Genomic DNA, 288,358 nt, shown 5'->3' with positions numbered 1-288,358 from the left:
AAAAACAAAATGCAGAAAGATTAATTAAATAAAGGGCAGACTTCCAAAAAAACTGTAACAACTCTGTGAAATGTGTTTTCAGCACCACAATACCCATTCTCTGTTTTGTTTCACAGCAAAACCATTACATGTAAGTGTTGCCTTTGAAACTCCAGAGAAAGACACTGATGAATGTTACACAGCAGACCAGAGGCTGCCAAAACTAACAGATTTCTGTTTAGAGACCCTAAGAGTGAAATCCCTGTGAAGTAGCAGAGCTTGAAGAGTAATTAGCCACAACCATAACAAAACAGTTAGCTACTCACCACTCAAATCTCTGTAACTTCTCTGTTGTTTCAACTGACATTGGTCTTGCAGGTTGCTGAGCATGGGCTGTCTATGATAGAAATGCTTAGCATAGAATATAGAATATCCCGAATTGGAAGGGACCCATAGGGATCATCAAGTCCAAAAAAACATAAAAATAGAGCATAAAAACAGTGAAACTGATAAGATGTAAAAAGGGCATTTTATTATGATATACCAAAAAATGTCAGTATTAGCAAGCAACACCTTACCTTTTCCCAGTCTTTAAAGATTCAAAGCAAAATTAATCTAAATACAATAATAGTCATTTTGGTGGAGACAAGATCAGGGATACCCATGGCCCAGTAGTTATCAGTTCCTTGTCAAAGATTAACTCAAGTGCTAGAGATTTATTTATATATTCCCATGAGCTGGACAAAAGGAAATTTCTCACTCATTTTTTATAACTTGTTGAAGATAATTTTTGCTAATCTATTCTTATCTTTGCCCAAGAAAAAGGAACCAAGCAACCTAAGTCCAGTTCACATATCAAATTAACTGGCATTTCATTTGCTGTGCTTTCTGTATCTGCTGGGTACAACATGGCAAAGTGATAAAGTGACAACTGTTGGTTTACAGTGATGATCCCAGAGTGACTGGAATCAGTAGTGGTACTCTACAATAAAGAAAAAAAAAGAAAAAAAGAAAAAGAAAAAAAAAAAAAGTAGTGGTACTCTACAACAAAGCACTTGAGAGAAACCTCATAAATCTCATAAAACACAAAAATACCTTTTTAGTTTTTCAGAGAAGATGAACAGACTAGACAGAGAGACTAGAAAATGAACAGACTAGAAAAAACATGAAAAATAACACATTCATGGTATCAGCACATATTAAGCATGATTACTCATTAGAAAGGTAGGGGTTTTAGTAGTTGTAGTAGTTCTCTGCTTCAGTATTATTTTACTGATTATTTTCTTTGTAATGTTGTATGTAAACTAATAAGCACCTGTCCTTCACCTCCTAAAGAACCTATTTATTATAAATAATATGAAAATAACAACTTAATAAATTTGAAGTTGAAACCCTATAGAAATGTGAATTTTGTAAAGGAAGTACACATTAAATAAAGTAATAGGGATCAGATGTTTCAATATAAGAGACCATTATTTTCTCTAACCCTCAGTAAAGCAAAACCTCACAAGAGAACACCTTTAAATTTTGCAGAAATGAAATGTGAGATTTCCTAAGACTTATATGGTCTCTTTGCCTAGGACTTCTAGGAGAGACACCTTAGGAATCATTAAAATGACCAAATCTAGTTAAGTTGTCATAGGCCTTTCATAGTGATGAAATCTAACAGTGAGGTAGCATTTTATTGAATTTAGTCTACTTTTATTGTACATATTTCAGCCAATTGCCATTTTGACTATCATGGCCACCCTTTTGACAATTCAGTTTTTCTGTAATTTTCAACACATCAGGAGAGAAAACTTGGAAAAATGCCTTTCCCACCAAAACTACCCACAAATTGCAGAATCAACACTGAACTATTTTGTAGTGATTATTCCAGCGACAGGATTTGAACTCAACATCCTCTGATCCAGTGGACTGAGATAATTTATTCACTCTTTATGAAAATAAAACCCAGCAATGTCCAAAGGAATTACCCTCTTCTGTAGGCTGAAACAATTATATAAAATGGTTTCCTTGTCAGCTGCAGGAACAGTAGTCCTTTTGACATCACCATTTTTTCTAATGCTGTCGAACACCAGTCTAAATGGAAATAGTAGGATTCAGCATTATAGCCTCGGACTTGCTGACTAGGAATTGTCAGGATTACTATGTGATTTAGTCAAAGTGTCATCTTTCTTCCTGACCTGTTGTTCAGTTTTATATGGCAGCTATTTGTATTCTGTGACCTCTGCAATAAAATGAATAAAAGTCCAGATTTCAGAAAAACCTGCTTTCTGATCATTCTGAGGTGGAAAGAGAAGTATGTGTGCTATCTAAATAAGGTTGCCCCACTTGACACAGTCGCACAGGCTTCTGTTTCAGCCTGTCTGTGATAGATCCCGTCACTTGTTGTAGGGCTCATTTTAACATTCCAAGGCTTTGCCATTGCAGTTACTCCTGTGGAGGCCCTTGCTCTCTTAAGCAACATCTGGAGTCTTTAGCATAAAATTGGCAAGATCTGGACCCTAAACTGTCCCATTACCACAGGGCCTATCAAGGGTAATAATTACGGAAATTACTCGGCACAGGTGTGTGATTTAGACAGCGTAGCGATAAAAATGCCTCCACCTCCTCCATGTTACAGTCCCTGTTATACCATCACAATGACATTCTGTATTATGTATATAACTACTCCTTTGCTTTAGAAAGTCTCTTGCTGAAAACAGCAAATCCATGAACTGGTTTCTTACTGTTGGTAATCCCCTTTTCAGCTGCCTTTAATCAGTAGATTGGTTATCCAATAAATGTTCACTGTGAGAGAGGAACCATCCAATCCTCCTGCCCACAGCTCATTTCCTCAGGATGCCAGCAGACCACCAGTCCTTCCAGGAGCTTCTTCCTCTGATTGCTCCAGGTAATTTTGCACAGCAAAACTTTCCTGACAAAGCATACTAGAATCACAGAATAGCTCCAGCAGGACTGTAGACAACAGTAATAATGTTGCTGGAAAGACATTTGTGACTGGGTTATCACAAAACCTTTCTGAAGCTTTGTGTTCATGAATGGAGGCTAGAATGGGAACAAAGTCTGTTTTTATAGGCAGATGCAATCAGAACCTGTGTAATTTAGAACCATAAGTATTCTTTAAATATATAGGAGCAACAAAGGCATCAGGAAAAAAAAATCTGCTTAAAGCTCAAAATAATGTCAGAAGAATAAATGGATATTAATTCTCCATAAATAAACTCAGGTTAAAACAAACAAACACTTTTTTTTAAATCTTTGATGGACTTCAGTCCCAAGGTGGAGCAGTGTTTAAAAAGGAAGGGTGGACTAAAAATCATTTAATCATTTCTACCTCCACTCAAGTGTTCATAATCTTATCAGCAGAGCTCTATGATGGGGTTGCCTGTGACAGCAATGGGCTTGGCAGTCTCAGGATTACTTTTGTGCTCCTGCACCCTGACCTAGCACTGTGACAGCTAGCTTCCCTGTGAAGCTTAAAAATGATAAAGACGATGGAATGGCAATACAGTAGTCTCATTCTCTAATTCTTGTGCTACTCATTTGTTGTATGATATCCTTCTGATACCTCTTCTCATTTTATATCATTTCCAGTTATAATATTTTAAACTGTCTTCATGCTTTGCAGTAAATATGTCAACCCTCTTCTACAGAAAGAGCTGAGACGTGATTGTTACTGCTCTCTGTTCACAGCAACTTACCTTCCCTCTGCCAATTTCTATTTCCATAATATAGGGAGACACGACACTTTCAAAAGGACAGAAAAGAGGCTTTGCTACAGTTTAATTTTCTGTTAGGTAATTATTTTCCAAAATCGTTCTGAAACCCTTCCATATTGCAGTTCTCGGTTATCTAGCCAGAGGACACTGGAAAGTGATAATGAGGTGTTAAACACCAGCCTTGTTTCCCCAGATAGCCCTCCTGCCAGTCATTTAACACTTGTTCAGGTGCTAAAGCTATGAATTATGCGTTTTTCAACAGCATTTAAGTGCTAATAAATTATCAAACAGTTCGAAAGTAGCATGGCTGGATGGGAGATTGTCCGTAACCTGCAGCAAGCAGAGCCATTGTGGGTATGGTGGGACAGACTGGTCAGTAAGGTTTCCACAGATGCACACCTGGACAAGTCAAGGATGACTGCCTCCCACTTCCATATGCCTCTTTTGGAGATGGCAAGCTAATTTATTTGTGAATGTCTGCCCGGATTAAATCTTGAGATCCTCTTCTTGAGTGTCTTGGGTTTTATGTCACCAGATGGAGCTACCCCATCCAGATGGAGGTTCTAGATAGGTCTGTTCCCCTTGCCCTCTTCTCTCACTGCTAATCACACCTCGAGCATGGCTTTCTTAAAACAATGTGAAGAACATGATGGGATAGAGGCTTATGCTTCTCTTCCATTTATATACTGCCTGAATCTAGCCCTGTCCATGTTTGATTCAATTCCTGATACTGGATTTGCTCTAAGCTCTTGACCATTTAACGTCTGAAAAAAATAAATTGCAAACAGTTCTTTGCAGTAACAGCTGTGAACTACGTGAGAGGAGCTGGCCTTGTTCATTACTAAATTCATTTGAGATTCCATTTTAGTGGCTAACCCAAGGAGCATTGGTCACTTATCTTCTCTTGGAAGAAACTGAGCCAAATGTATATTTGCCATGCATGTATATTTGCATGGCAAATATACATTTCCACTCTATAGCTGCATTGTCTGATAATCAAGATTCTCTGCTGGCAACCAAACATCTCACACACTGCAAGTCTTCTGTGAAGAAATGAAAACAAACAGTTAAGGAAAAATCACTTAACAAAAAATTTCAGCAAAACTGGGCCAAGTGGTTTCAGGCTCATCTTTCTCTGTAAATAAAGTGGTGAAGAGAATGAGATGTTTTAGTGAAGTGCTCAGCTCCAGCACAGATGTAGATGAATGAAAACAATGTAAGCACATCTAGAAAATGTTGAATAGGGAAAATGCTTTTTTCCCTTTCTTACCCCCCTTATACACGCATTCCTGGCATGTTCTGGCAAAAAAGATTCTGCAACTATGAATATTCCTCTATTACTAACAGAAAGATGTATCTGAGGTACAATGTAACTTGTAAAGTTGTATTGGAATGGTCCAGTCAGCGAGTTCTGTGCAAAGGCAATGAATGTTCATGCTGACATTTCCCACCCTCTGTAAATAAAAGGTTTAGAATCCAGCACAGTTATTCTCATGTACCATAGACTATACTATTATACATGCTATAATAATGTAAAAAGACCTTGAAATAAGTGTAATAGGTGTCTTGTGGCCTCTTAAAATTGCCAGAATGTTTCATATATATTTTATAGAATATTTTATAAGATAAAGGCTGTGAACCCTCATTGCTATTAAATTTTAAGAGCAAACATCTACCAGGAGTTACATAGACAGCTGGTCTGGCCTCAGGGGAGAAAGCACAAGATGACATTTTTCAGCTACAGAGTTTGTGGCATCTTGCAATTTTGGTGCTGAGAAAAAGCAGCAGCTTTACTTCAGTTTACTTCTCATGTTTGCACACATGGATGGTGCTACTTACAGAGCAAGTATTTTAAGAACCTTGAAAGGGTAGCTGGATGGCATCAGTGATACTTTCTGATTTTCTTTGAATATCCATTGTTCTTTCTAATCAACTTGCTCTGAATCAAGTACTATGGCAGGTCTTTGCAAAAAACTTCTTGCTGACTTTCTATTATTATTTTTAAAATGTGATTGAAATGGCTGGAATTATAATAAGTGAAACTTTCAGGGACTAGCTGTCCCCAACTTATTGTCAAGAAATTTTGTTAACAACACATGTACAGTACATAAAACAACAACAACAAAAAAGAAAGAAAATGTTTTTAAATCTGTGGAGTGTAAATATATTCCTGCTTTTTTTGTTTGTTTGTTTTTATTATAGCTGAGTACAGAAGAGGAAGAGAATTCAATGAAAAAAGTCGGGGGGGGGTAGCAAAGTTGCTGATTTGTTGGTCAAAGGAAAAAAAAAAAAATGATTTATCCTGCACAATTATCTGGGCCTTGTACTTTCCACCTTTTCTGAACCTTCCACTATTAACATAATCCCTAATACACTACTGAGATTGGAACTCTGCTTGTGGGTGCGAGTTGCAAATACATGATGTATTTTGATCACTTAGAAAAAAATCTTTAAATGAAATACCATATCAAATTTGGTGTTGAACTCTACATTACAGTCTAGAGGGTAAAATATTAATTTTATGTAACAGGCTAAGATTTTAGAAAGCATTACCAATTTATAATAAGTGTTGACAAAAAAAAACACTATATATACACTGTAAAATTTTCATCAATGGATGTATTCATCACTGAGCAGTAAGGTCTAGCTTTGGATTCAACACTGTTCTAGGCAGGGATTGGACCAGATGACCAGGGATTGGACCTCCAAATCAAAATTATTCTGCAATTATTTAACTGATAAAATATAATTTACAAACTGCTGCTATAGATTAAAATTGTGATTGGGAAGAAATTTATGAACTTTTTTTTGCACTTCATCTTGAGAGCTCTTAATCCAAAATTTGCCATTCAGAAGTATTGCAGATTTACGTGATTGTTCATATTGGTCAATATCTGATTCCCAGGATTTGCCTGAGTGACTTGTGATATTGTGTATATTTCCAAAATCTTCTATGTAGTGATTACCTGTATGGCTAGCCAGCAGAGTACTGTGAAACGACAAGATGCCCTGATGCCTGATGGCTACATGTAGTCAAAAAGTTGAAATGTGTCAGTGGAGCTTCTGCCATTCTCCATGCATGCGTTCTTCCCTATTGAAAATATAACATTATTTATTTTTAACTGCTGTTTCAATGGCAGACAAGATACATTACCTTGCACTCTCCATGTGCTAACAGTATGTTCACAGTCGGTTGCAGCAGTTCAGATGTACTATACCTTGTCAAGGAGAGGTAACATAATGACCTATTTGAGCCGCCCCGTGTTTCATTCTGAATTTTGACTGAAGTGATTAATTACTGAAGGGTGATCAACTCCTTGAGCTGTTACTCAGAAGATCTAATGAAGCCTAAGCATCAGACAGATGAGCAATTTGCCTACTGGTGCCTGAGGGGTTCACTTCAGCCCCCACCCCCTTGTAAAAGTCTAGGACTTGGATGGTGTCCTAAATGAACAAGGACCATTCCACAAATTGAGTGACACTAAGTATTCCCAGAGGTGTTGGTTTTTTTTATTATTATTATTTTTTTTAATAGATTAGAATCAGTTCTTAAATCAGTAAATTTTCTGGAAATGTCCCATTCCAAAAGTAAGCAAATATTGAAGAGTATATAGATTTTACTTAGCAGCTACCACAGAAAAATATACAAAGCAGGAATATGTTAAATACAAAGCCTAATTGGTTAGAAAAATGTGTTCCTTTGACAGGTCTGTTTCTTTAACAGAGTTTTGTTAAAGAGGGCACCATTGTTTCATGGAATACCCTGTGGTTTAATACATAAAATATGTAGTCATTTGATATATCTCAGCTCAGTTTTGCATTGTATTTTAATTTTTGGTCAGTATAAATTTATTTCTAATAATTCTTCATAAAAAAGGCTTAACTTTTCTTCAGTGCTTGGAAAATGCTTTCTCTGATCAAGTTTATTTCCTGTAAGTTTATTTGTCCAATTCAGATAGGTAACAATGAAGATATACTTCAATAATTAAGAGCTGAATGGATTTTGGAGGCAGGAATCTCATAAATCATAGATTTAGCATCATACCAGCAGAAAGGTTTGAAAGGGATCAAATATGAAGGGAATTAATTTTGAGTTTTGTGAAATGTCTTATTTGCTTCATTTCATTTTCCCAGTAGACTGGTGAGGATGACAGTAAAACTAGAACAGGCTGTGCAACTCTGAAAGGAAAGGAGTGCCTTTAAAACAAAAGAAATTGGATTCATAAAAGGCTTCATATCTATTATATCCATCCAATCTAAAACTTGGGCACAAATGGGAGCCTGTAGATCTGAATACACATCTAATAACAATATCTGCAGAAAGGTGAACATGCAACGTTTCCTGGCTTTCTCCAAGAGATGATGCTTCTCTGTCAGACTGAACAATCTGACATTTATAAATATAGTTTATAGATATATAGGGGACTATATATATGAGGGGGGTACTACAGGCCACCAAATCAGGAGGAGGAGGTCAATGAGGCCTTCTACAAGCAGCTGGTAGAAGCCTCACAATCCCAGGTGCTGGTTCTCATGGGGGACTTCAATTATCCGGACATCTGTTGGGTAAGCAACTCAGCCAGGCAAGTGCAGTCCAAACAGTTCCTACAATGCATTGAAGATAATTTTCTGACACAGATGATGGAGGAGCCGATGAGGCTTCTGGACCTTGTTCTTACCAACAGAGATGGCCTTGTTAGGGATGTGAAGGTTGGGGGCAGCTTGGGATGCAGCGACCATGAGATAATGACCATGAGTTCCAGATGGAACTTAGTGGAGGAAGTAGGGCTAAAAGCATGATTGCAACCCTGGACTTCCGGAGAGCCAAATTTGACCTCTTCTGGGACCTGCTTGGGGGTATCTCATGGGCTAGATTACTAGAAGGCAAGGGTGCTTGTGAGAGCTAGGCAACATTTAAACACTTCTTCCAAGCTCAGGATCGGTGCATCCCTAAGAGTAGGAAATTGGGGAAGAGAGGCAAGAAACCTGCGTGGATGAGCAAGGAGCTCATCGACAAGATCAAAAGGAAGAGGAAGGCTTATGAAATGTGGAAAAAGGGCCTGTCCTCTTGAGAGGAATATAGAAGTGTTGTCAGGGCCTGCACGGACGCGACAAGGAAGGCCAAAGCCCACCTAGAGATAAGGCTTGCATAATAGATAAAGAACAATAAGAAGTTTTTTGTTTGGTTGGTTTTTGCTTTTTTTTTTTTTTTTTTTTTTTTTTTGTATGTAAACAGTAAAAGGAAGACTAAGGATAATGTGTGTCCCCTGCTGAACAAGGGGGGTGTCCTGGTAATAGGAAATGCCAAGAAGGTGGAGATACTGAATGCTTTCTTTGCTTCAGTCTTTGCTTCAGGGACTACCCCCCCAGGACTCCTTGACCCTGGAGGGAGAAGAAAGGGTCTGGGAAATGGAGGGCTTCCCCTTGGTTGACGAAAGAGTGGTTCAGGAGCGTCTGAGTAGGATCAATGCACACAAATCCATGGGCCCCAATGGGATGCATCCACGTGTGCTAAGGGATTTGGCAAAGGTGATTGCCAAACCACTCCCTATCATCTTTGAAAGGTCTTGGAGAACAGGAGAAGTGCCTGAAGATTGGAGGATAGCCAATGTCACTCTGGTCTTCAAGAAGGGCAAGAAGGAGGATCCGGGAAACTACAGGCCAATCAGTTTCACCTCTGTCCCTGGAAGGCTGTTGGAACAGCTTGTTCTGGATGACATCTCCAAGCAATTGGAAGAGAAGAAGGTTATGAAGAGTAGCCTGCATGGATTCACCAAGGGGAAGTTGTGCTCAAACAACCTCATTGCCTTCTATGATGGCATCACCGGCTGGGTAGATGGGGTGAGAGCGGTGGATATCATCTACTTTAGCAAGGCTTTCAATACTGTCTCCCATGACATCCTACTAGCTAAGCTGAGAAAGTGTGGAATAGATGAGTGGACGGCAAGGTGGGTTGAGAACTGGCTGACTGACCAAGCTCAGAGGGTGGTGATCGGCGGTGCAGAGTCTGGCTGGAGGCCTGTGACTAGTGGTGTTACTCAGGGCTTGGTGCTGGGTCCAGTCTTGTTCAACATCTTCATCGACGACCTTGATGAGGGAATAGTGTCTGCCCTCAGCAAGTACGCTGATGACACAAAGCTGGGAGGAGTGGCTGACATGCCAGAAGGCTGTGCTGCCATTCAGCGAGACGTGGACCGGCTGGAGAGATGGGCAGGAAGAAACCAAATGAGGTTTAATAAGAGCAAGTGTAGAGTCCTGCACCTGGGAAGGAACAACACAAAGTATCAGTACAGGCTGGGGGACGACCTGCTGGAGAGGAGCTCTGAGGAGAAGGACCTGGGAGTCCTGGTGGACAACAGGTTGACCATGAGCCAGCACTGATGTGCCCTGATGGCCAAGAGGGCCAATGGGATCCTGGCATGCATTAAAAGGAGTGTGGCCAGCAGATCAAGGGAGGTGATCCTCCCCCTCTACTCTGCCCTGGTCAAGCCTCACCTGGAGTCCTATGTCCAGTTCTAGGCTCCCCAGTACAAAAAAGACAGGGATCTCCTGGAAAGAGTCCAGCAGAGGGCCACAAAGACGATATGGGGCCTGGAGCATCTTCCCTATGAAGAAAGGCTGAGAGACCTGGGTCTGTTCCGCCTAGAGAAAAGAAGACTGAGAGGGGATCTTATCAATGTTTATACATGTAAATACCTGAAGTGTTGGAGACAGAGGGATTCAGCCAACCTCTTTTCAGTGGTTTGTGGGGACAGGACAAGGGGTAATGGCCACAAAATTGAGCATAGGAAGCTCCACACCAACATGTGAAAAGAACGTCTTCATGGTGAGGGTGACGGAGCACTGGAAGAGGCTGCACAGGGAGGTTGTAGAGTCTCCTTCTCTGGAGATATTCAAGGCCTGTCTGGACGCCTACCTGGACAGTCTACTCTAAGGAACCTGCTTTGGCAGTGGGGTTGGACCCAATGATCTTTCAAGGTTCCTACCGACCCCTACAATTCTGTGATTCTGTGATATGTATATTGGTCATGTATAATGCAAATGCACAGTTACAGGAATTAGGCCTGAGTAGAATAGTCCTGAAAGCCAGAAACAGCTTTATTTTGTTATCCTGTGTGCTTCATCATTTAAAAGAGGTTTGAGGAGGTAACATTACAGAATTTCACAGAATTTTCTAGGTTGGAAGAGACCTCAAGATCATCGAGTCCAACCTCTGACCTAACGCTAACAGTCCCCACTAAACCATTTCCCTAAGCTCTACATCTAAACGTCTTTTGAAGACTTCCAGGGATGGTGACTCCACCACTTCCCTGGGCAGCCTGTTCCAGTGCCTCACAACCCTTTCAGTGAAGAAGTTCTTCCTAACATCTAACCTAAAACTCCCCTGGCTCAACTTAAGCCCATTCCCCCTCGTCCTGTCACCAGGTACGTGGGAGAACAGGCCAACCCCCACCTCGCTACAGCCTCCCTTGAGGTACCCATAGAGAGCGATAAGGTCGCCCCTGAGCCTCCTCTTCTCCAGGCTGAACAAGCCCAGCTCCCTCAGCCACTCCTCGTAGGACTTGTTCTCCAGGCCCCTCACCAGCTTCGTCGCCCTTCTCTGAACACGCTCAAGCATCTCCATGTCCTTCTTGTAGTGAGGGGCCCAAAACTGAACACAGTACTCGAAGTGCAGCCTCACCAGAGCTGAGTACAGGGGGACGATCACCTCCCTAGCCCTGCTGGTCACACTGTTCCTGATACAAGCCAGGATGCCGTTGGCCTTCTTGGCCACCTGAGCACACTGCTGGCTCATATTCAGCTGACTATCCACCATCACTCCCAGGTCCTTCTCTGCCTGGCAGCTCTCCAACCATTCCTCTCCCAGCCTGTAGCTCTGCTTGGGGTTATTGCGCCCCAGGTGCAGGACCCAGCACTTGGCCTTGTTGAACTTCATGCAGTTGACCTCAGCCCATCGGTGCAGTCTATCCAGATCCTCCTGCAGAGCCTTCCTACCCTCAAGCAGATCGACACACGCACCTAACTTGGTGTCATCTGCGAACTTACTGAGGGTGCACTCAATGCCCTCGTCCAGATCATCGATGAAGATATTAAAGAGGACCGGCCCCAGCACCGAGCCCTGGGGGACGCCACTAGTGACTGGCCTCCAACTGGACTTGGCTCCATTCACCACGACTCTTTGGGCCCGGCTATCCAGCCAGTTTCTAACCCAACGAAGCGTGCGCCAGTCCAAGCCAAGAGCAGCCAGTTTCTTGAGGAGAATGCTGTGGGAGACGGTGTCAAAAGCCTTGCTGAAGTCAAGGTAGACCACATCCACAGCCTTTCCCTCATCCACCCAGTGCGTCACTTTGTCATAGAAGGAGATCAGGTTCGTCAGGCATGACCTGCCTTTCATAAAGCCATGCTGACTGGGCCTGATCACCTGCTTCCCCTGCAAGTGCTGCATGATGACTCTCAGGAGGATCTGCTCCATGAGCTTTCCTGGCACTGAGGTCAAACTGACAGGCCTGTAGTTTCCCGGGTCTGCCCTCCGGCCCTTCTTGTAGATGGGCGTCATGTTTGCTAGCTGCCAGTCGATTGGGACCTCCCCCGATAGCCAGGACTGCTGATAAATGATGGACAGTGGCTTGGCCAGCTCCTCTGCCAGTTCCCTCAGTACCCTTGGGTGGATCCCATCCGGCCCCATCGACTTGTGCACATCTAAGTGCCGTAGCAGGTCACCAACCAGTTCTTCATGGATAATGAGGGCCACATCCTGCTCCCCATCCCCTTCCACCAGCTCAGGGTACTGAGTATCCAGAGAACAACCGGTATTGCCGCTAAAGACTGAGGCAAAGAAGGCATTGAGCACCTCCGCCTTTTCCTCATCTCTTGTAACTAAGTTTCCCCCCGCATCCAGTAAAGGATGGAGATTCTCCTTAGTCCTCCTTTTTGTGTTGATGTATTTATAGAAACGTTTTTTGTTATCTTTAACGGCAGTAGCCAGATTGAGCTCCAGATGAGCTTTGGCCTTCCTAATTTTGTCCCTGCACAGCCTCGCTACTTCTTTAAAGTCCTCCTTAGTGGCCTGCCCACTTTTCCAAAGCTTATAAACCCTCTTTGTCCTCCTAAGATCAAGCCACAATTCTCTGTTGAGACAGGCCGGTCTTCTTCCCCGCCAGCTCGTCTTTGGGCACGTGGGGACAGACCGTTCCTGCGCCATTAAGATTTCCCTCTTGAAGAGCACCCAGCCTTCCTGGACTCCTCTGCCCTTCAGAACTGCCTCCCAAGGGACTCCACCAACTAGTGTCCTGAGCAGCTCAAAGTCAGCCCTCCGAAAGTCCAATACAGCGGTTTTACTGGTCCCCTTCCTGGCCTCGCCAAGAATAGTGAACTCCACCATTGCGTGGTCACTCTGCCCAAGACAGCTCCCGACAATCACGTCCTCCACCAGTCCTTCTCTGTTTGTGAAGAGAAGGTCTAGCGGGGCACCACCCCTGGTAGGTTCACTAACCAGCTGCGTCAGGAAGCTATCTTCCACGCTCTCCAGAAACCTCCTAGACTGCTTTCTCAGGGCTGTGTTGTGCTTCCAGGATATGTCAGGGAATTTGAAGTCCCCCACGAGTACAAGAGCTGACGATTTTGCAACCTCTGTCAGCTGCCTGTAGAATTCCTCATCCGTCTCCTCATCCTGGTTCGGCGGTCTATAGCAGACCCCGACCAGGACACTAGCCTTGTTGTCCCTGCCAATCCTAACCCAAAGGGACTCGACCTTGTCATTCCCAACCTTGAGTTCTACAACCTCGAAAGACTCTCTAATATAGAGAGCCACACCACCACCCCTTCTATGCTGCCTGTCCCTTCTATAGAGCTTATAGCCAGGCATTGCAGCACTCCAGTCATGAGACTGGTCCCACCACGTCTCCGTGATGGCAACCAAGTCGTAGCCTGCCTGCCGCACGATGGCTTCCAGCTCCTCCTGTTTGTTACCCATGCTGCGTGCATTGGTGTAGATGCACTTCAGCTGGGCCATTGCCTTATCTTCCAGCCTTGCCATTGTTCCCCCTGGCACAGACCCAACAATCCTAGCCTCAGCCCCATCCCCCTTCCTATCTAGTTTAAAGCCCTCTCAATGAGCCCTGCCAGCTCCTGGCCCAGGATCCTTTTTCCCCTAAAAGATAGGGACCCGTCTGCGGCCATCAGGCCAGGTGCTGAGTAAAGTGCCCCATGATCAAAAAACCCAAGATTTCTGCATTGGCACCAGTCCCGGAGCCACGTGTTTAACAGGTGGGCTTTCCGTGTCCTCTCTGAACCCCTCCCTGCCACCGTAGGGATGGACGAAAACACCACCTGCACTCCCACTCCATCCACTAACCGACCCAGTCCCCTAAAGTCCCTTTTGATAGCCTTGAGGCTTCTCTCTTCGATGTTATCACTGCCCGCCTGGACTATCAAAAGGGGGTAATAGTCAGAGGGGCGTACCAGGTTAGGAAGCTTCCTGGCAACGTCCCTGACCCTGGCCCCAGGGAGGCAGCAGACTTCCCTATGGGTAGGGTCAGGCCGACAAATAGGGCCCTCTGTTCCCCTAAGAATCGAGTCTCCAACAACAATAACCCTCCTGTCTTTCTTGGTGGAGGCAGTCCTGAGGCGCGGAGTTGACCTCCTCGCCCCAGGCATCCTCCTGGGAACATTTGCTACCTCTTCCTCACACACCGGCCTCTCAATCTCTAGGGCCTCAAACCTGTTGCGTAAGGGCACCTGGGAAGGTGGGGCCGGAAGGGGAGGGCATCGCCTGCGATGTCGAGCAGGGACCTGTTTCCATTCCTCCTCAGCTCCCAGATCCCCTCCCTCTGCCTGATGGGGACAGGGCAGGGGGTCCGCCCCCATTTGAGGAGTCTCACCTCGGCACCTCCCCTTGAGGCCCTGCAGGGAGTTACTCCACAAGTCTATCTCCCGCTCACACTCCCTGATGGCCCTCAACCTCTCCACCTCCTCCTTGAGCTCCGCCACCATGCGGACCAGGTCATCCACCTGCTCGCACCTCACGCACGCAGTTTCTCTGCCTCCCGCCGATGGCAGCAACAGGCTCAGACACTCCTTGTATCCGGTGACCTGAACTGCTGCATTTTTTAATGGGTAGTCGGTCTGCGTGTGTACCGACTTTCTGGAGAGCGCGCCGTGCCTGGTGGCGACCATTATCACCTAGTTACGGCTGTTGTTAAGGAGGTGTTGTTTGTGTGTAGGGGGAGCGCTCTGCCCTTCCTGCGCGCCCTGCCTGCGCGAACTGCCGCGCAAACTGCCGCGCCACTCCCTTCTGACGCGCCACGCCCTGTTTGCTCGCCCTGGTCGCCACGCTCCTGGTCGCTCGTGCTCCCTAGGGGCAGCTTTTGAACGGCTGGGGAGGGGGCGCTGCTGGCTCCACCTTCGCCTCGTCAGCCTCCCTCACGAGGGCTGCCGGGTCCTGGCGGCTCCCTCAAGTAGGCTCGATGCCGGAAAAAATTAGCCCTGCCTGGCCCGATCCCCCGCTCCGCTGCAGAACGCGTCTGCCCCGGAGCCGATTGCCTTGGCAAATGGAACCAAAGGAGCCAAAGTGCTGCAATTTTTTCTGTAGTTCTCTGTGCATGCTGTTAGCTAAGCCATTAGCAAAAGGGTGTGATGGACTGCATATAACTGGCACATCTCAAGTATGATGGAGGGGACACAGCAATGTGTGTCTATTCCAAAAATGCTCAATTTCATCTGAGAATTAAATACTTGCATTGCAAATGTGCTTCCAACCTGAAACATCTTTTCCAGTATTCAACCTGGGAGTTAGACAAACATCTCAAAATGGCTTTTGTAGGACAGACTGTCCATCCAACGATTGAAGACTGAAGGTCTTCTCAGTGATAGGTCCTAGCTTACATGGGTAACACAACTGACACAGACCTGACTTGAAGAATTTTTCATAGTATTCTCTGTTGGATGCCATGCAATGTGATCGCAGTAGTCTCTTCACGTCTTGAGGGAGCAAAGTAGGGTGATATACAAAATCTCTTCCAGGATAGCTGGGTTCAGGGCCTATATGTCATATCTATCCATTCACAAAGAGGAATGGCTTAAAATGTTATCAGAAAAATGTGATTGATTCACCTAATGCACTGGTACAAATTTCTTGGGTTGCACAGTATCAAGCAAAGCTGTCAAAGTTAAAAGGATACCAATTTAAAGTTAGCTTATTACACATCTTGGAAATATTTCAAACAACATACCTGCCCTGTTGTTTCTTTTTCTTTGTTCTGGGTTTTTAAGACCACCATTTGTTTCATTTGACCTTCAGCTTGTCTAAATTCCAATTAACACTAATGGAGGTATGGTAATGTGCTCCAGCTTTGACCTGACGCACAGAAAGATTTGGGGATTTTCCACAGAAACCGTTTGTTTCCTACACAAATGGAAAAGGCTGACTGTAGAAGGGGAAAGCAAAACTGCCATACTGCTTCCACACAGCACTGTCAAATAAATTAAAGTTCCAGCCCCAGAAGGGGAATTTGGTGAGCAGAACTGTGAGCACAACTAGTGCCCATTAACGTAGACAAAGCAGGGGTTACGACATGCCTGGTAGGGGCCGTAACCAGTGGCCTCGCTTTCCCACCGGTTCTCCACCAATGCCCTGGTATTTCTTAACAGTTGAGATATTTTGAGCCCCTCCTTACCTCATGGCGTTAAATGGCTCAATTAACTACATTAATGGGTTCCTTTGTGAGGAATTCAGGGTGTAGTTTTCACACCGTAAGGAATATTATACAGATAGACTGGCATGCACACATGCATACAAGTGTGTCAAAGCACTCTTCCATGCTCCCCTTCCTACATGACAGGGCAATAAGCCAGTATAAGCATATAAGCCTGTATAACCATCCATACTTGTGAGATGTATGGCTTTCATGAGAAGAGGAGACAGTGTAGACCAGCCATGATATAGGTGTTGAGGATGTCAGTTTTTCAGAGCAGCACTCAGCAACTGAGAGTTGTTCTTTGTAGAACACATCAAATCACAGCATAATGATGCTTTTGCCTTCCACTTCTACCTTGACAGGCATTGCTAAACACGTAAGAAATGGTACCAATACTTCCACCAGCCCTACAAATACTTCATACTCTTTTTAAACACATATCACAGCAGCAATAGTTTGCATGTATTGAAATCCTATGCTGGCTTAGTTCTAATGCTAATCACAGATTCACAAATGAATATAATAGAAGAGAATTTAGGTCCATAAAGAGCTTTGTTAAAGTTCAGAAGCCCTAAAAAGCCAGAGTGAAAGAGTGAATTCTACCTTAGATACAGAACAGGTTATGAAAATTTTCAAACCACCAACTTGTACTTTTCTCCCTTGCATGACTCTGCTCACTGAATTCCTTCATGGAAACAGTAAAATAACTAATTTTAGCCCAGCTCATGTTGGGGTACTCAACCAGATTCTTTTGGTCCTCCGAAAGACCTGGTGAAGCACTCAATAAAGTGATGACAACATACAATTAACTTTTGGTCACTTGACTATACTACACCACAGCAATAATTGCATTTGAAGATGCCAAAGGCATTGTCTTTGATACTTATAATATTGTGTTTTTTCCATATTATTGAACCTCAAGCTTTGTGTAGACAGTCTTTTTCAAAGCAGCAAAGTTCCTTTAAAGATCCTTTAAAACAGATGAATGACACTGTTGGTCTTTCATTCATATACTGGTTCTGATGCTCAGAGAACTCCTTGCACCACTGTTGATCTGTCACCTTGAAATGACATTACACATCCTACTTATGTCAGTAACTGTTCAAAAGCAAATTCAGCTACAGACAACTTCTACAGGAAAAGTAATTAAGTTTGTCACAGGGAATATCAACTGCCATGTTCAGGTTCTTTTTTCTATCTTTTGGATACCCAACATTTTCAGCAACTTCACCTCTCCCTAGTCATGAAAATTGTTTGACATTTATCACCACTACATTATTTACTCTTTTCCTAGGCTAATTCTCTTCCTTCAGCCCATGTCTGCCTCGTCTGAAGGGATTGCTGCCTACTCTAGCCTAGGTTTACACAATGTTTGGAGGATGCATACATAGTTAACTCATAGTTCCTCCTTAAAGACTTAACTATTGAAATTCAGCATAAAGTAATAACAATGACACTTTATAATCCAGAGTAACTGCTTAATCACAAATAATAACTGGACTTCTTGTATGTCAATGGAAAGAAAAAGACTTTAATACCTAACCACCAAATGCCTGAGTGAAGACATGAACTTCTCCCACAGAATTTCTTAAACATCTATGCAAAATCCAGACCTCATTGCAGAGGCCAAACTTGTATTAATGTGAGCAGTGCCAAGATTTCACCCTTAGTTTTAAGTTCCAGCAGGATAGAATGCCAAACTTCAGAGAAAGTCATGAGACCAGGAAAAAATGAGAAATTAGAAAGTTGGGGGTGCAATAAAAATTAAAAAATGAATAATATATTTCAACTGAGATAGAACTGGGAAAAACTGTCAATAGTGATAGTGCTGTTTCAGCTGGGATTTGATTCTTGTTATTTCATGAAGAACACTTTAGCAGAACAAGAAGAATTTATCAGTGTCTTTTCTGAAAACTATCTCCAAGTTTCAGTCTAGATAGATGAACCCTATTCTTCCTTTCTATTTATGCCTTCTTTAACTATTTACCTATTTTTACATTTAGACTTTTCCAAGTTGCTCAGCTTGATTCTTCACTCCTTCTGTAGTATGAAAGCTTTATTGTTCCTTGTGAATGCTCCATCACTTACCCCTCCCAGCTCCAAGTTTTGGCATGAGTGGCCTCTTTTGAGCTTCTGTGTGAAGACCACCTGCAGCAGACCTTGAAATGACTAGCACGGAGGCAGGCTGAGATCAGTTTAAACTTGAGTTTCAAAAGTGCTCTACAGCTCTTGCTGTTTCCTACTCCACAAAACGACTTCATTTCCTACACCACTGCTAAAGTAATAGTCCTGAAAGAGGGAGCAATAATTTATAGTAACTCTTCTTAATACATGAACATTAATTTTATTTATTGTACCAAGAACCAAATTTACTAGGGACAGAGTCAGTGATTGGCATTTTGAAGGAAATATGGTAAATTACTCAAATCTACAGGTATAGCTGTACAGATTTATAAAACATTGCCCTGAATAGCTAGAAAATGAAATATGACTAGTGCTGAGGTCATGTCCAATGTTCATTTTGCTCATTTACTGTTGCAGGTGGAGTGTTTTTTTTTGTGTTTTTTTGTTTGTTTGTTTGTTTGTTTGTTTGCCAATTCAAAAAATGAAGAGGTTTTATTTTTGGTTTTGTTCTCTTGTTTAATTGTTCAATTGATTGATAATAATATATTGAAAAATATATATGGAAAATTAGACCAAACAAGAAGTGTTATTTAATAACCAACATATAAACTCAGAAACAATAAAAACTCTATTTGTGATTCTTTATCCTTGAACAATAAAATAATTATATGTGCGTTAGTGGGCCAATCCTATGAAGAAGACCAATTACTAGGCAAAGATCACTTTGACTGACTTGTGCTGTGTCTGGTAGAGGATACCAAAAGGAACTACAGACAGTAGTGATGTGCTGTGGCGGATGTCATTACAGGGTCATTTATGATGGCTCAGTTCTCCAGCTATTCTCTTAATCAGGTAAGAAATATATTGAAGTCAATGAAATTGCTCAGAATTAACAGCAGGGTGACTGCAGAATCAGCCCCAGTAAGAAAATTCCTTATAGTTTAGTGTGGAGCTCAGCAGATAAGAAAAAATTACTGTTTTCAAACATCCCAGGCACACAAGAGCCAGACACATATACAAATTCATGTGCTAGGGAAATGAAATTACCAAGTGGTGTCATTTGTTTTAGCATATGAACACATCTGACAGGCATGAGCTTGTCTCTGATGTGTTTTCTTGATGATGCTGGAAAGAAGAAAAATGTGAAGTTATGTTCCTTATGTGAAGTTATGTTCCTTATGTGAAGGAATGTTTCTGAATGTGATGCTCTTTTCTCCCCATTTTTTCCCCCTTTCTTTCACTAAAAACACTGGAGATGTTTAAAATCCCTAAATCATATGAGGCATATTTTTAATATCTTGTACTAGGGACAACCTTTTTAATAGCACTGGAAATCCCTATATACCATATCTAGGTGTATCCAGATGGATTGCTTCCATATGAAGACATTTTCTTCTGCCATTTTTCATTCTATTGTAACTATCTGTAACGTATGCTTTTTATAATGAAGGGCTACTCTTAATAACCTCGTATTTATTTATTTATTTATTTATTTGTAGAAAGAGCAGATGTGATGAAGTGAACGAGAGCTATTGGTTTAATAAAGCACAGTCATCTTCCCTCAGATGTTACAGTAAACCAGATTAGATAGAGCTCTAGTGGAGAAAGCTCCAATGTTACTTCTGCTGTTGATAAATGGTCTGAAATTTCATTTTCTCTGTTGTGTGTATCTTGCATACGTGCCTATGTTTAACTGTTTAGAATCTGGTGCTGTAATGGTATGAAAGAAAAGAATCCCAGGATCTCTAAATGGCTCATTATACAAATGACTATTCCTAACTGATAGGGAGGAGTGAAAGGTGATAAATCCTTCCCTCTCAATTAAATTCTTTTCATGAGAGTCTTTAGTACTTTTCTGACTATAATGTCAGTCAAGCAATAACAGAAAACTCAGTGTCATTATGGAAAAAAAAGCCATTAAAACCTTTTTAGGGGCAGAGAGAGGGGGACATGCAAATATACTTCAAAGAGAGGGTCTTGTTTTCCTTTTATTCCCTCAGTATTTCCATGAAACCTAAGGCAATGACATCACAACAAAACAAGGTTGCCAAGATATACTATACAAAAACATGTTTTCACATGGTTACATTTTCTGCAAATTATAGTTCTTGGAGTATAAATCAGAATAATTGTTTAAATCAGACTGACTGTTGAAACAGATTTACAGAGATCAAATCAAAAATGTAATAATTCTTGTGGTTTGACTAATGCTCAGAGCACCAAATACTTCTGAAAATTTTGGTTGTCAGTTATATATAGTGTTTACATTAACATGCTGCTTGAACAGAGAAAATATATATTTTAAGACGAAAATGTGAATCCAGGGTTACAAGAATGTTTCTGAAACAGCTAAGTCATCTTGTTTCAAGTAAAACCAGATGTTTGCTTAAAGTGAAAGGCAATCATTTCTTTTAATTATGTTCACTGGTTAGGCCACCAGGAATATCCATATGTGCACACAATGATCCGATTAAAATCAAAGACCTTATGATGGAGAAAGCAATCAACAACTGAAAGACCACCAAATGACATGCCACGCACTGACCTGTATTCATCTCCATCCATTTGCTATTTTCACTCAGCAGGTCCTACAAGAAGGACTGCGAGGTTCTCTGAGACCCATGGGTGAGTCACATCTCCTGGCCTTGGCAGTGTCTTCATGACCAGTGGCCTGCTAAACAGTAACTCCAAGTGGATGAACCGGGACTAAACACAACTCTTCACTTTGTGCATGGTCAATACCTGTGAAGAATGTTCAGTATGCAGTAAGGAAAAAACTGCAGTGCTCCCCTTTGGTCATCTCTACCTTTACAATATGTGATGTTGTGGTCAGGCTAGTGGAAAAGAGAAAAACATGGACACTCATACCATAGTTTACATTAATAATTCACCGGAAGAGACAAGGATGGATAAATGGGTTGAACAAGTGGATTTTCATGTCCTGCTGAAATCCTGTCTGTAGATGCCATTTGATTGTGCTTAGCAGACTGTAAGCACAAAGTGTTAGCATAGTGCTTCTTAAATAAACTGTTTTCTAGCAGCTCTGACTCTCCTGAATGCTTCACATATCTGCCTGAATTTTTATCAGTGACTGTTTGCTTTGACTTTACGTCGCTCTTCATATTTTTGTACTTTTTATTTACTACTGTGTTGTTCATGGATCCAATGGTGTCTTCACAGTTCACCTGTGATGAAACACTAAAAACTTTGGCCTGTGGGAGAATGTGCACCATCCGTTGGTTTACAGGCCAATAAATGATCCTTTGGAAACTGGTATCTACTTCTACTAGGACCTCCTCAACTTTTCCATGATCCTACCAGCAACCAAGTACAGCTCCATAATGTCCATTTAACTTTCAGTGACAAGTATGTTTTGCATCTCAAAGCTCATGCATATTTATTTACTGCATGATGTACACATCATATGCAAATAAACATATTCTCCAGACATATATGCACACAATGCTTTGCAGATGCTTATAGAATAACATCATATACTCTGAATTTCCGTAATATTCTTTCAGCAGCTGAACATTTTCTGCAGGAAGACTTGGCCAGTTAATGACTTCTTCTGTCTACAGTTTTCAATTGGTACTACTTAAGCTTAAATGTATAGGACCCTTTTTTTTTTTTTTTTTTTTTCCTGAGGAACACATCTTTTCCAGTCAGTCTATGTTTACTTTTTTCCCCCTAATATTCTCTGGATGATACTCCATTTTTGGATTGACTTTTTATGTCAAACAATTTCTTCGCCAGCTTATGAAAAAGAGAAAAAGAAAAAAAGAGAAAGAGAGAAGAGAAGAGAAGAGAAGAGAAGAGAAGAGAAGAGAAGAGAAGAGAAGAGAAGAGAAGAGAAGAGAAGAGAAGAGAAGAGAAGAGAAGAGAAGAGAAGAGAAGAGAAGAGAAGAGAAGAGAAGAGAAGAGAAGAGAAGAGAAGAGAAGAGAAGAGAAGAGAAGAGAAGAGAAGAGAAGAGAAGAGAAGAGAAGAGAAGAGAAGAGAAAAGTTGTAAAAATGGATAAAGCATCTAGGTCCAGTGAAGCCATTAGGACTTTTTACCATAATTTCAATGAGCACAAGAAACATCCCTTTGTATTTTGCCATGTTGCCATCACAGTCAGGTGATTTATTTTACACTTACCATTTTTGTGTTGTTAGTGTTCTCCTCCCCTGTTAGTTCATGATCTGGGCTGAATCCTTATGCTGCTTTGCATTTGTCTTAACGTCCACTCTTTTCAGCAATGTCCCTGATTGAAGGGGGGATCCTTTCCTTCTGTCCTTATTGCTCTGCAAGAGAAGTGCTTCTGTGTGTCTTTTGATACACATATATTAGTGCTTATATATGTATATATGTACATGTAGACCCATCTCCACGATAATTTTGCTTTGTTCTTGTGAGTCTCATACAGCCTTCTAAATGTTCCTCTTTCACAAAGCTTTGCCTAACTGCCAGCACTCTCACAGGGCCCTCAGTGCGTTGTAGTCCATCCTTTAAAGCTCCTCTCATTGTTTTGACTAATAAGTTTTCATGTTTTGACATGAAAACATTGGGCCAGGATAATTAGAGAAAAAAAAACAATCATGCAAACCCTGCAAATTTAGCAGGAGACACTTGATCTTTGCTGACTGGCTTGTAGATGCTTTTGCCAGCAATGTCTTCTCCAAAGCATACTCCTGTCTTGAAATATAATATCTTCACCAATTTTCAGCATGATAGGAACCAAAACTAGTTAGTATTGATGTGGAGGACCTCCAAGATGACCGCTGGTGCTGCTAGATGGAAAGGAGATGGCATTACTGTTGATACAGAAGAACAGGCTAATTTGTAGCCCAGCAGGATCCCAAAATATGTCCAAAATATTGTTTATGACTAAAAGTTATAAACTCGAGTAAAGAAGGACTTTATTGTTTACAAATCCAAGTCATAAAATATACAGGCACAGCAAATATAAACAACAGCAAAACAAGCTGAGCAAGGGCATGCTTTCAGCTAGCTGAATCATCTCAAAACTCTAAGTATTATCTCATGACAGATTGCTGATGGAGTCCATAAAGGACTACACCAAATCCTCTTCCCTGTTCCACACAGACCACCCCCACTGAGGACACTTCCATCCAAGTGCATTATCACATATCCTGTCTTGAGACTGAAAAATTCATTTTCTTGTCACCATTTGATGAGTCTTAAGCTGGAAAAGGGCCTATTACCTACCTTCCTCTGGAACAGATTTGCAGATGGATTGCTGTCTTCTGGGATCTTTGAAGGAACAGTCAAGAATGTCTCCCTTCCTTACTGTGCTGGTCTGGGTGAGTTTCTCTAGTCTAGTTTTTATACCCTTTTCATCACTAAATTCTAAACGTTCACCAGGGGAATATTTAGTGATACAAGCAATATATATTGTATATATTGTGAGTTCCTGCTTGTTCTCATTTATTCTTCTTTTCCATACTGCTTCAGAAACAGTACATAATTCTTTTAATGCATACTTCTCTCCATACAGCACCATTAAGTATCCTGCTGCTTATATGAGTCTGGTTCTAGAAAAGTACATAAAATTACAGAATAATATATTTAAAAAAAATCAAAAAAAGAAGTAAGTAGAACAATTAATGTACCTACTTGCCCACACAAGGTCTATATATTTGCCATGACAGACACATACTTTAAAATCCTCCAGTGATGTGGGATTCTGCAGCCTCTCTAGACAATAGAGCCCATTCTTTGACTGCGGCTTTTTTCCTAATAGATAACAAAATTGTCCCTTACTACAAGTTAAACCAGTTTCTTTTTCTTTGCATCATGGCTGTGAAGAACAGATTATTATTCCACTCTCCTGTGTTTCAAGAATTTAAAAACAAAACTTGAACCTGAAGCTCCCTGAATATATAAGCTAGATTCAGCATACCTGGAATGACTTAATTAACAGAATGAATTCCATGTGACTTACTTGATCAATCTGAACTGATCAACCTATTTCAAACTACGCTGACAATATCATTTCTGGAACTTGCAGACAAATTGTAGTTTGGAAATGTCATTGTAAAAATACCAGAAGTTTTCAAAATGAATAACTTTTTACAGCTACTTGGAAAAAGTGAGGCTTAGCTGAGAAAAGTCCAATATTTGTCTTTTCTCCCACTTCTTATTTAATTTAGCCAGAAAATGAACTGTGTTTCAACAAAAGTATGTTTTATATTAAATAATATTTAAAGAAATTATTTAACATGTGTTAAATAAAGATTAATAATTAAGCAGCCTGAAATGCAATCATTATTATAGTTTACAGATAAGGGAAAAGAATTTCAAAAGATCTTAAGTAAACTACAAAAACATGGGCTAATCTTATGAACAAATGAAAATTCATAATCCTGCTTAGGCCATGGTCTGCTGGTAATGTATTCATAATTAAAGTACTGTGTGATTTATGAAAGTCCAAAAGGAAATTACTCTAAAACATCTACACTGAATGCTTATAACTAGCTCCCGGTCTCCCAAAGGACTGGACTTTAACCATCATCAAAGCTCAGTTAAGAAGATCTTTGACTTGTTTTGCAAAATGTTTGCTTAACTTCTTCAACTTCTTCATTTAAATGTGTTTAGCTGAGTCAGATAACTGGCATACAAGGTTATGCAAGACTTGTAATTACAGTATGAATTTTTAAAGGGTATTTTGTAACAAATGGAGGAGTCTATTTTTATTCTATTTTCATATTTTTTGAGGGAAATGTTCTGAAGAATTAATTGCTATTAACATCTGAAACTGCACAGCAGTAACTATAATTATGATTTCTTTTCATTTTTAAAATTTTAGAGTTTCAGTCTGTGTTCTACTCATTAAAAAATCTTTTCAATATATGAATACTAGTCTAACATTCATATGAGTATTAGGCAATGACAAAAATGAAAAGCATTTCATACAGAAACAAAGTTCCAGAATTGTTTTAATTTTAGTCTTTAAAATAGATCATTTTTACCACATTTTAAAAATGCAAGCATTGTTTAAATTTGCCACATTAAAACATATTATGATCATTCTGATGTAATATATAGGCTATTGAGTTAAAGAAATTCATAAATCAGAATATGAAATCTTAAGCACAGTGTTCCTGAGTTTTCTTGAGTCATGATAACTCAAACTCAGAAGAAATCATGATGGGATAAAATGTGGTAATATATGACAAAAGTCTACTGCCAAAGATAAGGAAAGGAAAAAAAAAAAAAGCAACTTTCAATTATGAATATAAGTTGCTTTCAACTTGATGATCCTGTTTGAATCATAAAATTTCTGACAAAAAAAAAGCTGAGAATGAACTATTTGTTGGTATTGAAGAGCAAGATGTTGTTCAAAGCTTATGTCAAAGCAAGCCCCTGTCGTTCATGCATATTCACCCTTACATTTTGGTCTCCACTGCAGAAGACACCCATTGTCTGCAGGTAGAGATGCAGGTAGCAGAGCTGATTAACACTGGCAGTGTTAATCTTAGCCTGAGAGCTGGAACTGATTTTATGAATGAAAAAGTAGCAGTGACCTTGGCTAAAACAGAAACAAACAAACAAAGGATTCCATGATATTTCCTGAATTAAAAATAAAAATAAATAAAAATAAAAATAAACATAAAGGTCCTTTAGCACTTCTTGGCAAGTGCAGATATACATTTTAAAAGCTACTTTAACTGATGACAATTATTCTGCTGGGATCTGAAATGATTGCACTTCTACATTTCATGAGTGCAGTGAACATACAGGATTCACAAATTACTAGTATTTATAGTCTTTTTGATCTTCTCAATGCTATTGGGAAAATGGAGTACTAACAAATAACAAATTAATTGGAAAATCAACAAAAAAAGTTTTGTTTGATCATAAAAACTTACATTGAATGAAATTCTAATTCAACTTTCCTCTTAAAATATGTAAATACCAGATTGCTGGCTCTGCTCTGTGACTTTCAACCAGGGTCTGGAGACAGAGAGCAGGCAAGGAACTGCAGAGCTCAGCTGCAGCTGAGAAGGGACTAGGAGGACAAGCTCTCCCTAATGGTCTTCTCCCATTGCCAAGTGAGCCAACAGAAGGTGAGACCGTGGTTCTGCAAATGCAAATGAAGAGACCTGCAGGCAGAACTTCATTATGTGCAACCTCACAGACTGTTAATGGTACTCAAAAGCCACTTCAAGGCTGCAGTCAAAAAATTATAACAGTATTGCATGCACATATCCAAGAGAACTTGAAAAAAATGCTCACATTTTGATTGAAGCCTGTCAGTAGTAGTCCAAGGTATATATAGGCTGGTGAGTTTAACATGTGGGGGTACTGAATTAAGTAAGTAAGATGTAGTGAAGTGAAGAAGCTAAAGAAAACAGTTTTCTGCAAACTCCCCACCCCTCCAGAAAGCACCTCCAGAAACTACCTGAAAAGACAAGAAGATGTCTGTTGGTGAAATTATCATTTTCCATATTACTCTTGCACCTGGAGTACCAAAAATTCTAATGAATTTCAAGGAAAATCTGCCATTTCTCACTTTAAGGGATCAAGATCCTAGATTATGTGAGTCCAGGGAAGGGTTTTCTTCACCCTACAGTCATGTTATTTTGTCATATAACCTAGTCAACCAACAAATTTAACTCTGTATACCAGATTCAACCACATTTGTCAGCAGCATAAAACAATTCATATATATTAAGTTCCTAAAAGATGTGGAAAACATGTTATTGCAGAAAAGACTGCATGTGATCAGCCCAACTGTCACAGAAGCTGCTGTGCCTTCTCAGGGAAACTGCTAGACACCAGAGAATCCATTCAGAAAGATTCTCCCATAAAACAAGGCATATTCTGCTCTTCATTGTATTAACATTTTGTTTTCATTCGCTGGTTGGTTGCTCAGGGTCTTTTGAGGGAGTTGGATACTTACATTGTTTATCACTTATGGTAAAATATTTTTTTTTTTCTGAATACAAGGCCTTGAAGAAATGTCCCAGATTTTACAGGGAACAACTTTCTGGACAGCCGTAGAATTATCACATCCAGTTGACTGGTATTTTTTCACCAACTGACACATACTTTGTCCCTCAACAAGCACGTCTATTCTGAGAAAATGAAAAACACTTTATTTTAAGGGAAACAAAGGAGAAAGCCCATTTTCTTCTGTGTACCATGTCTTCTTTATTAAGTGCTTTCAGATAACAGAGTTTTTACAAAAATTGCACAGGTTGCACATACTGCTCTTAATTATATCTTTTTTTTCCCCTTTAAGCTCATGAAACTGTATATTCAGAATTAAAATCACATTGAACTACAGCGTTATGGGAAATAATATGCAGTAGGTTTCTATCTCTCCAACTGTATTTATGTAAGAAAAATATTCTTTCCACTTCTATAGCTGAGTTACAAAATTCCATTATGTATTTTATAATATATATGTTATATATATGCTTATGTTTTCAAAAGACTGAAAACAAAGATCTGAAGATGAAGAATTAGACCATTTCACAAGAGAAGATTCCTGAAGGATACATGTTCTGCTGAACGTCTGTGTACAACACTTCTTATTCAAACAATGTATATGGAGCCTTTTGTCAATCTTGCAAGCTTTTTAGTCCTTCTGCAATCCTTATAGTTTCCCAAAAAAGTAAACATTTTTTCCCCAGAGGAAGTAGTTGAGTTGCAGGACACTCAGTTTGCTGAAATCAAGTTGTGAAGTCAGATAGTAGTTAATACGTACTGATGGATGAAATCTCTCCATTACTTCTGCTTTGATGTGATGTCTTTTTGGATGAAGTCATGTATTGGGTTTACGTCGCAAGGTTTTGGCAGTGGAGGGCTGCAGGGGTGGCCTTTGTGGGAAACATCCAGAAGCTGCCCCCATGTCAGATTAGGGCCAGTTTCAGCGAGTTCCAAAGGAACCTGCTGCTGCGCAGAGCTGAGTCAGTAAGTGATGTTTGTGTCTCTGTGAGAGCAGATTGAAGAAAGGGAAAACAAACAAACAAATAAAAAATTTCTTCTGTACAAAAGCAGCTGGGAGAGTGAGAAGAGAATCCCAGCCCTGCAGCCCCCAAGGTGAGTGCAGAAGGAGGGCAGGAGGTGCTCCAGGAGAGGCCCCTGGTGGAGCAGGCTGTCCCCCTGCAGCTCATGGGTCCCACATGGAGCAGATCTCCACGCTGCAGTCTGTGGAGGAGCTCCCGGTGGAGCAGGTGGATGTGGCCTGGAGGAGGCTGCGGCCCATGGAGAGCCCCCACAGGATCAGGCCCCAGGCCGGAGCTACAGCCCGTGGAGAGGATCCCACGCAGGAGCAGGGGTCTGGGGGGAGTTGCTATGCTGAAACTGTTTTGACTATGATGATAATTGTTGAGTGATCCCCCTGTCCTTATCTCAATCCTTGAGCCCTTTCCATCATATTTTCTTCCCCTTTCCCTTTGAGGAAGGAGAGTGAGAGAGTGGTTGGGTGTAACTGAGCTCAGCTGCCCAGCTGGGTAAAACCACCAAAGGTCACAATCAGAAAAGTCTGTGAAGAAAATCTGAAATGTAGATTTCATCTAACACACTATATTATAAATACCAACACATTGCAAGATCCTATTATTTGAATGCCCTAGCTTTAAACATATAAAATTTATCATGCATTTTGAAGAAATACAAGTAGTTACTTGTCACCAAAAGTGCCTCTCCATTACCTTCATTTGCATCTTTCCTGACATACGGTGTTAGTCTAATAACCAACTGATACACAAACATAACTTCTAACAGCTTGAAACCAGCTTAGGGACTTTTCCTTTGCAGAGTATATACCAGAGTGTGCATAGTCAGCTTACAGGAACATAGTATTTCAATATTTTTGTGTAATTAAATTAGCGGTATATTTCCTTTAATTATGTAATTTTGAAAATCTTTTGGAATATATGGAAAAATAAATCATATTATTGATTCTTTTTTTTTAGGCCAAGGATGTTTCTTCTAAAACACATTTTGTTGTATTGTGCAATTTATATGAAGTGCAACTTGCTGGAAACAATATTCTTTCTCATTTTGCACTATCCACATACTAGTTGGCATTTCTCAAAATCAACAAAATCTACAAATGTCACTGAGTGCCAAAGTTTAAATAACTCCATTTTTGTCACAGTGCACATTTTCAAGTATTCTTCATATAGTTTTCCTGGTGTCTTGAAAAGAATTATACATGCTCTGATTCTTCCATTTTAGTAATAGTGTAGTAATAGTTCACAGGAAAAAATAAACACTTTGCAACCAGATCTGAGGTCACCTTCCAGCTGGGATTTCTCTTCCCAGAATTACTGGGAACACAAGAAGCTTTTATTCTACCATGATGCTCCATTTGAGCTCTCTGCAAGTCCCACACAATACATCCATGCTTGTCACAAGGAACTGATCTACAAACATGACCTTAGATAAGAACATGATGTGTTTCTATTGCTGCCATAATGCTGGGGTTTGGGCATTTCTTAACAACCAGAATTTCAGCAGGGAGGGATTCCCCTTTGATGTTTTGCTGGAATCATTTTTACACTTGATTTCATTTCATGTTTTCTTATATCTAACAGCCTACTATGAACATGCGATTCACTTCTGTGTAGACTGTACCATAAAAGTGTCACAGTATTTTTTGCTGGTTTTACTAATACATATAAAATCACATCCTCTTTTCTTCCAGAAAGTGCAGACAATTTCATTCAAGATGTTCACATCAACTCACAGACATAATGTTCTGACCTGAAGTATGACTCTGGTGTTACATCCATAGTGGGTATTTCAACCAACTAAAATCCTTAAGAAATGCAAACTTCAGCCACCATCTTGCCCTTTTCTTTGGTCTCCTGTGGTGTGTAAGCTCAGAGTCCAAGACCCAGGCAGAGGGTTGTAGCCATTGGGGTAAATGTACAGGATAAATACTGAAGTCCTGATTTCCTGAGAGGGAAATCAAGCTGCCATCATTTTAGACAGAATTATTCTGGAAATGTATTTCAAGTTTATCTTTTCACATACCAGAGGCAGTTGAACTAATGTCTGCATAAAGTATGTGAAGAAATTGGTATCCTTTAAAACAAAAGCATCACATGGTCTTGATTTATGCATACCAACATTTAAAAATTGCTAAGAAATTCTTCCTTATCTTCTCTTTGAACTAAATAAAATACAATACAATACAATGCAATGCAATACAATACAATACAATACAATAAAATACAATAAAATAAAGACTAACATTCAGGTAAGTACTTCAACAACTTATTTTTTTTTCTTATTTTTTGACTCTGTCACATTCTTCCTCATGGACACCAAAATAAAGCTCTGGTGCAGTTTGCACCAAATCTGAGGAGCTATTGATGTCTGAATGTTTCCTTTTTTTATACTCACGTAAGGCATTCACTGTTGTATCCAATACTCTACATTATTTACCACTATTGTCCAGCATGATTTTTCATCTCTTTTAAAGATACAAATTTCTTTTTCACAATATTAAAATACATGTAATATAACAGTGCTCAGATGACCTAGATATTCCGTCCAAGAGTTCAGTTATGGTATATACTTAAATAAATATTTTATAGTTCCATTCTTGCCATTATTAAAAATATGAAACAACAAAAAAATAATTCCTAAGGGAGCCACAAGAAACACACCTGCTTGATAAAGACTCTCCACTTAAATTTTTTTGTGCTGTTGGTTAGGCAGATTACATCTATATAGTATGTACTATGTTGATTCTATGTCCTTTCCATCTCTTAATGAAAGAACATCATCAATAAAAAATAAAATGTATAACACTGACCTTTTTCTCTAATCGTCAGTGAAATATGTTGCTGTAATATTATTGTTACATTGAAGTGTTTCAACATCTATTTTCATAAGCAAATGCTGGCTGTCTTTAATTAAAATCTTTGAATTTATTATGAATCAGGTTAACTAATGCATATTCTGTCATTTTGTCTGAAATCAACACAATCCCGACAATCCTATAATCAGGATGATCATCATGTTTATTCTTTTTACACATAGGCTTGGCACTAGCTCTTTTCCAACTGTCTGGCATTTCCAATGTCTTGAAATACTCACTAAAAGTGAACACTATTGATTCACTATTGATACTAAAATCTGCACTAGGCAGCTCTTTTAAAATTCTCAGATACAATAAATAAATAAATCTGTATCTAATGCTTATAGTTCTTTAAGAACTTTGATTATTATTAGAGAATGGAATGGAATGGAATGGAATGGAATGGAATGGAATGGAATGGAATGGAATGGAATGGAATAGAATAGAATAGAATAGAATAGAATAGAATAGAATAGAATAGAATAGAATAGAATAGAATAGAATAGAATAGAATAGAATAGAATAGAATAGAATAGAATAGAATAGAATAGTTGGAAGGGATCATTGAATTCAACTGCCTGACCACTTAAGGGCTAACCGAAAGTTTAAGCATGTTACTGAAGGCACTGTCCAAATGCCTCTAGAACACTAGAGGCATGCCCTCAGTAACATGCTTTAACTTTCGGTTAGCCCTGAAGTGGGTCCCTTTCTGCTGAACTGCTCTCCAGCCACTCATTTCCCAGCCTGTGACTGCGTCTGGCATTGCTCTGTCCCAGGTACAGAACACAGTACTTACTTCTGAGTACTAACTCCATGCTGTTACTGGTTGCCCAATGCTCCAATCTATCTAGACCTCTCATCCCTCCAGAGAGCCAATGTCACCTCCCAGTTTAGTGTCATCAGCAAACTTACTAAGGATGCATTCAATTCCTGCATCCATAATATCAATAAAAATGTTGAACAGGACTTGGCCTAGAACTGAGCCCTAGGGAGCACTGCCACTGACTGCCAATGTAAATTTATTACCTGGCTTTTTAAATTCAGAACACAAACATGTATTAAACAGGCCTTAATTTGTTTATTTATTTATTTATTTATTTATTATTTCCTTTTCTAACAATGGATCAATAACACCATTCATTTTCTTCTTGTTTCTCAGAAATCCCTTTTTTCACATTGCCCTAACACTACCCACCAGATTTCCTTTTCACAGAGTCAGTTTTCTCCAGCTTCCAACATAACATATATCTAAGTGTAAAATCATTATTCTTGCTACACCTGTTATATAGGTATTGTTACTGCTGCTTCCATTGCTAAGCATTTTAGCTCTTTTAAACAAGCTTCCTCTTTTTTCAGTTGTGGGATTATACTGTTTGGGGTTTGAAGTAAACAGTTTTTAATTACCATTCACATTTTTCTGATTAAATTTTTCCTCCCAGATGATTTGATTCATAATTGTTTTCAGCTTTGTGAAATCAATCCTTTTAAAGCACAAAGGGTATGCTCACACACACACACGCATGCAGACATTAATACATGCGTTTGTGTGTGAGCATTTCAGAGTGCGTGCGGGTGTGTTTGTGTATGTGTATTGTACAGCCTTACACAGATGGTTAGGATTTTATTATGTTTATACAAAGCAGATATAATCAAGTCACAAACACTTGAGCTGAACCACAAGTGCTGGGAAATTCCTCTACTAACTTGATGCCTAACACAGAGCTGCCTCACACTGTCTGCAACCCTCTTAGGCAATCGACGTGTACAACGTTCTGCAATGCTCAGGACATTCAGTACTGGCAGCGTGCAACCACCAGCCAGCATTTCTCAGCCTTCTGAAATCCCCCACAAGAAACCCTTCATCATTCGCCGTGCACTGAAGATGTCTGCTGCTTATTCTGTTTGGTGATAGCAATCAATGCTGCTGCTTCTGCTTGTTCTGCAGAGATTGGAAAGGGAATTTGATCAAACCTGACCAAAAGCTGTACATTCTATGGTTGTCAGATAGATTAATTTTGTATTAAAAATTAGAAATAGATATGTCTGCCTTATGCAGATAAGGGTAATTTAGCATTAGTGGTATCTGATTTTCCTATATACAGCGGGATACAAGTTTTTATCTTTGATGAACTAGTAAAAGAAGGGTTGGGCATAGCTGATGTTTATTTTTGCATAGTTTCTATACATAAGGGAGTTCAGCTGTTACCTGAAATCTTTAAAACACAGAGAGAGGAATGCAACCTCCCCTCTGAAAGGATTCAGTGTCATTTTAGGCACTGAATTATGTCCTACCTGGCCTCCATCTGCCTCTTCAGAAGGGAGCAGAGTTTCCACAAGTCCTGAGACTCCCAGCTCCACTCAGGTGTCTTAGATATTTTGAGGCACCTCAAATGTCCTTGAGTGTCTACATTTAGGGAACAGAATCCCACTCACAGCATCTAACTTATGGTTGGGTAGGAAGGGTTTCTTTCTTAGCAGGTTGGTCATCTGCTATGAATTTTCAAGGTAAACAGCTTCACATTGAAACATTTATTCTGCTTTTTTTTTTTTTTTTTTTTTTTTTCCTAGCTGTAGTCATTCTCCTTTGTTATCGATCTGATGGTGTATTACATACATTTTATATTAGTGTCATATATAAATTCATGTCTTACCTATATTGTACTGATCTTAATTTTCTTATCAGTTTTTGGGTTTCAGATCTAAGGCAAAACTTTAATCTTAGTGTTTCTAAGGTATCACTCTGTTTCCTGCTTTCCCTTCTTCCATTCACTCAATGCCTCCTTCATTTTGAGATTCCTTCTTTTCCTTCTGCAGCAATGCATGTCTGACACACATCCCCTTTTCCACACTAAAAGCAATCAAATGTTTTATTAAAATGCAAGAGAGCCTTGCAAAGATTGAAAGTGGGTTGGACAAGACAAAATATTCAACTCTCCTTCTCATGCAATAGCAGCATCTCCACACTGTCTACACTGAGACCTGACAACTTGTGAGTGCTATGTGAGCCATGTCTTTTTCTTCCAGGCTCTTTTCTGATTGTGCTCAGACCATGCTCAGCTTTTTCCTTGAGCTATACAGAACACTGCCTGATCCTGATTCAGAGCATTTCATAAAGCTAATTTCTCATATCTATCTTATTTGGTTGCCTGGTCATCTGTTATTCTTTCTTGAATAATAATAAATGATGAAAAATGATAATGATAAGCGATAAATTCTCTGAAATACCAGTCTTTTTAATGTCTAATTGTCAAAATAGTTTCCAAACCTAATTATCTTTTGTATTGTAAATAGTACTTGTTGTCCCAGACCAGAAGTTTTTTTCATTTTACTAGTCAAGAAATGGAACTGAGGACCACAATTACTCATCAGAGGAACTGCATACATGTCAGATGTGCTTTTAGCCCACTGTGATTTTGAACTAAAATGCTTATTTAAAGACCATATTTTTATAGATGTTAGTTTACTCAGAAGCAAATGTAGCCATGTTAAATGTATGTTTGCAGTATAATCTTCTTGGTGAGAGGCCAGGTAAAGTTCAGTAGATTCATTGAAATATGTTGTCTTGGGATCACTCAATAGTCATCAGAAAAAAGATGAAGGAATCTCCAGGTAGTTTTAATTTCACTCATTTCAGGATGGAATTAAACAACTTTCTGAAGTGTCTATTTCCCTACAGGGAGCATGTAGCTGTGGATGTCAGACACTCAGCATTTTGACAACTGAAGTTAATTGGAAAGAATTCCACCCTAAACATTAAAGAGAGGAATCCCCTTTTCTATATGTCATTATAAATAACCACAAAGAAAAATTATGTCTAGCCTCTGCCTTTGTTAAGATCTTGATTTACAACAGCCCTTAGGACATTATCTGCTGATTATTCTGAGAGAATAATCAAGTAAAGTTTAACTAAATTTATGGTACACCATATCACATCTCCACTGTTACTGCTACAAAGAAGACTGTGCCTTAATCTCCTCTTTAAACACAGTTTTCTTTAGGGCTCTTCTGATGCTCTATTGTTTATAAAACCAAGTAGTAAATGAGGATGTATTTACCATAATGAATATGTACCAGTATACACAGTGGTTAAAATTACTGTTCTCATTAACTATACCAAAGATCAAGATATTATATTTAAGCTTTCAGATTTAATAACAGGCATGATATATGATCTGAAATGGACCTGTGTTGGCATACACTGATGTTGTGAACCATAATTCAGGCTTTTGGGAGCTGCTGGTAAAGCAGATTTTGTCACAATTGGTAGTAATCATGAGCTGGAATCAGCATGGGGAACTACCACACCTTTCACAGAATCACAGAATACTTGAGGTTGGAAGGGATCTTTGGAGCTCATCTGGTCCAAACCCCCCTCCTCAGGCAGGGACACCCACAGCAGGGTGCCCAGGACCATGTCCAGGCAGCTTTTCTTAAAAGCAAAACTGTCTGAATGCTCCTAGTCCCTGAAGCTGAGCTTTATCAGAACACAAATGAAGAAGATGTTAAACAGTAAAAAAAAAGTTCAAAATAAATCCTACCTGAAATCCATCATTGTCTAACATGTCAAGTTATTTTCTCCTATCTTACTCTCTGACTTCAGCATTTCCCTGGCTCAAATGAACCCCACCTCTTTCTTTGAAAAAGACTCCTTCTTTCTTAAACTCTGCAGTGTATTTATTTCTGTCTCCTCTGTAGTCAACACTGTGTCCTAGATATATAGGCTTGCCTGCCCCATCATATACAGCAGAATATCTCCTAGCAAGCATGCCCTCCAAGGAAGCCTGACTTTGCCCTCCCTCTGTAAGGTCTCACCTGCCTCAGCTCACAGCTGCCTGAACAATGCAAAGGGGTTTCCTTCCAGCAGAGGAAAATGTTAACACAGAATAAAACAAGGAGCAAACATTGTTAGAGCAATAATGCTAGCAAGCTGTGAAATTCAAGTGGTGCCATACTGCACCTCAGACCCCATGGAATGCTCTCAACAGCGTTTGTTTTAAGTGAGCAGAATTCGTATCTGCATTTCTACATTACGTTTTTCATAATGTAATGCTCCTCTCTTGCTAAACATCAGATTGCTCCTCATTGTTTCAGAAGGACAGGTTAGTGCTATACATGTTGTAAAGTTCAAAACTGGATGCAAAATGACAGGTTATATGCCTAGACCTAAACATCTGTACCTATAAGCCTCTCTGCTTGCCTTTCTCTGTAAGCCTCCCTCTGCATCATCTCCCAAGGGCTCTTTAGAGGTTATTTCTTGTATGCCAGCTACTATCTACCCCTCCAAAGTCTTTTTTCCCATAAGTTGATCAGGTAGGGAGAGATATCATGTTCTAGAGTGACACTCTGCTTGAAGAACAGATCAGAAGCTCCAAAAGTAATAAAAACACAGTGAATTGGATGAAATTTTAATCAAATCAACCATTTCTGCATGTTTTCTAGAAGGAGAGCACTACTTTACAAATGTATAGAGTAAGTGGCTGCTCCATCTGTGCTTCATCCTAGTCTTTAAGAATATTTGAATAGCTACAATGGATACACTTGTCATTTGTCTAAATCAAAGGGTAATATTAGTCATGTTTTTGCCGTTGAACTACTCTGTCATCTTGTGCAATACATTTCATGCTCTGAACTTGTTTCCAAGCTTTTCCTCCTTTATTATTTTTTTCTGCTGATGTAGAGATCTGGCTTTTGATTTTTGTTTGAGCAATGCTTGGTACAATTTGGCCCTGATGTTGGGTGGGTCTCTACTGGAATACTGTCATCCACATCATCCTCGGTCATACAGGCTGGTTTCTGACCTCATGTCCCACAACATGATTGGAGGCCAATGTGGACTCTGAAAGGAGTTAGACATTGCCCTGAAATACATGAACATTACTCGCCCAGAAATCTCTGGGAGTTTTGTGTACAGCTGAGGGCAGAGTTCGGACCATAAAGTTTAAGTACAAGCATCTGGGCATAATTTTCTCCAGTGAGCAGGATTCCAAGTTTCTGTAACATCTGCTGTGGGAACTATAAGTACTTTATATTAATGTTTTACACTGTGTTAGCTATAATCGCCTTTTTTATGGGAAAAATGTAGTCATCTCCACCTGGTGATTCCAGTGATGTGGACACCTGTCTGCTAGGAATTGGGCTGAGACCATAAATGCCTCTCACACAAGCAATTGAAGGTCTATGAGATGGTAATGGCCTTAGGTTATGATTTTCAGGAAACCATGCATGCTCTTTTGTTTTGTTTTGTTTTTGCTTTTCTTTTTCCAGCAGAACATCATTTTCAGATAAGCTCCCATTTCTTTGTAGGGATTCAGATAGTTCTATCACTTCATATTTTGGAAAATGGTTTGGCTAAGAGATAACAAATGAACTCACACATAGGAAAAGAAAGAATCCTTTAGCAGTGCTGATTGTACATAACTGCCACAGAAACCAGAAAAATACTGTAGAACCTGCTGTTGTTCTTTAAAGTAATTTCCTACTCCTATATGTAAGTGTATAGTTACTGAAATTGTTAGAATGTTTTCCAACAATGTCACTTGTTCTTTTATCTGTTTATGGTTTCTTGTTGTTTGTTGTCAATCTTGTGTATGACTATGGCTGAGGCTGTGCAGGGAGAAAACAAAAAGGGCCAAAGACCATCTGGAGCTCAATCTCGCTACTGCTGTTAAGGAAAATAAATTAAAAAAAAAAAAGTTTTTATAAATACATCAACAAGAGAAGGAGGACTAAGGATAATCTCTATCCTTTGTTGGGTGTTGGGGGGAAACATAGTGACAAGAGATGAGGAAAAAGCTGAGGTACTTAATGTCTTCTTTACCTCAGTCTTTAGCAGCAAGACCAGTTGTTCTCCAGGTACTCAGCCCCTGACTGGCAGATAGGGAAAGGGAACAGAATGAAGCTGTCATAATTCATGAGGAAATGGTTAGTGACCTGATACTCCACTTGGATGTATGCAAGTCTACAGGGCTGGAGCGTATTGAAGGAGATGGTGGAAATGCTTGCCAAGCCGCTTTCCATCATTTATCATCAGTCCTGGCTATCAGAGGAGGTCCCAGTTGATTGGCAGCTAGCAAATGTGATGTACAGGTCTGTCAGTCTGACCTCAGTGCCAGAGAAGCTCATGGCACAGATTATCTTGAGTGCCATCACACAGAACTTACAGGACAACCAGGTGATCAGGCCCAGCCAGCATGGGTTTATCAAAGGCAGGTCCTGCTTGACAAACCTGATCTCCTTCTAAAGATGACACATTCACTGAATGAGGGAAAGGCTGTGAATGTGGTCTACCTTGACATCAGTAAGGGTTTTGACACCATTTCCCACAGCATTCTTCTGGAGAAGCTGTCTGCTCATGGCTTGGATGGGGGTATGCTTCATTGGATTAAAAACTGTCTGGGTGGCCAGGCCCAAAGAGTTGTGGTGAATTGGGTTAAATCCAGTTGGAGGCTGGTCACTAGTGGTTTCCCCCAGGGCTCAGTATTGGGGCCAGTTCTCTTTAATATCTTTATCAATGATCTGGACAGAGGGATTGAGTGCACTCCCAGTAAGTTTGCAGATGACACCAAGTTAGGCACGAGCGTTAATCTACTCAAGGGGAGGAAGGCTCTGCAGAGGGATTCGGAGTTTGTTAGACATTTGAACAGGCTGCCCAGGGAAGTGGTGGAGTCACCATATCTGGAAGTCTTTAAAAGACGTTTAGATGTAGAGCTTAGGGATATGGTTTAGTGGGGACTGTTAGCGTTAGGTCAGAGGTTGGACTCGACCTTGAGGTCTCTTCCAACCTAGAAATTCTGTGATTCTGTGTGATTCTGTGATAAGCTGGACTGATAAGGCAAGGCCAACTGTATGAAGTTCAACAAGTCCAAGTGCTGGGCCCTGCACTTGGGACACAACAACTTCATGCAGTGTTACAGGCTGGGGAAAGAGTGGCTGGAAAGGTGCCCAGAGGAAAGGGAGCTGGGGGTATTGGTCAATAGCTGTCTGAATATGAGCCAGCAGTATGCTCAAGTGGCCAAGAAGGCCAACAGCTTCCTGGCTTGTATCAGAAATAGAGTTGCCAGCAAGAAGGACTAGGGAAGTGATTGCCCCTCTGTACTCAACTCTGGTAAGGCCACACCTCGAGTACTGTGTTCAGTTTTGGGCCCCTCACTGCAAGAAAAATGTTGAGGCTTGAAGCATGCCCAGAGAAGGGCAATAAAGCTGGTGAAGGGTCTAGAGAACAGGTCTTATGAAGAGTGATTGAGGGAACTGGGGATATTTAGCACTGAAGAAAAAAAAAAAAAAAAAAAAAAAAAAAAAAAAAAAAAAAAAGAGGCTCAGGGGAGACCTTATCACACTTTACAATTACCTTAAAAGAGATTTTAGTGGGGCAGAGGTCAGTCTTTTCTCCCAAGCACCAAGTGATAAGAAGAAATGGCCTAAGGTTACACCAGGGTAATTTCAGGTTGGATATTAGGAAACATTTCTTCACTGAAAGTATTGTGAGGCACTAAAACAGGCTGCCCAGGGAAGAAGTTGAGCCACCATCCCTGGATATGTGGGTATGATGCTTAGGCACGTGGTTTAGTGGTAGACTTGGCAGTGCTAGGTTAACAGTCTTGATGATCTTAGGGGACTTTTCCAACTTAAATGATTCTATGATTCTATGGTCCTAATTGAAAAGAAGTCTTTGACTACTTTTCATAATTAAAGCTAATTTTTCTTATATAAGCAATCAGTAGTGAAAAGTAGCAGATTCAAATAGCCCACACTCAGATGTATGCTGCCATTTTTGGACTGTTATCAGTACTTGAGTCATGTAGTTTAAAAGAAGCTGGAATAAATCTGTACTGTTACTTTTTTACTGTGGTTATGAAATATCATTATAATAAAACATAAGCTTTAGTTGAACTCTAGATGGAGATATACAGAGTTATGTATATATTTTAACTGGATACATTATATCTGGATATATTTTAAGTAAAAATAAATCCTGCAGGAATCTTCCTATTGGAGGAGGAATATTTTACTTCTCCTACTCTGATGCTTACTTTAGCTTGAAAACTATCCAAAAGGCAAAATTTTCAGCTTCATTTTTTATTTAGTTCTTGCTGTCTGGCCTGTGGAACATGGATGAAGGAAAACTAAACTTTAGTGGATATTATCTCATAATTTCCCATTTTTCTGTGATATCCTGTGTTGATAACCAATATACAATTAATTCCCTATTAAAAGGAAGAATATATTTATGGAAATCGATGGGAATTCAGTCTATTTCAGTACAAAAGTAAATCAAGCCCTAGATTAGCCAATCTACCAATCTACAGTACCAGCATCAACAGAAAGGGTTCCTGAATGTAAAAAGTGAGGATATATAAGTATTATGCATATAATCTGTAAAATGGAATGTATGCATAAATTCCGGCATCCTATTAGAAAACCATGAAGGAATCTTTCACAGAATCATGGAATTGTCTAGGTTGGAAGAGACCTCAAGATCACTGAGTCCAACCTCTGACCTAACATTAACAAGTCCTTCACTAAACCATATCACTAAGCTCTGCATCTAAACGCCTTTTAAAGACCTCCAGGGATGGTGACTCAACCACTTCCCTGGGCAGCCTGTTCCAATGCCTAACAACCCTCTCAGTAAAGAAGTTCTTCCTAATATCCAAACTAAAACACCCCTGGCGCAACTTTAGCCCATTCCCCCTCGTCCTGTCACCAGGCACATGGGAGAATAGACCAACCTCCACCTCACTACAGCCTCCTTTAATGTACTTATAAAGAGTGATAAGGTCGCCCCTGAGCCTCCTTTTCTCCAGGCTGAACAAACCCAGCTCCCTCAGATGCTACTCATAAGATTTATTCTCCAGACCCCTCACCAGCTTCGTCGCCCTAATACCATACCCTTTATACAATCAGTAAAGAAGAACCACTGTTCAACTTTCATCTCCCACGAATGAATCCCAGTATGAGCTTCCTGAAGATACACTGAACATGCTAGAGAAGATTGGTGTTCAAGGGCATGCCATGTGTCTGCAAAATCCTAGGAAGAAATTTCTCTCTTCCTTTTCATTTGTAACTCAGGTCACAATACCTAAATGACTTGTAATATTGCCTTCTTGGATGAACATCAATGCATTATGAGAGGTTTTTAATCATGAGCTATGTGTTTGAAAAGTTGCAAAGCCCAGTGGCAGAAGTACTTTTAATATTTGCCTCTGAGTCAGGGGCTAGCAGGCAGGCTACCAATATAGATGAAACAGGGTGGCTAAAGAGAACTTAGAGCCAATATGGGAATACAATTTTCCTCTGTTTGTGATTTTCTTCCTGCCGATTCCAGCTCCATGCACTGAGATAGATTAATGAATGCATGTTTTTGCTGGATAAGCAGCTAGGGAAGTCACAGACAAAAAAATCCACAGAACTTTTATTTTTACCATAATTGAGTTGCTGCTAAGGAGTAAATTTTCTTGTTTGCAAAGTAAAATGAAACTGAATAGATTCAAATTCTCCTGCTTAAACTGCATGTTATTAACACTGGCTAAGAAAAGTCCTAATTTTCTGGCACGTTCAAGCAATATGCCTTCAAAAGGAAATTTTAATAACTTGCATCTTACCACAAGAATGGACTGTAAGTGGTATTGCCAATCAACAGCTTTAAGTTCTTTGGTTGTTTGGATGTGAATGGCCTACAAGAATCTTTCTGGATTCACCAGCATTGTGGGAACCTTCCACTTACACTTGGCTTGGGAAGTGTGAATTCTTATTTTGCAAAGAGCCTGGGGATGCTGCCAAAGCTAATATTCTGGGGTCCGTATGTGTTAAGTGACCAGCAATTCTGGAATACAGAATCAAGGAGTCAAATGGGGAAGCCTCTCAGAGACACTTCAGCCAAGTAAAGGAATTTGAGTTTTGTCAAGAATAATGTAAAAGGAGAGAAGTGGCCAAGAATAGATCATTTGAATTTGGGGAAAATTTTATACAAGACAACTTTTGACCAGGCTATGTGCATTACAAACTGACTTTTTACAGCAATTGTCTGTGCTGTTCTAAGTGACCTGCACTTGTTTTAACATTGATTGTGTAATATGAAAAGTCACTGCACTCAGGATTGTGACCTCTGAGGCCACAAGAAGACACATTTGCTACTAAATCTTTTCTGCATAGATTGGAATGACTATGTGCCAGCTAGTGCAAAAATCCTGCCAGTGATATAGAGATATAGCACCAAATATTTACAGATGATAATTGCCCATTCACTCTGTATTAAGGATATAAATCATCATTGTGTACTTTCTAATATTTTACCAAAATCTAGATAGCACTATATATATATACATGTATATATATATATAAAGGATATGTATGTATATATATATATCCTTTTTTCCTTCACAGTTGTCCACCAAAGTTCTAGAAGTTGTCTCATACATAATTCAAGTGCTTATAGTTGGATATATTCCTATCTCTGCTGTTCTGAAGTGTTGATGTGAAGGCATGCAATGATGTGTAAGTTTCCAAACATTGCTAAACACATATTCTAAAATATCTTTGAGATATGAATATAATTGAGTTCATAGAAGTGGCCAAAACTGGGAGAAATGAGTCTAGCCTGTAGCATACAAATAGCAGCTCTGACAAATATCTTTAAAATAGGACGTAAATGATTCCATCTCTTTTACATAGCAGTTAATTGAATTACATGTAACATAATGTGGGTTATTTTCAAGGAAGCTTCATGATAATACCTGCTGTAGTTATCACTGCTTTCCTGGTTTCCAGGAAAGGTGAACTGTTCTTAGAAAAAACATTGACAAATATTAACACTGTGCCTGAGATCATTTCATGAAATAATGTTAATAAAAACAGAGCAATTGAAGAATACATTTCGCAATCAGGAACCATTAACTCAATTTTTCTGCAAATAAGAATATTGTACAAGCTTGTTTGAAACAAAGAGCTGCTTGGACCTGAAACAGATGTTTGTGAATCCTTTTTTACTGTATCATCAAACCCTGCTTATCTAAGTTCTTCCAGGTTATGAATAAAAAAGTTCACAAATATTTCAAATCATAAATCAGTAACTGTCAAATAATATTAATGAACATATATTGTAATAGTCTAATTGCAATCTGATTGTGTTAAGTAAACAGGAACAAAGGAAATCAGAATTTGAATAACAGTTCTGTGTAAGTACTGGTTCTAAACATAAATCATCTATTCCCAGTCACTGGTACATGGCAGTAAACAAAAATAGGATATACATGTGCAATTTGTTAAAATACTGTTAAATACAAAAGATTGTTTTTTCCACATTTTTTTCATAAAATGAAAACAACTAGAAAAAATATTTTTGATTTTATTCATATTTAATGGCCTACCACGTTACCTTTGTGCATAACCCATCACAAAATTTGAGAGCATGTAGGCTATTTTGAGATACTGTCATGTGAACTATCTATTAGGTAATCTGATAAATGCCAATCCAGCATCCTTATGCTAAAGTATTCTTTAGACTGTCTTATTTGAATGGGTGCGACTGCTTTTATTGTGTAATGCTATCTAATGTCAGTAAGTACATTTACAATAAAGTCATCTAAGTCCTAGTAAATGGTTGTCTGATTAGTCTGATTTATACGTAGGTTCTCAAATAGGAAGGCAAACTAGCTTTTAATGAAATTACACCAGATCATGCCAGATATTCACCCTTTTCTTTAACCAATGTTCTCTTTTTGGATATTAACTTATATTCTTTTATCAGAAGAATGTCTATAAATGCCCAACAACACATGCTAGAAATGGGTGTTATCATCACTCACTATCCTATGATACTGCTGACTTAGCAAGAGCCTATTATTTATTTTACATGATTAGCTTGGAGTTTTATTCTTGAAGGATGGGGCCTAACCAGAGGCTCTTCTATCTTAGTTAAATTGTCTTATATACTGGAAAATGAGCATTCCCTTTGAAATACATGAAGCAAGCAAATAAAAGTTGCCTTCAGCTTTTCAAAATGCCACATGGCTTAAAATATCCAGGAATATTAAGCAAGGGAATATTAGTCAAGAATGATCATGTAGAAGGATCATTCACCCTGCATTTATGAAACCAAGGTTCAATGTCCAATGTAGAGCTCCCATTACAGGTCTAATCCATCAGGGAGTTAGTTTGCTAAGTACCTCTGAGGATACAAATCTTAGTCTATATTCCTACTCTTTAATGATGCATTTGTGCAGGCTTGTTAGCTGCTCCAGGCTCCCTCTCTAGTTGATGGACAGAAACAGACAACTCCTTGGGTGTTTTAACCCACTGAAAAGTGGAATGACTTGGGAAGAAGAGCCTCAAGAAGTAACGGAGGCCAGCTGAATGAGATAGAAGGAACCCAAGATCCTGTACCTCATTTCTATACTTAAAAAAAGATGTAAATAACTTGTGTACCTTATAGAGAATTTGTAAAGATAAACACCATAAATGCGGCAAGATCCTGTTATATTGGGTTCAGTAGAAATACTTAGAAACCGAACCCACAGTAACTGTTTCATAGTTGTAAGAGATTCTTCTTTGTGAAAGACCAGCTCACATGTTATAGGAACCATGGCAATGTGGTTAAACTTGATACACTACCTCTTTGCAGCTCTCAGATCAGAACTTTTTGATTCAATAATTGTATTCAGAAGAAAATTGGACACCCAAGGCAATAGGTTGTGGTTTGTTCTATGTCATTTTCTATTTTTTTCTTAAAATAAACTACCATCTCCAAGTTCATGAATGACTGGTCATAATTTTTTTCAGACTTGAGGCCATCTAAAGCTACTCATGCACAGTTGCCAAACATAGGTAAAAGCAGATCTATAAGGATATCGTGACCTTAACAGCCACTTCTGCTTCTGTGTTTAATGTTTCTGTTTAAATTTCAGTCTTTGTTTTACCTTCCTTAGAATGTATCATATGCTCTTTCACTGTGACTCACAGACCAAACTGACATGCCAGGATGCAACAGGACATGATGTGCCAAGCTGTGGAACACAACAGATTACAAAAGAAGTGGCACAGGAATACGGCAGTCAAAACAAACATACAAACAAACAAAAAGCAAAATACTTTTTTTTTTTTTTTTTCAAAGAAAATGAAACATCTGTGAAATATCTGTTTTTGCCCAGAGAGGCTGTAGAGTCTCCTTCTCTGGAGATATTCAAAACCTACCTGGATACCATCCTGCGCAATGTGCTCTAGGTGATCCTGCTCGGGTGGGGACTTGGACTAGATAATCTTCAGAGGTCCCTTACAGCCTCGGCCATTCTGTGAATCTGTGATTCTATGAAAAGTCCTACCCCCTTCCCCCTCACTCTCTTTTTTATAGCCTATTTTTCTATGTCAGAATATGAAATAACGAGCTTGAACAAACCTCTCTGAATAATGTTTAATAACCGATCAGTCACTATTTACAAGGAGCAAAATGAAAGATATTTATCTGGAAGAGAATGGGGTTTAGAGACTAATTTCTCACTGTCCAACAAATAAGATGGGCAGGGCTGAAGTAGCTCAGCTGGGAGAGCGTTAGACTGAAGATCTAAAGGTCCCTGGTTCAATCCCGGGCTTCAGCATTCTTTTCCAATAGTTTTGTTTTGCTTTTGACAAGCTTGAGAAGTGGGTCCATGGGCACCTAGTGAGGTTCAACAAGTCCAAGTGCATGGTGCTATACCTGTGCCAGGGCAATCCCGGACATGATTGCTGGCTGGGAGAAGAACTCATTGAAAGCAGCGCTGCAGAGAAGGAGTTGGGGGTTCTGGTAGATGAAAGGCTCAACATGAGCCAGCAGTGCGTGCTTGCAGCCCAGAAGACCAACTGCATCCTGGACTGCATCAGCAGAATGGCCAGCAGGTGGAGGGAGGTGATTGTCCCCCTTTGCTCTGCCCTTGTGAGGCCCCACTTGGAGCACTGCGTCCAAGTCTGGGCCCCCCAGCACAAGAAGGATATGGGGCTATTAGAATGGGTCCAGGGGAGGACCAGGAAGATGATCAGAAGGCTGGAGCACCTCTCCTATGAAGAAAGGAGATCACTGGGGCTGTTCAGCCTGGAGAAGAGAAGGCACCAGGGTGACCTTACGGCAGCCTTTCAGTACTTAAAGGGGTCTTATAAAAAAGATGGAGTGACTCTTTGTTCAATCAGATAATGACAGGGCACAGGGGAATGGCTTTAAACTAAAAGAGGGATATTTAGATTAGAGATTAGGAGGAAATTCTATACTCAGAGGGTGTTGAGGCACTGGAACAGGTTGCCCAGAGAAGCTGTGGATGCCCCATTCCTGGAGGTCTTCAGGACCAGGTTGGATGGGGCCCTGGGCAACCTGATCTAGTGGCTGGTGTCCCTGCCCATGGCATGGGAGTTGGAACTGGATGATCTTTGAGGTCCCTTCCAGCTGAGACATTCTATCATTCTATCATTCTATGAAAAACCAGGTAACAATCTAAACAGTTACTACTGACAGGCTAAATCTGAACCAGTGATCCAAAGGAAAAGAGTTCTTCAGGCAATCGCTACTCATCTCCTGAATTATGTAGACTGATTTGATGACTGTAATTGGCTGCTCATTTTCCCTGTGTAGGTCATGGTTCTACAAAATCTAGATGAATCTTAATTGTTGCATACAGTTGTGGACATGCTATCCAACTCTTTAAAAAGTTCATTGCCCAAATGTAATGGAAAAATCTACTTTAATTCTCTTTAGCAAATATGTACTTACAACATATAAATTTTGCTCCCTAGCCTCTATCCCCTTTCATTCATCACCTCCTTCTCTACTTCTTCCTGCACGCACACCTTTCTCATTTTTCTTTATTCTTTTTTTCTTTTTTTATTATTTTTATTCTTTTTTTTTTTTTCTCATTTCATTATTCTTTTAAGCTTATACCTCACTCCTTGTTATTTGTTTTCCCTTTCTAATAAAATTAGGTCCTGGTTGCTTTCCTTTATTCTCTATTGCATCTTTGGAAATTCTTCCCTCACTGTTACCTGGCAGTTCTGAACTCAGCTCTGCCTCTGATCTCTGCACATACTTTCTCTTTCCTATCTTCCTCCTGATTACTTAGCAACACCTTCAGTTAAACTAGTTCATGTCCTAGCTTTCTTTTATGAGCAGCTGGGAACAAGCTGAAGAGCTAATGTCATATATCCAGGCACTTTCAGCATAACATTCATAAATGCTAGGTTTCTGGGACTTCTTCTGGGTAGGTCCCATATGAAAAAAAAAAAAAAAAAAAAAAAAAAAAAAAAAAAGTAGCTTGTTTATGTGCATGAACCTCAATTTGCTTATGTGACATACTTGGATCCTCTTCAGTGTTAAGTAGTGCCTGAATTTGAGTAGATTGGTATGTAAACCATAAATGAGTTATAGTTATTCAATCTGCTCTAACAAATGGCTACCTGTCCTTGGATTTGTTTTCTCAATAAAAGCGCCCTATAAGACACTGGTCCTGGTGAAAATTACTGTTAATTAGTCAGTCCTGTTTCACAAAGTACATATGACCCACAGAACACATTAAATGAACTTAAACTTCATTTCCTAAGAAAACTCTCTCACTGCATTAAAACTAACAGTTCATCAGACTACTAGTACAAAAATGTACTCAAGCAGCAGGACAAACGTTGAAAGAAAATTCAGTACAAATGTGAGATTAAATTAATAAATGAAAGATTGCAAGAATGCATTGGAAAAATTTTGTTATTGATTTCTGGCAATAGGATTTCATCCATCTTTAAGTGCTACGTGTTTGCACAGCATGATAGCATTTGAACATCTTCATTGTTATGAACAGTGATGACAAAATGTCTAGAGGGAATGAATGACTGCCTGGGTCACATCTCTTCTAAAACTATTGAATGGTATCTGTGGGTTTCTGTTGAATAGTTATGGCCTGAAAAAAAAAAAAAAAAAGTTTGTTGCAATGGACTTATTATTATTATTATTATTTATTAATATTTTTTATTATTTTTTTAATTTACTTACTGTTTTTTGAGGATCATGACTCACTAGATGCAGACTAGCAAGAGTGGAATCTGAAGTGAAAAAGGGTTTGGAACTCTCCTGAAATACAGTAAAATGGTAGATAAAACACATTTTCTCTGCATGATCCTGCCTTTGCTAGAACCTTTGGCAGTGAAATTTCTTTGTCTCCCTGTTCTTGTGCTCTACTTTGTCCTATGGGTACACAACATAGTATTATTTTAAAAAATAAATGAATTTTACCCCTTGAAAGAGCTACAGAGTGGTATGTACACTGTAAAAACCAATGCTTTGAAATTAGGTAATAGGGAGATAGTTGAGATAAACACATCAGATGCACCAGGAAAACTAGCCATGGATATATTACTAAGTGAAATATATATGGATATATAATATAATATATGGTGTATATACATATATATATATACCATTGAAAATGGGGTAGCCACATCCAGTCTACCTAATGGGAGTGGTCTCTGACCCATGTAAACTCCTCAGCAATGCTCTGGGAATTGTTTAAAAGATCTCTTTTGCCTAAATGTCTTCAACAATTTAACCATACAGATGGTCAAGATTATATATCTAGGAATGGTCCCTGGCAGAAGAGGGAACCAGAAAAGAATGCCTGGTACAGCTTTCGCTTTGTTTGTACTAAATACTATGACAAAATCCCCATCTCAAATGAAGGCAAAAGTCCAATAAAAATTGTGAGTGCTGTTAAATGTCAACTCAGAATGTCATCTTTGGTTGTTTGTTTTAGGTTAGACTTTGGGGTTTTTCACTAACTTTGATACTAACTTTTTGCTCTTGTTTTTCTATGTCTTAGCATATCTATGAAACACCAGGATGGTTTTGGATAGTATATGACAGTTTAAGACATAAAGACACATATCAGACATGCCCAATGTTCATTATCTAAAACTCAGACAATGATGGTCCCAATTAGTTCTTTAAATGCTGTGGGTGACAAAGGTAAACAACTTTGGAAGACAATCCCTTCTTAAGATAGGTATCTAAATTTGGTGTATGAACCATCCTACGGAGGTATCCACTGCTTTTGATTGGCCTCAGTTGGAGACTAAATAACAAGACAAGATTAGCCATTTTTCTTTCACACAGCAAGAAGTTAGACAAGGCAAACTGTATTTTTAACTTAAGCTAGTAGTTTAGGTATTTCCAGAGGGCAAATAATTGTTTGTTTTGTTTTGTTTGACTACTGGTATTTTTAGAGTTCACCATTTGTTTTGCCTTTGAGGACTCTGAATCAGAGAATCATAGAATCACTGAGGTGGGAAATCATCAAGTCCAACCCTTCTGTTCAAAGCAGGGTCTGCTAGACCAAGATGCTTAGGACTATGTCTGATTGGATTTTTAATATTTCCAAGGACTCCACACACATACACACACTAAAAAAAAAAAAAAATAATAATAAAATCCTGTTCCATTGTTCAATGGATGTTTTTTTTCTTACATTGAAACAGAATTTCACATATTTCAAACTGTGCCCTTTTCATCCTGTTCTGTCACTGGACACCCCACTGGAAAGAGCCTGGCACAATCTTCTTAACTATCCTCCATATGGCATTTAAATACATAGATAGATAAGATCCTGCTGACCCTTCTCTTCTCCAGGCTGAACAATCCCAGCTCTCTCAGTCTCTCTTACATCTGATGCTCCTGTCCTTTAATAATCTTTGTGACCTTTTTCTGGCATTGCTACAGGTTGTCCTTGTCTCTCTTGTACTGTTGGTTTTCTAGTCTTTATTGTCAATTTGTTATGGATGGACCTTCCAGGATAATGTGCTGGATACTTCTACTCCATCCACTCACAAAAATCTGGCTATTATTGCAGATGTCCATCCTGAATAATACCTTTTTTTTTACTTCCAATATAAGTGCTTCTCTTCCATTGTTTATATCCTTCAAAAAATTGTGCCTTTCACCTAAGCTGGGTGGTGACGCTGAACCTTGAAAGTAGGTACTAGAGTTCAAGCAGTTTAATCTAAAACACTTAAAGCCTCCATGTCCTTGCCTACTTTAGGATTCAAAGTACTAATACCTTCTAAAAACACATCTGTGATCTTAGTTGAACAAAACTCTTAACAAAGAAGGATAAGAAAATATAGTATAATTCTTAATGCTTACTTGTGACTGATTAGTAAACCTACATAATGAAGGAAGGCTCAGAGCAGATAGTCAAGAGCAATGTGCTCATGATATATGTGTACATGTATATCCCAACATGAAGGGGATCAGAAGGTTGTCTGTTTTAGATAGTTGGGGGCTGTGTAGATCAGCTGACCATATCAGTTGAGTGGATTGACTTGTGTAAATGTTTGTTCCTGAGTTAATAAAAGGAGTGCAAATATCTTCCTGAGTCATCCAGTTCAGCACAGGGGTGGAAGCATGCACATCTCAGCCCAACAGCATAAAAGCTGAACAACAAAAGACCTTTGAAGAAAGCAACAAGCCTGAGATGATTTCAACCCATGTATTCCTTCACAGTGACTGGGGATGCTCAGTGTCAGGATGGTAAGCATTATACATGTACAAAGACAGTTAATGAGAATCATGTTTGCATTGTGATTAGGCTATATGTTGCTGCTAAGAGTAATTTGTAGTTATGATTTTAATACATTGTTGTACCACCCTGCTAAATCAAAATCCCATATAGTGTCAAAATACCTTCAGATAAGTAAAATAGGTATTAAACATTAACCTATGTACATATAGAATATCTAAAAGAACCTGGTCAGAGAGTGTTGGATTTTGACACTACAATATATGTTTGATATTACAGTGCTAGAAAAACACAATTAGTATTCAAGTTTCAGTTTGCTTGATCTAAGGTGAGTATTTGGACTTAAAAGTAAATATTCTAGTGGTTCTCCATGACCATAGTTTAACAACTGATATCATAAACAACTGCATAACAACTGATGCCATCTATGCATCTATATGATGACATTGGCTTAGCAAAGTTTGACATATACCATTCCATCACAGATGTATGGCTTCATCAAACAAAATCATGTATCTCTTCTTAGTCAACTCCTTCTCCAGAAGTTGAATGCTTCTACAAAGGAAACAGTGGGTGCTTTTTAGGAGAAGCTGATGTAAACATGCTAACAAAAGGAAGGGCTAGCAAGCAGATGGTCTTCTGACTTCTCATTTTAGAGCTACTGTAGCAGGTGTTGAAAAAGCCTTCCATCTTCCTGATGCAAAAATGGGGGGAAAACAACGCTTTTGGAAAACCACAGGAAAGAGTAATGACTGCATATTCTGTCGTCTATCAGTGGGAAACGTTCAAAAAATGCTACTCCTTTCATTGAATTGATTAATATTTCAAACAAATGTGTACCAGGCAAAGGAGATGTGGCTATTCACAGTGGCCATAAATTAATGCAGATTACTCAGGAGAAAGGTCTGGGAAATGAACACCACTTTTCAGGATGCCGTCATGAAAATAGTTCGTATTTACATTCTAGCATTTTCATAACATCAGACCAAGCCATTTCAGAGTAAGTGTTCCTCTGATTTCACTGGACTGCAGCCCTTTGTTTTCCTTGGAGGCCTCCCTGCCACTCACAACAATACAAGCATATGTACACACGCAGAGATAGGCAAAGCACATTGCATCCAATTGTTAGAGTACATTTAAAATTATCCGTTGTGAAAAATCTATGAATGAAAAAAAATGTTATGAAAAATGTTGTGAAAAAAATAGTTAATTCTTTTCTTTCTCCTGTTTTTATGTTTACTTGGAAAAAGGGAAGAACACAAAGAGGATGAGAAAAGACAGAAGATGTTCAGAGCTATCGTTCAAAGAGTTCTCCCTTACTGTTTTGTTTTTTTTTTCAAGTCTAAAAGCCAGCTGAGATTCTAAATCTCTCCTTTGTCTTTCTTCTGCAAAACACCAGTTTATAGTTATAACCTCCCTTTCTGAGATCTCACACACACTCATGAGGTCAGCTGGCTGGAAAGAAGACACAGTTCCTTCATTTTATCGACTCCATAAATAGTCAAATAAGAATGATTGTGCTCAAGTTTCAGGGAACATCTAGTTCACACCAGGTTGGCTCAGTGGATTGCCATTATAAATCACATCCTTTGCTATTCTTCATCACATTATTCCTATGGTTAATCTTGTAATTTGCAATTTGAGTATCTATCTTGATCAGAATTTAATATCAGAATAAGAAGGATGCTGTTCATCTAGCAGTATAAATGACTGATGAATCAACTTCATTAGTATATTGATTACAGAAAACAAACAAACAAAAAAATAAAATAAAAAACAGCATACTATACTTATTCTGATTACTGGGTTTCACTTCTGCTCATTAGATCTTCAGAAAATCTCAGATTTTGAAAAGATCTGGATTTGCATATGCAATTTGAAAAACTCATTTTTGATCTTCTGGACAAGTTGATTTATTTGATGCTTTTGTTAACTGCAATGGAGGTACTGCTGACTGAGGCCTCAACAAAAAATTGCATTTTTTATAATCAAATGAAACTGGTTCCAAAAAAAATCAATTAAATAAATCTGAGGCATCAAAATTGGTAGTAATGTCTAAAATCTTTTTGAAATGAGCATCAAACTCCTCAGAATTAACATTACTTTATTTTACATAGAATATACTCCACATATCAAACCTGAAATAATGACTCATTAGAATTATATTTTCTTAGTATAAATCATGAGTATTCAATATGGAGAGTGTGAAATTTTAGAAATGTAGTTAAATCTGATGTAAATAAAGAACAAAAATCCAAACAAGTAATAAAACATATACTCTTCTGCATTTAGAAACCTCAAGTACTAATAGTCTGTGAGGGAGAAGAGAACGAGCTTACATTTTATTTCTCTTGGTCACGATCATACACACATAAAATAATTTTGGTTGGAAAGAACCTCTGGAAACCTCCAGTGTAAAACCATGTTAAAAGCTGATCAGGATGCTCAGAACTTTTACTAGTCAAACACCAGTATCTCCAGGGATGGAGATTCCACAGACCCTTTGAACAAACTGGTCCAGTGTTTGACCACCCTTATGATGAAAAACTGTTTCCTAATTTGAAGGATATAAACAATGGATGAGAAATACTCATTTACACTTATAACGTGGGATGTATCTGAAAAAGTTATTTAAGATGATCATCTGCAATAACCAATGGTTGTGATTAGATGGCTTAAAAGCTTCCAACCTAATAAGAGGGACACTCTATCTCTTAGTACAGCAAAATGAATTGAGCAGTAAAGATTAGATCCAATGTTTTCTGAAGACAGTGGAAAAATGTATTAGAAATAACAGTATTAGAACTGTAAGGAAGAAATATTCTTGGCTCTAAGGTCAACTGGCATATCACAGCTCAACATGGACCCTTACAGCTAAATATTCAAATCCCACCCACATCTGGTGGTGTCATCAGACATCGAATTGTGAATGTTTCCTGGCCCACAGCAATCCTAAACTGCACCCAGATATTGTCTGGAAAAATGTTATCTGGCTGAGGACTGTGTGAACAGCTTAACAACAAGGATGCTTGCATGCCAGTGCTTGAACTAATGTCCTAGATCTGTTTCATCTGCTGATATAGCCAAAGAATCCAGTGGAGTATCTTAAGAATCTTTCCCTACCTCCCCCAGGTATTTAAACTCAGAAACATTTAGTAACAGAGTTTAATGAATATAAGTCATAAAGACCTCAAAGTAGAAATCAAAATCCATGTCCCACAAACAAACAAATTCTGTCCTTCTGCCAGGAAAAGTAAATAAATAAATCAATAAATAAATCAGAAATAATGTTCCAAAGACCTACAAATCAGTATTTTATTGGATGAAGCAGAAAAAAATATGTTTCAGTGAAGCAAAGAGTGTATTAGTAACAGGGCTTATCTTCCATCAGAGAACAACTAGTCGGAGCGTCCTTGAAGGAAAGAGATATCTATGTGGCGGCCAAAATCCAAAACATGTTCAGATTTACAGGGGGGAAAAAGAGAGCATCTTAAACTCCAGTCTGGAACTAACCAACAATCTGTGAAGTTGCATCATCTACTTCCTGCGCAATGCACCACTAACCATAAGAACAGCTGTACTGGGCCACTTCAAAGGTCCATCAAGTCCAAAATCTTTTCTCTGACAGTGGCCAGTAGCAGACATGTTAATAAAGAGGAATGGATGAAAATCAAAAGCAGGGATCTGAACAGCCATGAACTTTGAAATCCAAATCCTCAGTCAAGTCTTAAATTATTCAAAGAGTTTCTATCCCTAAAACAGGTCCAGTCAATCCCTTCCCACTGTTGCAAGCCCTCTAAAACCCCCACAGTAAATTCAGTGTGCATCAGCATGTGTGTCTGTGTCTGGAAAGAGGCAGGAAGCAAAGAGATGAATTCCACAGCTTGAACTTCATGCTTTGTAAACTCTGCTTTTAAAACATTGTGGAGTTGGCCCAAGAGAGTTGTATCATTCTGCTGCTTGTTTCAATAATCTATTAAAGACATATACATATTTGCATACTCTCTCTCTCCATCTTTTTATTTTCTGACCAGTTGAATAAATGTTGATAACATGGTAAATACTCATTTTTATTTTTTTTTAAATAGCTCCATACCTCAAGGATGTGCATTTATAGGATTGTTGGACTTCTTCATGACATAATACAAAATCTTCTGCCAAAGGATGGACTTTATGTGAAGGCCAAATTTTAACTGGAAACACCCTTGTTTTTTAGCAGCAGAATGCCACACACTGTGTGTGGGAAGACTCTTGTCCAAGTCAGCCTTGCAAGGATTACTGAAATCCAAATGCTGTTCATAAAGAACTGCACCTGAAAATACTCTGATCACTTGTATAGTCATGGATTAGTTTGGTTAAAAATACATATAGGCCTTCATCCTCTGGATAGCTGGGGCACATAGCAGAAACAGGAAGCCAGCGGTATATAGATTCTTCCAACCTGGTCTTTCTGTTGCTGTAATTTACATTATAACCATCGTTGCAGAGTTTTGCTTTCAAAGTTCACACCTATAAATTGAATCTGAGTGTGCCCAATTTGCTCACTCCTGCCAGTAATAAATCTCAGTCTTAACTTGAAGAATGAATTGTCTTCTCTGAATAAAACAACAAAGCACAAATTTACAACCGAGAACCTTTCCTATGCAAGCAAAAGAAAGCTCAAGCCCTAGTGTGTGGAGGTGAAAAGCTAATGCCTCTTACTTCTCCCATCACATTGCATATTTCTGTTCTTTTTATTCTTATGGCAAGAAAAGATATTCTCTTGACAACACCCAGAAGAATTACATGTATGCAAATGAAAACACTGTTTGGCCAAATATCTTCCTTTGCAGTTTCAAAGATAACATGGGCCTTATAATCTTTCCTTGAAAGGGAAAGAGAAAGAATTCTTCTATTTCAGACTCAGTTATGACCGCAATGTTTTGCACCTGCAGCAATAAAAGAACCTAAGAAAGCCATTTTTTGCCTAAGAAAGCAGCTCCTACTGCAGCAAAGGGAGGGACGATCTGCTCACACAAGTGAGTAGCAGGCAGACATGGACAGGGGCAGATCTGACTCTCCCTACCCCAGATGGCCCAAACACATTGGGCAGAGGATCAAAACCAGCATGTAACAGTGCCTTTTTCCACAGAAAGAGATAACACCACTTCCTTGTGAGCAGAAATAAGATTTCAGTCCCCTAACTGTCACATACATACATGCCTGTGTGTGTCTGTGTGTACTTCTGTATTTTGTTCGTGGTCCAGAGGATGTCTTAGCAGTGAAGTTTCAACTCTTTGCTCATCAGAAGACACCTGCCAACAGCTTCCCTTCTCACTGTTTCCAATCTCCAGCAGTTTTCAGGCCTAGGAGATGGGCAACCAGACATCAGAAAGCATTTCAACAAAATGTTTACTCTTGTAAAAAAAAAAGCTAGCAGGAAGCAGTGCATTTTTATGCCCATGAACTCAAATCAATGAAAATTTCAGTTCCTCTATAAACATTTCAGCCAGCTCTGAGCAATATACAGCTGACACTTCCTTTGCTCCAGGAAGCACTAACCAGCAACAAAGGTTTCAGTCCAACCCATGACGTTAGCAGAACAACAGAGTGCCGTGCCATCTAGCTGACTTCTGAAGATCTGCTTATGACCACCCCTGGCAGGACAGGTGGCATTGATGCCGTGTATGTTGCACAGACAGAAACTTCAGCAGTCACCAGGGGTAAAGTTTGGAGGCAGCAGGCAGAGAAAAAGGACTTCTGTTGAGGAGGTCTAGGCAAAACCCCGGTGGTTCTGTCTGAGTCTCTAAAAGTTTTCTTTTCCCCATATTTTGGAATTTTCAGTAGAAGCTAAAGTTTTTCAGCCCTGTCCTTTACAACACCATAAAAACGGTGGGGGATCGACTCAGCTTAATGTACATGAAGGGAGTGGGGCTTGCTTTCCAACCTGGCACTGTCTCTCCTTCGCTTGCTGAAGCCAAGCACGTTGCCAGCAGACCCCAGGTGTGCGCCACATGAGCAGGTGAAGAAAATAAAATATGTTTATGTGCACTGTGATGACAGTTCTGAGTCCACAGAAAGCGTAATACATGACAAGGAGTGCAGCTATCCCAAGATACCAACATTCTGCATGTGCACAAACAGGCAGAAATCCAAAGGCACTATGCTTTCACCTCCTTGGAAAATTCTCTGAACTGTTGCTCTTTTGCATGGATTTTATTTTATTTTATTTTATTTTATTTTATTTTATTTTATTTTATTTTATTTTATTTTATTTTATTTTATTTTATTTTAAAGTTGATTTGTTTTCTCTTTAAAGTTTTTTTAAATTATTATTTTTATTATTACATTTAAATTCTTTTTCAAAATGATCAATAAGGAACTGTTTTACTGTGGTGGTTTTACAGGTGGTAAAGAAGGCAGGATCTCATACTACTTTTACAAAACTGCATCAATTTAAGTAAGATCATAATCAAGCACAGACAGTTTTTTTTTAAATCACTAACAAAACCACCCTTTGAAAGGAGTTTAAATTGGAACTGTCTATGTGACAAAACCCTTTATGCTTCTACAGCTACAAGAAAGATCAAATGCACAGTCTCCTTTTAAAGGCTGTCGTCCACTCTACCAACTGGTGGGAAGTGTCCCAAGTTGAGTCTCTTCAAGAAAATCCTGTTTACAAACACAGCCAAATAAACCTTATGATAAAAAAGCAGCCTTCCTGTCCCATGCTCCCATGATAGGAGGCAAGAGTTGTTTGTGTTGGTTTTTTTGTTTGTTTTTTTTTTTTTTCAGAAATCAATTCCAATTTTATTTGTTGTGTATCTTGAACAAAAACTCTTCTCCTGAGATAGTGGGAATTTGTATCATATGAACACCACATGGAGCCATTATCTGCTAATGTACATGTTAGCAAATTAGAAAGAGTGATTTAAAATATATATGATAGATATGGTAGAAGTACAACAACCAGAAGACCTTGCCCTTTCAAAGTCTCTTCAGTATTTACATGACTCTATAAACAGACAGAAAGAAAGAGGTAAAGATGCTTTACATGTGCCATGAGGCAATGTGGTCTCTTATATATTAAACCTGAAGAAATTTTTATACACTAAACTCCTTCGGTTTGGTACACGCTGAAACTTTCTGTTAAAGTTAACAAACGAAAATCATTAATACATTATCCAGCTCACTCAGATTCCAAAACTGGGGTTTAGAGCTAAAGATAATCCTTTCTTCTTTCATCTAAAGGATACTGTCTAAGTATATAAGTGCACAGTCATACACTCGCTTGATCCAAAGCCTCTTTCCAGCATGCTTGCTGACATGGGGGGAACAGAGGGGCATGAAAGAAAGCAAGATAGAGTAAGAAAGAGCATGTGTATGTATATGCTTTTCTCCCATGTAACCAAGGCATAAACTTTAATCACAGGAATAGGATCAGGCTAGGTTTATGTTGAACAACGTAAAGCATAACTGGCCTCCTGAGATTTTATTACCATCTTCGTTTTTTCAAAAAAAAAGGACCGTCCTTTAAATTGCAATCTACAAAGTAAATAAAGTATATATCTAGAAGTCTATCTGTTTTAGAAACATGAAACAGTCCTAAGTTCAGGTTGGGAGGTAGAGAGATGGTGGCTTACAACCAAAGGAGTTACTAGCTACATTCTGTTTCCTGAATGTGCATTGGCTGCTCTGCTCAATGGATTGTTACCAGCTTCAGCATTTTTTAAATATTTCCCATTAGCCTTTATTTGATATTTTATGCTTCCCCTCATAAAACTTTTAAACAGATTAATTGTGCCTGTGATGTTTGTTTGTAAGTACAGCTGCTTTTCCTTCCAGTTTGTTTTATAATTGTGATGTCTCAAAGATATCCTCATAAAACTGACGGGTGGATCTGCAAACAACCAGAGTTTTATCAGAGAGGAAATCCAGATTAAAGTTATTGGAGAAAACATTTGAGTAATGCTTAATGTTAAAAAAAAAAAAAAAAAAAAAAAAAAAAAAAAAAAGCTAAATATTTATTTCATCTCCATACAAACTGTTAATCCTGCAGTTTTTATTATTCAGAATATGCAAATATACAGTTCTGGGAAAGTAGGATGTCTTAGAACAAGTAATGAATCCAACCTTGGGAGTATGTGAGTAATACAAATTGGTTTAAGGGCTGTCATGCTGTACCTTCAACAAGTGCTATATTTCAGGATTCTTTTGGTTATTAGTTGGAAAGGATGGGTGAGGCTTCAGACCAAAGCAATTGCTAACTATAAAACCAGATCAAATAAAGGCTTCAGTTTGAAAGAGCACCTTTAAAGTCCATTTGTGAGATACACTGTTCAGCTGTTAAATGTCTTGTAAGTTTTCCAAGAACTTTGGTGAGCTTTCTTAATAAAATCTATATTATTTTCATTGAAGATTAATGATAGGCTTATTAAAAAATCAAAAACTTGGAGAGGCTTTCTGTGATTATGAGCAAGGGTCATCACACTACATTACTTTGGAATGTTTTTATAAGCTCTGTCAGTAGAACTACACTTAAAAAAATCTATAGACCAACTTTTTCAAGTCTGTTTTTCATTTTTAAAGGATATAATCTTTTTTTTTTTTTTTTTCTCTTTCATTTACAAGTATTTGCACAAAAGCAAAATATCATCCAGCCATGTAACACCATTGTGTGTAATTTCATTATCTTTTCTAACTGAGCAACCATAGTCAAACTGATATCACTACACAGGTGTAAGACAGGGAAGATTTTGCTTGCAGACAAGCACTGGATTGTACAGAGCAAATGGAGACAGCATGTATGGAGGGAAACAGACCCTGATCTTTCATTTGGTGGAACATAACAGGGCTACTGCCTGTTATTGGTCTGGATAAATGCAGGAGAAATGGTGCAGCAACCTATATTGTGCCAGGGTGGACTTGTGTCTCAGGATGGAAAGCTTTCATAAAGCAGACAAAAATCCTTTGGGTCTGCTACAGGTAATAAAGAAGACCACAGAAGACCACCAGCATGAATCAGGGAATGAACAGTTCTGCCTGTCACATGGCAGATAGTCACCAACACAGTGCTTTTAGTGCTGGCTGCTGTAGTTTGCTTTTTTTCATGTGGATTAAAAAGTAGTGTCGACTATTGTCATATGGTAGAGCCAAGCAACAAAAACAGAGATGTCCAGAACAGGGGTCTGGTGGTGAATTGACATCTCTTTGTAACCTGCCTCTGTGATGGAGGAGAGCATTATTCTCTCATTTATTGCACAGCCATCTATAAGTGTTGTCTCTATCTGTTTAAAGGGACTCAGGATTCAAAAAGTGTCATGTGTAAAAGCATAAGCCAAGTTTTCCATAATGACCAATGCCCAATTTGAGATATTCTGAAAGAAGCTGAAAGCAAAGAAAGTCAGCCTCCTCCAAGACAGCAAAACTAGATACCCTGAATGTAATCAGCAATATAAAAGTCTTGGTCATGGTGATCTGGATTCAGGCCACATTGAGGCAGCACAGTCACAACTATAATTGCTTTTACTTTTATCCATCAGTCAGTGCAGAGGCAGGTATCTACAGAAAGCAATTCAGATTGTGCAGAGAATCCAGGTGCTGAAACAGACTGAATTACCCCTGGAGATGCCTATTTCTCATGTAATTAGAAGGGGAGCTACAAACTGCAACTACAATCCTAACTCAGGCACCTCAAGTAGGTTACCTGAATCCAGGCCTCTGAGTTCAAATATCTTTAATTAAACATAAGTGACTTAAGAAAGCACCTGTAATGGTATACATATTTTTAAACAACTTCTTAAAGTGCACAGTTATCAGTCATTAGTAGAGAGAGTACAACATCCAGTGGAGAGAAAGAATATAATTTAAAACAAAGGCTTCAAAGGCTTCTATCACTTTTACCCAGATGAATTCATGTTCAATAGGACTGAAAAGACAGAAGCACATGTAGACAATTCCTATAAGCAATGGTGTCAGGATATTCCCTTCTATTGCTAAGTGTTTGAGTTTGAAATTAAAGAAGAAAGAAAAACATCCTAAAATTTTGTCTAAAAAAAAAAAAAAAAAAAAAAAGGTTTGCCAGAATCAGAGAGAATAACAGTCTTAAAGATGTTTGAAAAATGCAGATGTGGACTGTGGTTATGTAAAATCTGTTATTTTCGAGGACGCAACATTTTTGTTAGCCTAATTATTAATAAAAATGTTATTTATATGATTATAATTCCCAAACGTGCCCCCATTGTTACACTTGTCCTTTCTGAAGGATCTTTCTCCCTCAGAGTGAGGAACAGCATGTGCTTTTCATCCTTCGCATTTCCATGTTATGAGCTCTGTAATTCCCTTCCAGTTTCTCCCTCTCCTGGTAACTGGGTTCCCCTTCTTTGCCAATTCAGGCTGTTCGTGTCTGTGTTCCCTGCTTCCTCCTCTCCTCCAAATCAAACACGGTGATGCTCAGCTCCATCTGACCCAGGAGTCTGAGTGTCCCTTTTCTGGCCAATAGCAAATGAGCAAGGGAAGCTGTAAATGAAATCATCTCCACTGTGTAGCTAGTTCTTCAGTCTCTTCTTTCTGTTCCATAACTTTTAGGCACTTCTCAGCAAAGACAGCAAGGAACGACTTTTAAAATGCCCAGTTCTTGCCTGTTTTTTATCTGAAATCAGTAACATTCTCTCTACTCTTACCCTGAAATTTTGGAAAGCATTAAGAACAGCATTTAAACATTAGCAGCAGAGATGGAAACAGAAAAATGACATCAAATAGAGGAATAACACATTGTGAATTTTAAACATCAATTCCCATACAATTATTTCTGTAGGCCTCGAGATGCTGCTCAAAATTGTTTCCTTTTATGAAACATGACTCAAATAATTGAAAAAAAAACATTTATTCTTAAAACGCAAAACACACAAGAAGTGAAAAGGCAGCTATTTCCACTTCTGAGGTATTTAACTGAAACAAAGACAAAATCTCTTTTCATTTTCATTTTCCAGTCTATAATCTATACCACTGACTAAAATCGCAGTGTTGTTTTGCTTTCCAAACTTGAAACATGAAATAAAAACTGAGAAAAGCTCTCACACTTTGGTTAGCTTTCTCATTATCCATTAATAATTATGCCACATAGTTCTCTATCAGTGTGGCTATTTCAATGACAATTTGTAATGACAAGTCTGTTCTCTAATACTTCAGGCTGAGATTCAGCGAAGTTCAATCTGCAGGAGCTTTTCCTGTCTCCACCACAGGAGCAAACTCCTGACAAGTTCATGAAGACTGCAAAATAAAAGCAATTGTATAGTTCTGTGTGAGAGGTGCTAGGGTCCTAGTCTTTGGAGCCACCATCATTGTCTTCCCCTTGGTGACACCAATTCCTGCAAAACTGACAACACTCTTTGTTCATCACGACAATTTAGCTGGTATGGTGGTGGGCTCTGAAATCTAGAAGGCAGCAACCTATTATTAACCCTAGTCACATAGTCCAGCAATCATTTTGACTTAGTACCAACCTAAGCCATATTTGAACTGCTGACCAAGAAGTGAAAGGCTTTGTATCCTGTTACCAATATCCTAAATCATCTAGCCTCCCCTGCAACTATATTTTTTGGATTATTATGTAGGAACAATAATAGAATACCCCATAAACAGGTTCTTTAGATATTCAAACATGTCAGGTTGTACTTTCTAAATTTTCAGATAATTGTGGAGTAAATATTTGTTAAATGAAGTATTTTACATCTGTCTTGGACCAAAGCGATCTTTCTGTCAGTAATACCACTGAACACTTGTAAAAGTATGCCGGCCATTACAGAGTTATGCACTCTTGGCAAATACAGTCTTTGAACTCATGTTACTGTGCTGCCAATAAAAAATATGTTCTTTTTTATCAACTGGATGTCTTTCAATTATACAATCATTGTCTGACAGAAAAGCAGTTGAAATAGATTTTAAAATATCCTTTTTTTTTTTTTTAATTTCACACCAGTTGGCAAAAGGTTGACATTTGTTTGCCTAACTCTCAAAGAGACATTTGGTGTAGTTCAACAGTACAGAGAAAATACTGTATAAAGATCAAAAGGGAAAAAAAGCATGTACACTTTCCCATGAAAGACAACACATGGTCCTTACAGAAGGAAATGCTTTATTTCTTTCCCATACATCAGAGCTAGTCCTTCACCTCATCATTACGTTCATCTGTAGGCAAAATGAATGGTGCTGGAGCTGGAGGCCTGAGCTGACCGATGTTTTCGTAACCCGTTTCAATTCTATCAGAACACAAACAGCAAACATCTAAAAATCAACTGTTCTTATGACCCTTTCCTATTAGAATAAAATAGCTGGATTAATGTAAACTGATATATACACAACCTAACTCAGATTATACTTAAAATTGCTATAAAATCTTTCCTATTGTTATAATCACTGAAACTTAATGAAATTACTTTTTACTGATTTAACAGCAATTAACCCTCTCGCTCCTCCCCCCCCCCCCGCCCCCAACACACACACATATCCCTCCATTCAGAATTACACATAACAGAGCATATGCACCGCCACACTTTATTCATCCCAACCTGAATCCTCAGGTACCCAGTATCAAAGCTTTTCTGGGCTCCAGGCACATTTTGCTCATGTTGACTTTTCATCAGCCAGCACCCTCAAATCCTTCTCAGGCCTGCTCTCAATCCATTCTCCACCCAGCCTGTAATATATGCACAAATAAATTTTATTTCATCTATCGATTTGTAACTGACAACATAATATACTTCCAAAACTAAAGATGTACAGTGTCTACTTGTCTGAAATATATGCAGCTCTATAATTTTTACAAGCAATGCTATTTTCTCTGTTTACACTCATTTTCTGAAAGTTACTTTCAGCTATGTACCTCATATGAAGAAAGGACACACTTTTATTTTCAGCCATGTAATCACCCTCTCCATCTACTCTTCTTTCTGTGTGCAATTATGCTACTAATTGCGTAAGTGTGATTGCACTGATGTGGAATAATGACTTGACCACCCTTTATGGCTCGTCTGCATTATAGATACATACATTTGGCTATATAAATGCTGTCCAAGGTATCTACATCCTTTGACAGGAGGCTTGTGGTAAGCCAGAAGCATATCACTTGACCCTCCTCAAATAACACACTGCAGCTCTACGAATAAATCTATAGCCATAAAGGGCCCAGCTCCAAACTTGAATCACTGGAGATCTTACCTTTCTTTTTTTTTTTTTTTAATTTATTTTATTTTTATGACATTTTATGTGAGGCAGGCTTCTTTATGCACAGTTCAGTGGTCCAAATGAATGCAGTGGTCACTAAAATAATTAGACCAAACAACTAATTATTGATTAGGCATGTTCGTATCACAATAACTCAGCTCAAATACAGTGTAGATGGTAGAAATCAAATTTTGTAGATGGTAGAATCAAATTGTGCTCTGATTCATTACATCTCTTACAGGCCTTTGTCATACTTTACTGATTAGATATGAGATACTCTGTTGATAGAAAAAAAAAAAAAATGGAGGATACAAATGCAGACCATAATCCTGCCAGGTGCTGAATGGTGTTGAGCATCCAGTGAGGTTCTTTTAGCTAATGAAAACAATGTGCATTATTCATCCATAGAGACTAAGTTCATATGAAACATGTTATATCTGTATCTGTATAACTTGTAAGGACATGGTCATCAGGTTCTAGGGCAACAGAATGTCTCCAAGAAATAATCTTTCCAGGAAATACACACTAGAGATGTTCCTCCAAGCCTTTTATTTCTATCGTTTTCAATAGTGAATTGACCTGAATAAATTTAATGATAATGAGATATACAATCTGTGGAATGGGGTTTCTTTCCCTATATCATTGAATAAAGTTCAATGATATAGGGAAATTATACACTGGCTTGCAGTGTCAAGCCTCAAAAAAAAAAAAACAGACAAAACATGTCTTTTTTTTAATGAATGAAGATATTAAATATATTATGAGCAACAATTCAGGTAGATTTTTTCATGTATTTTACCAGTGAAAACAAACAAGAGCAAAAGTCAAGTAAAAATTTTTTAACATTGATATACTTCTGACTGTTTGCCAACTTTAATAATCTAACCTCTGTTTAAATTAAAATATCATGTCAGCTTTTAATACAAACCCTACATGAGTTGCAAATTCGCAATATGTGTTAAGTCTAAAAAAATCATCATCTATCATTGCACTATTTCAGCAGTGGCAGCTGGGTGTTTTTAAAAGGTTTCTATGAACACAGATCTTAGTTTAAATGTAATATTATGTTATATTACTCACACTTGAACTGACCTTCATAAATATCAAATCCTTACAATTATAAGTCCTGACATTTAATACTTTCCTGCAGACTAAGCGGGACCATGTTACATTATAAGGTCACTTGTCATCTGCAGCTTTTAGAGAAACTTATCATTTTAATGAAGACACTAACTCAGACACATACAGTAATGAAATTGTGGACAAACATACTTCAGACTGGCTCAAGGGTGAGTATTCTCACTGTACCATACAGCACTGAAAGACTTTAAAAATGCCTTGCTTGTTCATTGCTCATCTGTATTAACCAGCAGCATATGCTTTGCATTGTTGCCATAGGAAATGACTTCTTAAGTGGTCCCAGTGAACACTGAAGGGTTAACCCTTCCTGCTCTCCTGGGATGAAACTAACAGGCTTCCCCAAAAGTCTACTCTTCGCCAAGCAGTAACAAAGCTGCTCTTGCTCCCTTAAGCATTCATCAAAGTAACTGGGCAAAATACCAGATGGATCCAAAAACATGTTGTACCCATAAGTCTAAATTATACCACTTAACTTTAAGGACTTTACTGAACCACCTACACACTGTTCTCCCTCTAGAGTCAATGGCAAGTTGGGGCACTTCTGGGCAGCAATTCAGTCAGCTAAGAGTGGAATACCTCAAATAAAAGACTGGCAATTCTAGCAAAACCAAGGCCAAAACATGGTTAGTTTCAGTGCATCCACACTTCATCTTATGTCGACCACAAACCTTTTGTAATGCCTATAACATTTGGGTCCAGATAATAATAGAAAAACAGTGCAAAAGAGATTTTCTTTAATGTGTGATCCATCACAAAGCAGAGTTCCTGCAGATCTTCCTACTATAAGTTGGTCCTATATTTTCATTTGCTTTTATATTTGTGGGAGAAAATAAATCAATAATACAAACAAGCAAATATAAGTAATGTTATAGGTGACATAGTAGAACCACAAATATGAATATCCAACACGCTAAAACTAGAAATGTCATTCCAGATTGCCACTTGCTAGAAGGTGCCTTTCCACAGCAGAGATTATAAACTTTCTGAAACTTTGTACTACCCACCTGTTATTAACGGATCAACTTCCAAACAATATTAATCTTCTTTTAGCAAAATGTGAACAATTCTGTGATTCTGTGAAAAATAGTGATCTCTTATTCCTCTCTTTCACGTCTCTTTGCTTGGACCATACATATATTTAGCAGCTATGTTTTGGGGTTAGTTTTTCAAACAATTTGCTTTCCAAACCTTCATCTATCACCAATAACAAGAGTGGAATGGAAGACAAAGACACAGAACATAAAGATGTCAGAGATGTGTCCACCACATGAAAGTGATATCATTCTTTTCACATTAACAAGGCCCATATACTAATAGGCCTTCCAGATGTGCTTAAATTGGTGATGGAAAAGCTTGAATTGGTCCAGAGACAGTCACATCAATGTGCAGGCATGATAAGTCTTTCATATGGTGATCAAAGTGATAATCGTTAACATTCGAATAACATATTGCACTGATAGTGCATCCAACATTTTTGGAAAGGTCTTGGACTTACATATATACCTTATTGACTTTATGCACCTAAGTGATTTCCTAAGTAAGGATATCAGTCATCTTAGCACCACTCCGAAGTCAATAGAAAGAAAGAAGTGCCTGAAGGCTGCTCCTATACACAGAGCAGGGCACAAACACAGGCACTACATCATTACCAAGCATATTATTACATTACTAGTCCTTGAAGTATTGTGATCCAAATCAACTTGTACTGTCATAGACAAATTCCAGGCATAATTTCAGAATTACCACAAGCAAAGATCCTTTTGCCATTGGTGCTCTGGCTGTGGGCATCATGTTTTGGAGAATTTGGGAATTTATTAATATGGATACTATCAAAGAATGCCAGCTGGCCTAAAGGCCAAAGAGAGAGCCTTGGTACTGTTTACTAGTATATGTAGTAAACATGTAATAAACTGCCCTAGAGGGTAGTTCAGATGAGATGCTTGCTGAATTGTTGCCTGGAATTGCCTAACCCTAGATTAGAGAAGCCTACATTGATCACTAATCCTATTTAAGGGCTTTAGATAAGGAATATCAGAACACCACTGATAAACAAAGAAAATATAGTCTAGAATTAGGTCTAGTTAGGTCTAATCCCTCTGAGCTGCCTACCATTCACCTCTACATATCTCAGCAACTGGTGGCACACAGTTGCTGAGTATTCTGAAAACAACTCCTATATATCTAACTTTGAAATATCACAGCAGTGAGCACTATAATGACTCTGTCCCTTTCTGGATCTGGTCCTCAGTATCCAACAAGAAAATACATACTTGTAAGGACAATTTTATTACCTGTGGACCTTGCTTGACCAGAAGCCCAAGAAGAACAATTGACTGAGTCCTTTCTCATGATCTTTCTTTCCCAATGAATATGAGCTAAATGAATTGATCAGGTACAAAGCAGGCCCACATTACAGCACTCAACTGAAACTTCAGAGGAAACTACCGAGAAAAAGAATAATAGTTGGGCATGACCTTTTCTTCAAGGATGACATAGCACTGAAGACAGGGTGTACTGACTGGGAAAGCCTTAGGAGTTCATGGCTACAGCGTTGTCCCTCGACACTTCATTCATAACAACATACAAGGCACAATCTAACCCTCAGTGTGTGATGTATTTCAATAATGAGGACAGATTGTGTGTTCCAGTTCCTATAGGGGATTGATATCTGGTAACATTATACTGTTGCCAATAAAGCAAGCAAGTCCTTTGCCTGAAACAGTTTTCAGAAGAATGTGTATATAGACACTTAGTTAGGACACTATACCCAGAAAGGGTGGATATATACTAAACTTTGAATATTTTATATTGTAAATTAAAAATAATAAAATTAATAATAATCCCTTTTAAAATGAATGAATAAATAAATCTGATCTTCAAGTACTCACCAGGTTCTAAAAGGAGACAACCTGTATTGTTTATACGAATAATAACTGTGTTATTAAAACAGAAGAAAGACAGGTAAATCAATGCTGCAGTGTTTGCTGCAGTATTCGTTACAATAAACCTATGGCTGGCATTCTCCTCTAGGAGTTACACCTCCCATAAATCTGAAAAGTCCAGGTAAAATGCTAACTCAGAATAAAAAACAATCAAAATAGTCAAAGGAACTGAAATGAGATGTCTTAGACTGGAAAAAAAAAAAAATCCTACATTGTAGATTCTATTGCAGACTTCTTGATAATGCTTTAGTTAATTCAATTTTTCAGAGTCATCCAATATAATTTATCTCTGAAGGTGTGCTCTTTGTGCTAATAAGGTAATTCAATGTTTATATAACTAAAATCAGCCATACTTTACCGTTAGTATTTACTAGTATCAGTTCATTGTGTCATATGTGAAATACGAATTTACTCACACAAGCTATTTGTTTTCCCTTTACTTTACACTAAAATGTGACTGAAGTATGTTGCTTCAGAGGAGAAGAATAAGCAGGTTGAAAAATAAGAGAGAGCTCCAGGAAGAAGTGATAGACGTTTAAAACAAACAAACAAACAAACAAAGTAAACCACTGAACGGAGAAAACAAAAATTGAGTAAGAGGAAGCAGAGTGGTTATGATAAAATGTATAATGAGCATACAGTGGTTTTGACCTTCAACAGTAGTACTTGTTGCTCCTTTCTTTCTTTCTTTCTTTCTTTCTTTCTTTCTTTCTTTCTTTCTTTCTTTCTTTCTTTCTTTCTTTCTTTCTTTCTTTCTTTCTTTCTTTCTTTCTTTCTTTTTCTTTCTTTCTTTCTTTCTTTCACCATTAGACAACATTAACAGTGAGTAAATTTGTAGTAAAATTTCAAATTCCTTTTGCTTTTGCATGGCTAACCCTCTAAGTCTGATACTGCTAATAATCCTTATACGTCATCAGACTCAGAAGATGAACAAAATTTCTTCCTTTGGCTGCATTTTAAAAACAAATACATGTAGAACCTGCTGGTATCACAATTATAGTCTTACTTACAATGAGACTGATCAATCAGAAGAGGCTTTCTAGTGTTTTACTTCTTCAGAACATCCCAAAATTACCATCAAAAAGTGTTTGCATGGTGGTCATAATCCTGAGTTATCCAAAACATCACCTGTAGGATACCACTATGACATGTGTACTGAAATATAACTGTTTTTATGGATCAAGGTATGCAAATATACAAAATGGACTTTAAGCATACTTAACCCTGTGTAACCCATCCTCTTCTTTTCTTTCTCCCATTAAGTAGTGACGCTGTGAGATGATGTGAGATTCTGCATTTCCATCCAAAGCAGAGGACTCTGTGGAGTGCTCTGACTTGTGACCTTTGTCCTTGCCACACATCCTTGCTTAGGAGAACAATCACTTTGGACTGCCTGCTGTGCTCCACATTGGGATTTACAGTAGCACAGACTAAATATTATCAATTTAAACTTATACCTATATCCCAAGCAAGCAAAGCTGGAGACGTTTCCTTCTCAGCTCCGAATATCAGAATAAACTAACAGGAAATTTATATATAGAGAGAGAGTATATTGTCGATCCCTCTGTTATGGTCTACACTGGTGGCAGTGTTTTCTGTTTCTAATCGCTGTGGCCTTTATGATACTGTACTTAATGAATTATGCTCCTCAGGAGGAGGTCAGTGAAAGAATTAAGCTAAAAACCCCTAACAGTGTCCTTGGCCAGGATCCAGCTCTTTCGAGGCTGTGTTTCTGCATGAGGTCTACCACAGCTGGAGCGAAACGACTTGCAGGTGGCTCAGTGGGCAACAGATCACACAGTACTGCTCTGTCCGCCCCTCGACAGCAAGGAGGGAGTCACCTATGCCTGCCGTTGGTGGCTGAAAATGAGCAGGAAATGTCTGACAATCTTGATTAAGAACTCCCAAGCATTGAACTTTCCATAAGGAAAAGGCACACTCAGATCTCCCTGCTTTGACAGTCCAACTTCCAATTTAAAACTGCTTGGGGTGCAGCAGAAAATGCTAACACTTATCCTTATGATGTTAGGCTGTGGAGACCTTAATGGATATGATATGCACGGCCCAAGTCAGCACACCAAAGCCTGGGTAATGAAGTAGGTATGCTTGGTTTCATTCATAGAGAATTTATAGGTTTTATTTAAAAAGTAGCTGAAACTTACTAAGTAATTTTCTGGAGTGTTTTTTAACTATTAATTCCTAAATTACATGAACAGATGCATAGGTACAGTGGAAAATAGCATCAAGTAGCTTGGGGGAATGGAGAAGCTCAAAGAGTGGGCCAAATAATTGAGGTTCTTCTAAGAGCCTGTTTGGACAACTCCTTTAATCTCCCTGGGAATCCCACCATTTGTCTGTTCAGCTTCATTTTCTTGCAGATAAATCATTTGTGCCTTTAAAAGTATATAAATCTACAGAAATTGAGGAACAGAAGGCTTTTCCACACCTCAAGTCTGCCTTTCCTAGGCACTTCATACACAAAAGCAGGCAGTGGAGTTCCTTCTCTGGAGATATTCAAGGCCCACCTGGATGCTGTCCTGCTCAACCTATTGTTGGGAACCTGCTCAGGGGGGTTGGACTCGATGATCTCCAGAGGTCCCTTCCAACCCCTGCAATTCTGTGATTTGGTGAGCTGCAGTTGTTCTGCTGTTCCAGAAATCTCAACAGCTGCGTATTTTGCTCATACTCAAAGCTGGTTGTGATCAGCTGAAATGACCACACTTCAGAAAAATAAAAAACTATGTGTGTGGCTGTGGGAAGGCCTTTGATCTGCTACGTCTGGATGTCACCGCTGGAAAAAGGGAAAGATAGCTCCTTGTGTCATGTTTCCTGAGAGCAAGCTACCACAGAACCACAGAAAGGCTGAGGTTTGAAGGTACCTCAGGAGCTCATCTGGTCCAGCCCCTGCTCCAGCAGGGACACCCGGTGCAGGGTGCCCAGGACCATGCCCAGATAACAATGACCTGCAAACATCCTTAGCAGGGAAATCTAGGGACCAGAAAATATGTGGTTTTCTCCACGAAATACTAGGTCAATCCCATTCTAGAGATGTGAATGCAGTCTGAGGAACAAGGCATGCTGTCTTTACTGATGACAATCCTTGATTTTGGTGAGAGAACCTTTAAATTTGGGATCAAAAAATATTGGCAAAGTGTTTTCCTGAGCATATCCAAGCTGCAAATGACTCAGGTCAGCACTGATATCATGAATCAGAAAAGAAAAGGCCTTGATTAGTATAATATTTTCCTAATTCTTAAAGTTGCTGCTATTCCTCCTGCAAAATTGAAAAAGAATGGTTTGGCCAGTGGCCTTTTGTTCTTTATCAGCCCTCCTTACAAATTACCTTTATCAAATCATGAACAAGAAATAATACCGTGTCACTAAGGTGACAAGATGGTAAAAAAAAAAAAAAAAAAAAAAAAAAGAATAAAACTCACCAGTAAGTGTATGAGTTGATGTTTCTTCAGCCACCAAAGAAGTGCACAGATAACTAAGACTGTGTGCAAAGAACTGGATAAAAGTCTACAGAACGTGACGTATTTGGCAAAATTTAATAAGCACCCTGTTCTTGCTCCTGATTTACCTGCTGACTTTCACAGCTTTTATAACAGTCTCTTCTCTGTTTCCTTCAGGCAAAGCCATCAAAATTCACAGGGACCCAGCCCAAAGTTCCACACATCCAAGAATTTTATTACATTGTAGACGTGCCCACATGAGAGCAAGTCACGCAGAGCCAGAAGAAGCTAACAATAATAGGTGTATTCTTAATTATCTTCACACTGATCTCATTCTGTGGTACGTGTAGTACTTAGGAGCAGGACAGGCTCTGGGTTTAATGACTAGAAAGAGTGAATGGCACAGTGTGTACAGCAACGAGTCCTCAGCTCTTCCCATCTGGTCTCTAATCCTCATTCCTGCTCCCTTGATCATTAACTCTCAATTTATTGCAGTTTAAACAAACAAAAAAAAATAAATTATAATGAGTAACATACAAGCCCATGTTCCTGGTAGCTCTCATTCCCTATAAATTCCCACTACACCTAGGAAACTGTGGTTTGATTTTCTGTGTTGCTAATTGGTGAGCGCAGCCAAAGAAATTGCTAGCAGGTTTTCATCTCTTGAATTTATTTACCACCATGGCAGGGAAAGGGGGCCATTCCTCTGGGAAGGGGAGAGTAACTGGAAGGATTACATTATTTTGACCTTACGTTTGAGCTGACATCTAGCACGGTACTAAATCAATGATTTGGCACAGGAGACAGGATTAGCACGGGTGAGTTACAGGCAGTGTGCAGGGCTGCAGCTGTCCCGTAGCTACCAGTGGATGTCAGTAGAGGCTCCACTTGCAAAAGAGCCAAATGGAAAGAGACAAAGGAAAGAAAACCCTCCAGGTTCTTTTAGTATAGGCAATGCACAATATATAAGAACTCCAAAATGGCTAGTCTCTCCCAGCTAATGATTTAGGAGTACTAGCAAGCAGTAGTACATTACAGAAGAGAGCAAAGCTGATCCGGCTGCTTGTAATTCTTTATGCTTTCACCTTTCAAAAGCAATATTTTTTCAGTTAATTTAAAAACAATGAACAAAGTCAGGAGGCCCACTGTTGGAATAGTAGTGATGCTGGACGACAGATTAAAAAGAAGCAAAACATATATCATCCGCTCTCTCTCCTCCAGAAGAGCAGCCACTGCTCCAGGGACACTTAAATGCAACAATAAAAAGTGAAGCTCTCTAATTATTGCTTTGCAGGGGTTGGACTGCAACCTTTTAGTAAAGCAAATGATCTGGACAAGCAAACAACAAGTTTTTTAACTAAACTCTTAGCAATTTTGTCCAGGACAAACAAACAAAGAACACACAAGTGGAAAGGATTTCACAAATAGAAAAGATCTCCTTTCTAAATTATGGTCCATCACCTTGTACAGCAAAAGTTGACCTCACTTCCCTAGGGAACGTTCCTTGCAGTGGGCTTACTGCTATGAGTGACTGAGCTTCCCCATTCAGGAACAGATTCTGATGCCATCACTTACTCTGAAAAATGCAGATTTTATGTGCAACAGGGTGCTACTGCACAAGGGAACAGGCATTGCAGAGAGCAGGCACTTCATCCAAGAAAAGTGGTGGAAATATCATCACTGTAAGGTTTTTCTTCAAAGTAAATGTGGATTTTTTTGGCTTTTCTATCCTGAAGTAATGCAAATTAAGTTCTTTTATTGGGTAGAAACCTAGAGTTATAAAATGTTGTTAGTGGATGAAAGCTTTCCAAGGCCCTAGCTGGTAGAAAGCACTGTCCTGTGACATAAGGACTGATAATTCCTCTTAGTTATTCTAGCTTGGGTGGATGCTGTTTGGTTTAACATTTTCTGCTTTTTTTAGTCTGCCCAGATTGTAAATATGAATTATTATAGCTGTTCAACTACTTCAATTTATTTATTTATTTATTTATTTAAAGATCAGAAAAATGCCCTAGAAACTGACATGTTTCATGGGAACATAAAAGATACACAAACTTTTGTTGGGAAAAGTTTCTTAGGTCCAGGATGGAATTTTTGGTCAAAATCACAAAGAGAGACGGAGAAACACCTACCTCATAATAACAAATACCACGGTGATGCGATGTTTCCTTGCTAGCTTGGGGAAGAGTCAGGCAGATGTGAGGCATGGAGTGAGAGATGCTCCAAAGATACGGAGAGGCATACTGATCACAGACAGAAATGAAGGAAAAAACAGATAATTGCAGTGGATGGCTGATGAGAAGAGGCACATAGCTCTCCCATAGGAAGCTTGAATGCCCTACTAGTTTTTACCAGAGCAACTTCCATTATTTTTCTTCCTTCTGCCAGTATTTTATTGGCAATGTTGTTTTCAGACCTGAGTAGCATGGGGTAGAAGACACAGAACTATGCAAAGAAGATCCACTACTTTTTTTTTTTCTGTGTCCCAAACTAATTTTCTGTATCATTTAGCACTGCTCCTTGAGAACGATCCCTCTCTGCTTCAAATATTCTCTAATTTTATTTTCCCTATGACTTTTAGCTTGATTTTTTTTTTATTTGTTTTTTATTTTTTAATAACATTGGTATTCAGGGCAGTATCTCAGGTACCCTGGAAACATTACCTTCTGCTTTTCTTATTCTTTTGATTTCTTTTAATAAGAGAGGAATCTCACATCTGAGCTGTGTTCCTCTTTGGTTATTTCTCCTCTCACCTTCTGTAGCTGAAGGTGTACATGCACTGCAGGCTGTGAAGCATGAAGAGATGTAAGCTAGAGGTGTGGCAGCATTTTAGACAGGAGAAATTAGGAACCTGAGAGACCAGACAAGTCTCACTGAAGGAAGAAAGCAACAAGCTTTTTATTTACTGTAAATGAGGAAGCCTCTGCGGAAAAATGCTGGAGAAAGTTATTAAAATGAGCAGGTGTATTGCTGTAACTCAGACTGTTTTGATACCAGTTTAGCCACAGAACGGGGTGTTCAGTTTGGATTCACCCTCCAAGGATTTACAGGTTAGGAGCAGATTTTGCACACCAGGCTGAGCTTCAGTCAGCTACAAGATACACTCTCATCAGGGCCTGAGCTAGCTTATTTAAAAGTGTGATTGACATGTGTTGGCATCTTCAGAGGAAGCCAGATAAATATGAAATAGGCTTAGAGCCTACTCCCTGGTTCATCTGAAAATATTTTATCATTGGAACAGGATTTTTCTTGTAGCCCTCAGCACTAGAGTGAGTGCATTGTCTCTCTTAAGTAAACTACATTATCAAAGGGATGTGCAAACCCAAAATAACAAGAAGAGAAAACCAGCATTCTTCATAATGAGTTATTTTATAGGGTGTTGCCCATCTTTAGCTTTGGTGTTCTGGTAATTTGACACATGGAATAATAGCAGTTAGTAACTTTGGCTTTGAATGTTGTTATTTTATGTCTTATGAAAAGTTAATTGCATCTTAGACACAGTCAAAAAGGAAAAAAAAATCCCTGTGATATAGGACAGAATTCTTTATATCGCTGCTTTCTATTCATTCAGCCCAGTCCATGCTAGACCAAGCAGAACTGCAAAAGAGACCAAAAAAAAAAATAAAAATAAATAAAAAAATGGACACAGCAGGTGTAACAGAGAGCTCAGAACACAAAAGGGTGCTATCATTTTATACCATGAGCTAGCCCTCCATAGCGACCTGAAAAGAATGTGGCCTTTGAAATAGCTTCACTAGAATTAGTAGCCTTTCAGGAAATATTACTATTGTTCTGAATTCCACTCGAAAATTTAATTTGCCCCCTGTTATTTTCAGGCAAATTCCAGCAGAGCTTTATTCTATGAAATCTGCGTAGGTACATACGGAACATCGCCTTGACTCAGGAAATTCACATGCCTTTGTGTGCAGAATGATCTACTTAGCATGTGTTTATTTATCTGCTCATGGAGAGAGCTTTTGCAGATATAATTCACTTTTAGGTGTGTGTTTTACATACTGAAATCATATGCATGCTACAACTACATTGTGTGATACTATAAAATGCCTAATTAACTAGGAAGTATTTAAATGTGAGCTAGCAAGTATTGAAATGTGAAACTTCAAAGTCTGGGCTTAAGAGCGTGCATAATACCAGTCCTTCAGTATAGAAAAAAACATGACATGATGCAGATTTCATACAGACAATATGCCAGAAAAGCTATTGCCTCCTGACTAGAAGTCAGATTTCAGTTCTGACCGCTCTTCTTTGAGGAGCGTAAATCAGGTAGCTTTGAGCTGAATTCACTGGTGGCTATCTCGGACAAAGGCAGCCAGATGTGATTAAGGATGTCTCCGTCATCCTTCCTGCACTGTGCTGAGGAGGGAAGTCTGGCTGGGTCCGTGGCTTTGGCAATCAGGTGGTGTGTGGAGACCTTCTCAGGGTTGTTTTACACTGGGTTATCCAGAGACCTTTGACAGCATGAGATGTCTGGTGTGTTCACTCAAGCGTGTCCCCATGAGCTGGAATTACACCTCAAAACCACACTGAAGACATAGCCAGGACTTCAAAGTCAGACAGTGTGACTGATGGAAATGAGACATTTAAATGCACATGCACTGCTAAAGGGCAGTGGCTTCAGTTGCAGATAGCAAGTCGTTTTAGTTTACTCAGATCTCCGTGTTTAATAGGGAAAATAAATAAATAAATATAGATTTGTCACCCACTAACAAACACCTGTTTAAACTATTTTATGAAGCTAACCTTTTTTTAATAATATGAAAAATACTAGTTGTAGGATTGAATTTCTGAAATAAATAGCCATTTTTTTCTGCACTGAAGGATACCAATGTTTAGTTAAATTTGTCCATAGAAATTACAGTCTAGCTATATGGATCATCTGTGTAATTCTGAAACTTACTACTTTACTTTCTAAATATAAACTTGATTTTGCATTGGATTCTGATGAGATCAGCTGAACAGTCAAATCTCTCACTCCAGCTAAACATGAAGATCTTTCATTTATTGTTTTGATAGAGTATATATTGTATTTTTCTTTAGAGAAATATTCAGCAAATATAACTGTTCAAAATTATTGTGTAAGAAGATTACTGGATTTTTATTTTTGTGTCATGTTAACTTAAATTTTTGCTATCTGAAGTGATCTTCAAAGGGAATTGTGAAAGCCTTTTCTTCCCAGCTGTACAACTTTTCCAGTTATGATTGGCTACCAGGAGTCATGCTGTGTTATTTCATATTGCTGTGTCTGACAAGATGTAACAAAATATGACAGACACAAGACATGCCACAAATTCAGGAGCTGAAATACACATTTCTGGGGGAAAAATAAATAAATAAATAAATAAATAAATAAAAATAAATATATATATATATATGAGTATTTTGTATGAAAGTATATATATAAAAGTGTTACCGTTTTGCTGCAAAATCTTGCCAAGCAGCAAATATGTGACCAACTAGTTAATAGCTAATTTGGAAAGGAACATGTACCACTTCCTTCCCTCTCCACACAATTAGTGGTTGAGAGAGGTCTATCAGCAGGGGAAGAAAAATGTGAAATTAAGGGCAAGAAAGTCCACAAAAGCTGCATACATGGCCTTCACTTTGTTTGGGTTTTGGTTTTCTTTATTTTCTTTTTTATTTTTCCTCTGCAAGGATAAATTAATAGATCATGACATTTTTCTTTTTTTTTTTCTTTTTTTTTTCTTTTGTGTGGAAAATATGGGTCCAGAGAGATTGGACATTTTATGACTTCTAAACATTTCCAACTAATTGTTCATTAACCTAAAAAAAAAAAAAAAAAAAAAAGGAAGTTGAAAGAGTTGAAAGATTTCTGGATTTCTGGTTTCCCATTTGTTGTGACTTTGAATTATATTTCCAATGCCTTTCTTTTTTTTTTCAAATGTTAAAAAGTAAAATGCCTTTGAAATTCACATAATTTGTTTCAAGTGCAACAAAGCACTTTTGACTCAGAATATTTTCTGTTTTTTTCTGTCTGAATAAAAAGCAAAATAATTTAAACTGCTTTGACTCAGAATTGTTTCTGTGTTTTCTGAATGGCCAAGCTAAAACAAAGTCCATTATTTTCACTGTAATGTACTAACACATGCATAACTCTATCTAGCTTTTCTGTTCGGTGCCTGTCAGGAAAATCGGGTGGAAATTCAAACTGCATCTGTAAAGGGACAAAAAAGGTACAGATTAACCAATAATCTGTGATAGATATATACATGAATTTTGGGGAGCATATCTTGGAAAACAGCTTTTTCTCAAAAGAGCTTGTTAGGATTTCTGATAGAAATGATATAAAAAAGCAGAGCACTTGTGGGCTTTCTCTGACTTGATTGGAATTAAAACACAATAAAAATATGACAAAAAGCACCATATATATACATACCTGTAATTTGATTATATTCAAGTGTTACCTTCATTGTAAAGTTTTGCTGTAGCACAAGCAAAGGGCAAATTTCCAGCCACCTGGAGAGACACACTTACCCCTTCTCCCTTTCTCTTGTAGTGAAGTCACTGCTCACTCATCACTACAGTAATACTGCTATAACTGCAATAAAGCTTGTAATAATCAAGGTCGATTAAAAAAAAAAAAAAAAAAAAAAAAAAAAAAGTAATTCTTAATAACTTAATTTCTCTTTTCATTTTCTTCACTGAATAAAGAAGATATTTACAATTTAGCAAGGATTAAATTTCCTACCTAAAGTTGCTTGGTGAAACTTGGCAAAACTATGAAGAACTTTTAATAGTGGATCTACCCCTTTTCAATCTCCAACATTTGTGCACATCTGATCAATTTTCTTTCTGAGGTATGTGGCAGAATACGTACAGAGTGCACATATATGCCCTAGTTATAGCAATTTTGATAGCACAAGGTCCATGCACCAGATAAGTTTGTAGATCCATTTGCCACTGACTCTAGGATCCATGCTAACCTTTGGATATGTCTTCCTTATGCAGCAGGCTGTGAGACAAATCTTCTAGACTATGTTAGATCCAGAATCAGCAGCAGTTCGGCAGTTTTGGGACAGAGCATGGTACAAGATGATGAGCTCAGCTTCTCAGTGGCAGAGACATGCATGGCTCTAATGCAACTCCCCTGCTTTTAGATCTGACCTCCTACCTTCTCAAGGGGCTAGACAGGAGATACGTGCTTGTATCAGATACGTGCTTGTATCAGATGATGTAGGTCCTAGCCTAAGTGTCTCTGGATATTGCTCAAATGCCTTCATACACGTCCTGTGTGAGACACACCTCCAGTCCTTATGTCTGAGCTTTTTCTTCCTATAGGCTTTGCTCCTGGTCTTGTCTTTGCTGATACACAACTAAGTTCCAGCCCTCAGAAACATCCCTTGACACTGACTAATGCACTACTATGAGCATAGCCATGGAATTCAAATTGCCACATCTTTGTAACATTTAGCAGACACTTAGATCTAATACATCTAATCCATCACACAAATGTGAAGTCAATTTGTACATCTGCAGTGGCCATTTGCTCAGGATATCTGAGCACGGGGCAGCTTCACTGGAGCTATTACAGCTTCTCCAACAACCTGCCAATTGCCTGGAATTCCTGGATTAACATCCAAAAAAGCAGCAGGACAGTAGATGATATATAAAGATCTGCTGCCAAATATGGTGGAGTTGGCACCTGTGACTTTGGCTCAGTACTTCAGTTCCCACTGTGAAGATCAGTGATTATTGCTTTCATAAGCAGTTCTTAAGTGAGGTACCTGATATCTGTTGTTGCAAGAGCTGGAGTGCCAATGGAACAAAAGATGGGGAAGTTATATAAAAAAAAAAATAATCCTTGGGGGTCACCATTCAATTTACCTTGGATTTTATTATTCTTGGGGAAAAATCCTTTCAGTTATTTCACCAAAAAACAGTACACACAAAGAGATTTCTCAGTGGGTTGCATATTGGGTGAAATTTAACAAGTCGCCAAGAATGCCCAGATTTCTGAGTCTCATTTTACAAGAATCAAAACAGCAGAATGTCTCCAAAACTGGATTCTAATCTGTTCACAACAGCACAATACCATTCTCCAAAGAAAGAGACCACCATGGCAGTGGCTCATGACTCACTGATGCCACCAGGACACCAAAAAGATTCTTATTGAAAATCTCCATTAACGCCCCAGTCTCTTTTAACTTCAGAAGTGGGCATGCATTTATACTAACACGTTAAATGTAGGTCAGTTCTGTGCAAGGTTCCTCAAAGTTTATTAATGTGATGTTCAGCTACAGGACAGTAGTTTCACAATTAGAACATTAACTGAGACTCAGCTGTAAACAATCTACATGTAATTCAAGACTCTTCGTCTTTGAATCTGTATCCCATTCTTTCAAATGTATGTAGATTAGTGAACTGTTTTATATATGACTCATGGTCTAGCAATTGGTCACATATTTTTCAGTTAATACATATATATACAACTAGAACATCAAGTTTGAAGAAATGGGTAAAAGTCTTTAAAAAAAATAATAATAAAAACAAAACAAAAACAAAACAAAACAAAACAAAACAAAACATTCCTTACAATCAGAGGTTGGATCTTTCTGAAGCAAATGTCTCTTTCTGCAACAAAGATCATATTTTGTAGTAAAGTAAAATTTCAAAACAATATGACTTGTGGCATGTGTAACTATTTTTCCATAGTCCCATGCAAGTCCCTCGAGAATGTTGCCACTACTAAATGGTGCACAGAAGCTTACAAAGGTAGGTTTGTCTTAGGCTTACCAGCAGATGGAGTCGGAAACAGGGTCTTGGCATGCATGATCATTGCATAAGGTTCTTTTCTGGAATAGCAGCACATAGCTGGTGTACTACTGACATCTCAATTTATAACAGCACATGCAAGGTATAAGTGGAGAGAGATTCTTTATTCAAACACAAGTGAGAACACCCTTATAAGTGTGGCATCTGTGCTGAAATAGCTAACAATGTGGAAAAGGTAAGAAAAAGGGCAAATATGGCTTTTTCCATTCACAAGCAACTGACTGGCTCATGAAAGTGATGTATAAGGCTTTAAACTACCTCCAGAGAAAGTAAACTTCTAACAACAAAAAAACCACCCTGCCAAGGAATACATTGTCACAGATCCTCTTTACATACAGCTAATTATTATAGTGAGATTCTCTCTGACTTAACTACATTAATAAACTCAATGACAAACATGTTATTTGGAATGTTTGGGACTGAAAACTCTGTCATTTAATGAAATTGAGAAATTAAGATTTGGGAAAAAACAAAAAACAAAAAAACAAAAAACAAAAAACAAAAAACTTACATTTCCACTTCTTCCGCCTTAGTTCATGATGTTTCAGCTGTAGGCCTAGATGCTTCTCACCTAAAAAAATAATGAAACAAAGAGGCTAATTGCTTCCACTTTCATGAAACATGTAAAACAAGACTCACCCTCTGACTATTGCATTTTGGTATGAGGACATTCCATGAGTCTTTACATTGGAAGAAGCTGTTCTGATTGCAGACCACAAACCTCTCGTTAAAATTCTTGGAGCAGAAACTGATTATCTGGCTGATACATTACAGAAGGGGACATTACAGCAAACTTCTTATCATTATGATATCATGGCTAAGATATCTGAAAAACAACCTAAAGCTGTACTTTTCCTGTTGACTATTAGAGATGAAAAGCTTGCCTCAAAGGATCCTTTCCACATACTCCTCTCTCCTCCCTCCCCTCCTGGGGAAGTGGGACCATGTACCTTCAAATGAGTCACAGCAAAAGTGGAAAAAGTCCTACTGCTCTGCAGCTCATGTAGGCTTTAAAACCTGGGCAAAGTAGGTGAGAAGTGTTGCCATCTGGACTGGCAGTCTTTTACACTCATTTTATACAGGTGCAAATGGTTGCAAGGTGCTGGGCAGCCAAGGAGCAAGACCATCCGGTTCACAAAGACTGAAGAATTTCTGTACAAATCAGTCACACCATCTTGTTCACCAGCAGCCCCCAGATGTGTTCAGCCAGAGTCACCACGGCACTGGCTCCCTCCAGATGTTCTAGCAAATAAGTAGGAGCACGGTCAGGGACAACCCAGCCACCAGTGCCCCACCTCGGTACCAATTTTGATGTCAGGGTGACTGGAACAGCTGCTAGGAAGATGAGAAAGGCTTTCTTTTGAACACCAAGAGGCACTTTTGAACTGCACCTGGATGAACACCTGTGTGGCCACCTAAAACTTTTCCTTACTGTCCTCTTCCCAGATGCTTTAACTGGCCACCAGAGATTCATCTAAGAGTATGCCATCGCTAGGCAGAACAATGCACTCTGATTAAGTGGAATGTGGCAAAACTCAGTGGAAAGACACGTCACTTTGTCATTTACTGGGAAGTAATCCAGCTATCTTCAAGACTATGATGGAGTTAAGCCTAAGCCTCTGAAACTGTTTGAAAACTACATGCTTCTTTGTTTTCACATCCATTATACCTCTGGTGTGGAATTTCTCCCTTAAAGATAAAACCTGGAGTAAAAATGTTAGTTTGTGATCAAAAATCAGCAGTGCCTGCAATGCATCCATGCCTGCAACATTTGCCCTGAACACTGGAGCCTCTTTAACCCTGGAAATGCTCAGCGGTGCTCCTTTCCTATTTGCCAAGCATTCAGCTTCCCGACCTGCCATGAAGGGCAAGCACATACCTGCTTCTCTCACATCTCTGCTCATCAAGATACTTCCCAGGTAGACTTTCCTGCAGTGTTTAACCTAAGAGGAAACATATGGCTGCATCTATACTTGCACCCTCAGCAGTACCAGCATGCTGGCATGCAGGTTGACACTCAATTGCCTACTCTGTGAATTTATTAGAGTACTCCTGGCATACTCCTAGCCCCAGCCAATTTCTGGGCACAGTCAGGAAGTTAGCAGAAGCCAGGAAATATTCCCAACAGACTGTTTGCATTTGACCATCCCGTTTAATATGAGGACATGGTCAGACTGCAGGGCATTGAGCCAGCCCTGGCACTGTTACATTCACAAGCTGAGATGTACGCTTAGAGCTCACCTGCAAGACAGGAACCCAGTCCAAATGCAGATTAAAACCTTTCTTGAAAGAGACAAAAAGATGAAGAACTCCTTTGGTTTTACTCAACTACTCAGCGGCAAAAGCTCTAAATCAGGGTATCTCTGGGCAACTCCCCTATTTACTAGGCTTTAGACTAACTTGGAGAAGTCACTTTTTCATGCTATATTAAAATATGTTTCCTGTATGAAGAAAACACTCTGAATGTATTCACTCTGAATGAATTTTGGTACTACTTCTTTGTTGGATGCCCATATGTTGCCCTGAAGAAAAGGGACATTAAGCTCCTTAAGTCCTCCAAGGAGGACTGGGACCCCAACTCACCTGTACATGACTATAGAGAATCACACTCACTCGTGGTCCCTCATAGTACAAGAAAGCTTGAGGTCTTGTATGCAAAGTGGCAGAAATTCAGTTGTACCCACTGCAGAATTGCCTGGCATCTGAATTTTAAAGTGATTTCTCAGGGGATCAAGGGAGAAGACTGGATTTGTATGTGCTGAAAAGTCCTGACCTGTCGCATGAAAGAGGGCACCACGCACACATCACACATCGTATTTGAAAAGCAAAAAGAGAGATCTGCCAAGTTTTTACAAAAAAAAAAAAAAAAAAAAAAAAAAAAAAAAAGCTATTTCAACAAAGACAACTAAACTCTAAACTACAGATCCTGAAGGAAGGGATTCACACTACTAAATTCATGCAAGTGAAACATGCAAATGTTCATTGCTGGCAAGTAATGGCAGCTCAGACTGGTGCATAATGATGTCTTATCATCTGTATGCAGTGTGCTTGGGCACATTCACAAGCCTATATAGTCTCTTCAGGAGGCCAGACTCCTTCAAGTGTGTTAAGTGTAGCAGGTCGTGGATGTTCTTTTGTGGATTTTAAGCCAAAACTTCACTGATATCTAGCCTTTTCTGCAAATTCTTCCTGTAAGCTCCTTTGAATACTTTGCAGCTCCACATATTCATACACACTTGAAAAAAATGACAACCCAATTTCTTATTCATGTGAGTATAAGTCCAGTGCAACTCCAGAGAAGCCAGTGAAGCAAAAACATACCTAACAAAAAATGGGAAAAAAATCAAGCTCTGCATTTGTGGGTTACAATTCTCATACGTGACAAATGATTCTGGGGGCCCTATTTTGGGAAGTACCTAACTTGAAACAGCTTTTCAAACTGAAACACTTAATACTGTCTAAAGATCAGTTTTCTGTAGGGCACCCAAATGTGAAGTTCCCATTATTGCAAGTCACTCTTAAAAATCTTGGCCATTTTTTCAAAGGATGTGTCAGTGTCTCCAACAGATGCAAAAGCAATGAACACTCAAATAGCTTGGTGTTTACAGGTTCATCAATCAAAAAGAAACACTTTGATCACCTGACATGATTCAAACAACATACTTGATATCTGATACCAGACCTGGATCATACAGATCTAATAAACTTTTGGCTCCTGCAAATTTCTTTTAAAAAATATAAAAGAGGATCAGTTATAGAGAAGTTGATTAATATGCACCCTAGTCAAACAGTCTTGAACATCTGTGTATTAAATTCATTTATTAAATTATACCAATCTGTATTTTAATGAGTAAAAGATACTTATTCTGCCATCCATCAAAATAAACTCAGGAAATACTTAACATTATAATCATTTTTCTTGTTTGAACATGAGTTATGAAATATGAATCCCACACTAAGAATGCTGTACTTGCCATTATGATCAAATATGTTTTTACAGGTGCACCAAATATTCTGTTTTCATTTCATTCTCAAACTGTTGAAAATATAAACCATGTTTTATATTTCTTAGGTAGGTAATATTGCCTTTTTCCCCCCACATGGCACCCATTATTAGTGAGTTATTACCATGCCTTTTTTCAGACACACACTACATATCCTAAAGTTGCTTAGTAATGAAAATACAGATTTATGTAACATCTAGTATCAAATAACATTTAGGGCACACTTTGGTATTGAAAGGTTTGGGGCACTAATAACTTTCAAGTGCATGTTAATATTACCAGATAAGGTGTATACAATCTGTCGGGTCAAGTTCAGTCTTTTACCACTTTGCTTTTTTTATTTATTTTTTTTTCCCTCTTCTTTTTGCCCAAGGAACCTAGGGAAAGTTAACTTTTAGGTATAGCAGGATTTAATATTAGCATGCATTGAATTTTTTGTTTCTTATTGTTCTGATAACTGTGATTTTTATTTACATTTTATTGGTCTACTTTTATTGCGGAGAGGAGAGGAGAGGAGAGGAGAGGAGAGGAGAGGAGAGGAGAGGAGAGGAGAGGAGAGGAGAGGAGAGGAGAGGAGAGGAGAGGAGAGGAGAGGAGAGGAGAGGAGAGGAGAGGAGAGGAGAGGAGAGGAGAGGAGAGGAGAGGAGAGGAGAGGAGAGGAGAGGAGAGGAGAGGAGAGGAGAGGAGAGGAGAGGAGAGGAGAGGAGAGGAGAGGAGAGGAGAGGAGAGGAGAGGAGAGGAGAGGAAAAAATAACTGGCATATGAGCAGCAAACCCAGCTGGGATGGCAGGTGAGCTAAACTGTAGACTTCTTTGCAGTATCAGTTTGACATCATATCAAACACTAAGTACAGTCATTAAAAAATTCCTTCCTTCTATTTGTACAGAGTGAATAGCTTCTTAAAGACAAAGCTTAGTGCTGGAAACCATATTCTCAAAGAAAAACAGCATCTGGGAAAGTGCAGTAAAGATAAGCAAGACATGACTGTGAGGCACAGAGATTCTCAGGTGGTATTCAATCTCCTTGCCTCTGGTGACTTCAGTGGAGCTACAAGTCCAATACAGAGGTTTTGCACCAGACTGTAATAAACAGTAAAAATACCCATATTAGCAACTGAGACTCCAAAAATACTTTCAATGAAGAAACGGGAGTAGATTCAAATCATAAAAGAGCATGTCAGCAGTAGAGCCAGCATACTGTAAAAAAGCAGTCTAAACAGCAAATTTAACCACCTATTAATACCCTCCTTTTTTCTTTTTAATTTTATTTTATTTGTAACACAAATCAATAGGGTAGGATAGGAAATCATTTGGCATTTTATTGGCAAGGGGGAAAATCCCTTCAACAAAGCCATCACTTCATACAGATGCAACTTCAGTGTAAGTTACCAACACACTAAAATTACAGCTGAGGCATTGTCAACCCTTTTGATGGAGACAATGAAAACAGCTGATATGAGGAAAAAGGAAAACTTCAGACTTAAAGACGGTAAGCAGAGAACTAATTTTCTTACAAGAGTCCTCATTAATATCACAGCATTACGATTTTTGCTTACTGTTTTCCTAATTAGTCCATATAATACATAGCATTCTAGCTAATTTCCTATTTGAAGAACAAACAAACAAAAATAAAACACACACCCACCACTTTTGTCCTGTACCAACAATTTGTGTACATCTAGAAAGTGAAGAGAGAATGAACTCTCAAAATATACAGGACAAAGGGCTTGACCAATAACTAGTACATCACATTCCTAACTACTGTTATCCCTGAACTTACCATTCTTAGAAAGATGTTCAGTCTTGACTGAAAAACTTACAATGATAAAAAGAAGTTATTACATCCTAATCTGTGTTATTCCAAATATTACTTATGTGCACTGAATAACTTTCCACCTTATTTTTAAGCACAATTACTCTAGCATTGTATTTGGAATTCTAGGTTCCATTGAGAACACTTATGTACAGTCTTTAAAGATCAGAAGAAAAAAATGACATCTGACAGAAGAAAAATATAGCCAGCACCTGGTCTACCAGAAGCAGATGGAAATCCAGGAACTTTCTATCTGTAGCACATCTCCTTAAAATAAATAAATAAATTAATTAATTAATAATCCTTCCAGTTGGCAAAACCTACATCCTTTATTGACTTTCCTGCTTTCCTGTATAATAAAGAATAAAATATGTGCACATGTACCTGTGTAAAAATAAACAAACAAACAAAACCCCAAGGTGTAGTTTATTTAACCAGAGATGAAGAGATGGCATTTTTCCTGGCAGACATGTACTTCTTGACTTTATTATTTGAAAAGAACTTTTCTGACTTGATTTCTTCCAATATGTTGGAAATATTGGAAATGTTACATTTATTGATTAATTGGTATGATCATCACAGACTTATTAAATGCAAATAAATTATTCACAGAATCGTTGAACTATTTCTAATCAATACATCAAAAGTTTCAACAGGTGTTAGTGAAGTTAGGAGTCCTGCACCCAGTGATTCCAAAAGATTTTAGGAGGAATCCCTACCAACATAGAAAGACACTTTTATCAAACATAATAAGGGCTTTAACAGTCAAGATTCTTACAAACAATTAAAAAAAAAAAAAAAAAAAAAAAAAAGTATTAAATAGCAACCCAAAATCTGAGCAGAGACAGTGCACATACCAGAGGTAACACTTAGCAAAATGCTGAACAAGGTTGTGTCAGAAATGTTGAGGACACTTTAAGTTAATTACAAGTCATTGAATTCTTCTATGGAATGTCCTTCACTGAAGGTCTCTCAGTGTTCAACTTCAGGACTGATAATCTTTTTGAGATCTGCAACACATATGTAAACTTAACAGCTATCTTAACAGAGAGCAGGAACCTCACACTCACCTATAAACTTGAGAAATCTGGAATAGTTTCTCCTCAGTCTCCACCCTGATTCATAAACCAGCTGGCATAAACCAACATAACATTTCAGGCTAAACTGGTAAAAGAGCGAGTGAGCCACTCCTGCACAATTTCTTACCTGGCCCATGTCTGGAAGCTAAATTATCTGCGTTATACTGATGAGATTGTTCAACCTTTTGCCATCATAATGAAACTCAAGTAGAGAAAAGTTGCAACTCTGGGTGTGGGTGGCTATGCTGTTCACATGAAAAATTGGCACAAAGCGTTTTCTTTCTTTTACTCAGTAGGACACCAGATGGCCGCAGAAGATTTTTCATGGGAAGGATTTGTTAATTTAATTAATTTTTAAGACATTACATTACAAGAAGGAAATAGCACCATGTTTATCAGTGTTCCACAGAAGTAGTAACTGCAACATTTACAAACAGAGAAATACCATCAGTGTTTAACTCCCAGTCCAAAATACTCAGACATATTATCCTCACACGGGAGTACAAATAACAGTCTTCGGAATCAAAAACGTGATTTTCTGTTTGTAAGCCATTTCCTCTGCCCTTTACAGGCTATCATCACTATCTGAGACATTCTCTATTTTGGTGTCTAGTGGTCATGAAGTCAATATAAGTTTTGAGTAGAGAAAAAATGCAAGCTAAGAATCTTAAGTGAACTGTCCACCACCAAACTATTACATGCTATGGGTTTTGCATTTTTTCTATTTTTCTTATTTTAAGATTAATTAATAAGATTAAGATTCCTTGTTATTTCTTTGTGAATGAGAATTTAATGTACTTGTGTCCTAATATATACTTCACCAGAGTTCCATTACTCACATACCAGTTTTCAGCAGCAATCCCAGGCTTTTGGTGAGAAATATATTACTGAAACTTTCTGAGAATTAAATTGCTTACCAATTTTAAGACCCCCTGAATGCAAGTAATTAACAAAAGGGTACTGTGGAAAATAAAAATAAAATGTAAGTTAGCATTATTTAACAAACAAACAAAACAAAAACAAAAACAAAAACAAAAACAAAAACAAAACAAAACAAAACAAAAAAAGCACTTCTAGGACAAATATACCAGACCACAGACACTCATTTCACAATGAGGAATATACCTATCAAGTACTAATGCTGCAAAGACTTACGTATGAGAGGCAAATGTAAATGTAATGCAAGTTTACAAGGTTATATGGCCATAACAACAGCAAGTATAACGCGAGTATAACTCTGACCAACAAATATGGAAATAATATGGAAAGGGGAATGGAAAAAGGAAAGTTCTTTTTCCTTTTATCTCCTTGAGTTTTCCATGCTACTACCCATCTTGATCACTGGAAGTTATTGACAAATTGGAAAGAATTCATAGTAAAGTATGTAAAGTGTCCAAGGTTTTATACCAGTTGATTTAATATGAATGTGTGAAAACAGGTTAAGCACTTAGCAAAGAGAGAATGTAATAACAACATATAAATATTTGAAAGTGCATAACATGTAAGTTGTAACAGAATTATCTAGAATGATATGAAAATTTTGAGTGGAGGAGTAGGATGACAACAAGAAAGTGAGAATTCAGGCAAAATTAACTTAGAGCCATTTAACCATGCAACGTGGGAAGTAAAGGAAGCTTCAAGACTTGGAATATTAAAACAAAGGGGCAACTTAATCTATTCAAAGCTATTCTTCAGTGATTCATTTGATTTTTGCAAGGGAATAAACTAGATCACTGGTGTCTAATTATTCTGATTGGTTAATTCACAATTTCTCTTGTCAATACTTGGAAGCACATATGCCTTACCATAAAAGATGTATTTCACGTGTTTAGTCTTCATATCAGTATAGGTGCAGAGCTCCCAGAAATCAGCAAAGGTACTATATATCTGTGAATCACCTGATCTGTACATGTGATATTTCCACATACCTGAATCCTGGATTCATGCTAGTCTTGGAACCTGCATACTTATTGCATGTACATTGCCCAGCACAAAGTCCAACTGGAAATCTCTTGGGGCTCCTACTTATCAGTCAGAGATGATGTCTGAGAATGAGCTACTTCTGCTGTTGACAGTTAGATAGACTACTCCTGGCTGGCTTTTTCTTCCAAAGGCATCTTAGTAGTACAAATGTTTTGAGAGCAATATTAGTGGCTTCCTAGCCATCATCTTTCTTCAGGATACATCTTATCCTCTCAGCTTTAATGAGAGGAACATTGCTATTGCTGCAGTAGATTGCTTGAAATATTTATATTTGTTCATAATATCTGTGAGATCTATGTATATATCTCAGAAGCCATATATTGTAATATCTGTCTGTTAATGAGACCATTGTCTTTATTTCCTGTATGCTTTCTTTTTTATTTACTAAATGGAGAAAAACAATTGGGAAAGAGCCAGACACAGCAAAGATAATGTAACGCTAGAGAAGACATTCATAATTGATAAATATTATTTACCAATTTACCATAAAAATTTTAAATGAAATATCAGCTGAATTTGTCTTGGTGATAGATGAAAATTCCCCCTTAAGACAAAAGAGTAGGAGATTGTTTATAAGAGCTGGTTCTCAGCAGAGGTTTTGGGAAGGAAATAAGCATTCTTCACCAGTTGCACAGTATATTGCCTTAGGCAGAGTACATTGATACTAAAACAGTTTGTCTTATTATTCATCTCTGTTCACTTCTGCAGTTGGTTTTGGTGTTGACATGAAAATAAATGAATAACAGAGTATCTAAACAAATGTTTTGTCTAATGGAGAACTTATAAATGACATGCCAGTTACATAAAATGTCAGATTCTCTTCTGTCGCTGTGTTTTGCATCAAAACAAAGTATGTGATTTATGAGAAAAACAATTAAATACAACTCAAAGAGCATGGAAGGACTCTCCCTAAATTCCGCAGAGCTTCAAAATGGATTTTTTTTTGAGAATAAATAAAAGTTACTGACATAAAAATTTTAACCTCAGAAGGCACATGGGGATACTAAGGAACTTACACTACAGTGAAAAGACCTAATGGAAGCTCCACAAAACACTTGGAGTGAAGGATGGCAAAGCAAGAACCACTCCCCAAAAGGCCCTTAGAGTAGATGTTCTTCAGTAATGTAGTCCATTAACCTTACATACACAAGAAGACAAACACAAGAACTCACCGCTCTAGGTATGACATGTTTCCTGTCACCTAGCTTACATATTTTTAATATCAGCAGCAGGAAAGAGATACTACCTCAAAGAATGATTAAAAGCACCGGAGATTTGTCTCTGCCCTGAATTCTTAAATGGAGTCTAGATAAGGAGCTGTTGGAGCATGGATTTGTAAAAAGTAGCCCTATGTATCTCTCCTGCTTGCAACAGCTAGGAAAGTGGGCATCCATGTCTGCTCGTAGAGGGTCATAAACATCTTGTGAAATACTTTTAACTTCAAACTTTCATTAGGCTTGAAGTAGGTTATTACGAATTCCCTCACTGTATCTTGTTGACTGGTCTTCATTTCTGACTGGTCACCAGCTGGTCTTTCCCACCACTGAGTATGAATATTACAGATGCTCCCAGAATCCTACTCCATTGTGGAAACCCATGGTGCAACTCATCCACTGATCCATAAATCACTGCTTCAGAATGTGTTTGAACACAGATTACCATCTGTCCCCTTGGAAGCGGCACATGTCCATCTCCCACCCAATTTCCCCAAACAAGCATTGCATTAGACCATATCTAGATTAATAATAATAATAATAATAAATAATAATAATAATAATAATAAATAAAAAATAAAAGCATCCCAGAGATAAGACATCATCTGTGTTCTACTTTTGTTCTAATTGCTCGATGAAGATGAAGGTTGCTTCCGCCTTTTTTCTTTCTTTTCTGAGACATTTGCATTCATAACTACACAACTGGAAGGTTCAAATGTCTTCAGCCTGAAGAAGTCCTGATTGAATTCTTACCCCTGAGTAAGTTACCTAAGCAGCACAATTTTATACAGAAGAGTCAAGTGAGTTGGGTAGAGTTTGCACACCTCCTTTCTCTGAAAGGTTAATTTGTTTATTTTAGGATAGATGCATTTCAGAGATGAATTTATAATTAATTTTGTTGTAACATGTTAATTTGATTACCTGAACAACTGGAGAAAAATGAGTGCAGGAAATGTCTTACATATTCTAAATAACACTTTTTAACTCTAAACCATATTTGCATTCAAAGACATTAAAAAAAAAAAATGTGTCATAGAATCATAGAACCATAGAATCATAGAATGGTTTGGGTTGGAAGGGACATTAAAGAGAATCTAATTCCAACCCTCTTGCCATGTGCAGGGACATACACACAAATGTACACATAAACATAAAGCAGATCCCGCCCCTGCATCCCAGACTTGTAGAGTCATCTGAAACTAACCACTTCTCAAAGAAAAATAAAGAAACTTGACTTAAGATGGGTTGAGTTATAAACAAATGTATTTCCAGTTGTTTTAAAATTTCGACAAATAAGTATTATATCAAAATAAGTTGAGGGTAATTTGCTAGTCATACCTGCCAGTGAGTTAACACAAAGTAAAACAAAATTTAATAATAACAATTTTAAGTAATTTTTAATCAGAAAGACATAGTATAGATTTATTTATTTATTTATTTTTACCTGGGAAAATCAGGGCATATTCTACTTTAATCACTCAACAATAATTTTACCATATTTTATTGTGTGTGTTTGTTTTGTTTTGTTTTTTTAACATGATGATTTTATTCTCAAGTAATTTCCAAGAAGATTCACTTCTTCAAGAATCATATTCACCAAAGGGCTTTAACTTAGCTATTACTGAGCTGTTACAAAAGAAGAATACCAAATGACTATGTTGTATATACCAATAAGTAGATCTTAGAATAACTGTGGACTGCTTTGTCCAGAGGAAAAAGAATGATGGCTGTTTATTCTTAATACTTAAGAATATATATATGAGCTGATTTAAGTAGTTTAAATTTCTAACATCCAAGCATGAGGTTTCTCCTTAACTAAATTATTGTTAGGATTATAGACAGTCCAAATAATTCTAAGCATCTGAAAACCCTGCTGGCAACCCAAATAAAAATCTGGATGGATGAAGCCAGATTTCATGTTTCATTTTAATATCAAAATTATGACTTTACAATGCTACAAATTTAGGACAGATATACCACTGAGCTCTATTGTTTTAAGCAATTTGATTTACTAAGAGATATGATATAATTAAAAATATCATCCTTATTTAATCATCTTTAATCTCTGCTTTGAATTCATGGAGTTCCAAATTTCTTAAGTTACAAAGTAGGTAAAAATTAAAGAAATTCATCAGAAACTTGTTATGGATAATTGCCTAATTAAAATTCCTGAAGTACTATGGGTTTTTCGTATTGATTTTACCCTAATATTTACCCCTGCACATATTCATTAATCTTCTTTTATTTGATTCTGTATTTTCTCACTTTTTATGGGTTATATATTAGAAAAATAATATTGCTAGTGCTCATTTACATAATCCGAATATACTGTATTCCCATGATTTGTGCATATCTTTTCTCTTGCTTGACGAGGTTATTAAAATTATAGGCCAGAACATGGCACGATGATTGGTGAAAAGTGTTTTCTAAAAGACTCTGTGCTAGTTAGAACTGAAATTACCCTTTGTTTCAAAATGTTCCAGGGAATGATTGCCCACTGAGATAATGTAAGTTAAGTAAAGAAAGCTTCAAACAGAGTTTAATGATGAAATTGTATTGTGTATTTAAGAGAAATTTGATGTATTTAATATAGTGCCCTGTGTTGCAGTGCAATACTAGTCTCTTTAAAAAGCTTTTTCTTCCTATTTTCTAACAGTACCATAAAAAAATCATTGTTACAATTCATCATTCCAAACAGTCAAAGCTAGTATTTTATAGAAGCACAAGTAATTATAAGAAAAGGATACGCTATAGAAATAATAAAACCTCAGTATAAAGGTCAAGCCATGTGAAGTAAAAAGCTTTTATTAAAGAACCTGTAGTTCTGACCTAGGGACCTTCAAGATCATTATGATCACCTCTACCTCTATTAAAATTAAATGGTTAGGTCAAGAAATATCTTTTAATATCTTCAGCATAACTTTTATTTAGAATGCACTCCTGAAGGATCAAATCATAACAATATCATGGGGATATACATGCAGAATATTGGTTGCTATGAATAGCAACTGCACTATTTTACTCTTTTTTGTGCTTTCAGCCATTTACTTTTGAGAAGGATTTGGGGGAAATATGTAGTTTACTCCTAGTCTGAATATTATTGAGACAAGTCCACTCTGGATTAACCTTTTTATAGAAGTTGCTAGAGCATCTAGAAGCTTCAAGCTCATCAAATTGAATATTACAAACTTACATAGAAACAACAGTAACTGTAACAAAAAGCATTTGATGAAAAGTTAATGAGCCCAAGAGATAGAGAACATTAAATAGTAATGAAAGGATTATGGACAACAATTGCTCAGTGACCATAACTGATCTGCAAAACAAAGTGTGACCAGAAAAAAAAGGGATACAAATGTGTATCTGAAGAGAACACAAATGAATATAGCTGTCTGACTACAAAGGGCAACGCATTGACAGCTCAACAAAATATGCTCTGCATGATCTTCCACTTACAATGTCAACTCCTATGTAAAGTATTTGCAGATATTTTTCTTATTTTGTTTCATAGTAAAAGACAAGGGAAAAATATAATGTTAAATGTAAATTTTAAGACATTCTAAAAGAAATGTGTCATTCAAACATGATAGACAATGCTGAACAAGGCAAGCACATGAAAGAGTGTAGAACTGTGAACTTATCACTTTTTTGCTAAGCTCTTGGAAAAGCATTATTAGTTAGGAAGTCAGCTGGACTTCAGTGAAACACACGCTGATCTGTAACGGCTATGGGAAAATCTAAAGATAGGACTTTCATTGATCATTGCCTAAAAGGTTCAGCAGTTGATGAGAATGGGAAATCCATGTCTCATTTTCAGAAGTGGACTTCAAAAGCATTATAATAAGTGCACTTTTCAACTGAAAATGTTAATCATTTTAAATGATGGAGAACGAAAGTCTGTCCATGTTCTTGTATAGACCTCCCAGGACACCAAAGAGAACATCCTTTCATATTCTCCACTTGTCTCCATCCACTTCATCCTTCTTCTCCATTCATAGGCACTCTTTTTCAGCATAACCTCTATGTGGTTTTTTTTCTATTTTCCCATCTTTTTTTCTCTATCATTTATTGTACTCATTGACAGGTGAGCATTTTTATTGAATACGCATGTCTAAAAATAGCATATTAAAAAACATTTTTAAGTCTCATTCATAAGTGAAAGCCTACCAGAAATAACCTTGTCCATAGAACCTCAGCTGATTTACCTTGAGCATATACATTTTGATACAGGCTTTATTTATGTGATCACAAACTTTTTTCCATAGCACCCTAGTCATTTCATTGTCCAGATTGGATGGTGCTTACTTAATGAACAGCTGTTCAATATTTAGTTCATTGTTCAATACGTGGTCCCATTTTTCAATGCATGGCCTCATGCCATCTTTGTTGCACACTATTCAAACCCTTCTCTAAAGACATTTATTTACTTTCCCATGAGTTTTCTTTTATGACACTCATCGGTATAGTTTTGAAAGCTTTACAAACATTAATTATGTCCACAACATCCTTGTGAGATAATGGGTTTTATGCCCATCCTACAAATACAGAACTGAAGCAAAGAGATTATGGTTAATAATATCCATGAATTTTGAGCATCCAATTTGAAATACCTTCGATTAGATTTACAGCTCCCATTGATCTAAGTTGCAGCTGGGAGTCTTCAGCACTTTGTCAAATTTGTTTCCATGCTCTCAGGCTGGGTACCAAGAAAATGAAGCACATTCTGTTAGAAGCAATCTATGAAAAGTTTGTTTAACTGTCCCAGTATCACATATCCTGGGTTGAGACAGAAAGGGAATTCAATTGTCTGGACTAGCATTCACACTTTTCTTGTGAGGCTCTCCTTTTTTTGTACTGAAACCTCTTGCTTCAGCTTTACATTCCTTCCAACTTCTGCAATACATGGGTGAAGAAGACAATTTTATCTGTGATGCAAACTGCAGAGAATTTCTACCTTCTGACTGGGACAGGGATCCCAAGGGAAAAAACAAACAAACAAACAAACAAACAAACAAATAACACTACAGATCTCCAACTAAAAGTTGTGCCATAATGCATAGGCTTTATAGTGGAATTTCTTATACTTTGATGTCCTGAATTTTCACTTCCCACTTCCAGTTCTTACTGTTATTCTTAGTTCTAGACTCCTTGCCCAAACAATCTTAACTTCTGTCTTCAGTTTCCTGAGTTTTCGTTTCTCTCTCCCCTAGGCCTCTAAGTCCTTGTTCTTCAAGACAGATGTGTTTCTGTCCAGCCCTTTTCTTTCTCAAACTCAGGTAGTGCATCTGAACACACGGTTCCTTCATCTTTTTGTGTTAGATTAAAGTTATAGTGGAAACCAGAAAACTTTCATAAAGAGTATAATGCAAGACCAGTTTACTGCTCTTATTTTAGTGTCCATGTAAGCCAGAAAGCCCATCCTTGCGTGGTATTGTGAGCTCAGGCTTTTGGTTGGGGATGGTGCCTTTAGAGTAAAGAAAAATCTAGAGATATTGATACACTTGATCATGCTTCTGGAGATTTGAATCCATTAAACTCATACCTATTCATGCCTAAACAACCCCTGAAAATTCTCACTTTTCTTTCCCAAGGTTTTGGTGCACTGACACATATCAAAGCAAGGATTTCAATAACTTCAGTGACATGGGCAAAAATACATATTTTTTTCTTGCATCATTCCTAGAAATGGCTGAACTATTTTGGCTGGAGCTTTCCAGAGAAGTACAGCCTGAGACAGCTATTTGGCATGGAAAACTTCAGTCAAAACAGTTACAGTTTGGCACTATCATAAACGGATTAAATCAAGGTTTCATAATAGGAAGTATTAGGTAATTTTAATAATAGGCAGTTCTATCACCTATAAAACCTTTAAACATAACAAAACGCTATGTGCGCAAAAAAATATTAACAGAAGTTCTATTAAAAAGTGTCCCAGTGAAATGAAAAGAAGAAAAACAAACGTAAAAATATAAAATATCACATCCTGGCTGTTAAAAATAAACACTCTGGTGCTTCTCCACCTTAACACAACAAGTGTCTTGAGCTTTTTCCACCTCAGTCCTAAAACTGAAGAACACAAAACATGACTTTGATCTGCCAGGAAAAAAAAGAAAAATAAATAAATAAATAAATAAAAAGTAAATATCAAGATAGCATCCTTCCTTGCTTCCCTGTATTAAAGTGTGGTTTTAGTCCAGGCCTAACCTTAGACATTCTTCTGGATGCTTTAATGCAACATAATGAACCTCCAGATAACCTATTTTCCTTTTCACTACGTATTACAATCTGGTGAAGCTTCCTTTCCATCTCTCTCTCTCATGTTCCCATTCTGTCAATACACAAAATATTGAAGAACATCTGATTCCCCTGGATTCTGATCTCCTTGGCCAACACTTACTTCAAAACTTTAAAATGTCTTTTACTGACTTTTTATCAATTTTATTATGAAACACTGGCCTGGAATGAAGTACAGTAGTGATATTCAAGGAATATCAGGGTCTCCCTGGGGTGCTTAAGATAGTTAAAAATCAAATTTATTCTATAGTTCCTTCTTTTTAAAGACAAAGAAGGTTTTACGATTACTTAATATGACTTGTATAACAGACTATAAATTTCCCACCACAGTTTCTGCATTACTCACATAATTATTTTATTTGCTACAGAACATGATTCAAAATCATATCAACTCTGGATTTAAAATCTTCACCTAATGGCAAATATGACATGTCTTTGGAATGGTGGATTTAGTCATGAAAAACAGACAATCCAGCATTAGCCCTACATTGAAAGAAAAACCATGAAGTCTGTTCTGTCGTATTGAGTGCATCAGCAGACTGACTTGAATAAAACTAATCACAGACTATGCAGATAGTTCAGAATTCATACCAACTAGCAGAAAATCCCTAGGATGAAGAAAGAGTTATCTAAATTAAAGGTTTATATAGATATATGCAATACAATATAACTTGTAAATACTGCTTCTATTGTTTACCATAATCCTAGGCAGTAAACTCACAGGACCTTGCTGGTTTAAATAAAATGCAAGAAAGAATTGACTGAAGGATACATTTTAATGGCCCTCTGTCAGAGAGAGTTAACACACTTGCACCTCTAACAACAGCATTTTTATTAAATCTTTATTATGTTGTATTAAAAAAAAGTCCCCTTAGCCCTCAGGTAGTTGGTTGATGCTGAGTTTTCAAATGAAATATTTATGAAGTTCTTTGTTTAGAAGTTTAATTGTATCTTCAAATGACTTTCATATGTTTATATGCTTTACTCTCCTATATAAATGCCATATGATGCTCTATCATACTGTCCGGAATAGTCATTATGCATTTCACCATCACAACTGTTACATAACAATAAGCAGAAAAAAAGGACAAAAGGATAACTAAGTTAAACCAGATCCTATACATACTTATTTTGTTGGTAACCCAGATCATATCTCCAGCAAAATGTGCTTCTAATCATGCAACATAGCATAGTACTATAATACTTTCCATATTTGAACTCTCAGTCAATGTATAATACTATAAAAGATACTAACGTACACTTCAGTGACCTTTCTATTTCTTTGCCATGGGTGAGAGGAAGGAGAAGACTTTTCTGGATAAAGAACAGGGATAGAACTAGGAAACCTAACGTCTATGCCTTAAATGAAATTCATTTTCGCTTTTATAATGGCTTCAGAGATCCATCACTCTTGTGGTGCAACACCTGAAGAAAAGAATGATTTAGATGATTTATTATCTTTCCAAGTAATTGATGACAATTTTGAAATCACCTTCCTGATTTAGGAGCTTAAGGGACATTCTCTAATGTGAAATCACGTTAGCATGTCACTTCATGGGAAAGTGTTGCCGTATTAACTCTGACCCTACTGCCTTGCACAACACACTTCAGCTGTCTCCTGTGGAGCAGGTTTTGGCCATCTGCTCCAGGCGGTCTCTGTGGTTAATCTTCACGGGGCTTAAGCCACCTAGATACCATGACAGGAGATGTCAAATAAAGCTGTCCACAGTTATCATGATGGTACTCATCCATCCATCTATGCAGCCCTTCTCTGACCCACAGCTAGAGAGCAGTGTCATGAAACCATCTCAGTTTTGTCATGGAAAGTGACGCCCTCCTCCATGCACTGGGTGGGCTGGCAAATCATCAGAGGCAGACAGCATGGGAAAGAAAATCATATGAAACATATGCTAACATGAAGGAATAAAGGAAATTGTGGTTTTATTACACATAAAAGGTGACAATTGTTTTGATAGTTGCTAGAGGGGATGGTGCAGGATAAGGTATCTATGGCTTATATTAACCATATATAATTATTATACAATTATAGGTATAGGTACAATATGTGAGAAAGTATCTTACTTATCATTTTGGGTAGAAAACAATATTTTCCTATATAATACAATAAAATAAAGTGTATGTGAAATAGAAAAAGCTCTGGAGTGTATCTATGAGGACCATTAGCTTCACAATTTGAATTAATTAGGGTTATTAAAAAATAAAAACAAAGCAAAACAAAAATCTGTTGTGAGACTATCACAAAGTCCTCCTGTAAGAACTGACAGTTTTTCAGGTTTATTTAAGATTTCTCCAGCTACAGGCATGTAAATTTGAAGTCCTGAGTATTAATTTCATTAGCTGAAAGTTAATAGAACTTCTATCATCAAGATTCCTATTTTGGAATGCCAGGCTTTTAGCAAGACATGATCAAATTGGTAACCTTTTATATCACACCAAGAAAATAACTGTAAGTTTTTTCAACATTTTTATGTTGTAAACAAGATATTTCTGCTATAATTTTAAATAAAATTGACTAAAGTACTTCATCAGTTTCAGTAACTGGTTAGTTAAAAAAGAGAGCTTTTTTTCCTTTTTTTTTCTTTTTTCTCATTAAAAGGCTGGATTTTATTCTGGTCTCATTGATATAATTCTATTTATTTCACAGTCATTACTTATTAACACCAATGGGAAGAGAAACAAAGCCATGAAATCAGAGTTTCCTCTTTTTTCCTTAATGCAACCTGATCTTATTTGGTTTACCATGGAATGGTTGCATGGTGAGAGAGACAGATTTTCTTGTGTTTTTAATAATGTGTTCTCTGCAGAGAGAGTCAATATTTGCCCTTCCCATTTGGCCGGCTCCACTTTAAAAATCATTATTTCTGGCTGAGGAAGATTAGAGATGGTAAAGAACACATTCGTTAAGACATTGCTGCCATTGGGAATGTGTGACCTAAAGAAACATCCATTTTTGTCAGAGGGAATTATGTTATGCAATTTCTTTCACAAAGTGAGCAAGGTCTGTCCAAGGTCTATGCTACATAAAGCCCTTTACAACTACCAGAATGTCATCCAAGAACACAATGCTTAGAACCCTTTCAATTCGCTGTGTCAGATTTCATGACCACTTCATCTCAGTTTGTTCTCATGCCAACACTGTCCAACAGTCTTCCTTGTGTGCATGCTTCCTTTACAAATATACTACCAGACCGCAAGTGCGTGCTCCTCGTCTCTGTTTCCTGCACTGAGTAAGCTTGGTACTTCCATCTCATCTGATAAGAACTTAATCCCCCTTATTGTCCTAGACTTTTCTGCTTTCTTGAAAATGCTGACCAGAACGGTACATGCTATTCCAGATAAAGTCTTATCAGAGAGCTGTATCAGGACAAATAGCCTATCTTTATGGAAGAACTGTTTTGGAAGTATTTCAACTGAAATTTAATGGAAATGCCATTAAGCTTTGTTTGGCTTTGTAAAAGGTGATACAAAATACTCTGAATCAGTGCAGCTGAAAAAATACAGTCATCAGTGATGCTCACTGAGAAAAATCCCTTTTGAGAGGACTTGGTTAATTATTTTGCGTACTTGTGACACAAAATGAAAAGAAAAAGCAAAAAGCGCTGTCATTACTCATTATGTACTCAATTTATCACAGAAGAATACAGTTCTGCCCCTCTGCTTATTAAGCCTTTCCCAGACATTCTTTTGGGTTCTGGGCTTCTGAAAAAGCCTTAAGTAAATCTGATGCTACCTAACTGAATCACTGCAGTCTTCTGCAAGCCTTTCAGCTCACTGCTGTTTACCAACCAGTATATCAAAGCTGACTGAGGACGTTAAATGTTTCTTGTGCTGCTTGAAACAAAAGAACTTGATTAGTCATGCATCACATGGGTTTCTCTCTTTTTTATTATGAAACAAAAGAAATAATAGTAATAATTTGTACTTCTTGTAATGGTTCATTGTGCTCAGGCAGGAGTGTGTCCTGCTGACCTGGCAGCCTTCTGTTAGTGAAATATTATATACAGCATGAATGGGCAAGCAAATTTAACACTTGAGAATGCAAAGGATTGCTTTGCTTTTTTTTTCTTCTTCTTTTTTTCTTTTGGCATTTGGCAGTTCAGTTGCAGTCCTCTTCTGCATGTAGGTCCATCTAAAAGATCCAGGTGGGCTGTGTTGAAACTAGCTCAGGAGACAAAGGTTAAATGCCCAGTGATCCCTGGAAGCCCTCTGGAGGGAGTCAGCTCCAGAGCTAGCCAGGAGCAGTGGGCAGGAACAGCCCAGCAGTATTTCTCAAAGGAGACATCAGTCAGAGAAGGAGTTTGCAGCTGTAGAGCAGGGAGGTGCTCTGTTGCTGCTCTGGTGCTCTGGTTCTTCCTTTTTTTTTTTTTTTTTTTAACATAAAGTATTATTTCTATGTGACTTTTGTGCTTTAAATAAGCCAGGCTCAGCCATGTTAGCCTTTCAGCTCTTTCAGTTCATCTCTGAGCATTATGTTGGAGCTCCGTGCTGTGATTTTCAAAAAGCCTAAGGAATTTGGACAGCCAGAACTCAATTAAAAGCTGAGATATTTTATGTCAGCATCTTTTGACTGATTTCCACAGTTGTGCAGATGAATCAGAGTCTGCATTTGCAGTGAGACATAAACAAAAATTAAACTGTATTCTCCTTCCTCTGGGCTACCCTTATGATGCAGAGAACAAAAGGGAAGAACCAAGCTGTGTTGTATCAGGCAATATTCCTTCTCACTGCCCTCCTTCTCCCTTCTTTTTTCCTGCCTGTTCTACAGTGAAAGGGAACTTCTTCCTAACTCCACTCCCAAGGTACCTTTACTGTGCCTCTGTCTCCTGTAAGAACTTCGAAGGGTAGGCTCACATATGGGACATCAGGTCCCCCATGGGGACACCAACACCTCTGACACAGCCAGGAATGGCTGCTCAATTTCTAGCTTCTTAGCAAAAAGGTAATGAACTTTCCTAGTTAAACTTTTCCCCTTGTTTTTGTAAGCCCACACCTCCCCCCTGCCCCCAAAGCTCTTATCTTTTTTATCTGGGGAAAAAAAAAAAAAAAAAAGGCAATAGAGTGGAAGAATATTTTCCTGATAGGCTTGTGCAGTTAGAAATCATAAACAGTAAAGAAATCTACATGCTGAGGTTCCAACAGAAACAGAGACTTGGCTGACTTCTGTAATCTGAACTTTGCATTAATTAAGTGTTTTGAATTTGATTAGAATAAATTAGCCATCTCGTTTGATCCAGTATTTGCCCCTTTCCAGCCATTTTAAAAAGCATATCCAAGATGAGACTTTGTGTTCCTAATCAGAGGAATGAAAAGAGAAAGAGGAGGATGGGGAGTCAAGGACAGGAAGAGAAATGGGGACTGAACAGAAGAAATAGTTGCCATCTGCCTACTCTCTGCACTTGGATTGTCTGCCATATTTTGTACTTGCTTTACCTTGTGGCAGTTGTACTGATGACACTGCCATCTTAATCCTAAATTCACGTATTTTACACAAGTATTTTTTCATTGGAACATAATTACTTTATGGAACTAAGAAACATCAAATAAACATGGTAACAATTATCGGTGCTTTGTTCCTGCTTTTGTTGGATCTCTGAGAAGCACTTGACAACCCAGACCAGGACTACTTTTGCAATGTTTGAAGAACCAGTTCAGCCATAGGTTGATGTCAACCATGCTAATCAGAGCTCTATCAGTCGATAACTGCGTTCATATGTTGCACTACACCATGCAGCCATGCGTGGCAAGCTCCACAGGTCACACAGCCTATACAACACTAGCTTTCTTTCCTAGGCAATTTATTTTGAAGCTATTAACTCGGTTCTGATGTCACTCCAACTTATCAAGGTTAGATTCACTCCTTCACAAATACAGATTCACCCGTTCCTGATAAGAGGCGTAGCAGCATGCCTGCCTCACTCATTTTGAAACAACCTTGAAGTTAATTTTCACGACACTGTTCATTTTCACAGCCTGGACCTTCACAAGGAGAGCACAGAAGCAGGAGACATACCTGGAGATCAGCTCCATCTTCAGCTAAAGAGAGCCCAAACCCACAGCTCCCATTTCCCAGTGCCCTGCACAGCAAGCATGCACCATGCTTTTTTGTGCAAGTGTGTGCACATGGGGAGGGAAGGGGGAAGGTGTTGAAATCTGTTCTGCAACACAGCCAAGAATCCAAGATTCATGGGGCCAGGCAGACACTTAACCAATCTGATTGTGTAATCTGCTGGGCGATCCACAGCCCTGGGAAGCAAAAGCAGAAGCTGCTGATCTGAATTTCCCATCTTCTCCCTCGACCTTTTATTTTAAATGGAGCTGTGGCTGTTGTGCTCCATATTGGGTATAATATTGCCTATGGATCAGGCAGCTTGGGCTCCACAACTTGTTTACTGCTGTAAAAGCTGTACAGCCTTCCAGGATCATGGTTTCAAAACATTCAGCTGCAGCAAATGGTGCTTTAAAGCACATGCTGCAGCAGAACTTTAGGTACATAAACCTTTTACGACAATATTAAGGACCTTATAACATTCTGGATTATCATTCTTATATTCATATATTCTACATCAGTTGCATTGTAGACAGCTTTGTGTTATTTTGGAATTTATCTTAGACACCTATAACTAAGCAGACCTTTAACTCCTGCTGTTAACTCCTTCAGTACCCCAGTGTTTCAGGTTTTTTATTGAGTTGTGAAGAGAGATGTCTGAACTGAGTCTAGTAGTTTCACTATTGTGTCACTTAGGCTGTATGTGTTCCTGCTCAGGAATTTAAACACTGAAAAAAATAAATAAATTTAAAAAGTCTGTATTCTATATTGAAATATTTTACTTTTCCTTTGATTACCTAGAACATTTTCCCAAGCAGTGAAAATTAATATTAAGCTAAAAACTGTTGCTTCTTAAATGCAGAAGTGAAACAGAACATGTAAACAGATTCCTTTCAAAAAAAAAAAAAAAAAAAAAAGTATTGTCAGAAAATTGCTATTTGGTTGCATTAGGGTGCTGTCCCGTGGAGTTTTATCCCTTTGAAGACACATCTCATGGAAGCAGAAGACCCATGTTAGCAAGAAAAACAGAGAAGGCTGAGCAGGAAGAGGTAATAACATGCCTGTTGATCTGGTGGCATGAGTTGCTACCTTGGCCCCTCCAATAATGCTGTGATAGTGGCAGAAGAAACAAGCCCAGCTCTCCAGGTATCTGCCTCTACCACATCCCTTTCCCCTCTGTGCAGGAAACCTGCAGTCTGAGACCAAGGACCCAGGCATTTCAAAGATCTCACTGTTTAGAGCAAATGCAGCTCACTTCCTAAAAAAAATTATCTAGAGTCCCTATTTCATATATTAAAATACATTTCTTTTTATAATACCATGTCTATGTCATAGCATGGTGTTAATTACAGTCCTTGTCCCAGTGTCTATGTATCAACAAAGCTACATTTTGCTCAGTAAGCCTTTTTCTGGTGCATCTCACTTTTTTTTTTTTTTGCCAGACAAAGCTCACAACCCCAGTGCTCTACTTATCTGTATTAAGTTACTCATCCCATTGCTACACAATGAGGAAACATGGTATCAGTCCATTTTAAATGGATTGCTCTACAATTGTAGCAGACCACAAAAAGATTTCTGAACATTCTGTTTATAACAACAAACAGGAGTTTTGTTTCCACCCAGTATTTTCCATGATGTCTGCAAAACACTTAACGCCTGGGAGAGTGCTAGAGTGCTGAGATCACCATTTGTCAAGATGACCAGAAAGGTTTTATAATTTTTCTGTTCTCCCCTATAGATAATGTCTCTTGTCTTATATCCAGATTTTAAATTCCTCTAGGTGGATTTTTATGAGTTTATTATTATTATTGAGAGTACCCACTCATAATAAATGAACTCAAGTCATTACTTTGTTTGAGCAAAGATCCTCTTCAGTACCACAAGTATGGGATTACACCACCTGACTGACAAGAAAGCATAGAGGCGGATTTCCACATGGAGTAGCCACAAGAGAAGTTAAATGACCCTCTCTCTTCAGCTGTGGAGGAAACTTCTCACTTCTGAGACATTGAATGGCCTAAACATGAGACTAGAGATTCTAAAAAAGACCTCGGTTACAGCCAAGGAGGACCAAAAGGCACAGATAGCACTTGTGTAATACAACTGTGCCACTTTCTTGCTGCCTATATTGACGGACAAAAAATAGTGGAAAATGTACTAGGAGCGGCTGCTGTGAAAGAAAAGAAGAAGGAAGCAGGACTGATGTAGTATTTTGCAAACAGGATGAAGAGGAAGGAATGATTTTTGAAGTAATGATAGAGAAAGTAATGACAACAGTCAGGAGAGAAGATACAGAAACCAACACCCATCATGTGCATGTAGACATCAGTGAGGAGGAGGAGCTGTTGGAGGCGCTGTAAAGATGAAATATTTTGCTGTATGAGTTAAAAAAAACAAGGTGGGTCAATGGGAAGGTGATGGCCAGGCAAGGGGACTCTGCGCTAGTGGCACAGAGAATGAGGAGACACAGCAAGGGAAGGAAGAAAGGGGGACAGGAAAGAGAAGGAGAGAGGATGGAAGGGTGAAGGGAAGGGGAGAGGGGAAACAGAAAGCACAGACATGATCAGTGCACTGATCGGTAATGTCAGTGGCCTCAGGAACTTGCCATTAAAGATCCCCCCTGCAGATGGAAAGAACTGAAGAAAAAGCTCAACGAGTTTCTCATTTTAGCTTTACCTCTCTATTTTTAAGTCAGATTTTGTTCCATATTTTTTCCATATGTCCAAAGTGAGTTTCTTAAATTACTCTGTTTAGAAATAAACACATGGAAACAATAAACATCTAGAACATTAGCTTGCATATTTCCTTAATGTATGCATATTTCTCTCCAATTTTCCACATGAAATGAGACTAATTCACTTAAATTTCTTGGGCTCCACCCTTTGTCAAAGTTTCCATGATTTCAGGGTTAGCTCAGTAGTTGATAACTACTTTTGAGAGGTAATACGTAGAGTCATGGACTTACAAATTTTAAGTCAGCTGCTCAGTTTGTGCATAATGGAATATTTACACTGAATTCAGGTGACCTCTGTCAGTTTACAAAGATGAGGAATTGCCCATTATTTCTTTTTCTTATCATGAAGAAATAAGGAGAATATTATGCATTTAGACATTACTCATTCTAAAGGAATATAAACAAGGTTTCCTCAAAGGGTTGTTGGTTTGTTGTTTTTTTGTTTGGTTTAGTTTGTTTGTTTGTTTTTTTGTTTCTTTTTTCCCAATTTGGGATATTTTGTGTCATATTTATTTTATATTCTTTGAAATTTCAATATGCTGATTTATATTCTGCAGTCTTCAATAAATATACAATTAGTTCACCTCTGCTGGTGTTCAGGGTTTCCTCTGGATTTATATTGGGAGCAGAATTTTGTTCAATATGAGTGCTGCCTCACTATTTTTTTCTTGAATTCCTGAAGCAAAGAACTTGCCCTGAGACCACCCAACCCACCATTCTGTCTCCAGAGGTGGCAAAAGAAGACATACAAAGGCTTTTTTTTTTTTTTTTTTTGTAGTACATTCCCTTCAAAAACTCCCATAACCCATAGCCATCACATGAAGAATGCCAGAGAATACATACCACTCTTGTCCTTTTAATACCTGTTAGTGGCATGTTGTCCATTAATTTTACTAATTCATTTTTGAACCCACTGACACTGCCTCCACCATTTCCTGGGGCAGCACATTTCAGAACTGCATTACCTCTTCTATAAAGAATAACTTCTCTGGTTTGTTTTCCCTTTTTTCATCATTATGCCCTGTGACAGTTCAGATTCTGTATAGGTGACTCATGGCAAATTCCCACCAACTACTGCTACGAATTACCAGCCCAAATTCAACCCAGAGAGACTATGGCCTGTTTTGCTTTTAATATTTTAGTGACATCAGGTTCCCTGGTTGGAATGAGAGCCTGGCCAAATTTGCAGGAAGAGGTAAAAGGGAGAGCATGTAAGCACAGCAGCAAGCATTCCAGGTACCATCCACTAAAAGAGCCAGTAATGGGCAGCTGAGGAAATCTCTCCATATATTAAATTATTCTCAAGGAATAGTTTAATGTTTTTTGGGGGGGGGCAAGCAAATACAACAAAAACAGCCTCCAAAGTTTGAGAGTCCTTTATCTATTGTTTATATTTTCATATAGTTCTTGATGTTACAGATAAAGGTGTTACACTGTTCTTATGCAATGTACACAAGCCATTACAAGCTCACAGCAACAATACTGGTTAGAAAGAACCTGTGTTAACATCCTGCTTTGGACTTTAGACTGCCTGTCTGGTTGTCTTTGAGTGTCTTAATGTAATTGCATGAGCAATACATAAAGAATCCATCATTTTCGATGCATGGTATTAATGATTTGGCTGTTGAATAGCACAGGCTATTCAGGAACAGATAAGTTTACCAAGCCCCATAGTTTATCAACAGATAGCTAGAGTTTACCTGCTAGGAAGAGTTCCATTATTTCTTTGTTTATTTTACATGATGGTAAATCCATTAAATCCTCACTGCACAATACTCACTGGAAATTGTATCACTGTGAAAATGAAACAACATATTTCTTCTTTTTCATAGGATCATAGAATGGCTTGGGTTGGAAGGGACCTTAAAGATCTTCTAACTCCAACCCCCTGCCATAGGCAGGGATGCCACCCCCTAGATCAGGTTGCCCAAAGCCCCATCCAACTTGGCCTTGAACACCTTCAGAGATGGAGCATCCACTGCTTCTCTGGGCAACCTGTTCCTCTGCCTCACCACCCTTGCAGTGAAGAATTTTTTCTTGGTCTTCAAATTCTGTGCTATTGTATCCTTTTATGTATTTCTTTGCTACACTGAAGAATGCTGGAATATTAAATATTTTGCTCTCTGTTGACACAGTTGTGTTTTAATAAATCTGTCAGTTTGGTTTATATACCGCAGAACTCCTTTATGTTTTATTTTCCAAACTGTGAACCATTCTTTTGGTTCTTCATTGTTTTAGCTTTATAAATGTGGACACGGGGAATGGACAGAGCATGCCAGCAGCGGCTGTATTAAGTGCAGAAGCTTAGACACACAGACAAAGTACTGTCCTCACTTCTGCCCACTCTGCCATTCTCCATTTCCCCAAGGGTGTACAACTCCACGCTTCAGCCATCCCTGGGACATCTTACTGCTTGTTGCTATGGATTCATCTTTATGTATACAATTACTTTAGCAGTGATTTTCCATGTAGGAGATTCCCATTGATGTTTATTTTTAGGCATTCGGTTTATTTTCTTATCCTCAGTTTAAACTAGCATTTTCTTCATATGATACCTTCTTTTTCTGTGATCAACTGCCAGTGGTCCTCCCATTCAATCTTATCTCTCTATTCCACCATACCCTTAAAGGTTGTTTCATGTAAAGGCTATAAAAATGTCAACATGGATTAGCCACAATCATATTTTTAATTATCCGATCATTTGCCAAGGACCTGCTTTCAGCCGAAAATTGAGGCTCTGCAATTGCCTCATTCCCTTCACTCATTTCTTTTATTAAAAACGACATGCCATACGGTCTCTAACAGCCACGCAGGAACCACACAAACAGCAGACGAGGAGCTGACAGAACTCCACCCAGGTGTTTTGACATCACCCCATCATATATAAGTCTTCAGAATACACAGTTATGACTTTCAGGCCCACCGCACAGTAATCAAATCTGTCAGATCATGCTCCTTTCCCCACTGCTGCTTGTACTCTCATGAACGGAAAAGGGATTTGCTCCATTTGCGATTTATTCGGTGAATTTTAATTTGGCGCAGATACTAATTTGCTATAACTGAGCTACAGCTGAACTTCTGAGAATGATCCCACTCTCTTTCTATGAGTTTTGTAACTTTTATAAGATTTATTTTACTAGATATCATTGCTAATGTCTCAAAAAATATTTCAGAAGTTCCCAACCCCAAGGTCAAAAGGGAACTTTTGGAACACCAAGCTCTTCTAACATGTAAGCTCTTGTTGGACAACAGACCTATGTACAAACAAATGCAAGCTTAAGTCAGAAAACTGAAATCAGGAGAAAGTACTCTTTTTTTAACAGTATTCACTGGTACAAATTACATGGCAAAGTGATGACTTTTTGTCCTCTTAATATCTTCAAATCAACACTCTTCTTGTAATCATAGGTTAACCAACCACAAGGTATCATGCCCAAGAACAGATACATTTTTGAAATTCATCATATACATACAAAATGATAAAATTATATTTAATATCATGACATTATTATGGCCACGAACTCTGTAAACTTTATAGGATGGACTTATTGCAGTTCATGATAATAGCAATTCATTTATTTTTAAATTCACTTGTCATTCTTATACAGTAAAATATATTTCAGACAGGCAAGCACAGTAAACCTCGATTTTCATATTTTTCAGGAAAAAAATCCTATGCAAAGAAGTTGAACTTCTTGACACAATTGTTCAACAATCTTCTGCCAAGATGTTAAGGTAATAAATAAATAAATAAATAAATAAATAAATAAAACCTATATGGGCAGAGATGCAATAAACTTGCTTCTATTACAGTGAAAGTATTCATCAGTTCCAGTTTTGACCCCTCTACAAAAATATGGTTTCTCTAGTAGGGCTACAAAGATGGTGAAGAGCCTAGAGGGGAAGACGTATGAGGAGTGGCTGAGGCCCCTTGGCCTGCTCAGCCTGGACAAGGCTGAGGGGAGACCTCATTGTGGCCTACAGCTTCCTCACAAGGGGGAGTGGAGGGGCAGGTGCCGGTCTGTGATCGGACCCGTGGGAATGGTGTCAAGCTGCAACAGGATGGATCTCAGGAAGATGTGCTTCACTGAGAGGGTGGTCATGCACTGGAACAGGCTCCCCAGGGATGTAGTCACAGCACCAAGCCTGTTGGAGTTTGGACTGTGCTCTTAGTCATATGGTGTGAATTTTTGGGTAGACTTGTGTGGTGCCAGGAGTTGGACTCGATGATCCTTATGGGTCCCTTCTAACTTGGCATATTCTATGATTCTATGATTCTAGTATTTTTCTAATCTTCCTAAAGTCCATTGAATATAGATTTTTTTCCCCAGTCATTTATCCATCTGTCCATTTTGCATCCAGAATATTTGTCTACTCAGATAACATAACTATTGACTGTTCCCCAGAGAAGAAGAAATGGGAGACCTCCATTATTCCTGTAGCTTCCATTAATGGGTTGATGGATAGGACATAAGTGGATGGCAAAGGTCGGTCTATTTTACTGGATATTCAGATGGAAAACAGTACTTTTTATTCTTGCAGCATTCATGTTTCTTCTGTTTGCAGGAATAGGCCCTGTACTCAGCAGGTGCAGTGATAAGGAAATAGCAATTTTTTCCAACCTTAATGATTCTATGATTCTACTGGGGAAGAAGTGTGTTCCCAACTTCCATCACATAAGCTCTGCAGACTTCAGGCTACAGTAAGGCAAAAACCTCATTGTGATGCCTCCTCTTGGAGCTTTGACCTCTTTTATGAGATGGAACACTTATTTTGTGGACGTCAAGAAGCTGGAAGGGGTGGGCTGTTAACAGGAACTTGCTCTAAGATACACAGGCTGTGTCTCAGCTGAGGGAGAGAAGGCTGCAGGCAACAAGGACTGCATTCCTATGTATGTCTCAAGGGAACTGCAAACAATACTTACAAAGGTCTGAAAATTTTCAATCAGCAGAGGATCTGGGGAACAGACAATGAATGATTCTTTTACCACCTTCCTATGAATGTAAGTATCCCTCTTTCACAGCTACAGATGTGAAATCAGGCCAGGACAGTGGCTGTGAAGGTACCTGCCATAAGACTGTCAACTCTGTGTGAAATGTGCATGTGATGAGCATGCTATCATCTTCCCCTCTCAATTCTAGCTGGATGTTCCCTTAACTGTTAGCACATCATGGTTTGCTTTGTTTCTCTTCTGACTACTTGTATAGGGAAAATATTCAGATACTTCCTCTGCAATGGAAACTGGAAATCAACTTTAGATACTGGGAGGTCAGTCTCTGCTAGCAAATGATCCCTCCTAGCACTTTCACATACTCAGAAAAAATGTTGGAGTTGAAGTTGGAGTGGAACTCTTCAGTCCCAGAGGTTCAATGCAAAACAGATTTTAATCTATAGTTTGTATTTTTGCTGGTAATGTATATTAAGATATTTGATATCTTAACAAGTTGCCATTTCCAAAGCATAGAACCAGAAACAATAGATTTCAGATGGAAGTTAGGCATTCAGTAAGCATCCAGAAGTGTAATAGCTGTTCAGAGTCTACGTTTTCCCTTTTCATAGAGGCAAACATACAGATTGTTTAGGGCCTTCTCTGAGGTAGTACATCCATCACAAACAGTAGTCATGTCTCTCTGCAGAGTGCATCTTAACAGCAACATTTTCAGCAGCAATGACAATGAACCACGAATCCTTCTCTGCCAAACTGATGTGGTACAGCTTTCATCCATACAACTGAATCATCTTACTTCCAAGAGAAGTCAGTCTTTCTGCATGCATCACCTGGAAGACAGTTTCTTGGCACAAGTGAAAAGCACACTATATCCTGTGTGCTGACAAACTGTATGGGCAATCACATGGCAATGCCTGGGCCCACGCACCAGCCCTGCCTGTTGAATTAGTGGAGACTGAGCCAATGCACCTAGGTCTAATTATTTAATGTCCTTTGAGTGCCTTTAATCCTCCAAACAGAAATACTGAAGTGAACACATACAAAATTTCAAGGATAATGCTCTCATATCAGACTGAACGGCCAGGGCAGGTTCTCTTCCAGTAGTTTTTGTTGTTATAACTAAATGCAGTGGAGCAGTGTTGGTCAAACTCACAGACCTTCCATCCAGGCTGCTGTAGGGAGAAGAGGCTCAAGTGTCTTTTGTCCCTGGCAGTAATTCTTCCATAGTAATACAATGCAGTTGAATGGGTGCTAGCCAAATAGAGACTTCACTATTCTCACAAGTTTGGAAAGTTTTTATTTATCTGTGCACAATGTTTGTTTTTTAATTGGACATTATGGAAACTCTGACAGTAATGTAAAAGATGATTAGCAATAAAACAAAATATAAACCAATGGCTTCTAAATTTAATAATAGGCTAAATGTCTACATTCAGACATGGTTAATCAAGACCAGTTTGTAAACTTCATTTTATTCAGGTCAGACAGTCAACAGTACATGTAATGCATACTATAAAACTGATTTAGGGCTTTTGGACACCCAAGCATCTACATAAACCAAGCAAGGATTAACTAGGTCTGCCTACTCATAAATTACAGCACATTGTTTTTAAGTGAACAGGATAAAAAGCAACATGCCGTGAACCATCTACATCATGCTTTTTTCTCCTTTGACCAATTTCCCAGTTACTCTCTCAAATTATCACTCCAGTTCCTTCTTTGTTCATCCCTGTATTGTTTCCATATAACTGTCCAAATCTGCCTGCAAGGCAACTAATCAAAAAAGGCTGAAGCACAAGAACATTGACCACTTGATAGTTTGCCCAGCTTATTAAAAATATGAGTTTGACATCCTGCAGCATGTTTTAACAATTGGTTCGCAAATTACAGCATGGCTAAATACAATTAAATTCATTCCATTGTACACAATAACTATTTAACATATGCTGTGAATCTTGTACACAGATCAGGACTCTGCAGTGTTTTTCTACAGCTGTTAGTCAAATCTTGTTGCCTTGTGCTATGGTCCCATCAGATCTCATAATATAAACAGTCTTGGGTTGGGTTTTTAACAAAACAAAAAACAGACAAAAAAAACTCAAACCCCCATTCAGATAGTTTTTGGAAGCAGTGATGGTCTTCCATAAGAAAGGCTCTTCACTTCACTACATGCAGTGAAAAACAGTACTGGATTCAGTCACTGGTGTCCCTGTAGAGGTGAGCTATCTCTGACAACTGGGCTGGAGCTTTGTCTCCTTATCTGAAACACCTGAACACATCCAGAGCTGTAAGCACTTCTTGTTTATTCCAACTGCAGATTTTGCATGATTTCATAGTAATTTTCCTCCCCTTTCAGGTTGAACCTGTATAGTACATGCATTATCCAATACAAATGTGATAATACATTGGCCCACATGAACTTACGTGATATAGTATCTGTCCCACAAATATTACATGCCACTCCATATGCACCGTATCTGAGAAGCATGTGATATACAACTCTCAGGGGATATGAAACACATGTGGGTCTGATTCGCCACTTTGTTATTCCAACTGTACACCGTTGCAACTCTAACGAAGTTACACCAGTGTAAAACTGTTGTACTGAAGTGGAGGATTAAACCCATATGCCTTTCTATATGAGCCAAATTTATGGGACAAAGTTATTCAAATAAATTCAGTAAACATTCAGACTGTTTCAGAGTCCTATACCTGTGTAGTCCACAGACAGTACTTCTCCTGCTTCAGGAAGAGCTTTACCTTAAAGACAGCAACTGTTGTTTGTTAAAAGGGTGCTGGTAACAATCTGAATTATTAAAAAGAAAAGCAAAAAGGTCAAGAAGATTTGTGACCTACAGAACATTTAAAACAAGATGGCATTTCCTCAGACTCACTTGGCCAAGATTAAAACCTCTTTGCCTGCTTATATGCATGCCTCTTTGTATAATTAAAAGCACGACCCATCATCATTTGCAAATTCTTGTGATTTCACTGTACAAGTTTTCAAGTATTTTCTCTGGCATCTCTCCAGACAGTACACCTGCATAGCATTTTAGCGATATTTTACTGCAATCAAATATTAACTAATGCTGTTTGATTTGGATTTGTGTAAAATTCTGAAAACTTATAAGCTATAGGTTTATATACTAAGTCTTAAACATTCATCCACCAACAGATAGAAAAGAAAGGGATAAAACAAAAACAGGTCTGTTTAACATGTCATTTAGAAAGAGGGATCTGTTCTGATGTTTTGAGGGTACGTGATTAATTCAGTTCAATGGACAAACCAAAAACTTCAGATTAACTCCACATATATTTCTCCAGAACTCCACTTATTCAAAAAAATTGAAATTTCTTTCTGGTTGAAGAAAAATGATTCAATCAGACCAAAGAATTGGGTTTCATTTAATTTCACAAATTCGGTTGCTGCTTTTAATGCTATACAAAGAAAATAAAAAGATAAAAAAATAAATGTAGTAATAGTAAGACTTTCTTTTGGAGATATGATTAAAAGAGTGGAAACTTTTTCTACTTGAAAGGTATCTCCAAAATTCACCAAAAATGCACTTTCAAGTTTCAGTCACTTAAATTCTAAAATTATGGAAAGCAATAGTTTTTCTGAATAAAATAAATAAATAAATAGATAGATAAATAAAAATCCACTATGTTGTATTCCAGTGCTACTGGACTCAATTTGATTACCTGATGAGTAATTTTTACATATCATGCACGTGGGAACTGCAGGATCATTTTTTTATATCATCTTCTGGAAAGTTTCATTATTAACAACACTAAGTGATACCATTTCAGTGTCAGCCAAAATCATTCTAAAGTAATACAGTGAAAAAATAAAATCCTTATGTACTTTTATTTCAAAAAAAAATTAAATGCTAGGGAGTTAATTCAGTCACTCAAATTTGGGTGAAACTTGGGTTGAGGTGCTGGATACCAGTGTACCCATGGAGCTGGCAGCTACAGTGTACTGATTATACTCTTCTGGAGCACCAGTTGGAGCCCAGTCAGGAAAATTACATACCCACTATATTCAGTAGATTGTATTATAATCTGAATTTCCAGTATAGTTACTGGAGTTTTAGAGGTACAGTCAGCAGCACTGAAAGAGCAATTCACCTGAAACACCTCCTGTAAGATTCAGTCCCTTAAGGAAAGGCATCCGCTGCGACTGGGATACAGGAGGGTCCTCTGAGAGTACCATCTATTCATCCCATCCTAGTAGAGATGTGTAGAACAGCACAGATGAAGTAACCCTTCCCCTCCACTGAAAACAGAGACCTTCATAAAGCTGAATTAGGTGCTGACATCTAAGACTCTATCCATTTGCCTCCACGTCAGTATTTAGTGTCACTTCAGAGTCCCTGCTGTGCCTGAGATGACCACATGGTGATGAATTATAAGATTTGGGAGAGGTGGGGAGGGCACAGGCCTTCTGTAGCAGCAGCTGGCTAATGAATCAAGAACTTATGGTGGGATCCAGGTGTTAGAAGCCAACTGAGGTGCCATTTTGGATATCTAAAATTTCTGCATGAGGCTGACAGGTATTAAACAGAACCTATGGAAAAGGCACATCTTTAAGTAACAGAAAACCAGAGGGGATCTCACATATGATATCTCATGAATTCCATCCATATAGTCTAACACCATTGTACCATCCCTATTTGGGATCTGATCCAATATCCATTAGCTGGTAGAAATACTTGGACGTTTGGAGGGAGCTCTGCAGTACAGAAATTTGCCTTTGAATAATTGACCACCAAATCCATTTCACCTTCTCCCTAAATGTCCTCCCACAGCTCTCTGGAGGATGACTAGTCACGTCACATATGGTGCTACATTTCCCAGATATCAGTCTCACTAAATGATATTTTGCAGTTTTGTGTTCTCATAGACAAAATCCTACAACTAGTGAAGCTAGAAATACAAAAGTTTTGTGTAGTTTCATGTCTACGTCCTACAATCACTGAGTCCAGGATTTGGAGATTTTTTCCAAATCTCTACATTTAAAAAAATAAAAATGAAAACTCTTCTTTTACATTCTGTTACTTCTAAATTTTTATGTAAGATGATTAAACAGCATCAGAGGTACTCCAAGCCTACAATCTTACAGAAGTAGATAACCATGGGAAAGCATTGGGCTAAGCCCAACTAGGAAAATAGAAGGAAATACGATAAATTTATATGTATCTCAATACATAACTGACATCTGAACTGAAATAATTTCTACTTGAAGGAGACTTATGTTGCAGGTACTTTTAATAATAATGCATGTGACACCACAAAATACAAAAGCCTTCCTGATGCTTTGGAAAAGCAATGAGAATTTAAATGAGATAAAAACCAGACATCTTTTAATCCTTCTTCAAGCTTCATCCCTTCTTTTCTTCTTGTTCACAACATGACTCAGAAGGGCTGATCCTCACCTGATATAAAACAGTCAGTCTAGTTTTATCAAAGTCAAAGGAGCTACACTTACACCAAAGGAAAATCTGGCATGGTGTATCTAAACTACAGATAGAACATGAACTGTGACTAATTGTGAATGTTGTAGCTGTTTCCTTCCTACGCACAGTTATGTCTTTACCTGAATATCTTTCTGCTTTTTATTATTAGGCTCAAGTAGGACATCAAAGGTTATTTTTTTGTTTATATCTGCATGGAAAAATGGCTCTCATTTCCATACGACTCTCTAGACTTCTCCTTCTTACTTTAATTTGCTTCTGAAGACTTCAAAACATCTTATTGTCCGAAGTAGAAGAAACATCTGTTGAAGTCATACATAGTTTATTGGCTGGAATCAGTGATAAAAGACAGCATAGACACTCACCAAAACATTTCATTGCTATCAACTTAAAACAAAACAAAATATTACAAAAAGAAAGCTTTTTTTTTTTTTTTTTTTTTTTTAATAAAAGAAACATGGGGAAAATTTTGCAAGCCAGATAGACAAGAAAAACTGTGACTTTAATTCATCAAACCTCACATGACTGGATTTTGTATCCCAGCCAGCCAAGGCCTGACTGCACTACAAAAAATGTTTTTTAATTAGCCCAGAAGGAGAAACAATTTATGAACAATGGTATTTCTCTCCATGGGATTTCCTGTTTAGAGGAATTACTTTTCACACTAGAATTAGTTTTTGCTCTTCCTACCTACTGATGTGTTTTACCATTCGCCTAATGCTGCCTGATATTAATTGCTACTCCATTTTTTTTTTTTTATTGTATTTTTTAGCAGAAAAAAAATAAGAAGGGTTCCAACATCAATCTCAGGTCTATCCTATCCCTTTTTTCTTTCTTTCATAGGAATTCAGTAAGAAAGTATATGCAGTGAATACAGTCACTGGCATATTTTTTCCCTTTTTGTTAGTCTTCTCCAAAGCAGCTTCTCTCTGCATAAGGCACAGAATATCAGAGACAGAAGACTATCTGGCAGGCTTACTTAAACCGGTTTATCTTATCAGTGTGGCAATACACAGGAAAATGATTCAAATAAAGCCACTAGTAATGAGGAATAATCGCAATGGGGTATTTCTGAAACTTAATTTTCCAAATTGCACTTCACAGGTGGGAGCAAGGATGACAGCACCATCAGAAGGGACTGACACTTAGCTAGTGCCGTCCCACTCAAATATTCTGGCAATTTGGTATGTTTGTCTATGCTATTCGCTCCTACTTATGGGCCTTCAAGCAAGTTCTAATTCTAGTACTTTTGCTCAATTATTCTTTACTCTTCTGTATTCAGATATTCCATTTCATTTTTTTATGCTACCTTACAAACTTTTTGCTATATGCATTGTTTTTAACTCACTTACACCCCAGAACATTAAAACCTGCCCTATTTCTTATTATCTCTTTTCCTCTTTCAGTTTCTCTTTGCTTTCTTACTTACTATCTTCCTTACGTTTCTGTACAATCCTATGTGATTTTTTGCCCTTCCCTGTTTCCTACTTTTTGTCCTTTCCTATTAGCACCATATATTCCAATTTCTTTTTCTTCATGTTCATTTTTGTCTGGTTTCTTTTATTCTCCTTTTCCTTTTATGTCTTTTTTACTGAGGCTCTCCATTGTATCTTACTCTCAATTTTACCTCACAAATTGGCATTAGACAGCGTGGAATAAGGTAACAAATGAAATGAAGCCTGCTGGTCAAAGAATCTGGTTGTTTCTCATGTACTTCTTTTCCACATTTTTATCCAGTTTTCTCCATTTTATTCCTCATTGTCCTTCACACTTTCCCAATAGCATCAGTTGTTTTTGCTTGAGGTAAGCAATGTTTATTCAACAAAAAGTGTTTTGCTTCTGCATATACAATTGTGAAAAAGGCACAACTTTTAACCGTGGGTGACAGGCTCTGCCTTTTTGTGCCAGATTTCTTAATTCCAAGGTCCAGAGGTTTATGACTTGTTTCTTGCAGTTCCAGATTTGCGGTCAGGATGCCCTAGCAATCAGTTGGAAGGATCCATGGCTTCCTTAAATATTTTTGTATTTTGCCATTTCAAATAACAATTTAACATCTATGTCAAAAGATAGATATTTTAATAAACATACAGTGGCCATGAAGATCTGCTTCATAACCTTTTTTTCTGAGGCAGGTAAATATTCTGTCTCCTTCAAGGAAGCTGCAGAACTTGAGAAGCATTTAAAGTATATTAGGCTAAATCAGTGACTCAGAGCAGAATTTTCACAAAGTACAGTTTAACAAGGTAAGTAATATGTTATAGATACCTGCAAAGTAAAAAGCCTAATCTGTAGCAAACAGTCATTTCTGCTTGTTCCTGCTCAGAAATGTTTGTTTCTGAGCTTGGCTGCTTCTAGATATGCTACAAACAGCTGAGAGTTTCTCTACTTCTATACTTGGGCTCCAAATCTCCTCTCACAGCTGTGAAAAAGAAAAAAATAATGTCTTAAGGTACTACTGACTTATGCATAATGAGATTATATTTCTCTGCAAAAATGCACACTGTAGTAAGTGGGTCTTGAGTTTCAAGATGCTTATGATTACTTACAGATTACGTGATGAGAAGGTAAAGAGATACTATCAATATTTGTGGAGTTAGAAAGTGAGATTATTAAAATGACATTATTTTTTTCTTGTTTATAAAAACACTAAAGGTTTACATAATAAGAAATATGTCATATTTTCCAGTGTTGCATTTTGCTGAATTTCTATAGATTCACCTCTCTACCTAGAGGCATAGTAACTAAACTGAACAGCCACACAGTCTTGTTTCTTTAGTCTTGTATATTATAGATCCCTTAGAATATAGACATATGTCTATGTCCATTATGGTAGTTATCAAACATATAATGAGGAATACCAAATAGATTGTGTCAGCATTCAAAAGGTAATCCAAAGCAAGCCACCCACTTGCTGCAATGGAAAGTCATATTTTTGCTGAAGAAGCCAAATCCAGAAGGCACTGGGCAAATGTAAAAGTAATGGGAGAAGTTGTTACAAAATGCCAATATACAAAAAAGGATAATTTCACCAGAGCCTGAGTAAATAGGCTAAGTAGGTTTTGACAGCTGCTTATTACCACTCAACCATTTTACTATAGCCTATATAAAATGGAAAGGGAGTCTTAGACACTTCCTTTGGACTGCATGGCCACAACAATTCCTCTTGTACTAAATAATCTTTTTATAAAACAAAAATATGAAGGAGTCCCATGCCATGCAATATGTCTTATGGTGGTGCCTTATCTGGTCTCCAGATGGGTCTCAAACATTGCCTGCTGCTCATACTGTAGGCATAGACACTGTGCTTAGGCAACTGAACAACTGTTCAGTTGTACCCCATGGTATGAACCTGCTTCATTGCTATCAGGGAAGCTTAGACACCCAGCTCACATGCATATGTATGTGAGCCATCCAAAGGGACCACCTGCCTCTGGCCAGAACTGAGTCAAAAAGCGGTGTTGTTTGCATCTCTGTGAGAGTAGATTTAAAAAAGGGAAAATAAAAATGCTGTACAACTGCAGCTGGGAGAGAGGAGTGAGAACATGTGAGACCCAGCCCTGCAGACCCCCAGTTCAGTGCAGCAGGAGGGCAGGAGGTGCTCCAGACACGCAGCAGCAGTTCCCCTGCAGCCTGTTCAGAGGCCCCTGGTGGAGCAGGCTGTCCCCCTACAGCCCAGGGGTCCCACATGGAGCAGATCTCCACGCTGCAACCCGTGGAGGAGCCCTCTGTGGAGCAGGTGGATGTGGCCTGGAGGAGGCTGTGGCCCATGGAGAGCCCCCACAGGAGCAGGCCCCGGGCCAGAGCTTCAGCCCATGGAGAGGAGCCCACGCAGGAGCAGGGTGTCTGGGGGGAGCTGCCGCCCATGGGGGACCCATGCTGGAGCAGTTTGTTCCTGAGGGATGGACCCCATGGTACGAAGCTGTGTGGGAGCAGTTCTTGAAGAGCTGCTGCCTGTGGGCAGCCCCTGCAAGCCCTGCAAGCTCAGTTAGGGAAGGACGGCATCCCGTGGGAGGGACCCCACATGGAGCTGGGGCAGAGAGAGACTGTGAAGGAGCGATGGAGACAAAGTGCTACAGACTAACCGCAGCCCCCATTCCAACATTTTCCTGTGCCACTCAGGGGGAGGAGGTATAAGATGGTGTAAGAGGGGGAGGTGTTTTTAGTTTTTCTTTGTTTTTCACTTCTCTAGCTTGTTAGTAGTGGGTAATAACTTTCTTTTGTCTCCCTACGCTGAGTCTGTTTTGCCTGTGACAATAATTGTTGAGTGATCTCCCTGTCCTTATCTCAGCCCCCGAGCCCTTTTTGTTATATTTTCTCCCCCTTTCTCTTTGAGGAGCGGGAGTGGGAGGGGTTATGGTAGACCTTGGCTGACCAACTGGGTAAAACCACCACAGCTATGAATCTGAAATTTGTTTCTGAATTTAAAGCTCAATTCTAACCCTCAAATGAAGGAGGATTAATCCAATCCTTCACGTTCTTCCTCAGCATTCGCACTGCACAGAAAGGATGTTGATTTGCAATGCTAGAACTTCGGCTATTGCTATGTCAGGTAATAGTTTGCAAGCTCTTAGTGTTCAATTCTCTTGTCTAAATTTACATACCTGAGATGGCCGTGGGTGTCAGGAACAGCCTTATAGCACTGTGGGCATGGCCTAAGGGCTAGGGCGAATCCATGCCTTGCTGAGGTGCCAGTCTGTGGCCACATGGGTGTCTCAAATAGTGTCTGTCTCAGCATGTCAGGGCTACTGAAGTGCACCACATGAGGGATTAGCCTGCTTCTGGAAGTTGCTCTTCCAGGTGTGAGAAGGCTTCAAGTTCCTTGGACATTTATGTTCCTTCTTCAGTGCACTTCACCCTTTCAGATTTACTTTCCCTGAGAAAACAGAGGGAGAAAAAAAGGCAAGCCTGGTTGCAAGTTATCTCAAAAATGAATTAAAAGTAGGCTATAACAAGAAAGAATATTTACATCATGTGGGTTTGAGATATTTTAAAATAGTGAAAATATCAGAGAGAACTGTGTCCAAGGTTGTGTTTTCACATTTGTTCCCTAAATCAATGTCAGTAGTTTCGGTCAAGTAAGTGCAGCTGGTGTTCAGGGTCTGCAGCTCCTTTGTAACTGGTAGCCTGGACTAATTCTTTGGTTATGCAAACCTAAAATGTCAACCATCATTAAAAGGCACATTATTTTTATTACAGAATGATGGAAATGAACTCTCATGGAAGTTTCAGTGGGGTATACTGCCAATAATACTAGAAAAAGTAAGATAAAAGTTCCAGAACTTTTGAACCGTTCATCTAACAAGCTCCACACATATGTCAAACTATGATAAGAAGGCTGGCAGCTCATAATATGACAAGGCACTCTGTTATGTTTAGTTGCATCACGAAATTCTAGTTCAAAGAATAAATAGTAAGAGTTGTGTTTGATCCAGAGCTGGTTGCCAAAGGGAAGATTTGCTTCTGCTACTCTTAAGTCTCACCATATTTAAAATATATAAATTATTTAACATTCATAAATTATTGAGTCTTTTGGGGTCAGAATTACGTCTTTGTTCGTGAAGATTTATTGTCATTGTTTTCTTGATTACCAATGGTTGCATGCAACAACTGAAATGTCACAGCTAGAGTAGTCTGTTTCTGTATTTAAACAAGCTAATAATTTCAGTGCCTTATACAATACTGTGCAACAAATTACTTTTTTTTTATTATTATTTTTTTTCCTGGTAACCACCAAAATCAAGGAAGTAATGGAATTATAGACTTTTCTGTTGTTTTTGGCTTCTCAATGGAAATTTTCTTCAAGCTCATATAGGTTACACTAATTAAGTAACAGAAACTTATCTACCTACGTGCCTTGATATTCATTGATCTCACAAGTAATCACTGCAATATTCAGAGCTGAGTAAATGCAGGGCAATACAGGATACATGCAATTCACCGAGCTTATCATCTCTGCTTTGGCTAGTCTAGATCAGCTTTAAAGACTGCCCTGAGCCGATTGTTCACAGTATCAGAATTATTTACTTTCTGGTAATGTCAAAGAGATCTATGTGTGGACTGAAACCTCATTATGGCAGGCACTCTGCCTCCTTTCTTTTAATAACTGATTTCTGGAGCAGTGCTACCAGACTTCAAAGGCAAGATCATCTAATTCTTCTTGTAAAATAGGCCAAAGTCTACCCAGAGAGTGCAAAAACGTGTAAAATTGGATACAAACTGACAGGGTCTTCAGATGTACTGTAGGTAGTGAAAGAACTCTGAAAACATGAAATACGTGACTGAGACTGGAGCCTGTAAAATTGCTGTGATTTTGCCAACATAACCTTCTCCTACAGAGTTGGAAACATGCAAGAAATTTAAACATTACAGAACAAAGCTACGGTAAAATGAACCAAGAAATTTAGCATTTTATGCACTTTATGGTGAATTATATTTTTAGGATCAATCTAACTGATAAATTTCCAAGATTATACAATAAAAGGTTCCTACTTAATTTGAGTACTTAATTATCTAGTGTAGTGAGTTGACCTGGCCAGCAGCCACACACCCACCCACTTGCTCACTCACATCTCCCATGGGATGGTGAAAAAGTAAAAGGAAGGCGAGAAGCCTTGTGGACTGAGATAATGACAGTTTAATAGGGAAAGCAAAAGCTGCACCCACAGGCAAAGCAAAATAAGGAATTCACTATTTCCCATTGGCTGGCAGATATCCAACCACTTCCTAGGAAGCAGGGCTTCAGCACATGTGTAATAATTACTCAGGAACACAAACACCTTAACTCCAAATGTCCTCCCTTCCTATTTCTTTCTCCAAGCTTTTTACTGCTGAGCATGATGTCAGGTGGCATGGGACATCCCTTAGGTCAGATCTCCTGGCTGTGTCCCCCACAGCCTCCTGCCTGCCCCAGCTTACTCACTGGGGAAGGTATGGAGAGGGAGAAAGCCTTGATCCGGGCAAGCAATGGTCAACAACAGCTAAACTACTGTTGTGTTTATCAACACTGTTTCAGCCACAAATCCAGAGCACAGCACCACATGGGCTACTGTGGAGGAAGTTAGCTCCATCCCAGCTAGACCCGGTAGAGCCAAACCCAAGAGAAGTTAGCATTTGTCTGAGGGGCTGGATAATAAATAAAGAACAAAGACTAATTCAAGGATAACTGGTAGCTGATGAGTGAAGGATGTCATCATCGTATAATAACAGAACTAGCAATTATTCCCATTCTGTGGGAAGAAGGGAAGGAGGATGTAACGCAAAGATGGCAATTAGAAGGAGTCTGTTAAGCATTTTCTTGAGAATGTTGCAATATGAATAATACATGAAAATTCTTCCTTCTTGTAAAGATGAATTACCAAGATAGAAAGTCAGGCAAGTTTTTTCAGTGTTCTTTCAGTTTTGAGCAGGTTCCATATACGTAGTAATATTTCTGTGAATCTCACCATTTTTTGCACTGTTTTAGGAGAGAAAGTGGTAATTTTCTTTATGTTAGTATTTCCGTCATATCCAACCACAAGTGAGCTCACTTGGCCACTTGTGCAAGTGGAAGTGGGTTTTCAAGACTGGCATTTTATGCAAAAAAGTTTTGGAATCCTCCTTTGGTTTGGAATCCATTCAGGTGCCACAGAGGACAAATATTTCACCACTAAAAACAAAAACAAAAACAACAGCAGCAAACAGGACAAAAATACTTTCTTTGATCCTTGTACGTCAAATCATTCTCTTCAAGAACTTGGCTTACCCTATCATTAATGCAGATTAAGCTTGGTCACTGTTTTGGATTTCTTGCTATCCACAAGACGTTTTCTCACTATTTTTTTTGCAAACTCTTCCAAGAATTAATCTGGCAGAGTGCTGACCATTCTGGCTTGATCCAGAAAAACGCTTAAGCCTGTCTTTAAGCACCAGAGTAGTTCTAACCAGATCGAGCTCATAATACTATTGTTTTACAAGATGGTGAAATATCTGTTTACTCATTAAAGTCTGAATATTAAGATTCAAGATTGCTCGTTATATCCATTACAGATGTTTTCTCCTCATAAATGACAATCAAAATTTCATTTGTTTGATGTTTATATCTTTGTTCAGTTCTCTACTCTATTGGATAACTCACAGTGAAAAATTCCAGGCTCTTCTTGAACGATTTATTGTTCTTTTCTCTTTCTTCATTATTATTAATGGGAAATTCCAAACTTTGCAGATAAGATTTATATAGTCTTTCAAATGGGTCAGAACAAGGGAATATCAGAAATGTTTAAAAAGCCTGGCTTTATTTATTTATGGCTTTATTTAAAAAATAAAATAAAATAAAATAAAAATGTGCTTAAATTGCTTTAAAAAGCATAAAATTACCAAAACCTCTGAGACTGATGCACCACAAAGGAATCCATCCTGCAATCATTTATGTGCCCAATTAATTTTAAACACATGGGTAGCACCACATTTTATACTTTCAGTAATGACCTAGATAAAAGAAGACAGAATACGGTTATTATGCTTTTAGATGACACCATGAGAGGATGAGAAATAGCAATGTCATATTGTAAAATAATAATAATAATAATAAAGCTTTATATACTGCATAATAATAGATTTATTTCAGTTTTTAAATGGATTTTTCTACTTTTAGTAGAAAATGGGGACCATAATAATCTTTCAACATGCAAAACCTCAGGATGAATATTTTCAAAGAGATCAGCACTGCATTTTAGCATGGATCTATTCATCTGGAAAATCCTATACTGCTCTGATCTTAATGATTATCACTTCTTGCAGACAAGCACAGTTACCTTTACATCCTTAGTCTCTGTCAGGATTAAAGGGTGTGGGGTCTAGACTGATACTAGGCATTCACGGGAGGATAGCAATCAAGTTTTTCTGAATTTTGCAAGACTTTTATGACTATTTCTCTGAATTCAGGATTGTTATTGATCATTCATGAATTATCCTCTAGAAATTAAATTGCTGTTTATTACTGAATAATATTGAAGACAACTTTTGTGTTGCATGCCATGAACTTACATCTTTTGAGACTTTAGGACTAGAAGAACAACCTGTGCAACCCCATCCAGCTACCTGTTGATACAAGCTGCCTATCATAAATTACTTCCATAAACTTTTCAAAATCCGTAACAGAAGGAGCAAGTTTATTTGCCCCAATTGTCTGCAGCCTTGAAGGCTGCTCTGTATTTCTGACTCTTGCAAAAGCTGCAGGTCTCTTTCTAATGCCTAACCTGAGTTTAGTCATGACTTGTTTAAATCCAGTTGTCCTTTAGTTTAATTAGATTTCTTCTCTCCTTGCAAGTCACTCTCATGATACAGCTAAAGATAGAAAATATGCTTTTTTCTAAACAATCTTTTTAGATGGTCCTATAACTGATCACTGTCTCATCTTTTTGTCAGATTGTGCTCATTTTAGTTAAAAACTGAAGTAGAACTGCATAGTGTTCCTAGCAAGTTAACCATTTTCTTTCTTGTATGACTTCCGATTCCCCCTGCCCTACCAACACTTTGCAGTTTTGTGTCATCAGATCTTATTGTAAATTTCTTCCAAATGTTTATTCCATATCTATTGGAAAATTCTTACATGGATTTCTTCTGTACTCTAATATTTTTTGCATCAGAGTCTATTTAACCAAGTGGAAATTCAGTAAATCATTTCTTTTCTAGATCCTCAGGCTTTACTTTGTCTTCAGAAGGAACTGAGGATGGTGGTTTGTAGATACAAAACATAATATGACTTTGACCATGTAAATCTGACAAATACCACTGCTCATAACAAGTCATTAAACAGTCAGCTTAGTTGCATGACATGACATTAGAACACATAGATGGAGTCTATCAATACTATGGTATCCTCTGTGGCATTGTTCACTCTATATTTCTTCACCTTTTTCTACTCACTTATTGGACAAGGTATGACATTTTATAATATTTTTTCTCAAGATTTTGGTTGTGTCGTTTTGAAAATATATTTGTCTTTGAACAGAGTTACAAATGACTTAATAAATTTAGCATCTAACAGCATGCTGTACCATTTACAGTACTAAAAGCTTACTCCATTTATTAACTCAAAAAGTTAATGAGGGGGTAAAATGGAGTAAAAAAACACAGTAAAAAAGATGAATCCAGACTCAGTGTCACTCTCATCTCACAGGATAAAACAGATTAGGTAAAAAATTGAAATACAAGACATTCTATTTTAAATAAATAAATAGATAAAATCTGAAGGTGGTCAAACACAGGAACAGACTGCCCAGAAAACTCGTGGAGTCTCCATCCTTGGAAGTATTCAAAGTGCAGCTGGACACAAAGCTCTGTGCAACTGAACCTGACTGACTGTACTTTGAGCAGAGCCTCTGGACAAGGCAATCCCCAGAGGCCTCTGCCAACTTAGGCACTGAGCTGGTGATTCTGACTCTTCATTACTGATGTTGAAGCACTCAACTAGCATGTGGAAAACTGTCTGCACAAAGCGGCAGCAATAGAACATTTAGTCAGCTTATAAATTAAAGCAGCTTTTGCAAAAGAGATTGACAGGAAGCCCAATAGCAATGAGAAAAGAGCATCCTGCTGGGGTGTTAGCTGCTGCCCCTGGGACTGTTTTATATTAGACAGTCTCTGGGTAACATAAAACCAGTTTCTGTATTCCTTAGCAGCAAATACTGAGTGAACTGCAAAGTCAAGCTTTCTCATGCCTCCTCTCCTCCATGCCACCATAACTTTCTCATTCGTAGGTGCACAATGTTTTAGCCTCACCAGCAGAGGTATGGTGTGGACCATCCTACTTTGTCCTTCTCTCTTAAGCTTCCAGAGAGCTTGTTGGTTAACATACTTTCTAAGACTATGAACTAACATTTCAGTGCCTTCAACAATCCTGTTTGTTAGGCAAATAACTGCAACTGTGTACAAAAGAAATGGTAAGTACTCCACTGGTTGCATGGGGTCTTAAGATATTAAAATCTGATTGCTGACTAAGGAAGTCTGAATTCAACTGTGACTAGATGTTTAATATCACAGCTAAGTGCTCTTGAGCTTTGTTCTGGGTGATAAATGTTTAAAAATCAGGTGAATTTTAAAAAATTATTCTTTACTGCAGCAAAGAAACTAAAAGTTCAAGGATCAGTCATAAGTAAATAATATAATAAATATATGTATATATAATTATAGGTTTAGTCCTGTAAAGATAATCTTTGTTATGGAACAGTGAAAACAAACACAGACTCAAAACCACAAAAAATGTGAAAGAACAGGCAGAGAGGAAGAGATAACAAGAAAGATTAATGCAATCTGCAGCATATTAGTCTCCTATCTGATGCTCAACCTGCGAGTGTGCTCTGTAACACTGAACTGTGGCTCAACTGATCTGATTGGAATAAATGGGTCAAACAGTCAGTCTGTGACAACTAGAAAGTGCAGTCATAACTGGTCTTGCATATTCAATTTACTTAGATTGAGCAAGTCTTCTTATGTGCACAGCTTCCCATTTCTGGTAGAACACCTTAACATTGGATCATAAAATAATTCTTAATAATAAAAAGGATATTATTCTGATCATCTTTGTATCATGTGCTTAATATCCTTCACAAACAAGAAAGCAAAATAAAATTATTAATCAATTTCCCAGTATTTGTTTGGTAGGTATCACTGAAGTTCTAGCATAACATTTTACAGTAAATATTTATCTTTTTTAGTTGTTAACTTCTTCTTACTCAAAAATTTGTCAAAATGTGTCTGGCTAGAGTCACAAGACCAAGGGTATCATTTTTCAAAAGTGCAGTGCAGTACAGGCTGCCAGCTCATTTGGAAACAGCTCAAGAATCTCTAATACCACAATGTGTAACAAAGACAAAACCCTTAATTTAGAGTGCTTTGTCACCTTTGAAAATAGGACTCAAAACTCACTTGGTTGGTACCACTAGAGCCTCTAGTGGATACTTTTTTATATTGCAAAACTTCAGCACAGATAACAAATTCTGTGGCTGATGGATGTTATCCTACTGGAGAAAAAGTGAAATCCCACAGCTGCCAGTGGAGAGTCCTCATGGCATGCTACCCTAAGGACCACAAACGTTTTTGTCTGTATGCAAGGCAGTTCACCACTCACTTGCAACCTTCCATGCTGTGCTCAGGTTTTGCAGAAAGACTCAGTGCCTTTGTCTGGAAACTGGAAGTGCTTTGATGAGAACAAGATGCATCTTTATTATAAATAGAAGGGGCTGGATTCAACTGGACATACAGAAGCTGCTGTCGTTTTAGGTGAAGTAGGATTTCTCTGTGTCTCACCAGCCAGCCTAATGTAGATGTCTCTAACATCCTGCAGCACCTCAAATATCAATACATACAACATTTTGGCCACTGAGTAGAGCCCACATAACAGGATTCAGATGCAGACAGCTTACATGTCTACCATGTAAAGCAACCTAGATGTTTAAGTTCCTATTATAGCCAGTGGAGATCTGCTGGAATCTTCCCAGGAAGCCAAGGAGCTCCCACAGACCTGTGTCACACCTGTGTGAGGTACCTGCCATGCCCAAAGGTGGACGCTAAAGGGTGGACAAATGATCAAACTTCTTCATTTTGTTTACTTACCTAGGTCATGTAGATACTCATACTGTAAGTATCTAAATCTAGATGCCAGCACCTGAATCTGCATCTGAATCCTATCAGGAGTGCTGACTTGGCAGCTCATCTAATGCTAGGCATTCATTTCCATAACTGGAAAGAAAGTATTTTCTGAGCCTGCAAATTAACCGGTATCTTATTACAAAAATCTTAAAGGAAGTCAGTGTCAATAACACTAGATTTTTACTAGATATCTAAGACTAGACAATTAGAAGCTTTGCAAAATCCAGCTCTGCTTATCTATGCATTTTGGTCCTTCAGTGTATTAAGTGATGACATCAAATGACCTAGTAACTGATAGTCTGCAAGTGTAGGACTCCAAAAAATCTTCGGCACTCTTCTGAATAAAATGAATTTAACAGCAAAGTAAATGCACTGACTAGAAAAGACAATTTTAGTGAAATACTTTGGAATTCATAAGCAAGAACATTGACATGATGATGACTGCACAGAACCATTACTGTACAGTGCAATTACATGGAAAAGGTTTTTGTGCATTCTAGTCTTTATATTAGACTGACATATTTTCTCTTAAACTGATTTCACATTTTTTTTTAATTTATTAATGCTTTCTTACAACCCATTAAATTACCCCATAAATTTTGTGGTCGCATTTGGAAGAATCCAAATTTGTTTTGCAAAATTGCTTTCATATTTTAAGAAAAGAATTCTTTTAATTTAATGTGTTTTACAGTAATTCAGAATAAGAAGAAAATTGGGATTCTTTTCCACATGTCAGCGGCTAGCCACATTTTCAGTTTTCAAAGCAGAAAAGCTCTAACTGAGATTAAGAAATGACTGAGCACTTATAAATGACAAATAAAAGCCTGCAAAGAACTGAGAAGGCAGCCTACTGTTTCAGGGGGATTTTTCTTGTAGATTTCTCTGAGGATTTTTCATTTTGAAAGTTCATCACAGTGATTTTCAACAGTCTATTCATTGTGTTACACATCACAATTAGTAATTTAGAAAAATTAACAGTTTCTCTAAAACACATTATCAAAGAACATGTATAAGTCTTATTTACCAGAGGGATTTTTTTTTCTCCCACAAAATCAACTGATGCATATCCAAGCAACCCCTGGATAGAGCCTGCTGAAGATCTTTTGCACTTCATGTATAAGACTACTCAACTCAAATAATGTGTGCAATGCTGAACCTGAAAGGCATTAATGCCAGAAACAACAACTGCACTATATCAAGCCCAGGAAAAAGTAATGGGACTAGAAAGGGAGATTTTCCAAAAATCAGAGTTTTTATTTCATCTGTAATATCGTTGATAAATTGAAACGCTACCATGCAAAATCTCAGCACTTTTTTGGCCGGAAAGGCACTCACGCTAATATAATGAGTCTGGATTACAAAGGTTTGCCAAGCTTAGATCATGTATAGATTAATAATGATGTCTTTTAATGTCTTAATGATCTCTTAATGAAATACATTTATAATGCTATGATTTGGTGAGGACTCACTAACATTTCTCATATCAGAACATGATGTTCAAAGCCAGGTTCTTAATAATAATTAACACATGTACCGTACTTTTTCTCTTCAAAGTGCTCTAGGAACGTTAGCAATTAGTTAAAAACCCGTGTGCTGAGTGTATGCTATCTGCTTAGGCTCTCAGAGGCCCACAACAATCAAACTGGAGCTAGCCAGGAAAGTCCAAGCAGAAAATAGTAATTTCTTCTGCGTTCTGAAGAATTTTAGATCAAGGCAGGAAAGACATGTCACGGGATAAATTAAATGCAGGTGGCGGCCACTTCATACAAATACTATTAGACAAATATAAACATAGACTACACTTTAAAAAATGTATCCAGAATATTAAAGCTTAATTAAGTTCTTCTAAAAAGAAGTGCAGGAAAAGACAACCTCAGAAACAGAAGACTCCCCCAAACCATCTGAAACCTCTTATTTTGCTAATCTCTGTTCTCAGCATCTAGAGCAAGCATTTTAACATAAGCAAACAGGCTCACAGTGTTGATTAAAAACCTGTTAATACACAGTACCTGCAAGCTACAACAAAGCCCTGTATAAACCATACCCCTTTGCTCCCATGGCTAGTATCTAGCTGTACAGGCATTAAATGAACAAGAAGAGATTGCAGTTGGCTAATTTGCTAGGGCTCATCATCTGCCAGGAGATAGATAGGACAAGAGATCAGAGTTCAGTTGTGGTCAAGCAAGACTCAGCTTGCAAACCAGAGACAGTGGTTGGTTGGGAGAAAAGGTTTTCCTCCTCAGATTGGCAATAATATGTCCCCCAAATGAGGAAAAGCTTTATTGTGTGATATTCCATTCACTGCTAAAATAAAAGAGTTAATTCACAGCATTGTTGTGCTTTGGATGGAAGAATTAACTAACTCATGATGAAGTGAATTCAGAGACATTGTTCTATTTCCAGAAATATCATAGAGTTGTGTTTTTCATAAATAATTCAATGTTATCTTTAAGAACTCAGGCAGGAACCTGACTGTATATAAAAATCTGTGCACTTCTAATCAGGCTAGGTTTTAGGGTTCTTTCAAGACTTAATGCAACCGATGTGCCTGTGTTCTCTCTAAGCAGAAACAGCAGCAATTTCCTCATTCAGAAATATATTGCAAAGATAATCATGTTAAAGATTCATCAGTAATGGAGTTAAGAGTTTAAAATAAATCTGTACCTAGATTTACTCAGTTGAAATTGTGAAAGACTTCGCTGTCTGCTCATTGCCTCAATTTAAAGACAAAAAAAAAAAAAATCCTAAATGATTTTATTCAGTTGGATTTGAATTTCATCTGTCAAAAGAAGAATTGATTTTTGTCACCTCTAATTTTTTTTTGCCATTTTTCATTAATATAAAATTTAAAATAAACACAGAATACTGTGAGCCTAATTAATATGAAGTCTTATAAAATTCTAAGATTAAAACCAGCATGTCTTGGCAAAACACACTTTTATTCTATTTTACTTGAAAAATGAAGAATTTATGGGGAGCAGAGAATTTGGTGATCAAAAGAATAGCATGAGATATTCAAACTATAAAGATCTTTTTGAGCAAAGGAAACACCTTTACTAAAGGGCAGAACCTGAAAGTCTGCTGATTATTTACACATTGCACTCACTTGGACTTCTTTCAGCCACGTATCAGAATTTCTTTTTATCTTATGTTAATTTTTTGGCAAATGACAGTGTGATGCTTGTGAGGTCTTGAGAAATATGTCCTCCATAAAGCTGATAGCAAATTTTTGTTCACCTTTGTTCTATATAGATTATACGGACAGCATAATAAAAATAGAAGGGAAGGGGAGAAGGTTGAAAAATCCAGAGCGAGACTATCAGATCTCAAGCTGCTGACTTCTGAGCCTGAAGAAAGAAGTGACCAATTTCCTTTCTTTTTCTTGGAAGCCACAGCGAGGCCAAGTTTCATGGAGCAAGCTTTGCCCTGCCATAGCCATCTCCCTCCTGCCTGCTGGGGAATCAGCCTACCCAATAAAGCGAGCAATTCCAATGGACCTCTGAAATCTAAGGCAGGAAATTCCTTTCAGCACAGCTTTCAGCAGTGAAACGGACTGTCAAAACATCTTCCCAGAGGATTACAGAGCTCCTGCCCAGGAATTAGCAGAGAAAGTTTGGCACTTACATTAGTACAATGCCCCCAGCTCCACTTCAGGCTAAACAAGGGCTGAGGCTACTTAACACTTTCAGATTCAGTGCAAGAATGTCACCCATGTAACACAGGCTATTAAGAATTTCTAAAAATACATTAGGTATAAGAAAATGCTTCTACAACCTAGTGTGTTCCCTTCCCAGCTTGTAAATGTTTTCCTAATTAAAAATGTAGCACTTTTTATTTCTTTCCCGTGACTTCTATAATTTTATCAAAAATTTCTATAGTTTTCTAAAACCTTTCTATAGCTTTCCAAAAGAAAGAACAACCCAATGCATAAGCAATCACATTCTGCATGTACAATCACATTCTGGTGTCGGTGGGTAGAAGGAGGCATGCATATATATGTATATGCCTTGCCCTCTCTTTCAGCCATAGTAACTTGTTGAACATACCAGCTAATTCAGAAACCTTGTTAATTCTAGAGGCTTTATTTATTTCAATTGATAAGGTGGTGCTTCCCATTGGATTTCATTTCATGACGGCTGACTGCCAGGATAGGATTCAATTGCATAAATGCATGTGAAAGCGCAAAGTGACATGCCCCAGGGTAGGCTGACACTGTCCTGAGGTGTCCAGAAACTAGCTGCTGGGCCAGAAAGGAGCAAGTGCCCCATAGGTGCTGCCTCATCTGTGCCAGCTCCTTGCATGGATGACTTTGATGTGCAATAACATCTCAAATAGCACGCCATGCCTACGTTTAGGCAGCTGGATCCAGCTGCCAATGACTTTGAAAACAGAGTGAACAGCCTAACAGCCACAACAGCAAAAAAGCTGACAGCTGAATTGCTGTGGCAACAGCCTCACCTCACCTCCAGGCTACTTCATAAACTCGCTGTCTCGGAACTGGAAACTGAAGTGCACCCTTCTCCACCCCAAAAAAACAGGTTCCCCAAGACTATAATGGAAAATTCCTTAGAACATTAGAAAGTGTTGATGAAAATTAATTCTTTGTATACCTTGTAACTTAACATGAATTTGCTCACAGTCAGACACCAGCAAGTCACACATGAGCACTTAAATGTTTGGTTTTCTTTCTTCTTTTTTTTTTTTTTTTTTTTCCTCCCTTTTAAATAAGGAAACATCCTACAGCAACAAACAAAGACCCCGTGGCCTCTTCTCCTCACTCTCCCCATATTATATAGTAAATGCACCTGACTAAGTGCCCAAGTAAAAAAAAAAAAAAAAAAATTAGAGAGATGGGGTTCTGGGCCAGGGCAGTCCCAAGCACAAACACAGGCTGGATGGAGAATGGATTGAGAGCAGCCCTGAAGAGAAGGACCTGGGGGTGCTGAAGGCAGAAGAATTTATCTTAGAATAATGGATGAGTCATCCTAGATACTTTTTATGCAAACTGTAAGGAAACCTAATCCACTGTGTAACGGGAAACTGCCAGAAACCAGAGCAAAATATCAACAATCAAGAGCCAGAACACAGACAAGGATCTGAAGGGAGATCAACACAGGAAACATCAGAGCGGGTACCTGCCACAGGCTCTCTTATGTAAGCCTTACTTCAGTAAGGCTTTTGACACTCTCCCATAGCATCTTCACATGCACAATGATGAGGTACAGGCTAGCTGACCAGCGAGCAAAGCGGACTGAAAGCTGGCTGATCTGCTAGGTTGGAAGGGCTGTGGACTGGCCATCATGGTCAGTTGAAGGTGAGTCACTAGTAGTGTGCCCAAGGGTTGATACTGAGACCAATACCGCTTAACCTCTGTTTTCATGACCTGGACGATGAGGCAGGGTGCACCCTGTGCAATTTGCAGATGATACAAAACTGTGAGGAGTGGAGATGGGCATGCTGCCATTCAGAAGGACCTCTATGGGCTGGAGAAATGAGCAGACAAGAAATTCATGTACTTCCATAAAACAAATTATGAAGTCCTGCACCGGGGGAGGAATAACCCCACACAACTGTGAGGGCTGGCCACTAATTAGGTAGAAAGAAGCTTTGCAGAGAAGGATATGGGGGTCCTGGTGGACAAGTTGACCATAAGCCAGAAACACACCCTTACAGCAAACAAGGTGAATGCTATCCTGGGCTGTATTAGGAGAAACATCCCCAGCAGGTCAAAGGAGGTGATCCTTCCCCTCTACTCAGCACTGGTGAGGTCACACCAAGAATAGTGTGTCAAGTTCTGGGCTCCCCAGAACAAGAGAGATGTGGAATCCCCATTCTCAGAAATACTCTAAACTGGACACAAAACCCTGAGCAACCTAGTGTAGCTGACCCTATTTGGAGCAGGGGGCTTTGTCTATACAATCTTCAGAGGTCCCTTCCAACACTATCCATAATGCAAGTCTGTGTACCTGTAACTGTAGTTTAAAAGTGCTGATGGAAAGTGAAAAACAAACATTTTGTTTTGTCTGCTCCATGCTTTACTTCAAGAGGAAAATTGTATCTATCTATGTATACTTGTCCACTCACCCCATCAGCTGTGCAAGGCTCAGGAGCAGACAGGTTGACCTCTCTTTCTTGTGATGTTCAACTTGATGTTTGTTTTGGAACTACGTCTCTTTCCAAAACTAAACAATGTAAACAGAAAGTCAAAGTCGGCTATAAAGCACCACATCAATATAATGGTGGCAGAGCAGTGAGAAGGAGGGCTTGAAATTATGTTAACATTTTCTTTCATGTAACACTAACGAACTTTAAGTGAAAACTATAAGACACCACAAAATTAAAAGGGAGTGGTTACAGTATTAGATTGTATTTCACCAATGAAATACAGTTTTAGAATATGAAGAATATTGCATTATTACTGATGATACAGACACAACCACATTCTTCCTTTTTAAGGAATTTAACCTAAGCTTGTGTAAAAGCTGTTGTAAAAGAGAATAATTGAATATATTTTAAAATGGCTGGAGCAGAAAGAATTTTAACAGTAGCTCTTTGCTGCATACGGACCTCAAGGGAAACCCTCAAGAGTTGTTCCCACCAGTAAGAAGGAAATTGGAGAAAGGTGTTTGGAAAGTTTATTGCTTTCTAGTAGCTTAGATTTCATTGTCTCCTTCTTATGTTGCAGATGAGTCTATGATTGCTTCTGGGGAGTCCACATACAGGTAATCATCATCAACAGTTGTTCAGACTAAAATTCATTGTTCTACAAAGGCTAAACAAAAAAGTGATGCATGGGGCTTAGGCCTCTGGTTAGGGCTAGAGGTGACCTTGCACAGAGTACATTCCATACCTGAGCTGAAATCTGTACCCTCAGAAAGATGAGAAAATCTCCAATGAAGACTCTTGGCCAATATCAGAAGTTATTTTTGACTTACAGTTTTCATGGTTTTAGTTAGCAACAAAAGAAGGCAAGGGGAAAAAAATAAATTACTTGACTAGCTCTCAAATGTATTTATAACTGGAATTTACTTCCATGAAATTCAATGTTTTATTTCATATTACAGTTTTTAGCTATTAAATATGAGGCAGTTGCTGTGCGAGTTGTTCCAGTACACACAGCTGCATTAACAGCTAACTAGAAATACATTTTGCACTAGTGGGTACTTTCAAGAACCAAATGTCTCTTCAGGAAGTTTTACTAGTAACTTTTTTTTTTTTTTCATGTATTTACCCAGTTCCAGCTAATTCTGTATGTTATTCTCCATGTATATGCACTTTTTTTTTCTGTCTGAAAATTAATTTCCACTCATCTATGGGGCAAGATTAACAAAGACACTACCATCTGTTCCTGGACAGGATTTGCTATCATATAACTGTTGACATGTAAAGGGTATTTTATATTTTGATTGGACATTAATAGTGCTTTCTTTGGATTAACTATTTTAAACCAAACTATGAAAACAGCCTTAAATATATAGGTCATAGCAATTATTGTGTTATTTACATTACTAAACAAGTACTCAGCAGATGGCCTCCAGGGCCCTGGCCAGAAGAACCTATCTCCTGCAGATTTATGTGGTGCTTTGAGATACTACCAACTAACTTCTAAAACCTGTTTGAATGCCATTGTGCCTATAGCTTTTTGCCAGCAAAAATATTCTAGGCTTGTTTATTTCAACACCGACATTTCTCCAGGCCTTCCTGGTATCCGGCTACATAAAATGTTCATACTTGGGCTTTGTCAAAGAAGAATGAAGTAAGCACTATGGGCCATTAATTAGACAAGGGGCCAAATGACAGTCTGTCCACACCTACACTTCTCAGTACTTGGCCCTGACATTTTTGGACCTGGGTGGCACCTCTATGGCCATTAGGCATCATTGCTATATTGTGTGGTGGTGGGGGGGGTTTCACGTATAAGTGCCTGAAATAAAGAAATATAGAAAAATACCAAGACTGTTTTGCAGCCCACCATTGTGAGTTCTCCATTTCTTGAAACCGATGGCTTATGCATCATGAGAACCTGTGATGGTAGCGAGCATGAAGCCTGCAAGTTTGGCATTGGATGACTATGTGAGGTGGGGATGGAAAAGTTTGGTTCAGTTTTCCCCATATTGCTTACTGAGAATGACTTCTGGTGGGTGTTATACACTGAACTGTGCCCAGGATTGTTTACCAAAGTGTTCACAGGGCAAAATGATGCCAGGGAGCAGGTTATCTGTTAACTAGTCTTGATAATCAGTGGTCTAGTGCCCAGGAGTATTCATGGTCCCATTTCGTTTCTCGGTAAAAACTTAACCAGGGAATTCATCCAAAATACTCAGGAAGATCTGACCTTGTAAAACACTACCCCAAGCTTTCATGTTTCAAAATCATTGTTTTTTATATCCCTAAGTTAAACTGGCCCTTAAATGTACTTATTTTATTCAAGCCCAATCTAGCAAAATATTTATGCACGTGAGCCACTTTAAGCTCCCTGTTTTCAAAAAGGCTGTTTGTATAAGCAATTCTATGTATGCTTAGAAGCTTTGGGACCATTGTTTCATGTAAGTCTATTTGTATGCTCCAAGTTTTGTGTTTGCTGGATGCTGACTCTACATGCTGAAAATAAGAATCACATGAGAACAATATTATTACACAATATAAGAAAATATACAATCTCCAATTAACTTCCATAGAGATGCAGAATAATAGCCTTTTGGTACTTAATGTTTCCTTTTCTTACACTAATTACCTGTAAAGTTTAGTCTTAAATAATAAAGAAGAACTTTATTTATTTTCAATCTCTTGCCTCAGTTGTTTAGGAAACTCACAAGGCATCTACTTTTGAAACATTTCACTGTCTCTAGGACACCATCTCTAACTCATTTTCAACTGTTCTGTAATAAGAAAAAAAGTCATTTGAAAACCACAGAGCACGTTATGTACTTCTGAGAAATTCTCTTTAGACACAATGAGCATACAAACAATAGCTTAACTGTTCAGTGTGAAATTTACTTCCATGAACAACCTAAATATTTATATGATCCATGCATATTTTTAAAATCTTAATGTTAAGATCATATTTATACAGAGATTCAATATATTTATTCCTGAAAGAGTGAGTAATTCCACAGAAAATCTAATCGGGATCCAAATGTTGCAATCTACTGTTTGTTTGCTTATCTTTATTGTAACTAGACATTTGGTAAATTCTCTCCAAAAATACTATGCTTCAACAACATGGAGACTAATGTTTTAACTGTAAAGAATTACTGAATTCTCGTATCTTGACTGTAAATTACACTTACAGCATTACCTTTCTCTCTATCACCTCTATTATTTTGCCTTCTCTGCGTGCACTAAAGAGGAGCCACGGAGACCAGAAATGCCTTTCCACTGCATTCAAAGCACCAGAGAACAGGAAAAAAAAAAAAAAAAAAAAAAAAAAAAAAAAAAAAAAGATCTTGAGAGTAAAGGCAGTAAAGGCATTTATATCACGAATATCAAGAAAGACATTTTTTCATATTTACAAATAAGCTACTGAAAATAATAAATCATCAAGTGTGTCTTATTGATATGTATAGATGTATTCATATGTACCATCCCACTTTACTACCGAACTTATATATGCAGTAATAGGGAGCAATTTGTGATCTCCTGAAAATACATTCTCCAGATTGAATAATAATGCTTCAACACTGCAGACTATAAATATTTGATTCTTCCACAATACACAGAAATTTGGCTTGAGAAGTTCAGGAAATGGTGAAGAGATGCCCTGAAGGGATCAAGATTTTTCTCCTTATGTGAGAATATGTGATGAAAATATGTACTTAAAGATCAATTACAGCTATGAAATAAATGGTTGTCTAATGTCCCAGATGACTACAGAATGGCTAGACCAACTAAGATGGTGGGTTAATAAGCAAAACACATGTTGCCCTCAAAACAGCTGCTCCAACAGCTCACATCCCACCCCTAGAATATTGATCTGATTGCATAGGGACTGTTTTGATTAACCTCTACTTTTATTATTTGTTTACTACCCATTAAAACACCCAGATCAACTATGGATATATAATCCACAAAGTTAATATATGATATGTATGATACATATTTGCTAATTCACAAATAACACCTATCCAAGGAGTACATTACAAATAACAAGTAAAATACAAAATAAATAAATAAAATAAAATAAAATAAAATAAAATAAAATAAAATAAAATAAAATAAAATAAAATAAAATTAAAAAAAAAAAAAAAAAACAACAATGAATTGCTATCCTACACTGAACTATTACAAATATTATTAACACTAAGGATAATGATGAATATGAGGAATGTCTTGAGCAATGTAAACATATCACGGAATCTAGTTTGATTAAAATGCGGGTGAGAATAATTTAAGCCACCCCTCTGTAATTCAAGCAAAGTGAAAGAGTTGTTCTTGCATTCCATCCCCCAAGGGAAAACACTATGAAAATTTATGCTAATCAGCAGTCTTATGGTCTCACTTAATAAATTAAAAGTCACCGAGCACCTGCACTGTAAAAAACATACTAAATCTCACATAAAACCATGGCTTATACTTCTCTTCTGAGGACAACAACCACAAATTTTCACAGCTATTAAAATAAATGTAAGAAAATAAGGGCAAACAATTTAGCACTCAGTTACTGATAAATAGAACATTGGCAAGATCATATTGGCGGGAACCATGCAAAGCCCTTCCTCTTGCTTTCTGTCATCTACCCTCATCACAGCTAGCAATTATCACAAACTGCAGAGCAAAAGCCAGCAACCTTGGAATTTACATCTAACCATCTTGGTTTTGGCTATTTTTATTAACATTTTAAAGTGGGGAACACTGAAATGATTTCCTCAAGAAGAGAAATTCATGTGTGAAATCCAGGACTGAGAAACTAATTCCTTTGAAAGTCCATTCAAAGCAGAGCAGGGCAAATTGCCTCGCTGTACTACAAAGTGAGAGATCGGACTTCTTTGTGACTTCACTGCAGGGATTTATCAATTCCATCTCAGCTGAAATGTAGTACTTGCAGTCGTCATTTTAACATTCACCCATGAGCTTACTTGCTGCTGGCAGTGGAATTTTATAAACAGTTTAACAAAATGTTGCACTCTGAATAACAGAATCTCAGGCACCTGGGCAGTACTTTGATAGTTTGAACACACGTTAGATAAACTGAGATCTGAAACAAGAAATGGCCTGCAGGGCTCGACACAGATTGCAGAAAAAGTGATGCTAGTTGTAAACAGGAATATGAAAACCTTATCAGATCAGGCTGAAAGTCCATTCTGTCTTCGATAGCATCTACAACCAGCTGCCAAGGAAAGGGTAAGTACATTGTGCAGCTTGCCTGCTGTATCCATTCAGCCTCCAGAGGAACGATGGCTCTGGGCCTCCAAGCAGCACCTCCAAGCTCAACAGCCCCTGAGGGATTCCCTTCAACAAATCTGTCTCATCTTTTTGCAGATCCTGTAGACTTTTGGGAACTGTGACACTTCCAGTGAAGCTAAAAATATGTTAAAATGTTTTCTGTTTTGAAACTGCTGTCCCTTAGCTTGGTTTGCTTTCCATAGTTTCTGCAATAGACAAAACAATGAGGAATTACTGTGTACTCAACTCAGTTTCACACATCACTGTATGGGCTTCAGTCCTTATTCCCCCATCCTCCGTCACCCATCAGCTTCAGACTTCCATTTTATTTAGTGCTCTCAATATGGAAAAGTTTCACAAATCTGAAAAACTCTGTCACATCTATAGATTTTGTAGCATTATTACGCCTATTCTGAGAGGTGGGATCTGCCAGAACTGCTGACCACGTAGAAGTGAGCATATCATAGTCACATACAGTGAATGATGATGTCCATTTCCAGACAGTTACTAAATCTTATTTTGTTCTGGCTGCTGCTGAGCACAAAGCATCTGTTGTGATGCCAAGGCCTCTCTCAGGAACAGCAACCATTTCTTCAGAGCCTGTTCTGTCTAAGCACTGAGACTTTTATCTCATGCATCGATATTTATCTATCATCTTATTGCTCTATCAGTCAGAACTCTGAGGTCCTTCTGCAACTTGACAATAATTTTTACTAACTGGAGCAATTCAGTCTGAATGACAATTTTTATTATTTCACCATCCATCTCCTTTTCTAGAGTATTTATGGATATGTTGAACTGTGCTGATTTTTGTACAAATTCCTGTACAATTCTACCTGTTATTCCACCCCATTTGAAAAAAAAAATGGTGATTTACTCCTACCTTCTGTTGCCTACCTTTTAGCTGTGTATTTTACCCCATATGTAAATTTTACCCCATAACAGCCAAGCTTTTTAAGGGTCTTTTAAGAGTCTGATGAAGCCTCTTATTAAAAAGCCTTTTGGAAATCCGGCTTTCCTTGTCCAGATGTGGTCACCTGGCCCATCCAAACATTCTCAAAGATTTGTGAGGGAGGCATGACATATCTCTATGAAAAATAATGCTCACTTTTCTCTGGCATACCATACTTATTCCCATTCCACTCATTCTTGTCTTCATTATTCTTTCCACCAATTTGTTCAACACATGCATTGACCTTACTGGTTCACAATCATCCAAGTTCCTGTTAGAAACATTTAGATGTTGGATAACTGATTTTATTTTTTTTATTTTTTACTTTCTCTCTACTAAAATTTCAACTTGAAAGATCTCTTCCAACATAAATCTAAAATAAAAAAAAAAAAAAAAAAAAAAGGCATGAAAACCTTGCTAAGGTCCTCATAGCCAAACAGGGTTTGGTTTCTCCCTGAGCCTTCAAGCCTTGGGCATCCTACCTACTGTCTGAGAACATACATGTATTTCCTCCTGCTTTTGAGGCCTTTTTTTTTTTTTTTTTTTTTTTTTTTTTTCTGGCCTTGCTGTGATTTTACATCCTGGGCATCCAGCTTTATGCCCTTGTCTACTTTCCTGATTTTGACGTTTAAAATTTTGAGGGGCGTGTTCAAGCTTCTGTCACGCCTCCTCCCTTCACCTTCTGAGCACGGCTGCCTCACTTTCCTCTTCCAAACCTCTTCCAAACCTCTTCCCCCTCCACCCAAGCTCACAAACTACAACCCTGAGGCGAGGCCAACCCTGCACGACCCCAACAACCCCCCTGAGGGTGGATCTTCGGGGAGCCCAGCTCTGCCCCTCCTCGTCCCTGGCGGAGCCCGGGGAAAGCGGCACCGCCTCGGGACCTCTCCGCGGCCGCCGGGGCGGAGCGGGGTGAGCCGGGGAGGAGCGGGACGAGGCGGGGAGGAGCGGGGAGGAGGAGCGGGGCCGCCCCCGGCCCACCCCAGCTCGGCCCCAGGCGGAAGGAGCGGCCCCGCCGCCCTCCGCTGCTCCCCGGCCGCCTGCAGCCGCCCGCCCCCGGCAGACATTGGGGGCGCCGCCGGTCCCTCGCCGCCGCTATGCTGGGCGTCGCGGAGCCCCCCAAAGGGGAAGGTACGTGCCCATGCGATCTCTCCCCTCCCTTCCCATCCCTTCCCCTGTGCCTTCTTGCCTGGTGGGGGCCCTGCCCGGCTCGCTGGGCCTGCCCAGCCCTCGGTGGAGGCTCTGTATTTGGGGACACAGGTCCCTGTTCCCGCCACCCCCTCCCTGTGCTGTGAGCACTGGCCCTTATGTAACGGCAGCGCTGGTCCCCGAGCCGTGTTCCACCGTATAACGTTGGTAACTGCTGCTGTAACACATCCCCGTGCTTTCTACCTCCTCCCTGTATTTGATTTTTGTGTCTTTTCCCTTGGCTGGTTGTTAAACTTCAAGGGTCAGATCCTAAGGTGCGTCTCTCGTCTCACAAAACAACTGCGATAATGCTGTTTGCAGGGTTTTCCTTTAGTATCTCGCTACCTGTTTCTGCAAAACATCTCTTGCAGCTGACTGGTGCTTGTTATCTAGGCAGCAAGTTGCGAAGCAGGTAGAATTAAAAGCTCCGTGGCCTATGGATGTGGAAAACAAGATTATAAATGTTTATAAGCATAAAGTAAGCTGAGATTTCTAAGGGGAAAGAATGTTTTTTTTTTTTCTATTAGAGTAATTCACGTGGTTTGGGAAAGCAGAGAGCCTGGCAGGTGTACACGCCCTTCTCCATCAGTCTGGTCCCAGAGCATCGTCACTGACCGCAGGCGTAGGCTCAAAGGTGGGTGCTGCAGCAGAGGGGTGCCTGCACCGGGCAGGGGGCAAGTGGCAGGGTCAGGAGGTGGTGTAGGAGGTGGTACAGAAGCTGGTGGTGAAGGAAAATGAAGATTGTAGAGTGCTGTGGAGGCATGACAGTTGTTGATGGCTTTCCTCCTGGTAACGCGTTTGCTGTATTTGTGAAAATGATGAAGCGACTTCTCTTCTTGCAACTCATGTGTGGTATTAAACGCTTATCGTCGGAAGATTTGGACTGCTTGAATGATGCAGGCCCTCATTTGTCAAGGTGCAGCATGCTCCAGGCCCTCTGGGATGCTACGATATTCAGCTAAGGTCTGAGAGTCTATCTGCATGATCTGTTGCGGTATTTGTAAATAAATTTGTATTGTGGGTGAATCAGGGATTATAAACCTTCAAGTGTTAGTTAAGCTTCTTGCAATGTCCTGTGTTCTCGTGGCACTTGCTTATGATGCTAGTGAAGGAAGCAGTCACATAATTACAGATGTAGGTAAGTCATAACATTAACAATTATTGTTTTCCTTTGTGGAGTTACTACAAAGGCTATATGGAAGCAGGTGAAATCAGAAGTCTCTTGAGAACCTTTGACAATGCCCTGAGCTGATACTTGTGAAAGGGGCAAGCATATGTGATTCCTCTTTACCTCACTCAGCCTGCAACAACGTGTAACCGAGGAACTTTCTGGAACGAGTATACTGAAGACTTAAAATTCCACAGTAGATTTCTTATCTGTGAACTTGTTCTTGCCTAGCACCCATGTGTATCTCTGGTGTTCCCAATATCTAGTGTCAAGGTGTTCTGTGGCTCAAATACCCACTAAGGATGAACTGCCAGTGGTTTTGAACTTGCTTCCTGCTACTTAATTTGATATTTCCTACTTTTTAAATTCAAAGAGGCAGTGATGGGTTGTTACCTGTTTATGTGCTTCATCTGGTTTACAAATGCAATTATGATAAATTGTAAATGAGTAATCAAAAAGGCAATTGATTTTTATGATGTTTGTACCTTGGCTGGAAAAAGGGGAGGTCCCTATTTTGAGGTAATGTCTAGGTTATGTTTGCCAAACATTAAGAGCAAATTCTCAAGGTTTAAGATTTAGTGTTGTTTTCTGTACAGTTGTACAGACAACAGATATGCGACACATAAGGACAGTTAATATTTGCTTATTTAGATTGGGCACGTTGTTAATGGTGGCACAACTATGGCTTTTTTTATTCTGGACAAACCACCATGTAATTAATAGTGTGAATTTTCATTAAAGAGCTTGTCTAAATTGATTCCAGCTTACAGTGTGATAATATTCAGATGTTCACTAAGGTTTATAAACAGGTTACGTTGGGGGAAGCAAGTCATTCTGATAAAAGAACGTTTATAACAGAAAAATGTGTAGTATGAAAGGTCTGAATTCAACTGAGTGTTTAGCTTGAAACAAACCTGGAATCCTAGCCTGAGTACACTGTGGATGAGTGCAGTGAATGAGAGAACTGTTTGTTTACCTAGCTAGGTTTGCACAAACTCCTAATGCAGCTGTGCATTGTGTAAGTGCCTTGTTTTCGCGTATTAGGTAACTGATGTGCCAGAACAGTGTCTCAACAGAGATGCTGCAAATCCAAGTGTGACAGGATTTCTTCCTTCAGTATCCTTGCTTCCTGCTGCTGCTAGTAGCCATGCTGTTCTTTCGTTGCTTTCCTTTTTCTGTCTCGTCTGACTCCATTTACAGCCTGTTCCCTTTTCCTTTATTTAGACAGGTTGCTTACTCAAATCTCTTTTTTTAGAAAAGAAACCAAAACAACAACAATAAAACAAGTTGATAGGATTTTTTTGTAGAAATCCACCCACACAAATTTTACCTTTTAGAAGAAATTGGAGCACTAATTGGAAATAAAACAATTACCAGGTAATAACTAGATTATATTTGCACCCCCGATGAACACATTCTTTGTATGTGTGTGTAATTGTACTTAGTCATGTGTTGTCCAGGGGTTGGTAGGAATATTTTGATGGGAGAAGTAGGGGCCTTGCACAAAATAGTGGTGCTTCAGGGATTATTCTTGTTTTGAGGAACAAGCTATCACTGTTTCCAGCATGCCGAATTGACTTGGATCCTCCTGTTACTAGAACTGCCGGTCTGAATGTCAGAGCACAGATGCTTGGACAAACTTTTCAGCTATTGCACCACTTTCTCCAGCCTGGCTGTTCAGCTGCTGTCCCATCCACTTTGTTAGCAGAATGATGAGCTCACCATCGCATCTTACTGGGAAAGACGCAGATTCTAGGACTTAGAATAATAGTACAGACAACTATAATATGTTATTGTAGCAACTCAGGGGGATGTCAAATGCTGTTTAATGTTCTTCTTTGTTGTCTCTTGTTTATGTCTCATGTTCATTGATTCTCCCATTTGATTGTCTTTTGCCGAGGGCTGCACAAGGCCTATTTATTGCCTTGCAGTGCCTTCCTAGCCTGATGAGGCTAGTAAATGAATTTCAGAATGTATAGCTGCTGCAGAAAACATAGGCAGGAGGTGCTAAGCAGAAAGCATAGGTTGAGGGATAACTTGGAGAAATGCTGTTGAAACTAGTGAGTTGATCCACTGTAAGTAAACAGTCCTTTGACTAATTCTCTATGTCCTTGTTAGAAAGCAAGGAAACAGCAGTAGCTAGATACTCAAGCTGAAGGTGAGATAAACAATTGATGTAAGAACACGTGCAAGTTGAAATAATAGAACAGGAAGAGCAGAAAAAAATAGTGTTTTGAATTCAGAGCATGTGTTAGGCTTAGGGAGAGCAACTGATGCAAAACTATGGAAGAAAGTGAGAAAAAAATGAATAGTTCTGCAGAAAGATTCATGCTGCACAGCAAAGGATCAGGAAACCAAATGGAGGACAGCCTGATGCTAATAGGATCGGTGTATGGTTGTTAGGTTTTCTTTTGCTTTGATACCTGCTTCTTGCTAGTATTCATTATGCTCTTTGAGCTTTGCCTTACTTAACAAGAAGAAAGAACAGACCTCCCCCTTGAGTAGTGAATCTAATAGGTGGTGAAAAAGGAGTCGTTTGACATTAGATGAAGTAGCAACTGCTTTTTGCTTCTTTTGCCTGTCATTAATGCTGCTGAAAGATGGGCGTTTCTTCAAAATCTTAAATTTTAGGTGCTCTGGTTTAAAACCCTATAAAGATTAACATTACTTTAAATTCTTGCTTATTTTTGCTGAATATTGTTGATATTACCTCTATGTGTTAAGCAGCAGTCCAACAGAAATGTGGCTTTTGTAGGTTGCTTGATACACAATAAAAAATAAGGGCATAAAACATGTTTACAGAGCCAAATACTTGTTTGACTTACCCTGTTTTTTGTTTGTTTTTTTTTCTCTCTTGAAAAAGTGCAAAGCTCTCTGTTCCCTAGAGATAGCAGAAATTAAACATCAAAGGAGCATCATGTTTTTTTAGTGAGCAAGTGTTTTTCCCCTAACCCTTAGAACAGAAGCACACCCATTTGCGTAAGTACTTGGGGGTGTCACAGGATGAGAAGCTCAACATGAGCCAGCAATGTGCGCTTGCAGCCCACAAAGCCAACCGTATCCTGGGCTGCATCAAAAGCAGCGTGGCCAGCAGGGCGAGGGAGGTGATTGTCCCCCTCTGCTCTGCCCTTTTGAGACCTCACCTGGAGCCTGCATTCAGCTCTGGGGCCCCCAGCACAAGAAGGACTTGGATCTATTAGAGCGAGTCCAGAGGACGGCCACAGAGATGATCAAGGACCTGGAACACCTCTCCTATGAAGGCAGGCTGAGGGAGTTGGGGTTGTTCAGCCTGGAGAAGAGAAGGCTCCAGAGAAGGTTTATAGTGGCCTCCCAGTGCCTAAAGGGGGCTACAGGAAAGCTGGGGAGGGACTCTTAGTCAGGGGGTGGAGTGATAGGCCAAGGGGTGATAGCTTTAAACCAAGAGAAGATAGGTTTAGATTAGATGGAAGGAGGAAATTGTTTACTGTGAGGGTGGTGATGCACAAGCAGCCCAGAGGAGCTGTGGATGCCCCATCCCTGGAGGTGTTCAAGGCCAGGCTGGATGGGGCTTTGGGCAACCTGGTCTGGTAGGAGGTGTCCCTCCCTATGGCGGCAAGGGCTGAAACTAGATCTTTTAGGTGCCTTCCAACCCAAGCCATTCTATGATTGTAGGTTTCAAGACCTTGTGAAAAGAGCGTCAGCACAAACAAAAACTGAGGTCTTTGACAAAGGAAGAAAGAGATCAAACATAAAAATTGGTGTTTTGTTGTCAGAAATACAAGGAAATGTTACATGCCTTTGCCTACCGTGTAGGGTGCTATAGACCAACAGTTGATGCTTCCAGCTGTGAATGTTTTCATAAAGAATGCTGTTGTGCCTTCTAGCCTTAGCTATTTCATCCTCTTGAGAGTAGTGAAGAAATCAAGACAGAGTGTGGCAAAAGTTCTGTTATCATTTATTTATGTTAATTGACAATAATTCCATTTGATTTTCTGCTGTCACTAGTATGTGCCGAACTCTTTTAAAAGAAAATTCTCAGGGAGGTCTAAGGAGTGGTAGAAGCTACAATGGGCTTTCCTAATCCATTTCCCCAGGGTTATTGACCATGATTTCCATTAAATAATTTTGTATCAGACCAATGTAGACATGTAGTAGCATTATAGGATCTGAAAATGTTTTCTGATTTCTTGACTCTTTACCACCCCCCACTCCCCCCCAAAACTGTCATATTGGTGCAAAGCACCTTCTTTGGATCATGGTTGATGACAAATATTATGGAAGCAGTTCTTCTGTTGTAGTTGCTTTGTATTATAACATTGTCTACCAGAGATCGTTTGCAGCCATAGATCCCCTCTTCTGTCTGCAGCTCATCAGAGACATTCAGCAAACAGATCCATCTATTCCTGATTTGAATCCACACAATCTGGACCTTTTAAAGCTAAAGCTTTGATTCTTAAATTCTGCCTTGCTTTGCTGAAAAGTTTCTCAATAGTTGACGTTATAGTTTTTGGTGCTTACAAGGGACCATTTGTCCAGTACAAAATTGATACCCAGAAGTTCTTTTCCTGTCTTTCTTACCTGCCCCCCGGACAGCATATGCATTGTTGATGATAATAATTGCAATGTTATTAACTATAATAAAATCAAAGTTTTCTGATTATACTGGAGGTCCAGTTCTAAAACCAGGCTTCTTCCTACACAGGTCTGTGCACAGTCTCCTGGATGATGTCTCTGTACAAGGTTCTGAAATGAAAACTAGCTCTGTTTTCCATTCTGCACTTCAGCTTTTTTATCATTACAGCTGTAAGCATTAATAAGCATTAATGTAGCCTGTACACCATTACCATGCATTTCACAGACATTTTTGCACAGTCATCAGTGAAATTCCTCTAACTGAGGAAGAAATGGTGTAGGGGGAAACGCAGGAACAAAACAAGCTAAGGGCTTCAGATTTCTAGGTCACTGACTGATCCCTGAATAAAAGTCCTAATTACTTCACTTGTTTTAGATGGAAACAGTCTACTGTTCTGAACTGTCTGAGGTATAGATGTTGTGTTTTACTGGGTTATTTCATTTAACTACATTGCTTCATTTGACATGTCCACTGGGCTTCCCTTGTTTTCATAAATAACACAATGGTTTTTACTTACTGCTTCAGCATGAAAGGGGCTAGCATGTCCTTTCCATCATATGACTAGCAGAATTTATACTGTAAAATAAAATGCTGAAATGTTTCAGTTTTACTTGATACTTACTGTTGCTGCTTTTCTTACACAGAACGAGTCAAGATTTGTGACCGATGTCACAACAGCTTGCGAAGTCTTTGGCCTATGCTTTTAGTTTTTCTGCTGAAAATCTGGCATCTACTGTTTGTACTTAGTCTAAAGAAATCCTTGCTGAGCAGTCGGCATCCTGCATTCCACCCCTCATTCGCTGTTGCAGGTTTCCTACCAGGTCAGTCTGTCTGTTCCTGCTGCTACCAGCTCTTTGCTATGAGCATGTTAGTTCCAGTCTGCAAATCAAGGAGCTTGTGTCAGGTCTGGATGGTTCTGTTCTGGGGGCAGTGTTGCAGAAACTGTTAGAGCCTTAGCATCTAGCAGTCAGCAGGAGCAATCCTACTTCCTATTTTTCCAGTTGCTCTTTCGCATTGCGATATTGAAATCAGTCTCATAAGCTCACCAATTAGGGTGTTTTTGTTTTAAAGCTGGTGCGGTCAATCGATGGAATACATCTGCTTCAGTTTCCAGTGTTTTTGGGGGGCTGATCACATTCCTTTTCTCTGACCTATATACTTTGTTGTTGTCATCTACTATATCCATGAAGCTCTCTGCTGCCTTTACTAGAAAAATTGGCTGAGATCCTTGTAGCACTTCATCCCTTATCTTTTCTGGTACTTTAGGGCTGTTAAGAATAGTAAAATGTTGGTTTAAAGAAACCTGTGGAGAACATTTGGTCCAACCTGTAGAGAAAGTTTGGTCCAACCTTCTATTCAGACCAAAATTATTTTGTCTAGCTGACTCTTAAAAACTTCCATGGGTAGAGGATCTACTACCTCTCATATCTATCATCCATTCAATTTTTAACTGTTGGCCATTGTCCTTTAGACGCGAGTCTTGCTTCAGCACCTGTATCATCTTGATTGTCATCAGCTTGACTCTCTCCAGTATGTTAATGAGAAGTCCAAAACCGGACAAAGTGCTCCAGATGCATTCTCTCCAGTGCCAAGCAGAGGAATATAATCATACTAATTAACCAGCTGGCTACTCTGGCAAATACAGCCTTGTATGTTCTTGCAAGGGCATGCTACTGACTCATCCAATTTGTTGTCCATTAGTGTCTTTTCTGCAAAGCCACTTTCTCACCCATGAGCACCCACTGTGCTGCATTGGTTTATTGAACAACTGCAGGTGCAGGACTTTCTGTTTGCCATTGGATTTCATGTGTTTTCTGTTAGGCTGTTTTTCTAGCCTGTCAAGGTCCATTTGGATAGCAGCACGGCCCTGGAATGTTTTGAGTTGGTCTCTTTCTCCCTATCTCAGACTGGTATTATGCACCAACCTGCTGAGAGTGCTTACTGTCCTGTTGTACAGATAATTAATGAAGACTCTGAACAATACTGATCCTCAAGGGATATGGATAGTAAATCAATGTTTTTCTTTGTTGTGCAGGATTTTGTTGAGTCTTGTGGGTTAAGCTAAACAATATTTACTTTTCTCCCCTCATTGAGTCATTTGTCCTTCATAAAAGGCAGTGAAGTTATTCAGGCACATTGTGCCCTTGCCAAATCCATGCTGGGTGTTCTCAGTCACTTTTGTGTGCCTGAATACAACTTGGGAAGGATTTTTTTTGACAGCTTTCTGACAACTGAGATGAGGCTGACTGGCTCTTAGTACCCTTCATCCACCATCTTGAACATGTGCGTTATGGTTGCCTTTTTTGGTGTTTTCAAGTGCCACCCTTAGTCACTGTGACAAATCAAAAGACAGAGAATGGACTCAAAGCAGCCTTGGCCAGCTTTTTGGGCACCCTTGGATGTGTCTTATATGGTTTTGTGGAAGAGCATATGTCAAGTGTGCTTCACTGTTTCCTTTTCCTTTACTTTGGTTCCACCACTGTTCTATGCAGGCAGGATCTGGTGACTCTCATACGGGTGTACAGGCCTCACAGAAAGATCTGGACAAAGTATAGAGCTGGGCAGTCATCAGCAATATGGAGTTTAACAAGGGCATATGCTGGATTCCTCATCTGGGAAGGGACAACCATAGTTTAAGTACATGCCTGGGGGATGAGAGGCTGGAGAGCAGCTCCGCAGAAAGAGATCTGAGAGTTTTGGTTGACAGCAAATTGAGTATGAGTCAACTCTGTAACCTGGCAGCCAGGAGGATCAGCAATGTCCTGGGGGTGCATCAGACATGGCATTGGTAGCTGGTTGAGGGAAGGGATTATTGTGCTCTACTGTGATGATGTGGCCTCAGCTTGAGTACTGCGTGCAGTTTTGGGTGTCACAGAATAAAAAGGACATAAAACCATTAGAGAGGGCTACAAAGATGGTGAAGGGTTTAGAGAGCAAGACATATGAGGAGCGACTGAGGTCCCTTGGTTTGTTCAGCCCAGAGCAGGCTGAGGGGAGGCCTCATGGCGGCCTGCAGCTCCCTCACGAGGGGAGCGGAGGGGCAGGTGCTGAGCTCTGCTCTCTGGGGACAGTGACAGGACCCGAGGGGACGGCATGGAGCTGGGATAGGGGAGGAGGGTCAGGCTGGGGGTTAGGGAAAGGTTCTGCACCCAGAGATGGTCAGGCACTGGGACAGGCTTCCCAGGGCAGCGATCACAGCACCAAGTCTGCTGGAGTTCAAGAAGTATTTGGACAGCACTCTCAGGTAGAAGGTCTGATTTTGGGTGGTTCTGTCTGGAGCCAGGACTTGGACTTATGATCCTTGTGGGTCCCTTCCAACTCAGGATGTTCTGTGGTTTTATGATTATCTTTGCCCTTGTGATTACCACTGTTTCCTGTTATCATTCTTCAGATCAGGTACAGCGACCTGTTTGTCCTGTCTTAAGATTGAGTAATTTGTAGGCCACATTTTAAACAGCTTACTCTGGTTATGTTATGCAGTGCTATACCAAGTTTCTGATAGGTTTTTCATGGAATAGTATTTTGAGTGTAGATCACAAGTGCTGTTTTTCCCAAGAGAGCTTTCAAATAAAACCTTAACTCCAAGTAATCATGTAAGGTAGAACAGTTAATATCAGGACAGTTGCATAAATAATTAAGCATTGTGGATGCAAAAGAAGGATGCTTTTACTATTAGCATTTTGCTTTAAAGTCACTGGCAACAAAGATGAATGTGAAGAGATCTAGTTGTATGGCAGAAATAATCTGTTACTTCTGGATAACTTGTTTCCAAATATTCTCATCTGGTATGGTGGCAGTGGGTGGAGTCCAGTGGTATGACACCTAAATATACATGTTTGTTTTTAAGTGTCTTTAAGTATGTCAGATGTGTCTAAGCTCTCATGATAGGCTTTGCTGACTACAGGGTGATTTGCTTCATCCAGAGGTAGAAACCTAGCGGCTGGTCCTGTGGTTCACCGGTCAATCCCTCTGCTGTAGCCTAGATCTCTGTATCCTGTAAGAGGAGTTTGCTTTCAGGTAGACACCTATGTTAAGGGTGTGTTAATCCTGGGCTAAAGCCCTACCCAGCAAGTCAAAGCCCGTGTTTCTGTATTGTAGCAGAAGTTTGAGCCATGTCTTTCCCACTAGATAAATGCTGTTGGCAGAAACTGTCCTCACAGAATCATAGAATTTCTAGGTTGGAAGAGACCTCAAGATCATCGAGTCCAACCTCTGACCTAACGCTAGCAGTCCCCACTAAACCATATCCCTAAGCTCTACATCTAAACGTCTTTTGAAGACTTCCAGGGATGGTGACTCCACCAATTCCCTGGGCAGCCTGTTCCAATGGCTCACAACCCTTTCAGTAAAGAAGTTCTTCCTAACATCTAACCTAAAACTCCCCTGGCTCAACTTAAGCCCATTCCCCCTCGTCCTGTCACCAGGCACGTGGGAGAACAGACCAACCCCCACCTCGCTACAGCCTCCCTTGAGGTACCCATAGAGAGCGATAAGGTCGCCCCTGAGCCTCCTCTTCTCCAGGCTGAACAAGCCCAGCTCCCTCAGCCGCTCCTCGTAGGACTTGTTCTCCAGGCCCCTCACCAGCTTTGTAGCCCTTCTCTGCACCCGCTCAAGCACCTCGATGTCCTTCTTGTAGCGAGGGGCCCAAAACTGAACACAGTACTCGAGGTGCAGCCTCACCAGAGCTGAGTACAGGGGGACGATCACCTCCCTAGCCCTGCTGGTCACACTGTTCCTGATACAAGCCAGGATGCCGTTGGCCTTCTTGGCCACCTGAGCACACTGCTGGCTCATATTCAGCCGACTATCCACCATCACTCCCAGGTCCTTCTCTGCCTGGCAGCTCTCCAACCATTCCTCTCCCAGCCTGTAGCTCTGCTTGGGGTTATTGCGCCCCAGGTGCAGGATCCGGCACTTGGCCTTGTTGAACTTCATGCAGTTGACCTCAGCCGATCGGTGCAGCCTATCCAGATCCTCCTGCAGAGCTTTCCTACCCTCAAGCAGATCGACACACGCACCTAACTTGGTGTCATCTGCAAACTTACTGAGGGTGCACTCGATGCCCTCGTCCAGATCATCGATGAAGATATTAAAGAGGACCGGCCCCAGCACCGAGCCCTGGGGGACGCCACTAGTGACTGGCCTCCAACTGGACTTGGCTCCATTCACCACGACTCTTTGGGCCCGGCTATCCAGCCAGTTTCTAACCCAACGAAGCGTGCGCCAGTCCAAGCCAAGAGCAGCCAGTTTCTTGAGGAGAATGCTGTGGGAGACGGTGTCAAAAGCCTTGCTGAAGTCAAGGTAGACCACATCCACAGTCTTTCCCTCATCCACCCAGCGCGTCACTTTGTCATAGAAGGAGATCAGGTTTGTCAAGCAGGACCTGCCTTTCATAAACCCATGCTGACTGGGCCTGATCGCCTGCTTGCCCTGCAAGTGCTTTTTTTTTTTTTTTTTTTAATAAGAGATTAATTTTATTTTCATAAATGTAGATGGTAAATACATAATGTCATGCACAGAATACAAGAATTTGCAGGATAGGAGCAAGTTCAACTGCAAACAGAACTGCAATAGAAAAGTTGCCATTATACAGCACTATAAACTCTGTACCCCATAAAGGGCTTACTCTGATAAAGTTTAGTCCAGGAAGGGCTTTTTTGGCTTATTTATTTATTTATTTTATTATTACTATTAAAAGAAATCTACCTAAGCATAGGCATTTGTACTCAAGATGTGACTGCTTTAGGGAAGGCATCCACCCTTTACATCCCATCCATGGAACTAGAGCTGTGAAGGCCTTGCAGAAAGCAGAGGAGGGATCATCACCACCTGAAGGTTGAGCCTGCCTCACAGCATTACGGACCACTCCAGAGGAGCATGGAGATGGGAGCAGGACAACCAGAGCCACAATGGCACTATCTGAGGTGCTGAGTTTCTGTGCCACAAGCCAGATCTTATACCCAGAAAACACACAACTGTTTATTGGAAATACTTGGTACTCCTTGAAGGAGTACCTCCTTGTAATACTTTTCCACATATGCTTAAGAGTGTATGGGTAGGGGTTGGAGATGAGAGAAAATACTGCATGGGACTGATTTCCTACATAGTTGCATCTCTTCCTCTAGCTGTATTCTTCTCTTCCACGATGACTCATGAAACTCCCTCTGGTCAAGTCTGTGGTTCTGAGTTCTCCTTAGCTTGCCTACAGCAGTGGCACAAGCTGTGCCCTCTGCCAGCTGGCTGAGCCAGTAGGAACCTCATCTCAAAACCCATCCATTAAATGCATCTGGAAATTGATGGGCTGTCTTAAATATTTCTATGGGAGATACAGGCAATTAATTCCAAAGATAGATGCTTATAATGGAAGCATTGTTCTTGAAAACCACTTTTATGAAGAACAAAGAACCATAGGTATTTGGGAATATTATTCATTTTCTCTTAAAACGTGTCTGAGTAGCATCCTAGAAGTATATCCAGTTCCTTTTCTCTGTTTTTCTCTTCAGTCCATCTGTATTGATACAGACCATAAAATTCCAAATGAAAAACCCAATGATAAGTAAGAAAATAAAAATCCTTAAGCTTTTACAAAGAGTGAGTACTAGGAAACCTTTTGGAATTGTCTTATGTGGGCAGTTTTTCAGAAAACTTTTTTTAGTGCACAGTCTTATTTTCATGTACTGCAGTGCTGTGCATACTAAAAATTGGAAGTTATGTTAAAAAGAGGAATAAAGCTACTACAGACATTGATGTGAACCTGAGAAGTCTACCATTTCAGTCTAAAATGTGTTGCTGGCCTTCCTTTTTCATTTTTTATTTTATGACCTTATATTGCAGATGCTACTCATGAATGAGGAATTGCCAGTGGGATTTCCCTTTGGAGTTGTTCAGTAAAATCAGTTCAGAATGAAACTTGACAAACTGTTTTTTTTATTGGTTTGCAATTAGAAACTGTGTGAAATTTACTTTTTTTGGATAAGGCTTCTTGAATTGTAAACACCTTAGACAATGGATAACAAGCTAGAATTTTACGGTGGTTGTTGATGTAACTGGGTTTCTCTGTCAAAGATGTTATTGGTATCTTTCAGTTTTGAGTAATTAAGAAATAAAAAGCAGGAATTACTGTCTGCAAATTACTCCTTAGTATTATTGTTTGAAAGTATTCGCTTCAATTACATACCTTCCTGTCACTGTAAGCTACAAATGGTAACGTGATGAATAAAGAAGTAGTAAAATTTTCTCCTTTGGCATTCATAGAGCTTTTTTTTTTTTTTTTTTTTTTTTTTTTTTTTTTTTTGGTGGGGAAGTAGATAGATGGAGGTGGGGGGGGGGAAATTCATCTAGAGAACAGTGCTGTAATTGAAAGTACTAAACAACACTTTTTTCTTCCCTCCAGAAGCATGTTCTGTTTGTATTATGCTCAGTTTTTTCAAAGTACTTTCTGTTAATTCAAAATAAAGCACTCTAGGTCTTGTCCGCTGTTTTACTTAAACCTTGCAAAACCTCAAATGAGAACTGGAGGAAGTAAATAAATGTTTCTACAAGTGCACTTTGTTTTACGTAGTTGAAGATCATTACTTCATGGCTTCATTCAGATCTGTTTCTTCCAAGTTGTGTAACACTAAGCATTTTTGACTTTGAGCGTCCCTCTATCAGGGTCCTGGAAACTTTGGCTTTAGATGTCTTTATTTTCTAGTGGTTGCTCTGCAGTACAGACAGGACAGATATCCATGCTTTAAGAGTCTCTGTTCAGCGTGAGATATTTCAGTATGATAATAAGTAAACTTACTATAACACTTTTTAGAGCTTTTTTAAACTTACTATAACACTTATGGTTGAGTTTACTTGCCTAAACCTTCACAAACTGATTAGGAAATAGAATTCGGATCCGTGTATTCAACAATGAATGACTTTTTTTTTCACTTAGCACTTTCAAATCTTTTTGCTAATGTTATCCTAACTAGATACTTAAAGATTAAAATCTTTTTTTTTTTTTTTTTTGCTTCTCATTAATTTTTTTGTATATTTATATTTCAGTCAACTTTAACGTCAGTACCTGGTACACCCTTAAAGTGAGATTTAATCACATACAAAGACAAAAAAAAGTTTTGAATTACTTTGATTAAATTGGAAAGAGTTAAGTTGGACAGCATTTTTCATTACAGATAGTCATATTTTGGACAAACAAAACGTGTAGTCATTCCTGTAATAATTTAACCAAGTTTTTCAGCTCCATCTAAGTGAGATCTTTTGCTTCAGAAGCCTGAAATGAGGTTCTTCTAAGATGAGAACTGCTTTGTAGAGCTTAAATAGTCCTTGAAGTTGATATAAACCACACTGTTGACCTGCTGAGCACAGGTCTCGGTTCCGAGTGATGCATATATGTGATCGTACCAAGCACAGGCTTCTGACTCTTCATTTGATAGCTCATAGTTCATCTCAGTGACATGTTGATTTGTAACTAGTCATTTGATGAAGAGGGCTTTTTTACTTAAGGGAAGATGCAGGAGTTTGGTCAATCAGCCAGTTCCAAAGTGGTACCTTATTAATACACAGCCATTTCATGTGTGACAAAACCATGAACTGATGAACACGGCACCGTGGCATTTTATTTGCCATAACTGCATTCAGATAACTAAATAATTTCAAAAAAGTTTTAAAGGAGAGCATAAATACATACCTGAAGTGTTCAAATCTTGATGAATTTTAACTGACAAAGACTGCTCTTTTAAACTATTGGAAGTTTATAAATAATTTAGTTGTGCTGGACTTAAAATGAGGAACCCAGCTACTGCTGGAAGGCAGTCTAGTAACTAGCACATTTGCCTTTTGGCTTCCATAGTCATCGTTTCCTTATGATGCTGTGTTCCCATAGTGAGGCACACAGAACTTGTGAAGGCGTTCATGCAGTACTTCTCCTTGGTTTGGTATTTTTTTCTTTTCTTTGTCTTGACATATGCTTCAACTGAATCTTTTCTCTGTACTCTGAGAATAAGAAATTTAAAATTATTTGCCTTTAAGGTAGACTAGATAATATTGCCCAGTTCATCATTGTAAACTTATGTTAAAATCTGAAAGATGCTTTCCCTTGTAGAGTGGTAGTGTGTATAAACTCTTGCAACTTACTCAAACATCAAATATTGAATTGGGTCTCTGTTTATTTGAGATCACAGCTGATTGGGAGGATAGTTTTTTGTTTGTTGTTGTGTTTTTTGTTTGTTGTCATTTTTTTCTTTCCCTAGTTGTTCTATGGGAAAGTACAATAGCAGAGAGCAAGCTATGTAAATATTTGCTGATCTCTTCCTAACAGTATCTTGTTTTGTCTTACAGCAAACATGAGGTCAGCATCAGAAGAGCCAGTCCCATTACATGAAGAATTTATCTACTGTTGTGGAGCTGCTACCCATGTTTTAAAATGTGGGCCATGGAAAGACCTCTCAAAAGATGAAAGTAAAAATCTCCCTAGGCTCTTATTCATGATTATTCCTGGTAAGGGTCTTTTTGTTTGTTTTTTAAGTCTGGAAATGTGGTGAATTGGAATAGGCATATTCAATTTCCATGTCAAAAATGTTATTAGATAAATGATGGAATTTCTCATATACATGCAGCTAAAAATCAGTGTTATTACAGTGGTGAAATTCCTTTGCTATATTGGGTCAGTACTGTTACCTAAATTTTTAGTAGTGCCTTAAGGTAAAACTGAGAAATTAGGATGTAACATACTTTGTGGTATCTGTTTGCTGACAGCATTATATATTTTCATCACTCTTTCCATTTATTTCTTGTATGTTAAAATGGTACTGCCACGTCATCCTCCTGCTAATTGTTCAAGCATATTCTGCTGCTTATGGGCTGGTCTTTATTTAGTGGTGAAAGGGTGCCCAGGTCCCATTTTTCATTTTTTACTAGGTTTTGGAAGCACTGTAGAATATTTTACGTCCATTTCTTCAGGCACAATGATTTTATGTCCTAGCCTCCTGTAGCTGATTAATAGCCTAACTTTTAACACCATTACAGTGAAGTTTAAATGCTTTCTGTAACTGAAAAGAAGAAATAAACATCCCATTATTTCATCTTGCTACTGCTTCATGGGAACAGATTTTTAAGCCTGATGCAGAGTGTAAGTTTTTCCTAAAGACCATCTGTATAGATCCAAATTGTTAAACAGTTTTGCAGAGGTGCAAGTGTGATTTGATGCTCTTTGATGGCTGATTTCTTCTAGCATTTTTTGGAAGGCCTAAATGAACAGGTAAGTGTTTCTTCCCCGAAGTTCTGGAGACTTGTCTGTCTTCAGGTTGTGATGCTCATCTCTTTGGGCTGGTGGTAGAGCCTGTAGCTATGGTAAACCTGTAAAGCTAACAAATACCAGTAGAAGGGTTTGTGGATGAAGAGTGCAAGTGTCAAATGGATGTATTGGCATCCAAAATGAGGAATCTGTCTAAGGCATGTCAAGTTATTTTGCTTGAAATGCACCAGGACACACAGGCTTTATGGACTTTATATTCATCACAAGAAACTTGTCTACAGGAAAATGTAGTGGCAGGGCTACCTGGTTCTTAATTCCTGTAGGACACTTGTATGAGGACTTCTTAGTAACATTTTATATTAACCTGATAAGTAACCAGAAATAAACATCAGTGGGATATTTAGAGTGCTTCTGTAGTGATGTGCCAGCTTTTGTGAGCAGTTGATTAATGTTTTTGCTCTTATTTCAGAATTATGTTGGTAATACACTGGAAGTTGTCTCACTGAGAAAACAAAAAAATGTAACAACAACTGCCAAGCTGCAAAACAACTGGCTTAGGAAATAACTGATGATGGTGAAGGTGGTTTCTGGCAGACAGTAACCAACTAGAGTACCCAGTGCCTCTCAGTTTTTCTCCCTGCTTCTGTAACTGAAGTCACGGTGAAGTGCTAAGTGTTATGTCCTGTTAACAGGTCATTTTTGCTTGCATAAAGCAGAAAAGCAAGGAACTTTTTACAGGAAGAATCTGAAAGATGAGTGGTGCCGTTGTGGATATGGTGTTTCACTTATGGTGCTTGTCGTTTCTAACAGTTGTAAAATAAGAAAAACCCAACCAAGTTGTCACAACCCTTCTATTACTAGTTTTACAATAAGTAGGTATTTTTTTTTTTCAGGTGATAATTTAATATTTTTAACTTAACCACATCAATTCTTGCATCTTAAGCTGATACCAAGATTTTGAGTAACAAATATTGATAATGAGGAATACAAAGATGTATGTACATCTGAGTCTACTGAGAGAGATATCCAAAAATAATCGTTCAACAAATGTTAGATTTTCAAAGCCAAATGTTTAAATGTTGAAGAATGGCAAAATGATTTGAATTCTGACGTGAATCATGGTTGCTGCTCAACACCTGCTACCCTTTCTTACAAATCCTGTACATGTTTTGCTTATTTCTGTTTTGCTCTTGATTTGTCTTGCCATATCAGCCACTTCCTTTCAACTTTCCTTCAGGGTTCCTGTTGACCTCCTGCTTTTGTTCCTGAACAGATTATATTTTGATTCTGATTAGTTTCTTACTGTCTGGTGTTCCCACCGAGAGCTAAAAGCTTTCCTTCTAAAGAAAAGAGATTTGTACCTCCAGAAGCTGGCCTTAAGAAGCCCAAACAAAAGAAGAACACCTAATACTGTGAAATGCATTTAAAACTGACTTTTTGAGGTATTACCCCCAACATATGAAATATACAAAGCTTTCTATTAGAACTGTGTATACTTTCGCTCCAGTATCCATACCTGCCACCTGCAGTTCATTTTAGGATATGATGAGCTGGGTGGCCTGAATGTCACTGAAGAAGGAACTCTGAAAAGCCACCAAAGCAGGCAGAACATTTAAGCTGGCTTCTAACTTCCTTGATTTGCAAGTCTCCTCAAGGCATTTTGAGTGTTATGGTGAATGTTTTGGCCAGGATTACGCTGTTCTGGAGGATGCTTCTCTTGGTTAACCCATGTGGTAGTACTGTTTATTCTTCTGGTTCCTCATTTTTTCCTGCTTTTTCCCCACCTGGAGTTGGTTGAAGATACTAGTTGCATCATTTCATAGGATACTGTAAGACTTTTTCAGGCAGAGACAATTATATTGCATGTATGTGTGATTCTTCCTTAGCAGAAAGTACTGAAATAGGACTGGCAGCAGTAAATTAAGGAAAAGTTTTAGGAAATAAATTACCTTACATTGTTGCATTGTATTGATGAGAACAATGTTTCTCTCTCTACTTTTGCTTTGTTTATTCGCTAATAATATGTAAATAATAAATGTTTCTTAAAGTTTCTGACTAGGATGTTTGACTTTTTTTCACCTCTTCATATCTTTGTTGCCCTGTAAAAGAAATGCTTAATTTGCTGTCTTTCTTTTGGGAAAAAGTCATATCCTATCTGACATACCTCACCTGTAAAAGTGAAGCGTGTCTGGTAATGTGTTATTGCTGGTTGATACTTAATTTGGAAACTGGGTCAAGAGAGAGGATTATTTTTAAGGCATTTGCCTCAAATGACTTGGTTTAAACTCTTTTCTTACGTGTGTTACTGTAAGATGAGTGTAACATCACTTACAGTTGCAGTTCCTCCTTGGAAGAACAAACTAAAACTTGCTTTTACCTTGGAAATGTAGTGAGGGCAAAACCATGATGATGCTATCTTCATTTTGGCTACCTAAACTCAAGTCAATCAAGTCACCCAAGCTCCTTGCTGTGACTGCCAGGGAGCTGGCTAGGAACAGGCATAACATAATGCCTTTTTGCTTCGCATAAATCTTTTTTTTTTCCTGGTTTGATACATGCCTCACTTCTGGCCTTCAAGGAGAATTCTGTCTGCCAACACAAAACACAGCTCTAGGGGAGATCCGGACATTTGGGTCATCTGGCAACATATTTGTATACCTAAACAGGATTAGATAGCATTCCCCTCGTGGTTTTGTAGCTGTCTGAGTATGAAATGTAGAGCCTTGCTGGGGTCCAACAATTTTCACACTTGAAAGGCATGTTTCCTGGGCTGAGATCCCTTATGGGATGAAATAACGAAGGGCAAAAGGACAGCTTGGTACAGGTCAATGAAAAAAATACCCAGACAAGGGCAGCTCTCCCTCAGACAGGGAAGCATGCGCAGCCAAGTGCTCAGTGATCCGAAGGGAGCATGGTAAGCCCTACTGTGGGTGGTGTATTATTCTGTGTGTTACTGATCTGGTACATGCTTTCCGGTGTTAATGAAATCCATGCCTGTGATTTTGTTTACACACAGCCCAAACAGGGCACGAGGGAGGCAAGTATAGAAGAGAAAGATGATAAAATTCTCAGCTTCTGCTGGGATTGCAAGACACTTGAGAATAAATCCTATATCCTCAATTTGTGAGTCAGATTCCTTCCTGACGGGGAGGATTTCTCTCTGCCCTGACTTATTTTCTGAAATGGGTTGAGGGAGTTGGCTCCAAAACATTCTCGTATTCTGAAGCCAGTGGTAAAATTCCCATCGACTTCAAACAAGGCAGAAGTCTGCCTCCTGTGGACTGACAGCTCTCTGTGCTTGAAGCAGTGGAAATGCAAAACGTTCAGTGGAGTTGAGTCTCATTTAACAGCAGGCTAATGCTTTTACATATGGTGGTCTGTGTACACTTACTTGAGTAAATAATATGTTGAAATGTTTAATGTGAACTTTCTTGTTTCATAACACTTTTCCTTGTGTAAGCAAAACCACTGTATAGGAATATGTATTTATTGAAGTAATTACTGTGTAGAAGGCCCAATTTGTTCTCTTGTCCTCAGTCAATAATATATGTGTGCTTGTTTACAGTTCTTAATATGAATTCTTTTCTATTAAAATCAATGAAAATTTACTCAGAATAAAATTAAATGTATGCACGATCAGGTTCCCAGTTTTCTGGAAATGTAGGCGTTATGGGAAAGGATGGGAATTATTTTTTTTTCCTCTTGTGTTATAAAGGTCTGTTTTTTCCTTTTGCAGTGTTTGTTTAGTGTAAAATTAGCAGTGAAGTATAAAATCTACTGCAGTAATATTTAACATTGCTTGGGTTCATTGGAAACCAGGATCCACAGAGTGTAATGGAATATTTTTTTTACTGTTTTAAGAGTATCTGTCTATTTGTGTCTGTGTACTTATGAAACATTTAACTTTGTAAATAAATACAGTACAAATATTAAAACCACTGTGCTGTTCAGCTTCATCTTCATAAAGTTTTTCTCCTGCATTTCATTGCAGGAGTGCATTGCAATATCTTCATTCCCAGCATCATTTTTGTTACCATTGCTGTAAACTAGGCAACTTTGTTATTTGCTATTTTGTACTCAGGAAGATTAGTTCATGGTTGATAATGTATAATAAAAATATTTTTTTTTGTGGTGAAGCATGCTACATAAGTTTTGTTCATTAATATGCAGAAACATTGGAATTTGCTGCTTTGGCAATCATGCAGAGCATTCCCTATGCCTGCCAACTTTCTTGATCTGCCTGCTTGCAGTCAGATTGCTGCTGGGATATTGGATCATCATATTGTTTTACCAACTTATGCAGTGACTTGGTGGTGTTTAAGTCCTTATAGGCTTTAAACAGATGCTTTCTTCAAAGTATAAAGATTTAATCTCCTGAGATAATCCTCCCAGTCAAGAGTTGCTTATGGTTTTCTGCACAACAGATGGCTGAGACTTGGATTCTGATCTTCTCTTAGGAGTAGCTACATGTACTTCCACAAGACTGCTGTCACTTCAAGACTACTTAGCTGTTTTTCAGTAGTGAAAATAGTACAATTTTTCTAGATTATGACAAGTCTTTAATGTGTTCTCCCTTGAAGTGAGACTTCCTGTTAGCTTTAAAGACTTTGAAGTTCTATTTTTGACTATACTGCAAGGACTCTGAAAAGTCTTCAATACTTTGGCTTTGTCTTTGTGTGCTGCTTTGATATTTCAAAATTATCTCTCAACATTTTCATAAGAAAAGTTTATTAAGGTTCAGTATATAATAATACTTTGCATTAAAACTAATTGTATAGCCTAAAGGCTTAATTACTTTGTATTTTGACTTTTTTGTTTGTTTGTTGGTTTTTCCCTTTGCTATTGTAAAGTTGTTAATCGTTCTGTCTGCTGAGCAATCACTGGGATGAATAGTTTTTCAGAGGTCTATCAAAGGAGCTACTGTTACCACTGAGACCAAGGGCTTTGCTTATCATTTAGTAATAATAATAATAATAAAAAAAAGTTCCTGGCTCTACAAACTATGTAAAGCGTATTTATTCCAATTCTCTTCAATTGGATTTTTAGGATATGCTTTAATTTAAACAAAATCAGGGGGCTTTTAATGGGCCTCTTAGTGTGTGATCTGTTTGTTGTAACCATTTGTCAGCAAGAACTGCACGAGATCTTGTAAGGACTCCCAGTACTAGTGGATTCAGTTGCAGCATATAGCTTCTGGCAGCTGTGGGGTCTATGTAATTTAGAATCTGGTACGTGAACCTTGGTACTTAATCCGCAATTAAACCAGTAAAAGGCAAAAAAAAAAAAAAAAAGCAAAACTGTTGGTGAAGCGAAATCAGCTTTTGGAGTGAGACCACTGAGTCATTCAAGGGAGGCACTTGCCTCCTCTGCCCATTTTGCACATCAGGCAGTGTCCCAGGCCATGGCAGCATTCAGCACTTGTGTGGGAGGAGAGGGAAATGCTGCTGGCAGTGAACAGGCAGATGAGGAAAGATGATTTTGTACCTGCTGGGCAAGGGCACTTCGAGGTTCTGGCTCCTGTTCTAGTGCTGCATACACTCTGCACTCACAGTCACTGAATGTACTCCAGCAGCAACTTAATGAACAAAATCAAGAACCTGTTCTGTTTGTATCAAGCAGTAAAAGGTTATTTTTTGACTGAATAGTGCCAGGGCACCTGCAATCAAACTATCTGTCCAGCCTCACTTTGCCTTGTACCTTTGCAGTTTTATCGCTATAAAGCTGTTTATGAGAGCTGTCACTTTTAATTTTTTTTTTTTGAAGAGTCAGTCTGAGACAATGTTACCTAGCTCAAAAAGGGACTCTTTTCTCTAGCTTAATACTAAGCACCTACTTAAGAGGAATTAATGTTCCTCATTTTATCTTAAGTGCTTTGTGTAAGTAGCAGCTAGGGCTGGGCACTGCTAGGACTTTCTACCTGCAGAGGGATCCACTTGCTCGGGTGTTGTGGAGTCTCCTGGCTGTGGAGATGGTCAAAACCCAGCTGCGCATGTTCCTGGGTGACTGTCTCCAGCTGACCCCACATGAGCCAGAGGGACAGACTGAATGATCTCAAGAGGCCCCAGCCAGCCTCAGTGAGTATTCAAATCTGGCTCAAGGACTGGTCATCCAGGCTTCCTGTCCAGGTGTGGATTGGGATCTTTATGTATTTTTTGGAGGGGGGTGCACCCAAAAGGTAGTAAACCTAAACATATGGATATTCTTAGTTAAATAGGTGATTGGAATTGGCCACTTTTCCAAAAACTGTAATTTCAGCTGCCTGCTTCTTGCCTTCACAGCCATACTGTACAGTAAGTGCCGTAACACTGAAATCTGTTTGTTGGGTGCTTGGTACCAAATGGAATTAAAAATTGCTAAGGAGTGAAAAGTGGTGCTTAAACACAGTATGGAAAGGGTATGCCAGAAGAGGGAGCTGTTCTAAAGATTAGAAAAAAAATACAGCATTTCTTGGAAAGCTTTTTGCTCTAATAGCCAGCTATACCATACACTAGCAGGCTTCAGGCTATCATCTGAATACATATGTAGGCACTGACTGTTTATCCACAATCTGCATTGCAAAAAAAAAAAAAAAAAAAAAATAGTTTTATAGAACCATTCATGGGGCAGTGATTAATGGTTCTGGTGGTTGTTGAAGGTCATAAAAATGCCTTTAACTTGTGTTATGGGGAGCAAAATAAAGGAAGTCCACTTAGAGCAGAGAATGCAAGGACTGGAATGTTGGGGCTTTTGTTCCCAGCCTTGCCACTGGGTTGCTTTTCAATAGATGCTTCAGTCATCCTCACAAATTGTGTAGCAAACCACCAAACAAATCTTCATTCCCATTTGCAAAATTTATCTATCACCAGAGTCTCTAAGACAGCATTCAGTAACAGTCAGCTAACAATGTGTAAATAAATTACCAATAAAAGCACAACTGGATAGAGTGAGACGACAAATACTTCCTCTCCTAGAATGTTTAACTCTGGGCAGCTCCACTCTTTCTGGTTTTGTGAAATACTTGCACCAGGACGTGTATCATCTTCTGTTTGTACAGCACTGCATACCCAAAGGACATTAGGGAAAATAACTTGTCACACTTAAATACTTCAGCTCTTTATTATGTTAAAAAAAAAAAAATAATGTTGATTTCACTTGCAATTTAGGTGGCTTAAATTAAGTAATTCTTTTAAATGCAATGGTAATTTTTAGATGAAAGTCATAGTTTAACGGCTCTCCTGCTAATATTAAGGAAAAAAAAAAAACTGCATGTGATACCTGTTTACAGGCTTAGTTTTGATGATCTGAAGCTAACAACTTTTTTGTGTGCATATATTTATATTCACAAACTGTTTTCTGTGTGGCTGTATATTTTCCATCATGTTAACACTGCCCTTTCCATTTATCTTCTTACCTCCCCTAGTTTCAAATAAAAGGAGTTGCATGCGTTCTGCTAGCTGTGCTTATTCCCACCAGACTTTCCCAAGTAGAGCAGTGCTGCTGTTGTCAATTCTCAGCTGAACAAATGAAGCAGAGAAAAACTGAAAAACAAAGACAATGTTATTGATGGTATGGTACACCTCATGCAGAGAATCAACCGGAGAACCTTGTTCTGTTGGACTCTTGGTCCCTGTCACCAAGGAGGACTTAGCGGAGGACTTAGCAGAGGACTTGAGCTAGCCACTTGCTCCTTTGAATGTACTCCTTGCCTCCTGAACTGCTCCACAGGATAGCTCGGGGAAAGCCAGCTGGTATTCCTAAAGCTCTCAATAATGTATTTTTTCTTGTATCCCACCTGTCTGTGTACTGACCTCGTGTAATCAATGTCAGGTAATCAGAGCTTTCCTGGAAAGTGTCTGCTGTTCCTTGCTTTATTGAAAGTGGGACTTATTTGAGCCTCCCTTTGGAGACTGGGAGGCGGACCTGGGGTATTCATCGAGCTCTTGCCTTCAACCATCAATCCCTTGTCTTAAGGCCACAAAGCAGGCTTTGCTGAGTCTAAAGTATAACACAAGTTAGAAAATGTTTAGTATATATATATTAAGACCCATCAGGAACTGGAAGATCTAAGAGGTTAATGTTTGGAGCACTTAAAACAAACTTTGTAAGGCCATAATTTCACAACGCAAAATGTTTGTCAACAATAGTGGCATAAGGTATTCCTGTTCCCACCACACTGTGCCACTCCGCCCCTTGGTTAGGCCAGAACAATAGTTTACGAGGTCATGCTGTGAGTTAAGTACATACATACATTTATTTCTGGGGTCGATTTTAAGCTGGAGCCGTTCCCTGTTTGGGTTCACAGCACGGCCCTGCAGTGGTGCCAGTGTAAGTCGGAGGCTGGTGAGCCGTGGTAGGGGGGTGGGAAGGGCAGTCCGGGAGCAAGGGATGGGGTTCCTTCAGTGGACTCCTTGCAGAACTTCCCTTAGTTGGGTTGTGGTGTCAGTCCTCACCACGTAGAACGTGTATGTGGGTTCACGTGCTCTGTCTTGAGGCTTTTCTGGAGGAGTTGGTGCCCCAGGGGTCACACCAGGCAGTAGTGACTCGCTGTGAATGCCTCTGCTGCTGTTCACACTGAAGCTCCAGATGAAGCTGTCAACTCTTGATGTTTGACCCTGAGTTTGCAGATTTTAATGTGGAGAATTTAGATTTTTAGGTTGATTTGATTATTTTTCTTTTTCCTGAAGAAAAATTGACAGTGGAAAAGGAGCTTTCTTACTCTCTAGTAGCTGGTATATGCAATGCAACAGAAGTCAATGCAAACAAGTTACACTCTAAAGTCTATGTCGCATAACAATCTAGATAGATGGGTTTATATAGGACAAGATAATGCGTTTTCTCCTTCCTCTTGACTACAAGTTGTCCTATCAGAAGATAAGGTAACAAGAATATAGATTTCTATTTCAGTGAGAAATACAGCAGAACACTTTTGATGCACATACTTGCATGCAGCTGCCACTGCTCAGGGATGGGCAGTGCATCAGTCACTGAGTGGTGAGCAATTGCATTGTGCATCACTTGCTTTGTATATTCTCTTATCGTTATTATTTTTATTACCCCTTCTTTTTCTGTCCTATTACACTGCCTTTATCTCCACCCATGAGTTTTACCTTTTCTCTAGTCCTCTTCCCCCATCCCACTGGGGAGAAGCGAGCAAACAGCTGCATGGTGCTGAGCTGCTTGCCGGGTTACACCACAACAGCCTGTTTATTATTTCTATTTTCTCATTTATAAAATGGGAGTAATGAAATCTTCCTGGGTCAAGTTCTTGAGGACTTGTCAATGAGATGTGCTGTCTGGACTCAGACAAAAGCTCTTTGAGGGCTTTCCCCTTTATTTCATGGGGATAAATAGTTTGACAGAGAAGAAAACTCTTCTCTGTGGGTAACACTAATTTTTATGTACCTGTCTGGTTTCTGCTTTCTAACTCCAATAAAACTTTGAACACATCAGCTGATTTTCCCCAAATCTTTTGGAGCAATAGGGGACTCAAAGATATTGAGAAGATAAGAATTTGGATAGAGAACATACAGACTGGTAAAGTAGCCGCTGAAGGAATGGTGTGCTCTATCCTATTAGATATCCTGTATTAGATTTAAGAAAATTCAATTCTTAGGACGCTGCACTCCATTATTTTTTCTGCTTATGGACTACTTGTTTGTGAGTAATATTTTAAAATATGCTGACAGTTGTGCTTTGTTTACTGGGTCAGCCCACCAGTTTCCATTGTCTTTAGAAAAGAAAAAAAAAATGTATCTTTCATTAAAAATAAAAACTTCCTCATGCAAAGAGGAGTCTGTATGTCAGATCTAGGCTTGAAATATGCCACTTTTGTTGAATTTCCCAGTGCTCCAGCAGTACCTCTGATGGGGGCTTGGCACATTTAAGCTTGTTAAGTTGGAGGAGGCAGAGTAATGACAGGATGGTTGAAACTCCAACTATGCTTGACAGCATTTCCCTCTCCTAAATCTGGGTGGCAGATGTGACTTACTGAAGTGGCTTGCCGAAATTTCTCTATCTGTAGTCTTCTCTCCATGTCCTCTCCCTGTTAATGAGGCGTTGTTTTCAGCATGGATTCTTTCTGCCTGCCTGGCCGCAAAGCATAATCAGGAGAGGAAGTAATCCCTCTCCTGCAATGTGCAGAAGCTTGGCTTGAGTTATGGAAATATTGTGTTCTAGGGTATTTTGCTTGGTTTGACCATTTAAAGAAGTGTATTTTTTGTTCTATGATGTCTGAGGCAGAGGGGAAGAAGAAAGTACCTCCCAGAGGACCCACCTATGATGGAAATCCAGTTTAGCCATGCGCATCATGTACAAATAATGCAATTAAAATGTGTATAATATACTTCCTTCTTTCCTGGCATCTACTTCTAGAAGTGCCAGAGCTGATATGGATTTCCACTGATAATAAATATTTTGAAGTAGTGTTCTCTTAAAAATCATGAAAAATAAATGCCTCCTTTCAGACTCTAGGTAACATGTGGCCCTATTTCTATAGAACACGTGGTTCTGTATAGTAACTCCAATGGACCACTGAAACAAAATAAATTTCACCCATTATGTTCAGTATCTAGATTATGAAAACAATAGAGCCAAACATTCAGTAAGTCATCACTCTTGGTCCATTGTTTTTCTGCTGTGAGCATGATGGAGGATTATGATCATTGTCCTGATTTCCATTTTTGAGATGAAATCCTGTTTTTTTATTGATGGATCTAAAAGCTCCCATGAGAATAAATAAATATTTAGTAAGATGTACTTATATAGCGCCTTTCCACCTGTAGATCTCTTATATCCATTATTAAAGCCTTCTCTTATGGGATAGAAACTCTTCATGGTAGCTCTTAAATAGCTTGTCCACAGTGACTTGTGTTTATGAAGGAGGAAAGTGTTTGAAACATTTGAGTTGAACTTCATGGAAAATCTCAGGACTGGTACAAATATCCTTACTACATGGTCTTTTTCCTCAGTCTTGGGTTTTCTTCTTGGTTTATCATGCGCAGAACAGGTTATTGTTTTCTCTTACTTTTCTGAACACTAATAGCAGATACAAGTACAAAATCACTTTAGACAGTTCCTTTCGAATGCTGCATTCCCTTGATGTTCTTAACCCACAAAAAGAAATCTTTTCTTTCCACAAAAATTGCAGCAATGTATTTTCAGACATTTTTCTAACATCTCCTGTCTTCATGTTCTCCATAGCTATTTGTTACCTGTTTATAAAATACTTTATTCTGAAATCTGTCTTAAGAAAGAAAGAAAAATAAATGACCTTGAAGGTCTCAAGCTTACACTTTTTTTTCTTTTTTCTTTTTTTGTAACTCTGACCAGCATTACAGCATAGACAGATCTCTGATACAAATTTGAAAATTTAATTTCTGGTGCTTTTTGAATTTATTGTTTGCTTTCTCCTTGTATCTCATTCAAAATTGATAAAATCTGCAGAGCTATTTATCTGCACAAAACAAATAATTTGTGGTTATCTTGTTTTTGAATTGTTTATTTTCGTCTTTGTCTTCTTCCTGCTGATGTTGTCTCATCAGGGTTGTGTTATTCAAATGTTTCGTAGGCTTTATTGTGAACCCATTTGACACCAAGTCTCATGTTCCTCTTCTGCCCATGTCCTTTGTTCTCCTTTGTTTCTTTCAGAAGGAGATTAGTTTTCTGCTGGTCCAGTTCTGCTTCAGTCCCTGAAGTCAACTGGACAATTCCCACTGGGAAGTTGAGACCCAAGGTAGAGGTCACTGCAGGATGGGCTGCAGCATAGATTGGGTCAGGCAGACCAACAGCCTGTGGGTTTTAAAGTAGTAAAATCTGTCTTCATCTGCCAAAACAGATGTGCAGGAGACTGCATGTGCAGGTGTGTACCAGGAGATCTAATTAAAAGTGCTAATTTTTAATCTAATATGCAGAAAATGGAACAAAAAATAGTAATTGTGAGCTTTAGTAAATTCTGTTTTATCACTTTAAAAAATAGAGTGGAAAATTCACTATTCCATTGTGAACTCATGTTTTTCAGTTTCATACTTAAATCCTTAACTCCCTTTCAAGAATCATTTGTTTACAGGCATACTGAAAGAATTGATAACTTTTTTTTTTTTTGTATATATATTTCTGTATGTGTCTTAGCTAGTTGAAACATTGAAGTCACCAGATGTATGTCAATATTTACCTTTATAACTGTATTACACCCCTGCAATATCACTTGCAGACAAAATCCAGTAGATTTCCATTGCCAAAATCAGGATTTCAGACTTGTTTTCATATCTGTCTGGATAGATGCTTTTAATCATTACTGTGAAAAAAGAAAGGCAGAAAAAACAAAAACAAAAACAACAACAACAACAACAACAACAAAAAACCTGTTCTATCATAGTTTCTTGGGAATATTTTTTTTCACAAGCATCACGCACAATTGTCACTTAGGGAAAAACAACGTTGTTAGTTTAATTTAGGTTTATTAGGCTGTCCATGGGACTTCTTCAGAGGTGAATGAGCCCACATTTGTCATAAAGGTAGAACAGCATTAGAGAACAGCAAGGCAGGTGTATTTGCTCTGTGAAATGCACATACAGAATGTGTATTATAAAATCTTAAATGTAAGTTTTATAGCTGTATGAGGCTAAAAACTATATATATTTTCCCATATATATGTATATATATGTAGGAGAAACAAATATATACATATATATGTATAGGAGGAAAATATGAAATGAAAAACTTCTGAAAAACTTGAAAAACTTCTGTAATAAGCAGTTACAGGCACCTGGCTGAGTCCTGAGATTCCCTGTTTACACAACCGAAGCATTGAGGTGCTTTCCAGCCAAACTCATGGTTCCAGAGCTAGAGAGGATCAAACAAGAGTTTTCACGTGTTTCGGCATACCGTCTTTGTTATTATTTGCTCTTTGGCTGAGGTTGCTCCGCTCGCACACACTCTAAACAGAATACAGAGCTAAGAATTTCGGTCCCCTCGATGTGCAAACAGGTGAAAGTTTAATTGACGTGAGTTTGTGATGGCCATTCAGATGTTATTTGACAGGCGTTATTTGAAATTCCTTGACCCTGCACAGCCAAGAAACCTGTGTGTTTCCTTTTAAGGCCTGATCGTCAGCTGTGGTGTCAGTTTCTGCAGTTTTTTCCCAAGTGTGAGAACATCATTGTATTTTTTTTTTACATGCTCCATTTAAATCCTCCTGACATCTGCGTGGGCTGCTTTCCATTCATTAACATAGGGGAGCTGCATCTTCTTCCATGGTGGCTGGTCAGACGCCAAAGACAGATTAAGTTTCCTTGAGCGAGGAACTTGTCATGTCGATCCTTCGGGCCGGAGCTGGGAGCTTTGGCAGCTCTGCAAAGAGGCAGTTGGAATCTTTGCCACAAAAATGATTTTTGTGTGGTCCTGCTGTGCGCCCCTGGATTTCCAGCATGATTTATGGCTGCTCATTTAAAAAAACAAACAAAAAAAAGTCTGCATTTGGTTTTGTTGCAAGAGATTATCGTGTAAATACTGTGGTATACATACTTAATTCCGAAACTGTGGATTATTTCTAAAATTAAACTCATGATAATTGCTGGCATGTTTTCCAGTTCCTCAAAGTTCTCAGTAAACCCACTGCTGGCTCTGTATTTCCCTTCTTCTATTCATGTAGCTGCTTCTATTCTTTATGGTCCTGCTGAGGTCCCAAAGGAAACAGAAAGCAACTGCTATGAAAAGTGCACGAAGCACCACAGCCCGCTGCCAGCTACTGCTCCTGCAGATGGGCAGGCTTTGGGAGACGTGGCTGGAAGCATCGAGGACAGTGCACAGAGCACAAAAAGCTTGGTTCAAAAACAAGGTGCAAGAAACCCCACAGCTGTTTGGGATGATTTAGCTACACATAAATTTCTTCTCTTTCACTCCCCACTCCCCTTGGCATTTACTAGAGGCTAAAATAAATCTTTTTGGGGTTAGGTATCCTTTCCAAAACTGCTAGGAATTACTTTCGTTTTGTCTTTTGGTCGCTCTTCATTTGACTGACCTGTGTATATTTTTGAGCTACCCCTTTCAGGACAGAAGGCTTTTCCTGTATGTTTTGGTGTATATCTTTATACCTAACCTGAAATGTTTCACAATTGTGGAATTCTTTGTATATTCCTCAGTAAATTCAGGAATTATTTTTGCATATGTTTGTCTAATACTAGTGCTCTATTGATTAAAGTTTACATTTTACATTAATATTTGACTGTTGCAGAAGAATTTGGTATTCTTGACAATTTGTAAGAGTCAAAAGTTGTCATTGCTTGTGGGGATTAGGTATGGCCTGTGACTTTTTAAATAATCCTTATGTATTTGTTGTTTTGCATCCAGATTTAAGGGGTAGATTGAGTTGCACTGATAGCATATGTACCTAGGTTTAAACCTCCTGAATCCAGGTAATTTCTTTCTTGGAATTCCAGCATCTCAAGCATAAGTGCATATTTCCTCTTAAGACAGACTAAGGTTGTCTTTTTGACACTTCACAGAGGAAATAATGTGAAATCGGGATAAAAGTGATTATCACTGTTATCATGGGGCAGATACTTAGCTTGTATAAGTTGTTGTCTCTTGTTGAGTTGTTGCTGGTATTTAAAATCTTAATGGAACAGCACTAAAAAGAAAGTATTTGAAAATAAAAGTCAGGCAAATGCATGTTTATGAGTAATTTTCACATTCTTATCTGTTTGGGTGGTTAAAGAGTACCTCCCTGTTCTTGAAAACCTGTATCTGCAGTATGTGTAAGTGGAAAGAGAACATTTACGTCTCCATGTAGCTCAGAGTTGCACCCCTGCAAATTCTTTCAGGCTTCCCAGTTTTGCTTTAGCAGTATGTGGAACATGTCAGGAAAGCAAGGAGATTTCATCTTCAGATTAAAAATGGAAAGACTTTGGGTTTTATGTGGAACAGCTGGATGAAATGACTCGTGTTACAGAAAGGAACAGAGAAGGTCCTTGCTTATTGACATTTGTGAGTACACCGAATAAAGTGATCCAACTGCGCTCCAGTTCACTCCAAATTGTCCATGTAACATATTCTTCTCATGAAATGCTTAGAAATCTTTTGCAAATCAAGCTAATCCACAGTGTCTTAGAGTTTTGTGTCTTTTTCTTTTATGGCCACCACTTAAAGCTATTGTTTGAAAAAATTTCTGAAACAACATAAACACAGTTTAAAATTAAGCACAGTTGAGAGTAACTGCTTAAGATGTGCTTCTTGGTTCAGATGACTGCAACTTGAGATTTGCTGGCATGCAAGAATGATTCAGGTGCCCTGAGGTGTCTGAGGATTGATGTGCTATTCAAATAACTGGAGTAACCTTCAAATCAGGGAGGTTAACATTGCATTTACTTATGGTTTCTATTTTTTGACACTTTGGGACTGAGTGAAAGAACATAGGCAGGTTTGTTCTGATGTATTGGGAAGTCCTTAAAATGCACAAATGAGCACTGCGTTACCTCCATGCCTGTGTGATGAACCTGGTTGTTCCTTTTATTTAAAATAAAATAAAATTAATTGAACAACACTTTGACTGCAGTAGACAAGCCCAAACTATTGTTGATCACAGATTGATGTGCATATTAAGCCCCAGATATTTCCATTAGCTATTACTGTAACTCTGTTGTATAGAAAAAAAAAATCTTTATCCATTTAGGTTTTTTTGCTCTCTCCCCTTAAAGTCTGTTGACAGATAGAAGCTAAAGTTAAAACTGTATGAAATAGCTGACTTTGCAGAGATGCAAGTTTGATCTATAATTGGAGGTTAACATTCTCCACTTACCAGTTCTGTGTACACAGGCTTTTCAAGAGCCGGGACTACAGCTCTGCTTTTACTTAAGTCAGTGAAAATCTGGAGTAACTCCATTGAAACTGAAAGTTCAATAAAGAACGAATTTATAGCTGCTTTACACATGGTGATTTCTCTATAGAAAGCTTTGCTGTTAAAATCTTTGTTGTTGATTTGCCTTTCCATTTGTGCCAGCGGTTCTCATTCATACCCCTTCAAGGCATTTTAAAGTATCAGTAGCAGATCTAACAGCTCACCCCACAGAATGTCTTTTACCATGAGCAGGTGTGTGCAGAGAGTGAGGGAAAGGGGTTACTTTTGCATTTATGGATCTTCTCCTTTACCTGTCTAACATATACATGCCATTTATCACAGAATAAAAATCCTGTTTTCTCCAAGAAAAGTAGTACTGCGCTTCGAGCTTTGCATAGTGTTTGATCCAAAGCCTCCCTTGGTGGTTCATGAGCGCTTCGTACTTCCCTGTTCTTCAGCTGATGGCTGAATCATGAGAGTCCTTACATCCTTACATGTTAGGTTCACCTAGCTGAGGATGAGAAGGACATTTGAAAGACAGCTGTTTTTATTTTCCTGCCTTTCATTGTTTTGCATTTTTAAAGGAGAGAATAATTGAAATGGATACTCAGAAAAATATGTAAGGCTAGTTTTAAGATTAACATGATTCCTTGATCCCAAACTACCTAATTCCATTATATTGCAGGACTGAGTATAGTGCTGAAACTTAATGACTATTTATACTGCAAAAAATGCACTTTATTTTGGGTTGCTGCTACTTTCATCTTCAGCCTTCCTGAATGACAAGTTTCCTCTATATAACTTCAACCCAAGAAGCTTGACAAATGATGTCTAGATTTAATCTTGTTATCTCTGGGGGTCCATCTCTGATACACTTTTGAAGTATAAAAATGAAAAAAAAAAAAAATAGATGTACATTTTTATTGGTTAAATAAAATGAGGTCGTAGGAGGGTGTGAAATGTAAAGGTTTGTATGTGTGACCCCTGGGAATTTTAAATGGATTTTCTGGAAATCAGCCTGCAAAAATTTCCTTGTGCATTCTTGAGTTTGTGTATACAACAGCTTATTTTAATTCTCCTTTAATTTCAAGCTTAAAAAGAGATGCTTATAAGTACAAAATAACTAACACTACTCTGTTTTTTTCCCATTTTCAAAATCTATGTATTCCAGTAAAAATAGTATTGTTTTAAGATCAGATTGTTTTTAAGGCTTAAAAAACATCAGAAGCTGAGTCTATTACATATAAGTGATGGATGAAGCATGTGTAATACCTTACCTAGAGTGGAAGGTTTCTATGTTCTGCCCTTGTATTATCACTGGTGTGAGCAAGGGGCTCACCAGCTTCTGAGCATGTCTGTGCCAGAGGTGGCAGCAGGTGCCTGCTGTACTGCGTCTCTGTGGCCAGGAGACACTCCTCTGGAAACCCTACAGTGAGGGAAAGCCTCTTTGGAGATCAATGAGCTCACTGTGTGTTACCTGAAGAGCAAAAGGGTTAAAGTAAAAGAACCCAAAATGCCCACTGTATAAAGGGAAGAAGTGAAATAAACCCAGATTTTACCGCCGCCTGCCATTTCTACAAGAGCTCATTTGATGTCAGCTCCAACTCCCCTCCTTCTCTGCCCTTGTCAGTACTTACACTGGCTCAGCCTGTTATTACAGTCAGACTTTTACAAAGAAATTTAAAAAAATTTAGTGTTGTTCTTTTTTCCCTTCATATTCTTGCAATAATACATCTGTGTTATTTTGGGATGTCTTTGTCTTAAAAACTGAATGCCTTTTTACACAATACTGCTCTTGCCTCCTCCTGCTGTTGATGATATCCAAACTAAGAATTGTTTGGTATGCAAGTGAAGGGCATGCAATTGAGCAATCCTAGTTACAATGGCAGGCTTTGCTGATGTCTAAATGATAATAAGAAACCAGTGGGGTCTACCCTGGAAAAGGAAATAAATAGAGAGAAATTATATGTTTTTATATATGTGTGGAATTTTTATGCTTCCTGGGGGAATGGGGAAGCAAGGCTCATTTCATTTTCATATGGATTTATTCTCAACTTAAGCCCCTTGACACTTTGTCACTGCGCATATACAAAAGAAAAACAAACAAACAAAAATGTGAGGGGTAAAGATTAAAGGTTTGTATGGAAATCTTGAAATCTTGACCGAATATTGGATTGTCTGTAAATAGCATACCTGTTTTCAACTGATAACAGAGAGATATTCCATGTTCTGAGTGACAGATACCTGGATCAAGTGATACACACATTAATGTCTGTCACATTTTTGTAAGATCTTGGTATTTCTTTATATTTGCCTGATTTTCATGTCTTGATGGGGGAGATAAGCAAGCTGCTTGAACTTTAATGCAAAAGGAGATTTTCTCTTGTGCTGGGCTTCAGGTTTAGCTTTTGCAATTTCAATTTTAGCTTCTGCATTTTCTGCCATATACTTCTCATGGATGCCATGAGAATGGAATTAAAACAGTTCAGTAGCATAGCCCCTGAGTTTGGGAGAATAAAAATTGGAGATGTGCTAAAAAAAATAACAAATTCAAATATAATGTTGCTTGGTTTGCTTTGAAGTACCTTGCTTGCTGTTGAAAGGTTAATATTGACTGTGCTTGTGTGTTTCTTTTGACAGGTAACCCCGGACTGGCAGGTTATTACAGGACCTTTATACAGGCCTTGTACTGTGGACTAAATCAGCAGTACCCTGTCTGGGTTGTGAGCCATGCCGGACATTGTAAGCCTCCTAGTGGTATGGAGATGATAGAAGGTACTATATAACTTGTACACACAGATATTTATAACCTCTCTCATTTCGCCAGAAGAAAACGTGCCTATTAGAAACAGCATGTCAACTTTTTAAATGCCTTCATTATATTTCCACAAAACAGTTTTATGAAGAGAGAAGTTGCTAAGGAAAAAGTATTTATAGATAAATTAGATTTGTCGGTCAAATAAATGCTATTAAGAGCATAGGAGAGTTTGCTGATTGCAGTCTTGAGAGACAATAGAGGAAGGTCTCAAATGTATTTACATTGAGAACAAAAGATTATAACAGTTCGTGGTTTTTTTTGTTTTGTTTTGTTTTTTCTTAAAGGAATATCCAATTCAGAGATTGAACACTTGAGGACAGTATCTCTGAATTTAAAAGTAGTTGTACTAAAGTAGTGAATGTTTCTGAGACTGAGGTATGGGATGTTTGCGGGGGCGAGGTTGCTTGTCTTTTTGTTAAAAATCTTTTAATGTGCCAGTGACCAGCAAGACATGATAGCCAACTCTAAGTGGGTATTGTTAATGTACAGCATTGGAAGATTACATACAGATTGATTTAGAACAGTGGTCTACAAACTTTTTTGATCATTCACACCAGTCAGTTAAAAAAAATTTGAGCATGCACCATTAATATCTATGTTTTTTCATAAATGATATGCATGTACAACTGAAGTTCTCCTATTTTCTTCCTGCATCCCAATGTGTATGCACCCCACATTGGAGACCACTGATTTAGTTCCAGTAGAATTTGGAAGTCTCAGAAAGACTAAAGTAAGTTTCCCAGTAGCAGTTACCAGTCAGACAACTTTCCTAATTTACTGGAGGCACATCAGATAGAGAAAACTGAACAAAACTACATCCTTCATTTTTACTTCTGTCTGGTATTCTTATGCTTAGAGATCTCTAGCAAACTGTGCTCCAGAGAGACACACAACATTAACTGAGCATTTCATTGTCATAATTCTACTTCTAGCAATCTGCAAAAAGATCTGTAAATTATTTTTACTCACTGAATGCAATAAAGAAGTTATGTCTCAGTTTAGACCTCCTTATCCTTCTCGGTTTTTGAAAAAGTGATTGAACAGTACTGTTCAAATTAAGCCAAAAAAAAAAAAAAAAAAAGTCAGGCCAACATCAGTCTTTAGGTGTAGCTAAAATAACAAAAAGAGGAGCAACTGAGTAGCCCTCTCTTAATTATTTTGTTTAAAACAAACATAATCTGTATACACTAGTGGTTCACATGTTAAAAGTGTTACTTTTTTCTTTCCATTGTCTGATGTTGAGACTGACTTGTAGTTTTCCTAACAATAAAGGTGCGTGTGCCCCTTGAACAGATGCTACCTAGGAACAGGTTGCTCCAAAACCCCTGCCTGCCTACTTTGATAATTTACTGTGCATAATCTGTTTATGATTGCATTGCTGTAAGCCTTTTTAAGGTGCAGGTAATTGCACATCATTTGCTTAATTTCAACCGTAAAGACATGTTAATAGACAAAAGGAAAAATGTACCCAAATAGACCATAATTCAGATGCGGCAAATTTTTGCTTTAGAGTAAAGATAACAGGTGTGTATATCCACAGTTAATATATTTTTTGTGAAGTTCTGGAGCTTCTTAATGCATCACTCTTTTGATGAATGCTTTTCAGATTTCTGATCTGATAATGTAAATAATCTCCTCCTTCTAACCAAGTAATTTATTAGACATCAGAAGAGTTTATTTAAAATACAAGTTATTGCTTCCTGTAAGAACGTGTTAAACATGCTCAATGCATGCTTTCAAAAAAAGGCTACTACCTGAATAGAGAATCACAGAGTCACAGAGTGGTTATCGTTGGTAGGGACCTCAGAAGATCACCTGGTCCAACCCCCCTGCTGAGCAGGATCGCCCAGAGCACATTGCTAAGGATGGCCTCCAGCTGGGTTTTGAATATCTCCAGAGAAGGAGACTCCACAACCTCTCTGGGTAATCCCAGTACTCTGTGACCCTCACAGTGAAGAAGTGTTTTCTCATTTTCAGATGGAACCTCCCATGCTTCAGTTTGTGCCCATTGCCTCTTGTCCAGTTGCTGGGCACCACTGAAAAGAGTCTGGCCCCATCCTCTTGACATCCTCCCTTAAGATATTTGTGTTTTGATAAGATCCCCTGTCCGTCTTCTCCAAGCTAAACAGACCCAGCTGTCTCAGCCTCTCCTTGTATGACAGATGCTCCAGTCCCCTAATTATCTTAAATTAGTATTTTCTTAAGGATTAAATGAGTGGTCTTCAGACGTAGTTGAAAGACTAAATGCAAATCATGTTTTCATGATACGTAGCCATCACTGAATGTTCATTTTATAGACAGTGAAATCAGAAGAAAATAAATTGTGTTGGATTTCTCTGTCTTTTAAACGTATGATTCCCCTTAAACTGCAGAAAACAAATTAAGAAAAGAATGAAAAAGTACTTTGGTACTTTTTAAAGAAATTGAAGAAAATTGTTGAACAGTGTTGAATGCTTTTTTGTTGAATGCTCTTGAATGCTTTGTAAAGCTTTTTGTTTTAAGAAAATTCTAAGAAATTATTTAATTTTAAGAAAATTCTTGATTTAAGAACATTCTAGAAAATTTTAACTTCTAACTCAAACATAAAATTAAGATTAAAAATGTTTCATATTTATTCACATTTAAACTATTCTGAATGCCAGAATAGTTGCTCAGTTTGGAGGGAGACACTATAACAGGTTATGAATGGTGGAGACCGAAGATGTAAGCTTTACATTATGATACCCAGTTGAATAGAAATGCCTGATTACTGCAAAAGGACTAAAGACCATTGTTTAGGAGTTGCTCTTCTGATGGCAGTGAATAGTAGCCAGTTGGAGACTTTTCAACAGCCTTTCAATCCCTTTTGATAGGAAACAAAATGTTAGTTAAAACTAACACATCTCAGTGAACAAATCCTGAAATTATTCATTGCTAATTTGATACTTCTTGCTAATTCAGAGCTGTGTTGTGGCTATCTAATTTTAAATAAGGACTAAAAAATGCAGCCTTGTTCCAAATTTCTGTAAAAGCCCTGGAAAATGGGAAGTTAGATAGTTTTTGTTTGTTTTTTTATCACTCTGGTCATCTTTTGCCAGTAAAGGCTGTATAGAGCTCTCTATACGTGGGCTGTAGACAATAATGGTGTTCCTTCCAATGTTTAAAATCTGTTAAACTATCCTTAGTTCATTTTGAATGATAAAAAAGGTAGGCATTGATTTATGGTTCACCAGAAGACTGTTTCCATTGATTTCTCTTTAGCAGGAGATTAGGATCTTTGCAGACCATTTTGAAATTGGGTTATATCCTTAAGAAGCACTATAGGAAAAAGCGTAGAAGTGTGTTTTTTGCACAGAAAGCAAATCTGTGAAGACATTCATTATTTGTTAGTGTGCCATCAGTGTGAAGTTTTGAAGTGAAATGGAAAATTTAGAAGTCATGTGCAGCATAATTTGTGATATATTGCTGATGTATTGCTTCTTAGCTGTGTTCTTTACTGTTGTTACTCACCTGAGTTTGCTTTTCTAGCCTTCTGACTTCTGATGAAACTGCAAAATTGACTTCAAGTGAGATTCTGCCTCATCTAAAGTGATACAACACTACAGAAAATATTAATGAAATCATTTGGGTAAAACTGAATTTCGGCTTCATCAAGTTACTCATCTTGTTGGTTGCTAGATAGTTGTCCACCAAAGGACAGACCTAAGTGTGGGTGTGATTACCAGATATAAGCCATAAATTGCTACCGTCATAGGAAATACTGTGCTGGTAAGGAAAAAAAATAAAATAGTAGCCCGAGCAAGACAAGGAGCATGGTGTGCTATAATAAGAGGATTGTGTGTTATTTAGGACAGTGATTCCCAAACTTGTGGTCTGTGGTCCACTAGTGGTTCCCAGGACACTTGCTTGTGGTGCAGGAAGAGCTGGCTGATCAGGTGGAGTTGGCTGTCTCGCTGGTTTCCACTTGCTAAGCTGAATTACTGGTAGCTAAGAATACTTTTCCCATAATACTTCTGCTGTGTAAGCATTTGCAGCGGTGGTCTTTGAGATGTTACACAACCACGGATGTGGGGAGATAGGGAGCAATGGGATTGCGGTCTGCACTGCTGCAAACAGGAGAGAAGGAGATGGTGAAAAATGGTCTGAGAACTTGGGCTCCTAAAAATAGTGACTCATCTTTAGCTAATAGCTTTTGTCCTTGTCATTGTGTATAATCCCAAAGGAGAGAATTCACACAAAGGCACAGGGAGTCAGTATGCATTTGGTAATTTTAGCTATCTTGTGACTTTCATTTGTTTTAAGTAATGTGAATATTTTTAATGTTTGCTGATTTTGGAGAATACTTGCACTGTTTCTTTAAGGTGAACAAAAGCTACCAGGAGTCTGTTCAGTCAGTATTAAAACACCTCAGAATTAGTGTCTGTGGTGCTCAGGAGGTCTTCAATCTGTGAATCTTTATCTGGGCCTCAGCACTGTACAGTTAGAGATCATACAGCAGTGGTGATAGTAGGTAAGGTTAAGGGCCTAAAGGGAAGAGGGACCCAAAAAAGCTGGTTAATATTCAAGGATCACCTCCTCCAAGCTCGAGAGCAATGCATCCCAACAAAGAGGAAGAAGTCGGGTGAAAATGTGAGAAGGATAAGTTCATGTGAGCATGGATGAACAAGGTGCTCCTAGCCAAGCTCCAACACATAAAGGAAGCCTACAGAGGGTGGAAGCAAGGACAGGTAATCTGGGAGGAATACAGAGACATTGCCAGAGTATCCATGGATGGAGATAGGAAAGCTAAATTTAAATGAAATTCAGTCTGGCCAGAATGTCAAGGGCAACAAGAAGGCCTTCTACATCAGTGATAAGAGGAAGACTAGGAAAAATGTGGGCCCTCAGCATTGGTGAGGCCACATCTGGAGTGGTGTGTACAGTTCTGAGCTCCCTGTTACATGAGAGACCTGGGCATACTGGAGGGAGTCCAACGTAGGGCCACCAAGGTAATCAAGGGACTGGAGCATCTCTCCTATGAGGAAAGGCTGAGAGAGCTGGGACTGTTCAGCCTGGAGAAGAGAAGGCTTCAGGGAGATCTCAGTGTCTATCAGTACCTGAAGGAAAGGTACACAGAAGATTGAACCAGGCACTTTTCAGTGGTGCCCTGTGCCAGCACAAGAGGCGATGGACACAACTTGGAACACAGGAGGTTCCCTCTGAACATGAGGAAACACTTTCCTTATATGAAGGTGACCGAGCACTGGCACAGGTTGCCCAGAGGCTGTGGGGTCTCCTCCTTGGAGATCTTTGGAAGCCACCTGGACGTGGTCCTGGGCACCCTGCTCTGGGTGTCTGCTGGAACAGGGCCTGGGCCAGATGGACCCTGCCAACCTCATCCATTCTGTGAGGTGTCTGGACGAATTCTGGTACATAGTGGTGGTTATGTTTAAAGACATTTACATCTTGTAATATGAAGGTTAAGAGAGAAAAGTAGAAGAAAAGGCAGCTGAACTGACACTTTACATACATATTTTAAGCTTACACAGCGAATTAATATTAAGTTATATTCCAACAATATTCTCTGCTTCCTGTGCAGATAAATTAAAACATCTGAGAGTCATTGACAGATGGCTTATCTTTAATACACGTTCTTTCCAGGTTTAGTCAGTTATGTTCAAGTATTAAAGACCTAGAGTACTCTATGTCCAAAAACACACAGCACTGCTCTGCAGAATTAATAGAGTTGTGTGGCAGGAAGTTTCCCCATCAAATGGTACCATGCTGTGGATACATTAAGAAAAAACAGGTTGTAACCACGCTATCCAGATAGAATTCAACTAGTTTAACATCCAAGTGTGACTTTTTTTTTTTTAAAGTTCAGAGAGGAGAAGCTTCCTGTTTACGTAGCTGGCCTCAGCACTGATTAATCACCCCGAGGTCCTCAGGCGGTGCTTGTCACCAGCAAGGGTCCCTGTGTGCACCGAGGAAGCGGTTGTTTTCTCAGGACAGGGCAGGAACTGCCAGCTTAGGGCACATTTGTCTGGCTGCCCCTCCTGATGCAGCAGGTGCTGCTATCCAGTAACCATATTCCTTCCTTGTCTTTGGAGAGGGCAGCTAAAGGAAGGAAGTGAGTGTGTGCATTTGGAAGTTATTAGGAGATGTTTAAATGCTGAGGTTTTTGTCTTTACAAAAAACCTGGTAAGATCTGTATTTTGCTGTATGGTTTTACTGCTAGGTGTCTATTTTAAGGAAATAAATGGAACAGTTCATGGTGGGAACCCACCGGAATGTTTTAAATCAAAATGTGTGAAAAGCAAGCAGCCCTGGAGATGCTGCTGTCCACCATTTACTGTAACACACCCTTCCCTTGAGCCACATTCAGCTAATTATTCATAGAGGTCCTGTAATCATGTCTGTAATTATGCAAAGAGATCCTTTGAATGAAATGTTGGCATTTGGCATTCTTTATCAGTTCCGCTTAATTTTAATCATGTGTTTAAAAATCTTGTTCAATTCAAAATCAAAACAGGAAAAATAAAATTTTGCCATCTGTGCAGTGTTTCTGAGTTGTTTTATTATTTTCTTTTCTGGCCAACCAAAATGTTATTAATTTTAACTGCTCATAACAGCATACTTTAACAGTCATATATTTATTTATAATGATCACTTAAACACTATTAAGCTGATTCTGGTACCACTTAATGCATGACTCTACATGTATTCCACTGATTTTGATGGAGTAGTGACCAATTTTTTCTGGTGTTACTGAGAGGGCTTTGTCCTTATTTTTATTATTACTATATGAAAAATAGGTTCCCTCTATTTTCTATTTCTTTCAAGGTTTTTCACTGTCAACATATATCTGTATGTATACTATTAAAGAAGTCCATGAATAGCTTTCTAGTCCATTCTAGCACTTTATTCAACTAATTCCCCTGTTAGAAGAAACATTTTTTTCACCCATATCTACAAATAAAGTTAATATAATTCAAATTCAAAGATGTGTTTTAAAGTAACAGTTTTTGAAACCTGATACAGACTTCTGGATTCTTATCCAGAAAACAAGATGTTTAAAAAAAAAAAAATGACATTCATCCATTGGAGAATATAATTTCTTTACTGCATTCCAGGAAAATTTGGATGTAGGTTTTGAGATTGTTTATGGATCATTTTCCGCCTTTCACCCCATGACATAGGTATGTTCTCCAGCTGATACCATCATTTCTAATTAGATGCAGATGGCTGTTAGTGGGGGGAAAAAAGTGTTCAAGAATTTGAACCCTATGAAAAGGTAACATTTATATCTTTTGGTGTCTTGACTTTAGAAGGCATGTCACAGTTCACTGAGATGAGCAGTGAGTGCTGTGATGTTTCAGACTAACTCGTTTAAATGCTTTCTGTACTATTGTAGAGAAATAGAAAAAGTGAAATAATTCAATAAACAAAATATTGAAACGATTCAGATTATTTTCCCCAGGGATAGTGCTTAAGAATCTTTTAATCCCAAATCAGATTGAAAATACATCCACATTTGCTAAAGGACTGAAAATGGACTATCCCCATAGCAGGGAATAATCCCTTCTCTCCGATGATGTAACAGGTCTGGGTTTGTTTCAATAGCTGAACCAAAAGTTTTTCCACTACATAGGTTAACACTAGGGGAAAAACAAATAATCAATTTGTTTATTTATTAATAATAATTCCTACTTTCCGATATAGACCTTATATTTAATTTTGATCACACAGAGCTTGCAAAAATGTTGCAGATCTTGGTGCGATCAATTCAGTGTTTCACGGTAGTTTTATTTTTAATTCACAATGATCTGCGGTCATAAGACTGAAGAACTATCAGCAATACACAGCACGGTTCCAGATTCTAAAAATAATCAATTTCGGAACTTGAAGCCTCTGTTAGCTTTGGTTTGGGGGAGTTTCCCTTTCTTTAAGAGGCAGTGTAGGTGTTTCAGGGAAACGTAGGTGGATATAAAGCAGATTATGCACAGGGTACAACTGGCCTCACTCTTAGATCATCTTCATAAATGAATTACTCATACCTCTAGTGCACCTACTTATATATCTCACCAGAATCTGAGTAAGGGTTGTATGCTTTAGGAAAGGAGCAGGGACAAAATGGTAACAGTGTTGGAGAACCAGATTGAATGAGGGACTGTCATTGGTGCTTGTTAGATGGAGTGTTTCCTTTTTTTTTTCTTCCTTTTGATGCTGAACGTAAGACTGTTCTTTTGCTTTAAGCTAAACATACTCTTACCTTTCTGAAGTTTAAATTCTGTTTTGTGCATGAATACATTTATTAAAACAATCTAATTTACTACAGCTTAGTCAAATTACTGGTGAAGTCAAGTGGCTGCCTAGTTGCCAAATTAATCCCTGTTGGGTTTAACCATGAAACAAACTGTGCTAAAGTTCTCTAGGATTGTTGTTGTAGTGGTTTTGTTGTTATTTTGTTTTGTTTTGTTGTTGGGTTTGGTTTGTGTTTTTTTTTTCTTTTTCTTTTTTTTTTTTTTTTTTAAGAGTATATCTGTTTTCAGACATACTACCACTGAACTTTTGCCATCTAAGACTCCTTTGACTTCTATGGTAATGTTTACATGGTTTGGAGAAGTTTAATCCTGCAATTAATCATGAAGAGACTAATTACTGTATTCCCCAATGCACGTCAATGTATATTAAACTCTACATGATTATATTTGGATCTGTTTGCATGTAGGGTATGGGTCAAATTCAGTTACTTTCAGTGACTAATTCAAAAAAATATACTGTAAATTATAATTTATCAATTATAGCTTAATTATACTTTATACTTTTTACTTTGTCAGTTTCAAAGAGACTGTAGCAAGCTATGGCTTAGATGTCTACTAACATAAATGAATGAGAAAAGTGGCTCTTACCCAGATGTGAGCCTGGCACTTCGTTGGTCACAGGTGGTTTACTTTCTGTGTAGCACATCTCACCTGTGTAAAATGAAGGGCAAAAGAATCCCTTATTCATTTATAATGACAAATCAGCACTGTAACGGTAGCACTTCAGTCTCAATGTCAGCTATGATGCAAAACTCTGGGGAGCCATCACAGTATCTGTGGCATGTTGCCATACCTGCTCTGCTGTGTTGTTCAGTTAGGTGACTACAAATGAAACTTTCATTAGATCTTGATTATAGGGAACAAATGTGTCGATTACATTTTAAATAATTTAACAGAAGGAAATATATAAATCATATAATTTAAAGTGGTTAATTTGACAGAAACGTATTTCTTCCTCAAAGATAGGCAGTTTGCACTATACATCATCTGCAGGTTGTTACTTAAAGCATCAACAAGCGATAAAGAAAGCTGCCGTATTTCAAGAAAGTACAAGCTATTCTCTCTATATATTCTATTCTCTCTTCTCAGCCTTGCTACTGATTTTAATAAATTCAGGCTTTTACATACAGTGTTTTGTCCATTTCTCTTTTGCCTTATGTTGCGGGAAGTAATGAAAGACGTAGTTTGAAGTGCTCCTGAACCAAAATCATGTCCTTTTCCACTGATTCCTCACAAGTTCAGGTGATTCGAACATGTAACTAGGTGAGGAGTATCAGAGCAGAGAACTGGAACCTCCAGGCTGCAAATGTCACTTGATGTCACAGCAGTCAGCAGCAAAGCCCCTGTTGCTCTCACTTCCAGTGGGGATCACGGCTGCTTCCCTTTGCTGTCAGCGTGCTCACCTTGTGCAAAGAGGAGACCCAGCAGAGACACAGTAGGCTTTTTGAGGCAGGGAATGATTAGAAGCACTGACTGAGCACTGTGAGGTTGCTCTGCAGTACTGTTTTGCAAGCATTTCATGCTGTACAACCTGCAGTGCTGGTAGCATGGGGTCATGTTCTCACCTAGAATAAAATGATGCAGCTCTTGTGCAGCCACCGGCATGGCACTAGTTTACAGCATCAGGGAATCTAAGATGTGATTTTGAAAACGTATCATCTAAGAGTTTGGAATTATACAGGTTAAAGATGGAAAAACGTTGTGCTTTCCTAAGTGGGTTGTTTACTCCTTAAAATAAGAAGGGTGCTAGACAGCACTGTTACATAATCGGAATCTGCTTACTGCAGGTGGTTATTCTGTACACTAAATATAACATTTCCATGGACAGGTGGAGATACAAACTACTTTATGTAGTATCAGTACAGTATCCTAGTAGTGTAGTATCATCTGAGATGAATATATGCAAGAGTAAAGAAAAAGCCCAAAGTTTACACTGAATGCCATCCAAACACCATTATTGTAGCTAGAGTAGTTAAGAAGTGTATTACTGTTATTTTAATGTTACTCTAGAGACTTACACTTACTTGAACATTTCGGTCTTTGTCTTTATCAGTTCTAAATAAGATTTTGGGATGGATTTTCAAGAGAAATCAGATCTGGCCTAACAAATCAAAAGTTTTAGCTTCAACAGAAGTTGAGTTGCTTCAGAAAAGCAATTTGCCTTTACATACGGTTTTACATTTGAGTTGCTTTCAGTTGAGTGCTTCAGAAAACATCACCCATTGATCTATCCAGTTCTACCTTCCTGTAAGTCACTGTAATGTTGAAATTCTGTATTGCTACTTGTGTTACTGTATAACTACCCATCCACATACCTTCTTATCTGCTTGCTTGTTCAGCCTCCCACCTCTTAATATTGTTCTATACTTGTTGCCATTTTCTCACGCTTTTAATATAATTCTTTTTACTCCCTCTTCTGTGGAATAACATGGGTTGTCTTCCTTGGCCTGCTGTCTGTCTTCACTTCAAGCTTCGACTCTCCTTTATTTGCTCTTAGTCCCTCTTTTCTCTACTTGTATCTGTTTAAACTTCCCAAAGTTTTGAAGTGCTGTTTTCAATAGGTGTGACTGTTAGACTTGCCTACTACGGCACAGTGTTTTATTTATCATACACCTACTGAATCCATTCCTATGAAATTACATTCATTGTTTTTTGTTCATTTCAACCCTTGTACAATTGCCACTGCCCTTTCTATGCCTCTAATTATCATGCTGCATGTAGGCAGCCTTGGTGATGTGCAGGAATCATTAGTTTTTCTTCCGTTGTCAAGCTGTGCAAACACAAGTTGTTGTGAGAGTGTGTTATATACTGAAGTTGCTTTCTGTTGCTTCATCCCGTAAGAAAGTTCTGTGCCTTAGTTTCAAGACTAAATTTTCCCCATGTTAAATTGGAAGATGTTAGATATAACCAAACACAAAAAGATCTTGATATTCATGTGCTTTGCAGTAAGGAATTACCTTAAGGAACAACGCCCTGTGTGTTTTTCCTGGATAGACTCATGCATCACATTCCTAAGGCTGATGGTGCAAGATAATTCAAATACCAATGAAACACATTTGCCCTTGTAAAACTGGGTGATATTATTTCAGACCATATGTGAAATGAGTATTCCTAAGGGAAACACTCAAGGTGGACATCTGGAAGAGTACCACCTGCCAGTCCAGCAAAGCAAGGAAAGCAGACTTTTGGGGGAGTGGGAAATAGCTAGTGGACCTAGATTGATTTTTGCAGACTAGCTCAGCATGTCAACAAGATAATGGAAATTATAATATTTTCTCTCTGTTGTTTGAACATGCACTACTGGTACGATGTTCCCTCCCAGAGGCTCAGTCAGAATGTGCCCTTCTGTGTTCAGTGCACACCTTGTGGCAGACATTTCCCTGAAGATCTCATGAATGACTTCATTTTCTCAACCATTGTATTTTCAAGGACATGAGCTCTGCTTCTTATCACCGTGTATGATAGCTGTGCCAGTGCAAGGCTACTTCTTGCTTTCTTCATAATGCCTCTCTCTTTTTTTTTTTTTTTTTTTTTTTTTTCCTGTGATGTTCCCCTTCAGCACCTGGAATGGAAAGGCTTAGCCCTGTTACATTGACAGCTGTTGGCATGGCATGTCTTTGCTGTGGAGTTACTCTGAAATGTCCAGACACCTCAGCAACCCCAACTAAAGTAATACGTTCAGGGGTTCCCACTATAATGATGTTACTGGTTTGGTTTTGTACCTGTTTAATGGTATGTAGTCCAGTGTATTTCAGTGATTTGGGCTATGCTCAGTGATTCTTCCTTAACCAGCAGTGGTAGATATTATTTATTTTGGAATTACTGGAAAAGGGAGAATTGCTGGAAGATTTTGAAGGCTTGTCAGCACTGAAACTATTTATAGTTTCTGTTGCTTTGCAAGTATAGATATGCAAGTCCAGACATGAAATGACTTCAGAACTGGAAAAAAGATGAGTAAAGCCTAGATAAAAGCCTAACTTATAATAAACTAAGGACATAACATGGCTTTTTGAGTGTTCTGCAGTTAGTTGTCTTGTGGAGGATATTCTGCAAGGTGAAGTGATGTGCAAAGTGGGATACCGGGTGCGTTGACCTTACTTCACTTTTACAATCAATGCAACTAATGAAAATGGTGCTGCAAGTTTTGCTATTCAAAATAATTAGGTCTGCTGAGAGCTGTAATAACCCAAGTAGTGTTCTGCCTTCAAAAGAGCTGCTTAGAAATGAAACAAACAAACAAACAAGAAATCAACCAAATCATCCTGAGATGAATAGAGTCATAGTGAATTTAATACTTGGTCCTATATCAAGATACATCTTATGCAGCGGTTGGCCATAGTGAGGAATTCCCTTCCTGTTGTGTTTGTGTGGGCAAGTGAAGCAAGGAATTCACAAGAAAATGAATGTGAAAAATCAGCTTCCCAGCAGCTCAGACCTCTTTTCTTTTGCTCCTTGAAATTACTTCATGATGGAAATTTAGATCTGCTCCTGTACAGTGATGGTCCCTCTAACCCCTCCCCTGCCAAGTTTGTTTGTTTGTTTGTTTGTTTGTTTTTTTGCGTTGTTTTACTTTGCTTTTTGTTGCTTTTTTTGATAATGATATTGAAAATTGTTTTAAATTACACTTCTGTAGTTGTTCAGTTTGACGGTAAAATGCAATCCTTCAGAAAGAGAAAAGAGTCCATTTATGTAGAACACACATATTAGATTTGGTTTATGCATGTAAAAGTGATAATGGAGGTACAGTTTGACATAAAACCACACAATAAAACACTGTTTAATGGTGCTTGCCTTGCCAAAAATAGAGACAAGCAACAACATTTATCTCAAGCCTTGCACTGTTATCTCATTATACCTCGGTGATAGTTGCTTTAACCAAAGGGAAGCAAGACTGGGAATGCAAAATGAAAAGAAGTCTCTCACAGACATCTTCATTTAGTAAGTTCAGTATACTGTAGTATGTTTTTAATCAAAACTGTTTTTTAGTATTTCACATGTTTATTAGTTCATTTGGTCAGACTACGCTGGCACTAATTTAATTACGATACAGCTTCCTTTCAAAAACAGATTAGGTGTTAAATAAGTGTCCCAGCAATAGGTATGTAGATAGTAAAGGAAATCGGTAGTTTAATTTGTAAATTAAGGTCTTGTTATTTTTCTAATAAAGAAAATAATACCTATGACCATTTCAGTGTCTTGAGTACATGGTAATTTATTTGTGGAGGATACCTTTACAAAAAGTAATTACTTCAATAAACACTAATGAGTGGTGTGTTTATCTTAAAAGTTGCATGAACAGTTCCTGAGGGTACTAGGGCCAGATGAAGGTCTAAGGGTTAATCTAAAACACAATGCTTTAAGACCTGGTTCCTGGTGTCAGTAGGAGTTCTTTGGTATTTATTGAGCATTCTTTCACAGTTTCCATCCCACTTCTTTGGCATTTTATCACTTGCTGATACAAATTATCCAGGCTTCAATAATCAAATGAAAGATTGGGTGAAGCATTCAGGCTCTAAGCAATATATCTTCAGGGGATGTATTTTCTAAAAGATATTCTGAAATTAGACTCACAAACCAGAACACTCAGTTTTTTAGCACACTGTTCTGTTTAAACATTTCAGATGGCAGTGGTGAGGAATTGCTATATTTTGCTACAAGAACAAAATCAACCACATAGGTTATTTAATTTACAGAATTAGACTTCTGACTATGCAACCCTGTTTAACAGGTAGTCCTCCTAAGTAATCAGTTGTGGAGCTGCTTTCTGCCTGCCACGTGAAAACAAAGATTAATCTACATGAAGACAAAGATTGATTTATTGTGATGTTACTGCATTTTCATGCACTGAAACTTGTTTATCTCCTCATTGCTAACAGCAAGCATTAAGGTGATAGCACCCACCAGACAGGAGCTGCAAGAAGAGGCTGAGTGAACCCCTTTCCAACCTCTGAGCTCAGTTTCCAGATCCAAACTTGTCTTTATCTTGTAAAAGGTTCAGTTATGAAAATTCTTGACCCCATCCTAGGTCCATCAGAGTTTGTCCTTAGATATCCTATTGCTACCTCCTGGAGCAAATGAGTAGTGAAGGGAAAGATGCAAAGCAGGTAGGGCAGGGTTTTCTTTTCCTCCTTTTCCTTCAGATACAATTCCAAGTCACCTTTTCATACAGGCCCTGACACCAGATTCAGTGACACTGTTCCTTGTTTGGACACCGTCTGCTTCATGTCACAAGGTCATACACAACATTTTCCTTCTGGAACACCGATCCTCCTCTTTGCTTTAATGGCTCCCTCAGTGTAGGCCACAGAGCAAAGAGCCTCGTCCCAGTCATAGAAACTTGCCTTGGTCACCTTACTGGTACTTACCCACTAAGATTTATCCCACCTTTTAGGTAACAAGCAAGCTCCTTGGGTTTATTCAGGACAGGAGCCATCTCATTCCTGGGGTTACACCACCTTATGGGTCTCGCTAGCAATAACATTGCAGTGTATGGGTTCCCTGGTCACAAGCTCGATGCCATTTTCATGGCAATATGTCCCTAGGAATAAAGAAAAACCCTGTTGTTCTTTCTTCAGAGGATCATTGGTCTCCTGTTGGCACCTCCAGCTACATGCCAGCATTTATGGAAGGATCGGTGTCTGCAATTTCTCTCCCATCCTTTCTTTGCAGAGGAGGTGGAGGCTTTCATTTTGTGAAAGCCAGACTTGCAATGCAGTATTATAAAGAAAAGCAGTGTGCATCTTTCAGAATCTGAAACAAATTCTGTCACTTTGTCTTCTGTTTTCCCATGCAGTTATCCTTCCTATGGTTAATTAAAGAAAAGCCAAGAAGCAGAAACTTTTTTTTTTTTTTTTTGGAAACAAGGCACCAACATGAGACTTAAGTCAAATGCAATTTTATAGATTCATAATAACCAAGCAAAATCAGTTAGATTAGTCATTTCATTGATTCTTTTAATTGTGATTCATTTGTGATTAGACTTCAGGTTGTTCATAAAGCAGGATTTTTTTTCTTAAGATGCTACCTGAAGCAGTCCATGTTTGTATTAGGTCAGAGATGTGGTTAATCTTTTGTCTTGCTACAAGAAATGTTAAACATATTTGTAAGCTTGTTTGGTTTGTTGGTTTCTGCTTCATAACTTGGAGGATGCTTGATCTACATGAGGCTACTCATTTAACAGATATGCTTTTTTTTCTTGCCTGAGAATTTCCCTTGCATACACAGCAAAAAAACAAACAAAATTCTCTGTTATTTCCCTGAAAACTGAAGTCCTCTTCCCTAGCAAGATTAACTTGTCGACTATCTTAGAGCAAACACTTTATTTTAATCTATCATTGTTTTCTGACACTGGGTTTAGCAGAGGTCAGAGAAAGAGATTCATTAAAGTGATTGCGCATTTGTTTTTCCAAAAGCACATCAGAAGATTAATGCTTTGCCAAAGAAAATAAAGAAATACAGTATTTCTTTTAATACACTTCAGCTAAATAAAGTCTTGAAATCACATGCCTTGGCCCAGATGGGGTGTCTTCAGCTTACGGTTCAAGTAGGATAATTTCTACTATCTGAAAACGGCTTAAATGAGCTCTATTTCAGCCATGCCGTTTATTCCACACCTGAGGTGAAGTAACTCACCCTCCAGTCCCTTCTCTGATGTAGAGCCATTGGAGAGCTGACTGCCAGTGTGTTTGTGCAAGTCTGTTTGCTTATATAAAGAACCCATTTAAGCTCCTCCACCCAAGAAATTCGTGTTGATTTTGGAAAATCCCCGGACAATTTTATTCCATAAAATAAATAAATAAATCTTTCAGACCTGAGACACAGCCCAGCTCCACATATTTTGGGCTATTATAAGCACAACATTTGCGTTGGGGAAACATGAATTAACATGAAACATTGGCAATTTTATATTTGTCCAGAAGTAAAATAGAACATGTATTTCCATAGAGATTCTGTGAAAGTATATTTCACCTGATAAAAGAGAGCTGGATCAGTCCGGGATAACTGGAGGTTGGCGCATGCATCTCCAGACCATGCACTGCATGCTCATCCTCCAGTGTGGCTTTTCTAGAATTAATACCAATGTGATTCGGTTTGGCAACAAACCAGAGTTTCAGAAGAAAAGGAAAAATTGTATTAAACTTCAGAACAATTCTGTTGAGTCAGCACTGGCTGTCAGGACTAATTTTCAATATGCTAAAGTCCTAAACTCAAGTCTGGGCAAACAAGAGGAGGAAAAGGCCTTATTCTCTTCTCTTAATCCGTACAGGCTTGACCTATATCCCTCCCTGGGGTGCTTACTTTGGCAGCAAAAATGGTTCTGAACAGACACATCACTAATGAAATCAGTAATAGCCCTGAATATGTTGCCCTGGGTCTCCATACTGCTATCTACTGGGTAACTATATATTAAATTAGATATCTAATGTTTAATAAACAGGTGTAACTGATTAACTATATTAGACAACTTTGATAACGTTGAGACTGGGCCAGGCTGTATTTGCTGTATTGGTTATTAATAGCATTGCAGTGATTTTCAGCATGTCTCTTGTAGCAGATTCTGAATTTGTGTAGTCAAACATTGCCATTAACCTGGGCAAGCTTGATTTTCCATCGTCTGTATTGACAAGGGAATCATAAGATTGGCTTCAAAGTCACGAGATTGTATGAATAATACAAACAAAATTTGTTTTCTTTTCCGCTTGGTTTCTCTGGTCTTGAGAACCATGAGAGGTTCTCTAGAAGGCTTATACACCTATTTTGCATCCTCTTCTGTTCCTCTAACCTAGAAGTAAGCTGAAATTCCATTTGAAAATCTTGAAAATCCATTATTTTCTTGAAAATCCATTATTTTCAAGAACAAAGGCTATGAATGGAGTGTCAAACATTAAAAGGCTTGCTGATAAATCACTGGAGATGGCAGTGCCTGAGAAATAAAACATGGGAATGGTAGCAAATGTTTACAGAGGAGAATTAATCTCTTCAACCCAACACACGGTAATATATATGCTGAATGAAACATCCTCTGTCACTTGTTGCTGTATCCAGTGGGTCACCGTATTTCTAGTATTCTGTGTTTCGTGTGTGTTATACATACCCTTAATTAGACTTATGATGTAGACAGCCCACGCCTGCATGGGGTTAAGCTGCTGTATAAACAAATAAAAAGTAACTCTTGCTAAAAATAGAAACTAAGATTAAAAACAATGTTCTGGCCTTAGGGTTTTGGAAAACAGAACAAGTTTTTGTTTTCCATTACTTGTAGAAAGCCTAATAGTTAATATATTACTTCTAATCTAATTTTGCATTCTCTGAGTGTGTTTTAGTAAATTTCCTTTTCATTTAGAGTAAACTACTATAAATTATGCTGGGTTATGATCATTAGTACTTTTAGTAGAAATACTAAATTAGTTGAAGACAAATTTGCTTGTTGTTACCTCTGTGGTAATATTTTAAGCTCAGAAAAAAAGGCATCAGAACATATTGTGATTCTGTGATATTCTTCAGCAATTATTTTGCTTCAGAACGTTGTGTTTTATACAGATCAAAAAGGCAATGTAATGCCAACCCACTTAGGCTACCAATTAATACTGTTGCTGTCAAAACCCCAGCAACCTCAGTACATTCGTGTTAGTGATTCTTAGCATTTGAGGTTCCTGACCAATTGCCATCAAATTTATTGCACACATATTAAAAGAGCAGTCAGTCTTTGTAATTTGGTAATGTATGTTCAGAGTCATAGGTGGAACGGTTTCTGTTAGCACCTTCTTCAAGCAGGTACAAAACCAGCTACACCTGAAATGGGTCTCCACTGCAAGCTAACTTTCTCTTATAGTACTTTCTGAGTGCCTCCCAGACTCTTTAATGTGTGTCCATGCAGCATCTCTGCCTGATGGATACTTCTTCCACATCTGTTTCTTGCACAAGGAACTGATGTAGAAGGCATCAAAAGAAGTAGAGTGGGAACTGAAACACCTCATACTTGGTGGACCAGGTAGGGCTGTACGTGCACCACATCTGGTAGCTGAATGGTTATAAATGGGTGTTTTTTGCCAGGAATCTATGTGCTGTGTGTAGAACTGTAGCTCCATAAGGGTGCTACGGTTCTACACACAGCACATAGATTCCTGATTCCCCATCCTGTGTCTGAAACTTGCTGCCTGGAGATTTGGCCCCTTCCAGACTAAAGCTGCATTGCAAGTCAATGTGTAAGCAGTGTAACGGATCAGGAGGTTAAGCAGGAGTGTGGCACTGAGCTCTGAGGTAACGGCATGGGTTTAAGGGATCAAGCGATATTAGTACATGGGCATCTCCAAATATAGGACGAGGAAATAGCTTGAAGCTCTGAAGGTTGGTTCAGGCTGGGTGTTAGGAAAACATTCATCACCGAGATGGTGATTGGGCACTGGAACAGGCTCCCCAGAGCAGTGGTTACGGCACTGAGCCTGCCAGAGCTCAAGAAGCATTTGGACAGTGCTCTCAGATACAGAGTCTTTTTTTTTGTGTGGTCCTTTGTGGACCCAGGAGTTGGACTCAATGATCTTTGTGGGTCCCATCCAACTCAGGATATTCTATGATTCAGTGTTCCTTCATGCCTTCTGCCTTTCATTTTATTTTATTTTTTTTTTCTTTTCAGTATTCTTGCATTCTGTTCTGTACAATAACTTAAACTGGTGTATTTTAATGTACCTTTCAGTATAGCGTGTAGAGTACTGTTCTAGCAGATCAAAGACCTGTGAGTCTCCTTAGACTTAGAACTTTCAAGAACTTTCACATCTCATGAGCTAGTGCTCATGATTTTTTTTTATTTTTGTATAAAAATAATGTTGCAAATTGTTACAGGCACCAGATTATCCTGGTCTTGCTGGCTGGCCGGAAAGCAAGTGAAGTTCTCATCCTAAGTGGTTTCCCAAGCTCCTTTAGGAGGTCCTTGACAAAACATGAATGAGTTTGCAAAATAACCTGAAACCCTGAAACTGTAACATGATCTTTCTCTTTGTAGCTGGATTGATAATGATAAGAACCTGCCTAAATATGGGTAGTTTATGTAAGTGCTAGTGCTCTATGTTGGCACATAGCATTTCATATTTTTTCCTATTCTATTGGACTTTTTTTCTGTATATTTGTTTTAAGACAGGAGATTTTGGATATCTGAAAATCCTCAGTGTACGATTAATGTGGATGATAGTTTGTCTTGAGTGAAAGGACTTGTTGCTGGGCAATGTTGTTGTAGGTCTCAATCTTGCAATATGAAGTTGGATTGATTTAAGCTGATCGAACACCTTGAGGTTGGTCTTGTGCCGAAAGAGAGGGAGCACAATGCTAGATGATGGACCATCAAGTTCCATGTGTTTCTGTACCATCCCTAGTTGCCCAGTTTACATATGTCTTCACATCCCATATACATCTATCAACGGTCTATATTTACCACCTGTGTTAATATTATTTTTTTATTTAAAAAAATATTTATTTCAGAGTTTTCCAAAGAAGTGAAGAAAAATGAGACACCTGACACTTCCACTATTAAAACAAAGTTGTTTTTTTCTCTTATGTTTCAGACACAGATATTAAAGAACTGGAGGATGTTTTTGGACTCAACGGACAAGTAGAACATAAGCTGAACTTCATCAAAAAGAATGTATCAAAAGATATAAAGCTGGTACTGATTGCTCATTCTATTGGTTGCTACATCACACTGGAGATGATGAAGCGAGCATCAGAACTTCAGGTACATCAACCTTACAGAATGGGAGTTGTATTATTAGCAAAGCAGAGTACATACTTAGCCTATGGGTGACTCCATACCTTTCCTATAAAAGCTATATTCTGCTGTAAGTAAGCTTTTGATCCTAGTTCTTACTAAAATGAAATAAAAACATTAATGACTAAGCCTAATAAAATATAATTAAGTATTTTGGTGTAAAATAAAGGTCTTATTTTGAATTTGGATCTCTAAATGCCCATGTAATATATAAATGATTAGTAATGGTGATAAATATCTTCAGGACTTGTCTTTTCATCTTTAAATCATTTATAAACAGGTACTAGATACCTGGTAATTACATTACGTTACTGCACCAAAAATGAAGACTGGTTATGATTTTAATAGTAACTTCTTATCTCAAGGCAAGCAGATTGCTAATTCTAGAGGGGGAAATGTATGGAAGAGAATAATAATACAAATTGTAATGAGTACTGCTATAAAGTACTTTGTTTTTAAAATTGAATATGTATGCAAATATCACTGCTTCTGCAGCTCAGCCTTGGTTTGTGTAACTTGACAAGAACGGGAGGTGTTACTGTGTGTTCTTGTCATTGGGTATCTAAACACTTTTCTTTGTCACTGTAAAGCAGTTGCAAGGCAAAGGAAGGACATAGTTCTCACAGCTCGCAGTTAGCGAGCTGTTAGTGCTCAGCAATAACTCACTTTCCCAGTGGATAACAAATGAAGAATACTGAATTTATTTGTATTTAAGTATTCACTCTTGCTATATCATTAGCTCTTCCTTTACATCATATTCTCTTCAGTGGAATGAAGTGCAGTGTTAGTGTATAGTCTGTATTTAATATATGCGTGAGTAGGTTCTTCCACTTCTTCATAACCATTTCCATAGCACTTTTTTTTTTTTTTCATTTAAAGAAAACAAAAACTAAAAAAGTGAAACATGAGGTTAACCTGATATATTTCATCAAGCGTATTTCACGTAGTGATTATAAACATGCTTTTCTGGAGGGGAAAACTTTTATTACTGTTTTATCTTTTCAAGAGGGAGTGTTCTAGAAAATATCATATGCAGTAATTTGTCCAAAAATATCAACTTTTCTTTGGTCAACATCTGTACAGTCCTTATGACACGAAGGGTTTTATCTGGTTTCAATTAAACTGAATTGTTGAGCAATTTTTTTACACCTGACCCACTGGATGTTGGCAGCTTGAGATTCATCAATGTTTTGAAACTTAGGTATCTTTGGGACACACTTAGACTGTGTGGTGCACTGTGTGCATAAAGTTAATATATGACAAGCTACATTTAAGATGCATTTAACAATAGAAAATATTTGCGTAAGCCAGAGTGTTGTGCAACCTTTGTCCCTTTGCCAAAAATAAGTTAACTGTTAGGTTTTATAACATATGAAGTGTGATAATAAGAAACTTGTGTTTCCATCTCTCCCTTTATTTTTACTGGAATATTTGATTCCCACAAGATTTTGAGCACATATGTGTATTTTAGTAGCTAGATCATTTGATTTTATTTTTGTGTAGTTCTTATGTGATATTCTTTTATTATATGAGTTTTGGTTTTGGTCTTAAATTCTCTGCTTCTAAAAGCCTTTGATTGCTTACAGTTTATTATTCTGAGCTAGAGGTTAATGTGTTGTATTTGGTGTTCAAATAACTCAGTAAACGTTTGTATTTGGAATGTAGGTTTTGCAGGCTTGATTTTTGTTACCCAGTTTAAATAATACCCTTTGATAATCTAGCCAAATGTAGACTAGATTTTCCCTCTCCTGTGCAATGATGAGGGAACCTGATGAGCTTAAGCTAGCAGGCATGAAAAGGATGAGGTACTGCCTTCTCTTCTGTCCTTCTTGGTGGTTCTTCAGCTGTCTCTTTTGAATGGGGCCCCTGTGCTGTGCAGGTTAATGAAGTATTGTTATTTTTTTTTAATTTTCTTTGCTGTATTTCTATGAAATAGTGCTTTCTTTTATTAAAAGAGAGTTTAAACAGGAATTGCCAATTTACCCCTGGGATAAATTTGATTTTGGAGCCCAGCCCTGGTTTCCTTTTGACTCTCAGGGCAGCTTCTGTTAGTGGTTTCTTCAGGAGCCTCCTTAACTTATTGTCTCAGATAGATACTGTTAATTAAGCCTAATTAGTAGAAAAGTGCAACACAGGTTACATCTGTGCTTGTAACTAAATGAAGCTGCTGCATGGTTTGAGCGCTAGGAAGCAGCCAGCTCTGCCGTGCCCCTCTTGAACCATGCCCCAGGAGACTTTTGGCCCTGAGAAGCCAGCAACTCGCAGACTGCACCCTGGCACGGGTCCGGGCCTGAAGAAAGACTAGGACTATTCCCAGTAGTTAGCCTGGATGCAAACAGCCTGTTTTTAGGTGGGGGGAGTTCAGCCATGTCGTGACAGACCATCCCATGTCATCCTGTTCATTCTCAGGAGCAGGGAATAGCTCCTGGTTGTTTTATTTGCTGGTATACATGGAACCATGGACACTTCTCTACTACCATGGTGGGCATCAAGTCTTTGAAGATTCAGCTCTTTGCAGAAAATGGATCATCCAGAGTTTTTCAGACTTCTCTAATTTTTTCTTACAGGGAAGGAAAAGTGTTAATCATCCTTACTCTTTTGAGATGGAGAAATGCAATAATGTACGCTGCAACTTATTTGATGTTTGGTCTTAACCTCATAACCTTCTTCATTCAGATAGCAGAACTGAAAAGTGAAACTGAGTGACAAAATGATTTTCTCAGTTGTTGAAGCTTGAGCCTAACTCATAAATACTCTACAACCTCCAGGCGTTCTCTTCTGAAATACAAATCCTTTCTTTGACTGTTTCCATGTGCTTTGCTGATGACACTACTGTTACCTAAAGTATTCGCTTTGTTAATTTAATCAAAAGATTGACATATTTCCTTGCTATTGAAATTCATTCTGTTACAGCATTCGTCTTCCATTAGGGATGATGCTATTGAAATGCCAGCATCTTTGTGGTAGCGAATTAACAATAATAAATGAAACCATCATACAATGTAAACATAGTTCTTCCTTTAAAACTCACCGAAAAGAAAGTTTTTAAACCCGCTGAGTATGTGTCTGTTTAAGCAAATAAAATTTCTGAAATATATTATCCAAAACCATTCTTTGCTGCCATGTCTCAGTGATGCCAAAGAATATTGGGTATTGCTAGGACTTGGCTGATCTTATAACTAATAGCGGACAAAACATCACAGAATCACAAAATGGCTGAGGTTGGAAGGGGCCTCTGGGTCCATCTGGTCCAAGCCCTGATCCAGCAGGGCCACCCAGAGCAGGTTAATGTTTTGCACTACTGAATTGCTTATATATCCCATCTGTGCATTTTCTGCCCTCTTAGCCATGTTTCTAATTCATATAAATATGTTCGTCTCACCCATCATTGATATTATCAGTGAGATCTAATGACCTCAATGGAAAGCATTTTGTTGGAGAATTTTTGAATACAGATATTTTAGGTGATACTCCTATATGTGCCTGGTAGCCATATTTCTTTTTCAAAATATTTATATAAAAAAAGAGATGGTGCTGTCATCTATAAAACATTATTGTTGTTACTTCGGATGTTACAAAAAGTTAGAAATGTATTTTATCGTTCTTTTTAAAATTTAGCATATATTGGACTAGTTCTTCTGTCATTCCGAAGTTGAATGCACTGTTAGTAATTGGGTCTTTTATTAGCCTCTATGCTCCCCTAGATCACACCTTTGGTTCAACATATTTAGTCCTCATTTTCTGGTTTCATGCCTGAACCAAAAGGCTGTGTTCCATCTGTTGTTAGCAGCTTGCTTGGAAACATGGATGGCCTACAGGTACACAACAGAATGGCAGATGTCATGACTCTGTTAGCTTTTTTTTCTCCCTTTTGTCTAGAAGCCTGCTTCTTCCCAATTACCTGGAGCCCTAGGTAAACACATCTTAGTGGGAGAAGACATCATGTAACCCTTCTGATAGCAACATTGAAAGGGAAATTAAATTTTAGAAATAGTCTTCTCTTTGCTATCTCTTAGCCAGGGATTTATTTTTTTTTTAGCATGTGTGAGAAATTATCTGTACATTTTTTAAAAGTTTGTTTTAAAAGAAGCTTTATTAAAACAGTGAAAAATGGCATTGCATTGTGTATTTGTATGCTACATAAAATGCAATAATTATTCACTTACAGAAGAAAAGAAAGAAAATATATAGACTAGCATTAAAAAATCTTCATATTGACTCTCTCTCACAATATATGAACATCCATCTATAAAAATATTTTTCAGTAACATAGAACAGGAAGTTTAAAGCAAAAAATATGATTCTGAACTGTCTTTTTCTGAAACAGCTTAATCTGTTTTCCATATACATTAAATAGTGGTTTTTAATGTGTTCTAGGTTCATTCTGGACAAATGTGCTCACATATGGAGCTATTCTGGAATATTTCCATTTTTTAATATCCTTTATTCATGTTTACTATATACCAAGTCTCTTGGTCAACATCAATTGTGTAAGCTATCAAAGCTTTTCCAAAGATTATTGGCAGAGATCATCTTTTTGAAATACATTTTCCTGAAGATGGAAGCTATGATTAGGTGTCTTATTTTTCTCTTCATTAGAGTTTTTGGTTGTCCCAAGAGCTGGGAGAGAAGACAGGGAGAGAATTTTGTTTTGCCGCTATTGGTAAGTGCATATTTTGCCATCATAGCAAAAGAGATCACACTTGCTTGTTCAGAAGTTTTTGTTTGATGAGAGCAGTTACATGTGGGGAGGAAGGAAGGAGTATGTAAATTGTTTGTAATGGTTCAAAATCTCATATGGACAAATATGAGATTCTCGCACTCCTACATCTTTCTGCCTCAAATAGAATTACATTTTCTTTTATCTCTAATTAACACTTAGTTCCTTTCTGTTGAAGTACTTGGAAAGCTCCCCCTAACTTCAGTGAAAGCAGGATTAGGCCATGAGAGAGAGAAACGTGTCAGAATTTCTCTGCCAGGAGATTTATTATGATACAAAATTCAGTCCAGTGACCCATTAAGATAATAATTTAGTTTCCGTTGTGTTGAAAGCTTGATTATGAATTTGGGAAGCACTTTCATAATGACAGGAAAGAAAAAAGTCACCATGATTTTAAACACTGGTATTCTACAAGAAAACAAAATTCTTTAGTATAGAATTACTGGAAATCCACAGGGACCGCGAGATTAAAAGAGGCAGATTTATTAACAGTGCAGGAACTGCTAGAGCTATTAACAATACAGGAACTGCTAAACACGTCTGACCTTTGAGATAATAAGAGAATCTTTTCAGCAGCATGAATGGATGAAGGAAAGACTGAATTAAGGCAATGCCATTTGTTCAATTTCTGTTTCGCTGAGATTAGAACCTATATATGTAAATAGAAGACTGGTAATGCTATCATGACAGAAAGTATCTCTGAAAGGACACTGATTCAGCAGATTCTGACATGCTTAGAAGCTGTAGTGAGTTTTGGAAGTAGAAGGAAAATGAAAACCTAAAAGCAGACAAGTTAAACAGGGATGCAAATTTTTATGACATCTTTGCAGGTTTTATTTAACATAGCTGCATCAAGTTCAAATGTTGATTATTTAAATTACATGTCACAGTACTTTTTAACAAAGTTAGTATGTGTAGCTGTTGTCTAGGCAAATTCACTTTTTATGATCTGGCTCACAGTTACGAAGTTTAAAACATGCTTAATGAATAAATGCATTTTTACCACCTTTAATACTCTCTTACAAAAGTACCTTTATCTCAAATAAAGTGAAGCTTCGTAAAACAGAAAATTAGCTAGAAATCTCTTGAAGAGATGTTGTCTTCTCTCACACAGAGGATTACGCTTTGTAGACCTGTGTGCCAGTGTGTGGTGTCACCAGTAGACTAGCACAGCAGAAACATAAAGAAATGTCCTTGGTTTGTACAGCTTTCTTTTGACTTGTCCTGGCTGAGAACTGTTCGCTCATAGTTCCTTAATGGATTGCAGTGGTAGGTCAGATATGGATATGTAATTTTGTCTAGCAGTAGGGATCAAGATCTGGAGAAACTCTATATGTTTTTTTATGTGACTTGCAGGCTAAAATATTAAAGTGCAAAAAGCATAAAAAAGTAAAATGGGTAAAAGACTTACAGTAACCAAATTACAATGACAATACTGACAAAATTATTATGCAGGAAGAAAATAAGTGTCTATACTTAGCAGACCTCACAAGTAAATAGGTACGTTTCAAATAAATACACATCTTTTGAAGAGAGATGCACATTTCTAGGCCATAATGGAAAACTATATTGAGTCTGATATATATATATATATTACTTTTCCTTCAGTATCCATTCCAGATAAATGAGCTGTATGTTAAAAAAAAATAATAATAAAAAAAAGCAAACAGCACTGGTTGATATATACCCATCTTCATCCACCTTTAAGCGTTGAGTGAGTAAAAAAATGATGGAGACATTGCGCAGATTTAATCATGAGTCTACGTTCAGCTGCCTTCAGTGAGATATGTGTTAATTTAACTTTATGGATGTCTTCAGTTGGTCCCTGAATTGGACTGTTTCTGTAACATATATATATATATATTTGGCACTTCTCTATCAGTTCTTGATAGATAGGAAGCCTTTGGGAGCATATGCAAGGAAACACAGGTGGTCTGAGCCAGCAATTAGACTAAAATATGCTTTAGTTGACAATGTACACATTGCAGAGGCTGCATAATCCACCTTGCAACAGATGACAAAGTTCGGAGGAATATATTCTTTCAGTGAGGCCTCAGGCAACATCATTAAATCTACTGGAATAGCCAGTAAAGCAAGCAATATGAACTTGGTGCATATGCTAACATTATGCAGCCCTGTTATATGGAAAAAACAAGAAGTACTGCAGATGATTTATTAAACCTGACGAAATAAAATAAATAAGATACTGTATCTTTGAAGCATCAAGGGAGTTTCTAGAAAAAAAAAATCTGGATAGATTAAAAAAAAAATAAAAGGAAAAAAAGGAAAACAATCTTCATATGAAAACCTAAGGCAAATATAAAACCTTCTCTCTTTGGGGTGGGGGGTTGCAAACCAAAAAGCAATGAGTACCCACTGAGTTCATTGCAAAGATTTGTTAGAGAGATACTGACTTTCGACCATTCAGTCCACCAGCCTGAATTTAAAAGCTCGACAAAACTTCAGGACCCCATCAGTGAAAGGCTGATAACTGTGTAATGGGGTTGAGTGCCAGGAGACCACGATCAACCATTATTTTCACTGGCTTGATGACAGACTGTAATCCTAAAGGTCCTAGTCATATTCTTTTCTACCTATCCCCACCAAAAAAAAAAAAAAAAAAAAAAAAAAAAAGCTTTAAAAAATGTAAACTCTAAGAAAATGCAGCAATCAACAGGCAGACAGGATTTGTTGAGTAACTCTCACTGGAAGCCTTTGTTGTGCCTAGGAACCAGCAGCATGGAGATTGCCACGTGCTATGGAGGTTGGCCTGTAATGGCTCTTCCCTTCACAAACAATCCATTTCTCGGTTTAGAGGGCAAAAGAATGTGAATACCAAAAATTTAGGAAACTTAAAATGTAAGGAGGAATAAACTGTGGTGCATCTACAGATGTAAAAATGCCTCAGGGCAAACTAAAAAATAAGTCAAAGTCTTTGTGTTTTCCTTTCACCAGGGAGAGACATAGATCTTTCCCCACACTAATAATATCATTTTTGTCAGGAAAAAATGGCTTCAAAGCCAAAGCAGCATGATCTATCAGTTATCAACAAATAACTAAATGTATCAGGAACTGAAATGTGATCAACAATTTGAACATAATCTTCTGTCGTGCTCTGAAGACACCTGAACATCACTGCATTCTGTCTGCCTGGTTTTCTGTTTTCTGCTTTCATGTTGTAAGCAGAGAAATTAGCTGTTATTCATACATTGGGTAATCTATTGCATGTGGTACCAACTTCTGATTCTGACATTGACCAAATATGTTGTGGTTAACAGTGTGTAACTCGCCATTATCTAACAATCTGCCTAACAATCCACTTCCCTCTAAAATGAGATGACAGGGTTTATACTTTAAAGTTGTTAAATAAATAAATAAAAATAAAAAGATTTAGTGTTTCATTTATGGCAAAAAGTTGGTCAGAGACTTTCAAAAACAAAAACCATTTCCTTTTTTTAGCTAGTCCCACACTTGGCTGCTGTTTCTGGGCTTGTCCTCTGTGACTGGTTCCAGAGAGAATTATTGAGTAACTCCATATACCTGCTTCTGGAGAAATTTCCAAGTTTTTGTCTTTTAATTTTGCAGACACCTTGTGGATGTGGCACTTAGGAACATGGTTTAGTGGTGGACATGGTAGTGATGGTTGGATTTGATGACCTTCAGGGTCTTTTCCAACCTAAATGATTCTGTGATTCTGTGATTGTATGTTCAGCTTTTTAAGTTATTCATTCTACTATTATCTGATTTTTTTATTTTTCTCATCTTCAAAGAGAGAAATGCTGAAAGTCTGAGTCGTATCCCCAGTCTCTGAAATGCAGCAGGAGTTTTCTTCCCTCTCAGTCCTCAGTAATTCTGCTTAGCCATGCAGCTCCATGCAGTCAGCCTCAGACCAACAGGCTGCCCATGCTCCTGACTGAAATTCAGTATTCACTGAATTAATTCAGTATTCACATTAATTCACTGTAAGGTAGGCACACCTCAAAAAAGTAAAAGATTTCCACAGGGCTCTATTTGGTACATGTTTTCTGTCTGCAGTCTAGACTTGTTCTTGATAGTAGCTGTAGAGGTAGCAAGCAAGAAACCATTGAGGAATCAAGTGACCAAGATATGATGATAAAAGTCAACACAAAACTGGCAACACAAAACTTTAGGACTAGAAACATGTAGAATTTTCAGAGTTTGATGTTAAGAAAGATTGCCAGTTGTAGTATGCCACTTTTCAAGATCTTGTGTGTCTTAGGTGTTGATATCTTAACTTCTAAACTGAATCGTGGAGTATACCAAAGAAGCATGAATGGAAGTTTAGATTAGGCTTATGGTGCTTGTCAGCCTACTTGGCCAAAGTTCATGCCTGATTTTCAGGTCCAAAGAAAGCTTTTTGAAATTAACCTCGCAGTGATTTGGTTGTTTTATTTTGCTCACTAATGTATTCTGCCATATTTCTGTTACACTGTGTTAGCACACCATAGCTCAGCTCACATTAACCACAAATGGAAGCAGTAGTTCATCATGCTGTCAACACCTGGAAGTGGGCAGTTGAGTCCTGGATTTGCCTGGCTGAGTTCAGTATTGGACCAAAAGGTGTAAACATAGAAAATTAGTTTAGAAAACAAAAAGATTAAAGATTGCAACGTGGCTGTCTAAGAACAGAGAAGAAAGTGGATCTACACCAAACAAAACTGATGGATAAATCCACTCGTTTTGTATCTACTGAATATAGACCAAAGACTACACACTCACAGTTTGTCCTGTATGATTACTAAATGCCTCACGTGAAACAGAAATAGGGCTACTAGAAAGATGAGATATAATGTGGTAGTTAGAGCTCAATTTTGGTTTCAAGGAGAGCATTTAGACATACATGTATATATGTCTTTCATTCTTAATTCTGCCTTGTATATATTCTGAAGACAAATAATGCATTTCTGAACAATGCTGACCATACCTCATATGCTTTTTGAGTGGGTAAAGCAGGTCGATATCATTTGCTCAGTCCTAGAACTTCATAGGAAATACTAGAATATGTATAGTTCAGCACTTTTTTTAATCAGGAAAATTTGCAGTCCAGAAATCTTGAAGATCAAATGAGACCAGTAAATAGTAGAGTGATAATAAAAAGCACAAATGTAAATTTAATTAAAATTGATTTCTGTTACAATGAAAATAGAGGTCTGACAAAATCAGTGGCAGTACATCTGTCAGAATGTAATTACCTAGTCTAGTCTGTGAACACAAGTTTCTTTTTAACTTTCTTTTTTAAGAGTAAGGATTCAGAGTCAATAATAACATTGCTTTAAGATTAGCTTGTTTAGATCATAAGCCTGTGATAAGAAGGCTATAAGAAAAAGGGAAAAACAAGGTCTCAGGACTTTCTGAGGAAAATTATATTTTGTTCATAATATTCACAAAAAATTACAGCTTCTGCCATTGTCCTTAGTGTATTTGCTGTACTGCTCAGTCGAATATAGAAACAACATGATAACTAAGATTTTTTCTGTGATGTTTCAAAGTAGGGAAGCATAAGTAATAATTTTCATTTGAAGATACTTGATTTTTTTTATTAATGTATTTCATTGCTAATAAAACATCTGATTTCTTTTCAGATGTATGTAGTCAGAATTCAAATACACCTATAAAAATTATTTTTTTCTAGGAAGTTAAAAGATATTAAAGTAGCCAAATGTATAAACAGAAAAGGACTAAAAATAAACTGAAAACCGGAATCTGTGATCATTCATCAAGAACCCAAAGTAAAACATGAAAATGAAGAGGAAATGAATGACTAAAAATAAAAAGATGGCCAGAATGGTGAATACCACAACAGGATTTATTAAGTACAGTGGATTTTTACACATTTGTTCATAAAATCTTGTTATTTTGAATCACTGAAAATTTGGATTCATATTGTAATAACTAAGTTAAATGATTCTGTAAAAGTCAGGGAATCATAAACATGGCAAGAAGTGAATTTCAGAAACAATTTGTATTTATAGCACGTGTTTTCAAAAGAGGTCTTCAAAAGAACCCGTTTGAAAGCTAGGTTTCCCAAAGAACTTGTTAAGCTGAGTGGTGAGATCTTTTACAACTCTGGCTGTAGATGTGCATGCATAGTACTTGAAAATCTGAGCCCTGCATCTTTGGAGAGTTGGACCAAACAATCAAAACTCAGTATCAAGATATGTTCCACAGAGCTTCAATTTGTTTTGTTTTTTTTTTTACTGCATTTAGTATTCTTTTAAAGAAGACAATCAAGCTAGAAATCAGTACTTCAATTTACTTTATTTGATTTAAAATTGAGTAGAGAATGGGGAAAAACAGTCAATTAGGGCATTAAAGAATCATCCATGAAAGGAACATGTAAAAGGACTTTGTGGAGGTTCTTAACAGACTTCACAAACACGTGGTTAAGGTGTGAGCATGGCCAGTAACTCTAATAACCAATATTTATTCCTAGAAAATATTAAAATATGTTAAATATTAAACTGCAATTTCTCCTACAGTCCTGAGCTCTTAACAAAGAAGTTGAACTGCCTCATCAGCTCTTGCACTTCATTGTACGTGACACAATTATTCAAGCTGTTGAGGGCTTGGCTTGGGTCTCCCACTTAGAAGAGGATGCTTAGAATGGACAGTGTACTAATTAAAAGTATTTTATACTGTGCCATATTCTTAATTTGTTCATTCTCCATGATTTACAGCGAAGTTTAGGTATGTTTGCTTTAAAGCCTCAAGCAGAAAAATATGTTCCTCTGCTTTAGCTTTTATATTGAAAATGGTGCATCCTGTTTGAAGTGTGTAGACCAGGTGTGAAAGGCATTGCAGACACAAACTGGATGAAAAACATTTAAGAAATTTCTAATATAATATTGAATTAAGTTCAGATAAAGATTGGATAATTTTGTTTTGATTTATTTTGTTTGCTTTTCCTATCTTTTTCGTATTTCTTTTATTGTTGATAATTTTAGGGGAATTTTTGCCATTGCCAAGATGGATCTTTTTATATAGCAGAGGATGTGTCAAGTGACTGTTACACCTATGTTTAGAGAACTGAATCAAGCCCTAGATTTCTCCTCAAGAATCACCCTCTGTGCTCTTTAGAATGAGGTTATCTTCAGAATTAAGTGTAATAGAAGTCCACTTCCCTTTCCATTTATTTCAGTCTATAAATATTTGAAATCCTTGATTTCTATTGTTTGGATACAATGCTATTTAACTGTGACATTTAAAAAAAAAAAAAAAAAAAAAGAAAAAGAATTTGCCCTTTTGTGTGGAATTCAGTGTTAAATATACATCTAAGTGGAAATCCAGAAACCACAAATGTATTTAATAAACTTGTTACCTTTGGAGTCCCATAAGAAAGTTCAATTAATGTTAATGAAAATATGCTTCTAATAACTTTGTTACAACATTTCTAGTCACTGGAAAATTGTAAGAACACTCTGCTCTTTTTCAAATTCCAAAATGAAGCATAATTGTGTGTAAGTCAAATTACCAAGTCCTAATTGTTCTTGAAAATGCTAGAGTGAATTTCTGCTTCTCTGTTTAAAAAAAAAAAAAAGCATTATGACTACTGTAAGTGTATTTTACTGAAATGAAAAGTACAAAAAAACAGATCTGAAAAAATACAATTTGAATTGTGACCTTTAATGGCAGGTGGCAGAGTTCAGACTTATTCATTGGCACTGGCAATTAAAGGATACTCTCAACATTCCCTTTTTTTGTTTTTTTTCAAAGACCTTTTTACCTGATGACCCGTTTTATTTACATGATAAATTGGATATGGTGTTTGCTCTTTTAGCAGATTCTTGCCCAGTGCATTGCACTGAAAGGAAGTTTGTATATTTCCCTTGGGAAAGTCAATGGAAGGATGGAAAAATAAGCTGACCGGGAGATTTCCACACTCCCTCCTCTCTCTTCTTCTCCTGATACCCTAGCAAGACATTGGGGTGCAAGTTCTATCTTGAACCTCAAATATATACCTAGTTTCTTTTCTTCCATTCATGGAAATACAAAGCAGAAGGTTGGGCTTTCCATTCTGTTTCTTCTCAGTATAGTTTGGTCTCACTTCTGTTTTTCACTGGTTTAGCAAATGAGGACTTGGTCTGCTCTTCTTACTCTCCAGTACGTCATTAAGTAAGCCACTTAAAGATGGTTAAAATGATAATGGGCTGAACTCTTGCCAATATTAAATCTTATCTTCGTTTTCCTTGTCCCTCTAGTAATCCTTCTGGCCAAGCAGGGCTACGGGCTTGAGTTGACAGGATGCCTTCTGAGGCCTGACTTCAGTGAGTGGTGATGTACACCCCTTCATTGTTGGAAGTGGAGTATTAAAAATAGAAGTCCAAGGATGTCGAGGCACTGTTGGAAAGTCATGGCCTTCCTTTTTCATCAGCAAAATGAGATTATAGTTTTAAGGCTGGTTTTTCATTTACCTTGTTCAGCCACTTTTCCTTAAATGCACTGTCATTGACATTTATTAGTAGGTATGGGTATACTGATGGATTTGAAAACTGTTGGTTCAAGACAGAGGAGAATCTGATTCTTAATACCTTCTTTGTGTTGAGCCTTCTCTTCATTGCACACATTAAGGTTCATCATAAGTGGTAAGTTTCCCAGGTCATATTTGTAAGGATCACATTTACTGGTCCATGTACTGTGAGGGTACCTGCAGATGCAATGCAGTGGTCTCATGGGAGTGCTACACTGAAAAATAATCCCACCCTGTACTTCCAACATGAAAATGGAAAGAATTTCTCCTGGAAAGTGGCAGCTGCACTCCGACATTCATGTAATGGGAGCAACTGAAAGCTTTATGGTGTGTAACTGTGACACTGCATTCCAACATAAGCTTCTCCCTGCCCTTCTTCCAACCAATAAACTATTCTTCCTCTCTCTTCACTCTCACCCCTCCTAATCTTCTTCTGTTTATATGCTTTAATCATAATAGCAACAAATCCATCCCTGCTGGTATTATCACACCGTTGCAAATTTTGGCTGTCTCCTTTGGCACTTCCCTTGTAGATGGAATGATACTGCCCACTTTGATGGGGCTTAATTCTCAATGTAAAATACTGCTCTGTCAATGAATATTTTCTCTATTAAACTATTTTCTGTCCAACAATAAGATACAGCTTTTTGGGAGAACAGTTTTCTCATTATTACCTTAACCCATAAAAAGGCTTTTTCTTTTTCTTGTTCTTTTTCTTTTTCTCGTTCTTTTTCTTTTTATTTTTCTTTTTATTTTTATTTTTCTCATTCTTTTTCTCTTTCTTTTTCTCTTTCTTTTTCTCATTCTTTTTCTCTTTCTTTTTGTCTTTCTTTTTCTTTTTCTCATTCTTTTTCTCATTCTTTTTCTCTTTCTTTTTCTCTTTCTTTTTCTTTTTCTTTTTCTTTTTCTTTTTCTTTTTCTTTTTCTTTTTCTTTTTCTTTTTCTTTTTCTTTTTCTTTTTCTTTTTCTTTTTCTTTTTCTTTTTCTTTTTCTTTTTCCTTTTCTCTTTCTCTTTCTCATTCTTTTTCTTTTTCTCATTCTTTTTCTTCCTCTTCCTCTTCCTCTTCCTCTTCCTCTTCCTCTTCCTCTTCCTCTTCCTCTTCCTCTTCCTCTTCCTCTTTCTCTTCCTCTTCCTCTTTCTCTTTCTCTTTCTCTTTCTCTTTCTCTTTCTCTTTCTCTTTCTCTTTCTCTTTCTCTTTCTCTTTCTCTTTCTCTTTCTCTTTCTCTTCTCTTTCTCTTTCTTTCTCTTTCTCTTTGTTTTTCTTTTCTTCTTCTTCTTCTTTTCCTTTTTTGCTTTTACCTTTGCTTTTCTTCTTTTTTTTTTCTTTTTCCTTTTCTTCTTTTTTCTTTTTCTTTTTTCTTAACTTTTTGTGAAAGACTTCACTTACCCAAATATTTGTAGTTCAGTGTATTCGTTTGCATTTGAGCTCTGAGAGACTTGAAAAATTTAATAAACAGTCCGTGTATTTGATATATTAAATATTTTTAATAATTTGCAAATAGGTCAGTGTGTAGAGCAGACCTGTTGGGAAATGGTTTGTGGTGTTTGTAGAGAACACTTCGGAGTTCTTGTCTTTTGTATGTTTAGCAGAATTCTGGACTTTGGCTGGGAAAATTCTGGAAGTACTTCTTATTGGAAAATATTTCAAGTAATGTGAAACAACAGATCATATTTTCTTGTGACATGACCCACTTGTAAGATGAAGTATGGATAGTCCCTCTCCTGCCATCATTAAAAAGGTTTCAGCAGTGGAAGGCAGGTGTTACAGAAGATGCCAACAGCCTTTTGAGAGGGGAACCTGCAACCGAGAAAACAAGATACAACTGAAAACTTACTGGTTTAAAAGAGAATTGTCAGTGGTCTCAATTTACTTCTCAGTCCAAGAAGAGATTCTGTAACTATCACGGTGAGTGTTTTAGGGCAGCCTTTGTCTTCATCTGTCTATACAAGAACAGATAGAGAGAATCTTAGTCTCTCAGGCTGAGAATATCATGGCTTTGGTGAGACCTATATAGGCTGTGAACAGTCGTATTTAATAAAATAAATCCTTTAATCAGAATTTTTAAGGAGGCAAAATTAAGGCCTATTACATTGATGGAAATTTTGCCACTGGTTCTGACAAGACCAAAGTCACACTCATGGCCTTACAGTAGGTGGAATCACATAGGACCTGAAGCATTCACTGGGCTACTGGACTCTTTAGGACTCTCCAGTTATTAAACTTGTGAACAGCTACACTGATGGCAAAAGTAATTTCTTAGTCTTAGCAGCTGAAGTTACATAATGTCAAGATTTCCATGCCTCTCACTTGCTTTCCATTGAAAAATATACCCTGAGTTATTTTCATGCCCTTTTAGTGCTGCCATTATTAAACTTTGCAGAACAGGTTTTAGTATACTCCCAATAATTTTATGCAAATTAATACTATAGAAGCCTGAACACAATTCACATTTTAAAAGGACTCTTCATATAGCTGGTGCAATGAGTTCAGTCATAGGTTTCCACTATATAGGGCCCAGAATCAAATTTATACTAAGTCAATGGAAAGTGGCCTTGAAGTAAGCATGAATTTATTCGCACCTCACCTTGCTGCAAATGACACTCAGGCCTACATATGTTTGGATGTGATCATCGTACGCAGCACTGTGTTCATCGTTGCACTGAAGACTACAGCATTTGAAATACAAATTCATTAAAAAAATGCTGGTCCTTGAATTTTGCTTCCATCCAGGTGGAACTGCCAGGAAGCACTGGAGGCTTGAGGTATTAAAGACATAGTTCAAATAAAATTGAATAGTGTATGTTAAGTAGAGACAGTGCCAGGACATGGAAAGCCTTATGATCGCTGTAGAGCATTTCAAACAGCTGAGAATATTGCTTGCTATTTATATCATCAGGTAGAATCTGAAAGCAAATAGTAAAAAAAATAAACCTAAGTTTTCATTCATTTGAAAAGCATATGCACTGTATATATTTGAACACCACGGGTCAAATTTAGAAGTTGAAAGAAGGCATAGTAAATTTTATTGTAATACTGTATATGTTGAATATAAAGAGTAATAGACCAACAGACTGAGAGAAAACAATATTTAAAATGGTGTGGAGCAGATAGATTGACTTCTATTTCAAGGCATCCTACTAATTGCTTTTCCTGCTAAATTCTTCTATTTTTGCTACATAGAGAAGAAATAAAACAGTACTAGATGCACTGCTGAGTTGAGGATAATTTCTGCAGCAGCCAACAAATTGGCTGTACTTCTGTTTGTTTACGTGGGGGAGTTCTGACACTTTCCATCAGCTGGAAAGTTGAGTTTGTGTGTTTTCCTACCATTGAGCAGCATCAGCTAAGACTTAGCATCTATTTATACCTTAAATTATTCCCATCTTCTTTTTCCAGAATAGTCTGTAAAAGTACAACACAGGTTAGGTGCCCACAAGGTGCATTGGTATATTCGTTTTGCTCCTGCATTTCATTAGTAAGGAATAGCATGGCTATTCTTGGCTGGTGTTTGTGCTACAGCTAAAAGAATGCCTTAGACTAACTTCTCCCAGAAATGGTGACATACCTCAGGCAAAAAATATACCAGGGACAGAATATGAAAGCAAGCCATGCTCCTTAAGTTGTTTCTAACAATATTTTTCTGATTAAGTCATGAAAAAGTAAGGAAAAAACTTGGCTTTGTGAATGAGTCTGTAGGGTGGGGAAACAGAAAAGCGAGTTTGCTGTAATCTGTTGTGTTACCTTGCACTACTTGGGATGGTACAAGAAATCTGATGGCTGGGAAATTATGAATCAACATACTCAAAAAGGAGGTTTACCCTTAAATTTCATTAACTGTTGTTCAGCTCACATATATTTAACAGGGAATTTACAAAAAAGAATGTGTCTAATATCACTAAGGACAGCATTGTCCTTACAACAGTTTAATCTTTCCTTTAAATAATAGTTAATAGGTCTTTATGCTTTAACTCAGTTAGTATCACAGCAAAATACTGTGAAATTGTGAAGATTATGCACAAGTGCACAAAACAAATATCAGCATCATCTGTACCTTTCATTACTTTTTATCTTGAAGGATGTTAATGCTCTTGAAGTATTTGTAAACAACACATATATGTATGTATATATGTATGTATACTGTTTCCTGAAGAATCCATATAGTTAATACTTTATGTGTATGTCCAAACAGAAATAGACTGAGGTAAAAATTGTATGGTTGTTTGAATTTCTGTTACACTGAATCCAGCCTGTTGTAATAATAGGCTCTCAGAACAAAATTCCCCAAATCTCTAAAATCTCTGTTGTATTTCAGAGCGTTGGAGATGTGTCTGACACAGGTTGACCAGCTCCCTTAAGGTCCATATAGTCACGAAGTTTTACAGACGTGAGAAGGGGTCTACAAGGGTTGTACCTGTGGTCCCAAAGAAACAAGGGTGTTCTCTCTCTCTATCACACACTGATAATTCTCATTTTGCCCGTTTTGCTCAAAACCAGAATATGAATTGAATTCAAACCCTACGTCAATCTGTTAAGACTACACCAAAAGTAATTTTATCTATAAAAACATGAGGTCAAGTATGAACAAAGGAGAGTACATCAGATGCCAAGAGGCAGAGACATCCCTGACATCAGACTAAGATAAACAGAAAACAGCCCTCCAACAGGAAACAGCCCTTGTCACACAGCCAACCTGAGCCGAGGGTGTGATGCAACACAATATGAAAGCAATATTGTTTTGTTAAAGTATGTTATGAATTTCAAGTTGCTTTGCTTTTCAGATCTCTAGAGGAGACGTTGATTGGGGCTTGGCTACTACTTCTCCCCAGCCTCAGCTCTTGCTGACGGGGCTCTAGTTTGACCTTTGAGTGACAACCTTGCCAAGGAACAAGAGGGAGAAGGCTGTGAAGACAGCCGTGTCAGCACAGCACTTTGAGGAGGCAGCCTCATCTCAGACACATATTGTAAGAATTAAAAGTTTGGGTGTTTGGGAGAGAGACTTAAAAATGGTATCTTCATATTCTGTGTATTTGCCGTTTCTTATACGTCTTGTGAGTCATATTTGCACAGGTGGGGTGTAAGAAAAGTCTGCTTTTCTCAGTGGAGTAACAAAGTGCACAGTAGAGGGGTAAGGATTTCCATCAGTGATTTTATGAAGATGAATGACATGTCACCGTGGAGAGAACTCACCCGCATTTTAGCTTGGCATAATACAGCTTATAGGACAGAAAAGCATTCATACTACTGTGCCGTGTAATTTCTAGCCAACCATGTTCAAGAAAAAGGAATTCAGACTGAAATAAGTAGAGGGAAAGCCTACAAGGATAATGAGGAACCTAAATTATGGGAGGAAAGGAATTCTCCATCAGCACTAATCTCTGTGATTTTCTTTGGCAGCATTTTCTGGTGGCTAAAAAAGAAAAAAAAAAATTCCTGGGATTTTCTGAATATTTTAATTTAATGACTTCCATATCAGAAAAGGGGGCCCATGCCAGTCATAGTACTGTGAGGCTGCCATATTCTCATCCTGTGCTCATCCTGTGCTGTATTGTGCGTTTTGAAGGGTTGGGTATTTTTCTAAAGCATCATAAATTTGTCATTGGTTGTCATTGGTTGTTAGAGGGTTATGGTAAGACAACAAGGAAATGCAGAGTGGCTGTGGACTGGGTTTAGCGATCATCTTGTGCTGGAATGTTTAAAACAGTTCATTTCATTAACAGAATTCTTTTAATTAAAGTGAAATTTTTTTGACTATTGTTCTCAACTTCGTGTTTCATTCTTAATTTTTCAGAGAAGGGTTAAAAACTTTACAAATAACATTTTTGTTTCTTTTTTTTTTTTTTTTCCTCTGGAAAAGGTAAAGTAGAAAGTCAAAAGTAATTGTTTACCATAAATGCATTTCCTGATGTGTTTGCTCTGTGGGCTGCACAGTCTGTTGTCAGGTGAATTCAGAACATGGCGCATTTGAATTTTTATTTCTTTCCATCACATCTACTTGTGTCACTGGTCCCACACAAAATATTTTCTTATCCTTCACATTTATAGCCCTTAAAAATCAGTAGTTACGTCCCACCACTCCATTCCCTCTTTGCTCCCATTTTGCCAAGTTATTCATATTTCTCTACATAAACATAACTTCCTTTAGAAAAAATTATCATCAAAGTTCTTCATTGATTTTAGGCTTTATTCGTGGCTGGCTTTCGGTTGAAACCTTTCTTTTTAGGATGTAGAGCACAGAATACAATCTTATTTGTCTCCCAAGGAGACAGAGCTTCCTCGGGCATTTGTGATGTTCTTCCTCACTATATGTAACATTAACCTGCTAAGCTTCTCTCTCTCTTGCTTTCCTCACTGTATCATATTGCAAATCATCAGCTCTTCACGATTCCTCATGTGTCCCTTCAGCTGTATTACTTGCCAACTTTTTTCCTACTTGTTCATGTTCTGAATTGTTTTTCCTGGGCATATTTAAAGATAGCAGTAGTTTTGAGTTTGTTCCATGAGCTGAGCAATTAAAACACCAAATTTAGCTTTACAAAACCTCGTTATTGTATTGCTTCTTCCTATTTTTTTTTTTTTGCATTTGTTTGCTTTTTTTTTTTTTTCTGTACTTCTGCTCAGAAAAACTGCATTAACTATCTTGAAACAGATAACCAGTTTGGATCTCAGAAAGCCAGTTTGGCATTCTGAGAAAGTTTGACATTCACTGGAAACTGAAATCTAGCTACAAAAGAAAGGTAGTGGCAGCCATTATGAAATTCTTCTAGCTTTTCTTCTTCTACTGCATCTGTAATTTGAAGACCATTTTTGCAAGCATCAAGCATATGCAGAGTATGTTTCTGATTTCTAAGCAGTCCAACATCAAGGTCACTTGATGCAAATGCAGACTTTGCTTGACTAAAAAGCAATGGGAAAGCATTATACAACTTTATCTGTATTTGAAAGTGCAAGTTATTACATAGCTAATCTGCTTCAATGGCAGAGGTAGCCTAGAACACAGGGTAGCAGTGTAGTTTCACAGTGCTGTCGCAATCATCATGCTCTGATGATGGTGCTAACGTGCATTTTTTGTCTTGGCATACTTTATAGATACGGTACATATAGTATGAAGTGGTTTAATAAGTTTGAAACATCCAATACTTCCAAGGGAATTGTTGTGTATCTGCAGCTTTTACAGAAGTAAATTCTAAACTTCAGTCTTTATACCTCGCCATGGTAAGCGACATCAGTAAATTCACACAGTGTTTTCAGTGCTGGAAACAATACAGCCTTAGTGTGTCTGTGCACTCTCCTGGTGCATTCAGAGCCCTGCTTCTGTTGGTGCACGTGAAGAACTCAGTCCTCAGCCGTATCCTGAGTAAATCTGTGAAAACTCTAACAGAAGGGCTTGTGATCAAGAGTGTTGAAACAATCTGTTCTCAGATTATGAAAGCCTGAATACCCTTTACTAAAGTAGAGTGGAGAAGGTGTTTATGAATTGCTATAGAGTTTTCTGTAATCTTCCTGCCTTAACAGTATAAATTTGTATGTGGAGCCATCTAACTTTGAATTTCAGTTTATTCATCTTTAAAAAAAGTATGGTAAGACGTCTCTGGGTGACTTAATTCTTATAAAGCACTTCAAAATTTCCAGGGGTAGTATTGTTTTTCAACTGTGTTTGAGATGTTTGTTCTGCGGCATGTTTAAAATCCCCAAACATTCATTTGGGATCACAGGACATCTAGAAGGTAAAATAGAAGAAAGTGCACATCATATGGGATTGCTTCACACCAGGAGTGAAATAGTTTTTTTGTAACTTCTGTACATTCTTTCGTTCTTTTTCTGTCTTGAAATGATTTGGTTTTGTGTATATCGAGCTGTGACAGACAGCGTGCTCATGCAAGAAACAAAATGGCATCTCAAAATGAGCAGTTGAAGGAGAAATTCTTTCAGATTTTAAAATATAATTTCTTTTTTACAGTGTGTGCAAAGGAAAAACTGAATAGAGGAGTGTGTTTAGAAAAGGGACTGAGCAAAGTGAGATGGCAAGCCTAGAAAGTCCTGTTTTGTGCAAGGAAAGTGTAAGCAAATGCCGGCTGTTTTGTCCGGCGCGTTTTCTTGGAAATCTTCTCAGCACAGCTGTGTTAATAAAGCAGGGTACGCTTCCCTGACCCGAGTTGTTTTGCCTACAGGTTTCTGCATACTGAGTAAAAGAAATTGTGATTAATGTGGCACTCTGTGTCAAGGGTAGACTGTAGATTATCATTAAGTGCATCATTATGTTAGCTTTGAAAAATTTACTAGGTTTCACCTGACAGATAATAGCTTTTCTTTTGCCAACACAACAGAGGAATAATAAACTAATACATGGGATGAACCAGATATATCAAAAGAAGTGTTACTTTTGACAGAGAAACGGCTTTTACTTTTCTTCGTTTTTGTTTTTTTTTTTTTTCCAAAGGATTTTAAAGTAAAACTTCCTCACTTATTTTCTTCCCAGCTCTGTGATATGAAATCAAGCCTCCTTTCCACATCCTGGTGCTATCGATACGGGTCAGGGGTGTGTGGCTGCAGAGCTTTTGGTACTTACCATGGGTCAGCGCGATGGCTCGCTTATAAAAAATAATAGATTGCTTCCTGCTTCTGCCAGCTGATTTCATCTCTGGAGTTGCTGTGGGCTGCGAGTTGCGTAACGGGCGTGGAATCCAAACCTTGAGTTCTTTTTGTTGGTGGTTATTGTATTAACCGTTCCTACACCCCCAGTGAGGAAAGAACAGATTATTCAGCAGGAGCAAATGCTTTCCAAAACCTTCTCCACTCAAAAGTCAGAGCGAGCCTTCAGTGACCATCAATTGTGCCACTAAAGCAGAGTGAACCAGCAGGTTAGTTTTGAAGAAGTTTTAGTTTCTGGTAGTGTAGGAGAAATATTTTCTTCAGTGAGTCAGACTTTTGTTATTTTACAGCTGCAGTAGAGAAATCTGAACATGCTCAAGAGGTGTCATGGGCAGGGACAACCTGTCCATTGAGAGCCAAGGTATGTGACCAGCAAAGCCTGGCTGCAGTTAATGGATTCACCTACTTGGAGTCTCTTCTAAACCAAAAAATAAAAAACACAAGATCTTTAAAATGACTCATACTCCTTTCTGACGTTCATATCAGGCTTTTCACTTCCTGCCTGCTCTTCTCCCCCATTTTTTTTCTCTTAGTAAAATGGCATTATATATTACGAGCAAGCAACAAAGTGGCACAGCTCTCTCCTGGCTCATTTTAAATGTCTACTTAATCTCAGGTGCCTGAGTTTGTAGCCATGCATAATCAAAACTACTTGATTTCTGAAGTGTTGAGCTCCTCTCATTGACTTCACAGGAGTTAACAGGTCTGAAAACCATGTCACTCTTTCGAATACTGATTGTAAATTGCACCCATTTGTTTGTGAGGTGTTACATCCTCAATATTGTCATTGACCAATCCCTAAAACAAGTAGCATTACCCACTGAAACTTGAAATCATAGCTGCCAAATGTATTTCAGCTCTTTCAGTTGAAGGCATTAATGAAAAATATTAGTCTGTTTTTTTGGCTGGATCTGATCTTCATACTTTCAGTGTCTTTATATAGAAACTGTTTAAACATTTTACAAATATCCTTTGTTTGTGTGGTCAAGACTAATAAATTGTGCAGTGATAAACAGCAATTTGTTGTAAATCTAATTGTTTAATGTTTTGTTCTCTGTTCTCATTGTAATCAAAACAAAAGATTTCCAACTCTTTTTGCAAATCCCAAACTGTTGAAATAACCATTATGCACTAAAAACTTGAGTAGATTCAGTTGTTGCTGTATAGCCTGTTCTGGGCAGAGTCCTGGGCTTGTGGATGTCCTGACTCAAGTTTCAGCTCCAGTTTCCTTTGGAAAAAGTGGCCACTGAGTGTCATAGCAGTTGTGTGAACGTGGATGTCCTGTCTCATGCTTGACATGCTCACATCTAGAAAGTGAATGTCTTTACAGGTAGGATTTTTTTTCTGATTTATAAGTGCAAATGCTGGATGTTAGAATTCAGACTAGTGCCTGAGCTCCCTTCAGAGTTAGTAAATTGGATGTCCTCTTTCTGTGACTGCTCTTAGCTTTTATACCACCATCTTGTTTTAAATAGATTAAAATCTGGATAGAAAGCCAAGAAGTACAGGAATGTGCGTAAGTTCTTAACATAGGTAGTTTGGAGGAAGCCTGTGTTTTGTTCTTCAATATTTGCATGAAGCAGTGATGACATGAAGCAAATCATACTCATTTAGAGATCCTGCTTAACCAAAGCTCCTTGGTCAACATCATTCTTTCGAGGATTCACTTTTCCTTTGAAGTAAGTGCTTTCTCATCTCTCTGTCATGTAGAACTTGCTGTGCAGACCATACGTACCTGAAAATTGATAGCTCTAGACACCAAAGTATATAAACAGTGACAAAAAGGAATAGAATAGTGGGTAATGTTACATTTTTTTGTTGTTAACAAGATCTAAACCACAAAAATTTGTGAGATGCTGCATCGTATTACCATCCCTTGAACTGCTGAGGTCTTAAGGTCTATGTAATGTAAAGGGTTAAAAGTAGATAATGGAAATTGAAGAAGCTGCCTGCTGACAAGACAAAAGAAAAAACACACCTTATGCCCTGAACTTTAACTGTGAATGTAGGCATTATCCTGGGGGCTGAAATCTTGCACTTTAGTATCATTTTAAGTAAATAACTGGTAAGCAAGTTAAAAAAAAAAAATAAAAAAATTTACAAATATTGTCTATTGTAAAAACAATCAGCAGTGATAATTTCAGTATAATGTAGGAATATATGCACTGTTTTTAGCAGTTTGACCAAAGCACAAAATGGGTAAGTGATACAATCTACATACAGTTCTCAGCAAATCATCATGGGAATGGGGCATGTTTGCCTTCAGTAGGTTCACTGGGTGACTTGTAGAAGTCCCCAGATCCATTCAAGTCTCTGTAAGTAGTGCTTCTGGTTAGCCAGCTCTCTGCCTTCCCAAGTGTTTAACCAATAAATATCCCTAGCCTTTGAATCAGGGGTAATTTGAACCAGGAGATTTGGATTTCTCACCCTAGTTATCTGTAACACTTTTTGTATTTTGATTTATTGCTATCACAAGAAATTTCTATAATTACATGTGAGAAGAATTTCCATAAACAAAGGGGTCATTTGCCTTTACACATTACTTAATGATGTACAGTGTGGCATTCATAGCTGTGAATACCTGGTGCTTTGTAATAGATAATGCTCTCCATCTACAGAATGACCAGTTATATAGTAATTCTGGAAGTTGTAATGTGAATATAATTGTGTGCCATCTATGTGATTTCAGCTGGTGTAAATTGCAACTAGATGAGATCCTCACATTTGACAAGACAAAAATGATTTTAACTGATGTTGAGTGTTTGAATCTTTTTATTTTCCTTCATTTTACCTGTATAATTCTAATTCACTTATTACATATGGCTTTTACAAACATCTGTGTCATTATAATAAAATATGTTAAGTCTGTTGTATCCACAGTGGTATTGCAAAGAAATTGAACTACATCTTTAAGCAATTCAGCAGGCAAATGCACATTTCAAAATCCTGGCTCAGGAATCTAGCTGTAAACTAAGAAATAGCTGATAAGTGTTTGAAAAATACAAATTTTGAATTTCTTTGTTATTGTCTGCCAAAGATTAAAGAAAGAAATTAAATAAAATTACCCTCTACATTACCACCATCTTTTAAATTTGTATGCCATTAAAAATGCAGGAATGTGAGGGCTTTGTAACAGCTTTCTTGGTTTGTCTTTCTTTTGCCTCCAAGGTTTAGCAACTTCCCCCAGTGGTTAGTACAGCACTCCAAGCAACTAATCCTGTATCTATAAACTGTAATGTCAAAGGATTAATGTGTGCCTGGGAACGCAGGTCAAATCTGCTTTAGATCACAAGAGTTTGAGTTCAGCTCCTAGCTGAAATATCACGAAACTACCATATAATTTAGTACAAGTCTTGCATTCCTATACTTCAGCTGCTGGTTGCCTTTAATAAAAAGAGGCCCAGGACTGATTTCCCCGAGAATGTATTTTTCTTTGTCTAAAACCAAAGTAGTATCAGCTGGAAAGTAGAAGGATTTCTTAAAATAGTTCTGTATTCGATATAAATAACACTTTCAAAGTCTGCTTTTAAAGTACTGTAGAAAGTGCAGCACGGCAAGTTACTGCTATTTCCTGAATTACTCCCGTTTGCTGTGTTACAATGCCCAGATTTCATGAGCATCCCATCACGGCATGCCTTGCCTTCTGCCCAGAGAGCTGCTGAGGGCATGGCGCTGCACACAGGTGCAATGGCATGCAGGAGCTGACTCTGATTCGAGAGTAAAGACAAATATTTGAAAATATTTTTTTTAATGCTAATTTAATTTATGTATTATGTCAAATTATATATGCAGTAAGCAGACATGTATAACTGCATCTTTTTCTGTTCATGCTGAGTCTCCAACAAAGCACGGCGATTTATGCCTAATTATCTGCAAATGTAATATCTAGAATCTCTCATGTTTTGCATTCTTGATAATTCTGCAAGGTACAGAAGTTGTGTGTCTTCAAGGCATTTTCCTATATGAATTCTTCTAGTATGTTTATACTTCCAGGGAAAAGTGGCAGGTATTCTTTAATAATATTTGATATTAACATAGAAATATACCGGAGAGTAGGAGTATCAATTTGCTTTTTCTTAGTGTGGGTATGTTTTTTTAATTAATTTCGTTCTGTTTTAAGGCTGCAGTATATTCTGTTATCATCAAATAAGATAATGTATTGGTTTTAAAATACATCTATTTCAATTTGGTATGCAGAAAGCAGTCGTGTGTACCACTGTATGCACCTTAGTGAGGGGGCTGCGTGCTTATTCTTTTGCCCTGACCAGGCATACCTGTGTGGATCTGCAAATCGGAAAACCTGTGTGCTCTCAGACTGTAAAGATACTGTCTTAGCAGCGGAAACTTTTAAATGTGTTTGTTTTACTCGGAGAAAGCAGTTAAAAGAGCCAGGTGCTTTGCTGCCATATCGCTCTGCTCCGGTGTGCTGCCCTCTTGTGGGGCCAGCTCCTGCTGGGCCAGCCCGCTGGGCTCTCCTGCCCAGCACCTTATTTCCCAGCTAAACACATCCCATTCTGACCGGTAGAACCCAGCATGTCATAACCAGCTTCTTGTTTGCCTCATTTTAAAAAAATAATAATCATCTGGGCACGCCACGAAGCCTGCCTACGTGTCTGCACCTGGCAGACCCAAGCAGGCCCCGTTTGCCACTTTGCCTCCTAGGTCGTGCTGTGGTGCTGCGGGACGCTGCTGACAGTGGTTTTCTCTTGGCCCCACAGGTCCTGCGCTCTGTGCTGCTGTTTCCCACCATAGAGCGCATGGCTCAGTCCCCGCAAGGCAAGCTAATGACACCCCTGCTGTGCAAGCTGCGGTACATCCTGTACATGCCCGTCTACCTGCTCTCCTTCTTGCCGGAGGGGGTCAAAGCTTCCCTGGTGCGCTTTGCTCTGCGAGGGATGAAAACCTGTGACGAGTCCTCTATAACAACCTCAGTAAATCTCTTCAGCGTGGATTGCATTGGTGAGTGCATTTTTTTTTTATTGCACCAACTTTTGTATTGTTTGAGTTGTGTAAATGTTGATGTTGTACACAAATGCTCCATACTAAAGCGTGAATCAATTTTTAAGGACAGGTCTAATCTTTCCTCCAATTAAGACCGCAAAAACAAGAAAATCATAAATGATTCAATCAAAAAAAAAAAAAAATCTTAAGGGGGAAAATAACAAATAAAATACTTTCCTAAAGAATATATATTTGTTAAGAAAACTAACCTATATTAATAACAGTATTTTGTGTGATTAAACCACTGCTTTACAATCTAATTTATGTTATTTATCCCTTCTTACCTTTTGCTTTTCTTTCATATTGGGTAGTGAAAATAAATCAATAATCAGTTTAACAAAGGGTTCTTCACATCTGTTTTTTTAAGCTACGATTTAACTGTCTCAGTGGATTTTGTAATGTGAATTGGAATATTGATAAACTTAGGAAAGGGTCTTCAGCCTGCAAAACCACAGAGAAGTTACTTTGTGCAAAGAAGAATGTCAGTGCTTTTTGGGCAAAGACAGAAGATTAACGTTCTTGCAGTGATATGGCACACTGTAAGCATATTTTGCACATTCTAGCAACAGGAACAGCTTTAAGAAAGGGAATAATTTCAGATAAATTACATTAAGTTTAGAATGAAAACCAGAACATGGATTGTGCTATACTCCAGGTATTTTGGTAAGTTAGCAGTTGAAAACAATTTGGACTAGAATTGACATGCTAACACAGTAATAATAGCAAGAAGGAAGTTTAGATTGCATTAATAGTAGTAAAAACACATTCCTAGATTTCCAGTTGTGTTCTGTCTTCTATCAGTTAATTTTACCTCCTAATCGACCAAACAGATGTGCCAGAGTGATTCTGTACTTGCAGCGAGTCCCTTTAACCTCAGCCCATATCTGTGAGTGTGTTGCTCTGTACCAGACTCTCTTGTAGGACTGTGCAGAGACTGAAAGCAGGATGGGCAGCGAGGGTTTTTACTGTCAAACCCCAGACAGTGTTGTTTATGTTGCACAAATGTGACAGAATAGTAGTTGCTGCATTGTAGTACCCTGTACCTGACAAAACCAGGCTCCTAGTCAATAATGTAAACTTCTGATAGGAGTCATATGGTCTGCTGATTGTGTTCCTGTTAATTTATGGTAATTTTATGATGCCCAAGGAGAAAACTTGCATGCAGTCATATGTACATTAGGACTTCAGGCTTCTTCCTCTGCTAATTTATTCTCAGAGAAAGGTATGTGAAGGTCTGTGGGGTCATGTCTCTACAAGCCAGGAGTCCTTCTCTGGTCCACACAGATAAACTTCTACCTCTCAAAACAGGTAGCCGCATCCAGAGTTGTATTGGAAATGGTCCTTGGCCTGTGTTAACCCCCAAAAAAAGCGTGGCCAGACATTGTTTGTGAGTGCTGTTTGGCCAAGACCACAGCACTGCCAGGAATAATTTAAAAGAGCGGATTTTGAGTGCTGCTGTTGGAGCCTGACTTGTCAAGCTGCTCAGTCCCCTAGTGCATCTGTCCTGGGGTGTCTGCCGGCTGTAATTTTCTGGTTGCACCCATGTCTGATCTGTGTCCAAGCTGCAAGGAAAATAGCAGCAAAAGTCAGGCTAAAGGGACTTGTACTCATAGGATGTGATCTTTGTCTATGCTCAATTTATTGACTGAATTCATTATACCAGAATGAAAGTCTTTGTGAGCCAATGTCTTGTAAAACTTGCACAAATAGGCGTTATTGATGCAACTCATTCCTTTGGGCTTGTGATATCATCTCTCTTAGCAGAATTCCCCTTCGGTTCCATCTTCGGAAACTGATGATATTTTACAGCCCAGTGACTCAGGACCACATGCGTGGATTAATAATTGTAGGGCTTTCCGGATATTGCCTGTTAGCCTTCTCTTGTATTCTTTGTGGACAATAGAAAATGTAACCCTTCAGCAAGAATTGCTGAGCTTAGCATGACAACTGAGACTGTCCTACAGAACTGCTCATCTGCAAGTGAGTGAAGTCCCTGAATTTGTGGTAAATATTCTTCCGATCGACTCCTTGTCCCCTAATAAACTGCTAGATATGGTTGAGAAATGTTGAGCAAATGAAGTTGTTTCTCCTCTCCAGGAAGGTTGCATGTCAACTCATTAAAAATACACATATTGCCTTTGGCATGTACATCTGTTGCATTACTGTAATTGTAATAAAAGCTGTGATTAAGAGCAGAAAAGATGGTAAAAGTTTCCTTAAAACTAATACGTCCGTTAAAACAAATCAACCTGCCAGGGATTTGTTACCACATCCAAAGCTTAGTCACAACAATGTTTTTTCTCCTCTGAAAGGAAATGAGATTTGAAAACTTAATTATAGCGGAACTGTAAGACTTAGTGCTGCTCCCATTGAAATCAAGAGTGAAAAGCTCCCTTCAGTGGCAACAGGATCAGGGCCCCTAGCTGAAGGACTCAGTCAGAGGGGTTAGGGTGTTGTGAAGGAAGAATTATATTACCTGTCTATCCAACTGTTTCAAATTAAGTTTGCTCCTGCTTCTTATCCAAACTCATCTTTCCATTGTCCCAACCTTGCAACTGATGGCATGGAGAAGCCCCAGTCAAACAGCAGAAGCTGTTGTGATGACATTGTCCAGAAAGGTAACGTGGTATGAAGTCTTATCCTGAAGGGGAAATAATAGGAGGAGGAGAGACAGCAAGGACTATAAAGAAAATTGATTGTAGGGAAGGATAGGAAGACATAGCTTAAAAATAAAAATAAAGTTGCTAGAATTAAGCAAAGGGGTCTAAAGGCAGGTTGCCTACCTGGATTTTAAACTTCTAGCAAGGGTATTCTGGGGCAGAAAAAGTATTACAGCTAACAAACTGGCATTGAGATACTTGTATTCATGAATGTATGGGATGAATAGACAGAAAAATTGGACCTGAGCGACCATGAGTTATCTGAAATATCATGCTGTTTATTCAGCCTGGCAAAACAAGGATACCCCTATCTAGGACAGCGATGGTTATTCTACAAATCTTGTGTAACTCTTCAGTACTGGAACACTTTGGCACTCTAGCCTGTTGAAATTTGTAAACATTTCTTTGGTGACAGATGCCAGTAGCAGACTTACAGTGACAGTAAACCATTCTATCTACATAGGACAGGATTTATTGTCCACCAGTTTGACTGGCAAACTTCCTCCATTTGTTTCTGTAGAATTTCCACAAAAGCACAGACATTACATAATAGGTAAACACTGCAAGGCTTTTTCGGGAGGCGGGCTCAGGGGTCAGAGGTTAACATCTGGATGACAGGGAAGATACAGATAAGCATAATAGCAAGAAAAACCTCCAACTGGCCCAAAGGGGGTCGTCCTTTGTGATCTTGAACCTGTGACTTCCCTTGAGGAATCTCCCTGTTTATTTAACCTATTCACAGAGCAGGGGACTACAAAAATCTGGGAGGGAGGGAGGGAGGGAGGGAGGGAGGGAGGGAGGGAGGGAGGGAGGGAGGGAGGGAGGAGAAGAACTCCTTTGTTGAATTCAGGCAGGTTGGGGAGGAGGGAACTTAAAAACCTGAAATGAGGATTTCAGAGGTGTTTAGACTATCACACAAGTGAAAGCTGGAGACAGAAAGATTTTCGTTTTATTTTATGAGTCCAAGAGATGTTGTAAGAAGACAAGGAATTAAGATTGAACAGCAGAATTTAGATTCAAACCGTAACATGTTCCAAGTGTGCAGACATTCAGATTTCATGTGTAGTGTTTATATTTCATCCACTTTACAGAGAACAAAGTGCTAAGGCAGTGTTAGGCAATCTACTCTGATGCCTGAGTTAGGAAACTGTATATAGTCCACAATCCTGTGCAGGATGGTTAGATTCCCAGCTATGGAAACCTAGATCACCACTCTCTGTTGGCTGTACAGGGTAGCAAAATTACATGCTTGGAATGCCGTAGAGGAGAAAGTTTTCTCATAGGATAAAATCTTCAGAACTGGCAAAAAGAGCATCTGTGAAATGAATTTGTATAAAAAGCCAGTGAAATGTAGTCTTCTAGTTGTTGCAGACCACTATGGAAATGGAATATAAGCTTTACATTAACTGAGTTATTATAAAATTTCATCTCCAGGGAGCCAACTGGCAAATTTTATTCTACATTTGAATTATTCCCACCTTGGGAGTTCTCATGTCCTGAGATCTGCTTCTATTCTAATTCTCTCTTCTTAAACAAGGAGATGTTAAATATGACACTAAGCGTAGTCTTCATCTGCCCATGTGTAAACATCATGCTGTCCAAATAGTTGGCATCTAAAGCAGGTCAGGTGAATCGCACCCTACAGATGACTTTTCTTTACAGACTGCAAAGGGACCCTATCTCTGCTAGGCACCTAAACTTAGAGGAGATAAATCCCTCTCTGCATCTACTGGCTGTTCATTTTGCAGCTGAGATCAACAATCAATGGGATCAGAATTGTACCCTTGCTGCTGGAAGGAAAGGCAGATATCCCCACGCTCTGACTGCGTTACAATTTATAACTGCTGGTTTCTAGCGATAGTCTTGTCATTTGCTTCCTACCTTATTTGAAAACTCATTTCACTTATTCAGCCCCGCTTCCTGACAACTAAAACAGGAAATTTTTGGAGAATTCTATTGTGAGGCTAAACTGCTGTAGAAAAACCCATCTAACTAAAATGTTCAGGTAAGGACACTGTGTGGTGTTATTTTCATGACACACATGAACCGCTCCAACTATGCAACTGATATTTTTTGGAGCTAAAAATGACTGTTTAAAGTATTAGATCAGTATTTAATAAGTGAATTCACATGAAATGATGAAATCAGAGCACTTTGCCCACCCAGCTTCTAATCAGTACTTTAGAAAGCTGTATAATAGCTTATTTTTATAGCTGAAGTTTTATAGCTACAGTTTAATTTACTTTTATTTCTGTTTTGCAAAAAACGGTGTTCTTTTCTTACACTGAAATGAAAATTTAACTCCTAAAAGCAGTAGAAGATACGATGAGCACCTCTAAATCCATCATGAAACGCAGTGCTCTTTTGGTTGGAGTTGTATGGAACTGTATGGCTCTCCATTCAGGCATGTAAGGCCAAGGAGCCATTGCATATTCTGCTTTTTCATCTTGATTTAGGGATCTGTGTTTTTTTTTGATTACCAACAATTTGTGCAATATTAGTCAAATTTATCTGATTACTTTCCATAAGTCTATCTAGGTCATCTCATTTCAAACACATTTTAAGAAGAACCTGACATTCAAGACAGTGAGCATCAGTGAGCATTGCTCAAGTCAAGCCATGAGTTATTGCCCAGCATCCCATAACTGATCACTAGCAGAACTGTACATAAATGTACATCCCAAGGCAACATTTTAGTTACCTAATCTGCTTAACCATTAATTTAACCTTATAAATGTATATAGATATCTTAGTCATGAGAAACTTGCACAAACCACATCAGCTAGACAGGCTGATGTTCGTGCACTGCATTTTAAAGTAGAGTCGGAAACTGAAACCACAGAGGATTTGAAGTATTATCTTGCAAACTGACACCTATGTTTTTCATAGCAGTCATGAAAAAAGCTTTCCTTCCCCCTGCCACTGGACAACTGTGCAGATGAGTAAATTTTCAAGTTAATTTTTTCAGTACACAATTTAAAGGATTGATTAAAAGAATTGATTTATTTTTTCTTCTGATGTAAGTAAGTTTTAAATAACTTCTGGCTCTAATGAAGAAATCATTCCAAAGGTATTTTTTATTATTTTTATAACTAAATATGTATAGAATTTCAGAGTTGATTTATAGCTAGACAAAATTTCAGCACAGAAATTACCAGCATGATGAGTAAATTATAACTACATAAAGTAAATAAGCTTATATCTGGACATAACAGTATAGCATATCACAGGTAGGCAACAAAGATGAAGCTCAGCAGGTATCCTCTCATCTTTCTATATGCATTCTTTGATACTCAATGGTTCATAGAGAGGTCAAAACGATAGAGCAGACAACCTTCCTCCTTCTCACTAGTTTCTAAGTGGTATCCACATCATTTCCTGAAATCAGGTAACTCTACAGCGCTCTCTTACAAGATGCTTTTTGCCTGTATTTGAATTTGCTTCTGCCCAGGGTCAGAAGGCTGCTGTAGGCAGCCCACCAGTCCGACCCAGCGTGCTAAATCTTCTGATCCTGCAGAGTTTCTCTGCAGGCTCCTGTGTGCTGTCACAGCTGAGCCCTATCCACTTCTGACATTTTAAGTGATGATCGTAATATGTATTTCTGCAAAGTGTTTAAGAGAGTGTTTCCTTACCTGTGGAAACACAGTAATATTTTATCACCTGCTTTGCAGGAAAAGGGGCCAAAGAATAACAGCCTTTAATATTTTCATGTTTCCTCTGCTACTGTTTATTTTCCTGTGCGATGCCTGACTAAAATGTTTGTTTAATGTTGTCGGACAACTCACCTTACCAAGGCAGCACTTAAGCTGACGGAAAAAGCTCACATCTGCTTTATTCTTTCTGCGAGTGAACTAAAGTTTTCCTTATTTAAAAGTAGGATGCTCATATTAAATTACTGGTGGAAGGCAATGACTTTTATGTATTTATAGTCCTATTTATTTTTTAAAGTCAATCTGCTTCATAATTTACCCCACTTCCAAAAGAAAGAAAGACATTTAACAAGGACTTTTATTACTTGCGAAAGCTTTTACTTTCCTGTGAAAACCTTGTGAAAATAATAGTAATAATGTGGAAATTTCTCATTGGTTTTATTTCTTTTAATTATTCCTCCTTTTCTTCTTGGGGGAAAAACCCAACGTAAAAGACTCCCATCATAAATATTACTCATAAGGCGTGAATGTTTGGATAGCGGAGCTGCTGATCATTTCCATGAAATGTGAGGCACTGTTGGGATTTGCTTTGGGAAGGGGAGATTGTTTATTCACTCTGGTGGGGTTTCATCCCTAGGGATATGATTTACTCCCACAGATTTGCAACGAGTCTAACAATACACTGCAAACGGCATGAAAAAGGAAAGGGTAACATCAACAAAGCCAAAAGGATGTTGAAAATAACTATATGCCAGTTAAATGGTACCAGCTACATTTCCTTTCCGCTAGCCACTGTCAGATGCAGTCATCTGTGTGTTGGTACTTTATTTCCCCTAGTCCCACTACAAAAACCCCTGGATTCAGGGGAAAGATCCCCTTCCACAGTAGACTCATGCCTTTTGTCTAAGAAGTGTCTGTCTAAATTTTTCAAGAAATAGAGCTCCTAGATCTGTCATAACTTGTGTTTGCTGGTTAGGAGTTTACCTTGATCCATAAGTCCTTTCTGAAATTAAAGTATATATTCTGCGATCAATCTCTGTAGTCCCAACAGAGCACTGAAGCATGTGCTAAAGCCATACCTATGGGTGGACTGCAGACACTGTCTTGGAGTAGTTTTTTTGGAGATTAACATTTACAAAGCTGCTAACTAGTGCAATACCTGTTATTCCATGCAACTAAAGGAAACACCAGTCTCTGTGTAATTGCTTCAGTCACATATTGCAGTATTTCAATCTGTTTTGCCAATACTGCTTGTCAGGAAAATGTCAACCAGTGTTCATTGTCTGCCCTTCTTAACTCTTTAACATGATGATATTATCAAGGTTAAAATTCAGTAGAGTCTTCATGGGTCTATGGAGGAAATGCTGGTTATCTGGAGAAATCCAAGTGGTGCAAGAGATTAGTTACTGGTTAGAGTAATAGCTGACAGTATTTACAATGAGTTTTAAAATCAGTGGTTTTATCTTTAGCAAAGAGTGATGCAAAGTTCACTTTTTGTACCAATCAAATCCAGTGCACCCGAGAGGGACTTCACGCCATTCAGAGGACAGTGTGGTGCAGTTGTTGAACTCCATCAGGGTTCCTCAAGGAAGGGGCAAATCCAGAAAAACCCTTAAACTGAGCTGCATAAAGCTGCTCACATGTTCAAACATGTGTCTAGGAGAGCATATTAACTCCCACTAGAGCCCAGGCAGGGAGCACAGCGTGGAGATGCTAACTTGATGCATACACTGCCTGTCCTTGGGGACTGAGGACCACCTACACCAGACCCTTCTGTGCCCCTCTTAGACAAGAAGAGAGCAGATGACCAAAAATCTGGACTATAGCAGAAATCTTATCATCACGGCCAACTGCCAGGGTTTATGAGAGCTTAAACTGGAGATTTCTCCAGCTAAGGGGTAGTTCTATCATTTGAAGATAATGGGAGTTACTCCCAAGCAATCTTGGGCAGGATAAAGCCCATAGACATTTCGGTTTCCATCACACCTCACTTCTTCTGCTTGTGTTTCATTACACGAAGTAAAGGAGTGTTTTTCACACTCCTTAACAAAGCATCTATTGTTTGTAAAACACTCGGATATAATTGTTGAATAACTTTTTGTTTATTTTTGCCTTCAACCCCTGCTATGCTTTCTCAAGCACAGCTGACTGATTTTCATGTGTAGTTCTGATCTTCCTGCAACTTGAATACCAAGCAGATTAAAGACGTCCGTCATAACAAATGCGGCTATTTCTGCCTAATTGTGTTGATCGTGATTATATATTAATTGGTATGTTTTCATTCCAAATTCAATTGTAAACTGAACCAGAACCCAAAGTCAATGTTTACATCTTGTAAGCCGCTAAACATCAACATTTTATCTAATGTGTGTGTGCATGTGTGGAAGCACATGTTCCTGCTTTAGTCATCCTTGATACTAAGCAGTTCCTTCTGTTTGATGTTTTAAACAATGTTATACGATATTTCCAAGATTGCTGTTGGCAATAATTACCAGTAGAAAATATGTTTTCCCCATAGGAAATTACACTGCTGTTTGGTATTATTAGTTCGTACCACCGTGTTCTGAGTCTTTCTGAGGAATGACAGAGATTGCTTCCTTAAGAGCAAAGGATAAACTGGAAAGGAAACTAGTGTTACACTCCTCTGAAGACCCTTGCAATAAGATAGGCAACTTACCAGGAAAAAAACTCTGACCAGATAGTAGTATGTTCCCTGAGGATAATGTGTTTTCAAAAGCTCAGCCTACTTTTTGCAGGGAATTTCAGTTTAGCATGAGGATCCAATCCAGAACTGATTAATCATTTTGCAATTTAAGCACTTTCACTGTAGAGTTGAGAGGACTTTTGAAAGAGTCATATATTACATGTCAAGATGCAGATGAGCTCTGTTGCACTATGAAAATACTAGCCTTTGGCAAGCATCTTCCCATTTAAATTAAATCATTTTCTTTTCTTCTATGCTCTGTCCTCCCCCAGAACGAGGAGCAAACCTCCATGCAAATTTGCAATTCCTTGTGGTACAGCCATGGATTTATAAATAGACTGTAAAACCTGTAGGACAGAAGTGATATTTTTCCTAATAGTTTGAATAGCCTCTGACACACTGAAAGCCAAACCCCAGACTGTGACCTTTAGCACTCCCACCTAATTTGTGCACCTAATTCATAGTTAGAAAAATGATCTGATCAGGTAGTAAGTTTTCAGTTAGGACTCTTCTCTTTTGCTACATTTAACAGCAAATTGTCAATCTACTTGTATATTGTCCAGTTTATCTTTAAAGAGACCAGGAATGGGAATTAAAACGTGCCAATGTTTTACATATTTTAAAACATTTCTCAAGTATTTCATAATACCAGATTATTGTGAAATTATCCGGCTGCCAGGCAAATTTACTAAGGGAGGCCTCAGTGAAGCATTCTGTGAGAGGGAGACCAAGAATTTGTGGAGGTTCTTCGGAAGTCCCTTGTGTGACATGAGAAAGAATCATTTCAGGTTTTTCTATGTTTAACACTGCCAGTACCTGACAAAATGCAGTCTTTACTGCAGTCCTTAGCCAACACAAATAATAATTTAAAGTAATAGCAATAAGGAATTAAATGGCAAATAGTGAAACAGCAGATGCATTCTGTGAAAAATAAATGACAGTAAATGATAGTTTGCCAAGGCAGAGCATCAGAAATGTCCTGGGAAACTGCAGTCAATGTGAGAAAGAAGGATGTATGGGAGCAAACTACAGATAGTGAAAAACTGTTACAACTAATGACAGTGGAATGAGGTTGCTTGGTTTCAACAGGCATTAAGACATGACAATTAAAACCACTGTGCTTCTTCAAAAGAATATTTTCAAGTATGCATGGGTGTACAGGGGCTCGATCACTGTCAGTCAGATCAACATCATAGGGGCTTTAGTTTCCGCAAGCATGAAGAAATGATTAATAGCAAAACATTTAGTAAAGAAGGCTTGAGGAAGAGTTTATGAGGAAAGATAAGTATACATATGTAATACATATATATAGTATAGAGCAGGAGTGCCCTCCTGAAGAGTGTGAAATTAAGACAAACAAATAAATTTGTAAGAGATTACAGTAACATTGCAAAGAAGATAGCAGCTGAGCAAGGTAATGTGCAGGTGATGTAAATTCCAAAAATATGGAAAATGAAGTAGTGTCACAAGCCTTTGTAAATTAGTTAATTGGTGTAACAGACATAGGTGGGATAACAAGCAGAACTAGAATACCAATGCTAAGGGATATAGCTTGCTTAGGAAAGAAGGGCACAGAGAAAGGAGGAGGACAGACTGACTTGTTCTGACATCCCAATGCTAAGGACAGGGAGACATCTTGAATATTATGTCCAACAAACCAGGGCAGACAGATCCATGAGGCTCTTTCTGAGAAACATCTGAGCCATCTGAAGTACATTATTTCATATGCTTGACTTGACGTCTGTAGAAGAAGGAATACGGCAACACAGACACTGTCAAGCTAGCTCTCATAAGGTGTTGTTTTCTTTTTTCTTTCCTTTTTTATAATATATAAAAAGTGGTGAAAGCAACTGGTAGAAAATATGCTGGATACAGAGAATTTGAAGGTGAAAAGCAGATCGGCTGAATGTACTGAGGGTAACATTTCTGCTAGAACAGAAATACTTACATGTCTACAGCAGAAAGCTGAGATTCATCTCAATTAATTCCCTTAAAATTCTGTCATTGTCAGTGGAGAGATATAGGTAACGTTCCTGTAATATGTCTAGGTGACTACTTGAGGGTGAGATAAATTGTCTTCTTTACAGTGTGAAGGGAGATAAATTAAGCCTTCAAAATCCACATTTACTTATATGAATCCCATGACAGATACTGAAATATGATGATCTTCAAGGAAAAAGTAAATAAATTAGAATTGTTTAGACTAAACAAGAAACAAAAAAGCATGGTAAGAGTTTTCAAGTAAAGAATAATCATTTAATGTCCATGGTAGACAACATAATGTGTAACAGTAGATTCAGATTAGACTTTAGTTAATGATGAGAAAGGAATTCTTGACTGGATTTCATGGGAAGATAATGAAACTTCCATCATGTGTGCTTTCTAAGAACAGGATGAGCAAATATCTGCTGAAAATGGCATCAATATCATTGATATTCCCTTAGACCATTGGAGAAAATTTCCAGCCCCTATGATTTCATTCACTTTAAAGATGCAAGAGTAGCATCCAGAATTTCAGAACTTCAACAAGAGACAACATGGTAAGAACCAAGCAAAACTGATGAACTACAGATACAACACAGAATGTTTGAGAAAAATAAACTATAGAAAAAAAAATGTCAGGTAATAGTTGAAAACAGACCTGAGAGTTCAGAAAATGCCAGAATGCAGATTCATTCTGAATTGCAGATTGGATGTAGGGTACAGAAAATGTTATGCCAGGAGCTGCCAAAGGTGGCTCTGGTTACTGCTAGAAATAAGCTAAATGAGTGCAGGACTTGTAGTAGCATTGGAGTACGATCTTCCATACTGTTTAATGAATTTTCTGGTGTGGTTTTGGGCTGCTCCAACAGGATTCTCCTAGTATTCAAGCCTTAGGGCCAGAGAAGAAAGAGTTCCTGATTCCATCTGGTATAATGGTGCAGATACAGCCCAGAATTGTACCTCCAAAAGCTGTGGAAGTTTGATTGTTGGAAAGCAGTTGTGAGAAAACACAACAAACAAACACAAACAAGTTTGACTGGAAATTGCCAAAGCAGAAGCTGAGAAATTGGTAAGACAAAGAAGACGGAGCATTTAATGTTCTGAGGGGTAAGATAGAGTAGGAAAGGCATTTTACAAAGGTATTGACCAAAAAGTAAAAAGAGGAAAGGCTATCAACAGCAAGCCAGTGTGGAAATGTGTTTTTACGGAGTGCAAAGAATGGTAGAGCAGAAAAGAACCAAGGGTTCTTTTATCCAGAAATAGGAGGCAGGTGAGGGAGGTCAGGAGGAATGGTGGAAACTTGCCATGATGCAGGGTCTCAGAATACCAGACTGAAGTACTGAGAACAGCCACAGTGATGAGGATCAGTGAGCTCTGGACTGTGTTGGGCTGAGATTGTTTCTGCTATGGAGAAAGAGGAAGATACAGATACAGAAGGGCAATGAGCGAAAGCATCCAGAAATACCCAGGTGATCAACCTGAATATTCAGTGGTAAAGAGGCATCTGGCAGTCAGGTGGGGCTGGATGTTCCAGCAAAGCTTCAAGGTGTCCTGTTTTCTTAAATATATTTGCAAACTCCTGCAGTTATGGCTAAGGAAAATTTAAATTCTTGGTGAAAGTAAGAAGACACTTTAGTGTACGGTAGCCTGAGAAAGACAGCATAGGAAGTCCTTCTCCACTCTATTTGTGTGCTTATGGAGTTGGCTGGTCAAAAAAATGCATTAGTGAAGCCTGATGAAGGTAAGGCTGTAGTCTACTTTTCTTCTGAATTTGTCCACTCTGGAAAATCACATAGCATGTTCTTCCAAAGTTAATGCTGTTAAAATTTCACTGTCTAGACCTTGAAGTAAAAAATTGGCTTTGTATTTCTCCTTGTACCCATTCCAGAGCATAGCTCCTACTAAGTTACAAAATAGAGCAATATTTTGATGTGTGGGACTTAATAAATTTACACCTACGGCCATAATCTTGTTGATAGAGTCAACATAATCTAAAGCAAACAGCAGTAGGGAAATGAAGTGACTTTGGGTAACCCTTTGTAGTCTAATGTTTACTTTGTTCTGGTGAACAAGCTATTAAAGAATGTGTTTGCATCCATTATAGTGTCCGGATTGGGGCTATCTTTATAACCACTTATTTTTGCTGAAAGGGAACTATTCTGATTATTTCCATAAATGCTTAGACAATTAAGTTGAAAGGGTTTGGTTGGGTTGTTGTTTTCTTTATTGTTGATGGTGGTGGTGGCGGTGGTAGTGGTGGTGGTTTTTTGTTTTGTTTTGTCTGTTTGTTTTTTGTACTATCCCTGCTGTTTCATTAGTATGGCATCACTTTCTGTCTATTCTTTCTGTCACTGTAAATTCATCTCTTTAGCTCAGCAAAGAATACAATATTGTTTTTTATGTAATTAAGATACTGACTACAGCTCAAAAGCACATAGTTATGCCACCACAACAGACCTGATTTTTAAATAATTAGGGTCATGTATGGCTCTGAAAGTTTATCAGAGTTAAGTCTGATATACTGAACCTGAAATTTTACGGGTATGTACAACCATGTGTAAGTCATCCTTTTAAGGTTTCTTTTGACACAGACAACTGTGTCTGTATCGAAACATAGTTGTCTTTATGGAGTATCTTGAATTTCCACAGATAGCATATTATGACCCCTTTGTTTCCAGTGTGATTTTACAATTAATCTAGCCCTAATCTAATCTTCTTCTTGCAAATAAGGAAGCAAATGATCTTTGGATATTCAGCAAACAAGCAAGAAGTTTAAAGACTTGAGGAAAAAACACATACTTCAGTGTAAGTACAGGAAATCTCTGTCTTGCTTCAAGATTCAAGTACAAAAACCAAGTTTATCTGTCCCAGGTTAGAATCATGTTTCTTCCCTGAAATTAGCACAGCTTTCCAGGTTCCAGCAAAAATCTGTTGATATCCAAATAGTCAACTAACAATGTATTGGTTCAGGATTTAGTTCTAAAATCTTTACAAAGTAATAATAATGCTGCTAGACATATGTTTCTTCAAAATCAGGGAATCTTTTATTTCATATTTTATTTGTTTGACTGCATTGTGGATACATCAGTCTGCTTGAGCTCAATAGGTACAGGTATTCATCTAACAACTGGCTAATTGAATTGGTGGTTAAATAACCCTAAGCACTGAAAAGCTTGATTGATTTCGGTCATTATTGTTTGTGAAAACTAATAATTTAGTTGAAGGATATTAAGTTCTTGCTGTGACACTTTGGGTTAAAGAGCTACCAATGATATAAAGCACTCTTTTCTTTTCTGGATCCTTGATTTGAGCCCAACCAGTGTTCCTCTATCACAAAACCACCACAAATAAATCAAACACATTTTGGCACAGTTTGTCGTCTCTGCTTAGCAAATTTATGAGACTAAACTGACACTGATCCTTAATCACCTTTAATCCATGGAGAGGGAATGATCCTACTAGGGCAGGAGAAAGGTCATTGGCAGGATCATGGGGAGAAAGTAAGTTGGCAGTTAATTTCATAAACCTGACCTGGGAGTAAATGAAAGGCTTCCATTTTCAGGTTAATCTGTGAAGCACTGTGTATAAAAGGTTTGCATATAAAGAAACTAGGATATTTTGAGAAGGTTTTTATGTCTTAAAAGTGTGGTAAACATGGTGTTTGTCTGGTAAAACTTGGATTTCACTTTTAGGCTGTTAGGCCTTTTAGTTTATGATAGTTATGTAAATAACAATATATTTTTTCATTAATAAATGTTAATTACTTAATTATGAATTACAGGACATAGCAGTAGTTTAAAATGAAATCAACTGTATAAGAAAGGACTGGGGGTTCTATGACTGTCTCCATGCACATTGGCCAGTTTCTGTAGGCTTGCAACCACTTTTTTTGTTTGTTTGTTTGTTTTTTTGACAAGTACTTTTACTTTCCTAGTGAAAAATGTGAAAAATTAATGAATATTTACAGAGGCCCAGACCCTGCAAAGATTGGTGTAATGTGTTCCACTTTCCATGCTTTGGATTATCCCAGTGAGTCAGGCCTTGCCATCATGTATCAATCCTGCATAAGTACAGGTGTAAAGGAATGGGATTAGACTAAGAACTTTCAGAAAAAAAAATGCTAAAATTGGCCTTAGACTGTTAAACTGGATAAACAAATGGAATAAGTGAAAATACTCTGGCAGGCAAAACTAAAGAACTTCTATAGCTTCATCTTTCAGAAGTGCTAGGCTGATTCAAGACGAAGTCTTGGAGCTTGTTTGGATTCAAGACCAAGTCAAGGAGCTTGTTTCCTAAATAAAGAATTTAGAGGTGCAGGGCTTTTGCCATGCATGCAGAGGATGAGAAAAGAGTGAACTTTGCTCCTTTCTTCCAAGGTCTCTTCAGGAGAGGAGTGCAAGTCTTGTATCCTCAGTGGATGGAGATTGTCATATCTCTCCTGAACTTTCATCCCACATTGTCTTACCTTTCACATGTAATGATTTTTCAGAATACTAACTTTGATCTTACATTCTCTTTATTAAACCCCAGATAATTTCTCTATTCACTACGTAGTGAGATACAGTGGTGAATGCCAAACACAAAATCTACATTTCCCACGTTTTCAGCACGGACACCAAGGTGACAACTTCAGTACATCTTGCACATGGTCCGTTATGGAAATTTCCCATGCTGGCATTTTGAGCCAGGGTCCTACAGGCTGCTGGATGTGCTGTATTTTGTGCAGTCACTAATTCTGCAAATTTCAATGAGACTCCTTCATCATTCAGGTTGTTCAGCACATGGGCTTGGGGTTGCTTTTGTGGTTGCATTTTATGTTGTACTTGAAATCATGACAAAACCAACAAACATTTTTCTAGGTTGTAGGACTTCTGATAGTGATTCTGAGAATCATAAGAGATTTTCAGTAAAGACAAGCATTAGCACTTGTTGGAAGGTTTTCCAGAGCCTGTAACACCATGTTACAAGCACTGACAAGATGATCTCATAAGGAGACCTTCCTCTGCATAGACTGAGGAAGCATTTCAGAAGCCATTCATTTTGCATGTCTCGGCTTCTGATTGTGCCCAGTTTACAGACGGATTTTCAAAGCTGCTAAAATACTCAAACAGTCCCTGGGAGCCCTTTAAAATGGCTTTATAATTATGCACGAAAAGTGAGAGAATTTTTCTGAGTTACTTCCTTTGAAAAAGAAGCTAAGAATTCATGAAATGTCAGAATAGCCTTTTTTTTTTTTTTTTTTTTTTTTAATAGGAAAGAGCTAAATATTCAAAAAATGCCAAGGTTAGCAGAGTATAGTGTTAGGAAATAGCAGAGAGATTTCTCCCTGAACTTGTGACTTAGCTTTTGAGAAAAATAGCTTTTCTGAAGTAGCCCAGTTTGACATTCCACAGCAGCAAGAGGGAAGAAAATTACTGTTCCTGCTCTGGAACGGTATCTCTTTCCATTTGGTTTTAGTCATTAAGCATTTGTCAATGTAATGTGGATTAAAGGGAAGCAATAAACTTGGGATATCTTGACTTTAATAAGGATTTTTACACTGTCTCCCGTTGTATCCTGATAAAAACATTCAGGAATTATGACATACCTGAAACAACTGCTAGACAGCTGTGTGGAAAAGAGGATTCAGGAGGATTTTTGAAACTGGAAAGATGTAGCTAGAAAGGTTTTGTAACAGTCTTACCTTCATTCCTTTACCTGTCAATAGTTTTGTTAGGGATCTCACTGGTGGAATACCATGTATGTTTACTGACCATATGATGCTAGAAGACACTGCACATTTGTTGGAGAGAGATGGGATCAGCATTCAAAATGACCTTCAGATAAAACAAAGAGAAATAGTTGGGGAGCAGGTAGAACTGAATCCTGTCCTTCTTTGAAGATCCAGGCTGTTCTGGACATAAGTTTGGATGGTGAATCACTGGTTAACCAGCACGTTTTCAGGAAAAGATCCTGGGAATGTCATAGGACACAAGTTGATGTGGTTTAACTTGCTGCGCTGTCAAGAGGCAGATGTGACTGTGATACCTATGAAGAGGTGCATCAGCTGAAGGAGCTACAGCTCTGCTGTTGAACAAAGATAGACTCTCCAGCATAAACTGACGTACTGTGTCAGTAGAATTAGAAAGGAATATGAGCCATTGTACGTATCCAGAAAAAGCCAAGCAAGAATGGCAGAGGCCCTAGAGAACAGTACCTGAAAGGAAAGATTGATAAAAGTATAAATTACCTGCCCTTCACAACTATTTGCTCGAAGATTACTTGCATTAACTGTACCTACTGTTAGAGGAGCTCAGGGCAAGATGCTCAGATGGGAATGCCTACATGGCAAATAAGTGTGCTTATCAGTTTCCTGTGGCAGTAAGGTTCATAGTTAATGGTGTATGACATTAAAGAAGTACTTCCTTTTATTGTTTTGCATTTTAATGGATTGTGCTGTAAGACGGAAAAACAGCATATCATGAGTATTGTGAATGCATTGATAACAACATGTCTTTAATTGTATTTCTCTGACTGCACCACCATTCTTAATTTTGCAGTATCCCACAGAGGATGGGACTGTCAGTGTACACACTGCTTCAGATGTGGTCATGTTGTGTGATTTATATAGTGGTACTGCAGAATTCTTTATTGTCATCTTCCTATTATTTATGAAACATAATGTATGATTTGATTGTATTTTTGAGTAAAACACACAGTGAACAGCAGTCATCTTAGCAGTCTCTGAATTTCTGATTCCTTTACTTGCATTAATTTAGAAGCTTTTAAGGTAAAAGAATATTTTGAGTCTTTCCACATGTATATTACTTAACATATCTTGAATTTGCACTTCTTATACTAGTGAATTGATTTCTTCTCTCTCCTCTTTAGCTCCCTTCTACATTTCTCACTGCCTGGTCCCCACAAACTGACTAGCATTGTATCCTGTGCAAATGCTGTTAGTACACTACTTGTCCCATCAATAAACAATTAAAATAAATTAAAAGTAACACATGACATAAATATGAAGCTGTACTAGAAGCTCAGGCCAGGACTCATCCCACATCAGTTTAGACACTTAATTCAAATTGGGTTGGTTGAGGTCTGAAGTCCTTGTCCGTGAAAAGTCATCTTGAAAGGTAATTTAATCCACACCATAAATGATCAAATCAGCAGCTGTGTTCAATGATTATTCACAGATTTTAGTGATAATCACTATTTAAACATATTTGTGATGAATCTAGACCCTATTCCTCTCTGTGATGAAAGCCATCTAATCTAATCTAATCTAATCTAATCTAATCTAATCTAATACTAATATTTTTTCTTTTCTTCAGGACTATTTCTTAATCCATTACAACCTTTCATTTTACAGCTCTTTAGCTTCAACTACAGTTTATGGTGTGAAATTGTAACAGAGATCATTTAGAAGACCAATAGTTTTTGTCATCTGGTTGTGTTTACTGAAATATTCAAGAAATTATGGGTCAGTAAAATGCTATTTTCCTTTGTAAAATCAGTAATGATTAGACACTGTTTTCTGCTCCTGAAGCCTCTGGACAGGGTGATTCTTACATAGTAGGATTGCTACCAGCTATGCAATTCCTCATGTAAGGTTCTTTAAAACTCTGATATGTATCTTCTTTTCTAGTATATTCTGTATATACTAGAATATAGAGTAGAATGTATACTGAATATAGAGTAGAAACTTCCTGAATGTTTTGAACAAGAAAGGTCGATGAAGGAAAAAAAAAAAAGAAAATCTGTTAGCTTCCAAACACTGTAATTATCCTCTTTAGCTGCTCCTTTAGCCTGTGGTTATCTGTTAGACTCACCAATTCTTGAAGACCTTTTGTTTCTGATATACCTAAAGAATATTTTATTGTTTATTTTTAATTCTTGTAATGTTTGTTCTTGGAAACCTACTTTTGCTCTTTGCAATTTCCTCTTACTTAACGCCTGCTGAAGTTTAAGTTCCTGTTTATTGGCTTCCCTAGGATCGTGTTTCCAAAATTTGAAGGATTTCTGTTTGGTTGAAATAGACTCTTGAACCTTGCCATTCATCCGGTTTAGCTTAATCCTGCCTTCCTGGTTCCCTTTCTTGCACAGTACACAAGTCTTCAGAGACAGTTCTTTTTAAAGTAGTGTCATTATTGCTTTTGCTGTCTTACAGTTTTACTTTTAGGATCTTTATGACTAATTAAGTTTACTAAGGCTGTGAATTCCGCTTCATTTCTTATATTTAAATTTCTTATTTAAAATAAAAAGCATGAGCAACTCAGAAATATGAACAGAACTGACAAAGAACAAGAGGTAGGATGGAGAAACTAAGATGGAAGATGAGGAAGGAGCACAGTACGTACTGTTCACTTTGCCCACAGTCCCGTGTATGCTGTATGACTGCACTGGAAGTGCACAGCTGCATACAGGATCCCAAGTATAAGCTGGTATATGTCAGGATTCTGCAGTGATGGCCACCAGTGTTTTCAGCCCTGCCTACCATCTACTGTTTGAACAGTGGAGCTGAACTGAGAAAAGGAAGGCAAACGTGAGTTCTTGAATTTGAAGCAGTGCTGTAGATGGACAGACTTTTGCCAACTGTCCCATGATTAGATGACAAAGTTGCTATCTACAAAGCTGCAGAGAGGTCCATTTTGCTTGGTAGAATAGGATGGGACAAGCAAATTTTTGCAGGATTTGTTGAGTTGTTTACATGCTGCAACATCTTGCCCTTCTGTCTTACACTAGCTGTATTCAACATTTAATTGAAAAAGACAGAGCTCTGCAGGCATAGAACAGTATTGCATCTTCGGCTGGCTCAGAACTAGATACTACTTTCTAGGATTTTGTTTTTTATTTGAGAGCACTGGCTTTGTCTTTTAACATTTGATCTTTGGGGCCATCACTCATCTCTCCAGTGGCGTTCTGTTTCCTTAGAGCATTGCTGGAATTTAGCCGACTGCATGTTTTGGTCACCACCAAAGACCTATGTAATTGCCATTTCCTCCCCTGTCACACATTTTGAGAGTGTATTACTTCTGTCTCATAGCAATTTCAGGCCCAATATTGTCATTAACTATTTACACGCAAAACTTCGTTGGTTCTTATTTTAAAAGATTGTCAGTCTTTCCATTTTCTCCTTTTTTCAGAAGAGAAATTAGTAGTTCAGAATACTTTCAGTCAATCTAGGACCTGGACGTTGAAATGCCTTAGAGTAATGTAGCCATTTGTGGTCTTCTCTTGGTACTGCAAACTGTGTCCAGTCCTGTTTGGGTAATGTTATGCAGGACTACAAGTTTTGATGATGCTGTATTTGCCATTGCCTTTATTATTTGTCAGGTTGAATATTTGAATGACTTCAATATAGAAATGTCAGTAATTTAATAATCTAATAATTAATAATGTCTCTTAAATGTAATGCTTTGAACTTAAAAGCTCACTCCTGCTTTCATGGATGATTTATCATGCTTACCTTTTGTTTTTTGTTTTTTTTTTTACCTTTTCAGTGGCATTGTCAAGATGATGACTGCTCTAGTCACCTTACCTTTTTGCATGGTTGGGAACAAATAGGTTTTTGTGAAAGATTTGCTGTGTAATTAAATTATTGCATGTTTCTTCCTCTACAGCCAACATCTTGTATATGGCAAGCCAAGAAATGATGAAGGTTGTGGAGAGAGACAGTACAACCATAAAGCAAAATTTAAAAAAGGTAACTACATTCTGAGTTTTCATTGGAGGTCCGTGTGCATGGGGAAATTTTTCATCCTTTTATATTATTTCAAAACCAGAATTTCAGGATTCATTCTGATTGTATGTTAGTGACATTCCATTGATTTGGAGAAGCCGTTAAAAGGGTCAGTGATCATTAAAGTGTCATTGATCCACACCTTTGTAGATACAGTATTCACCACTACCAGATATAGCGTTCCAGTAGCACCTGTCTCACAGCATTCCTGCGTCCTCCTTATGTCCTTGCTTGTATAGTATCCTTCGTGGAGGTGAAACAGTGTATGTTCTGGCTAAGCTTGAGATGATTCCCAGTGAGGCCAGTAGTTACGTGGATTGTGATGAGACAGGCAGATGGCCAGCCAAGACGTGAGTGCAGGCTGATTGACCAAATCCTCACACTTTGCTGCTGGACAGATCAAGCAGAACATGTACCAGCAGTGTTGCGTGATGTGCAGGTCTGCTCATGAGGTCTAGACCACTGTGTCCAAGAGCAGAATCTGATCCATGACATTTTCAACTTGACATCTGTTAATACCAAGGGATTCTGCAAGCTTGGTTTTTCCATGGCATCAAAACTTATGAGACATGAATCAGCAAAGTGTACACAGTTCATCCATCTGATTGTCATGTAAGATAAAGATGTGGAAAGCACATTCACTGGAGACTGACACTACTGCTGAACTAACAAACTGGGGACCTTTCTGGGGACCTTTCTCCTGCACTGAACTTTCTCATGTGCAGAGATTTATTGTTGAAACAGGTCCTGGTACAATTTGGGTCTATACCGATGAACATTCTCCTAATCAATTCCAAAGCATGGTTCAGGGGTTGGCAGAGGCCAGGAACTGTTCCTAATTGGAAGTTTTGATGTGGTCACCCTGTTTTGGAGGCTGAGAGAATGTAATAGTCAGACCATTCCAGGTGGCTGATGAGCCAGAAAACTGCCACATTTAATAAACTACTATTGGTGTAGCTGCTGTGTGAGTAGATAAATCAGCATAACATGTATTATTCTTCTGTGTTCCCTTCCTTCTCCTCCTTTTTTTTTTTTGCATCATCCTTGTCCTTTTATTGGAAAAATCATTCCAAAACTTTGCACTGGCAGATATTTTCCTTAGAGAATGAGATTTTCTAGGACAGAGGTCCTATATCTCTGTAAGATTACTTTGCACTTTGTAAATAGATATAGTACAAAGTTCACTCAATAAATCAGTCTTTCTTTTTTTGGCTGAAAATTGATTTATTTTTGACATATCCCACTGCCTTTTCTGCACTTCGAAAGGTATGTTCAGATGGTTCAGTTCTTTTTTTTTTTTTTTTAATGAGCTAAAATAGCACACATGAATAAGGAACGTGACAGTGCACTAGGTATGCATATTTCTTCGCATTTTTATTGCAGAGCATTCAGCCTTCTCCTGCACTTAGGGAGGAATCTTAGTGAAGAAACTGAAGGGCTGATCATACAGACTGCAAATGCTCTCATTGTCTTAAATAAAACTTTCCGTGGGTTGGTCCAAAGCCTAATGAACTCAAGGGAAACTGTTAATTTTATTGACCAAGTCGCCTCTCGGAGTGTCAGGGAGCAACAGGCTCTGTCTGCTCCATAAGGGAAGGGTTCCATGAGTCGAGGGTGACTCCCTAAGCAGGGTGCTCTCCCACAGCACCCAAGTGGGACAGGCAGAGCACAGTGCTGGTAACAGGGTCCATCAACAATCCCAGAACAAAGGAAAGCAATGAGGAAGAGAATCCAGTCTGGAGCAAAAGGTGGCAGGGCCAGAGATGGGACTGGGGACAAGGCTACAACATGGGTCCAAAGTTTATCTAGGAGGGATCATAGAATCATTAAGGTTGGAAAAGACCTTCAGGATCATCTGGTCCAACCATCCCCCTACTACCAATGTCACCCACTAAACCGTGGCCAAAAACATGACAGGAAGCAAGCCACAAGGTGAGGTCCATCCAGTCAAAAAGCTGTGTACAGTGTAGGCCTGATGTTGGTACAGGAGACAGGGCCAGAGGCTAGCTCTCAGCAGAACTGGTAGCTCAGGCTAAATAAAAGCCCAGGAACTGAGATGGAGATGGTTAGAGATGGAGATCCTGGGCCCATGGGCAGGGAGTGTGGGTGAGGGTCCCAGGTAAGGTTGGTAAGGGCCTGCTTGTGCCCCCAGGGCCCTGAAACTGAGGGCAGGACTCTGTAGGTTACCTTGGGATTAGTCACGGTACAAAAGTAAAGAGTTTCCAGGGTCAGGACTTGGAGTGCTTTTGGAAATTTTAATCACAAACACCTGCTTAAGCATAAAAGCTTGGTTGGATGAGGATGATAGAGTTGACAATTAGCTGTAGCTCCAGTGACTTCAGAAGGTCCACTCAGATGCTCCAGATTACGAATATGCCTTTTTCTTGTGCTAAATGGAGGCCAACAGCCAACAAGAGCTTGCAGGTGTCTTAGTCTGCTTCATCTGTGCTGTTGTTGACTCTCAGTCTAAGCACAGCCTTGGCACACAGGAGGTTTTTTTTAGACCTGTGTTAACTTTCTTTTATTGATTCTTCTATGTCCTCATACTTTTAAAGTGGCAAACATACTCAAGAAAGCAAAAAGCTGAAGCGAGCTTATAAGCAGCTTGCAAACCGAAGAAAAAGCAAGTCTAAAAGTGAAGCTAAATACTTCTCTTTTTTCATTCTCCTAGTAATTTCTGGGAATGTAAGAATTAAGGAAAATTTTTACAGCTGGCATTATGTTAAATTTGAAGTGTATTGACAATAAAAAATGGGCTTAACTTATAAAGGTTGGAAGTTTATAAAAACAGGAACTATAGTCCAAGTTGCTATAGAACTGGCAAGCTGTCACTTCAAAAAATTTATACTGTTTAGTGGTCACTGTGATCATATGCTAAAAGCCAATCTTAACACCTGACTTTGCCAGCTGCTGTGGAATAGAAAAGTTATTTCTGGATCATATTTGCGTTCTGTGATCTGAAGAAGAAAGAAGAAGAGACAGTAAATTATTCCAATCTTTCCATGTCCAGGTTTAATTATAATTATTACTAGTAAGGGACTGGGAGAAATATATCTTAGGCCCCAGATTCTAACAATGCTTATTGCTCAGATTTATGTTAAAAGAACAGGAGCTGGAATATTTTGGGGATAGTTATTTGAGGTATTTTACTTATAATCTTCTAAAGACAGAAGTTATGCACATGAAATAGCAATGGAATTGTATGAAGAGAATGGAGACCTATCTTCTGACAAAATAATATGTGACAGCGTTTAAAATATGGGCTGTAAAGTGATATCTGGATCAAGCAGTACATGAATGTAGGCTTCTTATTGCAATAACACAAAGAGTTGTGATAAATCACAAAATCCAAACAAATAAGGTAGGGGATACTGATGTAAGATTTGCTCAGCAATGATGGTTAATTATCATTAGCTGATTGTGTCTAAGCCAGCTGAGCTACATACTTTCACTGTAATAACACCAACTCCCTTTCCTAACAGAAACTGGAGGCAGAGATACTACTGTACTAGAGGAAGTTTATTGTAATTCTTGCACAAAAGGAAGTGGGTGTAATTCAGTATTCATAAAAAATAGATCAGCACTGAGCATCACAGAGGTTTTACGTATAGAATAAAAATTTAAAAGAGAAATGGAAAATGACTGTGTTGGGCACTCAACCAGCATGCTTGTCATGGGCAATGGTATCTCCACATAAGAGCTCCCTACAATACTTAAGTCTGCATCATTGTTTTATTTTAAGACTTAGCTTTATAGACTCTTTTTTTGGATTCTGTAATCCTGTTGTAATCAAGAAGAGATTGCATTAAAGGGTAAAACTAGGGGGGTTGCAGAGGAAATTCTGTAAAGTAAAAACATCCCTTTGTTTTTTATACTTACTGTGATATATTTTATTCATTACTCTCTGTGTAATACCCAGTAGCTCAACTTTTAAGTGTAGGATCTGTTCCAAAGCTCATCAAAATCAATGGAAAAGCTTTGACAGACTTCACCAAGTCATGAATCAGTTTGGCAGTGATCTTTCTGTAGCGGTTCATAATTTCTTAAGACAATAAACCATCTCTTCCAGTAACAGAAAATCACGATTCTTTTAATCACAGAATCACAGAATTTTCTAGGTTGGAAGAGACCTCAAGGTCATCGAGTCCAACCTCCAACCTAACGCTAACAGCCCTCCACTAAACCATATCCCTAAGCTGTACATCTAAGCGTCTTTTGAAGACTTCCAGGGATGGTGACTCCACCACTTCCCTGGGCAGCCTGTTCCAATGCCTCACAACCCTTTCTGTAAAGAAGTTCTTTCTAACATCTAACCTAAAACTCCCCTGGCTCAACTTAAGCCCATTCCCCCTCGTCCTGTCACCACGCACGTGGGAGAACAGGCCAACCCCCACCTCTCTACAGCCTCCTTTAAGGTATCTGTAAAGAGCAATAAGGTCACCCCTGAGCCTCCTCTTCTCCAGGCTGAACAAGCCCAGCTCCCTCAGCCGCTCCTCGTAGGACTTGTTCTCCAGGCCCCTCACCAGCTTCGTCGCCCTTCTCTGCACCCGCTCAAGCACCTCGATGTCCTTCTTGTAGCGAGGGGCCCAAAACTGAACACAGTACTCGAGGTGCGGCCTCACCAGAGCTGAGTACAGGGGGACGATCACCTCCCTAGCCCTGCTGGTCACGCTGTTCCTAATACAAGCCAGGATGCCGTTGGCCTTCTTGGCCACCTGAGCACACTGCTGGCTCATATTCAGCCGACTGTCCACCATCACTCCCAGGTCCTTCTCTGCCTGGCAGCTTTCCAACCATTCCTCTCCCAGCCTGTAGCTCTGCTTGGGGTTATTGCGCCCCAGGTGCAGGACCCGGCACTTGGCCTTGTTAAACTTCATGCAGTTGACCTCAGCCCATCGGTCCAGCCTATCCAGATCCTCCTGCAGAGCTTTCCTACCCTCAAGCAGATCGACACACGCACCTAACTTGGTGTCATCTGCGAACTTACTGAGGGTGCACTCGATGCCCTCGTCCAGATCATCGATGAAGATATTAAAGAGGACCGGCCCCAGCACCGAGCCCTGGGGGACGCCACTAGTGACTGGCCTCCAACTGGACTTGGCTCCATTCACCACGACTCTTTGGGCCCGGCTATCCAGCCAGTTTCTAACCCAACGAAGCGTGCGCCAGTCCAAGCCAAGAGCAGCCAGTTTCTTGAGGAGAATGCTGTGGGAGACGGTGTCAAAAGCCTTGCTGAAGTCAAGGTAGACCACATCCACAGCCTTTCCCTCATCCACCCAGCGCGTCACTCTGTCATAGAAGGAGATCAGGTTCGTCAGGCATGACCTGCCTTTCATAAAGCCATGCTGACTGGGCCTGATCGCCTGCTTCCCCTGCAAGTGCTGCATGATGACTCTCAGGAGGATCTGCTCCATGAGCTTTCCTGGCACTGAGGTCAAACTGACAGGCCTGTAGTTTCCTGGGTCTGCCCTCCGGCCCTTCTTATAGATGGGCGTCACGTTTGCTAGCCGCAAACGTGACGCCCATCACGTTTTTTAAGTAGCATATTAAACCCAAAAAAGGTTTATCTGCTTCTTCAGTTTATTTTCACCAGTGATTTGGTGCAGCAGATACATTGATTGTGTAAGGAAAAAGACAGGAAACATCTGAAGTAACATTACAAAGATGAAAAAAATCTGCTGCCTGAGAAGAATGTTTTTTAATCAAGCTGGAAAATAGATATTGGAAGTTTAAGGACACATGAATCTATTTTCACTCACATTGAGGAAGTTTGTGTTGTGGGTGGCTTATAACAGGCTTATAGCCTGTAGATGTTTAGGTGATGAAGAAATTCTCTTTTGAAGAAATTAAAGGAATGAAGTGTGTGTTTACCATTTTCCGCTTATTTCAATGGTGAATTTAGAATTTAAAGTAATACAAGCTTATATCTCACCAGTAATACCATAGAAAAGGTGTTATCCAAAAGCATCAACTGAACTGATACTGAGACATGGATATTTAGATTAAATATAGTAAAAAATGAAATATTTCATTTCCACAGAAATGAATGCTACATTTTTCTTTTGAAAAACTACCTTTATATATATTAAAAAAAAAAAAAAAAAAAAGCAACCAAGAACTATTTTGACTCCTGAAGCAGCTGTTTTGATGTTGCCCAGTGTTTTTGTTTGGGTCTCTGTAGACATCTACAGGGGGTTAGTAATTATTTTCAGTGCGAGAAGCATGATCTGAAGATAAGTGGTTAAAAGAATACTACAAATATTTTGCCTGCCCACAGCTTGAGTGAGTTGCTTGCCTACATTTGTGAAAAACCTTCCAAACACTCTTTTTCAATAGGTGCAAAGTGCTCTTCTGAGCCAAGAACACCTCTTTTTTGGCTGGTCTCACATCCTTTTTGGCCTGCGCTCCCTGGAGGTGCAGAGTTGAAGTTAGGGAAGTTACACAAGTGCTTGGGGATTTTGGTGCCTGTGTCATTTAACTACAAAAACAACCTTCTCTTTGAAGCACCCAGAATGCCTAATCAGGGATCAGCACTTTCCCTCCTCAGTGGAAAAGGATCCCAGTGAGCATTCAAAAAGTTCAGTGGGCTACGGTCTACTTTTCTGTGATATTTCAAGTTTCCTGTAGCTGAGCTCTGGTTAGCATCTTTCATGCCGTGTGGCATTCCAATAAGGAGGCAGTGACGTGAACTTCCAGGACTGAGGGTGGTATAAGGTGTGTGCTTCATAAAACAGGCAAAGACAGCAGTATTTCCATAGTCTTTTGAAGAATACTTAAGAAGTTACCCTTGAACCATTACTAACCCTTAAATGTGAGGGATACCTTCCCTCGCTCTGCTGCAGAATTCATTGAACAGAAGTGAGAGAAAAAAAATGTCATTTACAGTCCATCACCGATCCTGTTGTTTCAACAGAGATCTAAGTTCATCACCTGAGGTAAGTTCCCCTGAACGTAGGCAGCACTGGGATGCTTTTCAGAGGGAAATAATATTTGCAGTAAATACGGTTGGAGGAATCTGACCCAGTAATATTATCACTTAAAGAGTGGTTTCAGGTCTGTTTTTATTTTCATAGTTATACAGACTTGACTTGTGAAATATTCATGTTGCTGACACACCTAAATATATACCCTTGAAAGGTTTCTAAGTCTTTAACATAACATAAATAAGTTAATCACCCTGGTTTGTTGGTAAAGCCTATGCATCCTTTTTAAAAGCACGTTTTACTTTGCACTGGGTTTGAGAGAGTAGAAGTGCCTTGCCTGATCTCTTAGATCTACATGCCAGGAACATTGCTAGCAGAAATTATGTAGGTGGCTAAACTGCAGCAAAGGTAGAGAGAAGCCCTTTCCACTTCCTTGGTTTATTGAATTTCCAGTTATTACTGACAAAGGCATGAAAGCAAGGAGCCTCTGCTCTATCCATTTGGTAGAACACCGTATGGGACACCAGGGAGAGGATTAACGCATTGTGGATTACGTGCAGAGTAGCCACTCCACCTGCCTGTGTGGCTTTGCATCTTAATTTCACTGAAAGCAAAATATTTTTCCACTCCTTTTTCAGAGAGGGAAGCTGTTATTGTTTATTATTTATGTTGGTTTGGCAAAATTGACCACATTCTTTACGTTAAGTAAAATCACCACAAATACTTCAACTACCCATTACACCTTTGCTACAACCCCTACAGGCTAGTATGTAAAAATAGCATTATGTACCCCAGATTGCCAACTGCCTCTTCTTGGAATGGTCCATTGCAGAATTAAAGAATCATAAAGGCTGGAAAAAAACTCCAAGATCATCTGATCCAACCCCTACCACCAATATCACCCACTAAACCATGTCCCTAAGCACCAGGTCCAACCTTGCCTTGAACACCCCCAGGGACAGTGACTCCACCATCTCCCTGCGCAACCCATCCCAATGCCTGACTGCTCTTTCTGAGAAGAAATGTCTCCTAATTTTTAACCTGAACCTCCCCTGACACAACTTGAGGCCATTCCCTCTAGTCGGCACTTAGAATGCAGAAAGTTGAGGAATCACACTTCAGGTAAAACAAGCCAAGAAGCAAGTTCCACAGACCTTGCCATCAAACTGGCTGATCTCAACCACGGCAGGATCACAAGGGGAAAGAGGTAGTGTCTCGGAGAACCAGATCCCAAAGCTTTTAGGGCTTTCTAGGGTAATGCCAGCTCTTTGAATTCTTCCCAGAAACTGATTAGTAAAGCCAAAGCACAAATAAAGCAAGTCAAAAAAAAAAAAATCACGTCCCAAATGAGTATGTTCCCATGTCATTTATACTATTCTTTTGGCAGGATACGGTGAAGGCACTTTCACAAATCCAGAGAAGCTAAGCCGTTTTTTATAAACCATGATTGAAGCTAAAATTAATTCTGGGCTAATGCCTTTTAAACTAGTTTTCATCCAAGAGCAAATGAAACTATTCACTGGTTATCGTGGAGAGATGTCACCCAGAGAGAAGTTGCTGTCTCATTCAGTGAATGTACGTGGGAGTAACGCTGATAAAAGTTAATGTATCTGACACAAGGATTTCAGCAAGGACACCAGTCCAATCCTGCTTGCCAGTGCGCACGTGCCGTCAGTTTATATCCACAGAGACCAGTCCTTCGCTCTTTGCCATCAGCTGGATTGGTGCCTGCCCAAGTAATAAGATCCTAAAGTTGTTATAATGTGTACTGAATTCCAGAGAGATAGAGGAAACTCAATTAATATTTTTTAACTTTTTGGATTTGTTTTTCAGTGTTGACCTATGATGGCCACAGAAGAGGCATAAAAGAAACCTCTCTGTAATTTATACTTATGTGAACTGTCATACTTACTAAAACAAGTGCCAATGGAGTCAACTGCAGGAAATCTTTATTATTTTCTTAGAAACTCTTTAAAATGTAAACATCCTGTTGATACGAATCTCAGATTCTTCTGATGTTTACTTAGCAGCTGCCGTCATTGTGCAGTGTCTGAATACACATACCATATTACATGGTACACAAGCTGACAGAGCCACATTCTGACTTGTGTTTTATTTTACAGAAGCTAAGACTGAAACCAGTTCTTAGCAATTTAATTGTAAAGCAGCTTAGGAGAACATTGATATTTTAAAACTATTGAAACTTGGAAATGACCTATTTAAAATGCCCTGTTGCAATGGCAATGATAACCCTCATCCCCTTTACTCTGCCCCCATAATCAGATACTGAAAATGTAGGTACTAGGTACTCATAGCAAACAGGGTGTTGCATCAAGGATCATATAAAGACGTTGTTGTGTTCACTCGTAACTGCTATTTGCCTTCTAAATCTGGAATACCTGGAAGTCTCAGCATTCAGTATTGCAAAAGGATAAAAAACAATCTTCTCACCGCAATGGCAGAAAAGTTAAGAAGTACAGATATTGAAAAAAAAAAGATTGAAAAAAAAAAGCGCAGAAGAAAAATAGAAATAAACTTCTATTTATTGTTTTGTAAATCTGATTATTTTTAAGTTAGTCTCATTATTTTGGGGGCCTGACTCACCATTTTTGAATGCTTAGGTTGGCAGCAGTTTTTCATTGCTGGTACAGTGGTTGTGCTGACTCAGGACGTCTTTACAGCCATGCACAGTCCACAGGAAAATATGTACTTTACAGATCCATGCAAATCATATACTGCACGCCAGTGTTTCCTACCGTTAATGAAGATTCCATGTGCCTCTGGTTACACATGGTTCGTTAATTATGTCTGCCCCTGTGCTGCAGTAGCAAAACTACTGGTGTAAAAATGAAGATGAGATTCTGGATGCTTTTGTTTAAATACATTTAAAATAAATATCCCTTAATACATTAGGAAAATAAGTAACACCCTAACATCTGTTTTGTGGCTGTATATGGTGTAGGCAAAGAACAGGGACGTTTTGTCATTCAGAGGGAGACCCCCAGTGCCACAAATGACATTTTAGTACTGTAGACTTTCATAGGTCCTTTACTGCACTCTGTATTGATGAAAATTTCCACCTTACTTACAATCCGGCTTTTAGATTTTATAGAATAATTTGGAAACCATTTGGAAAACAATTCTGAATTCTGTTGGCAGTTTCTAACTAAGAAACATGCATGTTTAAGTTTTAGATTTGGAGGCATACTCAAATAGATACACGTAATGCACACACCAACCTCTGCACACAAAATAAGCTGACAAAATAACTCCAGCATCAAATAAAGCTCCCCAGCAATACCTGTTGTAATGGTTATAATGTGCCCTAACTTTCATTCCATTTATGACACGAGTGGCTATCCTGCCTTGACTGTTCATTTTTTGCTTCAGTCCAAAAGGTTCTACAAGGTCTATGAGGCTCAGGGAAAAAAATACATTGTTTGCTTATGATAAAAATTCTTGGCTTGGAGAAGGAAGCTATTCATTCCACTCAGAGGAGATATGGGCTGAGCCAGCATGTAGAGAACTAGTGAGTGAGAGGTAAATAGAAATAAGGAGGGGGAGGCAGGATGAAATCAAAGGCTCCGTTTGTTCCATCAGAGGTAGGCTTCTAGTGCTGTATGAGATAGTGGATTCATGCTACCCATGCAAGACTGACATAAGATATACAGGAGCTTTCTGTAGCTACAGTGGAGGCCAAATGGGCTACTCTAACGTATCTGTCTTAAGTTGCATGAAATATTTATGTATGTGCATCTGAATCATGGTTTATGAGTTTACTGGTAGGAATTTAGAGGTACAGTAGGCAGTAGAGGTGCAGATGACCCCATTAGAGTCAATAGAGATCTACAGAAGAAGCCAAGGTGGAATTTGGTTGCCTTAAACATAAACATTTGGTTTAATTTGCGGCACTATAGAATATCTCCATGGGGCGTCCAGCTGCTTTTCCAGAAAATTGTGGGTTTCCTGTAAAATCTATGTCATGCCTGCTAGTCTCATGCAAAACCTGTAGCTATCTAGAGCATCTCAAATGATAGCAGGTACCTACACTTCAGCAACTGAGTTCTGCCCTTCCTGAAGTGCTATTTCACCCACTTCACAGTAGCCATCTCCTGTTCCAGCTGAATAGCTTTCTATGTACGTACCAATATTGAGTAAATCTTAACAGGTTCTGGTGGGGTATTGATGCATAGTACACATGTAAACACCACAAGAGTTATATGCATTTAAATGTTTCTGTGTTGAATTGAACCCAGGCCTGGCACTAGGGAACAACTGGTGGTTTGAGAGAAGTTTGAGGGGTAGGGCTGGGAATAGAGGTTCCAAACTGAAAAAAAAAAAAATGTGGAGAATTGCATGGGGAGAAATTGAGACTCAGAATGGGATAAAGAGACCAGAAGGCTATAATTTGGTTTTCCAGGGCAAGAAATTGGGACTAGAATAAAAAAGCAGAAGTGGTAGAAATTGGAAATGACTAGGTAAGGAGGATAGAGCTAAAACAATGCACTGGAGATGGTAGAGCAGTCCTGAGGCCAGAAAGGTTGGACGGGACAAGATAGAAGAAGTGGTATTGCTCTTTACAGATACCTTCTGTACTTGGAAAGATTGGACAAAAGACTCAGCAAGGCATGTAGTTGGTAAACATACTGATCTTTTCTGCTTGGAGTGGAACCTAAGTTTCTGAAGTCTTACTGTTCCTGTTCATAGCAGATGCCTTTGGCTATGTTTGCCTTAAAATCAGGAGCAGCACAACAGGGGAGAATTTGCAAAGCAAAACAGTAGGTGGTGAGGACCTGGTGTCCCCAATGTAGGTATCTCAGAGGGTTATCACTTTAACCAACAGTTGCCTGTTCCCATGGACTGAATGCCCATTAGTGACTGGAGCTCAGTGGATGTGGTCCTGAAAAACATACTTTGACTTAATTTTGGTTGAAAGGATAATGCTATGCACAGAGAAAAAACAGTTCCTAGATGTTTCAGACTACACGTTCAAATTGATGTGATTTGACATGAATCTCTGTGCTCCCCATCTGCAAAATGGAGATAAATGTGGTCACTAAGGTGTTGCAGAAATAAATTAATAAATGTGAGCATGCATATACTCTAGTGGTGTGTGCCAGAGGAATGCACATAAGAAAATAAATTCTGACTGTAAACCATGAAATATGTAGTAAATAAATCCTAAGACCACACACAGAATATAAAAAGAAAAATACTATCAAATAGCAGCTCATCAACTGAATGTCATCCTGTCAGTGGATTGAATGAGTCAAGGATCCTTTGGATCAGGCAATGAAGGATTAAACCGTAATGCAAATATACCAGAGGCAGGCTAAGAATGCGCATAAATCTTTTGTTTAGTCATTTCCAAATCTGTGAGTTCTCAAGTTTACAACCCTACCTGGAGAATAGCCCATTTCACAGTTCATGCAGACTAAGCCAAGTACTTTATCCACCTTTGTAAATGTAAATGACTTTTCTTCTATTTTTTTTCTAAATAATCATGTGATGAGACTCTAGGACTTTAGGGCTACTCCATCAAAATACCTAATGATTTCACGGAGTACTCCACTAAACTGGAATTGCTCCATTTCTTTTCTTAACAGTTTCAAAATCATTATTTCTGTATCTGTTGGTAACGGAGCCCAGGGTCGAACATAATTTGGTCAGATGTTTGGTTTTCAGAAGAATTGAATGCACTTGGCCATTTTCAGTTGGCTTTTTTGGAGAATTTTTGCTGATGTGACTTACTATGATTTATGAATAGTCACCGCTGAAGGCACGATCAAAGGAAAATTTCTGCTAAAGCAAAAAAACACACCTTGTTTCCAGCAATTACTTAGTGACAAAATTAATGTTTGTTGACATGGTTTATGTTCTGTGCACATATGCTTGGAAGTATAACTTGGGGTAGTGTCTATGTAACCGAGGTATTGTATTTTGGATACAGTCAGAGGTCAGTAATATCCAAGATTTGGGTAAGCTTCAATAAGAGAAAAGCAAGTAAGACAAAAACTTGTAACATTTTGTGAAATGCAGTCTGGGCTCTTAGCCCATCTCTACGCCAGTGGGCCAGTAGGGCGCACATATTTATATTTCACATGGCTACAAAAATGATGGAATTGAAGATTTTTGCAATTAAAAGAAAACGTCTTGTCCCCTAAATTATATAAGCATGGCTAAATTACTCACTGAAATACAGAAATGAAATATGAAACAAATGAGAGTAATGGAATTAGGCCGAGCTCTGTGTGTGATATGTTGAGCAATCAACATCCTTCTCATACCTGTATTTGAATATTTTAATATAAAGAAACCTTATAATTAATCTTGTTCCTGTATAATTTTAAATCCGTAGATTTTTACTCTCTCCTAGAGAACCACTCTCCCTTGAATTACTTTATAGAAATAAAAAACATAGCTATAGCATGCAAAGGTGAATATGGGGGAAAATGATTACTTGGGAAAGAGATACAGACAGCATTTCTAAGAAAGAGTAAAGGTGTTTATTGAATGTGATATTAACCTGGTATTTGTGACTTCTGTGTTTGAGTGGGCCCAGTAGCACTGGCCTCATGTATGTCTTTGACCAAAGTTATTAGGGTGAGTTCAACACAAAATAGTCTTTGTTAGAATTTTACTTCCACATTGCAATCTAAATGAAAATTGCTTATTGATCTCAAGAAAGTGCCTGTGCTCTACATGTGCTGCACTTCAGCATGTGCTTCTACATGTGCTGCGATTCTCCAAGCAAAAAAAAGTTTTGCTTCTGAGAATGACCCAGATGATCTTTAGAGGTCCCTTCTAATCCACACCATTCTATGATTCTATGATAATTATTATAATGGCATGACTGAATGATTCACCTCTAGTTCACATCTAACACCGAGGGTAGAAAAATAGATGTTCCTTCACCCCCAACCAGGTAGGTGCTTTGAAACCACATCTAACTGATGCCATTAAGAGAAAGTTACTCATAAATGTGGAGGAACCTCCTGCTTTCTCCTATTTTATACCCAGAAGAAAAAAAAAAAAAAAAAAAAAGGAAAAAAAAATTGTACTTAGCTCACTTAGCTAAGACATAGCCTCAATATTGTTATTTGAGTAAAAAACTAGAAAGCTATTATAGAAAACATAACTAGTAGATAGTGGAAATATAACAGCTTGCCTAGATAGGCGTGAATGCCATGGACAACCAGGTGTTTTGGTCCACAATAATAAGTCTCTTGAGATACCTGGACTTTTGTCAGCAGACCTCTGTTTTCAGAGGTAAGCCCAGAGATAAGCCACAGTCTTACAGATGAGAAAGCATAGTTACAGAGTATTTAACTGGTTTCCTTGTAATTGCAGACTTGGAAATAACCAAGAACTACCATTTTGTTATTCATCATGAATAACACTGGGTCATGAAGTATCCCTTATTTCCAAATAATCCAATGTTCTTGTCTTGGATATTGCTTGCCACATCAGGAACTTTTCAAATTAATGATTTGATATGCTTTGATTTCTAGCTGATTTTTTACTATGGAACTGGAGACAGCTGGTGTCCACAGAACTACTACGATGAGATCAAAATGGATTTTCCAGACGGGGACATTCGACTTTGTGAGAAAGGCCTCCGCCATGCCTTTGTGCTGGATGCCAGCAAGGAGATGGCTGCCATGATTACAGACTGGTTACGGGATGATCTGACGAAATTATAAGCACTGATTCAATGATCAACAAGAAAACAATACAATTATTTCGTGAACGTGTGATTTTTTGTGAGAGAGTCTGTCCTATTTTTTGTTTGTTTATTATAGATTATGGCTTGTTTTCTACTGAGATGTTTTAGAGAAAGTTAAAGAGAGGCTGGCTGGTCCAAAGTGTAGTTTTCTCAATTTAATGGTGATGTACCTTCATCCTGTGTCTTCAGAGCTCTGCAGGACTTGGAAAAGTGTGGAATATTTATTGTCTTCTAGCACTCTAGACAACATTGATACTAGGTTCATTGACTACAGGTGTACCTGTGTTACTACCACCTCAATTTCTTTCTGAGGAACTGTTGAGGCCATATTTGGGGCAGCTCAGTTGGTCTGATTTAGAAAGAAATATCAGGCTACTCTGTATGGATAAAAATCCCCCTGTGGCAATCAGTCCTGGTGTGCTATGAAAAGCCTGGGCCCTCTCCACCTGACTCATCTGTCTGTGCAGCCCTGGCACATGAGTAATAGACACCAGAACTGCCCAAGGCCTCTAACATCTCCTTCAGGTCTGGTGGAGCTGGTGGACAGTCCAAGGTCAGGACAAGTTCAGGCTTTGTACAAGGGAGCTGGAGCTCCGAAGATGAGGTGAAGACAAGGTCCTCCAAGTATCAGAAGGGGTTTAGTCCCAAGACTCCATAAATATTAAGCGTAACATAAGGCAGGTGAGGCTGCTCAGCCAGGGAACATATTTAAAGCCCTTGTTTCATTTTCTCAATTGACTGTAGAGAGGGTGAAGGACCCAGGTCAGAAGTGCCAGTATTACAAGGTGAAGTTGATTTCAAAACCCATATATTACTACTTGTAAGTGCCCGAGCTCTCTGAGCTATCATTCTTGTAATGAAGTCCCTGGGAACAGTGTTTGCTTATCAACTATAAAGAATTAAATCAGTTTTGATGCTTGCCTAAATTGCAGTTCTTTGCTCTAAGGACTGAAGTACGGCATTTTCTGCCAAGCCACAAATTAGGTAAGTCCACCATGAGAAAACAGCCATTCTGCTGTGATTGCACCCATGGAAGTGCATGAAATGTTAGTATTTATAACGCAGTCCTGGCTATAGTGCATTACTGATAAGTGCACTGTTTCTCACATTTTTCATCTCTCTCCTTTACAGATAGGGGAAAAAAAAAAAGGAAAAAAAAAAAAAAAGTCCTACCACTTGTGATAATACAAGAAATTGCAACCTAAAGCTAGAAATGAAAACAATGTAAGGGGAACAGAGCCAAGTGTAATCAGGAAAAGCTTTCTAGCTGTGAACCTGTGAAACAGGCTCCCTGTGGAGTCCATAGGGACATTTATAAATAAATAAATAAAACACTACAGCATATAGTCATGGGAAGTCCTGCTATAGCAAACAAATGAATTTAGATGATGCGTTAGGTATCTAACTTACAAGATTCATTAGTGTATTAATGTGGTACTACTGAGAATGGTGCTGGAGAACGTTCTCTGTGATGCTGAAAGACTGAATGATTAGCTCCACACTTACCTTACACAACTATATACACACCTTCTACTTCTCTCTAGATCCCACTTAACTCTTTCATTAATACTTAAAGCAATTTGTAGAATTAAGTTTCAGGATATTTTAAACCAGTTTTCAAACCTGCAGCCAGCCGGTGGATTTAAGTGACCTTTTTTGCATTGTGTGAACTGCTTTGTCTTTTGAGACCAGCCGCTGGCTTTTCGGATTACACTGCCACAAAATGAAACAGATACTGATGCTTGAGGCAGAAATGTTGAGACCTCTGTAACAACAGCACAGGGAGGAGCCAGGTGTGCTCAAAGTGAAGGGTCTGTGCCGGTGCAACCGATTCTAGTCATTGGAGAGCCCTGGGACCTTCCTACAGGGCCATAGTCAGCAAAGATCAAAACACTTCTTGTGCTCACTTTGGAAATCCACAGCTGTGCATGTCTGTGTGTCTGTCTGTGTTCAACCAGCCCCTAGATGTTGGCACGGAGTCCTGTTGGATGTCCTTGTGGCAGATGCTAAACGCATCTGTTGGCCTAGGTGCTCCCCGTGGCAGAGTGAGGGCGTGTGTGTCTGCATATGTGTGTGTGTATGTACATATATCCGTATTTATACACGCACATATGCACGTGTGTGTATGTTAGTGACATAGAGAACACAGTTCACTTGGTTGTTTTGGTCTACGCATTGATACGGTTAGACAAAACATTTGTTTTTTGTACGGAATCATGTAATTGAGCAAGGAATCAGCTTGTAAACGTTGAGCGGTTGTGGTGGATCTTCTGGGAACAGAAAAAATCTTGCATTAACCAAAGATGACAAGCAGCTATTAAAGCCTGGAAACTGAAGCACCTATGAGAGGCAGTTGTTTACAGTGCATTATTCGTATACTTTGTATGAGAAATTAATTTAGCAATACTTGTACTTGACTTGTGTATTCCTTTTATACGAATGCTAATCTGTTGTTATAAATCCTGCTGACTGCATTAAGACCTAAACTGAGATTACTGCAGGATAATGCCTTACGATTTTCTTAAATGAATTTTCTCTAAGATTATGGAAACCATAGTGATTCAATTGCGTCCTTCCTGCTCGAAGCTCTTACCGTAAGGCTAAGATCTGAAAATTCGCTACTCTACTCATTGCATAAAAGCATGGGTCTACTTTTCACAGCCGCATTTCCTAAGAGAAGCGGATCTCACATAGTGAGAATCCAGCTCTTCTGAAGCCAGTGGTGTTCGCCAGGACCCCAGGCAAAGAGTGTCAAAAGTGCTTATGGTCCAAATGTGCCAACTCACCATAAAAACACAGTGTAATTTTGCCTATTTTAGACTACTTTAGAGTTCTTGGGAAACCTATCACGAATGCATTGACTGTATGCAGTAGCATCTAATCTCTGTCATTCACACTTGTGCTTAATTGTCACCACGTGAGTAAACCTGCTAGCTGCGATGACTTTGACTCATGTTCGTGTTTTGCTAGATCAATACCTTTTATGACAAAGTACACAAATCCAATAACAAAAATAAAGACATTTGTTGTAAAATGTAATTTGAGTCTTCGATAACTTGTTCAATCCTAGTTCATCTTCATTATTTCATGCATGCAGAATTTACAAAAATACTTGCCAAAAAACAAATTTCATGTGCAGTTTAGACATCTAACCTCAGCGGACATCAGTGGGTGGTAGGCACCTGACAAGTTTAAGCATTTTTATCCAGAGCCACCCCAAAACAATCAGTGTTTCCTCTTGCTCCCTCCAGCTGAGTGTTAGCTGCTTTGAATGAACTATAGTGTGCAGGCTACAAAGGTTTCAGGAAGCTTGGTGAGTGCTTTCCCTGTGTTTACGGTGAAGAATTTGGAGCTGGACTCCAAGCTAAACATCAGTTTCTTGACTCACAGGAGACAGATTGCATACATGAGCCACGACAGATGATCTCTTCTCTGCAGTTGAGGTCATTTATGTATTGATTTTACAGAAAATGGGTTTATGTGTGCATCCACTCCCCATCTCTTTCTTTGGTCTAGCTAATTGCCAACAAAGACTTTAAACAAGATGTTCAATGTTATTATTAATCAACTTACTCAAAATATTACTGGATTTGGGTAAACTTGCAAGACCCAGGAGACTCATTTTATTCTGTGTCACAGGTCACACTCAGACTCCCAACTGCAGTAAATTTCTGAGGCTCATCACTTCCAGGCAAGTATTCTCCTCTCTGGCACTTTTACAGAGTAAGAATCCTGAGAGCTTTTATGAGTGACCAGGAACAATATACAAGCATGGATTTCTGCAACAGCTGATGGGGTTTATTACAAGCAAAAGATGGTAGCACTAATAGTACAATCCAGCTGCCAGAAGCGATCGTAGCATCATGCAGAAGTTATGAAACAGGGTAACACGCATGCTCAGATGGCACAGGCAAGGAGACATTTAATTAGAGGCTGTTTTCAACTCCTTAAGCTGATAGTAAATGAAGTAGGTTTTTCCATTCCACATACTGCAGGAACGTGCTTGCAGGAAAGCAGTTGTGTTGTGGTTTTTTACCAGTTTGCAGTAGCTAATAAAATACAGAATGTTAAGACATCTGACTCATTCTGCAGAGCAGTGCTTGCCAGCCAGTTACTTGTAGGAGATTTTTTGCCATCCCACTTGAAGCAATTCACAATGAAAAAGGCAGTGGGGGATTGCTCCTCATTTTCCCTGTTTATGAGCATCTTGCTCAAACTCACTTTAAGCACCCACCCAGCCCCAGCTCTAAAATGCTGTGCTTCATTTATTAAGAGAAATCCATGTGTATGAAGACCAGATGTCTTGGAATTGGGGAAAAAACAGGCTTTCCCAATGTCAGGACTGCTCCTTTTCCCTCACAGACATCCTTAAAATTTAAGAATCCCACTGTTCCAACCTAACTTGTTTGAAAAAGGAAAAACATTTGATTTATATTCAAATGTTTTGACGTGTTAACATCATCTGCTTTCACCATGCATGGGATACTGCAAGTGATCAGTGTTTATTAAGAAGGAACCTTTATTTTCACACCCACAAAAGCTCTCTTTAAGCATACAGAGTGAAAGGGACTGCACAGCAACAGCTACAGCCTCAGTGAATTCAATAGGATTACACATAAGCTTAGAGAGACCCATGTGCTCAGTTGACTGAGAGCAGGGCCATGAAGACCTTCAGTATGAAGGAAAACATGGCATTAACTGTAAGACAGCTTTCTTTTATCTTCATATCCCTACTGGTTTGCATCAAAATAGGATATTCCAACATAGCCGGATTCTTGCAGAATTAGCACTTAGTGATAATGAGGATTTAGGTTTTCAATGTAACAGGAGCATGCCTATGTCATACTAAAAGTAGGCCTGGCTCACCATATTTACCCCCAGTTCATAAAGCAGTGCTCCCCTCCCCCCAAAACAAAACAAAACAAAACAAACAAACAAAAAAATAATTTCCCTCTCTGGTCTAATTAATCTAATCTATCTGATCTAAATACAGGGGTACCAGATCTCCCTCTTGAGGTCCTGGCAGGCACCAACTTTATCTGTCTGTCTATCTATCTATCTATCTATCTATTTATTACTAAATAAGGACAATTGCTTTGGGGTTAAGTCAGTAGATGCCCAAGTCAGATTATATCCTCATTTAGCATTTTTTTCCACCATGTGTAGAAGTGACCCTGGACATCTTACCTGACTCTGCTGTGCCTCTGATTTCTTTCAGATATGGATTAACCGTGGCAATGCTTGTTTTTTAGAGTATATCTGAGGAATAAGTAATTTATTTTGTAAACCACATGAATAGTCTGAAGTCCTATTAGATTTTGTTGAAGACCTGACTGGTTTCCTGTGAATAATCATTCAGTCCCACCCTTACAAATTTTGTTGAAAATAACTTAATACTTTCCTGTAAAACTGCACACGCAGCAGGCAGGCACCGTGGTAACCTGTCTTCCCCCACACGCCTAACCAGAGAACTTGTGCTACATGTACATTTACAGACAATGTGACTGCAAATAGGTATGTCAGGATACCTGAAGAATGGCTCGTGCTTGGTACGTCACCTCAGGTGCTCCAAGATAAGAAATCACCATGCCTGTCTCCAGCTGTACCATGTGCTTGTGTGTGTGCTTAAGATGAAAGGTCAGACTAGAAAATACCAGTGTTGTGGGAATTAATATTGAAGTCCTTCAGGCAAACCCCCATCATCAGTTCTCCACGTTGCTTCTTCTTGATTTCAGAACATGAGGTTGCTCTCTTGTGGCTGAAGCACATACCTGATGCTGCCTTGAAGGCCTCTTCCATGCTTCCAAACATCCTTACTCCACATCTGCATGTTCACAGTATTGTGTATGGTGGAGATGTATTGAAGGCAGTCTTAACCCTACCACATTCATCTGCTGTCCCCAGGTCACTTTGGTGATGACCATTGCAGGAACCATGCTACATCAGCTCACCCAGCCTGAAACTTGTCTTATTGCAACTATGCAATCCTAGTCAAAGCAAATAAGATAAAGGTCATATAGCTATTTGCAGCCCCACCTAGAATGTGCTTCACATAAAGACAATCTAATCTTACAGATTCCCTGCCTTCTGGATGCCCCATAACTTTTAAAGTTCACCTTCTAAGAATATAAAAGGGTTTCATGAGCCAGTGGGCTTTATTAAGCTATTAAAAATAAAAAATAAAATGCTTTGAAAGAGTGAGAAAGGGAATCAGGAGAATGAGAAGAAGAAAAATAATTAAAAATATATTAAAAGCAATATCTAATAAAAAGTTAAAAAAGTAATAGTAATATACAGTCTAATCTCTAGAATACTAACATACGTACAATGTGTATCAGTGATACCTAACAGGAATGAAACCACTAGGCCTGATCTGGGGGAAAAGAATTCCCCACTATATTTTCCAAGTATATTTTCATTTCCTAAGTTTAGAAATCCAAAATGTCTTCTTCATTTCCTAATGGGATATTTTCACTAGATGCAAACAGACTGGGCTTGTCCCACACCCCCTTTGGAAGGCCTTGCCCTGGGCTCCCTCTGCAGTGACTGCCAGGCTCTGGGCTCCTGCAGAGGCAGAGTCTTGTGTTCAAGTCAAACCTATCAGGAAAGCTTTGCATGGTCACAAGCACAATGTGAGCAGGGGAGATTACTCCAACTGTCGTATTTACCCCTTAAATTTTGTGTTTCTGAGCCTCCTGTTAAGTCAATGGTGAGCACCATGCTTGGCTGGTTGGAGCTGGGTAGCTACAGGTCAATGTAGGAGAACTGTATTCAGAAGCACAGGAAAGAAAAGGGACGTACCGTTTGATGACAAATCCATTGAAAACACTCACTGTTCTTCCACTTTTTCCCTTTGAAAAACACCTGAGCTTGCCCAGGAAGGCAGTGTAAAATGAATGGCTTTTTCATATTTGTCTTTTATAACCCAGGTAGCCCCGAAAGTTGATATGACTTATGAAAGATGCTCTGAAATGAACCATTTGGTTTTGATACACAGGCACAAGTTGTCAAAACGAAAACTCTTGCAGGATCTATTTATCAATAAAATATTTAATAAACTTATCTGTACAAAATATTAAAGAGGTTATTGAAGAGTATACAAGAATACTTATTTAACAAATATATACTGCTATATAATATATTCAAGAAAATATAGATTGCTGTTTACAGTTCATTTACAATCCAATATGTACAATCTATTTAAATTTTAGAATACATAAAAACAATGCATTTACACCATCACTTACAGAACTATCTTCTTTAGAGATATTTCACACACTCAAACCTGGAAAAGCTGAACAAATACATGGATAGTTTAGAGGCACACACAGGGATACAAGTATTGCTTCAAAAAATTAACTACTAGAGATACGGCTATTGGAAACTTGAGTCCTTTTTCATTTATTGATATTTTCCTTTCTATTCGAAGGAAAGAAGACATAAATAAAACCATGACTGACCAGCAGAGAGGCTCATTTTGTCAAAAGAGCTCCAGATAGTCTTGATTTGACTTCAGAAAAAGAACAGGCACTGATAGGCTATGTGGTAATTTGGCAAACTGGATATACAAGCATGACTGACATTGCCCCGGGCTGCATCTAAGCTGGGGAGCACCGAGAACAGAGCAGGTCCTCCCTGCACAGAAGTGCCTTCAGTTCTTGGGAGCAGCGCCTTCACTTTGCCAGCGAGGAGCAGGAGCGTGACACGGGGCCAGTGACTTCAGGGGGCAAGGCTGGATCAAAGCCCCGAACCACAGCTAAGGTTTAAGGGCTTGATTTTCAGAGGCACGGCACTTCGGAAACTTAGACCTTTCTTTTGGGGCATGACTTACATCCCACAGATTAACCTGCTCATGTGGGGTGAATATAACCAGCGTGGTCACCCCCTCCCTGCCCAAGGAAAGTACCCCAGTCTCAGGTGACCAGAGCCAAAGTGACCACATCGCTTCAGCACCTCTTCAGTGACTACAGCCTGGTGTCTCCATGAGCAACCATTCCTTGTCCTGCCCTGTGGAAGTCCTTTAATGCCCCACTGCTACCAGCGCTACAGGCGCAAGCCCTCAGCCTAAGGACCAGCAGGGAGCGAGGCAGCCCTGAGCTCAGCCTTTTTTCCCCCTGTTCCTCTCCTCTCTGTCCTTCAAGGTAGGGATGAGGAAGCAGAAAAACTTCTTCATGGAGGAACACCATGGAGAACGTTGCCATCTCTCCCACGACCGAGACCAAAGTCAGCACCACAGCACTCAGTGAGGCCAGGCCTTGCCCAGTGTATTGTTCCTGTTATTCCTTCACTAGTGGAGACCTGGGCGACACCAGTGAAGGTTCATAACACAGCTAAGTGGAAAGTTTCCACTGGGAAAAGCACTTGAATGTCTGATTCAGCGTGAGCAAGTCCTCTCCTCCCACCACCTTTGACCCCACCAGGCCTGTAGCCCTGCAGGCCCATGCTCATGGACACAGATGGTGCCTGCAGCTCCCTCAGCCTTGCGTTCCTCACTTCACTCCACAACCCTGTGCTCCCCATCCTGAAAACCCAAAATACAAACACAAGTATCAAAACTGAAAAACGAGCTCACAAAATGTCAGACTGAATGCTGGAGTGGAGATGAAAGGAAAAAAAAAAAAAAAAAGAAAAAAAAAAAAAAGAAGAGCAAAACCTGCTGAAACCTGGCCAGGTTTCGTCTGGGGCCATTTCTGGGAATAGATCAAGCTTTGGTTTAGGACGTTTAATAGTAACGTACTTGAAAATGCTTTGCTGCCTAATGCTTCCCGCTCTATTCCACTCATCCTAAAGTTAAACATGGGTGCATCAGCCTCTTGTGCTTTCCCCCCATGGTGTAAACCGGGCTCCTCTCCAGTACAGCCAGTTCAGGAGGACTGCTCTGATACCAGTATCAGTAGAAGGGAAAGCAGGACCTATGTGTGTCCTGAGGTGCAAGGCTGTAAAATATCCTTCTAGATGTAGGGCGGGGTCCTTGGTTAGTGTTTTCTACCAGCAAGAGTTCCAAATTCTGTTTGGTTTCTGTTTGTTTGTGTTTTTTTTTTAAAGGTCCAGGACACTTGCTGATACAGCGTAACTGAGTTTCAGAGAGAGCTTTGCATTTCTACGTACACAGCAATGAACTGTGTTATGAATAAAGAGCCTTAAAAGAGTGAGGACAGATGGTTTTGTTGTGGAAAACAAAAAACAGCTTACGACAAAACCCAGTGTGTTAGATGCACCAGCCTGGTGCACCACCTCACTCTTACCAGAGATCAGTTTGAAGACAGGAGGGGTAGAAAAATGCTCACCCCACGTGCTGCGGTTACACGGGAGCCAGCAAGGTGACCACCACTAAAAAAACACTTCAAGGTTTGTGGGATAGGGGCCTAAAACTGCCAACAGGAGAAGTGGCTGCTTGCTTTGCAAAGGGAGTGTGACCAATAAATCACCGCAGACCTTCCCAGCTTTCCCCAGCAGTGAGAGCTGTGCAGTCAAGATGTGAGTTAAAATCCAGATGGTGCAAATGCACACAGAGCTGGCTGGCACTCAGGTTTGAGCAGAAGGCAGGCTCAGGTCTGCTCTTTATCTAAAGTGGTACATTGCCAGTCTTTTCCTCTTGGGTACACCAAGCATCAGCAAACAGCCAAGGAGGACCTTGTTGTTCCATCTGCCAGTGCTGACCAGAAGCACGGCCGCTGGCATTGGTGCAGCAATGCCAGGGCAAAGCTACGAACATCCATTGCTGTGCCAGAGGATATTCATCTCCCTTCTACACCTGGTTTGAGCAGGATGCAAAAAGCGTGGGGGTGTTATTTTAAGAGAATTAAAAAGAAATTATTCCTTTAAAAAAAAAATAGAAAAGGAAAATGGCTAAATTAGCATTTCCTGGGAAACCTTTTTAGGCCAGAAGTCACCATGGGCACTCAGGCAGTTAAACTGGGCACAAAACATCTAGCTTCTGCCTGTCTCTGCTTTGAGACCTCACCAGGCTTAAGCAGAGGCTCTGGTTTTATAGACCTCAACGAGCCTAAGGCAAGGCACATGCACCAAGCTTGGTCCGACCACGCACACTTCCCCAAATCCCAGCTCAGTGCTTTCAAATCATTTTTGGGTCACTCTGCAACTTTCCCTGCTCCTAAGCCATCACCACCCCATGCAAGTGGTGGAGCCCAATGAATGCGGGTACACAGTTCTTTATAAATGCCTGATATTTCTAGCTTCACTGTAATTACATCCTGCAGATAAAAATGGTGCTGAAGGTCAGACAAATCCTCCAGGAGAATATATTCTGCATGGAATTGGTTGTTGTCTTTTTTTTTTTTTTCCTGGAAAGGTTGTATAAATACTGCAGATCGTGAACCTATAATTACCCATTCAAATCACTCTGAGCCTACTGAATTCACCTCTGTCCATGCTCAGCCTCTCATCTCTTATTTATAATGCTTACATGTGCTCAAAAATCAGCTCAGGCAGGAGGCGACTGATCAGAAATACAGTTTTACTGGATGGTTTTGATGGCTTTCCCCCTTGGAAGTAAGCCCCCAGCAGGACCTGGCCTTACCTATCCCAATGCAGAGGTCTCTTCCAAAAAAACGACGTGCCTAATTTAGATAGAGCTGATTGATTCCTGCACGGACAAAACTACAGACAGCATCACCATCAGTAGTGGCCTCTGCACTCTCCCCAAAACCTCCCTGTTTATTTCAGTGATGCAGGCTGTGAACCTGCAGTGACCAAACCACAGCTTTTCTCCTCAGGGTGCTGCTGTGCCCTCGGACACGGCTCCCCGTCCTGCAGGCAGGGGGCTGAGGCTCACAGCAGCCACCAGCCCGCTGGGCTGCCAGGAGCTGTGTGTATACATGTGTGTATGTGTATATATGTATATATATATCTTGCCTGTTTTTGAACTGCCCACAAACCTCCACCGCAAATATCTGGAGGAAAGGCGAGGGAGTAAAAGAAACAAAAACAAGAAAAATAATTAAAAAAAAAAAAAAGTTTCAACAGTGAGAAAACCAACAGGGATTGAAAAACGTGGTACAATGGAAGCTTGATGACTGTGCACGCCGTGGTGCCAGCTTCCTCCTGCTGTGATTTCTGCTGGCCACCAACACTGAGCCTAGGATGAGACCCGCCAACCCTCCCCAACCTTTCCTTGCCACAGAGGGTCACCATAGGGGGAAAAAACAAAACAGAAACACAACAGCAAGAAAAGCTGCTGGCACGGCCATGCTCCTTGAGACGCTCCTGAGATGGAGGATGAGGAGCTCGACAGGAAAAAAAAAAAAAAAAAAAAAATCAGCAGGGATTTTTCTCCCCCAAAGCAAACTCCTGTAGCTAGCGATCACCGATATTTATAAGGCAAGAGCTTGACCACCGGCAAAAATACAAATCATCCAAAGCAAAACCTGTGCAAACCCATCCCTGACCTACGCCAACCCAGCCACGATGCTGAAGCTCGGTACCAAACGCCACCAAGGCAGAGCAGAGCCCTCATGGCTTCCCACAGCTCCTTGCCGATGACAGGTTCTCTGGTTTGAAGGCATGATTTACGCTCAGCTCCAGAGCTCCTAAAATGTTGCAGCCCTCTTAGCACAGCCCAGAGCACCCTGCTCTACCCAGCTCAGCTGTTTGCGAGTTAAAAGTCTCTTTTTTGGCGGATCCAGGCTCCCTTAGGGGAGTGGGAAGAGGCAGGGAGGGATGGAGCTCGCTGTAAAACTGGTGCCAGCAGAAGGTGGGGTGGAGCCTGGCCTTTTTATAGCCAGATTATTTGGAAAAATAAGAACCCAAGCTAAATGACTCTTCCCTGGGGAACCTGGGGCTTTGCTTCTCCCCAGATACACCGAAGATGTGCCCTTTTACACTCCAAAAAGAGAGCTCCCACCGCCCCTGCACCCCACTGCCACAGCCGGAGGGCGATGCTGACCCGATGCTCCATCCCTCCCACCTTCCTCCACCGAGGCAATTTGGCAGAAAACCCCAAAACTTTGAGAAAGAAGCTGTCTGCAGGGAGGGTCTCCCCATTCCTCCCAGGCTCATGGCCAGGGCAGCCCCAGGGAGGGCAGGGGGCTCTTAGCTTGGCTTTTGGGAAGGCACACACCAGGACGTGTATGTATATATATATATATTTTATATATATATATATATATATATATATTTCTATTTATATATTTAAAATGGGGCTGCCAGGCGGGGCGGGGAGGGGGAGAGCTGCAGAAATTGCTACCTGCAGCCGCACGTCTCCACGACCATGTCCTCGTACTGCTTGTAAACCACGTTGTTCCCGGAGTCTATGTAGAGGATGCTGATGGGGCTGAGCTTGGAGGGCACGCAGCAGCTCGGGGGGGTGGACTCCGGGTCCATGGAGTTCATCAGGGTCTGGATGATGGCGTGGTTGGTGGGCTCCAGGTGGGAGCGCAGGGGGAAGTCGCACACCCCCTCGCAGTGGTACGCCTCGTAATCCAGGGGGGCGATGATCCAGTCGTCCCAGCCCAGCTCCTTGAAGTTCACGTGCAGGGGCTTCCTGCTGCAGCGGGTCTTGGCCTTCTTCCCGTGGCCTCTGCCCCCAGCGCGGCCGGCGACGGCGGTGGTCCTCCTCTTCCTCCGCTTGGGGTACGCCTCCTGGCCCGGATCAGGGGGCTCCAGGAACAGGGGGCTGCCCAGAGCCTTGATCTTATCCCGGATCTCCTTGAAGAGGTTCTCCTTCCTCTGGGTGCGGGAGAAGGCCACGAGCAGGGCTCGCTCGTGGGGCTGCGGCCGGGGCTTGCTGAAGCCCAGCTGCCGGGGGGGCAGGAGCCTCCCTGACTGATCCGACACGATCCTCAGCAGGAAGCACAGCAGCTTGCCCGACGGAGACCTCTCCCTGCGGCCCCGCAGCGCTTCCCAGACGTCAAACACCTCCCATCTGGAGGAGCCCGCGTCCAAAACGTCTGCAGCCCTGGAGTCCAGCAGCCGGGGCTCCTCACCGTCGCGGCTGGGGCAGGTGGAGAGGAGGAGGTGGTGGAAGGTGCCTTCGGGGGACAGGGCCAAGCTGCGGTTTTCGGGGAGGGCGCGCAGGACCCGCAGCTCCGCGCCCGTCACCTCTTCTGCCTCAGGCAGGCTGGAGATGTCAAAGAGGTACCGCTGCTCAGGGGTCGACAGGGAGGCATCTGGAAGAGATAAAACAAACAAACCAAAAAAAAAAAAAAAAGAAAAGAAGAAGAAATATAAAAACCCAGCCAGCTGAAGCCAAGCTCTTGCTGCAGAGGCACAAGGAGCAAACAGGGGAGAAGGCACGCTGAGCATCCCAGCGGGGAGGGACACGGCAGTGTGTCCTAGCAGGGCCACCCGGGCTGGAGGTGGTGGCAACAAAACGGGGAGGAGAAGGTGGGGAGGGAGGGAGGGAAGGAGGGAGGGAGAAATGGAAGCGGCTCCCTGTGTCCCGAGGTGTCCTCTGCCTCCTCCTGAGTGTTTCAGTGCCCCCAGCTGCGAGGTGCATCACCGCCCTGCACCCGTTTTGGCATGGAAAGCCCCCTCCATGCACAGCACAGTCCCCAGTGTCCAGGTTGTCACTGAGTGCTCCTGCCCTTTGTCCCCCCTCCAGCCATGCCAAGGAAAATGCTGCAAAAAAATCTCCTTTTCCCTCGCAGGCAAGGTAGGGTGCACCCGTTGGGGATGCTGCTTCGGAGTGTCTGACACAGGAGCTGAAAGTGAGCCCCGCCTGCATTTGTCACTAATTTTGGTGGGTCCAAAGCCCAAACACAGCCTCGTGCAGTATCTGGTACTGATTAAATACACTAGGTGTGAATTAAAAAAAAAAAAAAAAAAAGAAGAAGAAGAAGAAGAAGAAACGGTGGCAGAGGGGAAGATGAATGAGTTCTGGGAGGCTTGGTGTTTTGTTTTCTCCTCTCTAACCTGACCAGGGCGTGCAGCGAACGCTGCTGCTGAGCCCCAGCCCCATGGTTACCCCAACCTCTACCCTCAAAGCCTGATGCCTCCACTCCACAGCCTGCACCGTGTGGGAAATAGTTTTCTCCCCGTCATTTATTATTATTATTTTCTTTTAAAGCACATCTAAAATTCCTGCGAGGCCAGATAAGGAGATCCCTTTCAAGACTGCATCTGGTTTCGTTTTGTGCTGCAGCTCGCAGGGCACTGCCCTCCCTCCCCCCGGAGCATCTTCCCCCAGTGTCCCCTCGGTCCCTGGCTGCTCACTGGATTTGGGGGGGGGAGTAGGGGGGTGAAGGGGGGCTGCTTTCCCCTTTGGATTTTCATTGCATTTCGATCTGGGGGCTCTGATTTAATGTTTGGGGTTTTTCTCCCACGAAAACTTCGTCGGGAGGATGCGATGGGTACGCGGGCACATAAAAAAATACGTCGTTAAGCGTCTCTTCGATGCTTAGCGTTAGATCCGGGGGTGTGAAGGGGGAGAAAAGGGGGTAGAAGGGGAAAGGCACCGCGAGGCAGAGCCCCCCGAGCGGCCGCACTCCGTCCCCGTCCCCAAAATCCCCGCACCGCAGCCCCAGCGGCATCCCCGGCGCCACCCTCGCTGCCTGAGCATCCCTACTCGCTCCGGGCCGGTCCCCGCTCTCCCCCAGCCCCAACCCCGTCCACGACCCCGTTCGCCACCCCCTGCATCCCCCCCAGCCTTTTTCGGAGCCCGATCCCCGCGCACGGCCCCGTTCCCCATTAAAACACGGCGGAAGGGGCATCCCGCACAGCGCACAGCCCCGTGCGCGCCCCGTCGGGGGGGACCCCGCTCCCCGACAAACCCCATCCCACCGCACGGCCCCGTACCCGAAACGGGGGATCCCGCTCCCAAAAGATCTCCATCCCACTGCGGTGACCGCATCCCACTCCCCAAGGAGCCTCATCCTGCTGCGGAGACCCCATCCCGTTCCCCAACGAGCCCTATTCCATTGCGCAGCTCCCATCCCGCTCCCCAACGACCCTCATTCCACTGCGGAGATCCCAGCCCGGTCCCAAAAGAGCCCTATCCCATCGAGCAGCTCCCATCCCGGTCCCCAACGAGCTTCATCCCATTGTGCAGACCCCATCCTGGTCCTCAAGGAGCCCTATTCCATTGCGGAGACCTCATCCCGGTTCCCAGCGAGCCTCATCCCACTGCGGAGATCCCATCCCGGTCCCCAACGAGCCCTATCCCGTTGCGCAGACCCCATCCCTGTCCCCAGCGAGCCTCATCCCACTGCGGAGATCCCAGCCCGGACCCCAGCGACCCCCATCCCATTGCGCAGCCCCCACCCCGCTCCCCACCGCTCCCCATCCCGCGGCACATCCCCCTTCCCCCCTTTCCCCCCCTCCAAACCCCATCCCGCCGCGCACACCCCCGGCTCCCCACGGCCACCCCCCGGCTCTCACCGCTGCGCCCCCGCTCCGCGAAGCCCGTCACCGTGGCGGGGGGGCGGCCGGCGCCCCGGCGGGCGGCCAGGCGCTGGTAGAGAGCCACCATGTAGTGGTGGGGCACCACGGTGCCGTTGCGCGGCGGAGGAGAAGAAGAAGAAGAAGAAGAGGAGGAGGAGGAGGAGGAGGAGGAGGAGGAGGAGACGGAGGAGGAGGAAGAGGAGGAGGAGGAGGAGGAGGAGGAAGGCGCGGCCGCCGAGGGTCGCGGGGGGGACGCCGCCGGCTGGCCGAGCACGGCGGCTGCCTCCAGCCCCCGGCGGAGGCGGCAGGCTCCGAGGAGGCAGAGGCAGAGGGCGGCGGCGGGGAGGCGCATGGCGGCGGCCGGGGCGCTCGGCGCGGTGCTGCTGCCGCCGCCGCTCCCCGCCGCCTTTTGAGCATCGTCCTTCGCCCCGGCGCCGCCGCCGCCGCCGCCGCCGCCGCCTTCGCCGCCGCCGTCGCCGCCGCCGCCGTCGCCTCCCGCCCGCGGCGCCCCCTGCCGGCAGCGCGGCCCCGCCCGGGCGCCGCCCCCGCCCCAAATCCTCCTGTCCCACTCCCTTCTCCAAATCCTCCTTTTTTTTTTTTTCCCTTTTTTTCTTTTTTTTTCTCTCTTTTCTTCCCCCCCCCCTCCCCGGTCTGTCTTTGTCTGCAGGTTAGCCCCCCCTCCCCCCCCCCCCCGGTCACTAAATGGGGTAGGGGGTGTCGCTAAGTGCTCGGAGGGGTTATGGGGAGATAAAGGTGAAGCCTGGTTTGGGATGGGTGAGAAAATGGGGTTTGTATGTCGCGGGGAGACCCTAAGCGTGTTGGTGGAGGGGGGAACGGAACGGAGGTGGGACCCACATGGTGCAGGGTGAGAGTGGTTTTGGGGTGGGGGCACCTTGTTGTGGGGAGGGGACACCTGCAGCACTTGCTTCGGAGGGCAGCCCTCGGTGCCAGGCTGGAGGGGGCACCCCCACCTTCTCCTCCATCATTTGGGCAGGGGAACCCCTCAACCCTAACCCCAATCCCAACCCCAATCCCAATTCCAATCCCAACCCCAACCCCAAACCTAACCCTGACCCTAACCCTAACCCTAACCCCTACCCCTACCAACCCCAACTCCAACCCCAAACCCCAACCCCTAACCCCAATCCCCCAGCACTTCGGGGCTGGGGGTTTCACCCCACACCGCTGAGGACTCAGACCCCAGCCAGGGACCCGGGCACCGGTGGCTCCGGGGACCCTCTGCCCGCCCCAGGACACGGAGCCCGCAGCAAAACAAAGCCGGGCCAGGCTGCGGGCTGATGTTTTCCCTCACACGGAGGGTTTCCTTGGTAAAATTCAGATGTTTCCTTGGGTCTCGATTAAAATAACAATGTGGGGTATTTACTAGGATGTTATTTCAAGTCTCTTAAGTCCCTGGTTATGTCTGTTGCGATTTCTCCGCAAATACAAAAACAAGCGCTGTGATGATTTATTGGAAGGAATGCAGGTGTTTCGCCAACACAAACACGGCGTTTTTCCTCTCCCCCCCCCCCAAACAATCGCTTCTCACGAGCGTTGTCACTCTGGCCTCTCGCATTTCTTTCGGCAGGGGTTTTACAGGTGCTTTGGTCGCAGGATCACCAGCGGGTTTCTAATGCCAACCAGCGGATTTGCTCCGTCCATGCACGTAGCGGGGAGCAGCTGCTGCAGCTCCCGGGACAACGTCCTGGTTTGCATGCCCTGCACACCTGCACAGTCTTTGCTCGCCGTTTGCACGCCCAACACGGCTTGCACAACGCTTGCACGGCATTTGCCTGGCTTGAATGGTGTTTGCATGACTTTTGCACGGCTTTTGCACACTTTATTGCACACTGCATCCAATTTGCACAATCATCACCACTCGTCTGGCAATTTGTGACCGCCAGGAGCCCTCACCTGGCTGGGGCAGAAGGCAGAGGAAGGGCAGGCTGAAGCCTTCACTGCCTGTTTTTCTCCTGCTTTTCTCCCCTTGTTAAATCCCATCCCAAAAACATGAAGGTGGAAAAGCTCTGTCCTGTCCCACACCTCCCATTCCTAACCCTAACCCTTCCCCACCTCCACCAGTGGCCCCATAGCCACGGACCATGCCCCAGGTGGGGACTCCCACTCCCCGGGTGTGTTCAGGGAAAGCGTCAGGGTTGAGTGAAATGGTCAGGAGAAGGATGGAAAGATGTGAGAGGAAAGACTGCCAAGCTTTAGAAAACACCAGGCAAGTCTGTCAGGGTTTCTTCCAATGGCTTCTGGAGCCTTCTGCCTGGATTCCTCTCATCCAGACCATTTCATGGGCAATGGTGAAAGGGGCAAAAATAATGTCTGTCATTTGTGAGGAACCTCCAGCCCCTCCAAAATCAAGGGGATTGGAACCATCACCACATTTTCCCCATCTATTGTTTAAAATAAAATAAAATAAAATAAAATTCTCTTAACTCAATGGACTTTTCTCTGACTTTTTTCTTTCCCCTGAGGCTTTTTCAGCCCCAGACCAGCACCTCTGCTCAGCGCCAGCCCCACCACGTACTGCTGGTTTCCCACCACCAGATTCCTTCTGAAGGCACAAACACAGGCAGCAGACACCCACACAGCGCCAAGTGACACGCACGTGGGCACACAGAGCCCAAGGAGCAAATCCTGCCCCGCTGTGCATCCCCCAGCCCATCCTCTCTGCCATCCAGGTGCATGAGCATTGATCTTCCCATCTGATCTCCATCACAGCTTCTTCTAAACCCTTTTGGTCTTGAATTTGCACCAACCCATCCCAGATGCAGGAGGTCCCCAAAGTGCCCTGGTCCCACACGGTGCAGCCCTAGCTCCTGCCCCAGCCCTTCCCCACTCCCCCCTCTCTCTGCCGCGCATGATTTCACCCTGGCAAAGGGCCACCTCCTACCAGCCCCCTTCCAAAACCAAATTAGCACGCTGCTGCAGCAGCAGAAATTGGAGAGGAAAGGCTGGAGTTTTATTTTACAACTCAATTAGCAAGTTTATGCAGAAAAAACACCCATATAACCACGGGAGATCCGACGTCCTCTTGACTCCACCGGCAGAGACCCGCTCTTCCCGGGGGCGCTGCCGTTGCCACAGCCACTGCGATGTTCCCTGGCCTACGGTGGCCCTCTACCAAGGTGGTGAGGCTGGCTCCAGCCCTGCTTCCTTGCTCCACCCCTCCTTTGCTCTTACGAATCCTCCCGGTAACTCCAGCATGGACTGAAAAACAGAGCCCTGATATGTCCCACAGCACTATTTGCAACATTAAATGAACCAGAACCCAAGGTGAAGATAAAGAGACACATTTTCCTCACTTCTTTTTCCACAAGAACCTATGCCTAATAACACAAAACCAAGGTCTGTGTGCCAGCAAGAGGTCCTACATCTCGCCGTGGTCTCTCCCATCCTTACCCAGACACTGTCTGGGTTTTTGGATGGAAGGGGCGCTCCTGCTTGCCTCCCTCAGTCTCCCACGGTGGACAGGGAGCCTTTGCATATGAAGCAGATCCCCAGTTTGCTTCTGTGCCATGGGGCTGAGTCCTTGCTGTGGTGAACCCTTCCTGCACCCCTTTTTGGGGACTGGCACTGGCACAGGGGGGCTACCCTGCACGTGCTCCTCACCAGAGGGAAGAGGGAGATAGTTGGTTGAACCAGGAGGGCAAACACCCCACCAGCTCTGGAAGGTGACTTCTCAGAGGAGGAGACAGACAAAAGACATCCTTGAGGACTAACCATGAACCTGGTGGCACAGCCACAGAGCCCTGTGTCACCTTTCCTGTCATTGGCACTGTCTGACAGAACAAAAACAAACTGCAGTGACAAAATTCCTCCGCGCCTCACAGCCGGAGGTGTTCGTGGCTGTTTCTACCAGCCAAGCCCAGCGGGGCTCCACCAAATTTTCAAGTCTTGAGCAAGTTTCCAGCAGCCACAGTACTGATGCTTGTGGTTATTTGGAAGAATATGTCTTCATGTAGTGACCGCGCAAGAAACCTCTTGTGGCTTCACTTGAGAAATGTCTTATAATGAGAAGGCTGCAAGCGCCAGCAGGGCCAGCTCAGCAGGTAGCCAAGAGTCAGCATCATTTGCTTTCCAAATCTCCTCGCAAGTCTTTCCAAAACTTATGGAAGCTGAAGCCAAGCTGATTTATTTATTTATTTATTTTATTGTTTCTGATTGTCTGCACAGTGATGGGCAGGGAAGATAAGAAAATCAATGTATGAAGTCAATGCGTGTAACATCAGATGGATTCAAAACCCCATGGGACTGCTTTCCTTCAGGCCCACAGACCTCACATCACTGCGATCTGGATGTGTAAAGCCATGCTTTTGCCATCTAGCACTTTCTACTTGCGTGCTGTGCTGTAGGTAAGGGACAGGAGACGTGGAAATGCCAGGCTGAGAGCTCAGCCCTGCAGGAAAAGAAACCCTCTGTGGATTAGGCTGTTGGGTCATGGGTACAGAGGTAGCCCAGGCTGGCATGTGGCTGGGACTCACCTCGCTTCATCTGGGCTTTTTTCTCTATCTAATTATTCATCTTCCTCCCATTTATAGCTGCTGGTGGAAGAGCAAGACCTCCAGATGTGGTTCCTACAGTGTTAGCAGAGGAGCCCAGCCGAGGGAGCTGCCACAGAGGTTTTGGTCTTCTTGCACAGAGCCATCCCTGCTGCCTCCCCATCCCCACCTGCCCCCTGTGAGGTGCCACCAGGAGAAATGCTCTCCTGCAGCTAGAGGGTATCAGCTGGTCCCAAAGGGGAGGCCGGTCTGGAAGAGGGCATGCCACTTGGCACCAAGGGAGTGTAAGAAAGCACCATACACAGCCCTAAGCGCTCTGAGGAGAGATGCCTCCCCCCTGAAAGACCCCACGGGACAAACCGAGGAGCTCAGAAAGCTCCTTGCTACCACCACACCATCTCCTGGGACTCCCGAGCAGAGCAGAGGAGGAGAACCCCTCCCAGAGGACCATCCCCACGCATCCCACGGAGCTGGGGCTTGCTGCGGAGGGACCGGAGCAGGGGGAAAGCTCCGGGCTGGCAGCGAGGGACATCTCCCGGGGCAGGAGCACCACCTCCCGGCCTAGGGATTTATAGCAGCGAGCCGTGCTGGAGCCCAGACGAGCCCAGATCACAGAATCAGAGAATCATTAGGGTTGGAAGAGACCTCCAAGATCATCTGGTCCAAGCATCCTCCTGCCACCAATGTCACTGTCAGTTGCAGGGTCAGCATCTCTCCCTCTGCATTGTCCCATCGCTGTCTCAAAGAGCCCTCAAGTTAATAAATACAGAATAATATTATATATATATATAATATATATATGTAATATATACATGTATGTAATAAATACATTAAAACATTATATATATTATATAAGGTTATAATATATATATATTTAAAATCACAGCAAAGGGGCCTTTCCACAGCCTTATTATATAAGCCTCAAACAACTTTACTATAAACAAGTTTTTCATCCATATATCTTTGCCCAGTATATATATATTAAGAGGAGGTATGTGCAATGTACTAAATCCCACAGCCCCTTCCCGTTTTGTGCTCCCAGTGAAGCTGAAGGCTCCTGGGCAGGTAAAGCCTGTGCAAAACCACACAGGCCCATTGCAGGGTGGGATGCCAAATCCTATTAGAGCGGGGGATGCCTGCACATGATCATGGCTGTGCACCTGCAGCTCCTTGCAGAATGTGCAAGCTGGTGTGGGCTGTGCTGACCTCAGCATAGAGGTAACATACATTTCTGCCCTATTTATTTGATGCAGGCAACACGCTCGATTTGCATTGCCATCCTGCCTCTTCCTACCCACCCAAACACTCACATGCAGGCCCAGGCATCTGAGACCATCTCAGATGCTTACTCGTGAGCATCTGCTGGCACCTGAGACTCCCTGGGTGCTGGCGGACCTCCAGCTGCTCTCAGGAAAGAGTGGGTCTGTCCTACATCTTCCGCCTTCTCTGCCAGCACCATGTGGATGTCTCAGGTGCCTCGCAGCCTGCAGAACAACCCCAGGTGCCTATTTAAGCACCTGAACAAAACACGTTCTCATATGAGACCATCATCAGAATTTAGCAGAAAAAATGCATGCGATGCATCTTCCTGGTATAGAAGAAATCCTTGAAGACCACACCACTGCTTGTGGGTCATGTCAGTAGCGTATTGGGAGTTCTGGCTATTTCTGTTGTTTACACATTGGTCCCACCAGGTCAGTAAATCAAAATATGCCAGTCTGGGCGCCTTGCTCTGTGTCCACAATGAAAGTGCAGCTGGAAATGATTTGATGTGGTTGTATGAAATGAAATGAAATGAAATGAAATGAAATGAAATGAAATGAAATGATTGTCTGGCAGGCAGCTACCAGTTTGCTAACAAGCGCTTTGCTCCTGGAACAAGGAGGTGTTAAATTCTGCCCATATCCTTCCTGCAGCACCTCACCCTACAGCACAGATTAAGTCTGGGCTGGTGATTTTAATAAGAACCAAAGACACAAAGAGACTTAAGATCTTCCTGGGCCTTGCTGATTTTGATTTGGAAACTGCAAGTGAATCCAGCTCTGAATCTTCTCAACAGTCTTTGCTCTGTACAGTGAGGGCTGTACAGTGTGTGTAGGACAGGCTGTAAATGTACAGACTCTTAAGTCTTCCCATTAGTTCTCCTGGAGGACACGATTGTGGAAGCAGAACTAGCCGCTTTGGCTACATCTGTACAAGCAAATTAAATGTTTGTACTACCATTCTTTAGCACCAAGGTCAATTGCTGTGGACTAGCCCATGTCCATATGGCTAAACTCTCTCAGCCTCCAAGCCCGATGACCACGCACAAGCTGTTGGATGGGATTGGGCCCTGGCCTGCGTTAATAACTGAAGTGCCCCAGGAACTGCTCAGCGGAGTCCTAGGCTGAAAACGTGCCAGGGATCCTTTTACCAATGTCACAGTGCTGACAGCAGCGTCAGCCCTTGCTCCCTGGCATTGTTTGATTTACCTGTGCAAATGGTGTCCTGGAGATGCTGGAGGCCAAGGCAGGGTAGCTGATGAGCTTCTGTGTTGAAAACCCGTCTCACTCCTCCTCCCAGCTCAGTCAGCTAGAATAACATGGTCTATCAAGGAAACTTCACCTCCATTCTTCTCAGTTTGTTTCTCTCACCAGGTGGTGGTTGCTTTTCCTTGCATTATGGGCTGCTGAAAACTTAGCTCAAAAGAAAAATGTCAGAAGTGTATGCTATGCCATTGTACCATGAAAGGTTATATCCATCTCTAGGTGTATTTTCCTCTGTATTTCTAAAGGACAATCATTCATTTCTATAAAATCTCAAACATTGATATTGTATTATTTTAGTAGTTGCTGTTTCGGAGGAGTGGGTTAAGGAAGCAGGTAGTGTGGATTCATTTCAATTGCAGATCTACAAAACAAGTGTGAGATTTACTAGACAATCATCAGCTGTATTGCTCTTTTAGCTGCAGAGACTCTACTGACTTGATTTTCAATCACTGTGATAGACACATATATATTTAATGAGGGCTCATGAGGGCACCAATATTGTAACACCTACTTTTAAGGTCATGAATTTCTACCTTTTTAGCCTCATTCAGTTGCCTACACATAGACACTGTAAATTGAGATGTACATCATCCACATGCCCTCTATAACCACTGGATAAAAATAGGCATCATCTTGAGGTGAGCACCTGAAGCAGGTCACAGTTCTTCCAGAAATTTGTCCCAGAAACACCCTTATGTCCATCAACTACTATGCAATTCTACCAGATCAGCACAGAGGAAGACGTTGGTAGGTTGCACTGGTTGTACTACGAGACAGAGACATACTTATATCTCCTTGAGCAGCTGGCCAGCTCCATCCTGACATGCTGTCACCAAAAATGGTTGGTCACTGTAATCTCTCCTAGCATCTGCCAGATTAATTATCTTGAATTAAAACTAGAGCAGCAGGACTAAGGTAACTCCATTTATAAACAATGTGTATTGTGCTTCCTTTATACTTCCTCCACATTGGAGGTACACAAAAAGCATCTGGCCTACTGATGAGCCAAACCTGACAATTTCCTTCAGAGTTTATTCTTCAGTCTTTCCCTTGGTGGGGTGCAAATGCCAACTTTTCATCCATCCACCAAATTTTTACAATAGTTGGAGGAGCTAAAAGCTGTCCAGCCATCTCTTCCACAGGTACATGAGTGATAAAAAGAAGAGCCGGGGAACTGTGGGCCCTCTCCAGAAGGAAATGGGAGATCTGGTCACCTGAGATATGGAGAAGGCTGAGGTACTCAATGACTTTTTTGCCTCAGTCTTCACTGACAATAGCACCAGCCACATGGCCTGGGCCCCACAAGGTGAAGGTGGGGACTGGAAGAATGATGAAACACCCCGTGTGGGAGATGATCAGGTCTGAGATCATCAAAGGAACCTGAAGGTGCACAGGTCCATAGGACTTGATGAGATACACCCATGGGTCCTGAAGGAACCGGTAGATGTAGTTGCTAAGCCACTAAACCATGATATCTGAGATGTTGTCGCAGTCTGATGAAGTTCCTGCTGACTAGGAGAGGGGAAAGATAACACTCATTTTTAAAAAGGGAAAAGGGCCCAGGGAACTACAGGCCAGTCAGTCTCACTTCTGTGCCTGGCAAGTTCATGGAGCAGATCCTCCTGGAAACTATGCTGACAACATCAAGCTGTGTGGTGTGGTGTGGTCAACATTCTGGAGGGAAGGGAGGCCATCCAGGGGGACCTGGACAGGCCTGAGAGGAGGGGCTGTGTGAGCCTCATGAGGGTCAACAGGGCCAAGTGCACGGCCCTGCATCTGGGCTGGGGCAATCCCAGTACAAACACAGGCTGGGTGGAGAATGGATTGAGGGTAGCCCTGAGGTGAGGACCTGGAGGTGGTGGTTGATGAGAAGCTCAACATGAGCCAGCAATGTGCACTTGCAGCCCACAAAGCCAACCATATTCTGCCTGCATCAAAAGCAGCATGGCCAGCAGGGTAAGGGAGGTGATTGTCCCACTCTGCTCTGCCCTTGTGAGACCCCACCTGAAGCCTGCATTCAGCTCTGGGGCTCCCAGCACAAGAAGGATGCATAAGTGAGTCCAGAGGAAGGCCATGAAAACTATCAAGGGGCTGGAGCACCTCTCCTATGAAGCCAGGCTGAGGGAGTTGGGGTTGTTCAGCATGGAGAAGAGAAAGCTCTGGGGACACCTTACAGCGGCCTCCCAGTGCCTAAAGGAAAGCTGGGGAGGGACTCTTTGTCAGGGGGTGGAGTGATAGGACAAGGGGTAATGGCTTTAAACTGAAAAAGGATAGATTTAGATTAGATATAAGGAAGAAATTCTTTACTGAGGGTGGTGAGACACTAGAACAGGTTGCCCAGAGAAGCTGTGTATGCCCCATCCCTGGAAGTATTCAAGGCCAAGCTGGATGGGGCTTTGGGCAGCCTGGTCTGGTGGGAGGTGTCCCTGCCCAGGGCAGCGGGGGTGGAACTGGATTATCTTTTAGGTCCCTTTGAACCCAAACCATTCTATGATTCTATCTCCTCTTCTGATCTATTTGGTTAAAATTGACCATCAGGTTATTATTACATGTTTATGTGGGAAGCAGACAGACAGGCTGACAGACACATGAAGCAACAGATCAACAGAGCAATTGCATACACCCATTTTAGGAAGAGATGCTGAAGAATAACATGTTAATGCCTTCTCATTAACCACCCCTTTCTCTTTTTCTTGCTAGCTCAAAAAGCTGAAATTTTTCCATTTGGGAGAATTTCAGGTAGGCCCAGAATCACTCGTAAAATGGAGGAATTGTTCCCACAGTGCCCATGGAATATTTTATAATTTTAAAAAGAAATCCAGGAGTGAAATTTGTAGCCAGCTCTAACCCAAGTGGCTGAAACTGTGCAATGATGGGTAGTTCAGCAGAGGAGTCGAGGTCTTCATGAACCTCAACCTTTTCCCCCTCCTGCAGGGGGAAAACATCTTCACAAAAAAATCTTCACAAAGAGAGTCATCTCGACACTTCACACAGGTGATGATGAGCAACCAGAGTGAGCACCAAAGCCAAGAGGCTGAGCTCATCTCCAACCAAATAAATTAGCATAGATATAAACACCTCCAGAGCTTACATGATGGGAATGACAGAAAACAAGGTAAAGTCCTTGGTCAACAGCACAGGTAAGTAAGTGTGTGGTAAAGATGTACATGGAAAACATGAAAGCAATATATCTGGGAGTCTACATAGAAATGTGTGCAACTACTGACTGTACCTTCACCTTTCCTTGATCTGGGGAAATAACCTTTTCATTGCAACTACATAAAGAGTCAACTACCTGAAGCTGTCTTTGAAAATAAAGGAAGAAAGGAAGGAAGGAAGAAAAGAAGAAAGGAAGTCTATTGCTTCTGTCTACTGTAGATGTGTTTTTGAATTACATAGACAATTTTATGTTTTGTAAGTCTTTTTGGGGGGTTTGTTTTGTTTTAAACTGAGGCAAAACAGGGTAACATATTTTCTTCCTCACTGTCTATCAGGAAGTTTAGCCATGGTTTACTGAAGATGTCAAAATTTCAGATACAGGGAATTTTAATTTCAGGACTGCATCAGGGCAAGATCCAGGTTATCTTTCAGCAGGAATTACCTATGGTTTCTACTAGATTATTCCTGACATGTGGCTCATCATATTACAGGTTAACTGTTAGAAGGGGGAAAAGCATGAGGCATAATGAAGAACAGCAATATAACTCTCCTCCCTTCTCCTCAGAATAAATCCATCCCAAGTTTAGGAGGTGTATAGATTAAAAGACTGCCTTGAAAGGCTATCAACAGCCTTACCACATCATATAACAAGAGTGAACTTTAAAGCTAGCATTTCAGCTCCCTTTGAAACTCACGGAGCACCCCAGTCTTAATATAAAATCTCCCAGTGGTTCACATCTGGGTTCTGTAATTGTCATCTGAAAACAAATAGCGGTAGAAATGATAAAGTGACTGGGCATCTCACTGGAATACTATTACCCCAGTGCAGCCTTTTTTCAGCATTCTATTTCAGTACTTTAGTATTGTATTTCTCCCAACTTGATCTAGACCGAGAAAGGTTTCATTTCAGCTTTTAAACTGTGTTTTCATAGCCAATTTATTTTGTTTTTAAATATGTTCCTCCCTCCATGCTCCCCCCCCCCCTCCCCCCCAGTTTTGTTTACTATACCCTAAGCAGGGCTCTGATTTCCCCACATCCATGATTACAAGCAGAGTGCTTTGCCAGGGATCCAAAATTTGGTGGACTGTTCCCCCACGGCTTATACACTCACCGTGGCTCGCCTGCTAGCTGTGGGGAGATGCAGAACGAACCCAAAAGCTGCCAAGAGTCACGCCCAGATGGGGCTGTGGTCAGCTGGCAGATGGATATGACCCTAGGAGGGGTTCATGGGGTTGCCCCCTGCCCTGATAGAGACCCCTGTCCCCTCTGCCCTCAGGGGGAGCAGGGAGGGATTAAGCCATAGGGTTGCAGCCCCTCGGCATTGATCTGAATGAACAGACCCCAGCCACAAATCACTCACTATTTTAACAGGCTTTGGGATGTTTTCCTTCCTCACCTTAACCCTTTGTGGGAGCCTGGAGCCTGTGGAAGATAGTCTCTGGCACAAAAGGCTCCTTGATGCAAATCTGCTTTGTCCCAGCCAGAGCTGAGGGGACAGGGAGAATTGTCCCCTGCACCTCTTGGGCCTGGGCTCTGTGCTATGGCTGCTCCTGGCTGTCCAGGGTTTCCCTTTGCCTCACCAAATAGGTCCTCAAAGAGGCCAGAAGTTGCTTGTTAACCAGCTCACAGGTGTCAGAGCATGAACTTGGCAGCTGCCTACCAGCCCCAAGCCATCCAAGTGTGCCCAAGTCCTTGCAAACTTCCTTCATGTATTTTTCAGGTCACCACAGCAAGGGCAGAGGGGAAAGCTTTTGAGTCAGGTCCTGCAAAACAGAGCAGATGGGACTGTGCCCATTTCTGGGTGCTGGAGAGGGGTGGATGCTGTTTTTCATCAGTTCTCTCTGTAGCTCCTTGCCTGTCCTGTCCCAGCCCAGTGGATGGAGAATGATCTATAGTCTGGCAAAAATAGAAACAACAAAAAACAATGCTCTGTGCTGTTATAGGGAAAGGGCTCAGGGAACAGCAGCTGTGGGCTGCTGACTTCTAACATTTGCATTTCTTTCTTGTTCCCCTTTTTCACCCCACAGCCCTCTTGGTGTTGAGGCATGTGAAAACTCCTCTGGGTTACATTTTGAAATCTCCTTAGGGAACTGTGTATGAAAAATAAATAAAAATGTCAGCCCCAACTGCGAATGCAGTCCCAGCACCTGTCTGGCTTCAGCTCTAGTGAAAATCTCGAGGTAACTGGTCTCAGAGTCATGAGGTTAGACTGGTGTCACTGGGATTGTCTGCACAGGTAGGTGCTGCCACACAGGACTGAACAGCTGGGTCCCAAAGAGTGAGACCCAGGGAGGGGACTGCAGTCAGCACCAGCAACCTCTCAGTGGTTTATTGGCTGTATTTGAGTGCTCTCTAGTGGACAGAAAAATTAATCCAGAGGCAGACATGGCTGATGCTCACACTCCTTGAGCCGAAGTCGCTCTTACCTGGCTGCCTGTGGCGTTGGGTCTGCAGCATCCATGGGGCTGTGCTGGATGTCTGGGAGCAGGGTTTTGGAGGGTGGTTTAGATAGGATCTGCTTGATGTTTGATGCTGCAGGGTTTGGTCCATGAGCTGTGGCATGCATACATCGTCAGATGCCTTTGCCAAAAGCTCACGCACAACATGGATAGTAACATCCCACCCCTATCCCTGTTACGTGGGGCATTCTCCTTGTGCTGAAGGAAACACATGTAGGACCCATTCCTGTGTGTGTATAATCAGCAAGTAGAAAAGCAGATAGGCACTATAGAGGCAGAGTAGAAAAAAAAAAAAAAAAAACGTTGCTCCCTAAGAGGAATTTAGTGAAGAATTAAGAAAAAAATGATTATATTTATTCATTTATCAGCCACTGCTGAGACTCCAGCAGCCTTCTGCTCTGAGAGAACCTTGCCAGTGCCAGACATAGTAGCCCTGATGCAAGATAGCACTTGTTTCATACCATAACATGATAAACCACTAGATACAGTGGAAACAAGTTACTTTAATATGACAAGAAGGCAAGGTTTTATCCCAAGAAAGTCAGCTCAGGTGGTTACACAGTGGGTGCTCACAGATGACAAGAACCATACTACTGAACCAAATGTCCAAAGGTATCCCAAAATCATGAGATTTATAAGGATACTGTATCGTAATTGATGTTACATATATTAGGTGTGTGATTATTGAACTCTGAAACTAACTCATTATATTTTCTTTCTTTTTTTTTTCTTTTTTTTGAAGTAATGGCAGCCAAAAGATTTTTTATCATCATGATAATGAAACTGAAAAAGCCACTTGAGTGATGAAACTTCTACACCAGCTGTCAAGGTTATCTGTCTTTCTCTTTAAATTCTTTGTTTAAAACCTGCCTTCTCCATTACACTTGTGTTGTGGAGTTCTATTAATTTAAGTTTTCAGGATAGGACCATCTTTCAGCAAGAGCTCTCATATGGACACTTCACAATCCTCATACATCTTGAACACAAATGAAGTTCCTTCAACCATTAACTTAATTACTTTTCTCCTGTTCATTCCTCTTTACTTTCCAGAGGTCTTTGACTAAAATCATACTGGCCTCCTTTTCTCTGAGCACCTTCTTCAACTTGAAGCTTTTATCTGAATGGATAAAAATAAAACAACCAAACCAGTCAATATTGGAGAGTTAAGAGGCTGGAAAAAGGCCAGTAGTCCCCAAGAAGGGAGCACTGAAGGTTGAGAGTTTCTTCCCTTCTACTTTGCACATACACAAGTGAACTGAGGCAAGAAA

The 288,358-nt window shown here is 39.4% G+C and overlaps 2 protein-coding genes and 1 long non-coding RNA gene across 4 annotated transcripts; 1 reads left to right on the top strand and 2 right to left on the bottom strand.

The window, feature by feature from the left end:
- Window positions 1-139,442: 139,442 nt before the first annotated feature.
- Window positions 139,443-141,833, bottom strand: LOC311433760. Its single transcript, XR_014690942.1, has 3 exons — window positions 141,763-141,833; window positions 141,155-141,254; window positions 139,443-140,237 (listed from the first exon to the last, which is right to left on the bottom strand). It is a non-coding gene; the product is annotated as an uncharacterized lncRNA (long non-coding RNA).
- Window positions 141,834-141,955: 122 nt separating this feature from the next.
- LDAH (lipid droplet associated hydrolase) lies at window positions 141,956-259,124 on the top strand. 2 transcript variants are annotated; one of them, XM_084513278.1, is made up of 8 exons: window positions 141,976-142,114; window positions 142,699-142,805; window positions 157,279-157,437; window positions 176,646-176,780; window positions 196,661-196,830; window positions 223,441-223,681; window positions 244,326-244,408; window positions 258,879-259,124. In XM_084513278.1, exons 3-8 carry the CDS (start codon window positions 157,284-157,286, stop codon window positions 259,068-259,070), a joined length of 975 nt encoding a protein of 324 aa, XP_084369404.1. In that variant the 5' UTR covers window positions 141,976-142,114; window positions 142,699-142,805; window positions 157,279-157,283; the 3' UTR covers window positions 259,071-259,124. The 2 variants fall into 2 exon arrangements, with proteins under 2 accessions (XP_084369403.1, XP_084369404.1); XM_084513277.1 differs by lacking the exon at window positions 142,699-142,805 and having other exon boundaries at window positions 141,956-142,114.
- Window positions 259,125-269,344: 10,220 nt separating this feature from the next.
- On the bottom strand, window positions 269,345-274,787 carry GDF7 (growth differentiation factor 7). Its single transcript, XM_084514409.1, has 2 exons — window positions 274,430-274,787; window positions 269,345-272,220 (listed from the first exon to the last, which is right to left on the bottom strand). Exons 1-2 carry the CDS (start codon window positions 274,782-274,784, stop codon window positions 271,295-271,297), a joined length of 1,281 nt encoding a protein of 426 aa, XP_084370535.1. The 5' UTR covers window positions 274,785-274,787; the 3' UTR covers window positions 269,345-271,294.
- Window positions 274,788-288,358: the final 13,571 nt, after the last annotated feature.

Source organism: Aythya ferina (genome assembly GCF_964211825.1).
Source record: "Aythya ferina genome assembly, chromosome: 3".
Lineage (NCBI taxonomy): Eukaryota > Metazoa > Chordata > Aves > Anseriformes > Anatidae > Aythya > Aythya ferina.
The sequence above is the reverse complement of the archived record's forward strand: the minus strand, read 5'-3'. Positions and strand labels throughout refer to the sequence as shown.

Excerpts from the sequence above, each read along its gene's own strand:
- LDAH (XM_084513277.1), top strand. The coding sequence starts at position 142,081 with ATGCTGGGCGTCGCGGAGCCCCCCAAAGGGGAAG. Across the intron at positions 157,438-176,645 it reads CTTATTCATGATTATTCCTG|GTAACCCCGGACTGGCAGGT; the intron begins GTAAGGGTCTTT and ends TTCTTTTGACAG. Across the intron at positions 223,682-244,325 it reads CTTCAGCGTGGATTGCATTG|CCAACATCTTGTATATGGCA; the intron begins GTGAGTGCATTT and ends CTTCCTCTACAG.
- GDF7 (XM_084514409.1), bottom strand. The coding sequence starts at position 274,784 with ATGCGCCTCCCCGCCGCCGCCCTCTGCCTCTGCCTCCTCGGAGCCTGC. Across the intron at positions 272,221-274,429 it reads CGCGGAGCGGGGGCGCAGCG|ATGCCTCCCTGTCGACCCCT; the intron begins GTGAGAGCCGGG and ends TATCTCTTCCAG.